This window comes from Clavelina lepadiformis, chromosome 8 (genome assembly GCF_947623445.1).
Source record: "Clavelina lepadiformis chromosome 8, kaClaLepa1.1, whole genome shotgun sequence".
Classification (NCBI taxonomy): domain Eukaryota; kingdom Metazoa; phylum Chordata; class Ascidiacea; order Aplousobranchia; family Clavelinidae; genus Clavelina; species Clavelina lepadiformis.
Window position 1 is genome coordinate 12,406,713 of NC_135247.1, and position 285,631 is coordinate 12,692,343.

General features: G+C 35.8%; 14 protein-coding genes and 1 long non-coding RNA gene across 35 annotated transcripts; 7 read left to right on the forward strand and 8 right to left on the reverse strand.

The window, feature by feature from the left end:
* Window positions 1–7,825: 7,825 nt before the first annotated feature.
* LOC143469842 (serine--tRNA ligase, mitochondrial-like) lies at window positions 7,826–16,819 on the forward strand. Its single transcript, XM_076967694.1, has one exon. The coding sequence runs from the start codon at window positions 14,230–14,232 to the stop codon at window positions 15,994–15,996; it is 1,767 nt and encodes a 588-aa protein (XP_076823809.1). The 5' UTR covers window positions 7,826–14,229; the 3' UTR covers window positions 15,997–16,819.
* On the forward strand, window positions 16,735–20,738 carry LOC143469843 (desumoylating isopeptidase 1-like). The gene is made up of 6 exons (XM_076967696.1): window positions 16,735–16,918; window positions 17,143–17,164; window positions 18,985–19,054; window positions 19,189–19,298; window positions 19,476–19,598; window positions 19,753–20,738. Exons 1-6 carry the CDS (start codon window positions 16,735–16,737, stop codon window positions 19,835–19,837), a joined length of 594 nt encoding a protein of 197 aa, XP_076823811.1. The 3' UTR covers window positions 19,838–20,738.
* Window positions 20,739–24,375: 3,637 nt separating this feature from the next.
* On the reverse strand, window positions 24,376–41,287 carry LOC143468246 (uncharacterized). Of its 11 annotated transcripts, none has more exons than XM_076965333.1 (18): window positions 41,176–41,287; window positions 37,178–37,242; window positions 34,719–34,803; window positions 33,197–33,410; window positions 32,882–33,049; window positions 32,391–32,537; window positions 32,187–32,292; window positions 31,997–32,116; window positions 31,307–31,365; window positions 30,928–31,008; window positions 30,046–30,222; window positions 29,814–29,907; window positions 29,533–29,740; window positions 29,345–29,459; window positions 29,128–29,247; window positions 28,870–28,986; window positions 28,707–28,773; window positions 24,376–24,691 (listed from the first exon to the last, which is right to left on the reverse strand). In XM_076965333.1, exons 3-18 carry the CDS (start codon window positions 34,763–34,765, stop codon window positions 24,495–24,497), a joined length of 2,037 nt encoding a protein of 678 aa, XP_076821448.1. In that variant the 5' UTR covers window positions 34,766–34,803; window positions 37,178–37,242; window positions 41,176–41,287; the 3' UTR covers window positions 24,376–24,494. The 11 variants fall into 11 exon arrangements, with proteins under 11 accessions (XP_076821448.1, XP_076821443.1, XP_076821439.1 ...); XM_076965328.1 differs by having other exon boundaries at window positions 31,307–31,386; window positions 33,197–33,394; window positions 41,176–41,271; XM_076965324.1 differs by having other exon boundaries at window positions 31,307–31,386; window positions 41,176–41,271.
* An 11,164-nt stretch (window positions 41,288–52,451) lies between these two features.
* LOC143468759 (A disintegrin and metalloproteinase with thrombospondin motifs 3-like) lies at window positions 52,452–76,642 on the forward strand. 2 transcript variants are annotated; one of them, XM_076966135.1, is made up of 27 exons: window positions 52,454–52,758; window positions 54,245–54,275; window positions 55,319–55,866; window positions 56,006–56,138; window positions 59,631–59,747; window positions 60,267–60,403; window positions 63,316–63,399; window positions 65,768–65,918; window positions 66,416–66,521; window positions 66,679–66,822; window positions 66,939–67,071; window positions 67,903–68,016; window positions 68,208–68,353; window positions 68,980–69,152; window positions 69,940–70,073; window positions 70,253–70,382; window positions 70,658–70,744; window positions 70,843–71,018; window positions 71,382–71,530; window positions 71,640–71,762; window positions 71,865–72,075; window positions 72,203–72,347; window positions 72,610–72,666; window positions 72,840–73,051; window positions 73,233–73,822; window positions 73,923–74,036; window positions 75,446–76,642. In XM_076966135.1, the coding sequence occupies exons 1-27, from the start codon at window positions 52,687–52,689 to the stop codon at window positions 75,684–75,686; spliced, it is 4,458 nt and encodes a 1,485-aa protein (XP_076822250.1). In that variant the 5' UTR covers window positions 52,454–52,686; the 3' UTR covers window positions 75,687–76,642. The 2 variants fall into 2 exon arrangements, with proteins under 2 accessions (XP_076822251.1, XP_076822250.1); XM_076966136.1 differs by lacking the exon at window positions 72,610–72,666 and having other exon boundaries at window positions 52,452–52,758.
* A 2,129-nt stretch (window positions 76,643–78,771) lies between these two features.
* LOC143469825 (uncharacterized) lies at window positions 78,772–83,685 on the reverse strand. 2 transcript variants are annotated; one of them, XR_013119227.1, is made up of 2 exons: window positions 80,036–83,685; window positions 78,772–79,413 (listed from the first exon to the last, which is right to left on the reverse strand). XR_013119227.1 is itself a non-coding variant. In XM_076967663.1 (2 exons), the coding sequence occupies exon 1, from the start codon at window positions 80,301–80,303 to the stop codon at window positions 80,049–80,051; it is 255 nt and encodes an 84-aa protein (XP_076823778.1). In that variant the 5' UTR covers window positions 80,304–83,682; the 3' UTR covers window positions 78,772–79,413; window positions 80,036–80,048. The 2 variants fall into 2 exon arrangements, 1 of the variants encoding a protein (XP_076823778.1); XM_076967663.1 differs by having other exon boundaries at window positions 80,036–83,682.
* A 4,648-nt stretch (window positions 83,686–88,333) lies between these two features.
* On the forward strand, window positions 88,334–94,712 carry LOC143468628 (PDZ and LIM domain protein 7-like). 2 transcript variants are annotated; one of them, XM_076965955.1, is made up of 9 exons: window positions 88,335–88,664; window positions 89,985–90,136; window positions 90,580–90,682; window positions 90,822–90,914; window positions 91,793–91,911; window positions 92,121–92,307; window positions 92,547–92,667; window positions 92,808–92,923; window positions 93,801–94,712. In XM_076965955.1, the coding sequence occupies exons 1-9, from the start codon at window positions 88,572–88,574 to the stop codon at window positions 93,891–93,893; spliced, it is 1,077 nt and encodes a 358-aa protein (XP_076822070.1). In that variant the 5' UTR covers window positions 88,335–88,571; the 3' UTR covers window positions 93,894–94,712. The 2 variants fall into 2 exon arrangements, with proteins under 2 accessions (XP_076822071.1, XP_076822070.1); XM_076965956.1 differs by lacking the exon at window positions 90,822–90,914 and having other exon boundaries at window positions 88,334–88,664.
* A 384-nt stretch (window positions 94,713–95,096) lies between these two features.
* Window positions 95,097–105,963, reverse strand: LOC143468626 (anthrax toxin receptor 2-like). The gene is made up of 13 exons (XM_076965954.1): window positions 105,597–105,963; window positions 105,340–105,498; window positions 104,661–104,847; window positions 103,441–103,551; window positions 103,187–103,286; window positions 102,997–103,095; window positions 101,535–101,689; window positions 100,920–101,018; window positions 99,491–99,559; window positions 98,937–99,020; window positions 98,666–98,830; window positions 95,850–95,927; window positions 95,097–95,672 (listed from the first exon to the last, which is right to left on the reverse strand). The coding sequence occupies exons 1-13, from the start codon at window positions 105,728–105,730 to the stop codon at window positions 95,574–95,576; spliced, it is 1,539 nt and encodes a 512-aa protein (XP_076822069.1). The 5' UTR covers window positions 105,731–105,963; the 3' UTR covers window positions 95,097–95,573.
* Window positions 105,964–115,431: 9,468 nt separating this feature from the next.
* LOC143469728 (uncharacterized) lies at window positions 115,432–124,036 on the forward strand. 5 transcript variants are annotated; one of them, XM_076967529.1, is made up of 11 exons: window positions 115,432–115,633; window positions 115,975–118,814; window positions 118,920–119,057; window positions 119,134–119,242; window positions 121,306–121,496; window positions 121,622–121,658; window positions 121,774–121,920; window positions 122,313–122,417; window positions 122,921–123,010; window positions 123,098–123,255; window positions 123,445–124,036. In XM_076967529.1, exons 2-11 carry the CDS (start codon window positions 118,566–118,568, stop codon window positions 123,541–123,543), a joined length of 1,323 nt encoding a protein of 440 aa, XP_076823644.1. In that variant the 5' UTR covers window positions 115,432–115,633; window positions 115,975–118,565; the 3' UTR covers window positions 123,544–124,036. The 5 variants fall into 5 exon arrangements, with proteins under 5 accessions (XP_076823644.1, XP_076823643.1, XP_076823646.1 ...); XM_076967528.1 differs by having other exon boundaries at window positions 115,432–118,814; XM_076967531.1 differs by having other exon boundaries at window positions 115,432–118,814; window positions 122,945–123,010.
* Window positions 124,037–129,672: 5,636 nt separating this feature from the next.
* On the reverse strand, window positions 129,673–159,208 carry LOC143469545 (phosphoinositide 3-kinase adapter protein 1-like). The gene is made up of 19 exons (XM_076967280.1): window positions 159,070–159,208; window positions 154,609–154,708; window positions 154,374–154,503; window positions 146,352–146,466; window positions 140,438–140,562; window positions 136,102–136,252; window positions 135,949–136,028; window positions 135,545–135,690; window positions 133,267–133,361; window positions 132,991–133,187; window positions 132,234–132,334; window positions 131,946–132,103; window positions 131,777–131,854; window positions 131,511–131,633; window positions 131,290–131,387; window positions 130,993–131,122; window positions 130,795–130,913; window positions 130,543–130,652; window positions 129,673–130,426 (listed from the first exon to the last, which is right to left on the reverse strand). Exons 1-19 carry the CDS (start codon window positions 159,134–159,136, stop codon window positions 130,303–130,305), a joined length of 2,247 nt encoding a protein of 748 aa, XP_076823395.1. The 5' UTR covers window positions 159,137–159,208; the 3' UTR covers window positions 129,673–130,302.
* A 1-nt stretch (window position 159,209) lies between these two features.
* Window positions 159,210–162,318, reverse strand: LOC143469546 (ran-binding protein 10-like). Its single transcript, XM_076967282.1, has one exon. It carries the CDS (start codon window positions 162,189–162,191, stop codon window positions 160,419–160,421), a length of 1,773 nt encoding a protein of 590 aa, XP_076823397.1. The 5' UTR covers window positions 162,192–162,318; the 3' UTR covers window positions 159,210–160,418.
* Window positions 162,319–168,059: 5,741 nt separating this feature from the next.
* On the forward strand, window positions 168,060–173,435 carry LOC143469177 (U6 snRNA-associated Sm-like protein LSm2). Its single transcript, XM_076966769.1, has 3 exons — window positions 168,060–168,191; window positions 171,811–171,969; window positions 173,107–173,435. Exons 1-3 carry the CDS (start codon window positions 168,189–168,191, stop codon window positions 173,230–173,232), a joined length of 288 nt encoding a protein of 95 aa, XP_076822884.1. The 5' UTR covers window positions 168,060–168,188; the 3' UTR covers window positions 173,233–173,435.
* Window positions 173,436–175,087: 1,652 nt separating this feature from the next.
* On the forward strand, window positions 175,088–178,006 carry LOC143468993 (uncharacterized). Its single transcript, XR_013119049.1, has 3 exons — window positions 175,088–175,344; window positions 175,448–175,544; window positions 175,696–178,006. It is a non-coding gene; the product is annotated as an uncharacterized LOC143468993 (long non-coding RNA).
* Window positions 178,007–185,852: 7,846 nt separating this feature from the next.
* LOC143469507 (eukaryotic translation initiation factor 6-like) lies at window positions 185,853–186,834 on the reverse strand. The gene has a single exon (XM_076967231.1). It carries the CDS (start codon window positions 186,790–186,792, stop codon window positions 186,052–186,054), a length of 741 nt encoding a protein of 246 aa, XP_076823346.1. The 5' UTR covers window positions 186,793–186,834; the 3' UTR covers window positions 185,853–186,051.
* Window positions 186,835–196,887: 10,053 nt separating this feature from the next.
* Window positions 196,888–231,023, reverse strand: LOC143469883 (uncharacterized). Of its 3 annotated transcripts, none has more exons than XM_076967757.1 (16): window positions 229,533–231,023; window positions 228,591–228,829; window positions 223,163–223,261; window positions 222,958–223,080; window positions 222,752–222,867; window positions 221,453–221,571; window positions 214,690–214,867; window positions 208,712–208,899; window positions 206,152–206,304; window positions 205,366–205,516; window positions 204,722–204,834; window positions 204,345–204,417; window positions 204,054–204,253; window positions 201,021–201,167; window positions 197,551–198,494; window positions 196,888–197,463 (listed from the first exon to the last, which is right to left on the reverse strand). In XM_076967757.1, exons 1-16 carry the CDS (start codon window positions 229,681–229,683, stop codon window positions 197,248–197,250), a joined length of 3,210 nt encoding a protein of 1,069 aa, XP_076823872.1. In that variant the 5' UTR covers window positions 229,684–231,023; the 3' UTR covers window positions 196,888–197,247. The 3 variants fall into 3 exon arrangements, with proteins under 3 accessions (XP_076823872.1, XP_076823871.1, XP_076823873.1); XM_076967756.1 differs by having other exon boundaries at window positions 201,021–201,170; window positions 229,533–231,022; XM_076967758.1 differs by lacking the exons at window positions 223,163–223,261; window positions 228,591–228,829; window positions 229,533–231,023 and having other exon boundaries at window positions 201,021–201,170; window positions 222,752–222,871; window positions 222,958–223,078.
* A 5,800-nt stretch (window positions 231,024–236,823) lies between these two features.
* On the reverse strand, window positions 236,824–263,855 carry LOC143468213 (uncharacterized). Of its 2 annotated transcripts, XM_076965257.1 has the most exons (14): window positions 263,633–263,855; window positions 261,158–261,325; window positions 257,392–257,518; window positions 251,785–251,952; window positions 251,543–251,714; window positions 251,328–251,438; window positions 249,749–249,887; window positions 249,511–249,656; window positions 247,156–247,358; window positions 242,887–246,853; window positions 242,623–242,763; window positions 240,988–241,101; window positions 240,763–240,905; window positions 236,824–238,752 (listed from the first exon to the last, which is right to left on the reverse strand). In XM_076965257.1, exons 1-14 carry the CDS (start codon window positions 263,751–263,753, stop codon window positions 238,377–238,379), a joined length of 6,096 nt encoding a protein of 2,031 aa, XP_076821372.1. In that variant the 5' UTR covers window positions 263,754–263,855; the 3' UTR covers window positions 236,824–238,376. The 2 variants fall into 2 exon arrangements, with proteins under 2 accessions (XP_076821372.1, XP_076821373.1); XM_076965258.1 differs by lacking the exon at window positions 236,824–238,752 and having other exon boundaries at window positions 240,765–240,905; window positions 242,601–242,763.
* Window positions 263,856–285,631: the final 21,776 nt, after the last annotated feature.

The window sequence follows — 285,631 nt, forward strand, 5'->3', positions numbered from 1 at the left end:
GTATAACAGTTAACCAATAGAAGGTTTGTCTTTTATCGTTAAAAGAACTTAACTAAAACATTTGCACTATACATTAGTTATATAGGTCCTAAAAAGTGCCTTGTGAACTATATGGTGCCAAATGTGCAATTCACATTGCAAAAAGTTCTAACGGGTCTCAAAATGTTTATTAGAGTCTAATAAGTAAATAATAAAAGTATAACAGTTAACCAATAAAAGGTTTGTCTGTTATCGTTAAAAGAACTTAACTAAAAAATTTGCACTATACATTAGTTATATAGGTCCTAAAAAGTGCCTTGTGAACTATATGGTGCCAAATGTGCAATTCACATTGCAAAAAGTTCTAACGGGTCTCAAAATGTTTATTAGAGTCTAATAAGTAAATAATAAAAGTATAACAGTTAACCAATAAAAGGTTTGTCTGTTATCGTTAAAAGAACTTAACTAAAAAATTTGCACTATACATTAGTTATATAGGTCCTAAAAAGTGCCTTGTGAACTATATGGTGCCAAATGTGCAATTCACATTGCAAAAAGTTCTAACGGGTCTCAAAATGTTTATTAGAGTCTAATAAGTTAATAATAAAAGTATAACAGTTAACCAATAAAAGGTTTGTCTGTTATCGTTAAAAGAACTTAACTAAAAAATTTGCACTATACATTAGTTATATAGGTCCTAAAAAGTGCCTTGTGAACTATATGGTGCCAAATGTGCAATTCACATTGCAAAAAGTTCTAACGGGTCTCAAAATGTTTATTAGAGTCTAATAAGTAAATAATAAAAGTATAACAGTTAACCAATAAAAGGTTTGTCTGTTATCGTTAAAAGAACTTAACTAAAAAATTTGCACTATACATTAGTTATATAGGTCCTAAAAAGTGCCTTGTGAACTATATGGTGCCAAATGTGCAATTCACATTGCAAAAAGTTCTAACGGGTCTCAAAATGTTTATTAGAGTCTAATAAGTTAATAATAAAAGTATAACAGTTAACCAATAAAAGGTTTGTCTGTTATCGTTAAAAGAACTTAACTAAAAAATTTGCACTATACATTAGTTATATAGGTCCTAAAAAGTGCCTTGTGAACTATATGGTGCCAAATGTGCAATTCACATTGCAAAAAGTTCTAACGGGTCTCAAAATTTTTATTAGAGTCTAATAAGTAAATAATAAAAGTATAACAGTTAACCAATAAAAGGTTTGTCTGTTATCGTTAAAAGAACTTAACTAAAACATTTGCACTATACATTAGTTATATAGGTCCTAAAAAGTGCCTTGTGAACTATATGGTGCCAAATGTGCAATTCACATTGCAAAAAGTTCTAACGGGTCTCAAAATGTTTATTAGAGTCTAATAAGTAAATAATAAAAGTATAACAGTTAACCAATAAAAGGTTTGTCTGTTATCGTTAAAAGAACTTAACTAAAAAATTCGCACTATACATTAGTTATATAGGTCCTAAAAAGTGCCTTGTGAACTATATGGTGCCAAATGTGCAATTCACATTGCAAAAAGTTCTAACGGGTCTCAAAATGTTTATTAGAGTCTAATAAGTAAATAATAAAAGTATAACAGTTAACCAATAAAAGGTTTGTCTGTTATCGTTAAAAGAACTTAACTAAAACATTTGCACTATACATTAGTTATATAGGTCCTAAAAAGTGCCTTGTGAACTATATGGTGCCAAATGTGCAATTCACATTGCAAAAAGTTCTAACGGGTCTCAAAATGTTTATTAGAGTCTAATAAGTAAATAATAAAAGTATAACAGTTAACCAATAAAAGGTTTGTCTGTTATCGTTAAAAGAACTTAACTAAAACATTTGCACTATACCTTAGTTATATAGGTCCTAAAAAGTGCCTTGTGAACTATATGGTGCCAAATGTGCAATTCACATTGCAAAAAGTTCTAACGGGTCTCAAAATGTTTATTAGAGTCTAATAAGTAAATAATAAAAGTATAACACTTAACCAATAAAAGGTTTGTCTGTTATCGTTAAAAGAACTTAACTAAAAAATTTGCACTATACATTAGTTATATAGGTCCTAAAAAGTGCCTTGTGAACTATATGGTGCCAAATGTGCAATTCACATTGCAAAATGTTCTAACAGGTCTCAAAATGTTTATTAGAGTCTAATAAGTAAATAATAAAAGTATAACAGTTAACCAATAAAAGGTTTGTCTGTTATCGTTAAAAGAACTTAACTAAAAAATTTGCACTATACATTAGTTATATAGGTCCTAAAAAGTGCCTTGTGAACTATATGGTGCCAAATGTGCAATTCACATTGCAAAAAGTTCTAACGGGTCTCAAAATTTTTATTAGAGTCTAATAAGTAAATAATAAAAGTATAACAGTTAACCAATAAAAGGTTTGTCTGTTATCGTTAAAAGAACTTAACTAAAACATTTGCACTATACATTACTTATATAGGTCCTAAAAAGTGCCTTGTGAACTATATGGTGCCAAATGTTTAATTCACATTGCAAAAAGTTCTAACGGGTCTCAAAATGTTTATTAGAGTCTAATAAGTAAATAATAAAAGTATAACAGTTAACCAATAAAAGGTTTGTCTGTTATCGTTAAAAGAACTTAACTAAAACATTTGCACTATACATTAGATATATAGGTCCTAAAAAGTGCCTTGTGAACTATATGGTGCCAAATGTTTAATTCACATTGCAAAAAGTTCTAACGGGTCTCAAAATGTTTATTGGAGTCTAATAAGTAAATAATAAAAGTATAACAGTTAACCAATAAAAGGTTTGTCTGTTATCGTTAAAAGAACTTAACTAAAACATTTGCACTATACATTACTTATATAGGTCCTAAAAAGTGCCTTGTGAACTATATGGTGCCAAATGTTTAATTCACATTGCAAAAAGTTCTAACGGGTCTCAAAATGTTTATTAGAGTCTAATAAGTAAATAATAAAAGTATAACAGTTAACCAATAAAAGGTTTGTCTGTTATCGTTAAAAGAATTTAACTAAAACATTTGCACTATACATTAGATATATAGGTCCTAAAAAGTGCCTTGTGAACTATATGGTGCCAAATGTTTAATTCACATTGCAAAAAGTTCTAACGGGTCTCAAAATGTTTATTAGAGTCTAATAAGTAAATAATAAAAGTATAACAGGTAACCAATAAAAGGTTTGTCTGTTATCGTTAAAAGAACTTAACTAAAACATTTGCACTATACATTACTTATATAGGTCCTAAAAAGTGCCTTGTGAACTATATGGTGCCAAATGTTTAATTCACATTGCAAAAAGTTCTAACAGGTCTCAAAATGTTTATTAGAGTCTAATAAGTAAATAATAAAAGTATAACAGGTAACCAATAAAAGGTTTGTCTGTTATCGTTAAAAGAACTTAACTAAAACATTTGCACTATACATTACTTATATAGGTCCTAAAAAGTGCCTTGTGAACTATATGGTGCCAAATGTTTAATTCACATTGCAAAAAGTTCTAACGGGTCTCAAAATGTTTATTAGAGTCTAATAAGTAAATAATAAAAGTATAACAGTTAACCAATAAAAGGTTTGTCTGTTATCGTTAAAAGAACTTAACTAAAACATTTGCACTATACATTAGTTATATAGGTCCTAAAAAGTGCCTTGTGAACTATATGGTGCCAAATGTTTAATTCACATTGCAAAAAGTTCTAACGGGTCTCAAAATGTTTATTAGAGTCTAATAAGTAAATAATAAAAGTATAACAGTTAACCAATAAAAGGTTTGTCTGTTATCGTTAAAAGAACTTAACTAAAACATTTGCACTATACATTACTTATATAGGTCCTAAAAAGTGCCTTGTGAACTATATGGTGCCAAATGTTTAAGGGGTCTTATCCCAATTCAAAGAGATATGCTTTTCAATGCAAAGTACATTAAATCAAGACGCTACTGTCGCAAAACCACATCATAAACCTATCTTGAATTTTGGCTTGAGCGAGATCTAGGTTATGACTGTCTGCAGTCTTAATTTGGACTAAATCCATGTACTCAGTTTTCTATAACAGCTACCTAAACTTTACAGCAAGTTTTGAACTTAAAAATTTAGCACAAATACTCCAAAAAAGCAAAAAATCAAACCCACAAAAAATGTACAACTTAGCCTAGACATGGAACCAGCTGTCGCCAAAACAACAACAATTTACTCCGCATCGACGTCACATGCGCATTGGACCGGAAAATTTCTTACTTTTTTTAATATGACGCATTGAGTGCGAACACGTAATAATCAAAGTGTTGCCGGCTCAAAATTGTCTTTGTATTGGGAAGTGACCCCTTATAGGGGAATTTTTTAATCCGACTGTCTAAGGTTAAAGACGCTTGCATACCAACATACCAACTGAAAGTGCAACATGCGCGAAAGATTTGCCATCTTTATCCAAAAGAGCTCGAACGTTTATCAAACAGGGCAAATTTACAGTGAACGCTAGGTGGCGAATAGAGCACAGACATACTTAATTGGTTAAAGAACATCAATTAAGGTTAAAATTCTGGACCAGCCACAAGTAATTTAGTCTCATTGAAAATCTATGCGTTGTGTACGACATGGCGAAACGCAGGAAGCCTGGAACAAGATTATAATTCAACAATACGCCAGCAGGATCTCGCACAAAGACGATTTTATGCGATGTCAGTTGCCAGATTATCTTAGGAGCGCTCGCAGGAAAGTCGTAGGAAGACGACGTCTAGTATTAACGTAGACAAACACACCATAACAAAAACGCATAAACTATAGCAAAAAGGATAAATGAAATTGTTCTGGGCTTAATAGCTCTCTCCTGATAAAATCTCTTTTGAGAAAATCTGGTTTTATGAAAGGTATCTAAAAAGTGTGTTTGTGGAAATGACATGATAATTTCTTCTGATGTGATTGCGACTACATTTCGGAAAATAAGAATTTGGACTTCATGAATTTTGTGCTGACTTTAAGAAACAAGAAGAGATAGCATAAACAACAGAGTCAAAAAGTAAATAGATAAAAGGATTCTAATCGAACAAATAGGCCTAAAGCCTTTGGCTTTATGCTATCCCAAAACATCATTCCTTAGCCTTTATCGCCACACCGTAGCCTATTAACCTACCGACGATAACGAAATAATTGGATGAATAAACCATCACCAAATGCTACAGTTTTACAGTATGTCTAGCTACTGACTGGCAAGCATGTTCTTCACGAAAGTCAAATTAATTATAATTATCATTGGCGCTCATAAGCGTCTTTCGGAAGAGATGCACCAATAGATAGCGGTAAACACACACAAATAACCCACTCAGATGAGGAGTCGAAGTGGTAACCCAATATGCCAGTTCCAGCTAGTAGGCTAGCTGGTATAGGCCTACCAGCTGCCGTAGCTAGTATATTGTTAGTAGTAGCTGGCATTACAGCTATTAGTAATTAGCATGTATCCGCTAATTTAGTAGTTGGCATACCAGCTCTGGTTAGCTGCAAGTAGTTTTTGTAGTAGGCTAGTACAACATATATTACTACCCAGAAGATAATTGTTTGTATATCTTTGTTAGATTAGATATTCATTAACATTTCAATATTTACACCTGCGTACCCAAGTCCATTTTCGCTATCCGTCATTTATGACGAGGGGGAAAACTACAATAAATTTCCGCCGGAAATGTTCGCCATACCAATGGATCGAACAAGAACCAGAGCCCACATACTCTCGTCGTCATACGAACACGAATATTTGCTATTAACCATTTTGCTATACTATGGTCTTCAGTACGAATAGTCGTACAAAGATATTTAATTTGTACGAATATATGGTAATTAATTAATATGATGGTTTTGAAGATTATTTTATTCGTACGAGTATGTTTGTTCATGTGAAAAGATTTTATTGATACGAAAAAGATTTTGTTCGTAAGAATAGTCATGAATTTCTTAGATATTTGTCAAAATCGTCGTAAACATTCAGGAGTGGTCAACACCATTCGAAACTTTTATAAAGGTGCAGCGATCTCTAGGTGTGAAATCACGTGTGTGCGTCTGAAAAGCCTTCAATTATCTTTAATTAATTTATCTGTTGCATTATCTGACTCAATTGTTGCGTGCGGTTAAAATACTCTAATCTTTTGTCAGCCAAAAGGTTTTAATTTCACAACAGAATTAGTTTATAAAAAAATGTTTTTATTATAGGTGCTGTACACTTTCTCAATACAGTATTACAAATAATCAAGGATATAAGTAATACTGCTGCATATAAGATGTCTAATGCATGAGTTGCAATCACCATGACCAGCTCAGACAGCTCATCTGTTGATTTACCACCATCATTCTGGCAGAATCATAGATTCCAAAATGACAGCAGGGTTTCCGTTTATTTTTTTATAAACTATGCACAGTAGACTAATTAATTATTCTTAAGCGCTCAATAAGTTTACTGTTATTAGTAAGTGTTCTGTTGATGAAACCCAACTAGTTGAACAGGTAGCCTATAAGTTGTTGGTTGATGTCAACTTTGGGTTTTGCCATTCTTGTGGGCAATTCACTAAGGAACGACTTAGTTATGTATTGGTTGTCAATCAGAAAAATGATTGCATGTTGGCTGCAAGGCAATCAAACCAACAAGAATTACCAACATTTGAAAAGCCAACTTTTAACTCTAACATGCTTGACTTAGCAGCAAGGAACGATTGGACATCATATTTCAACGCTGAATATTTATTTACAAACAATGAATATTTAATCCAACACTTAAAATCGTTGATATCAACTTTCACTGCATCAACTGTTATACACACACAGACTCCGTAACTACTGCAGTCTTGCTGTGTCATGATACGGTCCTTAGCGAAGGTTATTTTGGTTTGGTTACATTGTCAAATTGACTAAGAAAATCATCACTTTTGATTGAATTTTATACACTAGACTTTTGCATTCATGAGCGACAGAATTGTACAACGTTAAGCGATTTATTATTGGATCATAGCAAAGCACCAAAAAATGGTAATTCCAAAGCAGTGGGAAAAAGAGGCTTTTTCAAAGCTTCTTTTCTCTTTCTGTAATACCATAAGCCTGAGTGGAAGTTTTCCAACTTTTCGGTATTGTTAGTAGGCTACCTTTCGTGTTTTTGTCCAGATTCTGCAATAAAAAATTCACACATGTTCCGGGATCGCTCAGCAGAACGACGTGAAACATCTGATAAATACGGCATTTTCTAGGTTTTGGGGGTATTATCGATTTTCTTAGTACCTGTCGCCTTTTTGTAAATTTCGGAACTATTCGGCCTATAGGGATCGTTTTCAAAGTCACCATCGTGAAGAGGAGGAAATCTTCTTCAAGGTTCTGCAATAAAAAATTCACACATGTTCCGGGATCGCTCAGCAGAACGACGAGGAACATTTGATAAATACGGCATTTTGTAGGTTTTGGGAGTATTTTCTATATATATATTTATATACAGTATAATCTGATAAAGTCTTTTTACATCATAGGCTATATTGAAATTTTTTTTATTTCTGACGAAGGAGTACAACATTCATATGTCTTGAAACTCATTTTGTGTTGATAATTTGTTGTTTTTGTGTTTCTTGTTGTTCTGTTACAATCATTTTTTATTTTAAAATATGTGTTTTGTTTTTTTGTTGTTTTCTTGTTTTTTTAACTTGGATGATTGAAAGCAATAGACTTTGCCTGCTTTTTTATAAAATGCTCTTTCAATCTGTTTTTGAAAATTTGTAGTCGGAAACACTTTTGCTCGTTTGGGTAGTGTGATTCTGCTAGGATTCTGCCAGGATTCTGCCAGGATTCTGCCAGAATGACAGTGAGTGGTGTTGATTTCGATGATTCATGCAGTTTATGCTTTTATCTCAATGATTCAATTGACTATCTCTATCTCTGCTTGATGGTCGAAGTGCGGGCTAATATAATGTGAAGGGAATGGGATTAAAATGTTCGGCATGAAAAAATCTGCAAGTCTTAACGGGCAAAACAATATTTTCACAATGCGGGTGGTGAGATACATATACCTAGCTAAAGCTGACACATTAAGACATAGATAAATAATTAGCCTATCAGTGTAAAAGTAAAGAAAGGGACACTTCCAATAAAGACTTCTTGTCAGCACAGATGCTGGAAAACAACCTGGGAACGTACTACAAGGAGTGTTACACGAAGTTATTTAGAGCAAGTTTCCAAATATCAAGTGACAGTTTAGTGTTTGCCAGAAAACAAATTCATTAACTTCAATCAAGAACTATAGCCTAGAAAACTCATTTGCAAAAAGTGATGTAATGGTATTAAAATATACTACCCAGCCCGCTACACGTCAATAAACTCCGCATGACCTGACTTCCATGAAGGCTACGTGCCTTTCTCTGCTAGCACTAATTGTGCACAGATAAACAAGAAGATAAAACCTCAAACTAAAACGTTTATGAGAAATAGTGAAACATAAGACATTCTGTCAGATTCTCTCAATTTAGAGAGAAAAAGTTGCCTGCTTGCTTGTTTGGAAACATTTCAATTAAAATACTTTTGTTCCTATAATTACGCTGGAGTAGCCTAGTTATTGTCATTAAACATATTAAATAAAGAAATTAAATTTAGAATTTAGAAATAGAATCTTACAAATAAAAATTTTTTAAGTCGTCGAAATAAAGATTAACAGAAGAATTTGCAAAAAAAAAATATAAACAACTGCTGAACTGAACAACTGAACTGCTTACGAATATTCGTGCTCGTTAGAATAGGATATTTATCGTCTGTAGCCCCTGGTGGTACAATTACATCACTAGCATGACCTGCTCATGACTGTAGGTAACCCCTTAGCCGAACTGGCAGACATGGTGAAAGATCACTTAACTGTTCCGTGAGCAGCTCCCCCACGATCGTGCTGAGAAATAGAAGTTGGTTTAAAAAATACAGAGAGAGAGAGAGATGACTCAGCAAAATGTAAAGAGCTTTTATCATAGAAAATTACCCATCCATATAGGATGTTAGGCCCTCTAATCAATGATAGTTACCATACTCAGCTAACCACTATCCGGTTATTTATCCTTATGCTAACATGTTAATCAGACAATAAATGACAAGCCATACTGATAGTGGAAAGCATGGTAACTGCACCTTCAAAATTTTTCACGACTGTGCTTGGTGCCCCCAAATGTCTCGTTTTTTACATCCAAAAGAAGAGGGACGGACCCAGGCTTTGTGCTTAGGCTAATCTTCATTGTAGACTTCAAAATGCACCTAGTATACCACATAACACTCGGTGCATCCCGATTTTAGACACCCTGCACATGGTTAGCCCAACTTTGGCCTTCTACATGATCTCATGGAAAAGTGGCTTGCTTTCCAGTCCAGACGACAAGCATGAAGCAAACTTTTTCTTAACTTTTAGTAAAAGAATCTGTATTGATTGTAAAAAACGTCCAAATGTGATGCAGTTTTGTTATAAAAAGATCACGCTTACATAAAAAAATTCACAGATTCTTAATGTCTATTAACTTTTTTTAGTTGTGATAAAAAATTGTTATCTGCATGCACAGAAAATGTGATATATGCACGCATGCTAAACTGGAAAGTTTATTAAGTACGTGGGGATTAAAATTAATGGCGCATATAATGGCTATTATTTCATTTGTTTCGTGTAGATTTCTAACCCCAAAAAAACAAGAAACTTTCCAATCTGGGACGCACAACCTTTAACAATGTGCATGTCGAACGTTTTTATCTTCACGCCGATTTATAATAAATAGACAGGAAAAACTGGTCGATTGAATGCCAATTTATAGTAAATTAATAAAGAATTGAGGGTTCCTTGCAAGCTATCACACAAAAATTCCCAGCTTTGCACGCACTGAAAACCGCTATACTTTCTAATCGGGTTGGTCTACTTGTAATTTTACTGGGACATTTCAATCGCTTTGTGTATTGTTTGTGATATATAACAGAATGCATTCTCTATAACAGTTTGTGAAGAATACCGGACAAAATGCTGTTAATAAAAACTAATTAAGTTCAACAGGGAGCTAACTGCCAGGTTGTAAACTGGCCATATCAAAAAACGGGGGAATTTAGAAGTTGGTAAAACACGTTAAAAACGTTTCGATTTTGTTATCTGGTAACCGAAAAAAATTTCTTTGGGTATAAGATAGCCAAACTTTTGTTGGTTTACCGACATTCGGATAGTCCAATCCTACAAAGAGGTGCATTTAAACACCTAGTCCTATAGTGGATTAGCCACTGTTCTGGTTTGCTGAAGGTTAAATGGACGGACATTGATCTTATTCAATGTATTAAATTAAAATACATCATTTTTGACATAATCGTAGTCGATTTACTTATATCTGCTTATTTTTTGCAGGCTGACTTGGTCCTTTTATGTGTTTTCTGTTATAGTATTGTTATAAGATTTTTGTCTTTGTAAGCTATGTATCTAACTGATTCTGGCACAAGATTAATCCTTATCTTAGGGTTTGCAATCCTGTTCAAACTTTACAGTATACTTATTCAAAGCATGAGTTTCATTCCTGAAAATGTTGTTTTGCACAAGAATTTTGAAAGATGGTTTAACATTGTTGTTTCTTTAACCCATTCTTGCCTAGCAAGCATTGGTTGTTTATTCTGCTTTTACTTTGATTCACCTGTTACATCCAATATGCGCAGTGGTCATAGTTTTACTGCTATTATTGTGACTTGTTTATCTCTTGGATACTTCATAAATGACTTAATTTGTGCAATCTTTTATCGCAAGCTGTCTAGTGCTTGGGAGGTCATTATCCATCATACAGTTGTTATTGTGTCATTTGGTGTTACTGTCATCATGGACGTATATGTGAACTTTGTTATTGTCTCTTTGTTGTGTGAAATTAGTTCTTTTTTTCTTCACATTCGGCAGCTTTTCAACTTAAGTGGAATACCTCCTACTTCAATTGTTTATCGTGTGAACAGTCTGGTAAACATTTTTATGTATGTTCTGTTTCGTATTTGCTGCTTAGCATGGATGATGAGATGGCTTGTTCTTCACAGAAACATTGTTCCAGCATATTGTTCTGCAGGCATGGCTGTGCTTACTGTTATAAACATTGTATTGTTTGTTAGATTGCTCAGAAAAGATTATGGAAAAGTGATGAAAAGATCCAACAGCAACTCTTTTACAAAGAAGTTTGAAACTACCAAAAATTGTTGAAGTTTACTTATTAGTGCTTTACAACCAATGGATATTATTTCATCTATTGTTAATGGTCTGTAGCCTGAAAGTTTATGTTATCCATGAAAATCATTTAGAGGAAGCATTTGGTATATACTGAAAACCACTCATGTCAAAGTTTTGATATTGCTTTTTAACTTTATATATATTCACAATTTTTATTCATAAATGTATATAATATGCCAAAGGTGGACGAACCGCGGCTGGCCGACATATTTTTGTGACTCTTCTAGCTGAATATTAATATCTCAAAAAATTAATTATATATATAACTCATTACTGAATATTATATATTATATCCTAATAACCAAATTGACAAACACTATGTTGATTTTACGGCTCACTGGTGTTTGTAGCTTTCCGCAAGTGACTCTTTCATTGAACAAGTTTGCCCATCCCTGTAACATGCTATATAATATTGTGAGTTAGTTTGTTACTCTCTTAGAAGGTCAATGCACTCATTGCCAATGAGAAGTTATATAACTGTTGTTTGTTTTAGATCAAAGTTTGACCTCAGCTCGAATATCTTGTTATTCATTTTGTTATATTTGAAATTATATGTGGCATGGTTGTAAATGTTTTGTGCAATAACATATAAGCTTTCATATCCTAAACCTAACTTCGTAAACTTTCATACATGACATTGCTATGTCTATGCAATACTCTTTTACACAAAAAACAGCTAATTGGATAAGTAGCTTAAAGGCTTGACATACAGTCCTCTTTTTACTTGCTAATTTTGTGTTGAAAAGCAATCATTTGTTGTATCAATGGTAAAACATATTTTATACTGATACTACGATTGGCAATCCACCTTCATCGGCATTCATTTGTTGTAGTTTGCTTCCTATAATCTTGTTCAATTGGTATATTCATACCTCATATTCTACTTGTTTCGTATTTTTAAGCTAAGGAAGTTTTTTTTTTTGTAAGCGTGTGTGCAGTGCAAGATGATGCATGCAGCATGTAACTAACTTGATCGGTTCATAACACTTTTTGACTGACAGCCAATAACCAAACCTTGCTTAAATAAATTGATCAATAATTAATCAAAAACTACCTTACAAGAAATTATATTTGTGAATTATATGAATTATATTCCTGTGAAACATATTTATGTAATTAATTTTTTCTATTTTGTCTTACAGAGGTATGTTAGAAGAAAATACATGTTTTTTTTCTTTGTACATACTAGCCCCTATGCACATACTTTTTTTTGGGATCACGTCAATTGACCGTGAACAAATTCACCGGCGACAATTGGTCGTGGTCAACTGACCGGCAACAAATTGGCCGGCGACACAAATCAACCGCTACGCATTTTATTTTTATTTTTTACGCAAATTAGCATTGTTGTTTATTCAAATTATATGATTTAAGTGATAATATGATTTAAGGTCAGTTGGTTCTAGGTAAATTTACGTCACGGTCAGTTGTCCCCGGTTAGTTTGTTCGCGGTCAATTTCCCACGGTTAATTGTCGTGGAACCCTTTTTTTTAATGAATGTTGAAAATATTATATACATATGCTGACAGAGGTGACAGAAATTGGCAACCCTTGCCATAAATGGCACCAAAGACATATTAAACCCCCAAATACTGTTCCTAAGTCTGGTTCAAAAATTAATTAATGCTAAGCTCATTAATTTAAGATGAATATTTCAAAGTAACTTGAATGATTGCGGCATGATTTTTAGTATTGCCAACCGACATGCTTAGTATAATATTACCTTAAAATTTTCTTTTATTTCTATATTCAGATATCGATTGTTCCCTATTTACAAGCAAGTGCCAAAGTAGCGCAATTTAATCTGTTTGATCAATAAAACTATTATAAATGTTAGAAGCAACTGAGAAACACTAGCTGACATTTTGCAAGACATGCAACATTTTTGTTGGTGAATTTGGGGGGTCTTTTGTAAAAAAATAACTTTTCGCCAGAACATGTTTTCTTGGGTTTATAATTAATTGTTACTTCAGAACGATTTAGTTAAATCAGAATAAATTTTAATAGAATCAGAAAAAAGTTCCGATGTAGTGTGACCAGTTAACCACTTTCCAATTTGGTACTAAAGCATGCAGCATCGCCAGTTTTGTAGGATAAATGCTGACGTTAAGAACTTTTCAAAAGTCAGAAATTGATTTTGTTTACGATTTTTTTTTTTGATCTATTGACTGGTAAGTGGGGATTTTTATGATGCTTGGTTGGTATTGCTAATTTGGAAAGTCTTCATGCTCTAATGTTAAATCGGAATCTTTTAGACGCAAAATGATTTCTGCAATTGCCGCCTCAATGTATTTGCGATAAACAACAAACTTTTTCACCATTGACATGTTTAATTTTATTTCTCGTATAGCATAGTCTATTACCAGTTGCCAAGGTATGCAAATTTCACATTTAATTTGTTTTGTAACATATCATTGTTTTTAGTAACTGCATGATGTTAGTAAAATCAACATTTAAGTTCATTTGATCAGTTTTTTCTTAAAAGCAGTTGTTTTATTGTCTCTTAATTAATATGTCAATTTTATGTTTTGCAAGCATGATATATAAACATAACTTGTTATACTGTAGTAACAAATTTAGTCAGTGAAGCAATTTAACAGTTTGATACATAAAACCAAATAAAACTGTTTTTTTTATTAATTGTGTATTAACATTTCACTGATCGATTGTTCTTGTATTTGGAAGTATCTTTATGAGTTGTACGATAAATAGATTTGCTATGTGATGTACAGTGAAAGTTTGTTAAACCTAAGCTGAAGAGTTGTATTATATTGTAATAATTTTACTTTATAAGCATTTTGCTGAGACCAGTTAGGTTAGTTTAAGTTAATTGAAGTTGAGTTAATAAGCTTCCAATGTGGTGTGTGGAATCTCTTTAGGCATACTCCAATAAAATTGGTGTCTTAAACTATTCATTACAAACAGACTTTAAAGATTGGTTTTTCTGATTTATTCTTTGTTAAAGCTTCAGAATAAACTTTAATTAATATGATATATTTCAGACAACAGTACATAAAGAAATGTGAAATATGTTTTCAAGTTTGAAAAGTGTGTGTAGTAATTTTCAATATAAACTGCTGTTCTCTAGTTACTTGTTGGATAAAGCTTTGTACTGCAAAATTTTTAAACCAACTTTCTCAACAATAAAAAGAAAATCTGAAGGGTGCCTGTGTACATCATTTAAATTCTGCTACAACCACAATGCACTTGGAAGTTCTCAAGGTTATTCCAAACAGGCACATAGTCAGAAAGATTCCCTGCAAAGAATGAAAATGTTTTTGAAGGAATATCCTGATATTTTTGCAGATATTAATGAAAAATTTGCAATGCCGTATATTAATCTGATAAACGTTTTGCAACCAATGACCAATGATAATGACTTCTATGCGCCTGAGCCTACAGTCAGTGCACTATATAATTTTTATGCAAGTGGAGAGATCCACAAACCAGCTATTGATATGGACTATATTTCAAAAAATAAAAGTGAAGTTGAAGAAAACATGAAGTGTCGAAAGACCGAAATAGTTAACTTGGATGATGTTGTTGGACTGCACGAGCGCATAGTCCAAATTGAAAACCAAATAAATTCATTGAAATCAAAAAAGAAAGCGGATGATGATGGTCAGCAGTGTGATGAGAAATACAGTAAATTTATTAACATGAGTTGTCCTCCAAAAGATACCAAGCAGTTAAGAATTCTTTCATCAATTTTCATGTGGCTTAGAAAAGAGCTTGAAAAACAATATTTATTGAAAGCTTTAGGTATTCCAAATAAAACTCATTATGAAACACCTATTCTTGAAGAGGTGGTTTTGGAAACTGTTGGAGAGAAGCCCTTTTTCGATTACCCCGTATATGATCATATAATCATAGCTAATAGACTAAAAATAATGAGACAGCAAAGGATGGCAAATATTGCTGGACATAGAAATTATTTTTTATATGGTGCTGGTTCCGAACTGGAGCAAGCAATAGTGCGATTCATAGTTGAGCGGTTGCGGAAAGAATCGTTTACATTTATTTCCGCACCCAATATTATGAAAGATGCTGTTTTTGAGGGTAGTGGACTTGTTAGTAAAAAAATGCACACAATGATATATAATGTTGCGAATTATGGACATGGTAATTTTTGCCTAGCTGGTACATCTGAAGTACCATTATGTGGGTTTTTTTCTAGCCATGCAATTTCAGAGAAGGAATTGCCTTTAAAAGTGTGCTCAGTCAGTACTTGTTACCGTAAAGAAACTGGTTCGAGGTTGGATCCTAAAGGTTTATTCAGGGTTCACCAGTTTATGAAAGTGGAGATGTTTGGGTTGACTGCAAATGAAACAGGAGAAGAAAGTAATGATTTGTTACAGGAATTTGTTTCTATACAAAAGGCATTGTATGCTGACCTTGATTTGCATTTCAAAGTTGTAAATATGCCAGCTAGTGACTTGGGTTTACCTGCATGTCGAAAAATTGATATTGAAGCATGGTTTCCAGGTAGAAACAAGTATGATGAAATTTCAAGTGCATCAAATTGCACTGATTTCCAGTCTCGTAGATTGCATATTCTGTACAAGACAAATGGTCAGTACAAATTTACTCATACAATAAATGCTACAGCAGGTGCAGTGCCACGTTTGATTGTAGCTTTGTTGGAGAATGGTCAGCAGCCCAACAAAGAAGTTCTGTTACCCGAATGCTTGCATTCTTACATGAATGGAAAAATGAAACTTTCAAAAGAAAAGTGTAAATCACTTGAATACATCGGAATTGATCAGTCAAAGAAAAAGCAAATTAAATTATCTTGATGTAGTTTGAATTATATTTTCATAAATGTATTAACAGTGTATCACGTAATTATGATGCAGTAGACGTTTCATTAAACCATTCTGATGAAGTTCATCAGGGCAATCAACTTTTTCGACATTCTTGAAATGTACCTACTGACATGCTGTAATAATGGTAGCTAAATATTATTTTGAATTTTTATCATTATGGATTAGTAGACATTTCTTCTCATTGCCCTGATGAAGTTGTCCCAAATGGGTTAATGAAAGTCGGTAGACAATAAAGTTCTGTATTCACCAGTAGTGCATTATAATTGATAGTTAAGCATAGTAACATTAAAATGAACATCAGTAGGTGAATTGGAAATACAGTGGCACAATTGTCACTGTCAAATAGCATAATTGACACAAAAAATTGATTGGTCATAGTATCAGAATACTGGTAATAGTAAATGCAGAGTTTTTATGGTACAATTTGAACCACAAAAAGTGTCCTCGTATTAAGTGGATTCTACTGTATATAATAAAGGTGAAGGACAATTAAAATGGTTTTATGTATGTGCTGATGTAAAACAATTATTTAATTGTCTTTAAGGATTATTTCATCCCGGAACAATATCTAGTTGCAATGCTGGTTCTTGTAAAACTTCCTATATTCTTACTAAAGTTTTTATAGTTTGTTTAGTAAACTTTTTCAACATGCGTAAAATGTAGTTACTGACATGCTGTATTGATAGGTAATCAGTGATAAACATAAAAATGGTATTGGTAGCTAAAAATTATTGCGAATTTGTATTAATGTGCATTAATAGACATTTTTTCTCATCATTTTATGTTTCAAAAGCTAAGACATATTATTTGCACTTAATGGGTTGTCCTGTTAGTTTGTATGTATATGACCTTTCAAAGGGATTGGCAAGACTATGTTCCCATGGTTTTTTAGGTAATCTACCTGTAACTGCATTTATGAATTAGGTTAATATTAGGTATGTCATTTGTCTCCAGTCAACAGACTTCCTGTTTGTTTCGATCATTATGGAGACTTGTTTTATATATAGCACGGCATTTTAAAATGTTTATTTGCATAAAATTACACTGATAGAGTTAAACTTTTTGTACACTGCACAAATTGAGAATAATTAAGTTTTTAACTATGTTTTATTGTAGGGCAACATATTGATGGAGTGTGGTGAGTAAAACTGCAGCATGTTTGTACTTATAGAATTATATTAGATATACCCACAAGGGTTGAGATCCAGGGATTTTCTCCTTAACCCTTTTCCCAGTCCCAATCTCGGGATTAATTTTATCAAAATCCCGGGATTTCAAGATAGTAGCCATGAGCGTCAAGGCGGTTGTATGAAGCAGCAAACAAATTGTAATCACCTGGTCCTGAGGTCTGATCATTAAATTTAGATAATTTTTTGATCTACCCTCACATTTTCAGGGTGGGCTTTTTATTGTTCGACATGAAAATGAGCTACAACCTCTACTTTTTAAGAAAAATTTTTTTATTTTTGTACATCAATAAAACAAAGATGCGGGATTTTTTTGCACAGTCTTGTTTTTTTACATAAAAAGGGGAAAGTTAGATAAAAATTGAGCCACAAATAGTGTATTGTTACACTCACAACTTTTCACACAATACTCAGATTTTCTAAATCTAATTGTTGTCTGTTATAGCAAAATGTCTTTGCTATTTGATTTTTCCTTCACGACACAACTTCATTTTTGCATTTGCAATTTTCATTATTTTGTAATTCATCTTTACACATGATGTAACAGACAGTACATCTTTCTTCTGCATCTAACATTATAGGGCAAAACACATTTAAAAATTTGATTAAAAATGACTTGTTACTGATATGATATTGCTGGCAGTAGCTATCAGTAACAATTTATAGAAAAATTTGCAACACTTGAACTCGCAGTCATAACTAACTAATTTTAGCTCTTCCATGAGCATCTAGGACTGTATTTTAAGAGCCGTAAACGCCGAAATTTTGCGATTTCCTTGGTTTTGTTAAACGTTCTACGTAATGGTTAAAAGAATTGTATTAGAGCAATCAGAGGCCAGCCTAGCCGGTGTTGTTTTTCAGTGCGAAGAGTACCCTAAAATGGTGCTTTTAAAACTTGCAGGTCATATGTTTTTGTGAGCCTAAATTGTAGGTGAAAATTAATGAATTTTTACTTTTTCGACCCAAAATTGCAGTCTTAACTTTGACATTTTGTTGCAAGAGTTGGAAACAATTGATTTTATTAGGATTTCATAATATAATATTTAGCGTAAGGCATACTGAAATGACATACAAAGTTTCAGGGATCCCCATACGGGATTTTTCAATTAATTGCATTTTAGTAATTTCACTTTAATGATCACTTTTTGGATATGCATTTTTCAACGAACATAAATATTCAAAATTGCTTAAAACATTGGCAACGTTTTTTGTGACGTAGAATGTACTCTATAGAGCAGTGGTTCTTAACCTGGGGTCCACGAAGATGGCGCAGAGTAGGAAAGGTTGGGAACCACTGCCATACACTTTTGAATGCTCACGAAACTGGGTTTTACGATGGTCACGAGACTGGGTTTTACAATGTAACATATTTATGCCCCTACATTATTTATGTTGGATTTATTTATGACTTGTGATGTCAGTAAAGGTCAGTCCTGTACTTGATTTCAAGCTTCGTGGGATGAGCGATTAAAATTCTCATTGTCATGGGCCAGTAGCAATAATTAAACAAGAATGACTAGTTTTTTCCTTTCAATCGCCTTCTACTTTCAGCATTATGCCTAGTGCCTACCCATGTTATTTCACCTTGAGTGGTGATAACTGATAGGAGAACTTTTCGAAATTTCTTTGACCTGAGATTTGAACCTAGATCTAACAAATACCTTAACCACTTGGCTATGGATCTTCTGGTAGTGCCTCCTGGATGCGTGTACAAATGTTTATTTTGAAGTGTCTAGTGATCAAGGAAATGACAACGTTTGCTTTTTTATAGGCATACTTCAGTAGTTGTTTATGGCAGAGAATTCTTTTATGGTAGCATGGGTATAGAAAGCTGCCCTCCAGTAAGTAGTTAACATTATATTATGCATTATGTCAGCAGTGTTTTAACGCATCAACAACAACTCTTTTGGAAAATCCTAAAATGTTAAACTTTACTTAAAAATACTGCATAATGTCAGTTTTGTTGGAATTGCAGTCTGGAACTATTCTTGGGCAACCTGATGAAGAAGTTGGTTTGGGTGATACCGAAATTCCCTTTGAAATGTTTCAAGAATATCTTTCTCAGATGGGCAATGATGGCTTTCGGTGAGTTAGTCCTAACGAAACAGTAATCATGTGAAGTTTCCAGTTATGCCTTTCACTATTAGTTAACAATCAATATGTCATATTGCTATAATGCAATAATATTAAGCATGTTTGTATTATTTTATAAATATTTAGTTGTATGTCACAGTTTATCACTTCTGTTTTATCTCTTAATAGAGGTGAAAAGTATTCTCTGTTTGAACACAATTGCAATACATTCAGTTTGGAAGTGTCTCAATTCTTAACTGGGAAGAGTATTCCTTCGTACATTACAGAATTGCCTTCTGTTGTATTAGGAACGTAAGTATGTACTGTATATATTGTATATTTTTGTATACAAATATAGTTAATTGCACTTAAGACATACTTTAATTTCACAGTATTTGTTGGTCTGCGTTAGTGATCTAACTTTCAACTCATGATCTTGAATGGAAATGATATTCTATATTTTCAGGCCATTAGGTCAAATTATTAAAGATATGATGGAAAGTATAAATGTAACATCAGCTACAAACGAAAATAACACAACATACAACTGAAGTTGAAGTTGAAGGGGAAATTTTAATTCAAGTATAAGGGAGGATTGCATTCCAGTATTTTTTTATATTTTGTTGTTTATTAGGCAAGTTATTCACATCCATCCAAACTTAGACATCTACAACATACTTAAAGCATATAAACCTTGAATTGTAAATATAATCATGGGCAGCAGAGCCATTTGTGCTACAGAGATGTCATACTGTGTTACCATGGTGAGTCATGGATGACATTATGGTGGTCAGTGAAGAACAGTTATTCCACGCCATAAATTTATTTGTTTTCAATGGACAAGTTTTGTAATTTACTTTTAAATTTAACCTGTTTTTACTCGGCTGTTAGTGAGCTCAATAAATTGTACTTGTGTTAGCAGGAAGGTTGTTTTCAATTTTTGCTTTCCGGTATATTCGAGTTAAAATTTGGTTGGCGTTTATTATGTGTGCTTATTTTGAAAAATCCAGTGTTATAGCTAACATGCTGTTATCTTAAGTCTAGTGAAATCCACAGATATGCTTTTCATTACTTTACTTTGCTTCAAATATTTTTCTGCAAATTTGTAAGGAGCAAGCTGAAATTGGTTCAAAAAGAAGGGATACTCCTTATTCTTTCTGTTAAACAAAAAGAAGGTTTTGTAAAGCATGTAACTAGTCAATTAACATGTTATAACATTTATTTATTCGTGTTTATAGTGTTAGTTAGCAGTTACTAGTATGTCACACAACTATTCTGACTACTCTACATGCTATTTACATAGTTAATACAATGTATACATGTATGTGCTGACAGCTTTTTATCTGTTGATAGCTCTGATTTATTAGTTGATTGTTTGTTTTTCTTGTTGACTCTCATCCTTTGTTGTATATTGTATTGTTCTTAATAAAGCTCGATCACTTTGTTAATGATTATTGTGCGATGTGTTTATAATATTTATCTTTTAGGAGCGTTAACTCGCTTTGATAAGAATCACAATACCAAAAAGCAGAACTGACCACTTGACCATTTGCCTCCGTCAGTTTTAAGCACCGTGTTATTTCCAATATGGTCTTACGTTTTACTATTGTAGGTGCAATTAAGTTGTGAGTAACAAAGGGAACTGAAGTGATCTTCAATATATTTTCTAAATATGGATAAAAATACTTTGATTAACGGGGATTTTTGAAAACAGTTTTGCCAATAACTCGTTAACGAAAAAAATAGAGAAATTTCATTTACATTTTTGGAATCAGCACATTTTATCCACTTTTAGGAAACAAGTTGAAAATGATTTCAGTTTCCCTTTAAATATTACATAAGCCCTTTTAAACAAACAACAACTAATTTAATGTGTTACAAAGGATTAATAAAAACCTGTGGTAACAAAAGAGAAAGTTTTTAAAATTCCTGGCTGAACTTTTTGTGCTTGTGGAGTTTCTTTTTCAAATAAATTTGTTCTACATAGCTCAAAAAGTGTGGTACAGTAAATTTGCCTATAAGTGTGATCTTTTTGCTAGCTGCAACATTTTGCATGGTAAATCACCAAGTTAAAAAAAAATAGTTTGAAAATTTGGGTAAATGAATGGAAGTAACATTGAGAACATAAAACTTAATATACTGAAAAGGGATTCATATATTTCGACTTCCAGAAAATAATTTTATTTTGTTAATGTGTCTTTATACGCATTTTTTTGGTGTTTGACGCCTCCTTAACTGAAGTTCCTTAAATTTGTCAAAGAGCATGTACTAAATGACGCCGTTATGCTAAGCTTTATTAAACGTAAAATCATTCGTCTGAAATAATTGAATAAGCATAAGCAAAGCAACACAACCTCACAGCTCAAAAGATGTTAGTTTGTCACAATGCAAACCGTGAAGTAGTCGTAGTCTACAACGAAGAAAAACACGGTTCCACGACATATGGCCGCGGGAAAATGACCGCGAACAAACTCACCGAGGACAACTGAACGTGACGTAAATTGACCGCGAACAAACTGACTGTGATGTAAATTGACCGGGAACAGACTTACCGGAATGAAAATTGACCGGGAGGTAAATTGACCGTGGGAGTCCTGACGTACAGCTTCAATCTGACAATTCACTTAACTAAAGTGGCCATTGTTATTGCAATGAGTCCATTGTTACTACATGAGATAGGCTACAACGCATTGTTTCATAATCTCATCAAACAACTCGTCTAGACCGGGAAAATGCATGTAACAATAGGAAATCTATGAATAAAGGTGAAAAACCCGTAGGGTCACCCTACACCCTACAAGGGGCCAAAAAACTCTACGAGTGGCAACCTTGACTGCAATACACATACTAAATTGGATAGTGACTAGATAGCTACTAGATAGTGAATTAGAATTTTGACCTTTTGACGGCCAATTTGTCGCCAGTTAATTTGATCGCCGGCCAATTTATCGACGGTTAATTTGATCGCCGGCCAATTTATGTCACGATTAATTTGATCGCCGGCCAATTTGTTGCCGGTCAGTTGTCCACTACCAGTTGTCGCCGGTGAGTTTGTTCACGGTCACTTCTCGTGATCCCGAAAAACACACTTGCTCGAAGCAGAAACAAAACACAAATAATTAAGATAATACAAGGCGAGTTAACAAAGGCATTTTCATTACAGAGCTTTTAACATTAGGCCTATTAAAGACTCTAGTTCTTGCAAGGTTGGTTGGTTCTGGCTGCGGAAAAGTGATGTTAACGTGCCTTTTTCAGAAAACTTTCAACCGGTCCTCGCCAGCTGCTTCTTTGCGGGATCACGTCAATTGACCGTCAACAAATTAACCGGCGACAATTGGTCGTGATTAACTGACCGGCAACGAATTGGCCGGCGATCAAATTAACCGGCGACAATTGGTCTTCATCAACTGATCGGCAACAAATTGGCCGGCGATCAAATGTGTAGTAGTGTAGTGTCATATGTGTTTTGCAGCGAAGTTCTTTTAATGTATTACTCGTATTTCCGGAAGTCTTTTTGTTTATTTAAATAAATGTTTCAATTTGTATTGAAATAAAAATAAATTTTGTTAAAAAAAGGAAATAATTACAAACAAATATTTACTTTACATATAATATACTACCATCAACTTAAACACAATAATTCAGCACTTGCACGGTCAATTTTCATTCCGGTCAGTTGGTTCTAGGTCTAGGTCAATTTACGTCACAGTTAGTTTGTTCGCGGTCAATTTACGTTACGGTCAGTTTGTTCCCGGTTAGTCTGTTCGCGGTCAATTTACGTCACGGTCAGTTGTCCCCGGTTAGTTTGTTCGCGGTCAATTTCCCACGGTTAATTGTCGTGGAACCCTTCTTTGCATATCCAGTAGGGTGGAGTATTTTTTCTTTGTCCGTCGCAAATTTGTATGCTAACTGCTTTGTTTGCAGCTTACTCAGACCATGGAATATCTTTGAAAATTTTATGATCTTCTCTTCAAGAGCCAATTCCTCTTCATGGGTAAATACCTTTAGAAAATGTACAAATATTCATTACATTACTGAGTTATAAGTAAGAAGCTGATAAACATACCTGTTTTGTAACGGTTCCATGACATATGACCGCGGGAAAATGACCGCGAACAAACTCACCGGGAGGTAAATTGACCGTGCAAGTGCTGAATTATTGTGTTTAAGTTGATCTCCAACTCTTTTTGCAATTTACAATTAATTATTAGTATAACCATAACCAAGACTTAAAACTAGGGGAGTCCTGACGTACAGCTTCAATCTAACAATTTACTTAACTAAAGTGGCCATTGTTATTGCAATGAGTCCATTGTTACTACATGAGATAGGCTACAACGCATTGTTTCATAATCTCATCAAACAACTCGTCTAGACCGGGAAAATGCATGTAACAATAGGAAATCTATGAATAAAGGTGAAAAACCCGTAGGGTCACCCTACACCCTACAAGGGGCCAAAAAACTCTACGAGTGGCAACCTTGACTGCAATACACATACTAAATTGGATAGTGACTAGACTAGATAGTGAATTAGAATTTTGACCTTTTGACGGCCAATTTGTCGCCGGTTAATTTGATCGCCGGCCAATTTATCGACGGTTAATTTCATCGCCGGCCAATTTACGTCACGATTAATTTGATCGCCGGTCAGTTGTCCACTACCAGTTGTCGCCGGTGAATTTGTTCACGGTCACTTCACGTAATCCCTTTTGTAACCATATTAAGCTTTGACCTACGGAAACTTAGAATAACCGAAAATCAGAGAGGAATTTCATCCTCCGTTGAATTCTTTTGCCGATCCGCAAAGTATTGTACTTTCTGCCAAGCTAGTTTTAACATGGACTTAAGTAAAATTGGCGCATCTCGCCTTCGTTGATAACGACAACTTTGGTAAACAAAAAGATTACACATATCTGTTCTATTCACGATCTTTTGTTGCCAGTCTATGAACATTTTTAAAATCTTTCCCCGTCCCGAGGTGAGAAAGGTTGGGAACCACTGCATTAGTGTGTACACTTTATAGTCTCACCGGTTGAGAAGCATTGGTATATACTGTTATACTTGCTGTAACAAGGGCACAGGGCAGATCAATTCACATAACATTTTATTGGCGACACTGTACAGTTAATACTAAAAGTGTACATTGTTGATACCATTGGAGTAATCTAATCAAAACTTGATCATTCAGAAAGTATCTCACAAGCGTTTAACTTTCAACATTAATCGCATCTGTTGAAGTCAAACCCTCTTTGTCAACTGGTTCAAGCTCTGTTAGTTGAATGGCTTTTGGTGATCTTTGCTCTTTTAGCTGATTTTCTTCAACCGTATCCACTATCTCCTGTTCTTGTTCTTCTTCCTCTTCAACAAAAACAGTGACCCGGCCATCACCACTTTCAAGCATCACTAAAACATAAAAACAAGATTTAACAACATAAACTATTAACTCGGTGAGGTTTTAGCATTAAATATCTTTCAGAAATTGTGTTTGCTCTTGCGCCAGTATTCTCTACTTTACCCAAGGGCCAAAACAAATGAAAACAACAAGGTTAAGTCAACAAACACATTTTCACACTTTTTTGCAAAATTCACAATGGATTAAGTAAACGACTAATACTGTTAACTTTAAAATTAATGATTAAAATTGCTTTCGCTTTCTTTCGACCCTATCAAAAAGAACTTTCTTAATGTAATGTCAGAAATTTCCAATGCAAGAACAGTGGGAAACTATTTACTTTTCATCCAAAACCTGAAAATGTTTCTGGTTGGTGTATATTCTAGTATACATAATTAATAATTATATATTGCAATGTAGTGGAGGATCAGTTTTTCAACAGGTTTTATAACATTGACAATATAATATAAAGTGGCTGTAAATAAACTATTGCAGTAACTGGAAAGTATATTGGCAATGAATGATCAAATAAAATCTTCTAAAGCCAGTGCTGAATTACTTCCAACACCATTATTAGAGGTTTATAACCAGGGTTGCCATCAGTCTCAACTCAAAAATAAGGACGACTAGAAAACGAACGAGGAATACCACCTTAAACAGTGTACAAAAAGAGAAAGCAACCAATGTTCCTAAAAAAAAAAAACAAAAAAAAAACAAGACACTATCTGCATGTTCATAATTTTGGTATCTCTTTGGTACAAAATGGTATCGTAAGGTGACAAAATGCCCAAATTAAGGACAAAAGTGCCCACCTCCGCCCTAAAAATAAGGACGAAAGTGAAAATAAGGACATTTCTTAGAAATAAGGACAAACATATTTTCTAAGACACGGACCTTTAAAATAAGGACAAATCTTATAAATAAGGACGGTATGGCAACCCTGTTTATAACTATTCGACTAGTAGTGAGGCAAGCTGTTAAAACTGCAAAAAAAAACTCAAATTTTCACCCAAGGCAACATCAAATTTGATCACACATTTCAAGAGATACTCTTCTAATCTACATACTAAGTATATAACTCTCAAAAAGAAACACCAAAAGTTAAGAAAGTTAGAAATAGTGATCATCCTTGCCAACCCCCTAACAAGGTCACAATAGCTTGTGGCCAGTCACCACTAAACATTGTTCAAAGCCAAACATTCGGAAATCGTAGAATGTACGTAGTAGTAACGTAGAACAGGCAACAACAGATTTAGTCAACAATAATTCGTTATACATTGTTCCATGCCTTTAGAAATTCTCTTATACCAACAGTTATTCAGAAGACGGGATAAGTGATGCGATATGAACTTGCAAGCTTTCCCAATCTTTATTTGACAATTGATCTTTAGACAATCCAAAACATAACAGGTTTCTTCTGTGTCACTGTCTATTTTATTGATGCAGAATGGAAGCTATGCCATTTTGTCCTGGATGTGGATGCTTTCTAACGCAGACATACAGCTAATAACATCGCTAAAAATTTAAATTAACAACAAAAATAAAAGAGTTGTGCCAGACAATGCTTTCTCCGTGATAAAAGCATTTAAAGGTTCCTTTTCAGAGTCCATTTTGCATAAAACTGAGATTGGAAAACTGTAAACGCATGTGAGGAAGATACAGATTCCTATGCTACAGATACAGAAGATACAGATATTGATTCCTATTTGCGATGTACATAGAAAAATAACATTAGAGCAGAAAATGTTACCAGATGGAATTCATTGCTAGTTATGTTACAAAGTGCCTTACACCATCGTGAACAAGTTAATGCAGTTCTCATCATGATTCAGTAATGTGAAAAAATACCGAATCAAGGTTATTTTGCATTAAGTGAGTTTGTGAGCGTGGTACTGCTTTTCAAAAAAGCCAAGCAACAAGTTAAGGAAAACAGTATTGTAACATGCTCTTCGATTTTCCTAGTTGTGGTTGGTCTACTGAAAGCATTGGAATAAATGAAAAAGGCTGACCTCCACTATTGAAAGAAATTAGCAGAAAACCTTCAAAACTCGATTCCAGAAGACTGTTGCCATATTTAACATCTACAAACAACAAGCTTGTATCTCTTCCGGACTCGAAATTTAAAAAAGGTGGACTGATGATGACGTTGAAGAAAAATCTACGATTTTGCTAGCAACTCATATGTCCAGTAGACTTGGCAGTAAGGATGAAGAGAGACATAGTAAAGAGGATGAAGAAGAAAATCCTTCGAATAATCCAAACATATTTGGCTTTATGAATGGAGTCTTGACGAAAAAATCAAAAAGTTTGTTGAATGAAGTAGAAACGTATTTGGGGAAAAACACAAATCCATTTGATGAAAACCCACTGAAGTATAGGAAAAATAGATCTGCCGATCTTCCAACCCTTGCTAAGTTAGCAAAAGAATATCTGAGACTAACTGCAACATCTACAGTCTACACCAGGGGTGTTCAAATGATTTCTGCCATGATCCACCATAACCAAACCTGACAACGTGATGATCCACTAAATACGAATATTAAACATATTGGACATGCTTTAATTTTTATGGTGCTTTATTTATGTAAATGTTCCCTACATTGTAGGGTCTACAACATTATTATAACTTTGTAAAAGTCCAAAGTGAAGTGTGCTACAGCTGCAAGATTGTTTCAAGACTACATTGGAAGATCCACACAAAACGTTGAAAAGATCCGGATCCGGATCGAGATCCGCCATTTGAACACCCCCGGTCTACACCTTCCGAAAGGCTTTTCTCAATAGCAGGAAATTTCTACATTGAAAAAAAATTACTTACTGGGCACAGATACTTTTCGCAGTCTGGTTTTCATAAAATGTAATGGAACTGTGCTCGAGTTCTTAAATTTGACTGTTCTTATTCTTTGTTTTTAAATTAAAGGCTGGATAAAGTTCAACCTAATGACTATGGGTGTGCTGAATCAATGCCATTTTTATGTGAAAAGTATTTTCAATTTGTCTCTGCTAAGTGAAGATTCGTCTGTGCTTAGCATGGCTACACATTTTAGAAATATCGACTTGGTGGTTGAGTGGTTGTTTCTGAAAATTTTGTTACATGTAATTCTAATTAATTTACATGTCTAAGAATAATTGTAATTGAACTGAAATTATGTAATTGATCCAACTCTGGAATACAAAAACAAAATAATTCTCTCAGGTTTAAAGGTTTTATTTGGGGGCACCAGGTAATTAGTGCAGTTTATTAAATGCATGGTTATAAATCAAATAAACTTATTTTACATGATTCAGTGTCATGTATCCTGTATGATATATACCAAAAAAGGGGTGACACAATGCCGCAAGCGCTGGTCACTTATGAAAGGAAATATTAGGAATACTGATTTATCAATGTTTTGAGGTCGATAACAAAATCTCAACAAGATCGTTTACATAAAAAATGTTTTGATTTTATAGTACTGTATATTGTTTACGCTCAACTGCTGATTCACAACATAAAAATAAAAGATATGTAGCAAACAAAGGGATTGGGCTAAGAGGGTTATAATTGCATTTGAACGCAAATGTTTGGGAGATTGCATGATGATTAAGAAAACTACTTAGAAATAATCTACATCGCTGGAGATTTAAGGTAAAATTATAAACGTTTGAAATAACAGCAAGTGACTAGGTGTCAATGTTAAGTGTTTGTTACCATAGTTAATTCATAAGCCTCAAGAGTTAGAAGTGATATCAATAAAAAAAATCTCTATTTAGAATTTGTGTAATTCAATAGATTAATTCATGTAATAGATGTAATTCAATCTGCCAATGCTATTATCATCCGCCCATGCAGGCGACCTCGTGTTGATAGAAACCACACGTTTTCAAGGTTGAGCAGTGGCGGCAAATTGAAAACCTGACAGTTGAATACCTACGTTATTACCTCACCAAATTTTTGCTTTCAGTAAAAAAAAAAAACTTCTAAAACAGGCAATAATTTTTCATTCCATTTACACTTGATCTATGTATAAAATTGAAATGACATACTTGAACTGAACTCTTCCATTTCCCATTCTTCATCGTCAGCTTCATCACCAAATCTTCTTCTCTTTCTCTACAAAATCGCAAAGTTTATTTCAGTGCATAAAAGCATGGATTATTATTATCAATGCTATATAGAAACCGTAACCAAATTCTGTATAAATCATACAAGTGGCTGATCAGCCTTGAATCTTGTTCCACAACTTCTATGAGTTCTTTGGTGTTGCATCAAGCTCCAACGATCGTGAAACAATTCATCACAGTATCTGCACTGGGTTGGAGTTTCCTAGAAATATATAAAATATGGCTGGAATAAATAAAACTTACATTATTGTGCTGAGGTAAAGAATGTGGTATACTGATATCAATTTAATAGTGACAGCCACTTAGATCCAAGCATAATAAAACAATACATTGAACATGGTACCTGGAAAGCATGCTGTTTCCTCATATGCACATTCAAATCACTCTTACGGCCTAACAGAGTCTGGCAAATTTCGCATTTAAACTTGGGAGCAGTTTTAGTGTGTTGTTGCATTATATGCATCTGCACAGAAAATCTCTTGGATAGATATAGTTGCGTAAAATTCACATAAAAGTAATGAATAATATTACTCCATAGTAAATGCAACCTTGCATCATACTTTAACACTGCCACGTTGTGTAAATCGCTGGTTGCACTCTGGACATTCATAGGGTTTTTCACCAGTGTGTGACATCCTATGGCGTTTCAGATGAAAGCTATCCGCAAATGCCTTACTACAAAGAAACATAATTTGGAACATCAAGTGACAAATTCAATTATTCATATACCACAAGTGTTCATACCCACCCACACTCATCACATGAATAAGGCCTTTCACCAGTATGAGAGCGAAAATGGCGTCTTAACTTGCTAATTTCTACACTTGCATAATCACATAGAGTACATCGAAAAGGCTTTTCATGTGTGTGTATATAGCGTGTGTGTCTTGTTAATTCCCCGCTGGTCACAAATGCCATTGAACAACCTTCGGCTGAACATTTATGTGGCTTTGTACCTGAGGAGAAAAAATATATCTATATATAAAAAAATTAAAGAAACTGAAGACTGAATCATGCAATGATGCATACCAGTGTGGGTGTTGATATGGTTGCGAAGCAGAGTATTTGTACGAAAAGCACGATCACACAAGTGGCACTTGTATGGTCTTTCATCTGTATGGATCTAGATCAGCACAAAAATATCAGAATTGACTTTCTGATTAAACTTCAAATCTTGCCAGGATGATCAAATAAATAACTTAGCATATTTTCTCAGAATATTGCTTTTAATGAACACAGATATTTTTTGTAAGTATTGCACCTTCATGTGGCGTATCAAATTGCTGTGGCGATGACTGTAAAATGCACATTCGCGACACTGGTAAATTTTGCGACGATCACGATTTTTGTCACTAGTCCTTTTACCGCCCTTTTTAAACATGGTTGGGTCCAAAATTTCAACTCCTTGTTCCTCTGCGTCTCCTCCTGTAGGGGGATCCTTTAAATAACAATTTACATGTCCAAGCTAAGTCAATTAGCACAGATACATAAATGCATGGTAGAGTACACATACAGTCAGATGTTATGGAGAGCATTTTAAACAAGTATTATATTGTTCAAAAAGTATTGCAATTAGAGTTTCAATGGCTAGGGTGGTGTCCAGAAATAATCAAGTTTCAGTATCTGGAAAATAATCTCGAAAAATCGCCCGAAAGTGACATCTAGAAACTGAAACTTAGTTAGCTTTACACCACTTGTAGGAGCAAACAGCCCAGGTTAGCAACAGCGCACGCAAAGATTTCATGAAAAAATATTGGAACTACTATGCCATATGATGAGTTCTTACTGGGCTGAAGAAGCAAGCTTATGCTGGCAAAAACTCGTGTAGAAAAATGTAAAGTTAACCATCAGTGTGGTGAACTATATAAAGATTTTTTTTCATTAGTAGGTCTACAAAAAGTTTTAGACATTTTGTTAGTGGTTGTTTCTTTTGTTTTGTTATAATCTAATAAACTGCTTGCAGATATGAAAACTAATCTTGCTTACAATTAAAAACAGCGGCCTGCTTTAGTAGTAACAAAAAGGTTCTTCCAAGACAAAAAAGTTAAAAACCACTGGTTTAAACTAAAACAACGTCCTTCATTATATTTCATCTGTTTCTATATTAAAAATGCACAGAAAGACTTTCTACCGTAATAATTACCTGGACAAACTCCACAATCCCCATGTTGGCTATCACATCATTTTGAACTTGCTCATGTTCTTCCACATTAGCTAACTTTCTCTGAGAAAGGAGTACATGACTACCTAACTAGAATACTATAAAAAGTTTTTCCTTGCATAAAACTCTGTTCTAAAACCAACTTTTTAATTGAAGATGCCTATTCAGTTTTTTAGTGTAAAACAATGATAAATTCGGCAAATTCTACCACATCTTTCAGCAAATTACTATAAACTCAATATTTCAAACTGCATTTCTTGCAAAACTGTGTCTAACTGATGTATGATTAACTAAAGACACATAATTCCACTGTCAGTACAAGACATAAGAACATGTAGTACAAAATCACGAACAGCCAAACCTGAAACTCATACACAGATTCATCAGTTGGCTTTGGTTCCTGATGTATCTCTTCAGCTTCTGCAGATAAAGGAAGGGTACCTATAGCGACATATTTCAAATATTTACACATATAAAATATATGTCATGAAAATTTGTGAACGTCAACCAAAACACAACATCACTCACAATTTTACAAAACCCACGCATGTAACACATAAATGTAAAACAGTCAAAACAATAAAATAAAGTAATAAGTTAAGAAAATTTCATGTGCATATCACTGCTATAAAAGCAGGACAATTTTTTACATTTTAGTAATTCAATCATTCTTCTTTCTTTTATATTTCCATTACAGCATTTATCTTTTTATATAAACGATATGTACCTTAGTGAGTTATGCTTTCTGGGAAAGCAAAACCTCACATGGTTCTGCAACCTAATACAAAAAGTCTCACCAAGCAATACTCATCCATAAGTTACAGCACAAAAAATATTTACTGATTTTCATAGCAAGATTTTTATAAAAAGACGAACAGTTCCTTTTCCACCGCTGCAAAATAAGCGTCAACTGCACCACTGACAAAGTACACATGTAACATCCATTTGACATTTTTTACACGCATCAACATTTACAAAAGCATGTATTATTTTATTTATTGGCACTTTATGCATTCTAGATTAGCTTCTTGGCTAAAGATTAACTACATACCATCTGCAAGAAAAGCAATTTCATCATTGCCAGCAGCATCTTTCTGACTGTAAACACGTAGCTTTAAACGAGGTTTTTTTAATTTTGCTCGTTTTGGCTCTGTTTCCATCGCATCATCCTCTGAGTGAAGGATATCATTTAATATGTATGGCAGGCTTCAAAATCCAAGACTGCATAAACCCATAGATACCTGTTTCATTTCCATCTGTATCTGCTACTGCGGCATCTTCATTTTGTTCAAGAACCATGGCTGCAGTTGTAGCAGTAATCACTGGGGCATTTTTGGTCATTGAAAGCTAAAGATACACGAAATATAAATTGAATAAACATAATAGCGAATGGCAATAAAATAACAAAATTTCATCGTTAAAACCATAGTAGTTGATTGAATTACTTGCATGGCTTGATCTATTGAGATTTGAGTATTTTGACTATTTTCATCTTTGACTAGGAAAATAATTCCAGCTTGTTCTGCAGCAGCTTGAAGAATAGCAGGTTCTGTTACAGGAACACCACTACTATCAACTGCTATTAATCGAACCTGCCCCAAAAATAGAAATTTTGCAGGTGAAAACAAAATGAAATAAAGCTGTGGAAGATTTACTTTCAAATTGCAGTTTTTTGAATTCTTTTGGTGATAAGATGTTGGATGATTATGGCATATATATAATTAAAAACAGAGCTTTCGGCCACACAATTAAATATGTAAAGACTTGTTTTAAATTTTGTATAAATATCTGATGTTAACAAAGTTGTAAGGTTGTTTTGCTATCTCTGTAGTCTTTCATTGCAACATTCTTTAGTTAGTAAAATCACCATTTTTTATGCACTGGCATCAGAATATAGCAAATTGCAAAACACGTATGACTAAAACCTTGCTTGTACCTGTTGTGCCTCTGCTCCGGGAATCTGCATGTGTACATCTGCACCGTGAACACTTTCTGGTAATTCTCCTGCTGTTACCATTCGAGCATGTTCATCGGCAGATACAGCTATGAACTGGACAGTAGTGGTTGTTCCCTCTTCCCCCACAATATCTCCATTAATCTGATCCTGAAAAATTATATGTATGTTCAGCACTTGAAATATTCATTGCACAGATAAAAAGTACAACTTCACATAGATAGCATATTTAAATAGTTTTAAAATAATCACCACAAAAGTTGTTTTCCAAAGAGTTGTACTTGATTTGTTACTTACATCTAATTTCAGAACATCACCATCTGAAGGTAAATTGGTGTTTTCCACTGTACCCAAAGCTGCTATTTCCATTAAATTACTTTCATTTTGTCCAGAAACAGCAGTGACTGCAAGCTCGCCAGACTCTATTGTTGGACTTTTATCTGCAACTCTTGTCTTTTCAATCACAGAATTTTCTTCCACATCACTCTTTTGAAACTGCTCATGAAACGGCCTAGATTATTTGAGAATACTTGCAGGCAACACGATTTTACGGGATCACGTGAAGTGACCGTGAACAAATTCACCGGCGACAACTGGTAGTGGACAACTGACCGGCAACAAATTGGCCGGCGATCAAATTAACCTTGACATAAATTGGCCGGCGATGAAATTAACCGTCGATAAATTGGCCGGCGATCAAATTAACCGGCGACAAATTGGCCGTCAAAAGGTCAAAATTCTAATTCACTATCTAGTCACTATCCAATTTAGTATGTGTATTGCAGTCAAGGTTGCCACTCGTAGAGTTTTTTGGCCCCTTGTAGGGTGTAGGGTGACCCTACGGGTTTTTCACCTTTATTCATAGATTTCCTATTGTTACATGCATTTTCCCGGTCTAGACGAGTTGTTTGATGAGATTATGAAACAATGCGTTGTAGCCTATCTCATGTAGTAACAATGGACTCATTGCAATAACAATGGACACTTTAGTTAAGTAAATTGTCAGATTGAAGCTGTACGTCAGGACTCCCCTAGTTTTAAGTCTTGGTTATGGTTATACTAATAATTGTAAATTGCAAAAAGAGTTGGAGATCAACTTAAACACAATAATTCAGCACTTGCACGGTCAATTTACCTCCCGGTCAATTTTCATTCCGGTAAGTCTGTTCCCGGTTAGTTTGTTCGCGGTCAATTTACATCACGGTCAGTTTGTTCGTGGTCAATTTACGTCACGTTCAGTTGTCCCCGGTGAGTTTGTTCGCGGTCATTTTCCCGCGGTCATATGTCATGGAACCCGATTTTACACAGAACCACAAACATTTTCTAAAACGCTATAGCAAGTGTTGTAAAAGTGTATGAAAGTAAATCAAACTAAAAGTAAGCCGAAAAAAGTTCAATAAATTCATAAAATAAGGTCTCCGAAATAACAAATTTTGAAATTTTAACAAAGTACATTCTTTATAGATTTAGTATCTCCTACTCTATTTGCCAAGTGCAATATCTGCTAACATTACCTAATATGTGATTAGGGGATAACATATTTGACAATTTAGGCAAACTTAACTAAATCTGAGAATACTAAATCTATAATCTTTTACTATTCTGAATTTGGAAAATATACAAATATTACGCATATACAGTATTTCAATCATTTGAGAACGAGCTTTTAAAGGAATGGCCCCTGTATAATGTGCATGCCTAAATGTGAGTCTAGCAATGTGTAAAAATCAATTGAGCATTTTTACAAACCTGTCACCTCTGGGGGCTAAAATCTAAAACATGTGATATAACCAACGTGTTTACATTAATTGCAAAATACCTTTGACTTAGATTCATTTTCCAATAGCAGGGCATCAATGGTTTCATTTTGAGCCATATCAGTTCTTCTTATGACTTCTTTCCCTCTACAAAAATTTAAAGTATATTAGTAAACAAAATGTATGTGTTTCAAAAATTATAAATACAGTATGTTTATACATAGTCATATGCATTGACACAAGTATAGCCATGAGGAGGCTGTGCCACACCCTGAAATCTTTTAGGTGTTTCACCCCAAAACAAATAATATGTTCTTGTTAAAAAAATAGCAACTTGTATTGTGTAAGGTTTTCAACATACAGCAACAAATTGTTTTTGTAAGCCAAATTTTGTTTTCTTCACAGCTTTCAAATACTAAGCTATATGCTTAAGCTTCGAATTTGTTTTAAGTGTCACCGATCCTCCCAAACATAACTGGGAACAACAGTATATAATTAATAGAATGAAGTACTAAAACAAGCATATTTTCAGTTTTCACTATTTCATTGAAATGATGCAACTTTAACAATCAGTCATTAGCATTTGGAATGGCTTCCTATGGCGTGGAGTCCCTAGTTTTCACATTTTTTTACTATGGCAAAGTGCGAAATCTTGCTGAAATATGCTTTTATCATTGCAAAATGCCTTCTGCATATCTGGGATCATTCTTCGGAAGAGAATTTTTAAAACAGGACAGGAAAGAGCAAACCAACTCCTTTGATGCTAAAATGGCCCCAAAGCATCTTCTTGGGTTAAATTTATATCTACAGTAGGCTCCGCTTATCATGACCACCATGGAACCAGGCCGTTTTGGTCAAACTATGCAAATTGTCAAAATAACAGAACTTGCTAAAGTAGCGATTAACCACACCAGGATCAATACAGTTAGGCACAAAGTGACAAAAAAAAAAGTTTATTAACGCTATTAACCGTTACATAGCAAAACTGACATGAGAAATTTGAATGAGATAGAAAAATGGTCATAATAAACGGAGAATTATACGAGGGGAGTAGGAAAAGAAATGTACCTCCAAGAATGTTCACAACACAAACAACTCAGGGCGCTTTTATTTTTCAACATAATATCCATATAGAGAAACAAACTTGCTCCAGCGGTGCTGGAGTGCCTTTATTCCACTTGAAAACAACTTTCCACTTTGGGAGTTCTGAAACTCTTCCACTGATTTCATGACTTCCGTACTATTGGGAAAATGTCGGCCAGTCAGGGTTTTCTACATGTTTGTAAATAGGTGAACTCGGATGGGGTAAGATCAGGTGAATAAGGTGTGTGAGGAATATTATCAAACCCACAATCATGAATTGTTGTTATGGCACCCGTCGAGGAGTGAGCAGAAGCATTGTCATGGTGGAAGAGGACACCCTTCGTAAGCATTCCTTGCCTTTTTTGACGGATATTTTCTCTCTGACACTTCTGAAGATGCAAATAATTAGCTCCAGTGATAGTATGTCCTTTCTCAAGGAAATTAATGAGCACCACACCTTTGGAATCCCAAAACACGGATGCCATGACCTACTCAGCAGATGGAATCACTTTGACCTTTTTGGGCCAAGAGGATGATGGATGTTTCCACTTCTTCGACTGCTCCTGTTTCTGGTTGGTTATGGTGAACCCAACACTAAGATGGCAATCAAGTTTTTGTTGGGAAACACCACACTAGGAACACTATCATTCCATCACTTTCAGTCACTCACAAAATTCTCAATTGGGTACAAACGAACCAATGAAGAGCTATTTTTGAAACTGCGTCTTCAACTTGACTTTTGATCTTCACTCAAAAACCTTGACTTATTAACTTCTTTGGAGACTTCTATCTGCTTAAACTAATGTAAATGTAATTAAAATGGTAAAAATTACATTTGTTTCATTATTCTACTTTCCGAAATAAAGATATTGAAGAAAATAACTCAGCGAGACCAGTGCTCACCAACCTAATAGTCCTCAAGTGGTGGAAATTTCAAATCGCAAAACTCGAAAACCGCTTGAGACATTTCAAAATTTCAAATTTTTTGAAGCTCTACAACATATATTCAAACCATCAAAATCTATGGCTGGTGGTTACAAAATTTTAAAAATTCCGTTGATTTATGGCTCATACACAATTGCAGTGAGCATATATGCAAATACAACAATGAACACGTTAAGGGCAATTGCTTGTTCACAATACAAGGCAGTTAATTTGAGGTCAAATGCTTGCCCAAGACGTTACCCTCTTCTGGGCCTTCCCATGGTGTTATCTAACAGGGAACTTTAGGTACAAAAGCTGGAGCTGTTGATTAAGTGCCATGCCCATGAGCACACCCTGGGAATCAAACTCGAGTTGTAACTGTGTGGTAGTGTTCATTTCCACTATGCCACCACAGTCGACAGTTATATGCTATGGACGTGGTAGCCCAGTCAATTGTTCAGTGATGAAGACATAACATAAGTTTAATGGTAAACTTTTATGGTCACAAACTTACCATGAAAGTCGATCACTTCGTATTTTAGTGTATGAATGAAGTTTCCTGTGTATGAATGAAGTTTTCTGTAATAACAAATAAAACAGCTTGAACCTATGCAATATGAACAGGACACAACTCTGCTTAATTAGAATAGCTATGATACCGTAAATTATCAAGCAAGCTATCATTTTATCGCAATGGGCCTACCTGGAAATCCAAGTACTGTGCCTTCGAACTACCATTCAGCATTTTGCTAAATTTGCACCAAAAATTTAAAACATTATTTTTTCCTTAGGAGTTCACTGCTATATGCTCTTGGGTAATGCTTTACCGGGCTTCTACTTAGTTGTCCTTGTGAGCAGTCCCAAACTCAGACAACATAACATAAAAATCAAAATACATTGAAAAAATATGCAGAGACAAACTCTGCAGTCTGCGGAACAAAAACCAAAATCTGGTATACTGGCTCAAAATGAACAATTTTTTTAGGTATAATCCTGCTTTTTAAACTAAATGCGACATAATAATGCTTTAAGATGTTTGCGCAGGTCATACTAGCAAAAATATTAAATAAAAACTATTCGAATTTTTTCATCGCATTATGAATCTAAGTCCAACATTTTTCACTTTGGGCGATTCTAAAATTCAATGATTTTAAGTGAATATTTTGGGGTCCGACGTATCAGCCCCCTGCCATTTTATGACCCAATATGTTTGCCAAAATGGCGGCTTATACGTATTTCTTTTGACAGAAGTTGGTGGCTTTAAATGCGAAAAGATAAAAAAGACTATTAGCCTTTAACTTACTTGCTCAGCGTAAAATCTAGTCGCCGCAAATTACCGTTAAAGTCAAAAATTGGTATAGGGCCATTACACATTTCTCAGCCCTCTACGGTTTTCAAGCGCAATAACCACTTTTCTTTATGAAAAATATTGAAAACAACTTGTCCAGGACATTTCTGATTTTTTTGTGTTGCTAATTGTTACAATAGCTCTATAAACAATACAAACAAAACAAAGAGACGAAATATTTAGGTGGCAGTTTTATAAACAATAGCACTGAGCCAATCTTGCATATGTATCGATCAACAAAAACAAATAAACTTTTTAGCAAATAATGATATCCGAGATCTATCTGTCAATTAAGTGTAGGCACTAAGCAGATCAACTAAATTATGCTGGCACACACGGAATACCATAATTAAAATTATATCTATCCAGACACTGTAAAACTTTAACAGTGAGAATTGAGAATAACTTACGCATTACGTCTTCGCCACTATTTAAGTCTTTCCCAATGCCGCTTACGTAATTTCATTTACGCCACTGGCAACAACCAAAACGTTTAATAAACAGTCTCAATACAATTGTAAATCAACTTTCTATGTTCAATTTCAATCAATTTCCTTGAACCTAGTGTTTAACTGATACTGTTTACGTTTTATCCAAATCCCAAGCAATATGCTTTTATAAAAATGTATGCATTCTACACCATTCTAGACCTTGCTAATCTAAAATTTTCCAGGGAAGCATGACCCCAGACTAGGGATGTACCGAATCGAATATGCAGCCAAATATATTTTTAAATGGTTGCGACGGTAAAGTCAAACAAACATTTTTTTGATAAATTAGATGTTATTTTTGAGTAATCTTTGTAGCAAAATATGCCAAATTACAAAGATTTTAATTCAATAATATTTTGATTTTAAGCTCAGGACAGCTGTTCTGTAAGTGCAGTTCAACAAAAACATGTACAAACTACGTACATCAGACAAAACAACAGAGGATAAAGTTTACTGTCCGCATTTAACGGGTTATTTTAAAATCATGATTATGCTACAAGATATTAAAAGAAATTGAGTTAAAAATCTAAAATTTTAAAGGAAGTTAGAAGATAAACTTAAAAAAGGGGCTCACAAAACCTGGACAAAAAGCTCCTAGTTTACCCTAAAAAATAACGGTTTTGCTTGGTCACCAAAATTTATTTTTTGAAGTTCCAAAAAACAGTAAAACCACTTTTTGAGATGCTTGCATTCCTCCTTGCATTAACTAAAGCTACGTATGCGATGCGGAGGTGAAATTTTGCAAAACTTAGCCCAAGGGATGCTAGATTGAAACGTTAATAAAATAAGATAAAACTTTTTGTTAGTTTTTTTTACCTTAAATTCAAGTTCATTGGGTGCAACAGCACTGATAGAACCTAAGCTATTGACTTCATAGTGAACATTTATACATGAAAAAGCCCGCATCTAACTAAATCATGCTTGTTTGTCACGGATTAAAAAAGTGTGTCAACAATTTCGTTGACATAATAAGCGATGGACTTCAAAGTGAACGTCTCAGTATGAAAAAGTCTGTATTTAACCTAAATCAAGCGTTTTGTCACTGTATGGAAAAATGGTTTCTTTCATATATTAAGGGTTGGATAAGAATATCATACGTCATTGTCAATGGGGGTTACCTAGAAAAAATCATTTCATATTTAGCTGATCCATTTCACTTTATAAGCCTATCTTTCACCTATTTTACGGGCTTACTAATTTGTACGATTTCCGCCTTTTACCCCCTCCAGTAGTTATGAGAGATCTCTTCTCGAGGTCTGTAACGGCATTTCGGCAAAAAATTTCAAGTGTGCTCCTGTCTGGCGATCAGTAATCTACAATCTCCGGGTGTCTTAAACTTTTGCACTCTGAAGCCTGAATGGGAAGGAGTTATAATATAAGAGAAAAAATTATAATATAATAATTCCTCAATACTCGATCCTGATATGGGAGTGCAAAAGTAAAAGAACCCAATCTTCTATCTTTTTTTGTTTAAGCAAGCTTCAGTCCCCAATTTTAACACAATTTTAGGAAATAGGAAATCAAGGAATTAACACTATAAGTAGGAAATCAGGAAATATTTCCCACTGCGATTTCAGGAAAACAAGGAAACCCAATAATGGCAGGCACAAAACTTAAGAAATCAAGGAAACATGTCGGCCAGGAACTTATAGTGTAGAAAACCGATTTTAACTTGCAATCAAACACTGGAAATCAAGGAAATGTGTCAGCTAAGGTCTTATAATGTAGGAAACTGTTTTAACCTGCAAGTAAATGCCGAAAATCAGGGAATCTTATCAGATAAGATGCTATAATATAGGAAATCCCTTTTAGGTTGCAAGAAAACGTAAGCAATTGGAGTAACTTGCCAGCTTGGGATTTTATGACCCAAGACATCATTTGCTATTAACTTCCAGTTTAAAGTAGAAAACATGTAATTAACATGTGGCGGCATCAACATGTTAATTACACATTTTCTATTCCCTAAAATTAGTGTTACCTGTCCCGAATTGCATTTTTAGACAAAATCTTGGCGTGCAAAAGATCTAAGAGTGTACTTTAAGTACACACTCACAGGTTTCCAGCTGAAGGTTTTGGTGCTTTAGCAACCCTTTGTCTGTCTGTCAGCCTGACTGCTAAAAAGCTGTGTTTTTTCGCCATGGACTGTGCGGAACGAAAGTTGAGGCTAACCGTTGTAAAGTTGTGTGAAAAAGCTTAAAAATGTTGTCCACCATTGATTAAATGCATACAAATTTCAGCTAAATGTGCACACAAAATTGCAAGAATTTTGCTCATTAACGACACCTGATAGCCCGAGTGCCATACTGAACATAGGCTAGTTACAACCGCACTTGACTGCGCTCTTGTTTGAACTCTGCAGACTGGCTTAGGTGTATTAGTTTTTTAATTACGTTATTAAATCGATTGTGTACCTGTAGGCCCTTAGAAGTTAAAAGGTGCTTTTGCGGCCACAATAAAGCCTTGCAGCTTTGGCCTCGGCTATAATAGTAGTTAGGGGCAGAAAAGTTTGGTTAGGCCTAGTTACGATGTCCAACCAAACTAGGCTGTGTTCGCTCTGTAAATCATTGGGCTAATCTTAAAACCTGAAGTAGGAATGCCAAGCTAGTCCAATAACAGTGTAAAATATACAATATTACAGGCATCTGTAAATTGTAGAACTCAAAAATTACTTACCACTTTAGAACCCAGCACTGCCCCTTTGTGGGAAAATCAACCTGTACTTGAGGGCGCTCCTCTTTAAAATACTAGACATAAGATGGCGTCGCAAAGCCTTTTGGTATTACCCACAATTCTTTTCAACGGAGTCAAAGTTCAATGTATCCATTTTTATTTCATGTATAGCCATAGATATTACATTACACAAGATAGCAGTCAGGGCTAAAGTTAATAGAAAACACAAGTTGTATGCCCAACTGGTCACGTGTCCACTTACGGCTAGGTATGTACACTGGCTTAAGCATAGTTCATACATTAAACCAGTGTTGTAATAACTCAAGTCATTGACTTGACTCGAATCGACTTGAGTTACGTTTCTTGATGACTCGACTTGGCTCAAGTCAAAGGTACTAAATGACTCGAATCAGGTTTTGACGATTGCGATTTACGACCGCAAAAAAAGACAACTTTAGGTAACAAAAATGGGCAGTTTTAAAAACAAAATGCAGCTCTGTAAAAAGTATCAACCAGACTAATTTGTCACCAATTTGTAGACAGTTATGATGTTATCATTGTAACCAAATTAATGTAACGCATAATGTGACTTCAAAATAGCATATATGTTAATGGCATTGACTTGACTTGACTTGACTTGGGACGTAATTCAAACTGACTCGACTTGACTCGATTCATAACTAATGACTTCAGTCAGAAAAAAAAATAACATTTTACAACCCGACAGTGGCTTGGATGATCTTTTCTGATAACATTGCACCATCTTTTGCAATGTTTTTTACAACTTGTGAGTGACATTTAGGAATATGCTTTTTTGGGGAAAGCTTAACCTCTTTATGCACCTGACACTTTTTGTTTATGAGGTCACTCATTTCAACTCCCCATCTACATGGTTTGACTGTTTCCTCAAAGCTAACTTTTTTATTATAATAAGATGTCTATTTCTTCTATTAGCTGTGACTCGCCTCTGTCTACGACTACGTACATTCTCAGAAAGCAGCAAACTAGATTAATTATCTTAACTCTTTAATAAAACAAAGTTTAACTCTTATTATTAAACACAAAGATTACATTTACAGATCAACAAGAAGATAAACTCATGTTTTAACAACACCTCAGTTAATACCTAAAAGACATCTAGATATATCGGTACTACGACACCTTATCGAAAGACACTTTATCGAAAGACACTTTATCGAACGACACCTGATCGAAACGACAGCTGATCGAAAGACACTTTATCGAACGACAGTTAATCGAGCCGACAGTTGATCGAAACGACACCTGATCGAAACGACAGCTGATCGAACGACACTTTATCGAACCGACAGTTAATCAAAACGACAGTTGATCGAACGACACTTTATCGAACCGACAGTTCAAGCAAGATTTTTGCGTGTTTCTCAAACATTGAAACAATGAGCCATTGTGATGTGCGGTCTTTGTAATGGTGTGCATTAATGAATTGTGATGTATATATCATAAAGTTGACGATTTATATTTTATATCTATATTTTATATTTGTATCATAAAGTGTTCGATTTCGCATGGCGGCCGGCCCGCCCACATATTAATAAGATATCACAAGAATACGCACGAGAATTACTAAGTACGAGAGTAACCTAGAAACCTATGCGTCGTAGACTGATGAGATTATTACAGGTTAGTAGAAACATCATCTGGCTTCCTGTATACATCATAATTGTAAAACTAAAGAAAGTGAATTTAGTGTAAATTAGGTATTTCTAAAAGTGACACATTTTTATAAATTCTTCTTGTTACGCCGCGCCCCCGCTGTGAAAAGAGAACGAAAAAGAATAGTTAGTCAAGTTATTGGTGCGTAAATGAGTAATACGTTTCAATGCGGAGAGAGAGCAAAATTATATAAATATCACAATATCTCAAAAATTACAAAATCCAACTTTATCAAACAAACATGGACAGATAGCTGAACATCACAATGACCCATTGTTTTAATGTTTGAGAAACACGCAAAAATCTTGCTTGAACTGTCGGTTCGATAAAGTGTCGTTCGATCAACTGTCGTTTTGATTAACTGTCGGTTCGATAAAGTGTCGTTTGATCAACTTTCGGTTCGATAAAGTGTCTTTCGATCAACTGTCGTTTCGATCAGGTGTCGTTTCGATCAGGTGTCGTTCGATTAAGTGTCTTTCGATAAAGTGTCGTTCGATTAAGTGTCGTTCGATAAAGTGTCTTTCGATAAGGTGTCGCGTCACGGATATATCATAATCAGCATATAACAGTCAAGTTCAATAAACTAGACTAGAACTAGAGGTTATAGGATGTCCGTTATAACACTTGACTAGTCCATTTCTTGATCTCAACACCTCCACTTTTTGACGTGGAAAATAGTTTCATATATACAGTTGGCTGAACATGAAGAAATCAATAACGAAATACCTGTACAACAAATATAAATAATGCACACAAAAAGTAGTGTAATAAAAGTTCAATTACAATGCACTCTGCTGTTAAGCCAGTGGGTATAAAGCAAACAAGTTTACTATATCTGTTGGAAGTTGCGCATTAACTGTAATCTCCAAGATAGATTATTGTTTTCCTACGTCGTCTTCAAAATTCATAAACGTTATTCAAAAATTGTCAAAAAATCATCAAGTCCGATTAAATAGGTACATTGTTTCTCTTGGTTAGTTTCTCTATTGCGTCTCCAAAAGTTATAAAACTTGTTTATTAATTGTCCAAATCAAAGTCATAAAATCATAAAATTGACGTCATTTGGGGTAACGAGAAATCAATGCATTAAGATAAGCTTACAAAACAGTCTTAAAGCTTTGAGTAATAAAATCATATGTTTAACTCTGACGTCACTTTTCTGGCAGGTAGACACAGAGAGTATCATTACAAAAACTTGCGTTTTTATCAGACCTGAGAGAATCAGATTTAGCTGAACGAATTACCAGAACGGACATCTCTCTGACTCGGTGAAAACGAACTCTTATAAAACCTGTAAAACGGCAGTTTTCATGATGCGACAGGCTTAATTATCATGAAAAAATACTATATTTGTAAAAATACTAATATTTTAATTATCATGTGTAAAAACGTGTGCACATTATTTGAAATAAACGCCTTCACTTGGGAGAGTATTTGTCGTAATCTCTAGTCAACTGACAGGAACAGAGTTAGAGTATTCTAACTGCACGTACGAAAGAACTATAGACTTAGCATCTTTTACAAGATTAGTTTAATGAAGAAACCGTTGTTGCCCTAAAACCCTTCATTTTGATGGTACTATGACACTTTATCGAAAGACACTTTATCGAACGACACTTTATCGAACGACAGTTAATCGAACCGACAGATGATCGAACGACACTTTATCGAAACGACAGCTGATCGAACGACACTTTATCGAACCGACAGTTAATCAAAACGACAGTTGATCGAACGACACTTTATCGAACCGACAGTTCAAGCAAGATTTTTGCGTGTTTCTCAAACATTGAAACAATAAGCCATTGTGATGTGCGGTCTTTGTAATGGTGTACATTAATGAATTGTGATGTATATATCATAAAGTTGACGATTTATATTTTATATCTATACAGTATTTTATATTTCCATCATAAAGTTGACGATTTATATTTTATATCTATATTTTATATTTCCGTCGTAAAGTTGACGATTTATATTTTATATTTATATTTTATATTTGTATCATAAAGTGTACGATTTCGCATGGCGGCCGGCCCGCCCACATATTAATAAGATATCACAAGAATACGCACGAGAATCACTAAGTACGAGATTGTCTGTACAGTAGACTAGACTAGTCATTATAGATACAAAGCAACTGTACTGCAACTACTGTACAATGCAACTGTACGCCACGTTTTGCTATGACTGTGTGCGGGAGAAGCAACAGTCGATTCGATCAACTGTCGTTTCGATAAACTGTCGTTCGATTAAGTGTCGTTCGATAAACTGTCGTTCGATTAAGTGTCGTTCGATAAAGTGTCTTTCGATTAGGTGTCGGGTCACGCATTTTGATGACAACACCCAACGAGTTTCTACGTGGTTGTTACTGGCAATGCTAACTATATTCTTGTCAATAAGTTAATTTAACAACAAACGACAGTAATGGCTCCAGCTCAGAGAAGTTGAGCTTCTGACGGAGATGACCAAGACGAAGATGATGACGACGTCACAACTTCTTTTGCTACTATCAAGACTTCTTGGACTGGTCGTAAAATCATTCCTACAAAAATTTCTCTGATTAAAAACACAACATGTTTTATTATTTGCTGCTTACGTGTTTCTTTGTTTTTTATCAGCCTAAAAAATATGATTAGGAATGAATATCTCAAAAATTATAAGCTTAATGTAACTTTTTATCCCTATTGCGTGTCTTTTCAGTAGGCCTATACGTGACGCGACACTTAATCGAAAGACAGTTTATCGAACGACACTTTATCGAACCGACAGTTGATCAAACCGACAGTTGATCGAATCGACAGTTGCTTCTCCCGCACACAGTCATGGCGAAACGTGGCGTACAGTTGCATTGTTTGCTGTAGAAAATTGAAATTTGGTGACTTTTCATAAAAAATGTTCAGCTATCTGTCCATGTTTGTTTGATAAAGTTGGATTTTGTGATTTTTGAGATATTGTGATATTTATATAATTTTGCTCTCTCTCCGCATTGAAGCGTATTACTCATTTACGCACCAATAACTTGACTAACTATTCTCTCTCTCTTCTCACAGCGGGGGCGCGGCGTAACAAGAAGAATTTCTAGAAATGTATCACTTTTAGAAATACCTAATTTACACTAAATTCACTTTCTTTAGTTTTACAATTATGATGTATACAGGAAGCCAGATGATGTTTCTACTTAATCTACTAACATGTAAAAATCTCATCAGTCTACGACGCATAGTTTTCTAGTAATTAACGATTGCAAATGTGTGTGCGGGGTCGGCCACACCTAGTTTTTTAGTAAACTGGTTAGGATAGGGCCTGGTTAGGATAGGGTTAAAAGAACCACAATTTAACGAAACAACTGACGATATGCACTGTTAAAAGAACGACAACTGACGAAGTGCACATTTCAATCGCATTCATTTAATTACAAGTTGTGTGCAATTGCTCGAAGATAACTTTTTATGTCAATAGTCGTTGAGTCGGTCAAGCTGGGATAAAGACCACTTTCAAGAAGCTACTTTGTGTAAAAGTCAGGCAGCGATATGCCCCTTGCTATGAAATTTTGCCTTTAATTCCTTACTCTTTGTATCTATAACGACTAGTCTAGTCTACTGTACAGACAATCTCGTACTTAGTGATTCTCGTGCGTATTCTTGTGATAACTTATTAATATGTTTCGGGCCGGACGATTTCGCACGGCGAGCCGGCCGCCATGCGAAATCGTCAACTTTATGATACAAATATAAAATATAGATATAAAATATAAATCGTCAACTTTATGATATATACATCACAATTCATTAATGTACACCATTACAAAGACCGCACATCACAATGGCTTATTGTCTCAATGTTTGAGAAACACGCAAAAATCTTGCTTGAAGCTATTGTCAAAGTTTGTCGTTCGATCAACTGTCGGTTTGATCAACTGTCGGTTCGATAAAGTGTCGTTCGATCAACTGTCGTTCGATGAAGTGTCGTTCGATCATCTGTCGGTTCGATTAACTGTCGTTCGATAAAGTGTCGTTCGATAAAATGTCTTTCGATAAAGTGTCATAGTACCATATAGGGAGCCGAGTCTGAGCAATGGTAATCTCCGAGGACCATCGCTAAACATTTCATTGTGTTAAAACAACATAAGCTAGGGCCATCAAACTTCGTCATGTTATTAACAAGACGCAAAACCATATAAGTTCTCGTGTGCCAATGCAAGCACCAGATGGCCCCTTTATACCTTGGTGAGGTACATTGTACAACGAATAAGCCTGGTAGCACCAGGTGACTTACATTTAAGATAAGGACATGGAATTAGTGCGATTGAAAACATAACTTCTTAAACCCAAACGACAATAAATATTTGGTCACTTGCGATTAACGGTCGATTAGTTATTTTACTCTAAGCGTAACGTACTAGGTCGTGCAAATGTTTTAAAAGTATTCTCTATCTGAATGCATGGAGGCAAAGAACGAACAGACTTGACTTGAAAACTTCTGCTAAAACATTACCTTTACAAATGAATATATGACAAAAAGTCAAAAAATGTAAAATGCTTTAAAATCTGTATTCTCTTTATCATATTTTCATGAGCATTACCAGGCTACGTCAACTTTTATTATTTTAAGAAATAGTCTGTTAATTTCGCAGTTTGTAAAATTATTTTGCAAAATTTTACTTCGTGCAAACGCGTACAGTAGACGCGATGGAGGTTTTGTGCTGCAAACATACCACGCATGACAGTAAAAGGTTAAGAAATTTTAATAATAAGGTTTGAATATCACATTAAAAAGCCTGCTAATATTTGACAGAAGAGTTACTGTAGTGTAGCAATTATGTATACTGTAAAAACAACAAGTTAAATGAATCTTTGGAATGTTTTATATAGACAAGAGTATATGCTGACTTCAAAAGGTCTTTTTAGGGGTTTACTTCCTGAAAAAGGTTGGAAACCACTGACCTACTGTATGTGTTTTAAAAAATACTCTGTTTTAATTTGTTAGTCAAAAGTTATTACCAACAGAACATGATTATTTTATACACTGTATTAACCTATATCAAAAACTATTAAAGCGTTTGTCACATAATAGCCTACTTGCGTATCTTAATTTCAAAAACGTCTTTGGAGGGGGAATGACAGTCAATATTTGTGAGAAACTTTGGTTTGGAGCCTTTTGTAACTTTGGGTTTTATTTTTATTACTAAAATTTTTAATTTACTTCGTAGCCTTCTTCTTGTCGCCACAGCTATGATTGGTATCTCAAATGAGAAGTGACTGGTTGTAACAGGAGTGAATATAAAATAAAGTTAAATCGAAGTAATTTTTAATACACCAAAACAGCTTTATAGATCCCGCAATTTGCACCACAGCAAATCAAGTCAAATTATCATCGCAATAATTTTAAAATGATTTGAATTTTTCCATCAAAGAATTAAGTGTAAAGATTTTTTTCTCTAAAAGTTTAATACGTTTTGCATCTTATTCCAATGTTCAAGATTTTGTTCCGCTCGTAACCAAAGTGCACGCCTCAAAATTAGCTGTCGATTTATGGTGTACTGTACACTTTTGCAACGCCGCATAAAACAATTTTATGACTCTATAAATAACGATTTTGAAACGCCGTATACAGACTTATTATCACTGGTCTGCATGAAAATTTTATTCCGTATGATAACAACGTTTTCTAGCTAATTTTGGTGCGCAGATTTCAAAAATGCCATCCTTTTTGTTCTGTCACATCAGGTTTTAAAGTTACGGTCGAAAAACCGTATAATTTTTCGCTTTTACATTTTACCACCCACTTTTTAGTCAAAAGGATATCATTTATCAAGATAAATTTTGTTATCACAACGAGCTACGTATGTGCATTAAAGCTACGTATTTGGTACCAGAAAAAACTCAAGAGCCTTCCATTAGGCGTCCTTACGGTATGGAGGGAGCAAAAAACCCTCACAATGACTGTTATTTTTGTATGATGAACATTAAGCGGTTTAACAGAAGAAACAAATCCAATATGAAGTACTCTAATTTAAAGGCAGCAATGAGGCCTGTACCACATTGTTATGAAATTCCTGTGCCGAATCCTCTAACAGAAATGCAATGCTCCTCAGAATCTGAATCTGAAAGAAGTGCAGGTGATGGAGAGCACTATCAGGAAGGAATAAACAATGACTCTCCAAAGCTGTTTTCACAAACTCAGCTGAATGATCTCACAAGAAATTTATATCTTTCAAAAGAATCTGCACAACTTCTAGCGTCAAGATTAAAGGAAAAGAATCTTCTAGAAAAGGTTTTGCTTGTACTGCCACAGAGAGAAAAGATTTACAGAATTTTTTAGTAAAGAAACTACTCTGGTTTATTGTAAGGATGTTCAGGGTTTAGTTGAAATATGTGGGATATATTCAACAGAAGATTGGAGACTGTTTATAGATTCTTCGAAGACGAGCATGAAAGCTGTGTTGCGGTACAATGGGCCAGCTGTGCCATCTACCTGTTGCATATTCTACTGAGATTTCAGAAACGTATGAAAACATAGAAATTCTGTTGCAAATGATAAAGTACCATGAGCATAACTGGTTGATATGTGCTGATTTAAAAGTTGTAGCTCTCATGCTTGGACTTCAAGATATAGCTACACTAAATTTCCCTGTTTTCTTTGTCTCTGGGACAGTAGGGCGGATACTTCCCACTACTCGGAAATTGTGGCCAGCAAGAGAGGAGTTTCTGCCAGGATCTAAGAATGTGAAGTCACACCCTCTTGTTGCTCTAGCAAAAGTTTTTTATACCGCCCTTCATATCAAGTTAGGGTGCATGAAAAACTTTGTGAAAGGTATGGACAAAGAAGGAGAAGGATTTAGGTACCAGCAAGAAAAGTTTTCGTCTTTATCCGAAGCTAAGCTGCAAGCAGGTATTTTCACTGGACCTCAAATCAGAGAACTGTTGAAGGATGAAGATTTCAAAAAAAAGTCTGTAACGGAATTGCAAGCCTGGAAGGGGTTAAAAGCTGTTATCCAGCAGTTCCCTGGAAATAACAGAGCTTCCAATTACAAACAGGTTTTTACAGATATGCTCAATGCCTTTCAAAAACTTGGATGTAGGATGAGCATCAAAATGCACTTTTTACACTCCCACCTAGACTACTTCCCAGATAACTGTGGGAAGTTTAGTGAGGAACAAGGTGAACGTTTTCACCAGAAGATAATGGTGATGGAGGAACGCTATCAGAGTAAGAGGAATGCCAGCATGATTGCTGACTACTGCTGGTGTTTTAAAAGAGAAGACTCTACTAAATATATGAGAAAATCAGGTAGACGCGCATTTTCAATGAAATAGATACCAAGGTAGTGAACCGCTGTGCTTGCAATTATAATCATTTTACTGGATTGTATGGCTATTTTTGTCATATTTCAAAAATATTTGTTGTTTTATCATAAGAAGACAAAGATGTGTAACAATTCTGTGCAAACTGTGAATTTTTTCGAATCTAGCTTGTTGTACACCTTACCTTATTTTGCGATTATTCACCAAAAACCCTATATAGCGTGTAACAGTTATCTCAAAAACCTGATGTGCGCCTGAATCAGCGCCACAAAATTAGCTATATTTGCATGTTTTTAGTGAAAAAAAAATTTTGAAGTTGAAAAATGCAGGCCAGTGTTATATATTCAAATGAGGTTATGAGTGGAAAGTAGTCGTAAAGAAATCCCAAAATTACAGCTTTATCTACATTAACTCAATTTTGGGGTGGACAAAGAATAAATGCCCGACTTTGCAGCAGTAACAAATGGACAAAAAAATATTACACAAAAATTAACGTTTTCATTTCGGTTTACGTTTTCTTTATAAAGTCAGAGCTTTTTCGACGAATATTTGCTGGTTAGGAAAAATTAAGACGACAAGTTGTCATTCAGAAGCAAAATGTTGCGAAGAGCGAGAATCTGTGTTTTTGAAGTGCATACTTTGCATTTTTGACGCACCTTACGTTGCGGATATATGCTACTGGCGGTGGGTACATTTTCTAGTGCCCACAAATATAGCAAAAAGTAGCATGGCACTTACCTCATTACATCTTGTATTGTGATTTGTTTTACGTCACTTAATCTTTAAACACTTTACACAAAAGTATCGGTTTGAAATAAGCCTTTAGTCTGTTTCCGTGTATCCGAAGAACTTAAATATTAACTCCTCATTCTTAGCGCAATTCGCTATTTTATTTTACGCAACTTTGCTGTGACAGTATAAGTTAATTTTTGTTGTTTCTTAAGTATGGGTCAAAGCTTTGGTGACAAATGTTTTCAACGAAATTTCTGAACTTACCAATCCTTTAGCTTGTTAAGTTGTACCCCAATTTAAAGTGAAGGGAAAGTCCAAACACAAGTTGGTTGGATTTCTGATAATATGTAGTGATTAAGCAGTTATTGCCAAAATTGTATCCCAAATTTGGCCTCTTATGATGACGAAGAGGGCGGTGATTACGACGTCACAATGTAAAAACACTTTATTTGTATTGTGTACTGTAGGCCAGCCAACGCGTTTTGGATAGATTAAATCTCCATAAATAGGTAATTAGTAGCTGGTAATGTTTATTTTCATCATACAAATGACACAGATGACACTACATGAAGTAGGAAAGCATTCTTGTTTTACCGCAGTTACCGGTACCTTACTAGGCTAGAGCCAACAGCCAAAACTCGACTGTACTATTGCACTACTCGCTATAATTTTACCTATTACTCTTTACTTGTTTGTCGCAAGAAAAATATTTCATATTTGATTCAAATACTTGTGTCATCCCTATCGTTTATTCTATGGTGACGTAATAAGAACCGTCATCTTAGTCCTAATTAATTGATGAACTTACGGTTTTTCCACTTATTTATAGCAATAATTGCTTAACCGCTACATATTAGTGCACATCCTTCACCATTGTATTTTATTTAGTCTTTGGCGAACTTGTTTATGGACTTCCCTATCAGTTTAACTAGCACAAAACAAAAAGTATCTTACCAGCTAATCAGCTATCCCAAACCCATGGACTTTGTACGTTCCAAGTAAAGGTATTCGTTATAAACTTTGCAGGTTATTGTATAATGACAACACTAAAACAGACTAGAGCCAGAGTAGATGAAAACATTTCAATAGCACGACCTTAAACTCAGGATTTTTGCCATTAAAATGTTTGCATCAACCCTGGCTATAGACTTTTTGCTTACAGTTTGTAGTAAAGTAAGGTATTATGTGTCAATGCGGTAGTTTTAAAATGTTTCTATTTGCGAAAGTAAAAGAAATGAACTGCGACCTGTTGTATAAACAACCGCCGCCCTTGCGCGATTTTTACGGACATATTTAGGCATGTGCGTAAAAGCTGGTATCTTCAAGAGATTTAGAGCGATGTTTTTAGGTAACATGCAATTTTTCGCTAAGATTCATGTCGCCTTTGATATTTTGTTACTGTTGTTAATAATTTTCAATGTGTATTAAAGGGACGATCTCCCTTGCATATTATGGTTATGGGCAATGTTGTTTTCTTCTGTTAATCAAAAAAAAACCTGGCAACGAACAACGAAATGAAAGAAATGTGGTACGAAGTGAAATAGTTTTCGTCAAGCCACGAATATGCGTTCAAGGCAATAGTGGCAAAAAATTGGTGTATGCTGTGAACAGCGAAAAGCAACTGCTGTAAATCAATTGGCAGTGACCTCCAAAGAAGAAAAAGGTTTTCAGCTCACCAAGCGTAACACAAATCAGCCAGTGCCTTAGTGATAAAGCAGCAAGGGAGGAAAGCAGAGGTTAGTTTTAGCTTGGATATACCCGTTCTAACAGCGCTGCATAGATGTTGACAGGAAAAATGGATCGGGCTGTTCTACTGCTAGTTACTTCTTTTTTGTTGTGTTTCTTGCCCGGGGTATGTATTGTCTGCAGCGAATTATTTCCAGGCTGTATTAAAAACAAAAAAATCAGTTTCGTGTCATTAATTGTTTGTTTTGAAACGATTTGAAATCTTTTGCATAAGCATTCAGCAAACTATAGCAAATTACGTATCAGCTATAGTATTACACAAGAGCTTCCTAAATTAACGATATATAAAGTGATTAATATTTTTAATGCTGATAATTTAATACATATAGTAAGTGAATCATTTTGCGCAACGCTTTTTCGACATTGTATACAACCGTCAGTGAAATCACACAGGTTACATTTGTAAAAGCTGTTTCGATGTATATCGCTTTTACACAGGCTTGCTCGCTATGTCGAACCATTAATTCGAAAACTCGTCGATGTGTGAACTAATGAGTCATGTACATAACGAAAGGGGACGGCGTGGTGCAAACGGAAACCTAAACCTATCTTGGTGATATAATTATATTTGTAAATTGTTTAATAACGACAAAAGAGTTATATCTTCGCTTTTAATTAAAAGTCGGTAGGGTGTTGTCGGTCGCGTAAGCAAGCAATGGTTCATTCACTATTCGTCACTAGACTAAAACAGCTTAATTTCGGAATACAGTATTACATCACAGAACTCGATGCCACAAGGCGTGCATGATGAAATCAATGGCACAAAGGACCACCTAAAGCGATTTACCATGCGTCCGAATGTACTAACATTCTTACCTACTTGTTATTGTCTATAACCTACTTAGTACGTAGCTATCTGTGACCACGATTAAAGTGCTTTTAATGCTGTGATTGATATGTAAACAATAACAACGATTTCGAACGTTCTTCAGTTGCCTTTGATAACGAATTCGACTACAATATAGAAAAATATTAATTTAAAGAAGTGGGTATTGACATCCCTGTATAATGGTTTTACTAGAAGCCGAAAAAGGACATTTGCACAAAACTCAGCTTCCTATGATCGCATAATTATAACCTCGTTAAAATATCAGTACTTACGTTATCGGGGCTATTTGTCTTGAATTTATTTCTCAAGAAAACGCTTTTCCGCCTCAAGTAATATTGTTAACCTGTAATTTATAGAAACGTTTTTAAGATCTCGCAAGCTTCGCCAAATCATTCAGATATTTGATGCTTTATTATGAATATTTTAACTCTTGAGTTCATTTAAGTAAAAATAATGCGCAAAAAGTACTTATAACTATTTTGTACTTAAAGTAAAGTAAGCACTTATAAATATCTATACATATTTTTGCACTGTGTAACGTTGTAACGAGCAAAGCAGGTGTTTGCGGCTCAAGTTATGGTTGTGCGCATGAGGTTTTCCTCTGCTGTTTCAAAGCTTTAGTTTTTTGCGGTGAGAGACCGGGAACCGCAAATCTCAAGCCCAATTGTCTCGTTAGTCGTTTTTGAAACATGTCCATTTTACTTTTCCTTAACGACAACATTCAGAGTTTCACGAATAAAACTAATGGTAACTTTTTTTACAGGTTGCTGGATTATTACATGGAGTTACGAAAGGTAAGTAAGTGCCTTGATGAAAGATTTTGCAATGACGTTTCACTGGATGGCTATTGTATAAAATGGACAAAAAACAATATAGTGCAACCACACCATATAAACTGTTTTAAGGACATAATGACTCTGTATAACTCTAAGGCTGCGTTTATACGAAATTAAGACTGATGATTGTTGCTGGAATTGGGAAACATAACAGTTGAACATAAATTGTGCGCCATAGGCGTATGAAAGCTACCTCGTAAAAATTTTCAGTACATTTCACATTTTGTAATGGAAGCTAGTAAATTTTCTTATGCAGTGTAAACATAGCTTAAATTGAAACTTTTGTCAACAGACTGTTTAGAGTCTAGACAGTTTGCTGAATGGCGTTGATTAATTAATTGTCCAGAGACAATAGTGCAAACAGCAGGTTGTGGGAAACTGATCACAGACACCTCTGCCATATTGAAATTGTGAATTGATTACACTTTGAATAGCAAATCATATGTTAGTTTTCATGTACATATTGTGGATTAAAAAGGTCATTGCTGCGTTTTTTTAAATAAAGAAACGTTCTTATGATACTTGAAATCGTTCCTTCAAAATTGCCATGTCATGATTTAGTTTATCAACTGCACTAACCAACCACTGGCAAATTTGGAAAACGTCTCAGGCAGGTGGGGTTTGAGGCATTTAAAACGTCAAGTGGATCGCATGGTTTCTTAGGTTGCCGCCATCATCGAAAAGCGGGCGATTGGGTCCTCATCATGAGCAATAACAAACAAAGTGGTAACAAAAAGCAAATAAATCGTGCATAAGTACATCAGTAACTTGATATTTCTTGCAACCGCTCTCGAAGACGAGGACCAATTACCCGTAATTCCACATTCTTACGTTCTGCAACATATTTGCAGAAAAATATATACCTCTTGAATGTATAGCTATCTGCAGGGTAGATATTGGCTGAACATTTCGTTAACTTATCGACCACTAGGTAATTACTTATTTTATCGAAAACAAAGACTTTTTGTCTGTAATAAATGACATCCTTTTTCCTTTTGCAGATGATCTCGATGTGATGTTTTCTAAATATGATGTCGTGCATCCGACAGTTGTCAACGCTGACGGACAATTTATTTCACATAATGTTAATGATGCCTTGAAAGTCTCTGCATTTCACGAGCAACTAAAAAGAAATCGACGCTCTCTTAGCGTAACAGTGTTTTCCCTTCCTGAAAGCAACTTTAGGCAAATGAACAAAAGTGTTGACATCGATAATGATATGTATTTCGACAACAATAACGAAACGCTACAAGTCGAATCAAATGCCCAGGATTTGTCAAACGTATCTCCTACTTTTAAGCAGCAATCTGCTACAGCTGAAGGTTCTTTTAAGTCAAGCTATATCCACTTAAACGTTCCTGCTTTTGGGTCAAACTTGCATTTGAAAGTTACATCGAAACGACGTTTGGTGTCACCCGGAGGACAATCCGTAATTTTCACTGACGATGGAGGCAAAATAGTGAAGAATTTACAATCTAACTGTTTATTTTCCGGGAAAATATCGCATCATCCGCTATCCAAGGTTGCCATTAGTAACTGTGCTGGATTGGTAAGTGGGGTATATTTGGGTGACCTATACGTTGTATAGACAAGCTGACATTCTACCAACGAGTCAAGTTCTATATATGAATCGCGCACGCATTTGTTTACTTTCAACAAAAAAAACTTTTATAAATGCAAATAAACAGGCAGGCCTCATACAAACTGAAGACGACGAGTATTTTATTGAACCAATCGAAGAACAACATGACTCTGCGTCGCCACAACGTCATGTGATTTATAAAAGATCATCTATAAGACAATCAGTTATCATGGGAAAACGTAAGTGTCGTTATTGCATTACTCAGTAGGACGGGAAATACGCATAATTAATTTTTTCATTCCTTGTGTAATTTTCTATCTAAACTAATTTATTTGTTGTCAAACATTCTGGACCTTTGACTCTGTTGAATAAGTCTGGAAGACTAATCATGTGGCACTCGTAAAATTTTATGCGATCGTAACGGTTTTTTTTTTTGGTAATGAACAAAATTGCATTTAAATGTGTTTTTGTGTGGTTTGAACCTGCTAACATGGGAATTTCAAGCCTTTGACGATAAAAAAAACAGCTGTACGTTTTATTTTCAGCCCTTCGGTAAATGTTCTATTAACATCGACTATCCAATAATAATGTGAGATCAGTTATTAAACGTGTTGCAAACTACCAGAACATCCGCAAATTTTAGCAAATTCCAGTTATTTTCTTCGTTGTTGTGCAAATCTATTCGACCCATGGCGGTTTGTTTTACCCAATATTATGATTACTTTTCGGCTTTTATCATCTTGTTTCTGTCAACTCTCGAAACGATTGTTATGAAAATATGTATGATAGAACTTGTGTGTAAGTCACGGTCTTCTTCTGCTGGGGAGTAATCAGCGCTTTGTCCGACACAACTCAATTTTCAACCTGGCTTGGAGTGTACATCATGACTTACGTGATTGTCATCTAAGTTCTAACGATTATATTGATACCCGTTAACTATACTTTAAAAGAATCGGGATATGAGTCACCGCAATAAGTCATATGTACACAAAATTATCTTTTAATTACGCTGTGAAAAGCTAAGACAAGAGTTCTATGAAAGTTGTGATGACTATATTGGAGGGGAGAAGTAACGTGAGTTGATCGTGAAGACTGCTTCCCGCTCTTAGTTACCGTCTTTATGAAGAAATAATTCAAGCAGAGATCGGATTGCAGTTCTGGTATATTTTCCAACTACATTCCATTCTGATACTTCATGTTGCGTAACTTGTGTTCTGCAAAATTCTTGTTAAATCAACCATACTTTTGTTCAACGATTTCCGCTACAACTTTCAGAAGCAATTTGCAAACTTTTCTGCAGTGCACATCCATTTCTTGTTCTTCTCTGCATGCCGTCGCATAAAACGGAAGAAGATTGTGAAATATTATACATGTTTAACCAAAACATTTTCCGTTTTGGTCAATTTTTGTCGCCTGCACGTCTTCCCCAAATTTGAATTGACCCTAGTGTTGATTTGCTGAACATGATGTCCAAACACTGAGATTTTGCTAAAGGTAAACATGGCTATAATACTGGATTTCTCTTTTTCTTTTTCCTATGTCGGCATACAATGAGATTAAAATCTCGACACTTGCTTTCAATTTGCTTGTAGGCCTAATCACTTTTTACCTTGCAGTCAGATGTACAGAAATTCGTATTACAGCAAAAATTAATTTCCTAGTTAACAGGTCTTTTGTTGACAGGCGAGAATCTTCTTCATTTTCCGTTTAAGATCTTTTTCGTTTCCCTATCCGTTATATTTAGCAGAACAACCTTTCATTTCATCAGAACTTGTACGTATAGGAAACACGTCGTAAAAGACAGGTTGTCTACATCCTTTGGTTTTCAACCTATTGGCTTTTGTTTGATTCGTCTCGCTTGTTGTTCTCTTCAAAATAAGATGGGTGGTAAAAGCTGCAGTGATGTTCGCGTAATTAACCAAACGAATTGTGCAGAGAAGAAACGTTAAGGAGGAGAAGGTTTTGTAACATAACCTTCTGTTAGCAATCATTTTGCCCTCTGACCTTTACTGTAGAATGTAGATAAACAAAGATCATCCAATTCAGCAAAAAGTTGTTTTTTTCCTGGTCAATTCCAACTGGTAGCGGTAATTTTACTGTTTGTTTAACACACAAACCTTTCGAAAACAATTGTATCATTCATTTGACAATTTGAAGATTTTTTTAAATAGATTTACGTTCCTCTTCACGAGAATTGTACACTTGACCTCAATTTGATCACATAGAAATCACCGTGGGAAACGCACCTGCACATAATGACATCACTGCTAGGTGTGTGGTTCGATTTGCTCAACTGATTTTAGCCACCTGTTCTTAATCAATTTAAATTTACGCTATTTACAAACCAGAGGTAAGCCCAGATACGCAAATAAGCATATTATACTTCACAAATAGTAATGTATTTAAGATTGCGTTGGGCGGCAAAAGTTTTTAAAAGGTGGGTTTAAAATTTTCGTACTTAAATTTTACTTAAATAAATTCTCGTAAGTAAACGTTTGGATTTTTACGCCTCAAATACCATTTTAAACGCCTTGATATAAATGTATTCTCATATTTATACGCGTACACTAGCTGCAAAATTATAGTGTACACTTTTGAAACGTCGTGTACAACTTGTAAAGGCCATACACAAAATACGCTAGTATTCACAAATAGTGATTTTAAAATGTCTTACTGCATACACGATATACATTAATTGCTTTGTTTTGAAAAGGCAGTTATTGTGCTTTATCGAAAATCACATGCGTACGACTGTTTTTTTTAACGCAGAGGCAAACAACCCAAAAAATATGTCAAATCCAAGTCACGCTCATAATGTGTACTGTGGCGTTCAGATACCTGTACTGTATATAGCAAAACGCAAAGCCGTAACCTAGTCATCAAACTCGAGTCGCAAGTCAAATCATTACCTTTGAAGACTCAAGTCAAGTCTTTTAGTACAAGTGACTCGGACTCGAGTAATTCGGTTAATAAGACTCGAATCAAGTCGAGTCGATTAACATTCGAAACCAAGCCAAACAGAAAGCAAAAACATGATTTCTATGAACCACAAACGTTTAGGATTATTACAATATTTGCTTCATTTGGCTGCATTAATATGCATTCGTAGACAAGCTAAATTAATTTAAGTTACACTTTAATGTACTCCGACCAAAAAATAGAGATTCGTTTTACTTTAATGCTGAAACGTAATCAAAATGACCTGACTCGAATCAATTCGAGTGATTTCAAACGATGACTCGAGTCAAGTCAAATCATTTTTGTACTTTCTTGGAAAGGGACTTGAGTCAAGTCGAGTCTTTGAAAAAAAATGACTCGAGACATTATTACTCTGGTAAAACGTCACCGGTGGCTTGAGTGACTGTTATATGGGATTGTTAAGAACAAGTTGACTTCGTTCGTTCTACTTCGTTCCTGTTCGATACCTACTGGCACTGCAGCTGTAATGTCCTTTAAGCAACGTATTAACTACACATTTGCTCCTGTGTAGTGGTCCTGGTGAATAGTTTTAAATTCGAACAATGCAGTGTAAACAATAAACAAATGAAAAAAAATCTGTGTGTGTCAATCAAAACTTGCACCAAGGCAAGCTGGGTAACTGTTGTTCGAGTGATGAGAAATAATCCCCGAGTTTAAGTCGCGCTAAGATTTTCGACAGTCCGAGGATAAAGATCTTGATACCATATTCCATTTTCCAACAAAATGGAAAATTATTTTATTTCTCTTTTCAGAAATGGAAATGGCCGTCGAATTGGAACAGCCACGCTTCTTTCCAGACCATGAACCGATAACTAACAGATATGAGTCACTAGATCGGTCTCTTGAAACAGTTTTTGGCATAAACGAAGGTAAGTGCCAGAAAGAGCTGATGCTTGTAGTAGATAACATCACATGCTCATGATTGTAGCGCAGTGTGCGTAAAACGCTCGGACATTATAAGGGTATCTAAAAGCCATATTCGGTTTATGTAATATGTAACGTAGCCAACCTGAAAAATCCGTGATGTGCAGAACATTTCACAAGTTCTTATTCATAAGAATTTTGCTCATCTAAAACGATCAGTAATCCATTTAAAAGCGTGATTAACTTTCCGATAAACGATAAACCAACAAACATTATCAATTGTCGTAATGTCCACCGGGTAGATTTTAAGCGTACAGTAAACATCATAAAAAGACCTTAACAGATCAAAGGATTTTCTTAAACAGAAAATTCCACCCACTTTACCCCTTGGATTTACTGGTAACCCTGGCGATGCCTTTGCAGAACGTGCAAGATAACATTATACTTTACTTGCACGCGAGATCTTTGTTTAATAGCACTTAGTTTACTTTGTTTAATAGCAATTAATAGCAATTATTTTTTAGGAGTTCTCCGAAAAAGCAAACGACATGCTAAACGAAACGACTACAATATGGAAGTTTTAGTTGCTGCAGATTACGAAGTAGTCCGTTTCCACGGCGCCCAGCACGTGGAAAATTATCTATTAACCTTGATTAACATAGTAAGTACGGCGAACTACTTTTTTGTCGACCACATTATTACGTTGTTTATATTTTGTCTGAAGCTGATGTGTTAAAACTTTCCACAAATAAGTAAACAGAAAATTCTAAAAAGGAACGGTTGTGAAAATAAGTATAAATCTAGCTTATAGAACTAAAAAACCAAGTCTTGAAGTCTTATTCTATTGAATTCAAAATACAATATGTTTCGGTGGGAATTTATAAAATATCATGGAATAGTGTTATGTTTGGTTATTTTTTCTTGACCTGCAATTATAATATTTCTATATATTATGTTAAGCTGCTAGATTGAAATTAGCGAATGCTTATTTTCGCCACATATGTATACACAAAACGTAGTTTGAAAAGCAAACTGATTGACACCTCCAGCGAAATCGTAGAATGTGTGGACATGATTTATGTTACACAATTCTCCACTCAAATGGCAACTAATTCGACATTAACCGTATTGTCAATTCCATGTGCAGTGTTTTATTTAATTTTGCGTTTTCCTGCCACTTCTTGATGGATTAAATTCGTCTGTTGTAAATTTTCTACAGGAAACTTTTTATCGCCACAATCTCAAACCTGACGAATTTGTTCAACGTATAGAATGAGTGTAATGTCAAATGTTAGGCAGTTGTTTTCACATGGCGTTCTTGCTACTAGACACGGTGGCATATACATGAAGTAGGCTAGAGTTTCCAGATTGATTCATGTCAAAGAGCGGAATTTGCCACAAAAAAGGGCAAATGTTGTTCTTGGAAGCGCTCAACTTCCTAAAACAAAAAATTCAATCTTTTTCTGCTTAAAGAATATGACTTTTTGGATCGAAAAATTAAACAATACAAAAACTACTCCAATAAGCTATCGTAAAAAAACAATTTTGAAAAAAAGAATTTCGAAAAAGAATTAAAAAACATGTACAGGATGGATAAATTAAGTACAAAACCTTACAAAACAATACATATTATACAAACTTACTTTCGCTAAAACTGTTTGAAATGACACGGATCCATAAGTAGCCCAAAGTCGCACTAAAAGCGCGGAAATTGCAAACTTGAAGTAGGCTTAACTAACTCAGAATGCATCCGACAGCGTTTCGGGTAGAAGAAAAGTCATTTAGTGCTAGGGGAAGATGGGTTTTAGATTAACTGTTTTTGTTTATCAAGGCAAAAAAGCGTTCTCCTGTTTCATGGTTCTTTAAGTTGGTGTATAGGGTTTATTCTGTAACCTATCGCGCCACTTTTTGTAATGGTGGTTCTGCGCCTTGAGGTAACGAAGATAGCCATCTTTTTTCATCGATCATTTATTTGCTGTTGTTCGAACTTGCACGCATGTGGCTCGCTCCATTGTGTTGATGGTGCAATTTGCGCCACTGGAGTATGATGAAGTAATTAAAGAGAAACAGCAGAAACTTCTTTTAAGACGTTGACCACAGCCCTTGTACAGAGAATTTACCATTGTTAAAGCACGGCGCCGTAGTGAGCTCAGTAGCCAGCTATTGGTTTCGAACGGAACTCAAGGCACAAACACGATAACACAAAACAAACACACTCGCGACCAAAGCTTTGAATAAAATAGCTCTGGCTTTTGCTAAAGAAGTTAGGCGTTTACTGAAATTTTGAAGAAAATCATCTCGATATAGAGATATGGTATCTACCATCCGGTGCACTTTGACAGTTTGCGACAATAATCGACTTTTGCAATTTTACTGCTGCCTTGTTTATGGTCAAACACAGTAAAATAAATAGCACAAGCACTAATATATTTGCCTTTTTACCTTTAATGTGGGATAAAAATGTGCTTTAACTGCATTGCGTGCACAGCTAAGATTTATCTCCAAAAGGGAATGGATATAGAGAGTTTTGGATCATTTTTTATATTTAACCGCAGCAATAGCATTTTATGGAGCTTGCAAGTAGCATGCTGGGTATTCCATTTAATCATTGGTTCCCAAAATGAGTTCCTCGGAATCATTGTCATGAAGCTTTGTGAAGAATTGTCAAAGGGTGAAAAAACCTAATTACCTAGTTTTGTACAAATCGTATCCAAACTTTTCTAATTTGTAATAATTCATTTGCCACAAACTTTTTTGTGTGTTTTGATGGGTTCCTTGAAAACTTATTAATGTTGAAGTGTTTCAAAGTTGAAAGAATTTTCTAACAACTGCATAAATGTTTGCATCAATGACATTTGAACTTGCCATTAATGACCTTATTTAAGGAAACGCTTTCATTTGACAAACGTTGTGATCTCCCAGATATGAAACTCGATTCAGCTATAGAGGGGCTACATATACTTGCTTGTATAATATGACAACGTCTCAAATCTCTTAAGCGTCCGACCTATTTTGGTGTTTAATATATGTAAAGGATTTTATTTTTCCAACAATGTATCGGGATTATTCCTGCGGCATTTCTGAACACACATTTTAATAACAAGGTGCACGAATAGACTTTCTCAATACCTGAATAATGTGTTTATAGATGTGGTCATATCTTCAAGTGATGTTTTTAGGATCAGTAGTGTAGTGAAAACTCTTTCTCCAAATGATTTAACTTTTGCTGGTTAATATACGCTTTGTAAATGTTTTCTGGTTATATACTCTTAAGTGCGTAATTAATGCTTAGCCTAATAAAAATCTTATCTATTTAAAAATAGGTATTAAAAAATGCCTAAACGCTGTGAAAACGAACACCAGAATGCCAAAATACTTTCTGGTGCGCTCTTTATTTAAATGTTATAACTTTTGGCCTTCGTTGTAAATGCCTACTATGCAGTAGATATTATGCATATGTTTTAACACAGGTAACGCTCGGTTATAACAGTAATAAACTTTAAAATGAACTTTTTGCAATGAACTCTGTCCAGTAATGAAAACTCTTGTCATTTATTTATATCAAACCAAAAGGTCGATGAAATCTACCACGACAGCTCCTTGGGAGAACATGTAAATATTGTTCTGTCAAGACTCTATCAGCTCGACGCAGAAATGGTAAGATATGTTTATGGTATCATATCACTATGATGTTCTTTTGTGATAGGAGTTATAGTTCCCGTTCATTCAAAAACAATTCCAATTAAGATATGGCAATGTATAGCCACTTAACTCCACTTAATACATGCCATGCCTTTTTAGGTTTTATTTCGTTTAGCCCTTTTCAGATCACCCGGTATATACTGTATCTAGCTATACCAGAATATTATGTGTTTTTGACGTTTTATATTATGTATGAAACGAAAAGTGTTATGTATTTCCATATACACATACGCACACATAGTGAAACACGGCTTTGAGAATTATTACCATGTATACAAAATCGGCTTGCTAAGTTAGACGTGTTTGATATTAAGCAATATTCAAAATGTATAACTGCTATTAATTAGTGTATGAATGCAAAAAGTATGCGAGAATTATCTGTTGCAGATCTAAAGGTTAAATAAAAGACAGCGAAAGGCAGGGCGAACGTCGTCATCGTCGTCGCCGTCGACCATAGTTTTATCTGTAATGAGTAGTACTAAGACATTGTTTTGTCCATTGTTTGATGAATAGCATTAGGCCAAAAGGTAAAACAGCAAAGAAAGTTGTTATGTGCTCTCCAAACATAACTGCGGAGTCGGACATCATGCTCTTTTAGCATTTTCATCTGTTGATCCAACTGTCGTGCTCAGGCCGCGGAGGCAATTCTGTTTATTGCGTCTGGAAGAACACCATAGGGCTTCTGAATATTTTTGCTGGAAAACCAGCAGGTTTAGCGTTTGAAAGCACTTTTCGAAAACTAATCGAATACATTTCAGTTTTTCTCCAAACACCGTTTTTAAATTTAGGAAATTGACTTAATAGAGTGTTATGTTTAGATAGTAGCCAGCATCTGATTTACGGTGACGTCAATAGCCTTTGATTACGCATCTTGTGCAGGCAAAATTACGTTTATCAAGTCTACACTATCACTTTGAACTTATACGCTCTTATGTGAAAATCACATACGGACAAATTTTCGTGCGTGAAAAAATAATGTAAAAAGTTCAAAACTCTTCTTGTGACGACACACATTATAATGAAAGCGTTGCGTGTACTTAGTTTAAAGCAGATAGCTTTTAAGTATATGATCTGGGTTTTTGCTTTTCCCAAGAAAAAGTATTTTTAGAATGGATTATTATTAATTGAAGCTTATTAATCCTTGTTATAGTGAGATTTGCCTTTCAATGCACTTCTCCTACCAGTTTGAAGAAAGTATGCACATATTCGGTTATGAATATGATGGTAGTACGAAAACCATTACAATTTAATCGGATACTGCTATGAGTTTATAAGTTTATGCCAACAGGTCTTGGGCATGTGTTTCAAAATTACGTATATGTGGCTTGGCTGGGCCTTATCTAGCCAATCAAATTAATATTTAATCTTGGTTTTGACTGTGAGCTGAGAATATTATTTGTGAGAAATGTTTATCGCCAGATTTAAACCAAGTACGTTTAAACGTTTTGCCTATCTTGTCCAAGCCGGTTGATCTCTGACATTTTAAAATAATTAACATTATAAACAAAGAAATAAGCACTTTGAAAGATATCTTTAAAAATATAATTGATTTCGCTTGTATAAAGTTGCATCGCGAATTAAAAGTCCGATTTTGTTATTTTGGAAATGTTGGTCTTAAAACAATGCATTTGTCACTGAGTCAATCAAGCAGAGGTAGAATCGCTGCGCGGTAATAACACACGTGTTTACCAGCATGTCCAGCACTGTCTATATTCCTGTTTAGCTTCGTTGGACGGCAAACACATGCTCGTCTTGACGAAACATATAGTTCCCAGTCATTAGCTAAACCTTCAGGAAGAGCTTAAACGTCAACCCCAGCAAACTATTAGTCGTCTGCTAATGTATTGCGGCTTGTGCCGTTATTTAGGGTAATATACCTCTGAATGCGAGAGTTCTAGATATTGCTAACCGCGAATACAATTAAATCATCGTATGACTTCGGGTTACCTTTTCTAAACACCAGCCGTAGAATGGTATATTTGTCAGTGAAACAAGTTATTGCTATGACAATTTTTGTACAAAATTGGTCTGTTAATTAATTATTATTACTCGTGCGTGACCACCATTAAGTATGTTTTAATTCATTTCATGGAAACTATGTAACCAGTTTGTTTTTAAAACTGTTTTTGATTACGACTTCAAATTGAATTTGATAAATATTTATGTATATTAACTTCAGATAATGATGTTTTTCATCAAAACTAGTGTTAATAAACACGCTTGGTAATACTTTAGCTAATGATTATATCATACCTTAAAGCATAATTGAACCTTGAAATGATATGTCCCTTAAGAGTTTCTGCAATATTTTCCATACATACAGTCGGACGGATTGGTAATCACAAACAATGCACCGGCAAGCTTGGTGAACGTCTGCAGGTGGGCTAACGACATGGCTCACGACGACCCTCCACCACACGGTCGTGTGCATGATTATGCCATATTTCTAACACGAAAGAATTTCGGTCCTGCCGGTAAGTTGGAATATAATTTGCTACATTTTTGTGAATGTTTTATGCTGAGGAAGTCATTTACTGAAAGCAAACAAGTCTTGATCTTTATCAATCGAACCTGAACAAAAGCATTCAATTGTTTCATGACGATCATATGTATATCTATTATGCTTGCATGTTAATTAATTGGCACCTTTTGTTTCATGTCTGAAGATGTGGTGGAAAACGACATAAGCGTAGTAGGCTATTTTGTATTGTTTGACAAAAGGGTTTACTTTTCTCCGTTGTGTAAGAGTATAGAAACTAGAGATGGTATACCGCATGAATTTTGGCCTTTTCATTCATACTTTGTAATTAATTTCATTTGTACACACTTGCTCCACAAATCACATAATTGTCTAAAATAAGTTAGGGAAACGACTATTTGTAGTTTCCGATTAATTATATATCTTTTCAAAGATATATACAGTGTGGAACTGCAGTTTTTATAATCCTAACTTCGTCTTTAATTTTTCTAGGTTACGCCCATGTGACCGGCATGTGTCACGCGCAACAAAGTTGTTCCCTGAACCACGAAGATGGGTTTTCGTCCTCATTTGTTATAGCCCATGAAACCGGTCATGTGTGAGTGCTACTTATTTATAGTAAAATAAAGTTTATAATCAAATTTAAAACAAAATACTATATTTTTTAAACAATGCTATATTTCATGTTTATGATAGTTGTTGACTATTATTCTTTGGTTACATTCGCTGTTATTAGTGTATATGTCTCTGAGCAGGTTAGGAATGGAACATGACGGACAAGGAAATAAGTGTGGTGACGAAACAAGCATGGGTTCTATAATGGCTCCACTAGTTCAAGCTGCCTTTCACAGATACCATTGGTCTAGATGTAGTCAGCAAGAACTCAGAAGCAAAATTCAGTATATTTTGCCATGACTTTAATATTTCTGAAGTACCAATTTGTAATTAACTTATGTTTCCACATGTAGGCCACTTTAAATGCGCTAATATATGACCTTTTCTCTACTGTTTTTAGCCGCTTTACCTGTTTGTTGGATGACCCTCATGTCTTAGATCGAGATCCCATACCAGTTTATCCAGGTGTTTCATATTCCTTGGATGATCAGTGTAGATTCAATTTTGGCCAGGGTTATCGTCGATGTACTGCTGTAAGTATATGCATTAAACAGTTTGTAAATGGACCAAGAATGCTTTTTAGGTAAATGAGTTAAAGGAAAGTTTTGAGCAAACTTTTCGTTAGCATAATAGCATATGTTTCTAATGTAGACAACAAACCTCGTGAAATAACGTAACGAAAAATTAACTGCTCAGAGGCTAAGCAATGGAAATTTAGGCCTATGTATTGTGCAGTAGTATGTAATATGGGGGAAGAAACACTAGCACCACCATATTACATTCTACTTTGTGCAAACCGGTTACCGCTCTCGTACAAGCAAATTAAAGAAAGAGAGAATATAAAACCATCGACTGCATTCCAAAAATAAAAATTTTTTGTTACAAGTTTTCTTTTGGAAATAGTAAGGACAACTTTATCATAGTCAAAGAAGGTAAAATTTACACGCGGTTAGTTTTTCACGTTAGTTTAATTTAATGCGATGACGTAAGTAGGCTACTAGCACATAATTTTAAATTTTGCTCCAAGAACAAATATACATAAATTAACGCCTGTCAGCTTGTGTGAGTCCAACACTTAAATCTTGCCTTTGAGATGTGTGAGGTTATGTTTCGGATTTGTGGGGGATTGTATTTTACCTCTGTTTATATACTTTAACTTTGACTATGACTCGAAAACCAAGATCTGTCATACAAATTTGTATTGAGAGTCAGTACAGTATATAGGCTACGCGACGGTAAACAGCAATCTTAGCATATCTTATACAAAGAAGATAATTTTTAGAAAAAAGTTTTGAATTTTAAGTTATGCAGGTAGTATGACTTTTATCCGTTTTTGCAATTAAACAAATTTAAATCCTTTTCAGTTTCCACAACAGGATGTTTGCAGGACACTCTGGTGCAGTCACGACGACAACCCAATTTTCTGTAAAACAAAGCAGGGCCCTCCAGTAGATGGGACAGAATGTGGAGAAAATAGGGTAAGACGTTAAAAATGATCATATATTCGAAGCAGAAAAAACTTGAAGACCAGAAATTAAGTTGTTATAAATTCCCTTTCTTCGCTTATCGGTTTAATGATTTTAATTACACTTTTTCATTGCCTTACGGCCGGAAAGAATTCCTGTGAATTTTGACGAAAGTATACTTTGTAAAAGAATGCATGTTGCAGTGGTGTTACAAAAGTCACTGTGTTTGGAGAAACCAACGCCAGACGGTAGTTGATGGCAACTGGGGTCCTTGGGGGAACTTTGAAGACTGCTCCCGATCTTGTGGAACTGGTGTAATGTTTAGGAGAAGACGATGTAATAACCCAGCGTAAGTTAAATAGTAGTTTCTTTCACATGTGCCCAGTGGCGTATTTAGGATTGCATTGAGGGGAGGCCAAAATTATTTGAAAGCTGTTTGTAATATTTCTGCCTTTACCTACTCCTCCCCCCGCCCAAACTGCGCGCGTAGCGCAAAAAGTTTGAGCTTTTACACCTCAAACAACACTTTAAAATGCCTCGAAAGAAAATATATTTCCATATTTGTACGTACAATAGCTTCCTATTTATTGTGTACATTTTCGAATCGCCGTGTACAACGATTTTTGAATGATCGAACAACAAACCTAAACAACAATTTTGAAACGTCGTATACTGGTCTATTTCATGTTTTCTTATGGGTTATATTGCTGATAGGGAGTCATAAGAAAAGAATTGTGATAAATCAAAAAATAAATGCGTAAAAAGGCCCATGGCTCAAAAGAGTTGGGTTCGTGAAGGGGGAGGGGTAGCAAAGTACGCTAGTTCATGTGTGTGATTATTTAATATTACTGTACTAGTATTTAATATATTTACTAGTAAAAATATTTATCACTAAATGAAAGCATCTTTGTGGTTTTAGTGCTTCATAGTGAAGCTTGTCTTTCTTTAGTTTGTTTGTTTTGTTTGCTACTTTAGACCTTCCCATGGCGGCAATAAATGTCTTGGTTCTGATGAGAATTTCGAACTGTGCAATAAAAGAGCTTGTCCCGATAACCGGGACTTCAGAGCTGATCAATGCATGTATAGAAACAATGAGGTTGAGTACAACCACCTTAGACACAAATGGCTACCCTATGAGCCATTGAATGGTAAGTTTAGCCAGTTGATTTTCATAACTACTAGTTTCCACCCAGGGCTGGCCTTAGCAAGCACGGGGCCTAACGTAAGAACTGATGGCGGATCGCTTGCCGATTTTGAGTAATTTAATACAATAATAAAAATGATATAAATATGAATACTTTCCAAATCAACTCCCATCAAAGCTTTGCTTCGTGATATATTTTTACCAAAATATTCTCTTTCGAAAAAAAAATTGACAAACAAACCTGGAATTTGTGCAAAATAAAAACTAAATCGTTATTTTCGTTTCGGTGTTTTGCAGCGCGAGACTAAACGCAGTCGCATCGCTCGCATTGACCTAAGGTCGGCTCTGTGTCCACCACTTAAATTTAGTCAAATTTGATGTCAAAGCTAAATATGGTTGCATGGCATTCCCTTATTATACCTAGTCCAACAAAGCTTCGATGTTGATTTGCTCAGTGAGCGCTGGTTTGCAATTGTGTGGCCGTGTTCGATGCCCAAAAGCGCAGCTATACACCGTTGATGAAATACCTTTAGGCAAGACATTAACGACACTTGCTTTTGTTTAGTGGTCCTGATAAACACTTCCAAATTCGGGCTGTATACAATAATAAAAAAACAAGTACAACATGCGCGTATCAATCCAGACATGCACTAAGGCTAGCTTGGTAATTGTGGCTTTAGCAATGAGGGATCATCGCCGTGTTTTAGACGCGCAAAGACTTTCCTCAGTCTGTGGCTGATAATTAAATGATACTAATACTATACCATAACAATAACCTTTTTCGTTGGCAGTGGACTATAAATGCGAACTGTATTGCGTATCGAAGAAGACCGGAGATATTGTGACGATGGGACAGCAAGTTACGGATGGAACCTTGTGCAGTTACGATGATCCCCACGGAGTTTGCATCAGGGGCCAATGCGTGGTGAGTGAATGCAAAGTGCTATATTTTATCCAAAATATTGGTATAAAGGTAAACGTTGTTTTTGGCAACGCTATCATCGTTGGAAATTGCTTTAATTTAAAATGTACTTAAAAGTTAATCATCATTTATGGTAATGCTTAGTATAATCTTAATGTTAATTCTTCATTGTTTATATATAGAATGTCGGTTGCGATAAAGTAGTTGGATCAGTATTAAGAGAAGACGATTGTGGAGTTTGTGGAGGTGATGGAAGGCAATGCCGGAACACACAAGATCGATACAGTAGAAAAGCCAATCGAAAAATAAACAGTAAGAGAAAAAATCAAGTGTTTAGCTAGAATACTGTTTTCAAGCTATCTGTATAGATGGGTGCAAATATTTGTAACTTTATACGATGGGACGACTGTTAACGTGAAAGTGTATTAAAGGCACAAATTATAGTTAGTTTCGAAGTTAACACAACGGTAATTATAAATTTCTATCTCTGAGGCCAACAAATCTTGATTTCTGTGTAGTGCAGTCTAGTTTTGCCAGTTGTTGAAATTTTTTATCTAAATTTGTTTGTGTGAAAACGCTTATTGCAGATTACATTAAAGTGCACAAAATTCCTCAAGGAGCGCGCCACATAAGAATTACAGAAGTACCCTCCAGTGACAATAGCAATATCCTTGGTATGTAAGTTTAGCCCGACATTGTTTTTATATAATCGTTATGAATACGGATATTTCACTCATGGATTTGATTGTTACAATGTCGAATTTACCGACAGCATTAAAAGATCGCACAGCCAGGCGCTACTTTTTGAATGCAAGAAGCCATCGAATACCACAAGAAGATACACCATACAAGTTTATTTATACCGGGGCTATGTTCACCTATGACAACAGGAATGGAATAGAATCTATATCTGCTCGTGGTCCTACACTATCTGACATTACCGTATTGGTAAGAGTAGATTTACTCTTGAAGTTACATTATCCATAAATTAGACATATCGAATATTTCAACTGTATTTATATAGGCTAAACAAGAAAAAAAACTTTACAATGTTGCATTTCCTAACTTAGATCATGGCACTAGCCAGCGTGGTATAAGTCTAAGTTTCAAAACACTGTAAGATTTTGAAGAAGTTTTGTATTTTCAATATACACGGTTGCAATGTTTGTCATTGACGTTAACTGTATACGCGTTTAGAAAAGCGTTGTTTTTCTGAATGATTGCATGTTCAAATGTTTGATGAATACGGTAATTATATAAGTTAGAAGAAATACTGTTTCTTTGGTAATCAAAACAACTTATCGGCAACAGATATTGGTACGCCGTCGTGGAATACCTGTCCAAGTTGATTATAGCTACATTCTTCATGCTGCAAAAGATGCTCCTAAAGCACGTGACACGTATCGCTGGGTGATCAAACCTTTGATGCCTTGTTCTGTATCTTGCGGAGTTGGTTACAGGTGTATAAGTCGTCTGTGAAGTGTTTATGATTTTGCAGATTGATGGTGTTTGAAAGCAAAATGACAATAATGTTTAATATAATGGTTTTTATTTTTGACAATTCTGCAGAAAAGCGAAATATGGATGCAAAAATAAATCGGGAAACAAGTTTGTTTCCAAAAAATATTGTCATGGGCGGCCACCACGTTCCGAAAAGAAACGATGCACGATCGAATGTGCAACAATGACCAGGTTTACATGCAATCAATGTTATTGTTCAACGACATTTTATCAATCAAATTTGGAAAATATAATGAAATGATACTTTATTAACAAGAGGATACTCTCATACAGATGGACTACTGGAGAATGGGAAGAATGTTCACGAAGTTGTGGTATTGATGGCATCCAAGAACGCGCTGTCCGATGCGAGGAAGTTGAACACGACAGACGTACTAGCACAGTCTCCGATATTAGATGTATCGGTAGTGATAAACCTGCAATTCGTCGGTCTTGCCAACCGGCACCGTGCCCGGCGCTGTGGCGCACAGGACCCTGGTCAAAGGTAACACAGTTTTAGCCCTGAAAATACGTTCTACAAATTAGAAAACGAAGTTAACGAATTAAGAACTATTTTGTGGTGCTGGTGCTTATTAGCTTTGATAAAGTGAATATTTTTTTCCTTTGCATAGTGCTCAGTGACATGTGGTGAGGGAATAAAACGCCGCCAAGTGCGTTGTAAGGCCCATGGAAGTGGAAGAGGTGAACAATCCGGTGATGTTTGCGACGAAGAGAAGCCCGTTGGATTAGTAACTTGCAAAGCATCTCCATGCGACTGTAAGTTGCGCATGGATGGTCGTGTTTGCTTGATTTGAAAGTATAACAGGTTGTCTTGGGATTGCTGTATTCGTTAATATGATCTTGATTTCGGTGTTAAATTTGACTAAATTATTTGTTCACTTCATTTTCATTTCTCGGGATCGGGAAATTAAAAGTATGCACTGCATGCAAGTAGTTTGGTGTTTTTTCATCTGAGATACTAACATGTTATATTTCTGCTTGTAATATAAATATATTTTCCCTTTCATATTACGGTTAGATGGGAGTGTTGTTTCTTCTACTACCACATCGCCTCCTATTACTACATCTTTTGAAGGTATTACCAATTAAATTGTCTACTAAAATTAACCTCATTTGGACTCATGTACAAAAATAAGAACATCCGGTGTCCTGTTTAATTACGATATATCTTCACCTTCGATCATGTTAACTGCAGCACATGTGATTGTTTGCGAAAAATGTTGCAAAAGTTGTATTTGTAATCTTCAGCGGAGACCTGTGTAAGGGACAAGTCCATATTTTGTAAAGTCCATTATGAACTTTGCTCCCGCAAAAACTTCCGAGACTTGTGCTGCCTGTCGTGTAAAGGCTATGATGGAAAAGATTTAATTGCTAGTCAACCAGTTTTTGATAGCGTTGTTGGTGTTGCAATTCCGGAGGAGAAAAACAATTCCCAAATTTTGCACAACTTTTCTATGCAGGTAACATTATTGTGATGAAAATATGCTGTGACGCATTTTTCGAATTTCATTATGTGTGTACATGTACAGTATATGTGTGATAAATTTATAATTATAAGTATTGTACTTTATAATTCTTGTGATTTCTAGGATAAAAGATCAATCGTATCAATAACATTAACAAATTCCTTTGAATTTGTAGAATTTAACAAACCATTCAACGACCGAAAAGTCGATTCGGGCACGGACCAGCAATGAGGAAAACGAAACGGTGCATCCTCCGCTTATTCAACTTCCAATCCCCAGTACAGAGGTTGATGAAAATGAAGTCTCCGAAACCGAAAATCTGGATGATGATTTTGTTATTCCAGAATTTAGAGCGCTTGAAGATGATGCATTAAGTAACGCGGAAACCGACCTGAGCGGCGTGGAAGAAGCAGAAGAGACCATTAATAACCTCGAGATTGAAAATGATATTGCTGGAGAGAGTGATAATGAAGATGACAATTACTACGGTGACGACATGACAGATGATTACGTAGATACTGAAAATGATATGCAAGAGTACAGTTTTATTTTATCTGAGCGCAATGAATCTGAAGCGCGGCCAGTGGACACGGGAATGGGCGTCATGCTTGCCAACATGAAGAACACATCGGTAATAGCGTTTTACTTAGTAAATAACAGTAATAGTCAACTGCAAGAAAGACGGAAAAGGTCAACTAATCATATTACTGCAAAATGGAAAGGATGGAGTGATTGTGACGTAAAAATATGTGGTGTGGGGAAACGGTAAGTGATTTCACGTTGCCATCTGCTGAAATATAGAAGTTTGGTTTTATGTGATGTTGTTTAATATATTACTGTTTTGTAATCTTTTTAATTGTCACAGACGATCACTGTACGCTTGCTGGAATGAAGTGGAAAAAAAGTGGGATGATTCGTCAGCTTGCGCATACAAACCAACTGAACTCGTTTGCGTAGTGCCATGTTATACAGCACCAAGGTATATTGTATTTAACGATAGGTAAATGCTAGCGTAGCCTGCCGTATTGATAATGTAGTCTTGACTGAGTTTAAAATTATTAAAGTGGAACTAAAATCATTTTTAACCTATTTTCTAAAATACGATAAAAATACGTCGATTCCGGAAATGTAAACGAAATCGCTTTCGTTAAAGAGTTATTGGCAAAACCGTTTTCAAAAATCGGTGTGGAGTGCCGACGTGACATCACCGGGGTTGTTGGTGTTCGAGAATGCTTCAAGCGCATATCCGATCAATAAAAAGTTGCTGTTGCAAGACACGTTTCGGTGAATTTAGTGTTCGTGTTGGACAGCTTTTTAAAATTTTTTGATAATGATTGATTGATTAATTATAAAAAGCGTTTTTAAGTAAAATGTTAACTGTATGTGCATTGTGTGACCTTAGCTCTAGGTAGTCTAAGCCTAATCCACAAAAACTATTTGCAGTTTTATTTGACTTTTAGCTTTTCAATAATGTTCATAAATGCAAACTTTTAGGTTTTACCAAAACAAAGTAATGCGCGGATACAAAATCCCCCGCGCAGTTTGCAAACTTTCCAACCTTGAGCAAAACATCTATTTTACAAAAAGTAACTTCAGCCTACTATTCAAAACACTTTTTCAGTCAACTGTTGGGTCTAGTACAAAACCACCTGACATCACGAATTGAGTAGAAGAGGTCCAGTATACGAAGTAACTAATATAACACGTGGTTCTGCACTTACTGTTATCCTACCTTCCTGTCTACTTTTCTGTCTAGTGGCTAGCTGCTTTTCACTCACGGTCCTGCTACCTGACAATTAAGTCAACTTTATTTTTAGTCACTCAGGCAACTGCTATTTTGTTCAATATTTTGTTACATTTGGCAAGACCTCAAAGTTTGCATTTATGAACATTACTGAAACGCTGAACGCTAAATAAGCCGTATAAAACTGTATGTAATTTCTAAGGACAGGCTTAGACTACCTAGAGCTAAGTCCAGACAGTGCGCATACAGATAACACTGTTTAATTAATAACGCCTCTGATACTTAGTCCAGCATCCATTGCTGAAAACATATACAAAACAATGTTCAACTGGACTACTAAATTCGCTGAAATGTGTCTAGCAACAGCAACTTTCCATTGATCGGATATGCGCTTGAAGTATTCTCGAACATCAACAACCCTGGTAACGTCACATCTGCTCTCCGCACAGTTTTATGAAAACGGTTTTGCCAATAACTCGTTAATGAAATGAGATAGAAAAATTTCGTTTATATTTTCGGAATCAGCGTATATTCGTCCTTTTTTCAGAAAATAGGTTGACAGTGACTTCAGTTTCTATTTAATTACCGTGGAAAAGAAGTTTTACGCATTGTTTAAGTTTTTATCCCAAAAAAATTGTTTTTAGGCTGTTGGTAAAATCGTCAAGAAATCTCGCCACTATCCGGCCAACATTGGAGTGCCGAGAGATCACGATGCTGGCCTTTCAACCAAGGACCATTAGGCACAAATGTCGAGGAATCAAACCACTTAGAAAAAACCTTAATGCTACGTTCAAAAATCTGTTAATGCGACTTTCTTTTTCATTGAAAAGTGATGGGTTTGATGTCGCGCAAAATGTAAACAGCAAATCAAAAACTACTTCATAGCACATTGTGGCAGACCTCGGAGGTTTTTTCGATTTTATTCCACTGTACACACGGAAGAAAGTTCTAAAATCAACAGCGATGAGAAGTTAAGAGTATTCTTCCATCTGTCAGGTGTTCCCGACATGAGTATAATTCACATCCAGCCATTAAACGCGCTTAATGTAGTGGCTTATAACCTTTATTCCACACGTATTTTTTCCGTTTCTATAGGTTTCAGCAAATTACGGATTGTTGTTGCACGGCAGGTTGTGTGTGCTTTGCGACTATTATTTGCGACCCTCTACATTGATTACGACTCGTTGTGCGTTCGGAGCAAGTCTTTTAATTGTGCTTTGTTATATTTAATCGCACCTCTTTTGTGCTATACCAGTATTATTGTGTTTCAGCATTCATATTTATGTTTTTGGTAGTAGTTTTTGTTTATAATGCCTTAAATTTTTACTTCTTATTATCATACGTTTGCTAGCTTTCTCAATTTATAGTTGGTAGTTGGCAATGGGAAAGATGCGTAACCGTAACCTTAGGACCTTTGGCATAGGAGCTAAATTATATTTTATTACCATTTAAAGTGAAAAGAATTTATTATATCTTCTATTGAGCAACCGCATGTGTCTCTTTACGATAAGTAATGACTGTGCCAAAAAACTGTGTTTCGTCAATATAGAAAAATTAGAATTGTATTGCGAAAAACTTGTGCTTTTTTAAATTTAGACGTTTACTTGCGCTGCTACTAAAACATTGCCTATGGAACCATAGCAGTAGGATACCGAGTACGTATTTTTTACTGTTTCATTAGCCTATATTTTTGTATTCGTTAAGATTTGCTTGAAACTGTAGTAGTCGTCAGTATAATAGTTCCGCGGAATTTACACTTATTACATATAGAAATAGTAGATGAATTGCAGTCTTTTTGAGCTTGTCAAAATACAACTTATTTTTATATTCCTTTTTATATTTAGTACTTAGTTTGAAGGTAAATGGCCATTGTCCATCGAACGATCACGGGTAGAGTGCAAAGTTAAGGATTTTGTAGGCCACTCTTTATAAGCAAATTAGTCGGTGTACCGTGTTACATACACTCATACACCTATATAGGTACTTAAGTTAAAAAATGTACATTCTTTATTTTTTAATTTTCTCATCTTTCTCTGCCAATTCACGGATTTCGATTTGTGCGATTATGCCAGTTGTCAACACGCATTTGTTTGTGTTGATGAAGTTGAAAAAGGTTAGCTATGAAATTACTGATTTATTGACAACACAGAGTACTTTCAGGACACTTAGAATAGAGTGGGATAAACAGCTCGCTCAACCAAAAATCTATTCTATCCATTCTATTTGCTGAGATATTTTCCATATCGTGTGCAATGTACATGGGTAGTTTACGCTTTGAGTAATATTTTAGTATACTGTCATTAAGTTTACCATGGTAGCTTTGACTTATGCTTTTGATGTATAGCCTACTCACGTTATACGTAACCGATATAAGTAATGTTTTGTGCTTTTACATTTAACTTAACTGGACTTTACAACTACTTTATAGTTTTCTTTACCAATTGTACGAATATGTACCCACAATAATCACTACTTCTGCAGTAGAAATACGTTTTAATTGTGTTGCATGATATTTTGTATCACACAAAGCACTAATTCTTCGCCGAGCGCCTGATTTGCGCCCTTGCTATCAAAAAAGCTGTCACTATTTTACTGGAAAAAAATCGTACGTTCAAAGCTATTTCTCATGGTTTCTTGGTGACCTAACTTAAATGCTTTAACATAGTAACCTAAACCTTACCTAAATCATTCTTCTAATTTAAAACTAACTTCAATTAAACGCTAAATAGCTTAAATCGACTTTTTCCCTACCCATTCTCCTAACCTAACTGCCTATCTTTACCGGTTTGGTGACACTTAATCACGCGACACTTAATCACGCGACGCTTAATCACCGACACATAATCACTAGGACATTTAATCACGCGACACATAATCACTAGGACATTTAATCACACATTTACAATGTTTATTTACAATTTACAGCAATGTTATGCATGGGAAATGTAAGCAACTGCACGAAGATAGACTAAAATCTCGCTTGACAGATAACGGTCAACTGTGTTTTGCACACGCAGTTTCAGTGCCTTGTACCGCATTGGAATAGAAGGTTGAGTACCAGCAATTCCTTGCAGAAACGTTGCACGTTGCATTTGAATGTCTTTTTCAATTCCCTGTATGAAAGTCCACAATGTCGGGTGGTGGCATTGAAAAAGCACTTGGAGACCAAAATGCCAACCTTCGACTGCATTTGTGGTTCTTGCAATGCAACCTGCCCCGGCTTCGTAATGATTCCAACTTTCGATTGGAAAGATGGCTGAGCCGTAATTTTCACCACGTCCCGGACGTCGTCTGCCTCTGATATATGTGTGTTCGAAATACGAAAGCAGCTCAGGCATCTTCTCGTGATCGGGCATGCTATCAGCTAAGATCAGAAATGACTCGACTACGTCAGAGGAAGGGACCATGGCTAAGGCTGGTAAACACCGAACAACTGTTCTTAATTCGTCATTAGACTCGTAGTCACATTTCATGCCAATTTCATTAGCTTTGCGCAGGACGCTTTGCGTTAGGTGACGCTTTGGCTTTAGGCCAACCTTAAAAACAATCCACATCGCCATCCCCACAGAGAGATGCACACGAGCTTGAATTACTGAATTTTCCTCACGCTTTTCCGACATCCAAGTGATTATGTGTCGCGTGATTATATGTCGCGTGACTAAGTATCCAAGTCGCGTGATTAAATGTCCTAGTGATTATGTGTCGCGTGATTAAATGTCGGTACACCATCTTTACCTACGGGCCGCGTGATCAACTTGCGGTGAAAGAGTCACTCAGATCAAAAATTGTTGATGATGTACGTTTGCAAATTTGTACGTTTGATTGATTTACCAAAAGAACTTAAAAATGCCAGAAAAGGTTTGATAAATATTAAGAATAATAATGATGAGTGTTCTAGATGGTGTCGTTTAGCTATAGTATTAGCTCAAAGTGTGATAAGTCATTCTGAGAGAATAAGTTACTAAAAAATATATTAACACAGTGAATTATGACGGTACAACATTTCCAGTTACAATCAAACAAATTCCAAAAATTGAAGAATAAAATAACATCAGTATTAATGTATTTGGTTATGAAAATAAAAAACCTCGTTTTTTGTATTTTCTAAAAAAGTAGTTGAACTAACACTGAATTTATTAATTATGAATCATTAAAGCTCAAAAACAAAATTATGCTTGGATTAAAAACCTCAATCGATTAGTGTACAATAAAAGCAAGCTTAAACAAATAAAACACTTCTGTAGATGCTGTTTGCAATGTTTTAACAGTGAGGATAACCTTTTAGAACATACACCAAATTACATTGCTATAAACGGAAAGCAAGCTATACAAATGCCTAAAAAGGATAGTTTTGTTACATTTTAAAACTTTTACAAACAAGTACAAGTTCCATTATAAGTTATATATGCATTGTTATATATGCTGATTTCGAAGCAAGAACTAAAAAGATTTGACAGCTGTCACCCAGATGATACGAAGTCTTATACTGAAAACTATCAATAACATATTGATTGTGGATATGCTTGTAAATTAGTTTGTTGTTATGATGATAAATTCAGTAAACCGATCCAATTATATAGCGATGACGCGGAGCTCCTTTCAGGTGAATATTCTGTTTATAAATTTTTGAAAGCTATGTTGAAAGTTAAATATTGTCAAAAATATGAAATATGTTAAATATTGTCAAAAAATGAAAAGAGTATTTCAATCAATTATGAAGTTAACTGATAATGATGAAGAAAACTTTAAAGCAGTAATAAATTGTCATATTTATAATAGAAAATACAAAGAAACTGATGAAAAAGTTAGAGACCACTGTCATGTTACAGGAAAATACGGAGGTGCAGCACATAACAAATGTAAACTGAGTTTTAGATTGACTGATAAAATACCTGTATTTTTTCATAATTTGAGTGGTTATGATTCACATTTTCTCATGCAAGAAATAGGAAAATGTGGGGAGAATATCGATGTAATTCCAAACAATATGGAAATATACATGGCTTATTTCGTAGGGAAACATAGAAAATTTATTGACAGCTTTCAGTTTATGAGTAGTTCATTAGAAAATTTAGTTAAAATTACTTTATTCAAATTTATTTAATTTTATTTCAATTTAAAACCGCATTCATACACACCTCCTAGAAGTTGCGAGTAAAAAATATAATCGTCACATTTGGGACAATGTGCCGAAACCATATCACAACATAAGTTATTGCATTTCACTCTCTAACCTGATTTGGGTGGTCAAGTGAAACGCCCGCATTCGCGTTGGACTTCAGCTTTTTCCATTTTCTTGTTGCGATGTGTGTTCTGGGTGATGTCGTTCTTCGAGGGCGAGTCCTTTTTCTCTTTCCGGCGCAAATTTCCTAGTGAGTTGGCGACGATTGAGTCAGTTCCGGAGAATTCGTCTGACTCATGTTTTTTTTGGTCGTCGTACTGGGATTTGGACTCATCGAGTAGTAGCTGGCCATTCCCGGATATGATTTCCTCAACTAACATTTCTGTTGTGTCTTCGTTGTCATTAACTTCTTGAGACGTATCGGTGTGGTTTTTATCGCAAACCTTATCAGATGTTTCTGAGAAAACGTGCAAGGCGTGTTTTTGCGAGTTTATCTCTAACGGTTGCCTTAACGAAATGGAAAATGGCTGGGGATTTCAGCTTTGACGTGGTGTTGATAGCTCTTGTTTGTTGGTAATTGGTGGAAATTTCTTTTCTTCCCTGCGAAATGGTGCACCGTGCAAGAAAATATTCCTTCTTGGTTTGTTGTTATCTTGTCGTTTTTAGCATAAATCTCTGGTGTGTCCTTCTTCCTCGCAGTAGTTACATAAGTCGGGCTGTCCCGCGTAATTGACAATAAATCTGTAATGACCAAAGTAAATTTCCTTGGTAAAGGGTTAGCCTCAAAATTGGAGCGGTTGACTTGAAAGATTCGACGGCCATCTTTCTTGCAGTATTGCGTTGAGTGGCGACCAAGGCTGGATTGCAGGACTTCGCCTACATTTTGGAGAATAATATTTTCAAACGATTCCTTGGGGAACAGGATCGGCACTTCGGACATGGTGATTGTTAAGATCTGAGCGTTAAGACCTTCGCTACAGTTTCTTGATATGACAAGCGACTTGCAGCCATCTGGGCGCTATATTTGCTGTCGAAAGTGATATCAATAAGATTTCCAGGAAAAATAACAATACCTTCTACGGCGGCGATTGAAAATTGAGCCTTTTTCAAAACCTGTTAGGTAATTTGTTTCTAGCTTCATCGCTACTTCTCGATCTTTGCAAAAGATCGGAGCAGAGCCGGCATTTGATTTGAGGCGTTGCGTCCACGTGGGGGCCAACATTTTAAGTAGAAAATTCTCTTCTTTTTGAATAAATGCTTTACAAGAGGATGCAATTGATAAAATTTGAACAGCGCAACAACGTCCTATCAAGACGCTTGGATCTAAAAAATCTGCCTTGGAGTAATCGCTTTGATCACGGATTTACGGTGGTATAGGCATATAATGATATGTTCTAAATTCGTGATATGTTTCCGAAAGCTTGATTTCCACCATAACCATTATTTTGTAAAATTATAAAAAATTTCAACACTTTTGATTTTCATCAACAAAATATGCAACTTTTTAAATTTCTTTAAATGATATTTTTACTTAAAAATTTCCAACACTTATATAAAAATGGACAACACACCGCAGGTGCAAAGCAAAAAAATTCATGTTTCATTTTTACTTACAAGACCATTACTCATTATTCTTTTAAAACATTATAATATCAAACGAAAATCTCATCTTTCAAAACAAAAATCGTTTGAAATAAGCTTACTTGAGATAAAAGTTGAGATTACAGACACAGATAATCTTAAATATGTTTATTTTAACTATGATAACCCGATTACGATTCAGAAAGATTGAACCATAATATTGTAAACTTTAATCCTTAAAGAATAATAAAATTTCAAATATTTATCAAAAATAAACATTGTTTCACTGCCCAATCTAAAAGCACAAAATTGCACTCGTACCCCCATATTGTATACTGTGAAACAAAAAATAGAACATTATATAAAATTATCAACAAAAGGACATTTTAGAATTTCGTGAACTTTGAAATTTTTATCAAAAACAAAGATGCAACCGTATAGCCCCATATTGTATACTAGTCGAGACATATACATACATAAACCTAAATAAATATAAGCATTCGGAAAAAACATATTCATGAATTTCAGTCACAACTTAGAAAACACTTTGCAAGGAATGATGTATTGTTATCAATGTATGTGCTAGATGTTAAACCACCAGCGCCCGGTAAAGTTGAAACTTATTTTACCGGCCGCCGTTTATAGATATAGAAAAATACAAATACTTTAAAGGGCAATTAGGCTAGTATGTGAATTTAAAAGGAAGGTAATTATCAACTTAAAACGACTTACTACTTTTTCAAAAATGTAAATTAACCTAAAACTATAATCTCCTCTGACCAAAATCTCGCTTCTTATAATAAAATTACTAAGCTAAGACAGCCTGATGCGAATTGAAATAAACGCTATTTTTCAACTAAAAATGACAATTTTTATATCAAAGTCTAAATTAATCTAAAAATTAAAATAGTCTCCTCCGACCCAAACTCTTACTTCTCATGACTAAATTACATCAAAAATAAATTTGGACAAAAAAGTCAAAGAACAACGCGATTCGAGCCCGAAACCTTTATTTTACGAACCTCATAGTTAACCAATTCGACAGCGAATTATCTTCTCTCATCAGTGAAAATCTACTGGTTACCGTATTGTGATTCAGCAACTTCGGTAAACGGACACCGGTGAAATAGTTAATTCAATATTTATATAAATGTCAACAAAAACGTCAATTTATGTAATATAGTGAAAACCACCGAATATCTAACAAACAAGATATAAAAAAGTAAACTATGACTGGTGAGAAGTAGTGATGTCGTAGGCAAGAAACCTAACGTACGCAAACCAAATCCTGCAGTGCACATGCCAAATTAAGTTAGGCCTAACATCATTATGGATAAACATGATAAACATAGTTGTATAGGAATAAAAAGGGCTAATTTGCAAGCAAAACAACAAAATAGTTGTAATCAGCAATCTTCTAAGGTTTTAGTGGTTTACAGCTCGCTCTTTCGTGGCCCTTATATCATTACCGTAGATAAATATGAATGTTGAAAAAGGAAATGTGTGAGTTCGGTTTTGGTTATTTATATGCATAAAATTAAGTCTCCAGCCAGATTTTGGCCGCACCCGATCGGGGAGTACGAGGGGGAAGCCATTCCTCCGGCTCTGAATGTTATTAAAAAATGTTACCCAAGCCACTGCACACTAAACATATAAAGGTTTGTATATTAATTCCACTGCTTTTTGATGTTGGTAGTAGCATATACTGCAATGAGCCATGCCTCACAGTCATATGCAACTACAGAAAACACATGGTAAAGCAATATTCTAAGTTTCAGGTGCATAGATTGGTGTTTTTACGCAAACATTTCTTAACATTTCCAGAATTTTGCTTTGCATTTTTTATCATTTTCTTTATTTCTTCCACCCTCACAAATTCAGTTATTGTGCTTCCAGCAAGGTATAGGTATTCTCAAGATCTTTACCACTTGTTGTTATATTACAAATGAATTCGGCGTTGTTTTTCATGCGCATGGGTTTTGCCTTTTTTAGCATTTATTACTATGCCGTATTCCTTGCATTTGGAGGAGCCCAGAATGTTTCTGACATTTCTGAAATGACTGGGAACTATTTGCATTGCGAATGTTGTTTGCCTGTTGCCAATTGCCCTGTTTACGGTGTCATCTTTGCTGTTCACACATGCTTGTGATAGCAGCTGCTCACTCATAGCGCAAAAAGACATTACGCTATATACATATGCTGCTGTTAAGCTGTTCCTGATCCTATAACTGCGGCTAACTTGATATTATTTTACAGCACAGGCATAACTTGACGCCGAGAAACCTCTCGAAAGAGCGTCCTTGTCTAAAAGACGACTGACTCGAAATGCGAGAATAAAGAGATAAAACAAAATAATTCTTTGGGCAAATAAAAGCGGTGTTCTGCCTCTCTCTAGCGAATAGGGTGGTGAGCGTCTGAACGCTATATAATACTTTACAGAAATCATAATACGCTATATTCCTTCGAAAATGTGAAATGGGATAAGCAATTTATCACTAGATAATTAATAAAACTACAGCAACCGACAGGGAAAATTTATAAAATAAAGTTAAGCAGGTGATATGGTTAGCTAGCGCCTTCGAAAGACAGCACGAAGAAGTAAATTGGCACAAATAATGAAAACACCGCGGGAGGCAGGAAACAGTAGAGAAAAAGTTATTGATCATACGTCATCGATTTTAGACATGTGGGCTGTAATTTTACACATGTTGGCTGTTGGCCAAAGTAGGCTATACCATAGGCATATGCCCACACGATATAGGGCAAAACTGTAAACAACCAGGCTTAAAAACATTTCATATTATACGATACTATGCAGACATGATAAAAAGTTATGAAACGCGAACCATCAAAACTACAGTGTACGTACAACTGCAATACAATATTGCTTTGCAGAAGATTCGGTGAGCACCTCGTCGGAGCGGTATTGATTGTTGTTGAAAGAATCCCACTTGTCGCTGCTGAGAAGAATATTCCCATGTTGAGTTAAACGGGCGGTAAAAGTAGTACAATACGTCGAAAGCTGCACATCCTTCTGAACACGATCGTGCAGTCTACCATTCGAGTACACTGCAAAACTTAACGGTTGCACTGCTGGGCTAACTCCAGTCAAAGGTCGCGTTTTAATCTTATCGGGTTCACCAAAATATATAGGGCAACGAAGACATTACGCTATGAATATGTGTTGTTAAACTGTTCCTTTTCCTACAACTGCGGCTAACTTGATACTATTTTATGGGCAAATAACATGCGCCGCAACACAGGCATAACTTGACGCGGAGAGATGTCTCAAAAAAGAGTGTCCATCTGTGTGCCTCCTTGTCTTAAACACGACTGACTCGAAATGTGAACTAAGAAAACGACGAAAAAACACAATAAGTCTTTGGGCAAATAAACGTGGTATCCTGCCGTTATCTAGCGGACAGGTTGGTGAACGCTACACACGATTGACATTGAAAGATGATGGCGAGAAGATGCAACAGTGCCTTAAACCTCAACAAATGACAGTTTTGTCAGTGTTCGCAAAGTTACCAGCATAAATTAGTAAGAAATTTCCTCTAATGGCCGTTTTTCGGATACTTTCCTTTACTTCCAATAGCTTCTGGTGTCCGATGCAAGCTAGTGCTTTGACAGAGTCTATAATCTATCTATTCTATATGAATGATGCTTCCCAACATGAAGGCTATGAGTCCCTGTGGTGATATGCAGCAAAAGTTCAGGGAGCTATAAGCTAAAGGTATGCACACATAAACTAATTCCACGACTTTGAAATGTTGTCCCGAGAAACCGTATATTTCTCCTACTAATTTGGGGAAAATACCATGACATCAAAAGAAAATCACATTTTATGCCATCTTGACATAGAAATGAAATAACTCAATTGTAATGTCAGAGTTGCCAGTATGATTTAACGAAGGCGAGATTACTCACAAAAGCATTTCAATTAGGCTGCCACTATTTCACCATAATTAAGCAAATCGTGCGTTCGAAGCTATTTTTCACAGTTTTTTGTTAACCTAATTTAAATATTATAACATTGCAACTTAAACATAACCTAAATCTATCTTTTAATCTAAATCTAACTTCCATAAAACCTTAAAAAGAGGGGCAAGTCCAAATAAAATTGATCTTATACAAAAGAACACTATTAACAGAACATTCTGGTAAAATATCTTTGAAAAATAATCCGTCGTTAGGTAGTTATTGGCATAAGAAAATCGAAAAAACCTCGTTGCTTTCCTTGCGCGGTAGTCAATAAAAGTCAGAAGTGTACTGTAGTTTATGGGAATTTAGCCTATATCCAATTAGGCGTCATGTGAAGAAATTAGCAACGTAGAGCATTATAATTGGATAAAATATGATTGTTTTTAAACATAAAAAATACGGTAGCCCAATCCTTTGTGTCCGTGAAGTTACGGTATCCTTTGGACCGCATAGGCTACCCGTCAAACTGGTACTGTACTGGTTACCGTGGTTGGGTTAGGCCGTCACCTACCAAGTTATTGGCAGTTAAAGCAAGTCAATTTCTTTTTATAAAGTCAGTCTTTCTGTTTTTAGGTGAATTTTTTTGTTGTTTGGTCAATTTTCGTTTTCGCACAGGTTATGCACATTTTGTTGCATAATATTTTCTAAACACTTTTAAATTTCAATATTCCTGAAAAGATGACAAACGGATTATATACTGCATATGATTGCACAAGGCATAGCAGTTTGTCTATCAATATCTTATATCAATGACGCATTAATGGGTTTGTTACGTTGCGCAATTCATCAGTTTACGCCTCTACGGCTTGCTGCAAGGTTGTCAACCAACAACCGCTTCAGTGGTATGGAGTTTTTCCCTGCTCAATAAGCTATTGGCCAAAGACTGAAATTTCCTACCAGAGATCGTAAAATACTATGTCTGTCAACACCACAATTTAACTACTAATTAAAGTTAATTTTCTGTTTTTTCTTGTTTACTCATTCTTTTTTTATATTTTGTTGGATAAGGTAAATTTTTCGAAAAAAGGAGGGGCTGTGTGTGCCATGGCCCATTCCGTAAATGCTGCCATGTATCAGAAAACCTACACGGTGATGTTCATAATTACTGCAGTATGACAGAAAATTCGAGTGCAATACCTGGCGAAAAACTATAGACAAAAACAGTGTCAAGTGTTAAAAATAAATAAAACAAGCGACTGAGTGTCTACTGTACTTTGAGCGATCGTTGAATGTTATAGATTCGTAAAGTAGACTTTAATATCTTTAGACTTTAGACTCTGATCTTGACAAGCCGGTGAAAATTTTTCGGTTTTTAACAAAGTCTTTTGTGTGATTAGGATGTTTGTGGGGATATTTGGAAAATTCATATTTGTCGTTGGAGCTTTGCGAGTGTGTTCGTTCACTCCTGTGAATAGAGTTCTGCGAGTTTGTTTTCCTATTGCGTACCACACAAACACTTGAGCCTCTACATGTATTTAAGTCCAGTCTGCATTTCACAAAGAGGGGATTTCATTTTCTACTATACTCAGGTTTATCATTCCGTGCTTATTTCTAAGCTTTATACTTCTTGTCAAGTCAAGTACAATACAAGTACAAAGAAAATACTAATGTCCTTTTTTCTAAGAAACGTGCTTATTTTCACTTGCGTGTTTATTTTTGTCTTATTTTTAGGGCAGAGAAACCTACTTTGGGCATTTCGACCCCTTTAGTATACCATTTTGTACCGAAAAATACCAACATTAAGAACATGTAAATATTGTATCGTTTTTTTCTTTATTTTAGGAACATTGATTGCCTTTTATTGTGCACTGTTTAAGGTATTCTTCTTTCGTTTCCTATTCGTCCTTATTTTTATGTCCAGACCGATGGCAACCCTGACTATACTTGATTATAGCGAGGTGTCGCCCAATTATATGGAAGTTTAATAAAAAAGAGTCCCGTTCGTTTTTACCGTTGAATAGGCTCCTTTTGGGTGGCGTTGTTTTATCCACAGTTTTCTTAGTGTGAAAGTATGAGGTAAAAGGTAGGGTAGGGAGAGCAGACTCAATTTGAAGCTATATTATCAAGTAATACTTTTTTTATTCGCCTTGGTCTCCTAAGTTTGGTCATATGTTTTGTAAGTCAATATCCTTTTCTTCTAAAGTATCTTTATTAATCAAAACAAGAACTTATTTTACAACACGTACACAAAACAGAGGCCAAATTTAAAGACAAAGACTGGTACAAATTGACCATATCTTTGTCTATAAGTTTTACTTTTTAAATTCAACCCAGCGGCATTTTTAAATCCAAAAAAAACTTAAATGATAACTTTCAGGTTAGGGCAATATTTTCATAAAACAACGCTCCGATACCTTATCAAAGCAAGTAATTCTGTTAAACATTTAACTTTCATTGTTCCAAAATTAGAAACAGCTCCAAATCCATGGAATGCTAATAAGTTATTAAAGTTAACACAAGACACTAAGAAGTTCTTGGATGGGTCGCTTCTATTAAAAACCACTAACGCTTTTGACAGGTAAAGAAAGTTAAAACAATTGGAATGAGACAATCACCGGATGGAATAAGATCAACAGCATATTTAGTGATAAGTACAGATACCAGATAGATACGATGTTGCTGTGCTGCAAGTAATTGTGCTTGTCAAACTTTTTCAGATAAGAACTGACGATATTATTCTGTTATTGCACGTCCTCCTATGATTGATACCGCTGTCTGGCGTACGTGTGACCCACAAATTACGGCTGGCAAATAAGAATTTCGAAACCTGTGTGTTTGCCTTTTTCGTACACACTTTTCTGTCTGCCCAAGAGGCGTCGCCTATATCGCAATACAGCGTTAGGTTTGTGTAAGTGCTGGTAATGAAGGTTTTATTTTAATTGCCTAATTTGTACTAGGGAGGATATGTTTACGTTATGAAAACGGGTCATAAGTCGTATTTGATTGAAATGTAAAGATGAAATCCTGAGACATTAACTTTATAACTTAAGAATTGGAGTTATGTCTTGCTGCAACATTGGACAAATATTACCTTATCTTTGAATAGGCATTGTACGCAGAATCAAGCAGATTGTAGATTTATCATGCCTCGAATTGTAACATTATCTGGGGGTAGTCCTTGGGGATTTCGCTTAGTCGGCGGATGTGATTTCCACGCCAATTTAGCTATATCCAAGGTAAAGTTTATGTATATGGATGTAGATACAATAAATGGCGTTAAGTGTTATATCCAAAACGTTCGTTTTGAAGAGATGGTTACATGGGCATTTTGCCATCAAATGTACTGAATAGTTGTACATTAAACTAACAGTGGTATCATTGGAAGTGAACTGTTTCACCGTTACTTTACAGATATTACGTCAAGCAGCATGTTACCACAAAGTACTTTTATGGTAAATAGACCATACAGGGCTCGAAATTTGGGGTGAACTTTTTAATAGTTACAAATTCAGAAATAAAATTGCAAATTGTGCAAACTATTGTGTTGGCTGTAGGTTGTAGCGGTATAGGCCGTTTTAAATTCATGCTGTTGAGACCGTTCAAGATTCCAGTCAACGAAAAATCAGGTTGCATTTTGTGCTAAGTGTTGTGAAAAGCACAAAATCGTCATGTACGTTGTACACGGTTGAGTAGTTTCATGACCGTATAAGGAGACTTGATTGCTTGCCGGTCGTAACCCAAATTCGCCTCACACTAAACCGCGAATCAGAATGAATAGGCGTTATTGATAGATAGTTTGTGGTTGTTTACAGCTTCTTAAATGTCTAACATGCGACGTTTGCAGACCTAACGTTTAGATACAAAATCATGTAATTTCATCAAGGCTATAACTATTTCACAGGAAAAATCGTACGTTCAAAGCTATTTTTCGTAGTCTGTTGTTAACTTAACTTACTTGTTTTAGCATAGTAACCTAAACTTAACGTACATTTTCCTACTAATCGAAATTTTTCTTCAATTGTACTCGAAATAGCTTAAATCGACTTTTTGCATACCCATTCTCCTAACATAACCGCCTATCTTTAACAACGGGCTATGGTGAACTATACTTATGGTGAAAGTCACTCTGTTTCTTCAAATGGCAAAGGGACTTGATTGTAAAAATCTCTACGCTTTCTGAACTAATGTTTGTACTTACATAAAATGGATCCCTTGAATTACCATATTCTTACCTGTATGTGGTGCCCCTGTTTTGATATATTTTGTAGTAACCGGTATGCACAAGTCCGCGCAATGCACGAAAGAATGCGGTACCTATGTGCAATTCGTACTTATTGTCACCAAAGCATTTATATTTAAGTTGACTAGATATTACTGTACTTTAATATTACATGAGGCGCTGAACTTAGTGTCATCATAAACTTTGACTTATGCCCATTTTTGAAAGCTTATCACAATGCAACTAATTCTCCTATTTGAATACTTGAAAGACCATAAGTAAGCGCATGTTGGTGAAGTCATGAAGGTTTGCTCATGTCATTGTACCTTGTACTCAGGTGACACCGGGAGGAAAAGCTGACATTGCTGGCTTGAAGCCTGGTGACGTCATAGCTGCGATAAATGGCCATGACGCTTCACAATTAAGCCACTTGGACGCGCAAAACTACGTAAAATCGTCTACTAGTAACCTCGCTTTGAAAGTCGAAAGGTAATATGTGCATAAGAAAAAAATCTGATCTTTTTCATTAATTTGATTAGTTAAAACGCAAAAGGGATACCGATTTTTAACAGATAATTCTGGAACTCGAAAAGTTATATCTTATATGAATACCTGTAAGGACCAGTTGCAACTTTTTTCAAAGATGTAAAAAGTCTCCTAGGATATATACCCACAACAACATTTTTTTTGAAAAAAAAAAACATGTATAAGGAAGTATGTAGAAGTCTCTTTCTAAAAGAACTACAAAACTCCGAGAACGCATGGGGTCACTTAAAACTAATAAACTCTTATTGTTTGTACAACTTTCTGTGAAAATCGGTAATCGAATTTGCAAAGATACAATAAATAAATAAAACGTACAATAAGAATAATGAATATACTGTAAATTTGGAATTTTTGTACAAATTGAATCTAAATATTTTCATTCATAGCTCAAACGAACAACGCACTTCCTCCAACCCGCCAGAATCCAAATCAGGCAATTCCAACTTTGTAACCAAACCCACATATAAATCAACAGCCACTGTGCCGACGGTAAGTTATTCATTTCGACACAGGTAATTTTACTTAAGAGGTTATTTGTGAACTTACCTATGATAACAACTATACCCCAGCTATGGCTATGTTTGAGTCGTCAACCGGAGTAATTTCTTTCGCTTGCATTATTTTGCAGAAAACATGGCAACCCATTAGACCAAAACCTACACCCATACCAAGCAATAATGATAGTTTGCCGCCCCCACCGCCAGTCACTACAATAAATCAAGTAAGAGAAGTTATTACTTGCCTGCAGGACTGCAGCATCCATATGTTGTAAAACAAATTTTGTCACAGACTTAATTCTTGACAAGGAGCACTTACAACGCAACGTTTCCTGTATAAACGTGTCTTCTTTAACGGCCATAGTTTCCAAAATTGTTTCGACGCTGACTAAAGCTATGCCAAAATAATTGTTTTACAATATTTAGGCAAAATTGCTGCTTGGTTGGATTTTCAACCCTTTATAAATCACCTAATAGCCTACAGTGTGCTGTAATTCAAAACAATTTCTTTTCTGAGGCTTTGTTTTTATTATTGAATGACGCTGGGTATGGACTTAACATTTTGCAATGTTTTAAGGCTTGCATCATTTCTCCAGAAAAATTCCCGTACGTTGGAAGCTATTTCTTGATAAACTAACTGAAAGGATACAACATATAAGCTAGTAATTTGAACCTAAGCCAAATCTACCTTCTAATCTAAATCTAACTTCAATTGAACTTTAAAAGCCAACCAACTTCTTGCATTTCCATTGCCCATTCTTCTAGCCTAGGATTTTCCAACCTTTTTTATTACTCGCACCCCTTGCTTCCATGAAATGCAATCTTTAAGTAACAAAAGTTTAACACTTTAAGATCCAAACAAATGCATTTTCCTAGGTTTTGCACCCCCTAGAAGGTTATCTCGCACCCCTAGTTGGGAACGCGTGTCCTAGTCTATAACCGTTTATCTTTAACAACAAGCTATAACAACACCTATATAGGCTATAATATGCTTTCGATAAATAATCACTTTTATATTTTAAATGCTATGTGTAAAAGTTTGTTTAACTATCACCTGATGTATTACTGCTTTATCTAACATACCAATATTTCACGTTTCTAGAACCAATTTATAAACGCACGGGATGATTTTCCTACACCACCCACCGTGACACCTGTAACTAGTCATCAAAGTTCTTCGGCCCAAGAACTAATTTGCGAAGGTTGTAAACAACTGATCAGGTGAGTGTCACATGGAAATAGTGTGATTTCGGCTTAAAATGACTTATGAGCGGTGTAGGTTCTCATCTCATATTACGATACAACAGTTGGCGACGTTTGGTTTTACTTCTTACACAGTTCCATACAACGCAAAACGGTAGATCGATAACTTTGTTGCATTAACCATTATTTTGCAATAACAGTGGTTCTTGGCATTGTTAATGTTGCAGGGGCCCCTATTTGACCGCGCAAGGCAAAAATTGGCATCCAGATGAGTTTGTGTGTTCTTCTGCCAACTGCCGCCGCCCATTGCAGAACTGTGGCTTCATCGAAGAAAAAGGCGAGCGATACTGCTCCGAATGCTACGAAAAATATTTTGCCCATGCTTGCGGCAAATGCCACAAAAAAATTGTCGGGGTAAAGCTGTTATTGTTTCAGTTCTTTTGTAGTGTACTTTTGTTTGATGATGATCACTGTAGGTTATGTGATGCCACCATGTTGTATATAATGTTCTGAATGTGTGTGTGATCACGTCAACCATTTCACAAGCAGTAGTTTTATACTTATACACCTCTGCGCCTTAGTTTAGATGTTTTTGTGTCAATCACCAGAATACTGTTGACATTTTAGTTCATAACGTCATGTGATTTTCACAGGAAGTCATGCATGCGCTAAACCAAACATGGCACGTGAGTTGCTTCGTATGTACTGCTTGTAATCAGGCTTTCAGAGACGGGGTATTTCATTTGGAGCATGACAAACCTTACTGTGTTTCAGGTCAGGCGACAGGAAATTTTTTCGTTTTACGGAAAAATCTATTTTGATCATGATATTTATTGTTGAATTTCATCAAATTAGCTTGTCTAGATCTACTGAATTAACCTTTGCAGAATAACATTAAAAAGCATTTTTTGTAGATTATAACCTGTTGTTCGGTACCATGTGCAAGGGTTGCGGCTATCCAATTGAGGCTGGTGATCACTATGTAGAAGCAATAAAAGCGCAATGGCACGAAACCTGCTTTACGTGCGCGGTAAATTCTTTGTATAATACAGTATGTTCGTGATAAGAGAGGCCCATGAATCGTAGCCCAGTTCTAAGATATAATATTCTCATAGAATATAAACACTGTCACGATCTAAGCGAAAAAATTACATGTTTGAAGCTATCTTTCTTTCGGTTGCTTGTTCACTTAATATAAAAGTTTTAACATTGTAACCTAAACCTAATCTGCATGTCACTTTACTTTAACTCTACAGGTCAATACTCACCATCAATTTTTCTCCCGTCCAACTAAAACGCTTACCTTTAACAGGGGTCTGGATGGCCTCTTTCCACTAAAATAGTCTCTTTCTTAAAAAAAAACGGAGATTAGTAGTTATTTTTAAATAAAAAACTCCAATACCGTTGATTCGTTTCCGAAGCCGAGTGGTTAGAGCGCTGGACTTGCAAGAATACTCCGAGTATAAAAATATTAATTATCATACCATAACACCAAATAATTGAGCATGTGGAACGTAATCGATGGCCAACGTGATTTTTGAAAAGAGATCGGTAGCCACGTCCAACTTTCCATCATTTTCTTGGGGCCCGGTTTCCTGCCACCAAAATACCGGTTCATAGTAAAAAAAAACTTCAAAAAACAAAAGACTCTGTGCATCAATTTTAAAGAAACAACGTTTGTAAGGCTTGAATGAATTAGAGTGAGTGAGCCGCAATAAACAAATCTCTTTAAGTGTTTTGATAAGCCTGATGCAAAGGTTGCTTGTAATCTGAGACAGATACTTTTACTAAAAGTAGGCCAAACAATAAATATGACATCCCTTGGTGCATATGTTCACAGCTTTTTATTTTGACCTTGTAAAAATTATAATAAAAATTATTGCAAGTTTTAAAATTTTGTCGCACAGGTATGCCATATTGACCTTAAAAATGCTGGATTCTTCGCGGTGAACGAGAAGCCAGTTTGCAGCAACCACAAGAATGTCAAGTTATCTGCTTAAACAAATTTTTTAATTTGCTGGCAATGATGTATATAATACTACAGACAAGATCTTCCAGGCAGAAGATAAATAACACCTCATACATAAAAATGTTATAGTGTTAACGAAAATGAGCAAAACTGTTAAATTTCTCAGCCAGTTTGGCAAAATAAACAAATTTGTTTTATTCTCTTCTGTCTGGGGGACTTATAGAAGTTACCTTTTTAACAACATACCACGACTGGCAAAATTGTTTCTACTCTGGCGGTGAATGAAAGTACGTTTTACTCATTTTGTTTGTTCTACTGTATTATGTAAACAGTTGTGTTCGTAATTGCTTGCCGCAACTGTACATTTTAGCACAAATGAATTTTTAGAAGTCTTTTAGACACCAAGCAAATTATATTGTGTGACTACTGCGAAGACAACTTTTGAGGTCTATCAAATTACCAGTAAACTAGTAAGTTTGAGAGTGACCTAAATTGTAATATGTCTATGCTTAAATGCAGTTATATATCAGGCAACTACAACGATATGCCCAAGAAATATTTCCGTATTTATTTGCCTAGAAAAGGAAAACTAATTCTTGTATTCTGCACGCGATGCTACAGCGTAACTGATTGTGCAAGATTCAGCTGAATTTTATTTGCTATGTATGTTTATTAATGTATTACCTGCCCCGCCGGATACGCTCCCGACAGTACGCTGCATTAATCTTTAACGTCATTTGCATTCCACGCTCCTTATATTGTTTTTTTGCTACGTGTATTATTAACTCATATTTTCCGGTGTTTTTTGCAAACCCAATTTGGACGATTTCTTCATAAATAGATAATCGGCTTTCCGTGTATCTATACCAGAAGTATCAAGTTATTTAGCCAAAGTTGTGTCAAATTAGTTGCTCGGTTTTTAACTTGGATGCATAAAATGCTTCAAAGGTAACGTAAAAGGTCCATTTTGCCAGGTTATTTCATGTTTGTTGTAATTTGAAATCGTTCTACCGCAGATATAGATATTTCGACATTTTAAGGTACCATTGAAATAAGTAACACGGGTGAAGAAAACCAGAAATTTATTATTCATAAATTTCGGATGATGCTTTACAAATTCCTATCAAAAGCACACGCTTTTGTATATACAATATCACAGACCTTTTGTTTAGAACAAAATTTACGTTTAAATTACAATATGTAAACAAGGTTCGTTCAAGACAACTCTAGACTGTAGAGTATACATACAGTATATTAGTTTTATTTACACAAATGTGCACACTTTTGTAATTGCCAAACATAAACTATAAAAACAAGGGCGAATTTTATGTAAATTCATTGAAATAAAGCAATTATAACCACGCACTCAGCTAAACAGCTTATATATATGTAAGCGTTTATGCGACTATAAATTCAATGCACCAGATAAAGATTAACTTTTCGAAATTTTTGGAGTACAGAGTTGACATGCATATTCCATTCATTAAAAAATGTAGGCTAATCTTGGAAATCCGGAATTTCACATGAAAAAATTACAAACTGAAAATAGACAATTAAGAAATAATAAAAACAAATTTTTGCTTTGTAGCTTGCTTCTTTTTCTTATAAGCAGGATTTTAACTTCAAAAAATTGAAGAAAAAGGTATCATATAAAAACGTCAAAGCAATTTTATGTGATCCCCTTGCTCGTTTCTTCATTTCATGTCATATATTAACTCCTCATGTCCAAATAGCCTTCAGTCAGGCTAACACCGCTTGATCGTTTGCTTGTGTTATCTTTTTTTTTCGATGTTATTATTTTGCACTTGGCCTGTAATATTACTATTCAGGTGTTTAATGTGTAACAAAAATGTTTTATGATATATTTATCATAAAGTTTGTCTATCTAAAATTATATACTGTACATAAATTGTAATGGCCATTATCTAAGAAGCATACGTCAAGTTGATTAATACTAAGTTTACGTTTACAAAATTCAAAGCCTTACCGCGTCAGCATTTGGTCGACGTGAAGACAGTTGCTTGCATAACAATAAACATGGTGTAAGAGGACAACATAGGCAGACCTATGTAAGACAAAGGACGATTATATAAATCTAAATTGTATATGAATGTTAAACCAATTGTTATCAATATATAACGATATGCTAGTGGTCTAGAGTCTAGAGTCTAGACTCTAGACCATACGTGTCAAACTCCCGGCCCGCTTTACATTAAAACTTGGCCCGCAATGCTATTTTATACATAGAACTATTTCCGGCCCGCGAGATCATTGTATCGTATAACTTACCTTTTTCAAGCAAGAAACAAGATTATAACAAATCGCAAAATACAGCAGCACCTCAGTTGCCCCACCATACGACAGAATAAATCGATTTATTCTAACGGTTTTAATCTGGGCTGCTTTTTTCTTTATTGTTTGTTAATTCTTTAATGCTTTTGCAAGGACAAAAATGAAACATAATGCTGTAAGAGAAGAATAATCAAAAATAGCCCAATCAAAAATCGTCAAAAACATCAAAAATTTGGTGTTGTTTCGCTGCCTGTTCCAACTCATGTTTCGTGTCACCAAACGTTCAATCAAGTTTTATCCTTACGGCCCGCGGCGTTAAATAAATTTTGAGTTTTGGCATAACTATTTTCAAAGCAAATCATTTTCACAGTACACCTGAAGAAGCAAGCTTATGCTTGCGAAAGCTCGTGTCGAAAAATATAAAGTTAATCTTAAGAGTGCCAAACTAGGCTATATCCTGTTTCTTACTTAACTTTAAAATTTGGTTAAAACGGTTCAGACAACATCATCATATCAATAGTTTGCGACGCAGGGACCACCCACTAGTGATACTATCCTCTTCGTACGAACACGAATATTTGTTATAGATCATTTTGTTCTGCTCTGGCCTTCGGTATACATAAAATTTAGGAATATATTACGTCACTTTGCCAAAATCTTCATAAAAAGTTAAGAGTAGTCAGGACCAGCGCGTATATTGGCTTGCAAACTCAATCGTTTGGGGAAAATTTTAGAGGAAAAGGGTTGTGTGGTTGAGAAAACGGTACAGTGCTGTGACAATAATGGCGTTTCCAAATTTATTTTACAATGAGGAAAGAACGTACAAAGTTAAGGAAAGTGAAGATATTTAAGAAAAAACTAAGTGAACAAACACTACTGAACGAATTTCGTATTGGAAAGCCCGAAATACACGAAGTGTGCAAAGAAGAAATGCAGCGAGTTGAGAGTAGGGAAGTAGAATTATTTGGCCCCAGCTTTCAGACTAATAGGCTAAACAGCGAAAAGGAAAACAAATTATTCAATAGTTCGTCTGATGTTATTACCAGAGCCGATGTCAAAGATTTGTCGTAATCATATTGCTATTAAAATAAGAAAGGCATAACTTTCAAAATGGATAAAGAAACAAAAAATGTTATTTTCAACCAATCATCTTCTTTTTCGTGTTATACCACACCTAAAATATTTACAGACTTCCGTACTGCACCTTGATTACATGATTTTTTTAATAAGCATATAACATTTTTAGATCAGGCTAGGTTACGCGTAAAGCGAGGGGCAAGTCCAAAAACGAGTTGACCTTATATGAAAGAATACTTTTAACTGAAGACTCTGGTAAAATGTTTTTCAAAAGTAGTACGTGATTAGGTACAGTAGTTATCGGCAAGAGAAAATGGCAAAAAGTCTCAGTTTTTGGCCTTGATTGGTGACGTAGATGAAGGCTCTAATTGTTATGTCATAGATTAATGAAGTTGCTTGACAACATGCTGCTCCTGTTGCTTTTATTGCGCGGTAGCCGACTAAAATCAGAAATATAGATCATAGGAGTTTAGCCTATGTCAAATTAGGCGTTATGAGAAGATTTTAGCAACGTTAAGCATTGAATAAATTATTCAATTGTTTTTAACATAAAACATCCGGTATTCTTTGGACCGCACAGGCTAACGGTAGTGTACTGGTTGCCGTGTTTGGACTAAAGGCTTTCACCTATCAAGCTATTGGCAGTTAGAGCAATTTATACAGCTGTAACAGGTACATACGTGATGCACGGTAGGTATAGCTAAATTTATAAATTGGCAAATGTTATCTGCGATTACGTATGACATCACAAGAGCCTTCATCAACGTCACATTTAAGGCCAGTTTTGCGATTTTCTTTAGCTTGTAACTACCTAACTAAGAATTATTTTTCAAAATTATTTTACCAGTATATTCATGGAGTAGTGGTCTTTCATAGAAGATCAACTTGTTTTTGGACTTGCCACTCACTTTAAGCAGTCTGCAGTTAGGCTGAAGTTATGCTTATCGCAAGCTTAACCTAACAAGCTCAATATATCAAATGTATAAAAAAGGTGGGATGTATAGGATAAAGAACGTAAAAGAGCATAACCCTAGATCCTCCTTGAGAATGTCACTAATTGTTTCAGGTCTACAGCATGCTGAACTTTGTACATGGACGGTAGCAGAATTTATTTGTGTGCGTGTGAATAAACATGACTGGCTATTATGTTAAGCATATTTTGATGTTTTACGAAAAATTAAACTCGGTATGTTTATAAACGCTATGTTTAAAAAAGATGTAGTCCGTTTAAAGAATCCGAGTTTGAAAATTCATTAATTAGGCTACGATGCAACAGGTGGTTAAAAAATTTGTATTGCTTTTGAAATCTGGATTGAAATCTTATAAACCCTTGTTTCATTATGAAAGGATTTCCATGCCCTTCCTAAATTATACAACAGTGTTCCCGGTAAGTGGGCAAGTATGTTGAACATAACGACAATAACATAAAATTACCTTCATATTCCCTAAACAAGACGATTGATTTGTCTGCGATGGAGCTTTCTTCAAAGGATGGTAATCAATCAGCACCTCTTTGGCAATACAACCAACTTCTTTAGCATCTTTAGTTCGTTCCAAATGCATTGCCCCTTCTGTGCAACCTCTATCACCCCAGGACACCTAATAATTAGGCAATATGATTGTTTCAGATCACATAAAGTGCATTCTCGTATCTATATATCCTACATAAATACATAAGTAGTCAACAACTGCTTAAATGGTTTACCTTCATGGGATGCATTCCTCCAGCACCTCTTCCCCCATAAAATGAAGCATCGACTGTTGGCCATTGTTGAAATTCATTTATTTGCTAAATTTATAATGAAAATATCAGAAAGTATTCTTATAGTACTTATTTGCGGTAAAACAACTGAGTCATTTGTCAGCAACGGGTGAATACAGCAAACTTTATTTTATATGGTATATAAACATTATGATGAAGTGAAGATCATAAACTTGCGTTATGTCAGAAAAATGTCATAAACTGTTGCATAGGGAATTCGTTGCGGTCTAATAGTGCAACTCCGTCTGCAATTGTTGGTACCCAGCGGAAAATAGAATTTCCCGTTAGGTAATTATAAAGAATACATTATTGAGTTAGTAATTTCGCCTTAGAAAAAAGGTTTGGCGCAAAACGATACCACTACACACAATAAACCCCCTGTTGTTCATTGGATCAATGTGACGCATACGAAATAGGGGGCCAGAATACAACATAGTGTGACGTCTGTACCAGGCTGACCTCAGACGTGATGTAAGCTATACACGAGTTTGACTCACCGAAGGAGGCGGCGGAAGTGGCGGAGGCATTGGTCGCGACGGTGCTGGTCTCTGCTCTGAATCTACAGCCTGGAGGAAAATGTAATCAATTTTCAAACATATCCCGAAAAACACCATGCCTGAACCTGGTAATATGTGAGGACAGCAACCAAATTTGCCAACATTCATCGGTGTAAACGGCCATGTGTCCTAATGCTTTACTTGTAACATTTTACGAACCGATCGGTTTCCTGTGCTGCCAATATCCAATCACTTCATACTGCAATTGCATTAGCAATCAAAATCTGTAATTGGTCAGTTAAGCTAACTGCGGCTGAAAGCAAGCCAGTGTGGATGGAGGCGGGCCATTTGGCTCAGAACTACTACTTTCGACGGGGCTTATCTATTCGTAAATTAGGTTACATTCATTATCACGCCTCCATAAAGGAAGCATAACAGGTACCAATAACACAAAGTTAAGATGTCTTGTACAAGAAATACGGATTTTTTGTGTTTTTATTGATTATTTTCCAACAACGCCGTGCTTTTGCTTAGCATCTGTTTGACCAGCGTGGGCGAAATGGGGCCTGTAAAGTTGTGTTCTGGTTTAGCCTATACATATATACTCATTTTGCAGTGTTTAAAGGACTCAATATTTAACATTTAAGTGGGGAAAGTGTGGCTACATAACGTGTTTGATGTTACATTTATGTAATGTCAATATAAAATGAAACTAAAAACTAACACTCTTGTTTTATCGAATGTTTTTATTTACATCACGTTATTGATGTCAAATGTTAGAAAAGCATTCTTATAACAAACTATTCTGAAAAATTTACATTAAATCATACATATAGCCAAAGAAGTTTAGTCTTCAATGAGGAAACGTATGAATTTTCGAGTTTTTCTGTGATTTTAAATTGCAACGGAATAAATGCTTTGTGAATAAAATCTATAGCCATTAGCAAGTTGACAGTGGTGGCAACTGGCCGTTTATGGATCACGAATTACGAGATATTTGGGAATTACGAGCTTACCTAATGTTTGAAGAGGCCGAAATTAACTTCCAGGCCCGGGCCCACACTGTGCTAAACGTGGTCAAAATATGCAACTACTATATGAGTAGCCCTACATGTAAAATAATGGCGTTATATACAAGCACGAAATGCGCAATTAGTCCTTAAAGCCAAATTTCAGAACAGACCAATGCGTTGGTCCAAATCAAATTCGTACTATTATACACTGACTCATTGTATTGTATTACACATTGTAGGAATCGTAGGGATTTTTTCTACATATACAGTATTACCAGCATGTTCTGCTGGCTTAGTTTAAAAACTAATTTTAAAGCGAATACCAGTATCCGAATATAAAATGTCGTAACGCAATAGCCACGTAGAACTAAACATAAATATCTAACCCTTGCCCAGAAATAACGAAATTAACTTACAGTTTTGCAACATATAACATTCCAGAACCACCAGAGCACTGCCAACAAAACTCCTGCCGTAACTAACATTATAGTCCATAGAACTCCCTGGTTGTGCTCCTGTAAAATTGTTAATTTAATGTTATTGATTTATAGCAGTTGCACGTGCACATATAAGACAATTTTGGTCTCGTACTGTATTTATTCGATTGTAAGCCGCGGCGTATAAACATAATCATTTGTGCGGTTTACATTCAACGACGGCTTACAATTTCTTATCAAACAAACATTTTATTTGCTGCTATTTTTTTAATTGGCTGCAGTTCTTTGACAAACTCTTATTAGCCCGTCCCTTGGGTAAAACGAGAATTTTCCTCGGCGGCTAGCACTTTCACTATGGGTAAAAGCAGAACTCTTGTTTTGCAATCGCTGCTGTTATAGCACGAATTGTTCTGAGAGGACTTAGTACTTAGACTTTAGGTGTCAGGTACCGGTATTTTAATTTCAGCACAATTACCACACATGCTGCGCGGCTTACATTAATTTTTTAGTAGTATGAGATGCGCTTTACAATCGAGGGCGGCTTACAAACAAGATCGGTTTACAAACAAATCAATACGGTAATCAAGTTCTTACGCAAACTTCCACTTTGATTGTCACATTGCTGGATATAAAACTGATCCCTCCATTCAAGCTCACTTGTAATGTCACCTCATTACCATGGAACAAGTTAAAATCTTTGGGAGGTGGACAGGTAAGTCGATTCGATGCAAATGACGATGGGTTCACCACTAAATTTCAAAGGAAACGTTCTTTATACTGTCGGGGTACACTTAAAAGTGAGGGGCATGTCCAAAAACAAGTTGGCATTATCAAAGAATAACTGCCTGAAGTATATTGGAGAAAAGATTTATAAAAATATGTAGTGGCTACTGATCAACCAGTTATTGCCATAATTGTATGGCAGATTTGGCTTCCTATTATAACGGGGTGGAGGCTATTATGATGTCATCATGTCAAAACTGTATGATTGTCTGGTAGTAGTTGGGTAGCTAACGCGTTTGGGTGAAATCAATAAGTAGGTGACTAGTAGCGGATAATGATTATTTTCAGCATAGGAATGTCACAGATGGCAGTACATGAACTAGTAAAGCATTCTTGCTTTTAAGGCAGTAACTTGTATCGGACTAGGCTAGCTTCAACAGTCAAGACGGCCATTCGGTTAGCATCTACATTCACTAGTAAGAATACACAAACAGTAAGCTAACTTGTGCTTAAAATATTCCTGGAACGGTACACACTAAAGTACACTTTCTTATACCTACTATTTTTTGGCCACAAGAAGCATTGTAATTAGACTTGATCTAAATCCCCATGTCATGGCCATTGTTTTTATATCGTCACGTATAATGGCCTCTTTCATATTTACGCGGTGAGTTAGCGTTTTTGATCATTTATTTTTGGCAATAGAGTAACTGCTTAACCACTAGATATTGGTGAAAATCCGCTCTACTAACTGACAACTAGTCTTTGATTTAAGGTCGACTTGGTTTTGGACTTGCTCTTTACTTTAACAAAATCGACAAAACACTGAAAACCTAAGGTTGCTATAAACGTAAGTAAGAGTTAAATCACATCTCGTAAAAATAAAACTAAATGCCGCAGAAATAAGAGCAAATGTGAAATCCGTTGATTGTTTGAATCAATTTTGTACAGATTCTTAGCTGTACACATCAATTCTGTACACATTTTTTAATCCTTTTGGTCATATTCCTTCCTTCAGCTTTAGGATGGTACGCAGGTGTCCAGTAAAATCGTTATAGTAATATAGTTCACTTATAAGGCTATAAGGAAACTATAAAGATTTACACACAATGGTACTATAAAGTAAACAGAGCTCGCCTGTCACTTGATAATAACGAAAGAGATTCGGCCCACTCAAACCTCGATAGTTTTAATTAATTATAATCAATGTACTGTATATAGTTATACTATATAGCGTATCGAGAAAATACACTAATAAGCGGCGTATACTATGCGTTTGTGATGCCTTCATAAAGTGGCAGCGACAAGCGAGACGCTACAGCTTAATACTCACAAAAGTTGGTTCGTTCATTGATGTAATAGTTGCATTTTACTAGCTGAGGAATACCCGTTTTGTTGAAGCCTTTGCCGCTTATTACTAATTCAAATGTAGCTGTATACAAAAAGTCCAAATTTTTAGTCAAAAGCAGCATAGTAAGAGAGATAACGGAAATGCAAAAATAAAAATTTTCAGTTAGTCTCACAATTGGAGCACACGAAATCTGGTGTTGCAGATACAATTTCGACGCAAGATCCATCGATTACTCTTGCGACAATCGCGTTTAAGTCATGAAAGCTTGCTGCCTAAAATAGTCCAAAGCGTTGTATTAAACAGCAGAATGATTGCAATAGCTTGTAGACGTCCAACGTTTGTGCATTTTTAGAAAATGTAATATAATTTATAGTAACGTGTTTTACCGCTATAGTATTATAACCTTAACCTTGAATATATTATAACCTTGAACATAAAGTGTTTTGATCCACCAACAATCTCCAACAGCTGACTGGGATTAAAATCTCCCACACCGACTGCCAGGATTGTAGCTCCAAACTTTCGGGCTTTGTTTGCCTAAAACAAAGACATTGTTTTGTTACGCTTGGATGGTTTTGGTTTCTATTTTATTACAATTAATTGTTACACATGAGGAGCATTTGTTTGCTACCAGCGTACGTTTGTCCTATTTTTAAAAGCAGAATGTGTTGCCGATCTGTGCAAGAATTATGCCACTTCATAGTTTAAATGACTTTGTTATGGAAATACGTAATTTAAACAATTTCCGTAACAAGTATAAGATAAACTGCTCCAAGACCAATTGGCAATTACCCTAAACCATGGCAATTAAATGGATAAGCGTTACTGGGCATGGTTCAGTACTTGGTCACAACAGCACACTAATGTTATGTTTCATAGCTTTAACTTTAAGAAAATCTGAAGGTCAAACAGGTACAGTTGTATACATTCTGCTCTATTCGTATATGAGGGGGTATCGAATTGATAAATTATAAACAGTCATTAAAAATGCAATTTACAGAAGCATTTCGTAACGTATGGAAACACTGGGAATGCCAAAGCAAGGTGATATTAATATAGTAGAGTTGTCAACTTGCAAATGTCCGGTCATGGTAGGACAAAGTTGTTGTCCATTGTCCAATCATTTTTTAGGTTGTAAATTTCATTATTACTGTAGATAACAGAATCCAATGTGCTTTGTTTACTGTAAATGAGACCGTTTATTTTTCCACTAAAGTCACTTTACTGCTTTTTCGCAAGACTGAAGGTATGTCTCATTTTCAGAAAATAATAAAGCAAGATACCAGACATATTTCAGAAAATAGTCAATTCAAAAACACGACTCTAGTTTTAATTCACTGTGTACAGGTACCATTCTACAGTGATTCATTTTTTCCCCCTTTTAAAGTAAAATGTCTTAATAAACAAAATAGCTAACGATCTCACTACAAGGTTTAACAGAGTTTAAATCAAATGCAATTACATCACAAGAATTGAAGTTTCTATACGAAAAGTCACATTTGAAGAAACGCGAAAACAAACATTTGTGATTCACTGTAAACCGGTCTCCCTATTTCCATTTGGCATACCGTGAGAAGTATATGGAAAGAGTTACCTGCTTGCAGAAATATTTATAAAATAAATATATAGAAAGGATCACTATATACCTCATAAACTGCTTTGACTTTTGCGGTGTATTCAAGTATTCCATCTGTAAGGACAATGACTACACTGGCGCGTTTTTGACCGTAGTTTTCTATCTGGTGATTAACTTTCTCTATACCCAGACCAAGCCTTGTCATTCCATCCGGAATGGCACGACGAAGCACTTGCAACTTTGAGTCAACAATGGCTCTAAAAAAATAAAAATAACAAAAATGAAAGTCTAGTTTCTCTGAACATGATCTTAACAGTAAAAATAACAACTATATACTCGAGAGAATACCCTTTTACAAAAGAGACTCTGTAAAAAATGTAAATTTTGGTTGATGAGTCCTGAACTAAAGGCAAAAAAATCTTAGCAGTTATGTAGTAGGCTATAGTTAATTCTTGATAACTGGTTGGGATTACTCTGCAGTTTAGCAATAAAAACTAATTAAGAATTCGACGATTGACCCATTATTTAAAATCGTTTAAATTAAGCATTTTCAACATTACCTAATGCAGTTAATTCTACTGTATATCCAAAATGTTTGCAACAAATAGATAACGAAGTAAGTTATCTTGGTGTTATTGTGTAGTATAAGCATTCGAAAATTAAAACATGATTTGGAAGCATGTCAAATGCCAGTGTCGTAAATTCATTTGAAACTTTTTGTCAAAACTGGTGTGCTGATATTTATTTACCTGTCGTTTGTTAAGGACATGACCACTGTAGCACGAGTATTAAAAGTAATGAAAGACAATCGAAGTAGAGGACTTGTAAATTTGTCAATCAATTCCTTCACAAAAGACACCGTTTCCTCTTTGAAATGATTACGCCTGCCATTCATTAGACTAGAAGATCTACAATTTTAATTGAAGTTTTTGTAGAAAATAAAGTAAACTACTAAGCTGATTATTAACTTAAGCTCCTTTCTGTTATTCTTTTTTAATATACTTACAAATCTAGCACAAAATAAACGTCGAATTCTCCATTACAGCTTGACGCGGGTTGTGAAACTGGCGTGGAATGGCTGAACGCTGTTACACAACAACTTATAACAAGGATTGACAGCAATGTTGCTTCAACATTCATTTTCGAGTTAGTTCATTCTGTAACTACTGTGAAAATGCAGTATACAGGGTTGAAAAAAGCAAACTCGTTTTTAAAAAGTATTACTTTCTTGGTTTACTACACAAACTTGCTCAGCTGTTTGGCTTTGGAATGAAACTATGCATGCAGCATGGTGATCCTAAAATTTGCTTTCTTCGTTCACAATTTCGGAAATAACTAGTTGGCTACTAGTGCTCACACTTTACATTTTCCCTTTACTTTCAAAGTCAAGCATGTTGTTGTTTTTACGATCTGATTGGAGTATCATGCGATCACAGCTTTAAACCCTTTCCGGCTTGCAAAAGTTTACTTCAAGCAAGTTAAAAAAACTTTTTTGTGATGCGAAACGTTTGGCTCGACTCGATTTTCACAAACATGCGCCTGAGCTTTGTATTTGTTGTCCCATTCCCGAAGGAAACCTATACCTAGTACATGTTTCCGGTCAACGTAGCTATACACACTGCTCCCCAAAAGCACAGAGAACTATGTTGGCACTTGAGCTGATTTCATAGCATTATTAGCATACAGGCCCATAGGTGGCCAGTACCGCGGTGCTATAGTACCGAATTACTGTGCCGCAGTACTTTTTAGTACCGATATCGGTACGGTTGTTACTTATGAAAAAAAGTACCCAATCTCTGTACCGAATTACTTTTTTCAAGAAATTTCAGTCGGTTCCGTTACTCTGTACTTTTCACTTGATAATTGCAAAATTTTAACAAGTATGTTTTCAAAAATACATTTCAATTAATCTACTTAATTAAAGTAATGCTAATTCTAGCAACTGTTGATCTTTTTAATTGAGAAATGTCAAGTAAAATTGCAAACGATTGACGTCACATGTGTTTTGACCTGGAGTAACCTTTCTTGGGGCATAATGAAGGCAAACATTGCATTTGCAGCAGCATCTTTTACACAATAAGTACCAGTACCGAGTACAACGTACCAAACTACTTTTTTAAAATAGTATCGAATACCGGAACCGTTGGTACATTTTTTGCCAAGTACCGGTACCGTTACCGATGCCACTTTCAAAGTATCTACTTCCCACCTCTTTTATCGGCGTGTTATGCAGATTCTATTTGATATATTAAAAGCATCCAACAAGACAAATTTACAATGACTAGCTCTTCAAAGTCACTAACTCTCTTTGACTTATATAGTAACGATGTTGTGGTATACTATTTAATGACTACTTTCCAAGACAGAATATTAGACCATAAAAAATCAAACTTGAGTAACAGCTAATGCTGTCAAAAAAAATCATCTTAAGAAGCAATTCGGCATTAACGAGACAATACGAAATATTTTATATTAAATAGTATTGTTGAAATTTAATTATTGTATTATGTATATAGTAAAATTCGATTGCATAAAGGATTTTACAATTAGAATGAATATGATTACATAACGACTTTTCAAAATTAAGCGTAACAAGTAATGCGCACTTTCTTCTCCACCTTTATTGAACAATATATATGTGAGCCGCGATACATTAGCTTGACGGATACAGGAAGCTTTTCGTCAATCATGCTGCATAAAAATAGTCAGTTTTTTCATTAAACAATCCAATGTTGGAAACTAAGCGCCCAGCATATGACGTGAAGACGCGCCTTTTTAGCGAAGTCGTTTTCTTGGAATTTCAATACCGCAAAAATGACGTGTTTTTGACACCTTCTTTTTGGACTATAACAATCTTTTAGCCAAAACTTTTTAAACAGTAGCTCGTTTTGTGGTAAAATATGCAAGTTTTGACAAATTTATGTGTAACACTTTGCTTTACTGATCAACTATTAAAATAACTTTGTTAAGGAGAAGTATATTTCATTCAGTTATTTTGCCGAACCCATGTATAGTGTAGGCCTATATGGATTTAATAAAACTAGCAGTTTGCTAAATGAGACCAAGCAAAAAAGCTCTGATTTGTAAAAGGTAATTTTTTAAATTTTATAAGTTGAAATAAGTTAACGTGTTCGAAAACTTGTGATTCGTAAAACATTACTTTTGTAAAGTGATAATTTGAAAATTTTCATTTCTGAAAACTGACGATTTGTAAAAAAGCAATCTACGTAAGTAATAATTTGTAATCGGGCAACTTGTTGAAAAAGAGATGATTTGCAACATGTCGTTATTCAGAAGTTATTCTTCAGAAAATGAGATTTATGAAAGTAATTCAAAATTTTTAATTAGAAATTTGCAACATCCTTCTACGTAGTTAATAGACCTTTTGCACAATCCGTTGTGCGCATGCGCGTAAATTGTCAGAAAAAATTTGAAAGTTTGGTGACAAAAGAGCTTCTGGTCTTAGAAATGCATGTGATTTTTTTTCAGCCACTGTTTTTGTAATTTTTCGACAGAAAATATAGATTACGACTTATACATGTATTCCGACAAACGTCGGACGAGTCCTGAGTCGTAAACCATTCAAAAGTCAGGCTGTAGTCTATTAGAAGAGTAGGCCTGCAGCCTATAAGCCTGGAACAAACAAATAAACTATGTAATTATTTTGCCATGCTATGGGGCCAGGTTAAAAGTTGGTGAACGAAGATAACCTAGTTAAATTTAGATACAAGAAAGTTAAATTCAGATATTTAAAACTTGATATTAGTTCAAAATGGTACGGTATAACGTAGATATACCGCACTACTACATGTAGACGGTGATATAGAGTAGACCATGTTTCCATAAGTTAGAATGTTTTCGGCAAAAGTTTTGTGTATAGTATCTATCCAAAATATAAAAAAACTTCGAAAATTTACTGTTTCTCAACACAGAAAAAGTCAACAAAAATGAAGTCTGTATGGTAAAAGATAGGCGAAACAAAAGATTGTCATAAATAATTTTGTACTTAAAACCTTTCATAAAATTGTGATACTTTCAATATCTTATTTATAAAATGGTATTGCGCTGGTTAGGTGATTGCAAATGGAGTTAAATGTAATGATTTGAAACCAATGCATTGTTAAAGCTTGAGTTGCATTGCGACAAACCATGTTTCAAGAATCGTGATTGAAAATATCGATGTTGCAAAGTTGTAACTCAATATCAACAGCCAATCAGTGATAAGCAAAAAATTTGTGTAGTGCGTTCCGAGTTATTACTGGAGATTTCAGACCCAGAATCTCAACATAGCCATAGTTATAGTGCCTACAAGATGTATAATGTTGTTTCTTAAGGAGGCGTATGGGTCAAAAAATAAGATTTCTCTGATTTCGTTAGACTCTTAAGTATAGGGTTTTAAAAAGCCTGTTTAGACCAATCAGAGGGCAGCACGGTTGGTGTTGTTTTCTAGCTTGGGAATTCCCCTAGCAGGGTAGGGGTGTTTCAAATTTCCAGGTGGCGTGTAAAATGCAAATAAATGTTTGCATACAAAATAGGAAAATGTATATTATTAGGCCAAAAATATTACTTTTAAGGCCTACTTCCTGAGAGCTAGAGATATGTCAACTATGTCATATTCCAGTATATGCGGTAGTTTCAGGCATGCCTAGTTTGCGTGCAAAATTTCGCTGAACCCGATGACGCTGCTTTCGAGTAATGGCATTTTTTTGTAATTTTACTGCATTAAGAAATAAGCTAAGAAATTGACCCTGTTTTCAAACACATATGCCTCCTTAAAGGTTTAGGCTAAGTTCCAAACATTCCAATATCTTTTACTTCAAGTTATTTGCGGTTCAAATAAAATAAAATATGTTAAACATGACATGATAGATTTTAATTCTTTGCGAATGATATTTTTTATGAACTCCTTTTCGTTTTTTTCTCCTACCTGTTCAATGGTTCAGGTTCGGTTTGAGTTCAGACAAATTTCATATATTGGGTTCTGGTTTAGTTCCGCCGTTCGACACCTTGATTGTTAATCACGACTTTGGAAAAATATTTTGTTATTTAAAATCATCACTTTCAGGGGCAACCGCAAAATATTTTCAAATGGTACGCACTAAATTGTTTTGATACAGGTAACGTGTTGTGCTCTACAAGATAAACCTTGCGGGCAGGAGCGTCGAAGTTTTTTGAATGCTTAGTCTGGAATTACCGCGTTGAAAAACAGCCTCTAGAATGCGTGGAGAGCAAGAAATTTGCTATTTTACGGCTCAAAAAACTCTTTAAAAAACCTCGAAATGAAATATATTCTGATATTCATAGGAACAGCAGCTGGCAATTTAAGGCGTTGTAAAATATGTGTATATGAAATATATTTAATAATTTACAACGCCGCATAGGCACCTTTGTAACGCCGTATAAGCCAACAATTTTAATTATGCTTAGCAAAGATCAACCAAGTTTCTTGATAAACAAAGCTGGTGATGCGTAAGACCTGTTTAGCCTATGTTTCATCGCTGGGCCTATATTTCGCTTGTTAAATTTTGCAGAAGCTTTAGAATTTGGTTCTAAAATTCCTACCTTGACCAAATTGCTGGAGCGCAAAAGTTCTTGTTTTTATGCTTGAAAAACTCTTTACAACACTACAAAATGAAATATATCCTTAGATTTTACGTACAATAGCTGTCAATTTACTTTACGATTTTGAAACGCCCTACAAAACAATTTTTTAACGCCGTATGTCCGCTTAATATATGTTTTCAAAAATGTGAAAGCCGAAAATTTTTTAAACGTATTTTGTCGCAATTTAATGTAACCTTTTAAAAATGGATTTTTTTTTAAATCACTGCATTTAACTAATCACCCAATTTGCGCAATACTATTTTTTAAACAAGAAACTAAAATCGCAGCTGAAAAGGGTGTTGGGACACAGATGATTTCTCTTCACTAAATTAACCTTCTAATAAAATCTGACTCTATTTATGGAGTCTATATACTTTTTGCACTATAGTTTTTGCGTATTGTTAGAATACTCTAATCGTGTGGCGGTCAGTTGGTTACAGATTGCAATGAATATGCTTACAAGAGAAAGCGTTTATTTGAAATTATGGTCACGTTTTAACACTATAGATTGAGCGAGTCGCGTCTTGAAAAACTGCCGTTTTACAAGTTTTATAAGAGTTCGTCTACTCTACACCAAGTGCGACAGATATTTGTTCTGGTGATTCAGCAGCTATCTCTCTTTATCTGCTCACTGATAAAGACTCAAGCTTTTCTAGTGTTAGTAGATGGGGAGTTGAAATGTGCGATATGATAAAGTTTATTAACAACAGGTGCACTAGCTGGGAGTTGAAATGAGTGATCTGATAAGTAATAACTGCTTACTGCATGCAGATGCACGGGGAGTTGAAATAATCTTTCTCAAAAAACGTATCGATAAATGTCAATCACAAGTTGGAAAACACATTACAAGAAATGGTGTAATGTTGTTGGAAAAAGCCATCCAAGCCGCTGAATTCCTCCCCGTCTATAGGGACAGAAAATAAATTTACGCAAACTTTTGTGACACTGGTAGCGAAACATGGCAACATGAATAAACAATAGAAAATGGATAAAGTTTTTTTACAAATGAATGAATAATTACATATGATAATACAATTACGTCATCGAGTGAAACTCTAAGAGTAACATGTTTTGTGAATACTGTTTGAATTGTAAATATCGCGTTTCGTCTCCAAGAACTTAGCATATACGCAAATTATCACAGGTCAACAAAATTTCACTTTTTTTTAAACGAGAACGCTATTATATTATTTGAGATGTATTTTTTGCTCTGATTCCGAATCTGCCTTTAGTTTTTCTTTAGCTCATCACATTTTCAATATATCGTCGAATCCGTGTTTTCAGAAAAAAAGCATTAAAAACAAAACACAGCTATGATACATGGCACTTAAAAGTGTTTAACATATAACTTTCTTTTGTACACATGACTGGGGTCATCATGATATAACATCCAGCAGTAAGTCCCTCATCCTTCCCTCATTCCAAAAACCTTGGTAACGAGCTTCCATAGTTTGAATGTCCTGGTGAAATCGTTCACCTTGTTCGTCACTAACTGCACCAAGGTTTTCTGGTAAGAAGTTCAAGTGGGAGTGCAGAAAATGCATTTTGAAGGACATGCAGCAACCCATTTTTCTGTAAGCCTCAAGCAAATCGTCAACTCCTGCCTGAAAAGAAGGCGATTTCGCATTTCCTAAAAAGTTAGCGCGCAATCACTTGAATCCCTGTCAAGCACAAAATTCCAACGTTGACAATGATTTTTCAAAATGTGGATCCTTTAGCACTTCTCTAATTTGAGGGCCAACAAAGATTCCTTCTTTAAGTTTTGCTTGGCTCATGCTAAGAAATGTTTGCACAGAAATGCGAACCCATTAGAATTGCAATTACCCATTGCTTTAACAAAATTCTTCATCAAACCCAGGTTGATATTCAGAGGTAGCAAGAGAATTTTCTGAGGATCTACTAGAGCAGGGATGTCCAACCTGCGGCCCGCGGGCCACATTGCGGCCCGCCTGAGATTTTTGTGCGGCCCGCTAGTCATTTTCACTCCAAGTAGTATTTTGAACTTTCAATCTTACCCTAATTAAAATGTACCAGTCATCTTTTAGGGGTGCAGTAATAGTATAGTATGGTAACAACAGGATTATATATAACTATAAGACTCGAAGATGTACCCATTTTTCTTGAAATTTAATAGTTTCTGCGGCCCACTGAATTATTTCAAGTGACAATGCGGCCCACTACAATAAAAGGTTGGACATCCCTGTACTAGAGGAACGTTTTCGATGCTAGCCACTCCAGTTAAGTACGATTCTCTTACAGGCCAGTCTCTTCTAATATAATGTTATTTGGTAGCACGGCTGTTCCACAAACACAGGAAGCAGCAGTGTTTTGTGAATCCTCCCTGCATTCCCATTAAGATGCCAACGACTTTGAGGTCTTCCCAAATACTTCATTTGTTAGTATTGTCCTGAGTAGCTTCCAGAAGGACTTCGATGCTTTCATAACATTCTTTCAGATGAACAGAATGTGCTATAGGAATAGACGGTTTTGTATTTCCATTGTGCAACAACACAGCTTTCAAACTTCTCTTCGAAGAGTCAATGAAACGGGGCCACTCATCAACAATTTGTGCTTCACCCAATTTTTGAAACAAGTCATTTATGTTGAGGCAGTAGCAAAGAGGTCCATCTACTGTGAATGCTGCGGCCAGGTCCAAGTTTCGCTTTCTATAATGACTTATTACTACATCTTTCTCAAGCAAGTTGTTTTCTTTTAATCTTGATGCAAGCAGTTCTGACTTTTCTCTGGAAAGAAAAAAATCTCTTATAAGGTCGTTTAAACGTTTCTGGGAAAACAGAATAGGTTTTGAACTTTCTTCTGGTTCGTATTCGGACTCAGCACAATTACTCGTATCTGTGGAACTCCCTTGAGCAGCACTATTTTCAACTACATCAGGAACAGATTTAAGACCTTCATGAGGAGGAAGCGGAACAGGAAGTGAAGCATCATGTGGTACAGGCCTCCTCGCTGAATCTAAGTTGGGATATGCAATTTTACTTTTAGTTTTTGAAGAAAACCCTTTTACATTGACAAGGCAGAAATAGCAGTCCTGAATGTGGTCTTTTGGTTCTCGCCATATCATGGGAATAGTAAAAGGCATCAATGACGTTCGTTTGTGTAGCCGACTGTGTAAACCAGTTGAACAACCTGTACATGTTTGATGTGGTGCCCACTTTTTGTCTTGGTCTCCTAATTGGCAGCCAAAGTACAACTTGTACATCTTTTTGATATCTGAAGTGATACTTCGTTGCTTGCCTTTGATTGTAAAACTGCCACAAATATAACAAAACAGATCGGGATTGTTCTTGCACTTTCTTGAAATAACAAAGGCAGAATAGCAGTCGATCAAAATATGGCACAAATAAATCTATTGAACAGTACACGTTACTACAATATTGAGTGGTATAAGCACTACCTACATGTGGAATTAACTGCTAAATTTACCACTTATTTTGCAAATGGTTGGCAAAAGAATCTCCCTATAATTAATAGGCTATTATAGCATATAACAACTAAAACTTTAAAATCCAAATATCTCAAAAACCTCATGAGGTAGAAACAAAATAAGGGCATCATCATCAAAAACCTTTCAAGGATCACCTAATCGCATCTCCGTTTAAAATTGGCTGTTGATCACTGTTATGAAACTGCTGCGAGTGAACCAGATTGATAGCGGAAGTAGTCGCCATCATTGTGCAGATTTTGCTTGTCGAGGGGATATTTGGCACCATATGGAATGTTTCCTCCCGACGCTGGAACCGAGATACAACATCCTTAAACGAAGTAGTTGGCGGCGCAGGAATAGTTGCTGTATATGACGAACTAGGCTAACGTTCTCTGCCCTTGTGACAAGTCATACCTTAGAGACACGAAGTAACTACAGTCCATCAAACTTGGTCTTGTAAACGTTGTTTAGTTTCGGGGGGAGAGGAAGGCTGAGGAAGCGGTGAATCAAAAAGGAAGCATTGTTGGATGATACGGAGACGAAGAAAACAACAAAATGCGTTGGAGATTAACAACATTAAACATGCACATGAAAAATAACGTTATAAAAAGCAATCGAAGCGGTATAACTAGTGACTTAAAAGGTGTAAATTACAGCAAAAATATCACGGGAAGATGAAGTGGGAGGCAGCTCCAGAAGAAGACGATTGACCAGGACAACGGCGAGGCAGAGACAACGGCTCTTGTTGTTTTGGATTTGCATCTGCTGGGGTGTGATATTGGTTTCGTAAGCGTGAAAGCGGGAGACGAGAGATCCGGCATACTACAAATGTTTAGGAGATGATCAGATGAATCCGATGGTGGGGAGTAGAGTCCACCTCATGGGAAGGAGCTACAAAATAAATATAAGAGCTGAGAGGAATGGATTTGTCATATGCGAAAATGCAAGGAGCAAGGTTTATTCACCGCATGCGCAAATATGCCTGTTATAAATGTTGATGTTTTAAAAATATTTCCTTACTTATTTACCTATTTACCAAGTAGATGTAATCAATCAACGTGCAGGGCACGTAACTACTGGTAGCTCTCCTTACCTAAGTCGCACCTAAATTAGTTGTTTACCGTTTCCTGTTTCATAGTAGTGAGTCCACAACTGATAGCGGAACTTTTAAGAGCTAGTCATGTTCATTGCGTTTTTATTATTTCTTTACTATCTGTTTGTATTTGTAAGAATATCCCAAGCTTCTATTGAATAAAGCTCATGTTACCTTCTAGTGATTGGAGCCTATAGTTCACAACAGTTTCTGCGACGTAGGAGCCTTTGACCATAGTTTTATCGGTTGTAATAAGGCTTTTTAAGACATGTTGCATTTGCTTCTTAAGAAGGATAGCTTCAGACATAGAGCTGATCATCGATTGAAGATCAATGATAAAGTAAAGTCAGGAAGCTTGTTAAGGATTTTCTCGTCGTCAGGTGCATTGTAGCTGATATGTATAGACGATAATGGTAAGTTGAGTTGATGCATCAGCTCATGCTCGTGCAACAAGGTACTGTATAATTATGATAAAGAACAGTGGTTTGTCCCAGAACTCGGAAGATAAAGCATCTTACCGGTCGATAGGATTCCAAAAATGTGTAGCACTTCGAAATGTGTACTATATATTGCAATAACATCGGTTAATGCTACATGCCGGCTTGGGGGCTTCTGTCATTCCTGTAGTCGAGCGAGATGAACAGTGAAGTTTGATGGCGTTTTCGGCTATTTATTGTTACTAACGAATTTCAGCACTAAGCATAATCATTTCTGATAAGTATATAGTTGTCCTAGGAATGACAATTTAATTTATTGCGTCACTACAACCATCACAGGACGTTGGCTAAATACGTTTCTGTACGCAACTGATGATAAAACGGTACCGTTGATGGAATGTCATGCTGCTCTGGACATCAAACCTCCAAGGCTGGAACCCATGACTTGATGTCCAACAGTGGTGGTGAGTACATCTGTAGGGGAAATCTTCCCAACTGCTTTGTAGAGTGTGCCGATCAACTTTGTGAGTTGGCAATGTAAGAACTTGTTCTCTTCATTGAAAGTAATGCGAACTTCGAAAATAAGATCGTCTTGTTGGGTGTCAAAGGTTGCAAGAAGTCGCGAAAATTGGGGGTGGAAAATTGAGATAACTAAGCAAGCCACATCTCGAAAAACTGCCGTTTTACAAGTTTTATAAGAGTTTGTTTTCAGTAACTTCGATAGACTTCGTTCTAGTGATTCAGCAGCTTTCTTTCTTTCTTTATCTGCCAACTGATAACAGCGCAAGCTTATTATAATATGTAGATGGGGAATTGAAATGTGCGACATGATAAACAACAAAACGTGTCTGCGTTGATTGACTTCGCTTGACCTGACTTCCATGAAGGCTACGCATCCTTCTCCGCCAGCACTAATTGCAGACAAACAGTAAGATAAAAACGCAAACAAAAATGTTTCTTCGAACTTCAGGTAAACATAAAACATTCTGTGACATTGTGTTGTGCGGTACAGCGCAACCATTTAGCCTATATAGTACGCCAATAATAATAGAATGTGAAGAATTCACCCAGAAGTCCGAAATTTTAAAGGGAGAGTGCAATTTCGCATGACTGTGTGGCTCTAAACGCCACAAAAGTATCGTATTTTTATGAATGGTTTTAAATACAGCAATCTGCTGTGCGCATGCGCGAAAAATGCATTGTCAGAAAATTTGATGACAAATGAGCTTCAGGTCCTAGGAAATGCATGTGAACTCTTTTACAGGCACGGTTTTCGATAATTTTAGGCAACGGTACCACAATATTTTCACACAAATTATAGATTACGACTCATATATGCATTTTGAAAAACGTCTTGAGCGGTAAACTTAGGTCCGCAACTAAGGGGGGCGCCGCCATCCCTAGAAAACATTTGGCCCCACTCTCCAAGGAAAATTTGTCAAGCATTGTTTTCAAGTGACGATTTTATTAGCATATTTACGCTTTTAAAGCAAAAGCAGCAGTTCGGTATGCGTTAACAAATTTTCTGTGTACATCCAAGCTATGCGAGTGAAACGACTTTAGTAGCCGAGTTGATACGGCACCAATCACGCAAACAAAATTCTACACAAATGAAACCATAAAAACTACTTCGGAAATCAATAAAATTCTCCGAAGTTTTTCACTTTCTATACATGTCCTGAGCAATGAAAATTTCTCAAATTAGTCTATACGTCTGAAAGCAGTTAAGAATTCAGTTAAAAAAGCTACTTTCCTTCGAATTCGGAAATTTCTCAATGAAAAATGCACAGCTTTAATAAATGAAGTAAGTGTTTTGTCAGAATAATTAACTTTTGCACCAAAAAGGAGCTGGGCGAATCTCTTCAGCAGTACTGCGCATTTTTGTCCCCACGCTAATGGAGATTTTTTTTCGGATTCCGTTGCTAAATGTTTCACCACCTTTTCTACTGGTCCATGTTGTGCGGCGCCTTTCACATATGGCCAAGGAAACAAGCCAACTGCATATATATCCTTTTTACTCTCGTAAAACACTTTCGATTCTATCGACTAAAGGCACAATTTCATTCTTATGTATGATTTCAACATTTGTAAAACCTTTGATGTACTGTAACCTACGCTGCGCTTTGCAGTTTTACCAGTAACTTCATTAACTTATTTTTCTCGTGTGTTTGCTGCTCTCCTAGAAAATCTATCCTTTTTTATTTACATCACTGTTATGTAATAAAGATTATTTTTTGATAACATTTCCCTTTCAAAAGTTTGAAATATTTGTTCATTCTGTTACGATAAAAGTACGGTAAAAGAAAAGCCAAGTTCAATACCACTTTATCAGAAAGTCGCGGCACCACGAAGATAAAAAGGAATTTAATAAAAACAAAAGTAAAGTAATAAAAACTGACATTTAAGGAATAAATGAGAAAATAACCACAAAGGCCCGAGTCGCGAGTACTACAACAATTCTAAAAATAGTCAACACAAAGACTACTAGAGAGAGGGCACTGGGAGAGAGGGACAATAAAAGTCACGCTCTCAGTCAGTACAAAACTAAAACACCTCTCCACCCAGGACGAACGCTATAGTCAGTCTATAAAAGCCAACATAGCAATCTGAAAATGACCTCCGAGATGTATTAAAAACTATCAAAAGTCACAATACAAACAAAAGCGTATGTTTAAAACGCGAAAAGTTACTTAAATTTTAGGTAACTTAAGTTTTAATTAGCTTATTCTAGGTTTCTTAATTTTTCGGAAAGAAGCCTTTACAATTTCGTATAAACACTTCCTATAAAAATTCAGTATATTTTGGTGAAATTGTTATTCTTCCTGCGGTACAGATCATATAGCCAGTTATGGTGTATAGTGAGGTCTGCAATTACTTGAATAATAATCGATATTTCCACTTTTAAAAAATCCACTTATACCTAAGTAGGGAAGTTTAACGGTCATTAGCGATTCACAACAGTGCATAAAGACCATCGTGTTCGGAAGATTCTTTCATGTTAGAACTTCTTACCGGATGTATTTTATATGTCTACAAATGAATAAAGTCAGCTTTGTTAACTTTTGCAGATTTCAGATCATGTTAATTATAAGTTTAGAATAAATAAGGTTAAAATTAGAATAAGTGGAATTGGGCTATAGTTGTTTTGGATTCGGTCAGGAATTTCTATGGTTAAGTGGTGATAAATGTAGCAGGTTTTAGCAATATACACACCGTAGGCTATTTGGTATTCTACATCTATGCAAATAGCATTTAACAAAAAATAAAACAAACATAAAAGAGTTTACAGAAACGTTTTACGCATTGCTTTCTTTTGCATCTATACAAACATTACAGTATTGCTACTGTTTATTAATATTATTATTAATATTATTATTACTGTATATACCTTGAAACATGAAGCAAGTTTGCAAGATAATGTCATCTGTCGTTTTTTATCACATATGCCTGGCATCTCTTGGAGTTTCCATTGCGTTTGCAAACGCGCAACATTTACAGAATCTTGATAAAAATCACTATCCAAGCTTGCTTGTCGCACGAGGCCCATACCCTCAACATCACTCCCCTTATGTTGCACCATCAAGATCTGTTGCTGATACGGCAGAAGAATACTGGATCAGCAAAAAGTGTATTTATCCTCCCAAGGTAGCAATGTGTGCAAACTTCTAAAAAAGTTCAACTCAAATAAAGACCAACGTTGATGCACTTTGTTAACTTTCATACAGCGAACAAAAATGTTTTTCTCAACAGGCATTCTTTTATTTGTACCGTTCCGCTTGCGAAGTGCGACACCAGTCTGACACGTTTTATTCAGGGATATGCCAATCATTTTTTAATAGTTCTAAAGAGTTATGCCATTTGCAAGGTGCTTCCGAAGAAGAACTACAAGTAAAAAATTTTAAATACTAAACATGCTATCTCTTTTAAATAAATGACGATTGATTACATTTTATATATTTACAAGACGATGTCAAGTATTCACGACTTGCAAAAGAATATGCAAGATGATGAAATATGTGACACATTGGCTGAAATGAGAAAAAACGATCCCACACTTTTTCCTACGAAAAAAGGTGACGTTTTTTGCGTTAAAACTTGTGACCTTATTGCTAGAAGGTAGGTTAACCCTTTGACCTTTTTGGAGTAGGTTACTTATTTTACATAAAGCACATATAAACTTTGTAATAAACAACTTATAAAAAATATGTGTAATTGTAACTATTTGTATTTATATAAAAACTTAAATATTATATGTATATTATAAGGTACCTGTACCTAATAAGGCCCGGTCCCTAATAAGGCCCATTGCTCATATTTCGCAAACCCGTGCAAATAAATGAAAAATTTTATCCCTATATAAAAACTAATATAAATTCATGATGGTTTACCAGATTTCATCCTTGTCACGTGATCAACCGATTCGCTAGAGCACAACAAAAATTTGATATTTGCAGTTAAGGTGGTTTAGTTAATTTAGAAAAAAAGTAAGTGAGAATTTGGCCGGTTAAATGAACTGTTGTCAGCCGGCTGAAGTTTTCATGTGACAACCAACTTAGTACTGAAAAGGATAAAGCACTTTTTTTTGCTAAAATTTTTCTGATAATAAAAATGTGACATTTTTTCCGTGGATGCCACATGCGCCTAATAAGGCCCATGCAAGATGCTTGGCTTAAAGAGTGGTTGATCCCCCCCAAAAAAGAAAAAAGGTCTTTGCTACAAAATATGCCAGAAAAAGTACCAAAAATTGCTCAAATAATTTTGAACTGCCCAAAAATTGCATATTTAATGACGGTTAGGGGGGCCGGTGACCCTCCGCCTGCTGCACCTATGCTGATGGGTCACATTGCTTTAAGTTTTCAACCCACGTTTATTGGTCGTTTTCTTACACAAATTGGTGGTTGCTGTCTTGTTTTATTTGCTTAATACGATTTTTCAGCTATGTTTTGAATCAAAATACTCACAAAAATTGGTGGGCCTTATTAGGAGCCTATGCTCCTAATAAGGCCCATTTTTTGGAATTTTTAATTTCTTTATAAAATTTTTTTCGGGGGTTGTCAGGTATTGTGGTTTTAATATGTTGTAGTCATATACCCTCACTAATAGAATACGATTTTTCAATCTATTCTCATTTGTGGTTCTTGAGTTATTTTCAAAAAAGTGTTAGGTGGGCCTTATTTGGTACAGGTACCTTATACAGTATATGGTGTAACCCTGTAAGGTTCTAAAATCATATACAAAAGCATTTCAAACGAATAAAAATTTAAATTTGTGTCACTTATAGGCCTAATCTATATATTTAGCCGTGGTACATAAACAACGTAGAATTTGGAGCGCGTTTTTATATCAACAACAGAATAGTTTCATGATCAGTATAAGTTTAAAATGGCTTAAATAATTCGACCAAAGCTATGAGTTCTATAATATCTTTTTCATACTAAACTAAAGACGTTGTTGGTCTTATTCCAAACTTTTTGATTTGGTTCCGATGCTGATTATATTCCTTTGAAGAAATTGATACGGACCCCTTGAAAATGCTTTTATTTCTGTTTTTAAATGTTGGTTTTGTATCGGAAACTTTGTTATCGGTCTGAAGAAAGTCTTTGCCTGACTTAAAACATGACCATGATTATTAACCGCTCGAGCCCGATTAGGAACCCCAAATATCCCGATATCGTATCTTAATAACCTATTTAGCTTTCCAATACTGGGCATTTTCCGATTGTTGTAATTGTTGTTTGCTTTTTATTTTTTTTTTGTAGTTTTTCTCAAAATTAGAACTGTTCATCACTAAACTGGGGCAAGGGTTGTCAATGCCTTGCCCAAGGTCATTACAACGGTAGCACTGCTGCTGGGGATTTAGACACAGGTTTGCATCATTGCGAGGCTGCTCTGTATAATCGCTCCGCTACCGCTACAACACGAGAGTATAGTTAATACTTTTATGCTACTGTAAATGCAATATTCTTTACTAGGAAATGTTAAGATTGTTACCTGTCTCATTTTTGCTGAATTGTTTTGCGCAAATTATCATGCGTGATGTAGGTTACTATAACGCCGAAATACATAAGTTTGGCGATAAAACCATATATATCTACTCCGATTGCCTGAAATAAAGTAAACAATTTAACATCTACAGCAGACAAAGAACTTTGGTACGCAACTACTTTCAACATATTATTTTCATCTGACACTTGCGAAAAAGCATGCGGAATGAACAACGCGCATGCGCTCTGCTTTGGGTTTATGTTGAACTATGATTTTATCGAAGGTCTGCGTCACCGAGTGTATGACAGATCCAAGGATAACGAAGTAGAGCAAAAAAAAGAGGTTGACAGTAGGTTGACAGAGGTTTCCTAGAAACTTCTACGTTTCTGTAAAAGTAGATTAAAAACATGTTTAAGATAAACTGAAATAAGAGGCGTTACAAGAAATAAGTGTGTTTAACTCTTTAGAAAGAAGGCGATGAAGCTAATACCGAAATGGATAAACGTAAGTTATTGAAGTTTTTCAACAGTTTTTCTACAAAAAATTCAAACTAATTTACAATGTAGAAATTTGCAAAAAAACTGTTTGATGAAAGACATGGTTTATTTTTGCTATGTAGAAGAACTCAATAGTAAGTTGCTTGATGATGCTGTCATGGTCGGTGCCTTTGAACCAGAAGTCAACTTAACGATGCCGTACAGGCCAAATCCGAAGATTCTAAAAATTAAACCTTCGGATCCGGATGAATACTATTACGAATTTGACGGTATTACGAATTAACATATTAACTAGTAATGAAATCTACAACATATATTATTGCATTTCATAATTTTTTAGAGTATAAGTATATTAGGGCACGTGAAAAAGGATATGGCTTAAAGTATAATGTTAAGAATTTGTATGTTCAGAAATAACATCTCAAGAACACCTTCCAAATAGGCTACCTATAAATAGTAGCCTTCCCCACTCTGCTTTCACTTTACTGTAAAGAGGAATTGATTTGCATCTAACTTTAAAAAAATACTTGTATAAAACCAACTAGATTGGACGCTGTCTTTATCTCAGAAGAAATACTTGCTGTCGACATTTTGCAGAAAGACCTTTCGTATCTAGGCATATTTTTGTCTGATTTTATTTTATCTATGTGTTTTCATTTAGTTGAAAAGGGAAACAGTGCATCTAACGAGATTTTGACTGAAGTTTTGGATGACAATCCAAATTTGTTGGGTGCCGATGCGTTAGAGGACCTAATAAGCAACGAAGGTGGGTGTTAAAGTAGATGCTGCCTCTCATTGTTATTTGCAAACTAACATCGGCCTGACTGATAAGTGTTGACCATGTAGATAGTCAGATATAAAATATCAAAATATTTAACGCAATTGTGGCCCACAGGAAGTTTTATAAACAGGGCAAATATCATAATATTTTTTCTATTTATAGTGATCAAAATTTTATTGGCCACACTACCAAAACTTGTAAGCGCAACAAAGATAACTTAAATGCAATATTTAAGAACACTATTTCAAGAAAGGAATGTGAAAAATGCTTAACTTTGTTTTCCAAATCGTACAAAAATATAGTTAGTGCATCTCTGCACGAGATAACGGGTACAAACATCCCCTAGCTCCCCCGTGCGAACGCTTTTGCTGTTGTCAACACCAAACGCTAACTGTAATAGACCAGTAAATCGCGTAATGAGAATCTAAATCTTTATTTTACTGTACTTCAGTCAAACTATATTACTAGTTTTTATACATGTTCATAAGATTATCAAATTGACCCCAATGTAGAAGTCGATGACTTACCCGCCTTATCGAACGCTTTGATAGGAGGGATGGCAGGAGTGGAAATAGCAGGTGAGAACAAGCAAATGGGTTGTTAACAAATTTCTGTTGGCGTATTTCTAGGCTAAGATAAATGGTTGGTAAAACGCTTTTTGGTAGCTAAAAGACTTCCATCCATACCTCGACACAGACTCAGAGGTCACGTTGCATGTGCCTTGGACCACGCCGATGATGTACCGCTTTTCGGTTTATTGATAGCGTTTTCAAGTCTCTTGGTTGTGATTGCTCTGCTTATAGTATATAGAGCGAGGAGATCGGTAACTCTTTTTTGGAATGGTTTGTCTGAACGAAATTAAGTTAAAAAGTAAAAAATATTACAATCTTTGCAAAAAAACAACACACAACAGTAGACGAGCTTTATAAATTGAAATTTTGTGGATTTAATATGTTTAATTTCTCTGCGAAAACAATCATATACGGTTTTAAATTGTATGCATTTCTTACAGATCGGCTTGTACGTCGGCCATATAAGACAGCGGCGTCGAAACAACTGGAATTACGAACGGGTATTAGTTGGACCACAAGATGATGAACTTTTCGAATGATTTATGAATTTGCTGTATCCTGTAGCATTTACAAACCAAATAAATTTTCCACCTGGTAGTTTTATGCTCAATAATTTCTTGGTAGTATTGCTCTATGCTAGCGCCTTATCACAGTTATGTAATTTTTGGAAAGTTTCAATCGAAGCAGTTATTTTAGGCTAAGGCACGGTGGAAATTTCTTTGCCACAACTCTTGTGGAAGCACTTGCTTAAAACCAGAAAGACATCTGTAAAATTTTACTCCAGAATTTAATTTTCTTCCTGTTTGTTACTATAGCTTTTCTGTGTTTGAAAAAATACGATAATCGATTAGAAAATCTGAAAAGAGTATTTTATACCCTTTATCGCTGAAAGTCGTGAGAAATGTAGCAGTTTCAAACTGCATATCATGTGAACAATTCAACATACTGTGTCCGATAAAAAATTGTTTGCACGTACTGTTGTATAATTGTTTGTAGCATATAAGTTTCTATTTATAACAATAAAATAAGACACTTTTTATCGACAAACTTTGAGAATAATATTAGTTTTGTTAATGTTTGAAAATCAATAGGAGATGAATCAAGTTTAGGCTAAAAAAGGTACAAATGATGCATTCGTAGTTCCAAAAAGTATAAATTTTTACTATAGGCGCAAAAAGTTCCAAACGTAAGGTCTACATCAGTGACTTCTTTTAGGGTAATAATGAAATCCACCTAAGTATGATACTTTAGGAAACTATAAAACGTTTTGCAAAGCGTCGTATTCTAACAAATTTATCAACTTGACCTGCAGTGGGAAGGTTAGCAGATTAGTAAAAATTTTGAGAAAATTTCAACAAGTGTTAAGTAAGTACGCCAAGTCGCAAAGATCGCAAAAGTCCAAATCTTTGCGATGTCTAAAATCGACAAACTGAAGTTATTTTACCGGTATACACATAAAGACTAATATAAGAAAGAGTGTTGAAATTACCTATGAAGCTTTCATATAAACAATTTATTGTCTATCCGTATTCATATATGCAATCTTATTTAAAAAAGAATATACGAAATAATATTGCAATCGCATCACAAGAGGAAAGCACAAAGTGTAGCCTTCACTTTGGCCGGAGCAAAGATATAAATTTCTCTCTGTATGGATTTTTTAAGCGTTTTTCTGAAAGAATATCTGTCACGTTAAATTCTCTAACCAGGAAACTCCCACTTATGTACTTCAAGCTTTAAAATAACGTCCGATTTCTTAACTCAAGCATGTGTAGAATAAGAACAAAGGTATTTGCATCACAGTTAATAAAAACAACCGTCCTTCTTCCATAAAACCGAAACGAGAATGTAAACATTAACTATTGTTAACCTAACCACTGAGCAATCCACCGTAATTAGTCGGCGTGCTAAAGAATCACGGGCAGCGTAACATGCCTCGGGGAGGGGAGTTGTAGGGACAAACTAAAACGTGTACGTATATATAAAACTCACTAAAACAATAAAAAGGGTTACAAGTGTTGATAGTTGCATACGGGTAAATAAGATACACATCGTGGATATGGAAACAAACTATAAAAGCTTATATCGTGCGCAAGCGTGGTTGTGTAGAATACATCTATACTGTAAAAACATAGAAAACATACATGCGAAATTTGGTGACATCCTACCCCCCCCTCCCCTTTCCGCTGTCATTCCTGCCCTCGGGAAATCTAATTGGGGAAAAACGATGTCGGTTTTCGTGCTCTTCGAAGTCGTTTTGATATCGGCAATTCTATCGAATCTTCGTTGTGTAAGACTTCCGTTTGGCCGACATGTTGCTCCACTGGTTGTGTGGGGTCTTCCAGTGCTTGATTACTGGATGCTTGCTCAGTTGTTCTTATATCAAATGAAGTTGTCTCGGTTTCGCTGGTGACGCTGTCAGTTGTGTTTTGCGGAATGGACACCAAACCTCCAAAAGAAGAACACTGGTTAATGCTTTTGTCCGAAACATTATCGTGCGCAATTTGATTATCATGTTTCTCATTACTATGAGCCCTTAATTTAAGTGAACCGTTTGCTCTTTACCGGTTTCATCTTTTATTTCGCGCTTTCACCACCGTGAAGGGGCCCTTATAAGCGAGACGAAACTTCCGATACTCTCCTTGTGGGACCACTGGACCTTTCAGCCATACTTCTTTTCCCACTTCAATTGGAGACCCAATTTGTCTTCGTTAGTTGTAAAGGTCAGACATCTTCATTCGTTGTTTTCGTAATATTTCTCGCACAGTTTTTTCTGCAATCTTCAATCGTTTTTGTAAGTCGTGGATAATTAATCGACGTTTTCATCACTTCACCGGTCGGTGCGCTCAATAAATCTGCAGGTAAACGAAGCTTGACGACGACAGCTGATAAAGCTTGATCCCAACTACGTAGGTCTTCTTGTACGTAGTTTCGAAATATGGTGATGATCGTCTTGTTGTTCCTCTCAACTCCTCCAATCCCTTGTCTGTGATAACATGTGGTCCTTGTTTTTGAACAACTCATCAGCCGTAACAATTCTCTGAAGACTTCACTTTCGAAATTCCAATGTCGGTCACTGTGGATGATACTACAAATGGCATTCTGGGAAGATGAGGTCAGTGTGGTGAGCCAACCCACCACTGAAGAATGGATGGTGTGGGCAACTTTATCAAACCGGAATTTGATCAATTTTGGTGAGCGTTGGTCTCTGGCGTTTATCCAATTTTGCCTTCGTACAGCTTCAGTATCTAATCGTCCAGCTGTTAAAAACAGACGATATATATCGTAAGAAGTTATATCGTTATCACCATGCATGCGCAAATGTAATGAAACTTGACTATAGTCTATGAAGCGCATGAGAAAATTATTGAGTCTAGTCGTCCGTTGTGTGACAGAAATTATCTTGAACTTTGTCGAAGTGTTCACCAGAGTATAATATTCGTACAAGATTGCTATTGCTTCATTTCTAATGAAGAAGCTGTCATGGTGTTGTGGGTGATACTCTTCATGTAGGTGAATTATGGGATACAAAAATCCATCAATTAATTGAGCAATGCTGGTAAGGGAGCTCGACATAAAAGAGTATTTGGGTGAGAGCTAGTAAAAGTAAAGAGGTTTCCAACCAAACCTTCCTTTATGGATAAATGAGCGGCTCAATGTGGCTCTAGCGCGGGAACATAACAGTGTCGCCAAGAAGTCGAAAATTGACTAAAATTCTCTTATGAAAAGTGGCTGGGATGATTGGGCGTGTGACGCCTTGACTCACGTCACAGTACAATGGGAAATTCTTCAATCCGCAGTGAGCAGTGAAAATTCCATCTTGCAACGAGCAGTATTGTCATTACATCTTGCAAAGATTATATCATTGGTGTGCATTTTTGCTGTACAAACTCGGGCTCATCAACAATGCCTTTTATTAGTGTTATGGCCGCCAGAAACAGGGCTCCTGCAAGGGACGGGGTTTCTTTTACGGTGGGTTTTCTTTTTGCATGAACCAAAGTGCAGCGTTGAAGCGTTTTTCCATCATCTATTTCTTGAACACACCACCTGCTCGTCTGCTTAATTTCATTTTTTCAACTTGTTGTTTTGTGGATTTAACCAATTATTTATTATGGGGTTAGTGGCCGTTCTAGTTGTTACCAGCAATTATGACATTAATTAATTTTGAGCACTTCGTAAGCCTTTTCAGTGGTAACAAGTAATAGTTTTTCATAAGTTATTTCATATTTTTGGCATTTCCTGAAATTAGATTTTTAAGTTCTATGGGTTCCTTTTTGTAAACATTATTGCTTATCGGATTAGTTTCCCATTCAGCAGGAATAACTAACAGTAGTAGTTTATTTCGATTTGCTCGACATCATCAGTGGGATTTTGCGTTTGGCGGTAGCCTATATGTTATAGCAGGGGTGGGCAAAATACGGCCCGCGGGCCGGACCCGGCCCGCAGACAGTTCAGCAGTTCAGTTTAGCAGTTCAGTTTTGACTTCAGCAGCTAATGAAGTACATTATTCGTTAATAAATTCATTAAATACTGTTTTTGGTCTCTATGCTTAAAACTTAAAGTTTACATTAAATACGATTTATTCCTTGCATAGGTGGATAAATACACGACTAATGTATCGATTCAGGAATCCGGCCCGCCAAGTACTTTATTTTCTCATATCAGGCCCGCCGACCGAAAAAGTTGCCCGCCCCTGTGTTATAGGCTATAGCCTACAATATACATGTATAGTTGTTTGAACATATAAAATGCAAACAAACAAAACTAACGTTGGATTTAACATACAGCTATGTGACTTGGTTGCGATTTTTGATCAAAAGGCATCAAGGAGGCATCAAACACCTAAAACTAAGATCATTATGAATTTGTTGTACTCTTACGTAGGGCTTTAAAAACATGTTTAGTCCTATCAGAATGCAGCATTGTTGGTGTTCTGCTTATAGCCTGGGAATTACCCTAGCAGTTGGCGTGCTTCAATGTCCCAGGTCGCGTGCAGAATTATGCTAAAAATTATCATGAAAGTAGCTAAAATTGGTTTTTAGACCAACAATTCTAGTGTTTATTTCGGGACTCTGTAAAAAAAGTTTGAATCATGTTTTTTTGATGGCATTTTATGGAATGGTAGTTCAAAGCATACTAAATTGACATGCAAAATCTCAGAGCCCCATGAAGGATTTCTCGAGTAATCAGTCTTTTAGTAAATTTACTGTATAATAAAACAAACAAAGATTTTATGACATTATTTGGTGTTTGACGCCACCTAAAAGCAATCTTTATTGTGAGCTGGTTTGAGGTGATAGGCTACCAAACAAATTGAAACTCCGTTCACTACGTAGGCTACGTACTCCGCCAAACCCTTTCAAATCAAAACAAGTAAATGCGTCTGATGTGGTAAATATAACAATAATATTGTCAGTCAAGTGCCGCTTTTAACACATTGTTTAGCAAAAAGTCGCTTCGAAAATGATATCCTCGAGTGTGAAAAAGCATTAGCATAAAATGATGACCCTGGAGAACCCCATCATTTAAATATAATGTTCGCGCTTGGCAAATCATTTAAAGGAAACATTTAAGAAATATTAACATAAAAGAACAAATTTGATCCCGTTTTTATATAGCAAGATTGGCATGTGACAGCAACTATTTGCAAAATATGCAGACTAAGAATGGAATTCCACAGAAAATCCCATGCAATAAGAATGAACAGTGGACATTTGATTTTTCTTATGTTACGTATAGATAGTCTTTGATTTTACTGTTTTGTTTTGATAATTTATGAATATTTCTATTTTTGTTATGATTTTAATTATTCTATTTTCTAACCATGTAGTAATATTTAATACTATTGTCGCGTATAAGAATACATACAAGTTATGCTAACAGCATATACTGCAGAAAGTTAATAACATTTTTTATTCGAGTTGTAATGAAATGGTGGTTTGTCGTTCCTTATCCTGTAAGGGCGACCACTTCAATTACAATGTTTGTCTGTTGAATAGTTTATTGTCCTCGAAGTAAATGAGCCTCAAGGTCGTTATTTCGCTTTTCTTAATCTTAGAATTAATTGTACAGCTCGACAACTTTATATTCTGATTATATTGAAGCTTCTTTGAACGAATACATCTAAATAAAACATTGGGACAGCTACATAATAAGTCGACCACTTTCTAGGGTTGACTTCGTAGACTGTAACGCAATGAATGAAAGAATAACTCACGTCACGATTTATAACGATACACAGGAAGTCATGCATAGGCGACACGTAACGCAACGCTTCGCAAAGTAGATTTCCCAAACCAGGAAGTATATATCATTTTCCATCTGTGTGGTATAATATGCACCGTACATCACAGAGTCATTATGGTCAGCACATGTAGTATGCATTAAGCCTATAGGCTACTGTAGTGTACTTAGTATTATTGTAATATTTATGCATATGAATCCCATGGGATTGGTTGATATAATCACAAACTGACATGCTGGGAACAGATGGTGACAGGATAGAAAAAGGGATGCCCTGGACAAAACCGGCGCGAAGCTAGTTACCGGTTTCCTGGTAACTTATAAAAAACCTGAAGCTGGTTACCGGTTCAGCGCAAAGCAGAATTTCTTTTGTAATTAAGCCTAATATTTAACCTTAACTTGTAGTTTATACGATTTGTCGTACATGAGAGAAACAGAAAATTATATATTCTCAATGCCAGAATTCCGCATACATACTGCAACAAAAGAAAATAAAAGGCAATAAGTTAACACTTCGTGATTACACACCACACAAATTCAAATAATTGTTGCTATGCGACAATGCATTTGTTTGATTATTATTGACGTTTAGTAACCTACAGAGAACTGGTATATAATTATGACCAGCAATCACTCCCAGGTGAGTTTTAATGATGAAAACCTTAAAGCAGAAATATTTCGCAAATCATAACATCATTCATTGTAAACCGTTTTTATAACTTCATGGTATGAGTATGACATCATATGACCTTTGAAGTTTGGTTCCATCCAAATTTGATAGAGCATACTAGGAATGAAGGTGAACACAAGGGAGACAGAGAGAAGGGTATTAACTTTAAAGTGTACGGATGGTGTAAAAGATTAAGTTCTAAATGACAGGTTTTGTCTTAGTATTACACTAAAAATAAGATTTAAAAACAAAATGTATTGCAAGTCTACCATTGCGCACTTTTAATAAAAATAATCTCACTGGCAATGAAAGTTTAACACTAAATTGTCCTTTTCCGATAAATACGCTATATCTGCGGGATAAGAAAAATATAAAACAAAATAAATCATTGATAACAAACTCTATGAGAAACCAATGGTTGGTAATGAAGAGTTGACCGAGGAGCGTCCTCGCGAGGGGGGATCGGAGGAGGTCGGGATACGAAGGGTTGTTGATTTTGCGGAGCATCCCTACAGAGGATAGACCAAATGTGAAAACGCTATAAGATTGCAATTTACTGTCATTAGACAGTAAATCGCTCGCAATTAGACAAGAACAAGCCCAGAAGTTTTCAGAAAAGTTTTACTTGGGATTATTATCAAACTTTTCACTCCGTGATAAAGTGCTGTTCTGCGACGAGAGACTTGATAGAGTAGAAGAACCACGCGCAAACCCATCATTAAGCCTCATTGGTTTCTGCAAAAAATGGATCTTTTACTTACATGACGATAAATTGCATTTCAACAAGGTGAACTTAGCTGACATAGCTTATTAAAATAGTATTAGAAAGAGAAGACAACAGACAACAGTAATCTCGCAAAAGAGGAAGAAAAGTAACCTGAGCAACACCATACTGCACTTCGCTTGGGTCAGAAACGTTGGTTTTTCTTAAAACTCTGTCGTAGGTGGACGAACCGGCGGTAATCGGTGCAGTTATTTCAAGCGTAGTTGGCTTCCCTAATATAGGATACAGCAAGACATGTTTATTGCTAGAAGTACTTTTGTACAACGTTTACCATGTTTCCGAATGCGTTACCGCTCTTTCGCTTCAATTCTTGACTTCGCATCAAGCTGTTCCGAATTCTCTGCAAGCACTCCTGTTGAAACTGGAATGACGCAGCTTGCTCCTTGTGTTTCCGCTCCCATTCTTTGAAGCGAAGAACGGCCTTATGCAAAGGAAGCAATATTAAACTAAAACGAAACTACAACCTTGGAATATTTTTAGTTGAAGAACAGCAAAACTTGCAATAGCTAGCATTAAAACTAGATCAAATTTTTGAAATTTACAGTACGAATCCACAACCTATTGTTATCAAATTACAAAAGTATTTACCTGGTTTGTAGTTAACTCATTCTTTTTAACTTTTTGCTGCAGCATAATTAATTCACGCTGAGCCGGGCTAACATGAGAAAATTGCAGGGGAATTTCCACTACAAAGTAGAAATTATACAAAGCTAAAGATGCAGCCCAGAATATAAAACCTTAAAACCACAAATATTTCATACAGAGCACAAACAATTCAAAACTATAACAAAGCGAAACTTTGCACTGACGCGATCCATAGGTGACACGATCCGCACCGCCTCGGCGGACAGAATTTTCCGGGCTCCTTTCCGGTAGTGGAGGAGGCGCCTCTTCTGTAAAGGATTTCCTTGGAAGTGGAGGCGTAGGATAATCTATAGCGCAATGTGGCGTTATTTTAATGAGGAGGTGGCATGGATAAAGATAGCCAGGCAGACTTTGTAATAATAACGCTTGTATAACAGGAAGTACTACAACTGGACAAAATATTTCGTTGAAAAACTATACCACCACAAACCTTGATTATTATTGTCTTTAAACTGGTCCGATTTTAGGAAACCAGGTGAAGTCATTGTGGAATAAACTTCTTCGGGATCTAAATATGTTGTAATTGCAAGTATTAAGGGTTGTTCGCCATTTGAAAAATAAAGCATCATTATGCGGCCTGCGTTGTCAATCATACTAACCTTCAATCAAATTAGCTAAAACGCTGTCATAGTTTGGAGCTTCCAAAACAGGTATTGGAATTACAAACGGCGTGTCGTAGGCAGACGCTGGCTGGGTTATAGGCTTCATTGGCAAATATGCAGGCTGTTGTGGGTCATCAACCGACCGACCACTTTCACTAAAGATAATGATTTGTGATTAGGACGGTTACTATATTTCAAAAATTTTAAGTAAATAGTAAAATAAAATTTTGCACTTATTGACATATGCTGTTATAACATAAACTTTTATTTCAATGAAGAACCTACCAATTTTCAAGCGAGTAATACTGGCCAGTAACCATCTGGGCCATAAACTGTGAAGTTTGTTGGCTATCACCCATTTCATAATCGACCATCGCAGATACTTCCTGAAAGAATTCATCAGTTTATTAAAGCATTACAGAGTTATTGAATTGCGCAACAAACAGAAAAAGAAACTGTAAAATTATAAGCAACTTTTTGCAATGGCATGTTCGGTTTTTCAAGTAAAATAAAAAACTCACACAAACACAAAAGTTATTTAAATGGACACTATATTTTGTTTACCATTTTCTAGTCTTGTTTGTTTGTTTTTTGTTATTTGGGTAAAATTTTGGAAATTCTAAGTTTTGCAATTTAAAATGATTGATGGAACCGAGAATACGTATCGTACTACCATGTGCGATGCCGACACCACGCTTGGCATGGCGCGTGATGGTACTCACGCAGACTGGTACATGTCAGTGACTTCTACGCAAAAAAATCAAGTAAAGCTAACCATATTTAAATAAAAAAAATATTCGTAACCATGTAAGACATTTTGTAACTACCCGAAGCATATGCAGGATAATGTTATGCACTACTTACTACGTGGTACACGACGTATCGTACCACGGAGTGAAATAGTACGCATATTAACCAGCAAGTAATTTTCAAGCACAAACGTTTTTCAATATTTTTGCCTGGATGTTATATGTATATATATACCTTAAATAGATCACTACGTTTACCCTATTTTTTAAAATATTTTCTTTCAAGCACCTACCATGTAGGAGGTCATGTACTTTTTCAGCTCCCAGTGATTGAATTTTTCAGCAAGGTTTGTTGGATAGTCGCCATCGCAATTCGCAGTTGCAAATGCTCGTACAGAGCCTGGACATCTTAGAAGCAAAGCGGTCAGATCGCATAGACCATGCATTGCAGCGAAGTGCAAAAGTGTTGGAGCGTATTCTTTCCGTTTGTCTGCGTAACCAAAAAAAAAACGATGAAAGAATAATAAATAGTCCGAATATGGGCCGCTAAAGTGGCAAATAGCACTTACAATCACAACCTTCCTGCTCCATGCCTTGATTGGTTCCAAAAACCATAGCAAGGTTGTTATCCGGAACATGCTTGTGGAAAGAATCGGTTAAAGCTCTGCAGTGAAAACGAACATTTTACATAACGCTACGAACAAAAACGCGTTTTCACAAAACATAAGTAACTATTATATGCACTTAACTATCATATGACTTACGTGTACTAGAAACTAAGAATTCAAACAACAGTAAGCCGCTTACTATTAACTAACAGTATATGTATCTCTAACTGAAAATTTTGTCTAAGCCAAAACTAACTGATTTCGTGAATGCTAGAAGTTGCTGTTCCTTATCACTTATAGTTTCGAAAACTTAGGAGACGGAACAAAGAGTAGATATTAATGCTTCCATATCCTTCCTCTATGCATTTTAACTCGGTACCTATTGTGGGCGCTTATGAATCACGCAAACTCTTTTTCTAAGCGAGATACTGTTCAATAGAGCGGAAGACATATTCATAAGAATAGTTAACCTATCCAGACCACTGAAATTCAACACCCAGTGGGTGTCCACTATAAAAGCATTATACAAATAATTTTCAGTACAGGAACGTGGGTGCGTTGGATAAACTCTAGAAGGAAATTGCTGTCATCAAATTAAGCAAAAACAGGACAGCTCGGTACACATCCCAAACAGCTTATTCTACATGCCTGGACATTTTTAAATTTCAATGAGTTTGATTTGCTTTTATTAATTCAAACATACAACAAGTGTAACGGCAAACCAGCAAGGTTTCAAACAGTTACCGCAGTTGTCAAAGACAACAAACAATATCAAACCTCCATAATACTTTTGCAATCTAGAGATACCTATAGGAATGCTTGCTCCAAGAAAAAACATTATATCGTATTCCAGAATTATAATGCATATGTATTTTCCCCTGAAAGGCCCACGTCAAAAATAAACGAACACTAACACCGCTAGAATTGGTTTAATAAGGAATAATGGCATAGGATGCAAAAGAGCCTGAAACTAAATCATTTATTCTTGTATTTATTTTTCCCACGACCCTTTTTTCAAAATCCATCAATTTTCTAAAAGTATCCAATCTTTATGCAACAACGTCTGTTGCTATGAAGATATATGCACTCCGTTTAAAAACAAAAAGAACTATAAAATACTAATATTTCTTGTTCACTAGTTCGCCTGCATACACCTGTTTTAGAATCAGAACCGTTTTTATATTTTTTTAGAAGTATTTTGTAATGTTGCAAAGTTAAGTGCATCTTGATTTACAAACATAACTTAGTTTCGTTATCTCCAGGTTTATACCAATACGTTGCACAAGAAAGTTCTTTTAACATAACTAAACAATTGGCACTTTACGTAACGTTGACATCGTCATAAACCATGCGGACATCAATTACCAAACCTACAACAGTAGCCGTTCTAAAAAGGCTGACTGCAAATGCAACATGTTAACTGTTTTTTTTTGTATAAAGACGAACAATCCTGAAAGGATGCTCAGTCTTAGCTAAAACTTAAACGCATTAAACCAGGAAGTAGACAGCACTCCTGCAGACAGAGTTAATACTTCCGTGTTCTTCACTGGAACAAAATATGATTTATTGCCTGAGCCAACCATACAAGCACAGACCTGACTACAGTACTTAAAAAAGCCAGCTTATAGAGAAGCCTGCGGTAAGTTTTGCTCAAATCGTTCTGAAAAAGTTAACTGCAATGCAACATGTTAACTGTTTTTTTTTTTTGCATAAAAACGAAAAATCCTGAAAGGATGCTCAGTCTTAGCTAAAACTTAAACGCATTAAACCAGGAAGTAGACAGCACTCCTGCAGACAGAGTTAATACTTCCGTGTTCTTCACTGAAAAAAAAATGATTTATTATAAGCCTGAGTCAACCATCCAAGCACAAACCTGATGACTTAAAAAGCCAACCTATGGAAGTTTTTTAAAATGTACGAACTTGCACGTGATTCTATCCGGATATTGTTCGCGTACGTAATGGAACTTGGCTATCCAAAATCAAAAATTAAATAGCGTAACTCGCAGCTGTTTGCATTTATGACAAATGTGAAGCACTGCTTATAATTCAGCTATAGCTAAATCAACCAGTCACAACAGCCTAGCCCCAAGAAATTTAAATCGCCACAGTCTTAAGACTTCCAAGATACGTTTTTAATTGTCAGGGAAACGTACAATAAATTAAGTTTAAGCCTTAACACAAAGAACAATGGCTCTTAATTTAAATAAACGCGAAGACGCAACATCTGCATTACTTACTTATCCACTGTTTTGGACGTAGATTCGGGTCCGGGTTTAACATTTAGCGCTTGACAAAGAAAATGAAATGGATCGACGCTCTTTTCCAGTATAGTACTTACTCGGTCCATGTCGGATTGGAAGCATACTTTCATGGTTTCTCCCAGCTGAACAACAAAATATTTTTTATAACAACCAGTTAAGACGCGTTAAGAGTGAATTAAAGCAACATATTAAGTGTCCAAAGTTTGAAATCAGTCATCAACCGTGTTACGATAAATAGAATACAGTTTGTAATGGGCGGTAAATTTTAAAATGGCAATATCACAAAACCATTTATATGGCAAGTCGAGATACATTAGCGAATGGTGATAAACACCGTATGATGTACATAAGGGATCATAGATGCTTAAAGAAACAGTAACCTGGCTTCGAATAAGTTCTTCATCATCAGAGTTACGCGAACATGCGTAGAGCAAAACTTCAACTGTACCAGACTGATGTCCTAGTAAAGGGAAAACGCAATCGAAATTTTAAAATGACAAGTCGTGTAATAAAACATTTGGAAATCGGTTTACCTGGGTTTTGCAAAAGTAGTGTATAAGGGTTAAACAAGCTAGCCTCCGTTTGTTTAACCTGATTTCCATCATGAAATTCGACAATATACTGCAAACCTTCACCAGTGGGATAAGCTTTATTTGCGATTAAGGTCACATGTTGTTCGGTATCCTAAAAAACAACAATAGTTGAGAAAACATACCAGTAAATAATAATCCAGTATAATCATACTGCTACTTTCTGACTCTATTGTTCCTGTGGAATGGAAACTCAGACTGGTTAAATGCTTATTTGGGCATGGCAAATCTGTACAACAGAGAGACGTTATTCCAGTCAGCAGTGGACAAACTGAGGATTACAGTTTACAAGAATAATTTTCATCTTTATTGTTTAACCAAGCATTGCAAAACTTCCCTATCAACAAGCAATAGCAACCACAAACCCTGATAAACAACGAATATGATAACCAGCAAGCCCAAGTCAATCATAGTATCCCCCACCGTAAAAATTCCGTATGTGGGTAACCCATCTATTCTGTTTAAAAACAAAATGAACAACTTAATCTACAAGAAATTGTAACTAGAAACAATGTACATACGAACTTCATTTAAAGCTTCAAATCATTCATGCAACAAATCTTGTGCGCCTATGGTTGAATTTAGTCCATCAGTTTACCTGCCTGTATGACGTGGACATAACCTACATTAGTAAAACTACATCCCATTTTCCCACGAAGGTCATAGCGCACACACAACGAAATAAAACATATGTTAAATCGGCATCAAAAGAACTTATCACTCACTCATTATTAATCATAAAAACACTACTTCAAACAAGCAAGTTTACAAAAATGGACTGTTTTTATTGAAAACCTTTTCTTAATTCTTTGCCGTTTATTACTTATCACTAGGGCGATTATTTTTTGACTTAAAAATTGAAAATTTTGACAAATTTTGACATTAAAAACTTTTTTTTGACAAATTTTGACATATGAAGAACTCAAGTAGTTAAATTACGTATTATTGTACAAAAACTTAAAATTTATTGTAGTAAAGAAGGGCAAAAATGTGAACACAGACCTAGCCTGTTCTGAAAAGGGAAATGAGCTAATTACAAACCACTGTCAAAAAAATTGCAACTAAGACACAACAAAAACTGTTCAATACATTTGTCTAAACTAAAGATACATGAAGTTATTGAACTATCTAAAGCAAAACCAGAGCAAGAGTTGATTCACAATAAGTAGGCAATGGGCCATTTACAACAGTATAAAGCAGGCTACAAGGTGTACAATGAAAAATGACAAGTTCACCTACAGTGCAACCTCTATGACACCACGATAATGCAGTTTGTAAACAATTTTGACTAGGTAAAAAATTTTGACTTTGTAAACAATTTTGACAATTTTTGACCTAACGCTGTAAATTTGACAAATTTTTGACTTTTTTTGACAAGTCGAAAATAATGGCCCTACTTATCACTATTTAGTATAATTCTGCCTTATGTTATTTAATGCTGTCTCGCTTTATTATCGTTGTGTTTGGACTTCAAATCACTATATTGACGTTCTGTAGCCTTCAGCAGAAACTTATCACCATCTCTGTGAAAAGCATTTCAAATTATTGTGCACACATTTTCCTTTGAAAAAGTTGTGTATTTAGTATTGGTTGTAGTGGAGATGGTCTCCACTTCTTACAAGCAAAAAAAAATTGGTCAACTCACACTTCAACGGTTATAAGTATTCGTACTTCAATGAAGTGACCTGTGGAATTTCTTGTTTGTGGTACCAATTAGAGTTGTAGTGACATTCGAGGTGCCATACAACTTCCCCAATCACGAACGATACTGACTCCTGATTCCTGATGAGCTGCATCAGCCATTAATTATTAGAGTGTCTTGGAGGACCGCTAACATGTTTAGATGATCAGCACCAAGAGTAAATAGGAGAGAGACTTGTTGTAGTTATAGCAACAAATGAGTATAGTAAATTTAGTGTGGTTTGGCTACTATTTTCAAACTTAAGTCGCAAATTGGACGTTGTTCGCAACATACTGATGAACATTATGGCTAAAAGTTATGCAAAAACTATAAACAACAAGTGGCGAACAATAGGACTTTCTGGAGTAACGAAGACCATTTGTCTTGAGATTCATAAGAGTGAAAACAATAGAAAAATCAGAAATTTCATTTAACTTTTAAGGAACATATCACAGGTTTGGTTGAATGAAGTTTTGTAAAATTTACATGATTACAAGTTTATAAATGGTTCAAGTCTATTTCAAATAGGTAATTAATGTCGTGATGCTGTTCTTGTGATTTAAAAACTTTTTTATGAGATTTTTCGTTTTTTAACAGGTAGTTTAATATATAATTGTGAAAGTTAGTTAACCAGTTTCAACAACACATGCAGAACAACTATTTTACCACCATATGTAGGTTACACACCCTGTTGTTAAATTCAACGTAAATAAGTCACATAGCCCGGGTTTTAAATTTAGATTAGAAGGTAGATTTAAGTTAAGTATAGGTTGCCATGTTACAACATTTACATAAAGTTAACAGTTTTACCAACACGATATAAATTCTATTTATTAAACAACAAAATCTTTAAAATCAAAAAAGTCATCTTTGGCAGTATATTTGTCAGAAAATGATTAAATTATCCTAATAACTTTCACAGAACCAACTTTTTGTAAAATAGTTTTCCTATACAGTATTTCCTTTTCTTGCAATATGCTACAAATGTTAAGATTGTGCCATACCTTTGGCGTTAATTAACCAACCAACCAACCAACCAACCTTTCACGTAATAGGGCTTTTTGATATTGAGCCTAGGTCGAATAATTGGGGAAAATCCCTTTCCTGAAATGCACTTCTCCCCTTGACAAAATTGAATAACAATATTCGAACTTAATACTTTCAAACATCAGCATTGCATAAAATCTGGATTGTTGCAGGATTTGTAAATTTCGCAGTAATGTCAGGAGATATATTGCTATTTATATGTAAAAATTGGTTTGCATGAAACTGTTATATATCCACATAACTTGGAGTAGGACACTAAAACCACTACCGGAACACTGCCCAGATTACCTAAGGTATGATAATATGGTTAACTAACACCAGCTACTAAAATTTTTTGGTCCATAAAACAATTTAGTTACAAAAACAGCATTCCTAATACATGGTAAACTTGGTACTGTCCTTAAACAGATAAATTTTTTCTGTCACAGTGCAGCTTATGTCATCTAATCACATTTAAAAAGAATAACAACAGCGAACAAAACTGCTATTTTATTATTGAACATAAGTAATTTTCTTAATAGTTTTAAACTTTACACCGCTACCTAAACCTGGCAACAAAACTTTGACTTTAAACAACGTTATTATCTACTTCCATAATGATGCAAATTTAGTAACAAAATGTGGTTCAAACTTTTGAGAGGTAAACTGTGATATATTGTATATCGCTTGATGGTACCAGTTTGTATATAATGTTTATGTATAGCTGCAATGGCCCATTTGCTGTCAGGGAGTCATCGAGCATTGGTGTTCATTACATGTTCATTGGGGTTGGGGGTCATTACATGGTGTCAAGAGTTTGATTCAAACCCATGGATGCTTCCATTCGCAGACCAGAACGTGACAGTTGACAGATGATAATCAAAAGGCATGGGAAACCTTAAAATACTCAGCTTCTACAGCGCCAGTTTTGAAGTTCTTCGATTCCAAAAAAATATGTAAGTAAGATTTCCGCCGAATTCTCGAAGCATGGCTTAGACGTAGTTTTGCTACAAAAGCACGAAGAAAGTTGTTGGAAACCTGCAGCAGACGCGGATATAGAATGCCGATATGCACAAATCAAAAAGGAACTGCTAGCGATTTTATTTGCTTGTGAAAGTTTATGGGCAAAAATTAAATTATTATATAAGGGCCACCTTGGAGAAGTAAGTGCAAAGAACGTGAGAATTCGTGTTCTGGCCTGGGATGTCGGCAGATAGTGTCAAAATTGTCTCGTCACATCCAGTATGTTCAATTTATAGAAAACAACAGCAGCATGAACCACTACAACCACACACTGATCCGGAGTCGATTTGTTTTTTTATAATTCAAAAACCTTGTTGCTCACCTGTTTTTTTTCATTTTTGTCCCATAATTTTTCCCTACTCATATGGCAATTCTAGAAACAGCTATCGATAAAAAGGTGAAAATAAAAAAAAATACGCACATTTTGTAAATTACTTGAAAGACTGTATATGCTTTCAGAAAGGAAAATTTATGGACAAAAACCGAGTAGCATTAATATACAATTTTGAATTTCTACAATGCCAAATTTGTGCTATGAAAAACACTCACTTCAGAGCTCAGTATATGAGGATGAAATACAACAAAGAGAGGTGATACAACAACCATGATGTCTTGAAATATTTTGCCTGTGGATGTTGCCTGGATAAGATGGAAACTAGCAAAACCTGGAAAAACTAAAAAGAAGTATTTTTAGGTTGTGTTGTCATCTATACAATTCATTATGCGCTTGTTAGTGCCAAAAGTGGTCAATACGATACAAAAAGAAAAGATGTGAGACAATCGGAACTTGCATAAAAGCTAGCTCAATAACAAGGGCTCAAGCAATGAGCAATCATTTCAGAGATTAAGTCATACAAAAACTTTTCTCTGTCTAAGGATAGAGATTCTGATACCAGCTGGATGCGATAGACCAGAGGTGTCATACAAATGGCACGCAAGGTCTTACAAATAAAATCATATGCAAAAACGTTTGCAACATAATCCATTGTTTATGCACAATACAGCGAATTGATCCCAAGAAATACGACAGACAACCCTTAGTAAAGTCTTTTACACATCTATTCAGTAGGGAAAACAGAGAGTATCCTTTACCAAATTGTGAGAAAAAGATCTATGCATCACGGCCTTCAAGTTCAAAATCACTTCAAAATAACATTTTCTTTTTCTGAGTTGTGGGTAAAAGGCTCTTCCATAGCTTTTAGACTGCTTTTGATACTGCACTAATTCACAAAAATCCCATCTGTAAGAAAGTTGTCAGCGGTATTTCCTGCTAGAAAACAGTTCAACTGTTTAATTTAACTAGTTCATCTCACGAGTTTGCCTTTACTATTATTGAATCGTAAGAAAATTACATTGTAAAATGATATAACAATGAAGGAGCTGCTTTTTTTCTATTTTGCCTGGGAAATGCATTACAAACAATCGTAATGATAAAGAGTTGTACTACAGACTACTGTAGTTGATTATTATGATGGTTTTCGCATTCAAGCCATTTTCAGCGAACACTTAGATGTGAAAACACCCAAAAGAATGTGGTCAACCCACACCTCAATAGATACCAAGAGGTTTTAAGTTTTTATGTTGATATGCTATGTAGCCTTTGTGTTTGTGGTATTCTTCGGGACTGTAGCAACAAGCGAGTCACTACACAAGTATGCGAACTACCATTACAGCATTGACGGCTAATTTTCCAAGTTTAGTTCAAAAAACGTTGGCGTAACTTGGCGCAACGCAATTTGGCGCAATTGCAAATTCTTTGCATAATTTAAAAAGGTGTTTCATCTGTTCATGAATCTTTTAGTAATTTAGTTCTTGTAAAAACACAGTTTTTAATAATAGAATTGTTAACATAGTTCACTAAATGGTGGTTTGGAAAAAAGTTTTAAAATAAAAATTGGCACATCTTATATTTGAGTTGGACACCCTTGCCATAGACTATACCATTTGTCGTACTTTTACTAGTCCAGAAATTTAAAACCACTGTTATCTAATTAGCATATGTTGTAGAAATATTGCATCACTAAAGATTTCAAAACTAATCTATCACAGTGATCAAAGTCTCGCCTTTATTGACAACGCCTTGCAAGATATGCACAAAAAATCATTTACTGTATCTTATTCATTCTTTAACAAGGATGTTTTTCTCCTAAAAATGGCCGAGAAAACAACATTAAACTAACTCGCATTATACTGACAACCTTTTCAGAATTGACAATCCACGTTTTTGAACATTTTACTTACTATCATATCTTTTGCTTTTATTTCTGATATACATACAGTATATGAATTATCCTGAAAGTAAGCCCGAATTAGTTTTTTAGGTTTCAATTGTATTATGCTGGGGTTGGCATGAATTTGTGATAAGTTAACAAATAACGCTTCACATATTTTTGCTGCTGGGGTATGCATTACCTTGAGGTTGACAATGTTTGGTACTTAAGCACTACATACACATACCTACACCAAACTAATTCCACGATAGAAAAAAAATGCATGCTAAAAGTTAATTACAATAATTCCATTATTTGAGAATAATTTTAAGACCTCGGGTTAGAATAGCAAAATTATACACCAAAGAAAATTCAATAAATACTCTTAACTGGGAAGTTAGTATTCTAACAACTTTGTCTGCGTAATTTGATTATTTCGGGATAAAAATTAAGGTAAAAGGACCCATGCCAAATTGTAACAACTAAAAAACACCTGCTTTACACCATCTCTTTTGGGAAGTTTTCAATTTTTGTCTTCCTGTATGTATGTAATATTGCGTGGTTGTATATCATCTGAGTGACAGTTTATTTGAGTGACAGTTCATTTGAGTGACATAATTATAGTTCATTTGAGTGACACATTGATAAGTACTGTTTAATTCACTTGAGTGACACATTGATAAGGACTGTGTAATTCATTTGAGTGACAGATTGACATTTGATGTTTAAGTTGTAGTTGTTGTTAATTAGTAAGTACACAGATGACAACACACACAAGACAAAGTTTAGAATACTATCCACAAAAAAACAACTAAGAATCCTCAACCATCTCGCCCAATTTTCTTCTGTTAGTTCCGCAGTTGGTCCGATCTTCAAATTACGCGCAATTCGGCGGAGGAATACTTCCTGTGGAAAGTCTTCTTGCTGGGAAAACAAATTTCCAATGCGCGTTTCTTTTTGCCTTGTCATACGCGATCGGCGCAATGGTGTCGATGCACCAAATTCAAGGCGAAAGAGTTCTTGGGAAACTCTATGATGCTCGCTTTGAAACTCTTCAATTATTTTGAAAATGCTTTGGTGGTATCTGTTGACAATTGCATTGAAGCGGTGATGCCAGGCCTCCTGGATGTTATTTGTACGAGCAAGACCCGATTGTTGCATTACTGTAGTTTGAACAGTACTCACCAATGTGTCACTCAAATGAACTGTCACTCAGTTGAGCATGAATTATTTGTCACTCAAATGAACGTTAAAAGAATGTGTCACTCAAATGAGCTGTCACTCAAATGAAGTGTCACTCAGTTGATCAACTACCATATTGCGTGTGTTGTCATGTATAATCCAAACAAAATAAAATGAAAAATTTGCACTGATTATTTCTAAGTTAATTGTGCAATAAACAATAATTAGTAAAAACACATAATTTCTGAGAATTTTCCTTTCCCAAAACCTAAGAGCAGCAAAGTAAAAGTGTTAAATTTCTTTGAAATCAGCAAGGAACACCACATTTAATGAGAGAGGCATGTCCAAAAACAAACCGACATTAATTTAAGGAAAAACTGTCAGTATATATAAAAGAACTTTCTCAAAATTCTTAGTGGTTAAGTGGCATTACTGACAATGTATGGCAACTTTAATGTTAATTATTATTAGGGTTAGTTCGGCTATCAATAACATTTACTATTCGGATAATAGATATTCTGTTTTAGTTAACCAGATAATAAACGGTAAGCATAAAGCAACCTTTTTATCCTAGTTTCTAGTAAAACATTGTGTGTTAATCGTAAAGATGTTTAAGTGTGATGTAATTTTGTTTATAAAAAACCCATATATATGTTCAAAATTTCACAGCTTCTTAATGTTTATTTATTATTTTGTTTGCCTTCTACTAACGAAGCACTCCAGTGTCCTTCAGAGTTTTCAAGTGGTTAAGATCCTTTGACTGTATACGTATGAGCTTTTTAACATCGTAACTTGTTTTGAATAGTTTTGATATGACCATACTTTTTATTTGCATACTGACCTTTTTATTGCAGGTTTATATTGAGGTCAGTTAAGCGAGTAGTTATACTGATAAAGAATGCTAGAAGACAAAACCAACCATCATCCTCCATTTCAACTATGGCATGCCCCTTCTTTTTCAGACACTTTGTGACTTCTATATTCAGTTCCTTAAAACGATGAAGCATATAACCCTTGAATAACCAACGTACCTCAAAAAAGTTCATGAGATCTTGATGCCTCATGCTGAGATTAGTCAGAAATGTTTGGAACCGTCAGTGATTAAGTCATCGTACTCAAATAAAAATGCCTTGGTGACCAGACTAATGACGAGTTTAAATAAATCTTAAGGATTTAGCGCAAGTTGGTGAATGATGCAGTGAACAATTACAATATCACTTCACTTCACTATCATTACTGATACATCTTTCTCTCGCAAAGAAATGAGCACCGTTAGCTGCAATTCAGCATAAGATGAAAAGGTCTATACCAAACTTTTCAAAAGCATTAAGTACTTCCGCAAAAATATCCCAGCCGATCATAGTATCTTACATAGACTGCAGTGACAAAACTTGTTCAGTTTCGTTCAAGTTTTTATCCGATCGTCGTGAAATCGTCAAAACCGAAGCTCCATGAAGCAAAGTTTTTTTTTCAACTTGACTGAGTCACATAAATCATCTGCAAGTCTGTCAATATGTCTCATCACTGTCCACCACCATAAACTTATTTTTTAAGTCTTTCACGACTTTAGGGCACAATTTTCTGCCACATCCATCAGGCACTGTTTCACAAATACTCTCCATGCAATTAAGAACTACAGCAGATCGTCTTTTCAGTATCGGCCCATATTTTTTGAAACATAAAACGCCGGTTAAAATGCAGTAAAGTCTGTTCCTAAAGTTGCTGCACATTTACCCTCTCTTGCAATCATTAAGTGTTCTGTAGACACCTTGCTGATATTTTGTACCACAATGTAAATTAATGTTGCCCTCTTTAAACACACTATGGTTGCCACTTGCCACTAGGCATTCTAACATCAAATGTAAGGCTCAACTGGTAATATACATAAAATTATTTCTGCCAATATTTTCATTCCGGTTTAACTCCATCATGGCAAGGTGAAATATCGTAGAATTCACTTAATATGATCATGGATAATATGATCACCCGCTTTACATGACCATTTTGGTATGATCCCAAATTTTATTATATAAAATTATATGTTTAATATGACCAGTTTTCAGATATTATAACCACTTTTTCCATCTTTTTCAGTTCTTTTTATCAATTTTTTGTGTGAATTATGCAACCTGACAGTGGCACAGGAGTTTTCTCATTTCATCTACTTACATTGACTTTAATGTTGCTGTTTAATGTTAATGAAATAAATGATGCATTTGCCGTTAATCTCCTACAGGTGCCAAAAAGCCAAAATTTATTGTATTTTCTTTGTTTTCACTAAGTGTATTGTCTGGTAAATTTCTCATACTTTGCTCTGACAAGTCAAACTGATGTAAGACGTGCATGTATCAGATTACTTATATATGTTCCTCTGCACAATGTTTTGTGATGAAACATTGTGCTGTCAAAACTCTTACCATATGAAATTATCAGTTTTATTTAGCAAATTTCCCCACCAGATCTTTCTAACATCAGTAATAATACATGTGGTAAAACCTCTTGCAGTGACAAAAATATATACAGTATCAACTACTGCATGACAAAAATAATGAAGCTTTCTGTGTGATGGCTATAAATAGAAACAACTTGCAACCAGCAAGATAAGCTAAAAATTAATAATTTTTCTCTAATTAATAAAAGATAACACTTTGTAGGCACAAGAAGGTGATAATGCAGTGGTGAAAGTAATTTATCATTTCCCTCTCCTTTCACTTAAGCCATACTAGGCTGACGTACAACTTTGCTATATTCAGTTCAGTTGCTGTAAAAGTGAATGCTGGCCAGCACTATTTACTGTATGATGATTACTTCTTTAACAGTTGATCCTTTTCACTTTTTACTGAAACACGCAAATTGGTTTACTTTTGACTCAACTGGAAAAAAAACATGAACATGTCCTTGGTGATGAGTCAGCAAAATTAAGACAGAATATTCTATTTGTAAGCTAAAGTTACTATTCACAAAACTAAGTTAACAATTTGGTAATCGGAACAAAATTTGCATTATTAACAAATCATTAGCAGTTAGAAACTAGCAACATCTAACAACAGAATATGTCAATTTAATCTCACCACATAATGACCTCCGCACGTGCTCTGAAAAAACAGCATCATTTTCGTCTCCCAGTATAAGTATTATTGTTCGGTCAGGATCAACTTTCAACAAATTGCTCCGAGAAAGAGTTGACTGCCAAATACAGTAAATCACCAATCATTCATAGTCTGCCATAAATTAATTTTAATTGTTAAATAGAAAGTATTATTATTATTATCATTTTTAGCATTATTCTTCTTTTCCTGTGTTGCCTCACCTTTTGTTTTTCCTGCGATAACTATTGTAAATTACATCGGATGTTTTTGGAATTTGGTATGTGGGTGGGGTTTAATAGAAACTCGTTTAAGTTCGTATATGAGAGTGATCACATAACTATTTTTTGGGAAATCAATGAAAACATTCAAATTTTGGTAGTTTTTAACGGTTAATATCTCCTTTATCTTTTGCCATTTTGCTTTGAAACTTAGCTCATTGAAAGGTGTCTGACCTACAATATACCACTTTAATGACAATTACATCTGGTCACAGGATAAGGAGAACATTTTATAAAGGGTATTCGGGATGCTAAAAAAATCACTATTTCTTGCGTTAACATATTTTCTTCAAACTTTGTGGTGAAGTAGTTAGTGTGGTCAAGAAAAGCTTTAAGAAAAGTATTTATTTGATCACGTGGCCACAACTAGAAAAAAACTTCTCTACAATTCCAATTTTTACTTCAACATTACTCTAAAGGTATTTACGATACAACGATGAAACTTTTTTCGGTTGCTCATTGATTTAATCCCCATACAAGCAAGGCCAAATACTTATGTTAAATCACATGATCTGAGATTATCAGCCTCTGCTAAGTATTTTTCAGATTTTGAATGAATTTTTTTTCTTATTTTATAATTATAATCAAAGTTACTTACTTCTACCAAATGCACATTCTATAAATGTGCAAAAAATAACACACTAACTTGTCTTTTTCCTGCAATTCCTCGCCTTTAAATATTTGTAACCTTAATATTTTATCTGGTTTTTGCATCAATTTTCTTGAAAAATTTTTTGATTCAAAAAATTGAAACGGAAGTTGATTTTTTTTCAACAAAAATAACCACAATAATTTTGAAACCATTTAAAAAAAATTTTATTGCAGAAAATCATTAGTTCGAGCAGAAGTAACATACTCACTTATTTTCAGATCAATCACATGACTACTTTATCTGGAATTTGCAAAAAACTTTTTAAAATAACTAGTTTTCGGCATCTAATAACTCTTTTATGCTATTGCTTTTATGGTATTGCTATGAAATCTAAACAATCCGTCTCAAAATTATTGAAATCTAAACCTCCAGTATTCGAGTAAAACAAAATTAATTTTTGAAGACCCACTAAGAAGTTATGACTCTTAAAGCAAAGGCTGCTTTTCGGCATATAGCCTGTAAAGCATGTACACTACTCACTATGTTTCAAGGAATCATTGAAACCTTGGTTGATATTTTCAAATTTTAATACATAAAATAGTTATACATGGCAAAAATATTATAACCACCTATTGTCATATTAATCACGAGACTACTTTGACCGGAAGTTGCTGAAAACATTGAAAAATAGGCACTTTTTGGCATTTTATTACTTTGACAATTTTTGGTATATTGACAAAAACAGGAAAAGTAAGTAACTCTATTTGCACACAGAACATTGACCAAAATGCATAACTTAGAGTCGATCCACCATGCTTGACGTGACATGGCCAACTACTAGTTGTACTTGCAGTTCACTGTTCACGATTTAAATCTTAGGCTGCATCATAAAACTTTGAGATGTCTTCATATTCAAAGGCAACGTGAAATGTAAAATAATTTAGGCAAATTCACTTTAAAGAAAGATCAGAGACGAGTTGATGTGACAATTTTTTAAAAGTTAGTAATAAAAACAGAAGACCGAGATTTTTGGCAAAATTGCAAGTTTTGCTAAACAGTGCAATATATACAAAACGTATGCCAACTTTTAGTCAGTAAGATAAAGTTTGAAGTGTTTGTCAGGCAGTCCTTTAACACAGTTTACACACTGGGTAGTAGTTTTACATGACGAAGTGCACTACAGGTATGCTTGTCTTGACAAAGTACCCAGTGTTTAAAATTTAAATCCATTGGAGCGTATGTCAAGCAGGGTTTTTGAAGCTTGCTTTTCATGCCATGGTGTGCCATGGAGAAGTAATGCGAAGTACTCTGTTTCACCATATTTTAAAGCTCTCTGCCACAATAAAAGTGGTATGCTGTGTGGAAACTGACACTGACTTTGAATGCAGAAGGACGTGTTACTTCATGCAATTTTCACACGAATATGCCTAGCGTGGTATATGTAGGACGCTAAAGTTTAAAACAGCATTACTGAATAATGAATAGTCTGATTAACTGAAAACTTTTGTCAGTAGAAGTTGGATACCTGTTGGTAGAAACCATGATAATTGGTCATTATTTATAAGCTTTTCATTTGACCAAGACGATGCCTCCCCCCGCCAAACTTCAAAACAGGAAACACAATGTTTTACAATTAAATATTTTCACATCAGAGATATAAATATCAATAAAATTATTTGAGACTAGTGTGAAAATAGTATTTGTCATGTATATGTTGATTTCATTTTAATATCTTTTGTGAATAAATTTTTATGTGAGCTTGATTAAGTGTAATATATCTAGGATGCTGGGCAACAAAAGAGTTAAACCCACAAAACATAAGTTAAAAAAGCTAGGTCATTATGTCAGTCATAATCTGATAAATATAATTAACAATAGAAAGCAAACAAGAAGCTACCTAGCAAAATGCGAACTCAGCTTCAGCAGCCTAATACTGACCCGAAGCATGTGCCCTCCTTAGGGCAGGCAGCTATAACTGCCAAACGGGAAGGTGTCACGCTGTTACAGATGAATGTTGAAGGTCTCACAAAAGCCAAAACCAACATCTTGGAACACCTTGTGAGTACCCACAAAGTCACCGCCATCCTGCTACAAGAAACCCATGTAATCGATATATCCCGCCTCAAGATTGCCGGGTACACCTTGGCTGCCCATACCGAGAGCAAAATCCACGGCACAGCAACATTTGTGAAGCAGACAGCCAAATGGAAGCACATGGCAACATGTGATGCTAACTCCGAAACAGAATGGACGGCTGTAGAGGTGGAAGGCGTTAATGTCATCAATGTCTACAAACCGCCCCCTGCCAGGCTACTTAAAAATTCCATCCCCACCTTTAGCAGCCCATGTGTTTATGCTGGCGATTTCAACTGCCACAGTACTACCTGGGGCTACAGCGCTACAAACCACGATGGCGCAGCACTTGAAGAATGGGCTTCGGCCTCCGATGTCCACCTTTTGTTTGACCCCAAACAGCCAGGCAGTTTCTGCTCAGGCAGATGGAACACCACCTCTAACCCTGACCTGGCTTTCACAAATCTCAACACTGGCCCTAGACCGAGACGTTTTATTCTAGATAAATTCCCAAGATCTCAACACAGACCATCACTAATAAAACCAACGAACCCAATAGAACCTTTGAAAACAAAACCAGTCAAAAGATGGAACTTCCGGAAAGCCAACTGGCAACAATACACTCGATTGGTCGAGTCTGGATCTAAAAAGCTACCAGACCCCAAATCGACCAACCTGAATGTAGCCTACTCTGCATTCTGCCAATTACTCACTGACGCTGCAAAGAAGTCCATACCACGTGGCCGTCGGCAACACTACATCCCTACATGGGATGTTGAATGCAATAACCACTATGACGCATTCGTGAGTGCTGAGCAACCTAGTGATGCTGCTTCCAAGGCCACAGACCTGCTAAACTGCCTTGATAAAAAACGCAAGAAGCGCTGGGAGCAATGTTCCCTCTAATTTTTCACGAGTCTGAGCAAACACACTAACTCCCTGAGCGGTCCCTTGGACCACTGTGAGCAACATTAGACGAGCCACGTGCGCACTGTGGCCATTATTATGCGTTTATTTTATTTTCAATTCAGGTTGGATTTTTTTCTTGTGCGCAGCACAGATTTTCTGTGCGCGGAGACCGTGTCAGCAGTGCGCATTTGCGCACGCGCGCAGCTTAGAGGGAACATTGGCTGGGAGGATACTGTAAAGGACATTGATTTCACGCATTCCAGCAGAAAAGCGTGGAAGATCTTTAAACACCTCACTGGACGAAACTCCCAGTCAAAATCATGCCCGATTACAGCAAATTCCATAGCCGGACAGCTCTTAGCCAACGGCCGTTTTAGTAATGCAGACAAAAACCATGCACGCCAGGTAAAGCAGGAATGCAGTGCACTATGGAAGGCACCTGGACCAGACGGACATCTTTCCACGCCATTCACCAACCAGGAACTCTCTAGAGCTATTATGCAGCTGAAGAGTGGGAAAGCCCAAGGACCGGATAACATCTCCCCAGAGTTCCTCAAGCAGTGTGGCCCCAAATGTCAAACATGGCTCAACAACTTTTTTTCATCCTGCTTCCGCCGCATGGCGATCCCGAAGATCTGGCGCAGAGCCAATGTTATCGCCTTGCTAAAACCCAACAAACCCGAAGACAATCCCAAGAGTTACCGACCTATCTCTCTACTTTGTGTCCCCTACAAAGTCATGGAGAGGCTCCTGCTTGCCCGGCTTGACCCTGTCGTTGACCCACAGCTCCCACAACAACAGGCTGGATTCCGACGGGGACGATCAACTGTACAGCAGGTGCTGAAGCTCACCGACAACATCGAGGACTGCTTCGAGCGAAAACAGAAAGCGGGTGTGGTCCTGGTGGACCTCACGGCCGCCTATGACACCGTGTGGCAGCAAGGCCTAACCGTCAAACTTCTTCGGATGATCCCTGACCGACACCTAGTGCGTTTCATTACTAACATCTTGTCCAACCGCAGTTTCACTCTCAAGACCAGTGACGGACAAAGCAGCCGCTTGCGGCGACTGAAAAATGGCGTACCCCAGGGATCTACCTTGTCGCCAATGTTTTTCAACATCTACATCAGCGACTTGCCACAAATAACATCACACCAGTATGGCTACGCAGACGACCTGGCTCTTCTCTACGCCAACACAAACTGGAAGAACGTGGAGGAGACCCTGACAAAGGACATGCAGAACATCGCGGACTTTCTTGAAAAATGGAGACTAAAGTTGAGCTTGGCAAAAACAACAACTACCGCGTTCCACCTCAACAACCGTGAGGCGAACCGTCAGTTAGCTATCCAACTGAACGGGACTGTACTGCCTAATATCCGGCAACCACGGTACCTTGGAGTGACACTGGACCGCCAGCTAACGTATAGACCACATATCACAGCCCTCCGAAGCAAGATATCGGCAAGAAACAACCTTCTAAGATGCCTGGTTGGGTCCTCATGGGGAGCATGCACCTCCACCCTCCGTACTGCAGCGCTTGCGATTGTCCACAGTGCTGCGGAGTACGCTGCTCCAGTCTGGTGTAGAAGTGTGCATGCGAAGAAACTGGACACCATCCTAAATGAGACCCTCAGGATCATCACCGGCTGCCTCCGCCCCACTCCTGTTGCGTTCCTGCCTGTACTGGCAGGCATCGCTCCGTCCAATCACCGGAGAGTACAAGCAACCCACAAGATTGCATGCCAAGTCGTGGACAATACCAACCATCCCTTGTACGGAACCCTAAGCAGCCAACCTCACAGTGGCCGTCAACGACTGGTTTCTCGACGCCCTTTTAGCAGACACGCTATGGAACTTGTGAACACCGGCTTTAACATCAACACTGCATGGTGCAACGACTGGAAAGTAGTGTCCCGCCCCCCCCAGTTCAATGTGGAGCCCTCCACCACCTCCCCTGCTGGCGCAGACCTTCCTCGGAAAGCCTGGACAACCCTGAACCGGCTAAGAACTGGAGTAAGCCGTTTTGGCGAATGCATGCACCGCTGGGGCCTCAAAGCATCACCGTCATGCATTTGCGGTGCGGAGTCGCAGACAGCAGAACACATCCTCCTCAACTGTCGCGTCCTGCGCCCACCCATAGGCCAGGAGGACCTGAACACCCCTGACGGAGAAGGGAGGAGATGGCTGGAATTGGTAGCGGAATACATTTGAGCTGACCTCATACGAAAGAAGAAGAAGAAGAACAATAGAAAGAAGGAAAAATCAGTTATTATCTGTCACAAGAGAACTATGGTCACTGCATCACAAATTTAGTGTCTTGGTATCACTTAGGGCGAAAATGGAATGCAGTTACGGTAATAGAAGCTGACCTTTCTGGAAGTTGCTTAAAAAAATTGCAGACAGACACATAGGGTAAAACAAAACCATATGATTTTTAATCAAATATTGCAAATGACGATAAAGATGATGGTAAGGATAATGACGATTTTTACACAACATATCTGTTTTTATGTTTTCTATGTTGCATTTTGTTCAAATTTAAGAATACTTTGCATCTAAGTCGGCTAAGCATACAAATGAAATCCCATTTTACCAAGTTTGTCATGAAAATGCTGTAATTGAAATTAAAAAAATACAAAAAAGTTTTGAATTTTGGTTTGTGCATTAGATTGTATTTGGTTCATTCATCAAAATACTTTGGAACATTTCAAAGTACAGTAAAATGCCTTTGTTACTTTGTATGATATGCAATGAACCAAACTATATAATTAGTCTCTTTGAAACATTCTTTGTATTTATGGTGGCACAATGCATAGGAAAAATTGTGTTGCAAAAATCACAAATTTGGCAATAACAATGACATACATGAAGTTGAAATGTAAAAACAAGTTGCACGACTCAGGTGCTTAGGTTAAGTATACATTGCATTTTTCGTGCAGTCGGTGAGGAACAAGCATAGTTTAAGCATCATTAAGTGCATAACAGTGCATAATTTCTTGCATATCACATACAAACTAACTATAGGCGGTGCACATTATCTTTATTGGTGAAGGTAAAATCATTTACAAAATTATCCCCTGAAAATCCAGCTATCTGACAACTCTCGCTAGTTATTACTTCATGATTTGATTGGTGTTGCATCATGTTTCTAATTTATTAAGTTCATCATCAATTTTTTAAGCTGTACAATTACAAGTTCAGATTGCAGCACCCAAACAACTTGACCTCAACTTCAAATATTGAAGCAATTTGGTGTCACTAAGTTATCCGTCCAAAAGATGATAAAAAAATCAATGGGAAAAGCAATTGTGGTCCCGCAAAACAACTCTACCAGATGAAAACATCATGAAAACCACAGTAGCACAATCCTAAATTTAAGCATTTAAACAACTGGCGTATAAAACATCTAAACACAAAAACTATTTCAAAATAATGAAAATGCACACAACAAACCAAGAAACCAAGATCAAATACAAAACCGACTTGTAAAAAAAATTAACACAAAAAAACTTGGATAATTATGAATGAACTCCTTGGGAGAATTATTATTATTCTGCCCAGAGCATTTTTTGTGTTTTTTCGTTTTTCATTTTTCTATTCGGTCTTGATTTTAGTTTATTTCTCTCAAAATAAACACTTTTTAGGTTTGGTGGTCGTGCTATAATAAGGTTAGCACCAGTTTTTTCGCTTCCTGAAGTCAGTGGAGAAAATTAAAAGATACAATAGGATACTGGAACTTGGGAACTATATTTTGCTAATACATAAATAGGATTGAAAGTGAAAAGTACATATTTTTAAGCTTTAAGTTTCGACATTTATGATTCATAAATGCATCTGATACTGATGTACACAATTTTGTTTTCAGTTGTAACGGATATGATTAAAAAGTTTAATGTCCTGAATTAATTCTAAAAAATTTAGGAAATTTGGTAGAAATATAAAATGCCAATTTCAAAAACCGAAACAACTCAACCTGAAGAGCTCAAAGTTAACAGAGTGTTGTGATGAAAATATCGCTTCCAAAATGATTTACCTACAGCAATTTCGGATAAAGTAGTTTTTCACCTGTGACACTAAACTTACACCATTCAAGCGGATTCACCAAACTCATCAAGCGAAACCAACTAGACTAAAATTTGATGTTGTTACCTGGGAGTCGCGTAGCGCATCCAACATTGCATCAGAAAAGAGAAAAAGTTTCCATGGGTGAGAAGTGATGTCGCTCACATCCTCTTCAAGATCCAGCATACTCTGGGTTACTACATCAATACCCAAGTCCCTATAAGCACAAAAGTAAAAATTATTATTAAAATTCTGCGGACATTGTTTCCTTTATATGTGATATTTTTTCAAAGTTTGATGAATTCGTTAAAAAATATGTGACCTGTAGCTTTCGGGAAGATCAATGGTAAACATGTTTTCAATGAAATCCTTCCAGGCAGAACCAACTTCAGCTCCATCATGCACAGCTACAATGGTAATACCTAATGAGGTAAAAAATAAAAATACCTATGAAAGTATAGAGGCAAATTCTAAACTGATTGACAATGATATACAAATCACCAACAAAAATGAAAAATAAATCAGTAGTTAATAAATACTTTACTTCAAACTTATAATGCCCCCACTATTGACTACTGCCTTGTCGTGGCAGAGGAGCTTGAGTGCCTCGATAAACTTTCAAGCTATACTGCAGGAAACTTTGTTTTCAAAGGACTATACAAGGTCAGGTTGAAAGTAAGAGGCCAGACTAAAAGTGGTCCACAACACAAACTTTCCCGATGATAAAAAAATTCAAAATAATGAGATTGTAGACAATTGTTACGTCTTTTGTTATGCTTAACTATTCTACCGCTTTCTTATTGAAACTTATGATATATTTCTTTATTAAAGCAATCGTCCTGACCCGAAGTGCTATGTACTTGTTTTGTCTTTACTTTTGGTATAAAAGCAAGACATAATGCTCATGCTATTGTTTTATTTATTGTCCTATTTCAAAAAAATTTTCGTTAATTTTGAGTACTACCCTTCCGACTGAACCTACTTCAATAAGAATGTCACACAATGTGCCTCTAGTTACACTCGAATGAAAGAGAATATGAGGGCAAACTATAGCTAAGTAACTGTATTAATAACACCCTGTCATGCGGTAATGACAAACAATGTTTATAACAGATTACAAATTGATGTCAGTAGTTTTGCTAGCTATGTGCAACGGTTTCATTGAACGCAATGGTTAGCACTGCAAAAATGCTTAAATTATTATAAAATCAAAAGCGTGACGGCGATTAATGCATTGAATCACAGCGAAGGAAAAAAGGCGGTAAGTATATGTGCGACGACAAATGCGTTTGAATAAGTTTGTGAAAAGAAGGAATGAACGCAAACTCCATGGTCATTGTTAAAAAAAGGCAATCAAGTGAGATTTGAACTCCTCTAAAGAATTTATTTCTAAAAACACAGTTATATACAATGGCGTCGAAGTTGGTTTTCAATTACACATTGGTTTCATTAATTTGTTATTATTTCAGGTTTATTCACATTTGCACAGTGATGCGTGATTCACTGAAACATTACGATAAGAAAATATTTAAAGTCTGTGTAGATCAGCTTTCAGTTACAAAACTACTTGAATTAATATAACGAATTTGTAAGAACTTGCCAAAGCAGACAAAATGACTCGCCAATATTACAATGTCTTCTTGGAATCATAGCGGGCAATATTGGAATGCAATTACGATATTAGAAGCCTATCTGGAAGTCGGTTAATAAGACTGCGGAAAAAGACGCATGATAAAAAACAACAACTTTTACAACGTTGACCAGACGTTGCAAATAAAGGCTAAGTGTATAATATTTAGTATGTTCACAATTTCTTGCTTTTTATATCAATAATTTTTATCGCTGCTAAAGATTGTGTTTAGTTTTGAAAGATCCCATGTAATATGACGTCAAAGGTTGACGTTGTTTATTGCAAGCAAAGCCAAGTAGCTATAACTGCAGTCAAGGTATATACAGTAGCAAGATTTGCTATCCACAAAAGAGAATATAAAGTAAAAAAGAGCATTCAAACGGCGACTTCGTACTATGTAACCTCACAGAGATTTCGCTAGGACACTACTTTCATTTGCCTAACTTAATTAAGCAGGCAAGAAAGGGAACTGTCTAAGTTAAATATAACATCTTTCAGTCAAAAATATAGGTGTGCATTCATCATCAAAAGTTTTATTTAGATAAATTAACTCTGATCATAGTGTAAATATCTTGAAAATGCTGAAATTAACTAATCTTAGTCAACAAAAAAGCCAACTAACAGCAAGAATTTCATAAAAGAACCTCTCATAGTCTCTCATACCACATATTTGGGAAAAACAAGTGTAATTGTTATTGGCTTAGAACTATTCGAAGATAGGATTAGAAATTCTGGATTCTAAAAAATTATTCTAGAATAGTAAATTGTTCTACTTTGCACATCCCTTAAGAGCGGGACAGAAAAAATGCTCTGGCGGGCCACATGATATGCAGGTCTGGCTTACAGTAAACATCCCATAGCCCAAAAAAGGCAGCACAAAGTATAAAATCGAAGCAATTAACTTATTAAAAATGTCAACCCACTGAGAGTGGGACCAATTTCATTTCCAGTGGTTTTACTCCAACAATACTCAGAACTAATACCAACAAACATTTACCTATTTCGTTTCCACATTGCATTTTCCTTATTGGTTTGAAATATATGTTTATGGGCCAATGTATTTCCATTCGAAGAGACAGTGAACCACAGTAACGAAAAGATTAAAAATATTTGTTTTAATGTTGGAACAATATTATTTGTTATTGCATTGTAATGTAATGTAATGTTAACTTGCCAAAAGATACAGCAACTATCAACAATTAGTATAGAATAGCTACGTAGAAAGCCTAAAGTTTAAAAGTACAATAGTACTGTCATTACTACCAGAGCATTAATAATAAAATGTTCTAGAATACCTTTTATAGACTCCAAAGTAATTTCCAAGTTTATCTACTAGTTTAGTGAAGAGAGACATCACATATGCAAAAAATAGTGATTAATACAGTATATATACTACCCCTTAACTCACACTATTTAATTAAAAGGCTTTCAAACAAACATATAAAGCTAAGCAACCCTTGTCTTTCACCTTTCATGAAAAAAGTTTAATAGAAATAAACCATATTAACAAATCTTCAGAATCTGAGACAACACTTGGATAATATTATATATTATGTACAGTAAACAACAAACGAAGTTTTGTGAAAAAAAAAATCCAGCAGACACCAGGATATAATGCTTAACTATTTTTAATTTGCCTGACCATCAACCTAGGCAACTACTGAAGCCCACACCATGTGTGAAAAAGCTGGTGGGAAAACTGATGAAACATTTTAAGTCAGCTAATAGCTACTAGCTACTTAATATCACCACTTCCCACCTATTCTAGCCACTTAAAACTGTGATGGGTCATTCCATGAAAATGGGAAAAATAGACTAAAAAACAAAAAATATGTTTTGACGTTCAAAGTTGATGTTGGGAAGTCAGATTAAACAAGATCTTTGTGAAAACGTTGTTTTTGAAACAAAAACATCCCGAAATTGGGATTGGAAATGGGATTTCCCAGGGTCCCAACCCTAATTTCAACATAGGCTTGTTGCAACGGCATCGCCACAGCTGGAAACTATCGTCAAATTGTTGCAACCACCGAGGCCTATAAATTCAAAGAACTGTTTTGCTTTCAAAAAAGAAATATATAAATAATTGGTTTCACTGTTTTTTTCACGAAAAATTAAGAAATTTTTCCGTTTAAAAAATTTTTAAAAATTTAAAATAAAATTTTAAAAAATTTCCTTAAATATTAAGATTTTAAGATATTATTAAGAAGTGATGAATGTTATTGCGATCTGGCTAGGTCTTCATTGTTGCTTGCACTAGGCCTAGAGAGCCCAGTAGTGTACTGGTAAATTAGTAACTGCCAATTTGTCAAAACAATTTTTTCAAAAAATAATGACATCATGATTAAGTACTCAGATTCCATCGAATAATCAATTTATCTGTTTACTCGGACTCGTCCAGGTTTGTCGCATTCCTACTATACAATTAAACAAAAGTAGCTTGAGTCCTATGGACCCCTAAAAATATTCGTGGACCACCTTTGTGAACCATTGATCTGGTATGAGAAAGCTATATAGTAGGGGTGGCCAGACCTGCTTCATGCTCGAGCCGCATATAACAAATTCCAACACAAAACAATAAAAAACACGAATTTATTCACTTACAACGAAGTGTAGCTATTGATAAACATTAGTGCTGCGTGGTGATACTATGAGTCTCCACCTGGGCTTCACCAACTCTTTTTGCAATTATTAGTATAACCGTAACCAAGACTTAAAACTAGGTCAGCCCTGACGTACAGCTTCAATCTGACAGTTTACTTAACTACAGTGTACAAGTTAGCACACTTCTGTACAATAATGTACTTTTTGGAGTGTAATTTTATTATTACTAACAATGAGTCCATCGTTACTACGTGTGATAGGACGCATTGTTTCATAATCAGATCAAACAACTCGTCTAGACCGGGAAAATGCATGTCTAATTTCAACAATGCTAATTCATTAAAGAGCCGCAATCAAAGGCTCAAAGAGCCGCAGTTTGGCCACCCCTGCTATATAGAATGTATTTATATTCAAAAAAATAATATATGATAGTTCATTTCAATGTGCTTACTTAATTGCCATGGCAAAAGAAATTGCGAAACAAAAACATTTTTGGAAACGCAACTATTCTAGATGTTACTATAATATGACTAACATTAATGCGATACTTACAGCTTTCCATAACGTCAGTGGCAAGTGATTCAAGTCTATTAATTGTTAGTCTTTTCCCTTCGGACATGTATAAGAACAGCTTGAAAAATTAAACATGTGTACAGCATTCAATTCAGTGATTTTCCACAAGAATATTAAGCCTAATAATAAGCATCATTTACATTTTTCTCCCAAAAAAAAAACAGAACCAAATGCAGCATTTCACAATTTGTAAATAAATTACAGCAAAACTAAGCTTTCTTGTTTAGAAAATATTGTATATATTTTCCTTAGTCTATTTTATGAAAGCAAGATATGAAGTACATTACAAGCGAAAACAAAGAAATTCACACTGTTAGCTTGTGAAGTAAATCTTTTGCGTTGAAAAATATTATTATAAAAAAAACAATTCAACAACATGTTCATGTGATAGTAGCACATAAAAACCAATAATGACAAATTATACATACATACTCAAAGTGTGTCCTATAAGATTATGATATTGGCACTACTAATGCAGAATGAGCAGACCCTGGTATGACTTTAAGTTGTAGTAATCCTACAAGTGATGTGTGTTTTAAACTCTTTTTGAGACAAACAACTTGTTGATGCTAGTGTGAAACTCAATTTCCTATGAGCTGGAAAAGTTTTGCTCAGGAAGATTAAACACACATGAAAACAACAAAATTTGGAATTTGTATATGCATTTTGGTATGTAGGCTCAGTCAAGTGACAAACATCAATCCCATCACTTAAGTACAGAAAGAAAAAATTACAAATAGTTCTAAAAATCTAAGAACACATAAGTTCTAATTGTGGATACAAAAGAAAGTAATTGCATGTACGGCCTTGTACATAAAAATGTACAGCTGTTCTATCAACAGTGCTAGTTATTTGAACTGAGAAATAAAAATGTTTTCTTCATAATTATCGATCTATACATTATGGAAATCTAAATTTACATTATGGAAATCTAAATTTACATAATGGCAGGTCCATCCAAAGTCTCTGTGGAAGTAAACAAGGGAAATCATAATATCATATTCAAGATATAACACAGTAGAAAATGCATACAAGCACAAGTATTTATGTTGTTTGAACGTTAGCTTTAGTTTGCTTGGATAGCAAACATTGACAATTTTTTTAAAGTGAGATTTTGCTGCTGTTGATACCAAACCTCTTAAAATATCTGCATTTAGACAACCAAATATTATCCATACCTAATACATTCATATGCATTACGATCAGATTTACCACAATTATACTGTATATAAATTATACATTGTCGATTTATTGCAGTTCCATTTGATAACAATTTCCAAATAATAAGCAGTTTTTGTAAAAAATCATCAATGATGGCTTACAATCAGTCAGTGAAAATAATCTGACACTGAGACAAAGGCCGCTGTACCCATCTTGGAGGATAACATTTTTTTAACACATTGCTGTGCTTGACCAATCACTGTCAGCAATGGTGGCCATTTAGGTAGGTTTTGTGACTGCAAAATTTCACTGTTTAATGCAGAACATACTTGTTCTCTCTGTACTGGGTCTAACTGATAACCTACAGGACTACTCCATGGGTCAGTATAGGCAAGCAGACTGTACGCATCTTTCAAAATTGTTTTGTTTTTTGCATTGGCATGTTCAGGTGTAATTTCTTTTGAAAATTTTAGTAGTTGTTGTCCAAACTGCATCATTAGCTCAACAGCAATTGGGTTTCCACCACATAATGCCTTATGAGGCCCTGTCGAATACTCACTGGCCTCAACAGTGATACCATTACTTGTGTTGATATGATCGGAGACACCATTACGTACAACACCATTTGTTGTGTCAGTTTTATTGTCATGTCCGTCATCAGAGTCTGTTTCCATATCACTCTCACTATCTGAGGTACTACTTACAACTGACTTGAAAGGTGTATCTTTATTGTTTAAATCTGATGATGAAAACACACCAGCAGATGACGAAGTTACTGCATAGGCCCTTTGGTCAGATGTGCGAAAAGCTTGTTGTCCTGATGAACGCTGCAGAGGAGGAGAAAACCCATTGTGACTTGATACTGGGCTACTTGAAGAGCTTTTGTTCCAGCAGTTATGCTTAGGACTCATAACAGGGCTATTGTAACTTGACGACACACTTAAATTTCTAGTTAAACTCTTGACTTCACTTTCAGTTCCATTAATAATTTCAATAAACTGGCGTACTTTCAAACGAAACATCAGATTGGGGTTTCTTGCAAGTAAACCGGGGAAAAGTTGTTGAGTGGTTTCAATGGCTTCTCCCAATCTTCCTGTTAAGACCAATTGTTGAATCTTTTGTCTATTTTTAATTGAGGCAATATCTTCATAGTGATCAAGACCTTGGTTAACACTTTTGTTGAAAGCTTCCGTACTAGCAACATAGCCCTGATGAATCAAATAGCTTGAAATTAATCTGTGCAAAATGGTTTGAAATTGGCCACAGTTATCCTGGATCACGTATCTACCTATTGAAAGCCTAACAGAATTTTTCCATTCCTTAAGATATTCCTCAAATTCAAATAAAAATGGATATTGGCCAAAGTTAACTGAAAGTTCTTCATTGGGTGTCTGCAGGCCTATAGTAGGATACAGGGGTGAAGTAGATAGGTCACGAAATGCAATACCAATATGAACACCGTTCTTTGTATAAAAACAGGAGTTATCTATCACATTTAAACCACATCCTATTACATCACCAGTTGTGAATGTTGGACCATAAGGTTGTCCTGTCCCAGTAGCACAAAATGAATGGCCATCATCACCATGGTAACCATATGAGCTTTTTTCCCAGCCCGGTAGGCGATTCAACTTTACACCATGGGATGAAAGTCCAATTCCCATATATCCATCCCTGCCTTTGCAAACAACCATAACTTCAAAGTAGAAGATACCACACGACGGTGGAATTGGATGTGTAGCTCGAACTGATGCAGCATCCTTGTGATTTTTTCCTTGGCCTTGATAGCGAGCATTCAAATTATCTTGTGAAAGCACAATATACGAATGTTTGTCCCTTGGACTCCATTCTCTAGGCAATGGTGTTTCATCTTCATTAACAGCTGGATATAAATCTTTCAATCTTTCAGAAAAATCACTATCTTTGTGTGCCAATGACATTGCATAAAAGCAGTTACTCCACAAACAAAACTATATTAAGTATTGCTTAATGACCTTCAACCAAGTATCACAAGTTTCACATTAAGTTTAATCAGAAGAGCTAGCAAACTGAAAAAACTGAATGTTACACTTTTCGCACATAAATATAAATAAATTTTGAATCAACCAGCAAAATGTTTAAACCAATCTATGTCTGTGATTTATTCAATCCGTCACAAACTAGAAAAGCTTTTCAACAGGATGTCTTGCGACGCCAAATTTTCACTGAAGGTAGAACTTGACACCGCACAAGTTATAACGGGTCTGATCATAAAAAGCGCAACATCAGTCGGAATTCAGCTCAAACATCGCCAAAAACAACGTTTTAAAAAAGTTATTGTTTAATTTGAAATTCTTTCATCAATTTTGAACGTCAAAATGTTTTTTATTTGTCCCATTTTCATGTACACAAGTGGGCCCTTCAATTTTTGATTCATCCCCACGATCGTGCCAGAGGCGAAGATATTTACATCAATAGAAGCACAGTGTCATTTTTTACTTATAGCATATGTTTGCATATAGCATATGCATATGTTTTTAATTTTAAAGCTTTGCTGAAATTTTGTCATCCTCATCAGTTAAAATAACTTTGGTGTGTACTTCTTACAGTTTATTTTGCTGGTTAAAAACAACAATTACTTTGTTTCAACGCTAACATGTAACACAGCACATTTTATAAAATACTTTAATGACAAGAGGCAAGCATTTTTCTCTTCTCACCGGTCTCTCTTTCCCTTTTCCCTTACTAATTCTTTTCCCTTACTCTCTATGAAATACTTGCATCTGGTTTGAGCGCAGCCCAACAGGAATTGAAACCACATTGGTACTATCAACATGCCTTGGTGGGAATGCAATTAAAAGTTACTTGAACAAAGCATGTCAGTGGACCATGTTGGCTTCTAGACATTGAATCGTCATTTTGCTTTAGGAAATATTTTTCAGGAAAAAGGTAAACACAATGCATTGAACGCATAGCAGTACTGGAAGGCAACATGGGTGACAACACTGTTCTGTAAGAAGGTTTTCATCTGAGCTAAATTACCATATCATTAAAAGCGAAGGAACACAGGATATGATACTCAATAGGTCACAATTTGCTGTAAGATTATCTGTTTGGTAGTAATCATTGTGGTTATCTCTTTCATTCTTAATAATTAATACATCTATTGCTGAACTCGTTGTATAGTATATATAATCATTTTGGTATTGTCATCTTATAATTATGATACTACATTTGCTTAACCTGCATATCTGGCCCGCTGCCCACGATTGATTGACAAGTGGTGGTGGTGGTGGATACTTGCGCAAAATTTCATTTCTTTTTCTCTAATGAAAACTTCGGTCAATGTTACCAAAACAATTTAGTCTTTTCAAAAAATTGCAAATATTTTTAGCTCCCTAAACTATACACTATGAATGGGCATATGAAACCAAGTAAGCTAGTAGCAAAATAAACTTGGCAAAATTCCCATTGCATGGGGAATCCCCATTTGCGACGAACTGCACCACCACCTAAAAATTTTCTACATCACACCCCTGATTGTATGTAAGATTATATTGCGGTTCCAGTAAATTAACATTGCACCATTTCTACTGACGTTAGTAACATAAAAACAAGTTTAGTAAAAGGGGAATGTTTAAAATTTAAATATTTTCTTCAAATCACAAACGCTTCGCACCATACAAGAATTACAGTAGGCCAATTGGTCAATTTCAATTGGACATCATAGCCTAATCAAAGTAACGAAAAAAGGTCTAGTATGGAAGTGCACAATTACCTCAAAGTTATCAAATGATAACGTCATCGTATTGTGTAGTCAAAAAGAAAAATTGACGTCACAAAAGTTACCATCCTGCGTCATTAACCTCTGGGGGAAATCCCCATAAAAAGTTGAAAAAACCGTTCTTTGAGCCTATCATAAACTACTTAAATAAACAAAAACCAAACATTTTGTGACGTAGAAATTACGTCATGAATCTAATGTTCAACCTGTCAAAAAACGTACACCCTACTTTAACCTTAACACCCTCAAAATGAGACTGAAATGTAACCACTTCCTGGGGCTCAGAAAATCATCAAAAAAAGAAGGGGAATCCCAATTACGTGGCTTCCAGCAAACGTCATGGTAAAAAATACAATTCAAACAAGAACGTTTGTTAACAGTAATATATCTCAATCAATACTCAACAAAATAGAATCAAAACATACAGAAGTAAAGCAAAATAAATACCCCACTCCTTGGTTGTTGTTTGATGGAAATTGCTATGCAAAGTGGTGAAATATCACGTGCTAAACTATGACCAAGTTTGGCAATCGAAAGATGGCGCTATGTTTAGTGTTTACCAAAATAAAAATCATCCACGAGGAGGTCAATTTTTTCGGATTCCAATGATACCAAGTTTGTTTCCAACCAAGGCTGCCACTTGTAGGGATTTTACCCTACGGTAGGGTTTTTTGGCCCCTTGTAGGGTGTAGGGTGACCCTACGGGTTTTTCACGTTTACTCATAGATTTCCTTTTGTTTAAAGTAAAATAAAAATAAATTCAAATAATAAATTTACTGAATAATGACAAGAACATAGTCTAAACCAGGGGTGGCCAAACTGCGGCTCTTTAATGAATTAGCATTGTTGAATTAGACATGCATTTTCCCGGTCTAGACGAGTTGTTTGATCAGATTATGAAACAATGCGTTCTATCACATGTAGTAACAATGGACACTTTAGTTAAGTAAATTGTCAGATTGAAGCTGTACGTCAGGGCTGACCTAGTTTTAAGCCTTGGTTGTAGTTATAGTAATAATTGTAAATTGCAAAAAGAGTTGGAGAAGCCCAGCAGGTGGAGACTGGAGAGTGAGACAGCAGATGAGCAGAATCAGCAGATTGAGCAGACAGGAATCAAGTGATCTTGTTTTGTAGATTTACGACTTTGTGTTGCGCGCGGTGGTCCAAAGTGGTCCGTGTGATCAAAATGTTTGCTTTGAACTTTATGAAGCGATCTTATATCAAAGATAGTCATATCCACCAACTTAATGTTGACGACAGCTCCCGCTGGCCTTCTATCCAAGAGGTTTTTTCCAGGCTTGATGGCAAGTGACACAATCAAAAAATTGCTACCTCATCAGAAAGAAAGTTTCTTGGAAAGATGTAGGGAATGGTATAGGCCTAGGGAGGCAGTGAAGCAATTATATCAAAGGATCAATTTAGATGACCCTGTACTCCAATCTCTTTCGCATTTGAAACCATCTGCTGTTGTTAACGAAACTTCTTCAATCACTGCTGCAGCCAGGATTGCTAGTGGACTTCCTTGCATTACAACTATGCTCAATGTTAATGCACAGCAGATTGACCGACAATTGTGTGCAAATAGAAGCAATTCGGCTATGTAATGTGGAGAGCACCCTAGCAAAGATTGGTAAAGGTATGATGAATGGGGAGGGAATGCCTGCAAGTTGGAGAAAGAGTGTGTTGGTTCCTTTGTACAAAGGAAAGGGAGATGTGAAGTAATGTACCAGTTATAGAAGCTTGAAAATGCTTGAACATGCAATGAAGGTTTTGGAAAGAGTTTTCGAGGATCGAATTCGTGAGAGAGTTGAAATTAGTGAAATCCAAATGGGTTTTATGCCAGAAAAAGTTACAGTTGATGCCATGTTTGCTGTGAGACAATTGATAGAGAAATACGAAAAGGTTGAGAAGGAGCTGTATTTCGTGTTTGTTGATCTGGAGAAGGCCTTTGACCGTGTTCCCAGAGAAGTGATTTGGTGGGCTTTGAGGAAGAAAGGTGTGATGGAACCAGAAGTTAGAGCGGTGATGGAGATGTATAAGGAAGCTGAGACATCTGTGAAACTCGAAGGCGAAATGTCAGAATGGTTTAAGGTAGAAGTGGGGGTCCACCAGGGTTCAGTGATAAGCCCATTGCTTTTCGTAATTGTTATGGATACTCTGACACATGATTTGGAAACAACAATGGAAGAGTTCTTGTATGCTGACGATTTAGTTCTCGTAGGAGATAGCTGGAAAGAGGTGGAGGTGAAGTTTGTTAGATGGAAAAGCGCACTGGAAAGCAAAGGTTTGAAGGTGAACATCAATAAAACCAAAGCGATGAGAATTGGTAGAAAATCGTCGAAGGGAGTAGTCAGTACTGTTGATCCATGCGCAATTTGTGGGAAGAGAGTAGGGAGAAATTCCGTTCAATGCAGAAAGTGCAAGTATTGGGTGCATAAGAGATGTTCAGGTATCAATGGAAAGCTGACGAGTGGAATGAATTACGATAACCCTGGTGGTTTATATTCTGACTTAGTTGTTGAGTAGAAGCACCAAAGAATGTTATCTGCTATTGCTCTTGTTATAAATTCAACATTACTGATATATTCAATTAGTCGAAACACAAACGTCAGTAAATGTTGAACTACTTTAGTTCTGGTGCTTTTGAACTGAAACTAAAGTAGTTATAAAGTGCTATAAAACTGCCAAAATTTCTTTTTTTTTATTCAAACTGCGTAGGGAGATGTAGGGTTTTTTTAGGTGTGCTGGTAGGGTTAATTTCTTTTTTTGAGTGGCAACACTGTTTCCAACGGTCAAGTATGAGAGCAGTTATGCGACGAAACGTGGGGTCGGGTCGGTTGTGCATATATAGTTTCATACTATATATATACTATATTACTATAGCCTACGGACTTTTGCATGTAATGTAACCAGATCAAAGCGAAGGTTCTAAGGTGATTTCTTTAAACAGCATTGAATTACTTTGCTTTGATCTGGTTACACGAGATGCTTGTTGATACACTAAATGCAAATGGTATTGTCCAGACTGTCGAAAGGCTAGAAAGTAGGTTAAATATTCTCATTGTTTTTTTAGTAAAGTTTGTGATTTCAGAAATTGGTTGTTTCAGTTTTTTCATTAATTAATTGTTCTGCTGTAATAGCCTACAGTTACAGAAACAATACATCCATTATAATAGAACAGGAGTATTTGCAGAAAAGTGATTACAAAGTTATACATCTTGCTATTACTTTCAGGAGTCAGAAGCAATAATGTGCGTTTGAATTTGGTACGCATTTTGCGGTTTGCACATTAAGAAAACACAGGGCACTTGAGTGGTATTGAGACGGCTCTTCGCTTGACTGAAGTTTTTTTTCTTTTTTTGTTTGGTGTCTTTTAAAATGTAAATTTTTATTTCATATGTTAAATATGTTTCATAAAGCAGTTTATTTCCACCCATGTCCGCTGCAAAAACCTAATAAAGTGAACTTACTAAACCATGAAATAGGATGGCAAAGCTTTTAACCATTTAAGGCATGAAAAGTGGGTCACTACTTTCGAATTATGGATGAAAAGCTACATTGTAGGCTACTTGTCGCTAAAAGGCGCAATTCTACCGCTGGCATTAAAGCGCTTATTGCCTTATAACTTCAAAATCACTCAGCCTTTTCATTTTCGCTTTCAACGTGGTGAGTAATAAAAGCTCTCCCGATTGAAATACATAAGATGTTATCATAATTGTGGTGACCGCAAAAAGAGAAAATTTATTGGAGTATCGTTAAAGGTTTAATCGAGATTAGGGGAGACACTTAGTCTAGGCTAGCAATTTCAGAATTCAGTGGTGAATGTTTAAACTGAAATATAACAGAGAGTTCTACTAAAAAAAAACTAAACACAGTGGACCGCCTAATTTCTAGCCAAGCACTTTGACCCCGCGATTGCCAAGCTGATATAAAGCTATTAATTAATAATGACAATATGTTATATTAAATTTAAGACTACGTTTTTAATTCAACAGCTACTGTAAGTTGCGTAAAATAAAGAATTGAATTTGAATTGTTGTGTTTGATTAGTTTTAAACCTGAACTAGCATTTTTCATTACAGCATAACTTTTGATTATATTACATGTAAAAATAGTAATGTAATCAGTTTGCTTTCAAGCAATCTATATCCACAAGAAAGAACTACAACATACAATGGTAAATAGTTAAATATTTTTGTGACGTTATGAGCATTAAATAATAGCTTAATGACAATTTGATTTTATTGTCATCTTTTTGTTGTTCATGTTGAGCTGAACATAACTGTATTTCTTACCAATTAATACTAGTTAAGTTTTTTGGCTGCTAAGGGCATTTAGGTTCAACTCAACCAGGATTTTGAAAAATGTAGGTCTACAGCGGTGTGTTTTATTAATTGCTCTATCAAGTATGTTTTAGAAAGGATTTTAACAGTATGTAGTGGTTAAGCAGTTATTGCCAAAATTGTATTGCAAATTTGGTCTTATTTATGACGGAGGTGGAGGCCATTTTGATGCCACAATGCAAAAAACAATATGCTTCATAACTGGGATTTGAATTAGGTGTGATACAGACGAATCCAGTTAATTGCATGGTCAATTTGCCCAGCTTTTTTTGCGATTAACTGGATTATGCGTTAATCTGAAATTAGTAAATCGGCAGTTACATACCTTTCATCGGAAATCAGCGGCTTTCTTGAGCATTGTGTGTTGTTTAAAACCGCTTAAATTAGTAAAGGAATGCAAACAAAACACAGAGGAAAACATTTGTTGCACAATCATGTAAACTACTTGGTGATTGTTGTTTAATGTTTTTCTGCATCCTCTCTTGCAATTCTTTTTCTAAGTGAAAAAATGTATCCATGTCCATCCCTTGAAACTGTAATCGTCGCCGCAATGGGTTTATGTTGTTATGATGATCAGACGAAAACTTTTTTTTTGTTTTTAACCTGCGATTGCAATATTCCAAACTTTTCAGCAACTGCGCTTTGAGATGTGTCAAGATCATTAATAACAAGGATCTTCAGACAATGATAAATCTTTTTGATTAATTTGCTTGCTTAGTCCTACTTTCATCATTTGAAAATACTGTTCAGTTGAAATTGGTTAATCGCATACCGGTTAAACGCATAAATTTCTTTATCGCATAGAATTCCATTCACATGTGAAGAAAATTCACCGGTTAATCACCTAAATCTATTAATTGAATAGAAATTGTCGATTGATTTGTATAATTGCATGTTTTTCTTGAAGAAGCTTTGCAATTTTCTGATTTATTCTTATCCAGACTAAGCAGGTCCACGAAGACACATTATTACCATAACGAGTTACCATTGTTCACATTGTTATCCTTGCCAGCACACAAGCATCACCAGAAAACCGGTTAACTCGCACTGTTTCAATTCATGATTCAAAAGTGAGCTTCATTTTAAGAGCGTGCAGCACCCACACCAGTTGTCAGATTTTCAACGTTCTCACTTTATGCAGTGCTCAGTGACATCTTAAACTAGGTGAAGTTAAAAAAATGTAAAATTTTCTCATTTGAAACCTCTATGTGAATTCAATTTAACAAAGATCAAGTCTATTTAGAAAAAACATCATTGGATATTCAATTGTTTTTTAAGTTTTGTACAAAGCCTCCTTATCAATATTTATACAGCTTACGGTTAATTTTCCAAATATATATCCAAGATAAGCCAACTATGTGTCCGAGCGAGGCGCTGCGTGGTTGTACAAAAGTTGTATCTTTTACAGCATGAAGCGTCCTGAGACTGCTATCTTGTGTAATGCATAATCTTTGTTACACCTCAAGTATAGGGCACATTGTCGATATAGAATGAACGCTTTCTTTTCAAGTGGTCACAAGAAACAATGACAAAAGCCCAAGATACTGTGAACAGATTTTTAAAAGCCAGCTTTGTAGGCTTATGATGTTACAGTGTAGGCTATGAAAAATTATAAAATTAAATAATTCCAATACATACATATCTAGAAATAAACACGTATGACATGGGATTAGTCTATTTAATTTGAACTTTTTAAACATGACCAACATGAACAATTCAACATATATGAAAAACTTGTTTGTATATGCAATGTCTATGTTCCAATAAGATGAATAAAAAAATATTCAAATAAAAATACAATAATTTATATAAGCCGTTCTGGATATAAAATCATTCACTACCCGTTTCAGCTAGTAATCTGCATGCATTGTCCTTATAAATATCAAACTTGTTTTTTAAAATTTATGATGGCAACTAACGAAAGGAAACCAGTTCCATTTCATTTTGTCTCATGAGGGTAGACACAACAAAGATGTCTAAAGGTGGCTTAACCGAGGGTAAAATGGTTGAGCCACGAAATGCTGTCTAACGCAATAATACATGGTGTAATCAAAAAACTAAAAACTGCGTCTTACTTTAGTATCATTGTGGACGATACCACGGATGTCCCCGGCAAAGAGTAGAGTTATATCTGTTTTAGGTACCCTAATGAGAATTTTTGAGTCAATTAATTCAATCAACTTTCGAGATTTAACAGAATAGTTGGAATTTATTTGTTTGTCCGGAACTATCTACCTTGTTCTTCCTGTGAAGCAGAGAGAATGTTTAGGACACTTAATTGTGTGAAAGCCTATCTTTGATCAACGATAACCCAGAAGCAGCTCAATCATGCCTGCATTCTCAATGCCTTTAAAGAAGAACTAGGTAGATAGTTGCTGCTTTGACTTGGCAACAATTGCTGATGAATGGATCAATCGCTCCACAGTATGGCAAAATATTTTGGCTTTACTAAATCCAACTTTAGCATTTAATCATACTAATATGTAGTTATCAAAACTTACAGTTAGATTGGGTAATATATGTTGAAACTATTGAAATTTTGATCAGCTGTTGCTCCCTATTTCTTTGCACGTTCTAAACTAAACTCTTGCTTTTAAATATTGCTTAGGCAAACCTTTTCTGGTGTAGTCGACATTAGAATTGTGAAAGATAAAAGCAGAGCTCTTCGACAGATAGTGCAGTACATTAAAGCATTTTCATCATCAAATTCTGTAATTTCTTTTTGCAACTTCCCCAAACACACACCTTCCAGACATGGACATGTTTTTCTTATCTGTATGTGTTAGTTCACTTTCAACCACTCGTATTTAATTATTACTCACCGATGAAAAAGCCTTTTACTAAAAGATGCTCGTTTAACGAAAGGATACACATTGAGAATAGCAAGAATAACACAATTAGAGTGGTCATACAAATTAGTATATCATGTCCTTTTGTTGACCTATCTATCATCTAACCACACGCTAAAGATAAGCTCATTGCATGCACTCTGACCTTTTGTAGTCTAAATCATCTGCAGAGTTAGAAGCAATATTGTGCTCTTGAATTTGGTACGCATTTTGCGGGTTGTACAGGAAAAATGCAACAACTGAGAGTTGAGACAACTCTTCACGCTTAAATTGTTGAATAGGTTTCAGCATCAAGGTAAAATGATTTTGTGTGCAAACACAATAAAATGTAGCTTCAAATTTTTTGTTTAATTCTTTTTCTATTAACACCACGGAGCAGCTAACCAGGATAAATTTTCAAAAAATCTGAATATTTCTTCATGATAAAAACAGTACGTTTGCTATATGTAAATATGATTTGGCTTTAGATATCTCTCCACTCCAACCTTATTTGCAAAAGGAATAAACTCGACTTGTGACTCAAATTTGATGTCCTGGTTATGACACTTCCTCCAGGAAAGCAATATGTTTGAGTTGGGCTCTTATGCTTTAATTTATTTTTTAGTTGTTTTACTCATTTTTCAAATCGTTGGTTGGGAAGGATGTAGTTGTGGAATTGAAAAATGACCTCAGTATATGTGGAACCCTGCATTCAGTTGATCAATATCTCAACATTAAGTTATCAGATATCAGCGTTACTGATCCAGAGAAGTATCCACATATGGTAAGTGTGACATACCGGTAATTATGGTATATTAAAACACAAACTGATTTTTATAACATTAATTTTTAAAATCATATATTTCTGTATAGAGTCAGGCCACATTTATCCGAACCCTGAAAAACCGGAATCTAGGAACAGGTTTCTTCCCATGCATTTTACCCCTTTAATTAGGAAACCTCGCTGTCTGACTCCGACACGGCATTTTAGAAACAAATCGGGGTAATAGAAAAAAAAACCACTAATCCAGATAATGACAAATATTACATATTTACACATCAGTTTTTCATCAATGTTTATTTAAAGAATTTATACTAGTTCTAAATGCATGCTATCTTACGTAAGTTGATTTCACTGTGATATTCTTTGATTATCCAAATACCTTGCTAAACCAACATTTTTCAACTTAACAAAGTGGTCTGGATTATCGAGGTCTGATTATATTACAGTATAGAAAATAGTGACCTTCAATTTTGCTATACAACGGTGATCCGGTGTGCAGTAATTGCAAAGTATTGCTCATGGTATCTTAATACAGCAATTAAATGATTATTTTGGTTGACTGTTGTTTTTTTTTGAAACTCCAACGATTAGGTTACATAAATTACTAGAACTACAGTAATACAAACTCCACTGATCTTCATAAATTTTGCAAAATTTATTCTGCATCATTGATATCTTCGTTTTTGGTTATTTCAAAACAGAGATGTTGATCATAATGTCCAGATTCATAAAATTCTGGCAGGTCATAGTTTTCCCACCCTTGTCATACACTCTTAGGGTACATCAAACAGTGAGTGCACATTTGTCAGTCTTCAGTGCTCCCATACTCATAGCAGTGTTGTAATGACTGGAGTCATAGTCCAAAATGACTCGAGTAACGTTATGACGATTGCAACAGCAAAAAAGACAACTTTAAATAACAAAAGCGGATATTTAAAAAAAAATTAAAACCTCCTGTGAAAAGTATGGACAAAATTTGTAGACAGTTATGATAGGGTTATAGTAACCATTGTAATGCAACGCATAATGTGACCCAAAATGGTTCTGATGTTAAAGGCATTGATTTGACTTGACTCGATTCAAAAAGACATGACTTGGTTACAACCTTAATTCATAGTAAGCCTATGTGTTTTGCAGCTTTCTGTGAAAAACTGTTTTATTCGTGGTTCTGTGGTGCGGTATGTTCAACTTCCAGCTGATGAGGTGGATACAATGTTACTTCAAGACGCTGCAAGAAAGGAGGCTGCTCAAAGCAAACAGTGACAACATTAACACATTGTTGTTAAAAGAAGTTGAAAGACAAAAAAACATTGAAAAATTATGTTTAAAGACGCTTTGTATACTTCAAAAGAAGATTCTGTGCTCTAAAATATTAACATCTGACATGCCAGAGCTGTTTCAAACTGACGTCCTCAAATAGCCTTACGTATCGTTTTACGGCTCAAATATAATTGCTTGGACTTCAAGTTTAGTGTACAAGTATGTTGTAATTTAAACCACTGGACGCTGAAACTCCTACTAGCTTTCAAGCAGGGCTACAGACAAAAGATCCGAGTCCACACTACGAATCGCTAGACTAGCAGGACAAATTATAGAGTCTGTTTTGTTTATTTATTTAAGCATTTTATCACCAGATAATGAAAGTACGGAACTGACAGGGAAAATTTACACAAAAAGTTATAAATGGTTTGGCCAGCGCATTCCAGAGACGGCATGAAAAAATAAATGGGCACAAATAGTGTAAACACAGTGGGAGGCAGGAAACAGTAAAGAGACAGTTATCGATTTTAGACAAGTGGACACCAAAGTAGGCTATACCTTATGCTCACACGATATAGGGCAAAACTGGGCAATAAGGTTTTAACAAATTCCATGTGACGCGACGGCTGCTGGGCAGGGGCCCGAGCTCCCACAAATTTTTTTGGCAGTTTCACTGTAAAGATTTTCCTAAATTTAACTTCTAATTTTCCTAACAATTAAATTGCATTGCGCGTTTATTTCGTTTTAACAGTTACAAGCTGCACTGGGAAGTGTTATTTTTTAAGTAAAACTAATTGAAAGTCGGTTGCACACGTCTCAAAAAGCACTTGCTAAGACTGGCGTGTTTACGGAGCGAACCATAAATGGAACAGAACCCCCTTATAACAGACTCGATTTTGGGGAACCATAGGGGTCTTCTTGCTTATTTCCTTTGCGAATATTATATCGTTTGTCGTTCTGCTTTTCAAGCATCAAGAGAAAGTTTCTTAAAAGCCTACTTCCAACAATGCAAATTGTTGTTCACTGTTGTATCGTGTTGTAAAAACGAAATAAGGTTATACACGTTGTCCGAAGTAGATGTTGGAAAGGAAGTGGTATTACAAAACTCATTGTAAGTTGATTACTGCTACGATCCATACCCAATACATGCTTCGTTGAGTGTTATATCCAGAATTTTATGTTAAAATGTAAGTGGTCATCTTTATGCAAAAGAGCTTGAACGTTTATCAAACTGAGGAAATTTCCAATGACCGCTAGAAGACGTCTGGCGCACAGACATTCAATCAGACAAGTCTTGCCTTTCTTTCATAAAGATTGTGCAAGACGTTATCAGGCAAGTCTTGACAAGCTGCGTTTCTATAACCTAGAAAGGAATCCCTCGTATATAAAAACCACCTTGTTATTATACTTTTTGCGCTGGTTTGACATTGGCAAACAATTATTTTTTCCTGCTGTGTTTCAGCACTGACTTGAACCGCAATAATCCTTTAAGCGTTCTAAGCGTTTTGGTAATAGCTATTGCTCCTTTCTCTTCATAAAGCTAGATTCTGGAAACAAACAAATCACAACTGGACGCGAATTGATTGGTTGCAACGCATTCGAATGACCTTCCTAATAGCGGGAAATGCTTTGTTTATAAGTCCAGCTTCATTGTTCTTCTCTGTCGCGAATTTAACGGATTGGGTAATGCACTCGTATGACTTCATTACAACGCCAAATGCTTTGTTTATAAAGTCCAGTTGTCTATTGTTTTTCTCTCACGGGAATTTAACGGATTTGGTAGCACCGCATGACTTCATTACAATGTGAAATGTTTTGTTTGGAATGGTTGACTTGGAGGTGACTGCAACTGTTAAGATATTTCTTACCGCGTGGTGGCGCTGACGAACCATGACCTAGTTGCCTTAAGGCGGGTTTCTTAGGGTGGCAGTACTATAGGCCTACAACTAGTGTGAAACAGAAAATCGTTTGTGACTTTCCTGGACGTAGAAGTTGGTCAAACCCACTTGTAGGGAACAGTATTTCGAGTAGAGTATGCTACAGGGTTAGACATAATGAATGATTGATAATGAAGTAAATTGGTTTCATTCCAAGATGAACATTCTTGTTTGTAAGGTGGGTATGCGTCCGAAGATATTAGCCGATTTCTGATAACTCCCAAAAGGAAGTACACACGTTGTTTTCCAGGATGTAGTTTGATAAGGACAAATTATTGCAGGCATCTTCTGGGGATGAAGACCTGGAGAAAAGACATTTGCAGGGCAGTTGTGTATATACAAGGGAGTTTGCTCTTGACAATGATGTCGTCATCAAAGGTAGGCCTATATAATCCAAGAGATTTCAAACGTTGACATAATAGAAACTGCTGTGAGTCCAGGTGAAGATTCACCTGAGCGGCTGATGAAAACACAAAGAAACACGTAGGCCTAAGCAGCAAACAATAGAACATGTTGTGTTTCTTGTCAGAAAAACGTTTCGGAGGAATGGTTTTGCGACCAATTCCAGATGTCCGTAGAGTGATAGAAGAGGTTGTGGCGTCGTCATCTCCGTCAGAAGCTGAACTACTCTGAGCTGGACCCATTGCTGTAGTTGTTGTTAAATCAACTTGTTTGCAAGACTCGTCGGGTGTTGTCACAAAAATAACAAAGTTATTGGGGCACAAATGGTTTCTCTTAACTAAATTAATCTTGTGAAGGAACCTAAGTCTGTAGTTCTTGCGTGCTGTTAGAATACTCTGTGGCCGTTAGTTGGCTACAGATGGCAACGAATATGTTTACAAGTAAGGGCTTTATTTGAAATTAGATACACGTTTTAACGCAAGATTATTATGCGAGTCGCATCTTGAATATTGCCGTTTTACAAGTTTTATTATAGTTCGTATTCACCGAGTCCGACAGAGATTCGATCGAAGCATCTTTATAAATGTCAATCACAAATTGGAAAACACATTACAGGAGATGGTGTAATGTCATTACAAAAGACCACCCAAGCCGCTGCATTACCACGCATGCAATGTATGGGACGAATTTGTTATGCAAAACATGAGAGAATTCCATGATTTGTGATTTAAGACTAATCTTTTATTACTTGCATAACGTTATGAAAATTTAAGAAATATTTGTCACAACTATTATACATTACACCAAGCTTTGTATTTTACAGCACCTGGATTAAGTTGGGATGTAATGTTACACAAAACAAACATAAAATTAGGTTTACTAATAGATATGTTTCTTACGGTTAAAACAAGAACGAAGGGTGGAATTTCAATGATTTTGATAGGCACGGTTTATCGCGCCTATCATAGAAATGGCTTCAGATGGATATGTCTTTAGTCAAGCATTTCTTGCATAGCCTTTTCTCCATATCATCCTCATAAAAATCACCTAATGTTATTACGTAAACCTTATACCTTGTGTTGTTAGAAACATGAGGTCACTTCCGTGCGGTGTACCGACACTTAATCACGCGACACTTAATCACGCGACGCTTAATCACCGACACATAATCACTAGGACACTTAATCACGCGACACATAATCACTAGGGCATTTAATCACGCGACACATAATCACTAGGACATTTAATCACGCGACTTGGATACTTAATCACGCGACACATAATCACTTGGATGTCGGAAAAGCGTGAGGAAAATTCAGTAATTCAAGCTCGTGTGCATCTCTCTGTGGGGATGGCGATGTGGATTGTTTTTAAGGTTGGCCTAAAGCCAAAGTGTCACCTAACGCAAAGCGTCCTGCGCAAAGCTAATGAAATTGGCATGAAATGTGACTACGAGTCTAATGACGAATTAAGAACAGCTGTTCGGTTTACCAGCCTTAGCCATGGTCCCTTCCTCTGACGTAGTCGAGTCATATCTGATCTTAGCTGATAGCATGCCCGATCACGAGAAGATGCCTGAGCTGCTTTCGTATTTCGAACACACATATATCAGAGGCAGACGACGTCCGGGACGTGGTGAAAATTACGGCTCAGCCATCTTTCCAATCGAAAGTTGGAATCATTACGAAGCCGGGGCAGGTTGCATTGCAAGAACCACAAATGCAGTCGAAGGTTGGCATTTTGGTCTCCAAGTGCTTTTTCAATGCCACCACCCGACATTGTGGACTTTCATACAGGGAATTGAAAAAGACATTCAAATGCAACGTGCAACGTTTCTGCAAGGAATTGCTGGTACTCAACCTTCTATTCCAATGCGGTACAAGGCACTGAAACTGCGTGTGCAAAACACAGTTGACCGTTATCTGTCAAGCGAGATTTTAGTCTATCTTCGTGCAGTTGCTTACATTTCCCATGCATAACATTGCTGTAAATTGTAAATAAACATTGTAAATGTGTGATTAAATGTCGCGTGATTAAATGTCCTAGTGATTATGTGTCGCGTGATTAAATGTCCTAGTGATTATGTGTCGCGTGATTAAGTGTCGCGTGATTAAATGTCCTAGTGATTATGTGTCGGTGATTAAGCGTCGCGTGATTAAGTGTCGCGTGATTAAGTGTCACCAAACCCTTCCGTGCACTGAAATGACTTTCTGTAAAAGAAACAGCGGTATTCATCCATCTTTATAAGGACAGTAACCCTTGCAAACACAAGATAACTAACGAGTTTACTTCCTTCCAATTGGCTAACAGCATTATTTTGCAATTTAGTCGCAAGACCTCTCGTTATTTAAATTCTCATGTGTTGCATATTCGTTGCCTCTATATGTTTATGTATTATATTATTGCGTGTATATATATAACCGTGTGTAGATCTTGGCTGCAGAAAGAGAGAGAGAGAGAGAGAGTAATAGAGAGACGGAGACGATGTTCTACCAGCTGGTAAGCAAGTGTCTAACAGACACTGTATTTATCAGGTGGTTATTATGTCTGCCAGATTTGCATAGAAGGTTGTGCGAAACAAATCTAGAGTTTATATTCGAGGTTCAATTGTCTACCAGCGGATATTAATAGAATGTTTATCTAAATGAAATGAATAGAGTTTCTGTGTGTTAATTATAATTATATTTCACATAATATGTCTTTATCTGAAGCACTAAATAAATCATTTATATACGGAGAAGTTAATTGGACATGCAATCCTTCTGAAAGCTTATTATTGGAATCAGATATATAATAACAATTTATAAGTTAAATTTATATTTCATAGTAGGCCTAATGATCGACAGCAACAAACATTTACATCATTTTTTTACAGATATTCCAAAGCAAATAACAAATATTTGAAAGACTTAAATGAGAGTGAAAAAAGTGGTTTGGTGACACTTAATCACGCGACACTTAATCACGCGACGTTTAATCACCGACACATAATCACTAGGACATTTAATCACGCGACACATAATCACTAGGACATTTAATCACGCGACACATAATCACTAGGACATTTAATCACACATTTACAGTATCGGCTACCGTACACACTGGGTAACAATGTCATGCATGGGATACAACTTATTTCGGACAATATAACAATTAGACTTTATGAAGCTGGTGTTGATTTAAAGAAACATTATAGAGAAAGCCGGCGCAACGGAGTCAAAGACAATTGTCAGGGAGTTCTAAAAGAAAGACTAATAGCCTTTGGCTTTAGGCCAACCTTAAAAGCAATCCACATCGCCATCCCCACAGAGAGATGCACACGAGCTTGAATTACTGAATTTTCCTCACGCTTTTCCGACATTCGTTCTCTACAAAATAAATTCAGGCTATTCAGTACTCCTTTTGATGTGGACGCCAATGCCATTCCCGAAAAATTTCAAATGGACCTTATTCAAGCGTGAATACATATATTTTGCTCTTTTTGTGATTGGTATGATTGAGATTGCAGCAACGTAGCGTAATATACTCAAGTGAGTGTGAATTATAGTATTAATGAAAATTCCGGCCCGCCAAAGAGTTGTACACTGTGACTAGCAAAAGGTTGCGGACCCCTGCTACAGACAAAGGCGCTGTCCAAGTGCTGTCGCATCCAAGTGATTATGTGTCGCGTGATTAAATGTCGCGTGATTAAGTATCCAAGTCGCGTGATTAAATGTCCTAGTGATTATGTGTCGCGTGATTAAATGTCCTAGTGATTATGTGTCGCGTGATTAAGTGTCCTAGTGATTATGTGTCGCGTGATTAAGTGTCGCGTGATTAAGTGTCGGTACACCGCAAAAAGTACACTTATTCAATATCTCGATGCCAATAGTTTGTACGGTTTTGCAATGATGCAAAGATTACCAACAAAAGATTTTAAATGGGTGACTGCAGAAGAATTATAAAACTGGAAAATGTATCCTAATATATTAGAACTAGATTTAGAGTTTGCTGAATCTTTACACAACTCATGCAATGAACATCCATTAGCACCTATTAACCATTTAAAAGGGAATAGAATAAAAAAGAAATACCTAATTTGTACAAAAAAGCAAATATTTTATTCATTACAAAGTTGTAATAAAAATTGCGTCAGATATGGTTTGAATAAAACTGTAAAATTTAATTTTAAATTGAAACTCACAAAGGAAGTACTTTCATAAAGTTAAAGAAATATATTGTTTTTAATAATGAAAACAGAAAGGAAGCGAAAACGAAACAAATTCTTTAAACTTCTAAATGATTTAGTATTTCGAAAACGAATTGAGAATTTTTTTCAAAGAGATTATAGTTAACTAGTTACTAGCAGTTAAAAGACTGAATATTTTTTAATTATTATTATGAATAACTTTCTAAATGAAAATTTGGACCTTACACAATTTTTGATGCAAACTTAATTCTTGTACAAGTGAAAAAAGCTAAATTGGTTTTTAATAAACCAGCATATTTCGGAACGTGCATTTTACATCTTTCAAAAACACTTTTCTATGATTTTCATTACGATTACATAAACCAATATATGGATCAAAAATAAAACCGTTATTCACTGATACTGACTCTTTAACGTGTTAAAATTAAACGAATGATGTTTTTAATGACATTGGCTCCGACGTCAGAAAAAGACTTGATACTAATAATTTTGAAAAAGATCGTTCATCTTGAAAAGACACAGGATTAAATAATAAGATTCCTGATTTAATTGAATATGAAGCTGTTGGTATAAGATAATTAGAGCATCTGTAGGCCTTAGTAAATTGATATGCTTATATTAGAATCAAAAGAACATAAACATGTAAAGGTTTGAAAAAGAGTGTTGTTGAAAATTAATTGTCATTTGAAGATTACAAAAATTGTTTGTTTATCAGTGTGAAACAGTTTCGTCAGATGAATATCATTCGTAGAGGGAAACATGAAATTTTTACGAGTAAGTAAGGCAGAATGTTGCAAACTAAACTTGAACTCTAATTGTTTTTCGGGAAAAAATAGAATACGTTGGGCTGCATGATATAAAAATGGGTGTGAAAGTTTCATTTTGAGTCGTTTGGTTTTCAACCACCTGTTTAGATTATGCGATATTTACCAAGTCCAATTGACTACAACACAGAAATGATTCAAAAACCAAACCAAATATTTTTAGTCGCCGATGTTTAAACATACTGAAACAACGAAGTGATGGTATTAATTTTCAAAATATAGTAAGCGAATTATTCCAAGGGTTGTAACTTTTTTAAAAAAATTTAAAAAATCTCATGATTCAGTATATTGGTAGTTTTTGTTTCGTGAAAATTGTTGTAAATACCTTGCTTTCTGTTTCTATGTAAATTGGTGAAGAATAAATTCCTTTACTTTCTATTTTTACATGAAGATATAAATGGTGTAAAATCTCCCGCTACAAGGCGACGACTGCGCGCCTGGGAAATCCCACTGGGTTCTTTTGACGACCACGGTCGTGTTACACGTCCCTACACGCCCTATTCTACCTGCTATGCTGTGTGGATCACCGAGCCAAATGACTTCAGCAGTATGTATAAGATGTGAAAAGGCGAGCAAAAACAAACACACAAGACAGGCCAAAGACGTTACAAACGCGTAAACAGAGGCACAAAAAAGGGGGAATGGAAGGCAAGGTTTCAAACTGTGGCTATACTTCAGCCATGGCAAATCCAACATGAGCGCATTAACAAACACAAAGCATAATAGGTGCTAATCAGCCTGCCTTTAAGGGGTGTTTGCTCAACATACATATGAGATAGTAAAATATTATTAAGCGGGTGAGTAAATTGACGGCTAAAATTTTACAATCTCCTGCCTAATTGATTACAATAATCAATTGAGCACAATAATTTTATTTCTTGTCGAAGAGTCGAAGCCGTGTGGCATCAGACCAGTGTTGATTCCATGTCGGCTTGAACTGCGATGACGGTGACAACAACTATTCCGAGGGCTTTGGCGACAACGACACTCCTGCCATGGAAAACTCAGATCCTCAGGTGCCGAAAACTTGCAAACTTGAAACCGACAATCTGACTCACTGGAGCATTGTAACACAAAACAATTAACGTAATGCCTGAACACCTGAAGTATTCAGGGTATTATTAAAGTACCTGAATAATACACTGAAGTAGGAATTAATGTATGAAGACAAAACCTGTCATTGGGAACACAAGAAAACGCAGAACTCAAATGCCGTGACGCAGGAATTGTCACCGTCCAAGTTATGACACAGAACTGCGTCTGCAGTAAGGGAGATTAACTGAGTAAACAAACATACGTAGGTTCTTCGACGGAGGAGATAAAGGGAACCAAGAACTTTGCAGTGTAAGAATAACACTGATGATAACGTCAGTAGCACAAGAAATAAGAGGCCCACAGCTCAGCAGTACTGAGCTCAAGCTCAAGCAATTATCCGCAACGAGAACCACATTGTTGCCACGAAAGTTCTCCTCTCGATAGTGCTATTTCTGGCGTGATGTCATAGTTTGCAAGTATTCTCTAGACTCTAGAGTTTAGACTAGAGTACTAGACTATCGCTTCCAGAAGTGGTCCGCCTAGTATTCATGGCGCCATCGCTTTCATGGGTTGCGATCGCCGCTTCCGGTTAAAGTGGGTGGTGGGTTCGCGTTTGCACTTATTTGTAATAAATGGTTCAGTGTGAGTGGTGTTAGGCCGTCGGCGTCAAAAGTGATGGGGTAAATGGTCGTGCGTCCACAATAAAGGCAAAAATATTAAATACGTTTTTCCTAAGCTGATGTTACCTACTGATTGGTAACATACGACATAGGACAACGCGCACGTAAATTCATGCTATAGTTATGCGACATAAAAGGAACACACTGTCACTATCACAAAAGTGCATCACTGCAGCATATTATTTGAATATTTTGTTCTAGTATTACATCGCTTTTACTATATAAATATTGTGTTTGGATAAATTATTGATTTTGATTCACTGCCACCACTAAATTATAGATGTTTCATTAATTAGTGCATTGAGTAAGTTATAATCACGCTTAATGCATTTTGAATGTATTCTTAAGGTTGCATTGTTGGTGTGTTTTTTTGTGATTAACCTGCAAATATTTCTCGCCAATTATTTTTATCTGTTGCGTTTTTTTTTTCCTTGTGGCTATTGATACTTCACTTTTTTTGTGTTCGTATTATCTTAAATGAGTTGCATTACTCCCTCTCCTATGGCAATTGCGGCTTTCTGTGCGTGTTAATTCTCCCTGTGTTTGGTGTTCATAGCAATTGCATTTGGATTTATTCCACATTTGGGTGAGTGACCGAACGGACGTGTTTTTGTTTTTGGCACGCCCTTGCTTTATGTTGTCTTAAGCTGTGCCTCTCGTATAGAGTTTTATTTATTTCTCTGTCTCTGTTTTTATGACGGTTGATCGACGCAATTAAACCAAATACCAAAATTTCGGCCTAGCGGTCAAGCCGTTCCTCAGGAGTGGTCTTGGAAGTTTAAGGTGACAAAAATTAAACATCACAGTTATATGTTATATTAATTATGTGTAACCCACACATCACACAATCATATACCAAAACTTTGATTTGAACTAAAGTTAATGTATTCTTTAGTTACTAACAACTTCTATCTTTACGTATTTTTTTCATTCTTATGTTTTGAGGTAGATGATTTCTTATTTTATTTTCATATACTGTATTTTTATCTCACCGGATCACTTACTCCCATTATGTACCTAGAAAGCAATTCTTACGCTAAGCAACTTTTAACTTACGCTTTATATTTATTATTAACCCACCTTTTTTCCTTTATTAATGACAAACCTAAAGCACTACCGTTATTAGGCTAAATGCAGTACGATTATTTTGCCTTGTTTGTCATATACATCAGGATGCAAGCTATCATCTTGTATAAGTCAGAATCTGTTAATTTGTGACTCTGCCGATAGCCTCGATTTACAAATATGGGTCCGCTAAACTTACATACAATAATATGCAAGAAGAAAATATATGGAGGCAAACTGCGATTCAAACCTATTACTCAGACTTACTACATTGACTTTCTCTGACAAAGCTTGTTCGTAACGCGTTCGGTAGGAAGTGACATCAATTTCAAGACCATCTGAAGTACCTTCTAGAGCTGACGCACCCTTGTACGACCAAACGCATGGCTCCAGTCTAACACAAATAGGTTAGTACCCCGTTCTTCATTAACTACGATCAGCTTCAACTTTTGAGGGATTTCTCCGCCAAGCTTTACAATGTTTACATCAACGAAACACTGACTGACCTTTGATTTTTAGCTTTCTTCCACTGTTTATAATACTTTATGTTGTTTGTATATGTATGTAATCAAGACATTATAATATCACTAAGTCAACTAGCCTATGCATATAGGCTACCTACTCAGCTACCCACAGTTCCTTCACGTTTGCACTAATGCAATAGAATGTTGATAAATAGGCTATGTAACCATGTATAAAACGGGGAAGCTAAAAATGACGGTTATGGTATTGACGGTAAACAGTTTTTCCATTAAAAATACATAATTTATTAAGATAAGAATGTAGTCTAGAAATTATCAAGTTTCTCTTGTAGATTGATCAAGTTTAAAAACGAATGCATGAATTTTTTCTTCAACTGGTTTATTACCAGTTTAATAAATTGTATATTCCTACTTTGCTGGTTTATTTTTGAGCATTTTGATTTCTGTTTTATGGGATGGCGAAGTTCATTGTTTTATGTTGGTTTAAAGCCAAGGGCTTTAGTTTTTCCTTTAGAACTCCTTGAATATTGACTATATTCTTTTACTTACCTACATCCTAACAGCTCACACCTCTCATATATGTAAATCTATTGTTTAAAGTCAAGCATTAAGATACTGACTAATTTGCTCTTCCATTTCAGACCGAGACCAACAACTACGCAAATTACACCGGGAATTTGCAAAGCTCGGCTACCAAAACGATCTCATAGAAGAACAAATCGAAAAAACCAAAAAGAAACCACGCCATAAGCTCCTAGAATACGGACGTAAGCCGCTAGAGTCGTATAGGACTTAACTGGTAATGACATTTTCTCCACAACTGACACCCATAAAGCGTATAGCTAAAGACCTACAAGGCATTCTCAACGCTGATCTTACACTCAACGCTATCTTTCCGAACCAACCTCTAATTAGTCTAATAGCTTACCGACAACCTCCCAACGTCAAGAAATTTCCTTACGTCGAGCAAATTACCCAAGACATCTGAATAAGTGGGAACCTTCCCCTGCCAACACACCAGATGTCAACTGTGTCCGTACATCCAAATAACTGATCGAGTAGTCGGCCCAAATAGATTTCTGCATCTCATCAGTGGAACATTTTAATGCAACAGCACTAACATCATCTATGCCATCTGCTGTCAACGCTGCCCCAAGGCAGTTTACGTGGGAGAAACAGGATAGACCTTGAGGAAACGACTTACGGGTCATAGAAATGATATCCGTTATGAACTATAACCATAAACCAGTAGCTGAACATTTCAACTCACCGGGCCAAGTGATGAGCAAAGGTGCTAAAACTGCCTCTGTTCCCGTGTGTCAATGTTGTAGCAAGTGGTTAATCATATATCACTTATTTTTAGAATGTCAGTAAAAAACTTGAAGTGATTATTACATAAAGACGAATCAGTGTCATGGAAACAAAAAAAGAATCGGAGTCGAAGGTTTTTGTTATGGACTCCACAGCCCTGTCATTGATACTTGATGGATACATGTAAAAAGATGACTGCACAATTATTTCCACCGGGTTCAATTTATAAGATCATACTTCTCACTCTTGTCCAGTTGTTTCTAAGTTGTGCAATGCACAATTCGACTTTTCTAGTAAGACGAAGTGCAAATCATCATATAGATAGACTGTCATTTTGATTTGAGCTTTCTCACGACCCGATAGTGATCTTTCCGCTACCCGGAACTAGGTCACATCCCAGTAGTTGGAAATCACTGATGCCGTTTGTAGAAATAGCCACACTTTCTCGGGGATTTTTACTCACTGCTCAAGCCTCAGATAACAAGCTTGTATGAGGCAATGTCTCACCGACGTGTTTATTTGATTTTCTAAATAGAAAATTTTTGGACCAAACACTTGGTCTTACTGCCTGAATTCACGGCCTTTGCTAGAATAACTCAACTGGATCAAGTAAAATTAATGCCTTAGCCATGTGCAATAAAACTATTTTCGTAGTTTATCAAGTAGACGAAGGTAATACATAACCCAAGGCCAAATAATTAGTTTGATTGTGATTTATTACCTGTGGTATCAACAGCTAACGAAATTGGTAAATATCTAAAAAGCATTATGCAATACAAACCAAATATCATAAAAATTTGCAATTACAATGTTTTTATTTTATTTCCCCTTCAAAGTTTATTGTTCCCAGTATGATGGTGGGTAGTCTGGTTATAAGACTGTACCATACAAAGAATTTTATACGAGACTGTCAATTAGAGAATCTCTTATCTTACTTTGCACGGTACCTTGATTTTGGTGGTCACCTAGTTTGAATACACTTTCAATGACTGAAAGTTCAGTACTTGTGGTGTCCAAACCACAAAATGCACACCAGTCATTAACAACCATGCCACCACCAATGACTTCACTTCCACGATTAACTGTTCCAGCTACTAATGGCACTTGCAGCAAAGATGAAAGTTCATCTTGAGCTTCTACACTTGTTTTTGGGTGTACTAATCCACCTTGATTACTGAAACAACAGTAGCTTCCAACAAGCACCTGATCAGTCACAGTTTGTCTAAAAACTTCAACTTTTAACACATCAGCTAAAATTTCTTCTGTCTCCCTGTCCAAGTCCGGATGAACTAATGCAACATAATCGTTGCATGAAACAACATTTCCCAATGCAGAAAGCCTTTCCTCTACCCTTTGAATTTTAATTTCATCAGGCAGACAATTCCTGATATGTTGTAATTCTTGATCAGTTGTCGAATAAGGCATAATGAGGCCATTACGGTTTCCAACACACATACGACCAATAATCCGACACCCGGCTATAGAGGCATGAACAACTGGTATAGTGTCAGCCAATTCAGCTTCAAAAGTGCTGTAAAAGTTTTCTGAGCCTCCAACAGCTACAAGACAGTAAGCATTAGTCAGTTTTGAAAAGACACCTATGTCATTGTTGTTTTCAAATTGCACACGCACTGCCATTATTTAGGAACCTTACAAACTGCAAGACAATGTTAAATATATTCAAATACACCAAACTGTGAAAGAGAGTATGGTGTCCAAGACTAAATACTAGTTCTAGTTGGTGGTTAGACGAAAATGTAATTCTTTCAAGTTGTTCAAACTTGTTGTTTGTTGTTCAACTTGTTGTTGTTATCACATACCGCTCAGTCAATCCAAAGTTGAAATTGCAGAAATCTTGCAAAATAGTTTAAAAAAAACGTTACACCAATTAGAATGCAGTATGGCTGGTGTTGCTATTGAGTTTGAGAATTACCCTGGCATTTAGCACACTTAAAAGTTGCTAGTCGCATGGAGAAAGTAGATAAAAATTAGAACAAAAATAGCTAAAAACATGCATGTTTTGCTAAAATGCTTTTGTTGTAATTTCATTACACAATAAAACAAACAACTGAAGTTTATTTACTGCTTAAGGGCCCTTTACAGTAGTAGCCTAAAACTGCATTGCAGTAAACATATCAAAAGGCTGGAAAGCACAAGCTAGCTGAGCAGCAACATTTTACTACTACTTTGTGAGCTAGTAAGCTAAAGTTACCAGTGCTGCTTTAGCTAAGTTTTACTAGTAGTAGAATCAGCTTAAATGATCACACGCTTTGTATGACCATTTTGGTATGGTCCCGAACTTAGCCATACAAAATTCTCTGTTTACTATGACCAATTTTCAGATATTATGACCACTTTTTCATGCTTTTTTATCAATATTTGGGGTCAATTATACAATTTGACAGTGGCAATTGTGTCACGTGTGTTATCAATTCATTTACTGATGTTCACTTTGATGTTGCTGTTTAATGTTGATGAAATAAATAATGGATTTGATGTTTTTTCATTTTGTGCCTAACTGTATTGATCCTGGTGCGGCAAAACGGTGCAGTAGCAGTTTCGGTTATTGTGACCATTCAGATATTACAGTCGACTATGGTTAATTGCATTCTGGATAATCACATAATCCGTTTTATCGCTTAAAGCGCGCAAATCCCAAACCATAGTCAATTCTTTGTGAAGATAATACTTCGGTTTATCGCATAGCGGTTTATTGCATAATCCGCTTAATTGAATAAAAATGAAGGTGATTTTTTCGATTATTATTCAAAAGTTTTTAAAAGGTAAAATTGAAAACAAAACGCATTGGGAGCGGACACACAATGTGAAAGCTTTGTGCTTTGTACTGCGCTTTGTTACGGAACAATCAACCAGACAATGCCGATTAAAAGCATTAACATGTGGCTGTACGTTACGCATAACGCAGACACTAACAGTTGCACTGTTTTAGTTTCATTTTAGCATTGCAGTACAGTACAGTTTGCAAGACACCGTGAATTCAAAATGACTGAAGCAGGAACAAGCAAGCGGAAAGATTTATCGTTATCTGACAAAATTCTTGACAATAAAACATGTCAAAATGCATTTGCCAAAAAGTTAGGGATCTCGCAATCACAAGTGTCACGAATTTTAAAATCATAAGAAAAACTTTTGTCTACACACCGTAGCAATATAAACCCATTGTGTAAAAGGACAAGAAAGAGTATTTTCATATAACATTTTTCTTGATTTAACAATGAATGTTAAAGTGTTTTGCGAGTTTGAACGAATGGACAATCGCATTAGACAATAAATGTTAAAGTGCTTTTCGTGTTGACTTTTTTACATGTGGCCAGCTTTGCGCTTCAAGTAAGACAATAAATGGACTTTGCACTTTCGCATAAAAAGGTCAGGCAAATTGACAATGCAATTAATCAGATTCGACTGTATGACCAAAATGAACTGCCCAAGATGGTCATAATAAGCAGAGCACACTGCATGAAATTCCACCTAACCAAACTATTTTGTATTGCAACCATTTAATATGTACAGTAAAACATAACTTTGCGCTCCTATTTGACAATCATTGAAAATTATACAATAACACTATTGCTTTGAAATCTATTTTATAGTTTTGTCTTAGGGCAGAAATGGTTTTTAAATAGGGTATTTAACTGGACAGAATAAAATTCTTTAATTTAAATTGGAATTCTGCTAAAACTACAATAATTAATTAAACGAGGTTGTGTGCTTTAATAAACCCTTTCCAAGTTAATGTTTGGGTGGCAAGATTTTTTTGATCACCTATACTTAACAATGGAAAATGTTGACCCACTTTGATTTTTTGTAAATTACAAGCGTTCTGGACATCGGATTGTATTGATTTCGCTCTGGTACGTAGCATATGAATTCCTCTAGGCAAGAAAGAAAAATTTTTGAAAATATGTTACCTAGTTTTTACTTTACAATGGCTTGAATCCTATTCACTGAACTTGTTCGGTATGACACCTGGATACGTGGTCAAGGAAGCATGCAACGTTAATTGCATAAGAAATTGCGTGTTATCTGTGGTGCGTTTACATAGGATAATTTGTTTGGCATGTCAAGCAAAGTTTAAAATAATCAGCTAAAAGTAAATGCAAACTGAACTGTTACATCCAATCACGCCGCAGACAACACGCAAACTCTAACGCATTTCATGTCACATCCAATGCTAACCACATAACGTGACTTCCTATCGAACAAATCCAGTGCGTGGAATTCAAAGTGTTGTAATTTAAGAACAAGGCAAAAAATTTTCAAATTTCTATTTCACAGGAAAAAATATTGTTTTCTAAGCTATTTTTACCATTTCTTGTTAACCTAATTAAAGTTTTATAACTCAGTAACCTAAACTGAATCTAACTCCAGCAGTCCAATAAAACCTTAAATAGCTGAAATCAACATTCTACATACCCATTCTCCTAACCTAACCATCTATCTTAACAACAGGCGGTGTCCAGGATGGAAAGTTTTGACCTGCGCGGGGGATTGCACAATTGTGTGATTTTACCTGCAATCTGAGCAATTTCTGAGCTTTTCTCCGAAAATTCGCGGTCTTTTTTGTAAAAATTTGTAATTCCTATTTCTTACTGTGATCTTACGAAGCATAAGTTATGGAACAGTGTTACAAACACAATTCTTCTACCTCCCTCCACTTTTTCACAACGCCATTGTGCTATGTCCTGACTGCTGAGGCTAGAAAACTGTACAATCCACTGTACCATGGTACCATGCCACAAAAATTAATGCTTGTATTATACGATGTCGATAGCTATAGCAAACTGGAACAGAAAAGAAATATAACAATAATTGTTATTAAGAGTTTATGGTACGACTTCACATTTAGCGAAAAGTTTTTCAGAATTTTTGTCATAAACATTCTTGCCCAAGCTCTAGGTCTAGGATGTCTCCGCAGTTGTATTTTTACATACCAAACTCATGGTAATAAACTGATAAATTTTAGAAATATTGTATAGCGTGGTATCACGCATGTTATTTTTCGTCAGAAGGACTCTGGGGAAGAAAAATAGAACCAGTTGCTACTAGCAAATGAAAATGAACAGGAAAAAGTGACAAAGCCGATAAGGCTTATAGCGTGTTCAAAAATTATCAAGGTAATAATCGCTGGTAACAACTAGCACGGCCACTAAACCCATAACATAATAGTAAGCAAAGAATAGCGAACAGTCGAGGTTTCCAACGTTTTGGTGCGGTAACTTAACATGTTCGCCATGTGTTTTTACAGTATGTTCATTAGCAAAACTACAAGCAACTGCAAAGCATGTTTATTTTTGGTCGTACTTTCTATCTATGCTTTAATACAAAAATTTTGCGAACGCGTAAAATTCCAGTACAGATTTAAACAAATAGATTAAATCATCTGCTTTGTCAAATTTGTGTTCAGCGTAGGCCTATTTGTATGAATAAAATTTTGTTCAGGTACATTCCGATATAGGCTACAGCATTTATATTTTTGCTTGGATTTAACCTGTCGCTTCAGATGCTTTGTTCAAACGATTACATCATTAGCGGTTTTAATTTTATCATTGCACCACGCTTACATTGTGTTTGTGGCGTTGTTGTGCGCTGAAATTGACCAAACATTGTGAGTCGGCAAAATATTTTTACGCATAATGAATGAATAGTCAACTTGATGAAAAAAAGAGCGAATAGTTTAAAAAACAAAATAAAACCGACATATATTGATTTTATTTGAAATATTGATTTATATAATCAATTTAGAGACTGGATTTGTAATTTGGATTCGTACTGTTATTTATAAATAAGTCTTTAGATCTTTCGACTTTCTTTTAAACGCTATAATTAAACAAGTAAATTAACTAAATTAGATGAGGCTGGAATTGATATCGTCTACCTAAGCTGAGCAGACTACGTGCGCACTGAAGGTTCAGTGCTTGTTTTACCTTGTTTGTGAATCGGCATGATCGTTGACACGGTGTGCGTCACAATTTCTGTTATGTGTTGAGAACTACAACATGAGGCTAACACCGTAGGTTAGAACAGGTGTGTCCAAACTACGACCCGCGGGCCAACTGCGGCCCGGCACTTGTTTATTATTGGCCCGCGGTCATCATCGAGGTCACACGCATGTTACATACTTGTAACTTACAAAAATGTTGTGTTTGTCAAGTTACGTACGGTACTTGTTACATGATGGATTTTTCATATTCAAGTCTATTCAGTTCTCAGCATGAAACGCAATACTGACATGGATATCTCGGGATTTTGTAACCTTTGACAGGCAATTTACTGTTATAAATTATCTGGAATTTCAACATGTGTTCGTCAGCAGCAAAGCAACCCAGATGTTTTTGTTTCAAGTTGATGCTGAGCGGCACCCTAGTTAAACAACAGGAATCTAAACATGCGTAGTCCTACATCAACAACACAACGAATCAGATCTTTCGCAATATAGTTCGCATAAACGCATGATATGGGATCAGACGGCACTTTGTTCATGTTACCAAAGATCGGTGTGACAGGCAAGAATGGCTCCCGAAAGTGGTTTAACGCCTTAAAAAAGAAGAGTCGAAACTTTCCTTTCTTCTGTAAACAATATGTATACATGATGTGTAAATAAACCAATTCATATTCTTTTCGTCAGACCGAGGTTACAATTAAAAACAACCGTGCGAGATTGCCTTGTAGCGATCCTACCGGAGTCGTAATTAGTAAATATCCACCGCGACGTGTCAGGGCCGGTTGTATGTTGTCATTTTCAAAATACTGAAGCAACAATTGTTAATAACAGTGCGGTAAACGGTAGGTCGGCTGCATGAGTGAAAATTCAGTGCGAGTCGAACATAAATCGCGACAGGACTGTAGCAAGCAGGCTAGATTTTAACGCTCTAAAGTCGGATGCAAAAATATAATCCGCGACGATAATTATGCAATTCGCGCAAAATTTTTTCCTGAAAAAAATCCTCCTAGTAAAATCAAAATTATCTAATCTGGGGCTGTGTGACCTACATATGGTGAAATATCTATATGGTGAAATAGTCACTTCGATTAAGGAATTGCACATCAAAAATATTACTTTACCATTATAGCTATGCAACCATTTGGATGTTGGTAATACTAACCTATAGTTCTGTCACTGACATGCTAATAACGTCTTTAAACTTTGTAATAATAATTGTGTGCATGACCATAAAATCCTGTTTTTGTTATTTGTGTTTGATCTACTATATGACATGGAGAAGCTGTAAGCACAAGTGCCCAGTAACTTAGCCTGCAAATTTGTTCACTTGAGGAAATATTCATTATATTTTGGCTGCTTAAGAAAAGGGCTAAGATGCATCTATAAGGACATGCTCAAAAAGTAAGGTTCACAAAAGGGAATAGGTACTGGACTTATTCTAATTTAAACATTTGCTGATAGTTATTAGTTCGAAAATTTCAGGAAAAATATGGTAGGCAGTAGACTATTGCGATACCATAATACCAAATTACTGTACTGCAGCTCTTTTTCCGTACCGATATCTTTGTTATTTTTGGAAAAAAAGTACAAGAAATTCTAGTCAGTACTGGCACTCGATACTTTTAAAGCGATTACTTAAAAGTTGTAAGAAGTACGATTTTCAGGACTTCGTTTTAATTAAGCCCTAATGCCACTTTTAGTGTTTGTTTAGCTTTTTTAATCCTCAAATGTCTAACCAAGTAGCAAAGAGTAAGTTCACATGAGTTTTGACCTGGAATGACCTTCAGTGGGGACATTATAACGGCAAAAATAAAACAGGATCTACTACACAAAAATTACTGGTATCGCTATCAGGGTAGGCTATAGGCGTATAACAGAGTATCGAAAAAGTAGGCTTACCAAACTACTTCTTAAAATCACCATATACCGGTGCCGACGGTATATTTTTTGCTACGTATCGGTACCGACAACATTCCGTATTCTACTGGTATATGACAGGCGACAACTGACAGAGTTTTCCTGACCGTCGTCAGAAACTACAGCGAGAGCGGAACTCATCTGTTCTCCTTATAAGGTTGCGTGTCTTTCACGGCAACACTTTCACAGGGATCGATCGGCCAACACAGGGGTTCTTAAACTTTTTGGCACACGCCCCCCTTGACGGTACCTAAAAATTTCGCGCCCCACCTCATTGCAAAATAAAAAAGCATTAAGCAAAACAACAATTTATTTTCAATTAACTTTCATTAATGTGAAGGATGTAGTTGTTTTTGGGAAACCAAACGTTTAATTCGAGGCTTTGTAGAAGATAATGCACATCTTAGGTCGGCTTCACAGTCAAGTTTGCTCCTTGGTTTTGTCTTTATATTCATGAAGATGACGCTGAAAACGACTTTTCTAAGCATATCACGCATTGCCATACGACTTTTCCGTTTACTGTGGTATTTATAAAGCCATGCTTCAGATAATTTTGGTCATACTTTCTCTTTTTTCCACTCATTTTGTGTCAATACAATTAGTTTAATTACTAAAATACCTGGTTATTAAATCAATACTAAATTTACGTTTTACTTCATTTTACGGTTTTAATATTGGCTGACGTTGGTTTTACCCTATTTAAACCAGGTGCGCGACATTACTATTTTTATTATGTGTGGCCGACACTGCACACAAATTTTCAATCGTTAATGACTCGAAAATTATACGTTGTAAACTGAATAGGTTAGTAGCAAAAACATCTGGCTTCCTGTTTACATGATAATTGTAAAACTAAAGAAAATGCATTTAGTGCAAATTAAGTATTTCTACAAGTGATACATTTGTAAAAGTTTTTCTTGTTACGCCGCGCCCCGTTGTGAGAAAAACAGGTCACCGCAAAAAGAGAACACAAGAGAACAGTTAGTCGAGCTAGTAGTGCGTGAATGAGTAAACGAAAACAATATGCTTCAAAACGGAGACACCAAATATTATGACGTAACCATTGACGTATTTCAGAATCCAAATGTCAAAAATACAATTGCCATCGTGACACACTTTAAAATTTTAGTAAAAATGAACCTATAGCGAAAGTCAAGAAAGCATGTTTAGACATAGCTCATATGTAAATAATAGACAGTTTGTCATCTCTCGCGCCCCCCTTATAAATGTTACACGCCCCCCAGTTTAAGAACCACTGGGCCAACAGGTATAAGAAAATAAAAGTGTATTGAACGAATAACTTGGTAATATTGTGAACGGAATATAAAGCAAAGCAATCAACACGAAATTAACTAAGGAATGTAAAGAATTCAGTAAAATAAAGAAATTAAGGGCGTTGACACACCACACTCCTGCCCCCCCCCCCCCCCCCCCCCAGTATAAGGCTTGTAACCTCCAGAATCAAATTCTGTATATGCAGGTCCAAGTGGCGGTCCAGAATTAATTTCTACATATGCTGGTCCGAGACAATTTCTATATATGCAGGTTCAAGTGACGATCCAGAATCGATTTCTACAGTATACGCTGTGATAATATTGTGATTATAACCAAAATTAATATACAGATTATGTAGGATTTACAATTCTAATACTTATGTGTTGTTTTAGCAAGGAGTAACACGAGCCACAATCATTTCCTGTACCATTGTTGTGACGTAATATTTTGCCTTTCTCGTATGCGTTCAGTTTGTCGAAAATAAGTTTGTTAGCGCGATACAGTACGAATTAACAAGTCTGGGAATAATCAGCAATCAGCAATTTAATGCAGTTGAATATAGCTAAGCCACAATGCTATTACATTAACTGTTGAATGAAGTGCTGTTGATGTGCCAATGTTCTGTCAATTTGTAATCGTATAACGAAGAAACAATATAACCAGTTTATACAATCAACAAATTTGTGCAAACTACTGAACAGTGCAACCTAAGATAAGCTCAGTGTTAAGTCAGACAACTCTGCTTGTCGGCTTCACAAGACAATCAGCTTTTAGCTGAACAATCGAGTCTAGGATTGATTAAGCAAACAACGACCTTGAGGCTCATTATATCGATGACAATAAACATTCAGACAATCAAAGATTGTATTGGAGTGACTGGTACAGTCAAGTTCAACTACAATAACCAATCATTCCATTACAACGCCTATACACAAGTTCAAGAGACGATCCGAGAACGCCATAGGCGCCCGCAGCGTACATACGCAGTAGCCTACTCACCTGCGTACCATTATTGAGCTGAGTTTTTCTGAATTTACACTAGACTTGAAACGTTTCTGGCTGTCACAATTCCATTTGATGGATTTATTCTGGCTAACATGAGCAAAAATTGTAACTTATAAAATCAATAGAGTTTGTAGCCTAATAATTAGGGCAACCAGTTTTTTGACCTTAAAATTTTCAAAATTTTGACCTCATTTTGACCTAAAAAGTTTATATTTTGACCTTATTTTGACCTAAAAAGTTTACATTTTGACCTAAAACGTTTAAATTTTGACCTCATTTTGAAAAACGCTATACTGATAGTCTCTACACTGTCTACAGCAACTTTCTAATCTAAAGCTGCATTTAAAAATGACAAAATGCTTTTCTAGTGTTGACTTTTTTTTCGTTTCTGCGTATTAAGAATTAAGATTGACAACTTGCAGTTTCAAATGCAATGCCGTCACATCGTGACGTCACCAAACGAGCTGAAAAGCCTTCCCTCTCTTTGTGGCTTTGGTTTTAAGTAAAATTTGCGGGACTGGAATTGTTTGCGGTACAAGAAAAGAGAAAAACGGAAGAATAATATTACAAAATTACAAGTTTAATAGATTTTGACCTAAAAAAAAGACCTAACGAAACAATTTGACCGTATTTTGACCTAACGTAACATTTTGACTTTATCTGACCTAATAACTTCTATACCACACGTCGTACAAAGCCGAAATTTGTTTTGTGCTTGTTTCATAGCATTCTGAGCAGGTAAAAAAAAATTGACCATATTGACTTTTGGTTGCCCTACTAATAATACTTGCAATTATTAAAAGCTACTAGGTATAGGTGGCCCATATAGGCCTAGTATAGACCTGTTTACTTTTATATGCGACAACCTTTTGGCTTTCACTTATAGTAAGGGCATTTTATGAGATATTTCGTAAATCTGCCAACAAAATTGTTACCAAGTAATTTTCAAGTAATAGTAAAAAAGTTGATGTTTGGCTTAGTTTATGCAGAGAGCATTACCGCGGTATTGTAGTAATGTACGGCGGTACTTTTCTGTAACGATACCGTCGGTACATAAGAAATACAAGTCGGTTCTGGTTTTTAAAATGATTACTTCAAAGGTTTAAGAACTATGTTTTTTTTATCCAAAAATGTCTAATAAAGTCGCTAAGAGCGAGTTCACATATTTTTTGACCCTTTGTTCGAGTCATAATTTCGGCAAAAAATGTACTTGCAACAGGATCAGATGCACCGGTACAAAAAGTACCGGCCCTGTGAGTATTATAGGCTATATTTCTGTAAGCACAGTCAAAACACCAAACGGAAAATATCCAGATGTAGGTACTGGGTTGATTCAACATTAATTGGTAAATTGGACATACATAATTAAGTGGATATTCTCAGCAAGGCCTAACTCCATATCACGTTGCTAAAAAGGTAAATCAATTGAATTGAATACTTAATCTCGTACTTAAGAATCAATCGCGTTATAAGAATTATAGAAAGAGACGTTTATTACGATGATTTACTTATCAGTCTTATCGTTACACAATCCATGGAATCATTCAAAAATATTTGCAAACGGAACCAGTTGATTTTATCTGGTTGACATTATTTATTATTAGTAAAGCACAGAGATAATAAAAATAGTTGTCACCTAAAAATCGGCAGTAAGAAGGTAATGGCACAGCTGCAGAAAATAATAAGTAATGCATGTTATTGCACGGTAAAATCACAATGCACAGCACAAGCTCCAACAACTGCAGCAACAAGAGTCAAAAATAGATTAGGAAAACGCGCAACATTTTTTTATTACGTATAACTGAAACTTCGTCAATGTACATTACACCATTTTAGCACATACAGCAGGAGCATGTCAGGGACAGCCCACGGCCATTATAACAGAAAACAAAAATTTCATTATCATTAGGCTTTAACTGATATGCAGAATGATTTCACAAGAGTGCTCCGATGTCATTTACAAGTTGAGCAGCATACGCAACCTGAAAAGTTTTATCATGTTGGTCGGCGTCTATTCCAGATATTTCACGTTCTAAAGTTTGACATTTCTCACGAAATTGAAAGCGATTTCGCAATGGAACATGTTCCAAATAGTTCTCGGCAGTTTTGATTAAACGATGCATATCTCGGATCACCAAAGACTGCTGCATCTGGGTTAGAGCAAAACACAATGACATGACTAATCGGTATGATGAAAAACTGAAAAGTAACAAAAATACGTTAACCGTACGAGTTACCTTGTCATTGGAAGCTGATCTTAAACTTGACTGAGTCCTTCTGAGCAGGTAGACAAAATCTTCTTTGGATACCTGACTGGTAGCAAGTTTAGCTTCCCGTTGAGTTCTCTTTGATGAGCGGCCAGGTGTTACAGGATGAATGGTACTGAAATTACGCTTTTCCAACTTATCCCGAGATAAAGAATTGTCGTTATATTTACTGTTTTTATCGGCAGTGAATTGTAATGTTAGCGGTGAATGATCACCAGTAGCAAGAAAGCTAGGTACTTTAGTATCATTAGAAGACTCAAATGCAGTCTTTGTTGGCGCTGGTGGTTTAAAAGCAGGTGGTGGTGTATCTGGTGTTTGGTCATCCGATGCACGTGACAGATTACTACCGGATGGACAGTTTTCCCATTCCATGCCGATTTTTTGTTTCAAAATTGAAGAATCTTGACTGGTCAAAGGTAAAACTTGGGTTGGGCGAATGTTAACGTCTTCTTTTGTGCTACCATGCAAAGCGCTGTCGTAGCTTTTCAATCTTAGTGTTGCAGGTTTATTTTTAAAATCATAATTTGGAATATCCTCATTCTGATTTAACTGCCCTGAGCTGAATGACAGTTTCTCCAAACGATCAGAAACAGTATGTTCCTTACAAAAAGATTGTTGTGAAGATGAGGTAACAATGTTTGGGCTAATAACATTGTTACTTGGCAATAGTTTTACACCACCTATGGGAGCAGAAGAAGTTTTAACAGCACTTATAACCTTACATGATGGCTGGAGCGACTGACTGCCTTTTAAAAGAAAATCGTTATTAGTTGAATGTGAAGATTTTAACGCAGTTTTTTTGGAATGTGAAATATGATCTGCAACCTTTCGCCAAGATCTTCGAACATTACTCCGTGTGAAAAAGCCTTCCTGCGCTTTTTGGTTAGTGTACATTGAAACAACCAATTCTTCATCTGCACATAAAATATATTAAAATTATTTAAATGATCTCTCATGACTTTTCTGACAGTGTAATACACTTAGTTTATAAGTAAAATGTTTTCTTTGTCTGCTTCTTGGGTAGTTATACCTCGTTTAGGGAGTATATTTGGACCGTTAATTAAAAAAAAATAACCAATACCTTTTTTCACATATGCCATTGGAGGTGTCTTTATGGTGACACTCTATGGCAGGAAACATGACTTGAAATAGGCAATGACATTTTGTTCATCCTTAAAATTATTACCACTTACTTTGATTGGAGTTTCACAACTAATGAGATATTTGTAAACCATATTTTACCAAGAAAACAAAACTTCTAATAAAAAATAACATTCAAAAATCCCTAACAAAAAAACTCAAATTCGCTTAATTTGAAATTTCAGATAAGTAGAAGCAATTTCATTGCTCTCGTCAAATCACTTAAGTGCATGTAAAAAACTAATGATAACTCAAAGTGTTCCTGTAGTACCCACGATATTAATATAATAGCTAAAAGAAATTGTTTGTTGTAAGGTCACTGGTGATTTGCTTCATTAAGCGGGTCAAAATTGAAACTCTATGAAAGTGTTAGACTCTCATATAAGCAATTAAAAAACTTAGTTAAATCAACCAGAAGATACTATGGCTGGTGATGTTGTTGATTCCTGGTGAACTGAAATGTGGCTGCCAACTAAGAAACTTTCCCCAACCTTGATTTATGGACAAGTACACCTTACCATACAAATGCAACCTTCACTGAGCCTATACTGCCAAAAGGCACAATTTTGCCACAAGAACTCGGAAAGCTCAAGGAAAATTGCTAATTCTTAGAAAGGAGATGGTAAACATGTTCTTCAATTATTCTACATTCCAAGCCTAGTTGTTCAAAAAAAGACATAGATAAGTCACTGTTTCTGTTTGAAAAACTTAATGAAGTTTTTAAAAATGATAATAATGAATACTAAGACTCCTTTTCATCATAACAGTTAATAAAAAAGCAAAACAAATGTAAAAAATTTTGGACATCCATACATAAGAAATGCTAAGTTTGTAATTTCCATAAAAAGTAGCAATGCATTTGATTTTTCCATCTACCATGTTAAGGTATTCTTTATGATGTATTGTATTCTTTATTTTCGCAGTTGACTTTGGTGAGCGAAAAGTATGATGCTAACCTCTTGTAGAATGGTGCATTGTGAAGCCAACTGGTAGATTTTTATACTAACTAATGTTTTAGAGAATCCTCTTTCTGTTTAATTAAGTTTTGTATTGTTATTATCAGCTATACGGTTTATCTCCGATTTTGACCACGCGGCTTACAATAATTTTTAGCACAATTAAGTGTAACATACAATCTAGTAAACTTGGTATGAGCATGTCAGACAGTACCTTAAAATGGTCGTGTACTGTATGTGTACACTTTCTGGTACATCGATTGTAATAAACAATAGATAAACAGAGATAAAGATAAATAGCCAAACCATTCAGTTTGCTTGATCATAAAGAAGGCTAAATGGGTCACTCCCGACGATAGGCAATGCCTGTTAGCTGTCTTCCAGAACAGTATTTATTATTTTTGCCATTGACTGTGGGGAGCAAAAAGTATGATGCTAACCTCGTTGTAGAATGGTGAATTGTGACGTCAGGTAAAAGATTTTTATACATGGTTCATTTCAACTTAAATAATTTCTAAACATCACTTACATTATAAAAACTGATTTTGTTTCAGAGAATCCTCTTTTTCTGTTTATTAAAGTTTCGTATTGTTATTATCAGCTATAAAGCTCAACTCCAATTTTGACCACTCGTTACCTTTTGTTTCCTTATCGTTTCTGAAAAATTCTGAAAACCAAACAAGATGAAAAATTCTGATTGGGCTGTAAGGGCATGTAAAAAATATTTCCATGAAGTAACATACTAGCTTCATTTCCCAATGCTACCCCGATAAAACTCACTTAGTGTAAATACTAAAAGTAACTCAACTGACTAAAAGGTGTTATAGTGATAGTAATTGGTTTTGTCTATATATATAAAGAACGTAAATACTTTCAGGAGCCTGTTTTCTTGCATTCTGTTGTAAACATATACCTATACAACAATTACAATCTAAATACCGTACTAATCGGTAAGCTAAATCTAAAACATTGGACCTCTTAAAATAAAAATAACAACAATTTTAAAATCAGCAAACAAAGAATACGTCTAAAATAGAAGTGAACTAAAGTAGCAAAGTACGTGTTAATCAGTTTATTAAGTAAAATAAAAAACAGGATATAGTTTGGCAGTCTGAAGGTTAACTTTATATTTTTATACACGGGCTTTCGCAATACACCTGAAGAAGCAAGCTTATGCTTGCGAAAGCTCGTGTAGAAAAATATAAAGTTAACCTTCAGACTGCCAAACTATATCCTGTTTTTTATTTTACTATAAAATTTGGTTAACACGGTTCAGACAACATCGGTTTATAAAGCATTCATTAAATATTACAAAACTTTATATTGGAGGTAGTGAAATATTACCATCATTTTCAGTAGACACAGATCTTCTGTTTTTAAAGCGAGGCACAAGTTTAGAAAATATAGAGGTTTTTTTGTCCTTTAATGTCCCCTTATTTGTATATCCACTTCCAGTGGATTCAGCAAACATACCTTTATCATCAGATTCATCTTCTAGAAAATATGTTTAAAAACATGTTCAATAACGTAAAAGCTGGAAATTGGATTTACCCAAGATTTTAAGGTTATTGAAGGCTAGCATACTTGGAAGAAAGGTTGACAGGTGATTATTTTTACTATCACCACTTTCATATGCTGTACATTAAACTAAAACATTACTAGTAATGTTCCCCCCTAATTTGTGTAAAATTAGATAAAAATTCAACATGTTATGAATATTATTAAATATTTTCAGATATTTACTCGATTGTAAGCCGTAACATTTTTAAAGTTTTTTATATTGCTATTTTTGTGGCTTACATTTTTTATCAAACCGAAATTTTGTCTGTTTGTGATATTGTCGTGGAGATGAGAGCATATTGCAAAGGCTTACTGTAACTTAATCGGTAAAATAAAGTGTCTTTGCACCAGGGCTGGGGAGCCGGAGCCTGGAAGCCAAGCATTTTCTCTGGAGCCGGAGCTGGAGCCTTTTTAAACATTTCTTGTGGAGCCGGAGCTGGAGCTGGAGCTACAAAATATTTATCAGCTCCAGCTCCAGTATTGAATATAACAAACTTTAATCACTACGCAACAAAATTTAAAAAAATTTTTGTTTGGCTACATTTATTAAGTGTATCTGTATGATTTTCAAGCGCTGATTTCAAAAATGCTATTCAAATGCTATTCAAATGCTTTATTCAAAAATGCTTGGAGTTTTCTGTCTACTTTGAAGTTTTTGAAGACCTTTGCTTTTGCAAAGATGTAGAAGGCCTGTTTGGTGCTGTTGGAATAGATCATGATCCTACTCAGTGGTGGCGTTTCATTGACAGTTCTACCAAAAGTCTTAAAGCAGTGTTACTTCACAATGGCAACATATATCCATCAATTCCACTTGCTTATTCCTTACAGATGAAAGAAGATTATGAAAACGTCAAGCAACTGCTCATTAAAATCAATTACACTCAGTTTAAGTGGTATGTTTGTGGTGACTTTAAAATGTTGGGAATTTTGCTTGGTCTGCAGGGTGGTTACTCAAAATACTCTTGCTTTTTGTGCTTGTGGAATAGTAGAGCTGACGGTGAGCACTATGAGAAAATTAATGGCCGACATGGGAAAAACTAAACCCAGGAATGTACAACGTTATTAGGGAACCTCTTGTAAGCCGGGAAATAGTTTTACTGCTTCCACTTCATATCAAATTAGGTCTGGTAAAACAGTTTGTCAAAGCTTTGGATTTTCAAGGACAAGTTTTTCAAGAAATCCGTTCAATGTTTCCCCGACTATCACTTGCCAAAATAAAAGGAGGAATATTTGTTGGTCCCCAGATAAACACAATGTTAAAGTGTAAAAGCTTGGAAGAAAAAATGAATGAAACAGAAAAAGAAGCGTGGCAAGCATTTCGAGGTTTGGTTGTTGGATTTTTGGGAAATAAAAGGGACCGAAAGTACAAAGAGTTAGTGGAGAAACTGATCAAAAGTTACCAAAACATGGGTTGTCGGCTTGTCGCATGTCTGTCAAACTTCATTTTTTATGTTCGCATCTGGGTTTTTTTCAAGAAAATCTAGGTGACTTCAGTGAGGAGCACGGTGAGAGACTTCATCAGGATATTGAGCCAATGGAAAAATGATATAAAGGCCGCTGGTATAGTGTAATGATGGGAAACCACATTTGGTTTTTAGTAAGGCAAGACAGGAGCAGTCATAAAAGAAAAACTCGCTCAAAAGTGCATTTTTGAACGACTCTTACTGTTTGACAAAACTATGTTACAATTATCTTCAAGCCTTCCTTACTAACGTTTTTAAACTGGTTTTTGCGTTTAATAAACCAAACAGAACCTTGATGTGGAGCTAAAATCTACTGCAAGAGTAGAACACGATTTGAATTTTTGAAATATCAAAATTTGAATACAGTATTTCAAAAAGTAACGATGGTACGAAAAAACTAACTGGATTTTTGAACTCAGCACCCAAAAATACATAAAGGGGCATTAAAAAAAGTAGCCAAACAAAAATTGTGTTACGTAGTGATAATTTGTCTTAGCTGCTATTTTTAAAACCTATACCGGAGCCGGAGCTGGAGCCGGAGCCGCTGTTTAAAAGTTTATAGCTCCGGAGCTGGAGCTGGAGCTAGTGGATGAATCCTTGATAGCTCCAGAGCTGGAGCCGGAGCCTATGCTTTTTTGCAGTGGCTCCCCAGCCCTGCTTTGCACACTGAAAAAATGCAAAAACTTTGTAATTTAAAACTATTAACTCGATCAATTTTTAGCTTTCACACTGACAGGTTATAATGTGAAACAACCTGTTATCTTGTGGTGGTCAGGCCAGTGTCATACACTGTAATACTCTAGCTAGAATAAACATACCATTGGTAGGGACCTTAAACTTTCCAATTGCTTATACAATAAAACTTCAATTATTGCTTGACTAAAGTAACGAAAAAAACTTATATTAACGTTTCTAAAAAATGACGCAAATTAGGATTATTGGTATGATTTGTACTATAAAAATTAAAAGAAAACATAACTTGTTACAGTGTACAAACAAACAAATTGTAAGCCACAAAAGCAAAGTTTAACAAGCCATTCAAGAAATTTTGCTTAGGTAAAACTCAATAACCAACTTAACAAGCGATATAATGACAAGATGGAAATGGCGCCCATAATGTGGTCACTGCCCTGCTATAGCGTGACAAGATCAATGAAGTTGAGACGCATGATACAAAAAGGAAGTGGTTGTTTTATTGCCATTTCAAAAATTATCTCAAAATGAGATTACACTATTTTGCCCATCAGGATTTCTAGCTAATAGCCAAGGTTTTTCTCATTTAAAATCGTTCTACTATGCATACAACAACACATGCATTCATATACAACAAATATATATATATATGATATCTTACCCGTACGAATTACTAACGGAATAACTTTGGCATCAGTTGATTGAAAGGAACTAAAACGAGTGGGGGGTTGTGGTGCCTGGCGCCTTTTTCTCTGAGATTGGTTGTCAATTTCTTTTCTGTAAGCAGAACTGGACAAGGGTGCACCCGGGACAGTAAAGTTTGAAGATGACATTGAAGGGACAGTTAATCCAACAACAGACCTATGATATTAACAACAAACAAACACAATCACCCACCACCAAAAGTATATGTGCATCTACATTAAAATACAAGTCTTATATCTTTTCATACCGAAGTTCTTCATGACCTATACTTTGATCTTCATTAACTGTGGCAGTATTCACAGAATGTATCCCAGTTATATCTACAATAATTACAGCACAGTCATAATTACAATTGCATTGCCATAGCAGATAACTACACCACATCTTCATAACACAATATATAGAAGGCAAAGTGTAATGTTCTTCTGTTGGAAATAAACTGGGCACCATAAAAACTTTACAAGGCATATTAAGGCAAGTAATGCAGTTTCTGTTAAACTTATTGTGTTTCAAAGAAACATGTTCATTGTGATCTGAATAAGTAAAATACTATGGATCTTTAAGAAACTGAAATATTGTCACGTTCAAAGTTAAACAAGTACAACCTATTATCTCTCACTGCACCTGAAACATTTTGTTTTGAGTTATTCGTGGAGACATTCCGAGACTTTATTGCAACCCGTGGGCTAGGAACCGGTGTAGTTGTTCCACTTCCACCAGAACCAGTATCTGAAAGTCTACATATATATAAACCTTTAAATAAATTTTGAAGACGAAGACAGTTTTATTGAATTTGGATCAGTACTTCTATATAACCAAAGATACCTATTTTCAAAAAAGTACTCATTGTGTTCACGAAAGCAGTTCTATACCAAAGCTCGCTTAGCCTATTAGCGATTTTCTATCATGTGGTTGCTTTGTATTTATAACTTTGGGTGAACATCAATAAGTCACTTTTGATCTTTCAATTCTCGTCAAGATTTGGCATTACATCAACCAGGGGAACCAAAGTTCAAAGGCGAAAGACGTTGAGAGTTGTAACTCGTATGTAGAATGAATACAAGCGCCAAAACAGTAGAAAGCATTTCATTATTCAGACGTTTTGGTGGATACAATCATTTTCAATGTACTAGAAAGCCAATGTTGCGTCGAAGTTTCATTACAGTAGTTATAAATACATATTTCATGGTATGCTATGACATCATTTTGTCACACCAGTGTGTGCTAGGCATACCCTGTCAACCTAGGTTCGGTACTTATGGATATACCTATTCCTTTTTCCTGGTAGAATAGGTGGTTTTGTTTCAAATATATCTTCCTCTTCAGTTATAGGTTCTGTATTGAAATCTTGAAACATACCGTCAAGTCTACACCGAATTTCAGTAAATGTTGGTCTATCACATGCATCCCAGTACCAACCTACACAACACAAATTTCAAAAGGTGTCTAAAAATGTAATATTGCACATTAGGATCAAGTGTATTCTAGCAGGGATAAGTACATAGCTTTTCATCACAGTAGTATAGTTTAGTACTGTGCTAATTTTCATAATTATCTCTTCTTCCTGTGCGAATCTGATAAAAATTTTATATTGTTAGCGATGTATTTTGTTTGTTTAGTATCAAACGCTACTATATTTGACAATTGTTCAGTACACGTTAAGTTTCAATTATATCCAGACTATGTAAACTTGTTACCACAATGCATTTCCTCTATCCACTCCCTATCGAGCAGTTTAGTTTTGCAGTGATATTGAAAGCATCTCTTTAAATATATTCTGAAAGCAGTATTCGTTTTGAAGTGAATCGATAAATTAATAAAACAACACATCAGCTTGTTAACATACTGTGATGCTCAACTAGCTTAAACGGTTTAACACACAAGTTGAAGTTTGGAGTCAGATTAACGAACATTCTATTAAGTAATACGACCGAACAGTGAAGTTGGCACAGTACCTTGCTACAACACACTTAAATGGTTTATTATAACAGACTATACCATTCATTATTAATACAAAGATACCGATATACATACTAATCTACATAGAAGCTTACATTCAAGCATTAACAAATGGACTGCCCTGGAGCAAGTCTTTGGAGCATCCATACGATATCCATTTTCTAATTTCTCATATACCATTGACAGATCCACTCCAGGGTATGGCGACATACCATACGTAGCTATTTCCCAAAGCAAAATGCCAAATGCTGGATTCATAAAAATGAGTAAACTATTATTGATGATTTGACAAATAGATAATGATAATGAATATATTACATTTGCTCATTTCCACTGAAAATCTGCTGAAAGAATCCTCCTTAAACTCAGGAATTTTTGCATTTAAAAACATTAAAACTTCTGGTATGCCTTTTAAAAGATCGACAATGCCAAAATATGGCCGATATAATATAATAGGCATAGTTTGTTTTGGTTAAATTTTTACATTTTCTTATTTTGTTTGAAGCTGTAGAACATAAAGCAATATATCTTATTATTGTAAGCCTTCTGAATAGTTTGGTTACAACCTGCATGCAACATTTCTCATGATGCTAATTCTATTACGTATCCATGTTTAGTTGCTTTTTTAATCTTACCTTTTATTTTCTTACCACTTTTCAAGTTACAAAGGGAAAAATGGTGATTCACCATAGCACATTGAAAAGTTAATAACAACTGAACAATAATACCGAATCTTGTTTTGGCTACTAACGACTGTAAATAAAGGATGCAATATTAAAGACAAATTTTCCCCCGTTAGTAGCTGGGCCAACTATGGCCAATATATGTTGATGTTAGCCACAAAAGCATCACCTTTTTCTGGATATGCTGCCTTAAGCAAAATGGTTCAATTTACGTAGATTTTATTAGTGCGTCATATGCTAAGCAGGTTGAAAACCACTGATTGAGGCAACAAGTGGTAAATTAATACCATTCATAGTAAAAGTTATGTTGATACCGGATTGTCTCTTGAAATATTGATTTTGTGCAGTAGCTTGCAAATTTTCTTCAGAGTTCTCTGATGCATTACGGATCTCTTTCTTACTGTCTAATTGTAAATATCATGTGATGTGGTTTTAATGGCTAGCTTCATACATGAACTTCAAAACCCGATGGATAGAGTGAAAACATTTACTGAACAGGCAGGTCTAAAACTACACTCACAGAAAAGACAACTAATGGCCAGTAGCTGACAATCGACAACACTCCAAGTGAAAAAGCAGAAAGTTTTCTTGGAAGTTTTATCACAAACCAGTGTAAGGACAACATTCTTTAGTTGTCCTTACACTGGTTCTTTAGTTTTTTCTGTCACAGATTTCAAAAAAAGATCTCACATTTTGAAATTAACCAGGGCATTGAAAAAGTATTCTTTGTTTGGTTGTGTAAAATATAAATTACCTTGAGATGAAACAAAGATTCAATTTAGCTGTTTAATAACGTACGTATAACTGAGACTCTGACATATCTTTTTAAAATTGGGACTGTCCCAGGAAAACCTGGATGTTGCACATAAGATCAAAATAATTGTAAACGAAATGTACAAGTGACAAAATTAAAGGAGTTTTATTTTACTTGTCTTGCTGTCTCCAAAAACTGGTCTACAGTTTATTACTTAGCTATTTCATTAAATGCCGTTTTAGTTTTTTAAGACATTTATGTAAAAAAGCAATAGTGTAAAAGAGTGATATAAACAAACATAAAACATCACAAATTGCTGCGTTTCATTGGAAAACTTTATATAACAATTTAATTGGAAAAACTTTTTAGGAAAAACTTTATATAAAAGAAGTTATACGCAGTTCCATTTAACTAAAAAAGCTCCCCATACAGCCAGATGCATCGCTGCTGGTCAGCGTTCAATTAAATAGTTGTATTGCGAAAAATCTGGCTGGCATAGACCTTTATTCAAAACATCGAAAACTGCTTTCATGAAATTTGTTGCAAACGGTAAAACATAGTTCGCAAATGTATACAAATAAAAAGTAGACCTGGAAACAAAAAAAAATTGTTTTCCGGGAAAATCCTTGGATCGATTTATGGATAGCCTATATAATGATCGAATTTTCTGCCGAAAGTTGAGTTCAGCCGGGTTATGTTCATAGGACCGATTGAGATAATTCATAACCAAGAGAGATAATTCAGACAAGGAAGTTAATCAGGCTACAAACCTCAACTAGAGAAGGCACAAAAGAAAAAACTTGACACAGAAGATGAAATGTATGAAAACCAAATTATAATAAAATGTTGGAACTCATATAAACCATGTTGTGCATGTTCTTGTGCCTAATTCTGCCTGATTCAACTGACATCTGCTGCTCATTTTATATGTTTAACCTCTCATTTATTACAAAATTCCCGTAAGTTCCAAACATGTGACAATGATCATAACTTTGGCAATAACTTACCTCCCCACAGACAATGCTTTCAAAATTCTTTTAAGCATTTATTCAAGTTAATTGTGATCATTCGCAAAAAAATTGTTGTCGCATTAAGTTAAACATACAACACATATTTAAAATAATGATGTTATATTCAATACCAACACAAATCGACATAATAATTTACATAATATTGTAATATACTTTGGTGATAGAAATCAATAAAAATCAAACCTACACCAAACGTCAGATTTGGTTGAAAACCTGTTGTAGGCAAGACTTTCAGGAGCAGTCCACTTGATAGGAAACTTTGCACCAGCTTTAGCTGTGTAATCATCTCCTATGGCCATCAGCCGAGATAAACCAAAATCAGCTACTTTAACAATGTTGTTTTCCTCAACTAAGCAGTTTCTAGCAGCCAAGTCTCTGCCAGAACAACAAAAAAGTATTTCTGTTAATAGCCACATAGCAATAATAAATGTTTATGAAAAAACGTTTAAACTTCAAGAGAAAATTTCATGGACTCTTGTTAAGCCAATCAATAAACAACTGAGGGTATTCCAAATAACACATTAAGTCCAATGGCAACAGCGGTTTCCACTGTGCAAGACACTTGTAAGTGACAAAAAATCTGTACATATAACACCAGTATGGAAGTGGAATCTTTATCGTAAACTCATCTTGAGATGATTTTTCTCCACTTTATGGATTCTTGTCACCTAGCACAGGGCTTCTTAAACTGTGGGTAATGACCCCCCATTTGGGTTCGCAAAATGTGATTTTGGGGTCATGAAACAAATTCAATTTTTATATATTGAATTGTTTTTGTTAAATTTTTATTCGTTTTACTGTTTCCATTACATGGTTCTTCTATTACTGTAAGCTACAATTACTTTACTTTGGTAGATTGTGTGCATTTGTATGATTTTAGCATAGACCATTTCAGATTTGTAAATGGACGTATATTGTTCAAATATCATTATCGTGTAGGCTACCGATCAAGGGGTTGCATAGAAATTTCTTTTCTAAAATGGAGTCGCAGACGTAAAAAGTTTGAGAAGCCCTGACCTAGCAAACATATCTACTTGGTTTTTATATTTTAGTTAAAATTCGTCTCTTTGCATGCAACAGCAATGCATAAGGGCACCAAGTTCATTACAAAAGCAAGAAAATCGCACTTATTGATTAAGAAGACAGAAACACCAGGACAAACAAAATCCAGCACAACCACTGAAGTTTATCACTGTTATCTAGTTTGCATTTATCACCTTAATTATAATACTGCATGGGTCAGCACAGTTTAATTAAAATGAAAATTTGACCCACATCCTACATTTGATTAGCAGGTAGAGGATTCAAGTGCAAAGCTCAACTAGCTTTGTCGATCGGAAACTATGTGCATGGTGTTAGTACAATTAAGTACTTGCTATCTAAAGCCGTCGTCTCTTTGTTTCATTACCTGCTAGCAAAGAAAAGCGATGAATAAATTGAGACATGTCTTGAACTTTTTCTTTTGTGATTATTGTCGAAGCATTTACTGTTGTGTGGAACCATTTTGCAGCAGTTACAAATGAGAACATCAATGCACACAAATTGGATGACAATCAAGTAGTGGTAAGCAGTCGTCTTCTCTCATAACGTTTGTCACAGGAGAAAAACGCGAGGGGTCTTATACGCCAGGTAAATGTTAAAAACATATTTCTGGCTTGAAAAACTGGGAGGGGGGCTTATACGCCGGTACATTAGGTTTTAAAAACTGTAATCACTACTTAATTGCTTTGTTGAGTAAATAACATTTATTAATAAAACTTTTTTGTGGCAGAAGCAATAAAACTGACTTTTTTCCTATTTCCTTTCTTGCAAATAATTCCTGCCCAAAATTTAAATTTCTGATCCCTTGATGAAGGTAGACATGACATTAACGTCACAAAACCCTCTTTCAAACACATACATACAGAAAACCTCCTATCACAAACAGACTTGAGATAATCGTTATTTATAGTCAATTGCAAGAAACTTTTGGTGGTCGAATTTAATTTGGAGAAATTGATCAGAATTCAAAAATGTTTATACCAAAAATTTCATAAAAAATACTTATGGTTCAATCTTCACAATCGTCTATATGTAAACAACAACAGTTAGTGTGACATGCAAAAATGCAAAGCAAATGAATGTGCGATTGTTTTTGGATGGGTTCAAAAAATATTGAAATATTTCATGCCTCAAAGCACACTAAACTGTCTGAAATGACGTCATAATTGGGCTTGACCTGAACTAAGCCAATCTGATATGTACAGTAACAAAAACATAGCATGCTCAATAATCATAGAATGTTACATGAGAATATTACATTGGATTATGATTGTCCTGAATTTGCTAACCATTCTGGTTAGGTTACCATAGGGCAATTTTTTCTACAATCTGTCTTACGGTCACATAATCCCTTTTTTTACAAGGCAAACAACATGTCTGGCAAAAACACAGAAGGGCTTCTATGTCAGACCTAAAGTCTGTTAAAAAATACTTTGTTTAATTGGCTAAATTATGGTTGGTGCGATAAACAGTGCTTAGGTCATTATTCTTAATGCAGTGGTTCTCAAACTGTGGTACGCATGCCACGAGCAGTACCGCTGAACATGATTTTCGATGCGCTGTGGGTAATAGGTTACCATGGATAGACAAGCTTGTGCAGAAGAAACAGTTGCATCTATCAAATTAAGTTGTGTTTTCTTGCTATTCATTGGTGTTACGGTATAGTAATAACAGTAATAACTAATAAATACCAGTACATTTCAGTAAAATAAATCATTCAGGAGCCAGGTGGCATGCAGTGTAGTAAAAAAAACGAATGAGTGGTATGCGATCGGAAAAAGTTTGAGAAACACTGCCTTAATCCAACAAAGTTCAGGCGATTTATACGTGAATTAGCCGTTACTGTCTGTTTGATGTGTTGTTGAAAATCATTGATCTATGACATGATAAACACACTTTACGATGAAGGTCAAGTTTGGTTTCTCACATCGTAGCATTTGTAGCCTTTTTATGCTTAGGTTTTGGCATGTTGGAAGCCATTATGACTACACTATTTAAATGAAATATCCATAATGAAAAGATTAAAATAGACCGTTATGATTTAATTCATTACATGGCGTTTCAAAGTGTCTTCTTTGGTAGAGTTTTAGACCCTGTTAAACTTGTTGTTGTTTTAATATTAGCAATGCCTCAGTGCAGAATGTAGTTAAATCTTCCTCACACAAAATATCTCAACTGCTCGTGTTAGCAACAAGCGTTTTTATTGCTAAAAACTTTAAAAAAAGGTCAAACACAATGTGTAATGTAGTATAGTAGTAATGGAAGAATTACACACTTGCCAGGTTACAACTTCCTTAAGGGGGTGTAGTACCATTTTCAGTAGTTTTAAAACGGCAACCCGGCGATTGTTACGAAGGTCGCATCCAAGACGTCACTATAGAAAAAGTATCAATGGTTCCGGTCCAGTGCGCATGTGACCTTAATCTGTGGAGGTTTGCTGTTGTTATGGCGTGTGCGCAGTGTAGGTTCAGGCTAAAGTTAACGTTTTGTGTTGGTTCAAAGTTAAGGCTTTTTGGCTGATTTTTTGGAGAAATGTAAGGGAAAAAGTTGTTAAAAAGTTGAAGCATTTGGTGCGAGAATTCCAGATACGAGAATTTTCTCAAAATACCGCATTAAGTCCTTTTGACCTACATCTCGGCGGATACAAAAACTCAGCAAGGTGACCGGGCTTGTTTAGAAGCAAATTCAAATTGAAAAATTGTACTTTGCATTGTTTTAGATAGGGCTTCAGATGGACCTACACCCCCTTAAGAGCGAAATGAAGGTATATATACTATGCTAAAGGTTGTATTTTGCATCATGGTTATCTGATTAATTATGTTATTACTCATACCAGTACAATTCAGTTGACTTGCGACTTTGGCTATTGTCTACAACTGAATGACAGGTGGCATATACAGGGAAAAAGTTGAATTGCCTTAGTCAACTGCAAACTCCTTGCGAAGTTGTCAGCATTAACCCCAAACACCTGCCATCTGAAGCTGTTGGCCTTATGGTTTCATAAGCTATTACCAGAGAAAAATGATTACTAAAATTAGCATGCTATGAGCATTTTATTTTGCCATAAATGTTTTGTATGTATTTACTACAGTATTACATAGAGCCTTTCAGCAGGGTCAAAAACGCGAATGTCAAGGCAGAAATTTTTGATAACATTGATGTACTGAAAAACAGTTGCCATGTCTATGACACAAAACATTCATCACAAGATAAAGGTGAGGTAGCCAATTTACCAGGCACTGCATACCTAAAAATACCTAAATGCCAAAATCTTTGAAAGATTTCATAATCCAGAGAAGAGGCTACAAATTGAAAAACTAAATAAAATTATGTTCATTGTGAAATTTTCTTAATATTAGGCTATTAAAAATTTTAAGGTGTAAAAAACTGCTCATAATGCCCGTATAAAGAGAACAATTAATTGCTCATCTTAAGCAATTGAGGTAAGTGTGGGCAATCATGCACTTCAAACAGCCAGGCCTAAAAAATATGGTAATTATACGCTTCAGCTTAACAAAACAGGCTTACCAAAAAGTAAGCAAATAATCACATTTAAACTTGAAGAAAACGCTGCAATTTGTTAGTTGCAATGGTCAAAAGGTGAATCTATGCTTGTTAGCTGTACTGTCGAAGTTTGCTTTGTATAATTGATGAATAGGAACTATTAGATTTATTTTTTGTTGTTGATATCAAAGAAATTCAAAATTTCAACTTTGCCATGTTACTACTACAACTATACTATGCTGTGTCCATATACCATGGATGTAGTTTTGAAAGCTGTCATTTTCAGAAATCTCTTTATGATATCCAGGTTGAGAAACACTATACTAAGGTGTACAAGCAACAATTATAAGCTTGCATTTTTCACTTTTTGAAAGGATATGTGTCTTTATGAATAGTCTACACTGGTCTATACTCTATACCAGTGGTTCCCAACCGCGGCTCTTAGAGCCGCATGCGGCTCCAAGGTAGCTTTCTTGCGGCTCTCCATGACCCCTGAAAATCCCACAAAAAAATAAAAAATCTATTTGTAATAATTAGGGCGATTATTTTTTGACTTGTTAAAAAAAGTCAAAAATTGGTCAAAATTTATAGCGTTAGGTCAAAATTGTTTACAAATTTTTCATTGTACATCTTACAGTTACACCTTGTATCCTACTTTATACTGTTGTGAATGGTCCATTGTCTACTTATTGTGAATCATAAACCGCCTCCTGAATCCTAAACCACAATTGCGCCTCGCTTTGACAAAGTTGTTAAAGCTCAAAGCCAATGCCAAGTTGGACATTAAATTGATTTGTGTTATTTTTCTTGTTAGTGTTGCTATTCGTTGGTACATGATTTCATGCTTTAAAATTTTCGTTATAATTACTTCAGTGTTTTCATACGGCTCCATACGTACTATGAAGTTTGAAATTCGGCCCCGACACCAAAAAAGGTTGGGAACCACTGCTCTATACCATCATATCTAACAATCATTGAGGGCTTGGTTCATTAATATTGTGTATCATTCAAATCCAAATGTTTCTAATACATTGGGGATATAAAAAAAGCTTGGTGAAAAGCGGTTTTCAAAATTCCAATTATTTAGCTACCCTATTTTGAAGCAACAGGTATAGAAACATTTCTTCTATAAATATACATGACATGCCTGCGAACACTTAGTGTGCCTCAGTACCGCAGTTGAAAACCTTTTCTCTAACCACTACATTGGAATTAATTGAACTCATTTACTCTCATGACAAACTTCAATCTTAATCAAACAAAAGTCCAGCTAATCTGCACTTGGAAATGTCTGAAACCTTTGAATCAATAAAAATGGTACATAATACAAACATATTCATATTCAACAAAATTTAAAAGAACTGACTGTAGAACATTCATTAGTGGATAGTGTCAGGAAACAACATGTAAAACAAACCTAAAAAATCTGGTTTCATTCTAATTTGCCAAGATGAATTTTGAGAAACACAGTATATTGGTAACAGCTGTATCTATAATAACTTTCGAACTGTGATTTTGTCAGTATCACAATATATAACAATTAAGAAATTTAGACAAAACATCAATTTTGGTTATTTATTTATAAAACACTTCGATTGAAACTGAGCAATATTAACATACCTGTGGATATAATTTCTCTTTTCTAAATATTCCATTGCTAATGCTATCTGAACAGACATGTAAAGTAATACAACATCATTTATTATAGTTTTGTCGGACTTCCGCAGATATTCCAATAAGTTGCCCCGACTCATGAACTCAGTTACAATATAAAATGGTGGTTCCAAAGTACACACACCTGCAAATGTAATAAAGTAGATGAGATGACAATAAAGTTGATGTTTTGTAATGAACCTGGTAACAATTTTATCTCTATGCATAATTGTCACTCAATAACAAAAGCATTGCTACATATTGTGAAAAATATTACACCGATGAAAATTGATTTCAATAAAGCCTGCTGCTAATCTACGTTTTTTTTCCCATAAGAAATTTAAGTTTAAAGACTAGCTTTGAAGCGCAATTGGCAATTTTCTATAGCGCACCGTTTGGGAACCACTGAACTAGAATGCACATGGAGTGCTCTTTATATTAGATTTATTAACATTGTCGCTTTCTTGAGGACTGGAAATCCTTCACACTCATGCATGATGCAAGATGTACCAAGTCCTCACATTTTGTATTCCGTACACGCTGAAGTTGTACGAGATACTGTCATTAACACACTACCAGAAACTGATTTATTACTTCACATAAAGAATATTGTTACCAAGCGATCCAATATTTCAGTGCTGCGCATGCAATTTGGAAACTTGTTACAGGGTCCGACTGACACTGTTCTGAAATACAAAGCCAATTACGAGGCCGCAGCGAAAGAATGTATATTTTCATGTTCCTGTGAACAATGTAAACAGGATCTCACGGACTCTCATGTAAAAAATCAACTCATCAGGGGCCAACATAACAAAGAAATTCAAAGAGGCATCTTAGCACGAGGTGATATGTTAAAGACAATTGTCACCAACGGGTTTCTGCTTCGTAAGCTGCAATACCTGATCAGGTCATTCTACCTAGCCATAGCTCTTTTTTCAAAACCCCTGATTACAAGCAATCGAAGTGACAACCTTCACGTTGACAAACCGTATCTCGCTACTGCCGTAGTTGTGGCTTTACTCTACTTCATGCTCGCTCGACCTCACACCCTGCTTGGAACCAACAAGGTCATACGTATAAAAGCTGCAACAATTTTAGCAAAGTTTTTTAAAGTAAATGCCTTAATCGACTCCAGTCAACTAATCCTTCAGCTTCGGAAATCAGCTCCATGAACAAGATAATAACGCTTCATTCAACCATATCTTGGCTACCACTGACCTGCCTCTTATTGTGTCACTCACGCAGTCATGTAACTGTACAACTGGGAAATAGATGCATGATTGACGCCACTGATTTCAAACAATCCAGGCAACAATTCTTCAATGCCAATGACTGCATTTCGTGATAGATAAGCAGGAGTATGCTTAGCAGGCCTTAATCACCTTGAACAATTGCAAGTGAAACCCAATAAACAACCCCAATTGTTTGCAATGACTTTTTACCAATACGCTTCAAATTGGCAAGCTTACCACAGAGTAGCCATTTAATTATTATCATTTGTGGCAAACCTGTAAACCACATATATTTTAGTAAACAGGCCTACATAGATATGCGACTAAATCCTCTTAAGTTTCCTAATCAGATGAAAACATATCAAACATTATTGGAAAAACCAATGAGCATGCGACTGAATGTTTGCAAACACGGCTCCCACCTCCTGAATGGCCTAGTATAATGTCCTTTGAGCCCATTGAAGAAAATATTTGATATTTGATTCTTTGAAAGACAACTGATCAATGCTGTATTCAAAGACATTTGCACCTTTGTCACTAAGCTGCCCATCTGCATTACAACAGAATGGAGCAGAGAGGGCTTGGGCAACCTGCTATTCCAGAAACACTGTTCATGTATCCTTGGCAAAGACAAGACAACTTGCTGTAACACAGGATAGTAAATCATGTACGTTGGCTCACGCTTTGCTGGCCCGGCTGAAAGATCACGCTAAGCTGTTCATCTTGGGGTGTAAAGACCTTACAGGAATTACTGAATACAAACCTCTTTTAAATGTATTAAAAAATCGAGATCTTGGAACCATTAAAAACTCACACATTTATTGTTTAAAAGTGAAAACATTAAGATTTCAATTCCAAATCAAGCACGTTCCAGGCAAGTTACACACAGGAGCAGATGCCATATCTCAGTACCCAGCAGTAGCCCACATAAATGACACAAATAACATATCTGTAGTAAACTTGGAAGAACAAGACATGAAATTTATGGCCATACTTCCCTTGTACTTGCTGAATGGCGAAAAGGCATCCATGGATGCCATAACCTTACCATAAATTAAATCACCGGTTTCCACTGATCATCGTTATTGAGAGTTAGCTCAAATGGTTCACCATGTCTTCCCATCATCTCAACACCTTTGCCCTCTTGCTATTCGAGTTTTCTGGAACCTGGAGTGTACGTGAACGTTTATCTACTTTCCTTTTAATGAATACACAGGTAGTCATACCAAAACGCTTATGCACACAAGCCTCACAGATCCTGCATGCAGCTCATCAGCAATGCACAGGAATGAAGGGTCGAGCTAATCAATGTATTTAATGGCCAGGAATGACTAGGATATATTGAATTATCTGGCAAACTGTAGAAGATGCACATTACATGCACCTAGCAATCCAAGAAAAACCACTGACCCTCACAGCATCACCTGAATGGCCATTTCAGCAAATCTGCGCTTAATACTTTGAGCATGAGGGCATGTGTTATCTTATTCTAGTGCAGGGGTGGGCAAACTACGGCCCGCGGGCCGCATGCGGCCCGCCGGCACTTGCAGAAACTCCTACTCATCACTTATTGTTTTAATTAAACAGGTTACATGACAAAATATTATTCCCTTTACGAGTGTGTTTTTCTCTTCACTTTCAGTGCGTAAACACACACACGTCAGTCGCGCATGTATTGCAACATACACTTCTCACGCATTGCTTGATTCAATTGTTTGATCATAAAATACAATTACGATAGCGGCTACCGTAGGCCTACCGTAACCGTAAAACTGTGAACAGTTGCACAAGTCTCATTAAATTTTGTGATGATGATTGCATAGATTTAAACGTAACTGAGTGTGGAATACAAAAATTGTGTTTAATATGAATATGCGTTTATTTACACACCGGGTAAATTTTCCTACTTTGTAATGAGAATGTGCGGCCCGCCGGCTGCAACATTTTTTCAAATGTGGCCCTCAGTACAAAAAGTTTGCCCACCCCTGTTCTAGTGGATAGGTTTAGTGGTTGGTTACGCGTATCTGCCTATTAGTGGCTTGAATATAATTAAAATTGATTGGTCGTTAATCTGACTGTGTTGAAATGCATGTTCGTTAACTTCTGATTACGTTAACCAAACTGGCAATGTTCTTGAAAATACTTGTAGTATTGATTCACAACGAAACAACTACTGTTTTCAGAACTCATTGAAAGAGATGCTTGCAATATCACTGCAAAACTCGACTGAAGAAAGAGAGAGAGTGCATTGTGCGCTGTGGTAACGGTTTATTTAATCCAGAAGTAATATAAAATGGGACGCATACTGAAAAGCAAAGCCAAATTATGGCACAGCATTTGTTGATAAGCAAATGAAATAGGACGATAATAACATTATAATATCATCAGATCTGCACAAGAATTCCATTTGTTTGCAGCATATGGAGCTCTAGGAGCATCGAGCAGTGATGGTGATCTAATCACCACAATTCCCATCTCGTGACATTCAAAATTTTTTACAATCTTTGGGAGTAACTGACAGAGTCTCATTGACAGAGTCTGACAGAGTCTCAGAGTCATTAGATTGTGCTTTATATGCACAATCTAATGGCAAGGATGAGCTTGGAGTGAAAGCAGCTAAGCGCATCATTTATGACCACACCAATGCCGATGGTTCATTAAATAACAATTCAGCGGCTGTAGCCATAATGCAGTTTTAAAACACCTCATTGCCCAAATATTTCATCGCAGCCAATCACAAATTCTGTTTTATCAAAAACTATTTGATTTCCTACCACCACATCCTCAGCATTACAAACTCAGAATGAATTGGCACAAAAAGGAGGGGCTTGTTAGCACACAGAAATATGACCCTTTGTAAAAACTACAATCAAAACACAAAGATGCCAACCTAAAACATGTCAACAAATACCGAACCTAAAACAAGACAAGGAGTTGTATAGCAAAATGGAAGACCAGGAAAAAAGTGGTCTCTAGGACCAATACGGTATGGTATTGGAAATACTCCCAATTCGACAATACTTTGTCCGCTTTGATGGATCTGGTCGCATTGTGCGGCGCAACTCCAGATTTGTCAAACCTACAATCGAAATACCTGAACCAACTTTATTAATTAGTTCAAGTTCTCCTGCGAACTTGAGTTCTATCAGCGATACTTCCATCCCATCATCTAGTTCAAAGCACTTATACAATAGAACAACAGTGTCAGTGCCACAACAACCCAGAACACCTAGTTGTTATGCAACCTAAGAAACTTCAACCAACCTGGATGGCTGGAGCAAGGACCCCTCACTCCACATCGGCCAATCAGTCCAACCTCAACTTGCTAATCATACTGGGTCATGAGGCTCTCATAAAACGATATCACCTTGTGTATATACCTATATTTGTGTATATAATGTGGACATGCACAAAATGTTTAACTGTCATTGGATTTCATACCTCGCATGGTCTACCATGCAACTAGCAAACTTTGTATATACGGTACAGTGGTGTGTAAGAAAGTGTTAAGAATCTCATTTTATAGTTTATCTCTTTTATTCAGTGTTTGTCTTCACTTTTGCTTCTTCTCAGTTTTTATTATTACAGTGTCGATAACGCTCTTATTTATGCTTGTATTTTATATATACCCGTACATTAACCTAGCATTGATACAGTTTACAGTAATGGCAGTATGTCTACATTGGATAAGGGGAGATGATGATCACTTAAGATCGTTATGTTCATGTGATATGTGTGTACTAACAATTGATTCTATTTGAATAAGGTTTGTAAGGCAATAGGGTAACATATTTGATTATCAGACTGATTATGACATGTCTTGAAGCAACCGGTATCTACAAGTAACTCATTACACAGCTAAAATATCTTGTTGTTAAACTGGGAAGCAAACTGACATCTAAACAGTATCTTCTGGACAGCACGAGCAAGGAGTCTGTACGAAACAATCTCCTTAGATACCTAGCCAGAACTCCTTGAAGGGCAAAAGCTACCACACTGCACAATGCAGCATTGGCACTAGTTTGCAACGTTGCTGCGTACGCCCCTAGCATGGTGGAGAATTACACACGCCAACCAAACACCCTCACCCAAGTGCCTTGCAGAAAACGAGCTTCAACGTCAACTTGGCATGGCAAGACCAATGAAAATATGTTGTTCGCCTTTCCCAGTTTTTTGTGGAACCAGCCATCGATGTATTCCAGTGCTCAGAGTTTCCCCGCATATCCTAGGTAAAACTAAATTGTCTCAGGACCAAAGCTGGTCGCTTTAACAAAAGCATATATCACTGGGTACTTTTTCCATCACCCTCCTGCTGGTGTGGAGTTGATTCACAGACTGCAGATTGTATACTAAAGCTCTGCCCAGTCCTATGTCCACCGGGTGGTTGTGAAGCTCAAAAAGACCCATCTGATGCATAAAGTGGTTATTACCTCTATCAGCATAACCTAAATTGTCTATCCGAAAGAAAAAGAAGGGGATATGAAAGCAAGTAAACGAGCGATAAAATCAACTCATCAGAAATTCTGTTTTTTGTTGTGGGAAAACCCCATTTTCAAATGTTGAAATGAACTGAAAACCTCCATTAAAAATTTTCTAGATCCACCCCTGCCAGCAACCATACAAAGTTTGACGGAAGATAAAAGTTTGAAAAATGTCGATAAAAGGTGTTGACTGAAGAAATTTGTTCATAAAACCGGAGGAAAACAAAGTCTTTAAAAGCATTCGACTTCGAATTTAATATGAAATCAGCAAAACAAGAAGCTGGAAATCAATTAACCTCAATCATAACTAGTAGGCTAGTTGATAAAATTAATTTCAACTTGTAAAACACTGTATTTGTACTAACAAATTGGAAATTAATAAACAGAAGAGGAATTTTTTCGAAACAAAATCAAACTTTTCCATAATTTTTGTAATCACATCAAACAATCATACTAAGCTTGAAGAGAAAGAGTTAGTTAAAAGCTAAGAAATCTTATGCATCTTCCTTGGAGGACTAAGCACATGAAAATAATGATAAAAACCTGAACAAAATGTTCAAAATTTTAAGATTGGAAGAAAGTGACAAAGTAAAATATTTTAAACACACTAATTAGAAAAAGTATATGCTTAAAATCTGAAGACAGAAAACAAATTAAAAATTGAAGTCTTTAAATTTCAAACATAACAACAGTTATAACAATCCAAAAAAATATGTTTACAATCTTAAGATTTTATTAGTAATTGGAAATACAATATGTTGAAATCAAATGATTTCCAACATGCTGTAGTTATTTTGACAAAAAAAACAACACTATAAAAATACATAAAACAACATAAAAACAATAGAAAGTTAAAGTAAACATACACACAAAGAACCCAGGTAAAGCAGGCATTTTTAGCAGGTCAAAGATAAATATTTGTATATCGTGACATCATCATGAAAGTATTAAGATTACTAAAAAAAAATAATAAATCTAGTTTCTAAGTCCAATACTATCTTTGTGCCTACAGCTTACCCAAAAGTTGAACCAAATTTGGATGCTTAATTGATTTCATGACAGCAGCTTCCTTAAGAAATTCTTCAGTGTTAGTAGTGTCTTCACGAAAGGTCTTGACAGCAACAGTGCGATTATAACTATGAAAACAACGTGCAGGTTACCACAATACATAGGCATAAAAATTATACTTTGCCGAGTGTTTGCAAAGACTTTCCTAAGGGTATGCAAAAATGTTCCAATTTAAATGACTAGTGTATTGCTTGAAGCAATATAAAGTCAATAGTTATAAATTTAAGCAGTTATAAAGCCAATTTTACTATTACGGTGGGTAATAAAGTCAATTTTGTTATAATAAATACGATGACGATTGTTAAAATACTAGTGGGGAAAAATTCGTTTCGCTTTGTATACTTTGCCGAGTACAGACTGCTACCTCAAAACTTTGTAGGAGTACGACTGCGTTGCAAGCAAATAGTAGGCTAATAAATATTGAGCAGAGGCTAAACACTTTACCTAAGAGGCAATTTTTAATAGGTAAAAATGTTATTCAAAAATACGATTATCAGTATCCTCTCAGATGCTAGTCTACACGTTTTAATAAAAATATACAAGTAACAAAAAATTATTTAGTAAAACTTTTGTTAGGTCAACAAAGTCAATTTTTATGTTACACGAAATGCATTTACCCACAAGTCCTTTCAAGTGGCCCACAAGATATTTTTTTTAAAAAGTAACCCATACTCCGATATCTAAATAAAAATAGAGACAAAATTGATTCTTTAATCAGAGTGTTGTCAGCCGGTCATAGTCAAAATAGGAATGACTGTCAAATCTCCTTTGGCATGTCAACAACTCTCACAATGTTGTCATAATAAGGCATTGATTGCACATTTGCAGTAATAAAGAAGCACTAGCTTTGTGTTTTTTTAAGTTTTAATGTTTTAATTGCTTTGCTTTGCTTTTCCCTGACCTTAACGTTATGGTTTTGTACCTGTCTCATTCACCACCCTTGTTCAAGCGGGACACAGCTGTTTAATTTGCCAATGGAGGATAGTGTATTTTATTTATAGTTTTAATTCTCATTGATTTATCAGTTTTAGTTTTTCCAGTTTTTGGTTATGATCGTGTTGTTTTTGTTGAAGTGTTTTATTTATTTTCACAGACTCATAATGCCTAGCTATATAGGTGAAATAAATTCTGTGTTACATCTGGCAAACCAAACCTGGTTTTATTTCACTTTTTACATTTAGCCGTCTTGGAAAAGGTTGAAAAGCACTGACAAACAGTGATTAAACATGAACAGTCAATCTACTTTACCTTTTCCATAAAGCTTCATACACATCACCATACTGTCCACCTCCTAAACGTTGCTTCATGTGTATTTCAGATCTATCCACTTCCCATTCATCATAATCAGGAGACATGCTATAAACCTAGCTTCAACAACATGTAGATTTCAGTTTTAAAGGACAGTAATTAAAAATGTTCAAAAAACAAACTCGACAATGAAATACAGAACTTACAGTAGGTTTATTATTCTTTGACGCTGGATAATGAAGAGTTGTGATAAGTCCATCTGGGGCATAAGAATGATGATGAACAAGTTCAGGAAGAGTATTAAATCGGTGTTCCGGTGAAATAAAAAACTAAAATAAACATATCAGTCAATTGACTTAATAAATAAATAAAACGGTATATATATATAATTCACAATTTCCAAGTACAGACCAGGTTGTTGCTATCATTGTTTATGCGATAGTGGTAAACTGATCCATTACATCTCACAGAGACTGATAATTGACCTGGGCAACTTTCACTGTCTCGAACCTGAAAATTAAACCAATTGTGTTGGTGCACTAAGTGAAAGTAAAGAAGGGTTAAAAAATCCTAGTTTTATTTGTAGTTGAAAGAAATAACTGTACACGAAAGCTGGTATTGCAACTTTGGTAGGCATTAATCAGGTGTTCTTTAACCAGGTCCAATCTACTTCATATAGTGACTAATCTCTGAAGTTTGGCAGAGATCAGGTCACACATGCTGTGTGGCAAGTGGTTAATGGAAAAATATAATTTGGCAGTCTAGTTAAAAGATATGTAAATCTTACCAAATTGTCAAAATATTTGTATATCAATACCAACCTGCTTGTATTACAGTTACCAATCATAAACATGGTGTCGTCTTCTATCTAAATACATTTTCACGTTTGAGTGAATTGAATATTGATTAAGCTATACAATAATCAGCTTAAGTCATCCATTGGAGAGCCTGTATCTTAGTTGCTGTACATTACAAATAAATAGTACAGTGACCATTGTTCAGGGCAATGCTTTGGTTTGATTTAAATTTGTTTTAGAATTGAAACCACATGTTGCAAAAGTTTCTATTGCATTCGTTTTGCACATACCACCCATTTTCACTTCATACGTACTAGTGCAAGACCTTCTAAATAGCTAAAAAAGAGAGCTAATTTCCATTAATTTGGCAGAGAAATCGATCGTTGACATTTGACAGTACGGTTGCTGACTTTCTGCTATACATAAGATGGTCAAGCATGATGGTAAAAGCAAGTGATAGTATCCTGGCGCGGAGCCCACAATTGTTAATGATACCTATCGCACAGCATGATTCCATATGCAGTGCCTATGTGATGACATAGATGAAATTATAGCTTGCGTTTTTTCACTTGTTTCATTTTACTTTTTGAATAGTCTACATTGGTCTATAATACCATCGTATCTACCGATCATTCAAGGCTTCATTCACCTCAACATATTTTTAACACATTGGGAGAAAAAACGTTTAAAACTGTTTTTTTAAATAAAGCTCGGTAAAAATCGGTTCAGTAAACTGGGCTTAGTTTGCACAGCAGGGAATACTTTGCATACTTTCTTTTTGCATTTTTTTATATTGAATTTTTTGGTCATTATACATAAATAATGTCAAAAGAACTGTTTCATAATAATCTTACATCTCTTTTTTCTTAAAAAGTTAAAAACCTTATTTTCGCTAAAAACTAAACATTGAAAACTTCTCCGCAGTGCAAAGGTAATAAATATGATTTAGGTAATGATTTTGCATAACATGTTAGTTTGCCCTATTGTTAACACAAATACAGCTTTTGGAGCAGGAAGGTACTAGATTTTTCGTAAAAATATTTGTTTTACATTTATATATCATAACTGAATGTTTACATGGGTTACTTTGCAAAGCATATTTTGGTAAAGATAGGCAATAAGGTTACGAGAATGAGAATGCAAAAAAATTGATTTGGTTAACTAAGGATTAACTGAAGTTAGACTTACTCGTACAGTTTAGCTTAGTATGTTATAGCATTTAAGTTAGCTTAACAAGAGTCAGAGCTTTGAATGTATAATGTTTTCTAGTTAAATAGTTCAAAGAGCCTTTTATTTCAGACAGACAATGCCTAGAAGTCATAAAAGAGCGCTTGGATGAAGAAGATACTAGAAATACACTGAAGAAAATTTACAGAAGGTAATGAACTCTAGGACATCTCTAACAAAAGCTGAATTCCAATTCAAACTACCCAAAACAAACGTGATAAACAACATTTACAGAATGTTGAAAGATGAAAAGCATTCTCTGATGCCGAAGAGCATGCACTAGTCCAGATAATTCAAATATGTGGTAATTGGGGTCAGCTTCTTGATATGTTGGACATCAGAATGATTGGTTACAGAGTACTGACACAACAAGGAAAGCATATTGCCACCTTTCATAACAATATTCCAGGCTCAGACTGGGTTATTCTTTCCCGAAACGAAATAAAGCTGCTAAAATATTAAGCGAGGACGAGTAGAAATAACTGCTGAAACTGTGAATGCCTACTTTAGCCATCTAAAAGAAATTCTTTTGAACATGGAACCAGAGGCAATAGTAAATTACGATGAAATTAATTTATCAGATGACCCAGGCAGGAAACGATGCATCTTCAAACGTGGAATGAAATATCCTAAGAGAATTAACAATTATTCCAAAGGATCAACATCTATCATGTTTGCTGGCATTGCAACAGGAAAAATGTTGCCAATGTACATTGTACAAGTGTATACAAAGCAGAGCATCTTTGGAATACAATGTGGCCCAACTCATATAAGATATACCAGATCTGACTAACATGTATTTTTCAAACTGATTGACATAGTAGACCTTTAATTTGTCAAACACACTGCAAATCAGATTATCAAAATGTCCTCTGTTTTTAAAAACTTTTCTGTGGGCAAAGTAACTCCTAAGATAGCTAACTGTACTGAAAACACTTTTTTCCATTAAATCTGGTTCTCTTGATAACATTGCACAGTGAGCTGCCAAAAAAAATGTACAAAGTGTATCAGAAATATTTACATATGAAAAGAAGGTACATAATATATATAATAACCTAGTAAGTATAAAATTAAAATTAAAGAACTTGGTTGTATGTAAAAAAATAATGAATAAAAAAGTAAAGGAAGTGTACAAAGTAACTAGAGTACAAAGTAAAATTTCGATTATTTAGCAATCCTAATACAGTCAACCCTCGATTTAACGTACAAATGCGGACCAGCAGCAGTCCGTTGCTGGAAAAAGTCCGTTAATCGAAAATAACGTACTCCCACTACTGTACAGTGTACAGTCAAGTACTCTGCTATATCGTTGACCAGGGGTGGGCAAACTTTTCGTACTGAGGGCCGCATTAGAAAAAATGTTGCAGCCGGCGGGCCGCACATTCTCATTACAAAGTAGGAAAATTTACCCGGTGTGTAAATAAACGCATATTCATATTAAACACAATTTTTGCATTTCACACTCAGTTACGTTTAAAGCTACGCAATCTTCATCACAAAGGCCTACGGTAGCCGCTACCGTATTTGTATTTTATGATCAAACAATTGAATCAAACAATGCGTGAGAAGTGTACGGCTAGTTTCTGAAAGCATGTTGCAATACATGCGCGACTGGCGTGTGTGTGTTTACGCACTGAAAGTGAAGAGAAAAACACACTCGTAAAGGGAATAATATTTTGTCATGTAACCTGTTTAATTAAAACAATAAGTGATGAGTAGGAGTTTCTGCAAGTGCCGGCGGGCCGCATAAAATAGGACCGCTCGTACATCATCAGGAGAAATCTTCAGCACTTCTTGATATTTCCGAGTCGCAGGCACAAAATGCGAGAAAAACCAATCAGTGAATATTGCAGAGTTAAACCAAGCTTTCTTAGAGTTGTAGTAAACTACTGGCAGGTCACGCTCGACGTTTAATCCCTTAAATGCCCGTGGTTTCTTCGATTTGCCCACCACGGCTAGCTTCAGTCGGTGAGTACCGGTGGCATTGGACCCGACCAGGACCGACAGCCTTTCCTTGCTTGTCTTCTTCCCCTTGGTCTTCTCCTCACCCTGACGGACTTGAGAATTCTTCGGGATAGAACGCCAAAAAATTCCCGTCTCGTCTGCCTTATATACTTGAGATAGGGTGAGGCTTGCGTCACTAATCAGCTTTGTTAATTTTTCGCGAAAGGGGGCCACACTTGCCGTATCTGCATCACCAGCCTCGCCATGCAGAACCTCGTTAAATAATCCGTGGCGATTCCGGAATCGCCAAAGCCACCCATCACTGCCCTTAAAATCGGTTAAGCCAAGACTGGTAGCAAGTTTAGCAGCAGCTGCGATTAACTCTGTCCCACGCACATTCAATCCACTGGACCGTTGTTGAACGTACCACTTCATAACTGCTGCGTCCAAAGATTGTTCCTTACCCATCTTCATATGTTTTCTGTTGCTCACTTTACCATCCTTGGAAGACGCCGCATCAACACAATAAGACGTAGCGTATTTCAACAGCTTGTCCTTGCTCTTCTTAATGTCTGAGACTGTGTTTTTTGACACCATACTGATCGCAAACACTCGCAACGCTGGCCCCTTTTTCAAGCTTTTTGATCAGTTCTAGTTTTTTTTGATCACTGACAAGTTCACACGTTTACGTGTTTCATTTGGCTTAGACATAATGCACCGTACTAAACACAGGCAGGTTCTAACTGATTCTAAGGTGCACCGAATGAAGGCTCTTGCTAACAGAGTACAGAGTACGCTGACAGAGTACGGTGATAGATCACAATACGCTGGTATTGTGACGTACAGAGTACGCTGATAGATCACAATACGCTGGTATTGTGACGTTGTGAGAGACAGCTTTCTAATCGTTTCACGCAAGTAGCCTGGCGAATTCCAAAACAATAAAAACCGTTCTTTTGGTACATTCTTTTACTCATAGATCTGCGCATATTGAGTCCGTTAAATCCGAAGTCCGTTAAATCGAAGTCCGTTAAATCGAGGCTTGACTGTAATATCATTACGTTTCAGCGTCACAACAAAGAGTTGAAAACTGTTTCTTTAATTAATTATTAGTGACCACTTGCGACTGGTAGTGCGAGATAAATAAAGAGTTCGAGACTTGTTTCTTTCCACCTTGAATAACCCACTCTGCCCATCGGCACCCCTCCCACAGATGATTTTGTGAAGAAATATTTGCGACAACTTTTAACGTAAGACATCTTTTTTAAAAAACGAACATCTAACTGTTTTTTCACCACACAATAGTTAAACAACATGACATAAAACAGAGCAAAGCAGAAAATCATAGTAGGTTCACTGCTACTTAATCAACATAAAAGTCATGTCAATATTTTCAAGCCCTGCATGCACAACCGGCAAGTCAATTAGCCCTGCTGCAATTTTAACATACAACCTAACTATTATTTTATGTTTTAAACAGTAAAGTAATCTCATCTTTCCAGCACATTCAATTAAACAAAAACATGAAATCCCTGGCAAACATCAGATATAAAATGATGAATGAATCGAAAACAATAAAAACTACAGCTGCTATTTTAATAAATAAACACTAATACAGTATTAGTAAATATAAATGAACTTTGTTCCATTGAGATCAAGAACAACATTTGCCTGCAACTGAAATTGTCCAGCAATATGTGTGAAAACAACAATTTATAGGCATCCTGTTTCTCTGTAAAATGGTGCAAACTCAACTCACAAAGACACAAATCCATAACTTGGCCTTGAATTTGTGCAACACAATCGCCTCAGACCTTAATTTTCTTCAAAGAAATATGAATAAAGAAATACTGCTATGTTTACTAACTTACCAAAAAGCTTCCATTTATTCCACTTGCCAATAAGTACTCCGCTGCAGCACGTGATATTGCGCCATGGTACCAAGAATGCAATGTTAAGCTGGCTGCAAGTGTAATGTAGTTACTAGGAACCCAACCTTTGGATCCTACTTTGAGTTCTTGTGATGAAGATGTATTGTCTCCTAAACTGACAACTTTTGCCTCACACCATTCTCCAGTTCTGTTATATCTCAAAACCTGCAACTGACAACCTGTAAGAAAATATTTAAGATTAATTAGGAATGTCCATGTCTCAAATTAATAATTAATTCTTTCAAACTACAATAAATATAAAGTATTTAGCTTAATAGCGATTCAGTTACTGTGTAGCTGCTTGGGTGGCATTTTTAATACCATTACATCATTTCTTGGAAAAGTGTTTTCTAGTTACTGATTGAAGTTTATAAACTTGATACTAAAACTTTACAGTGTCAAAACTGCAAATCATAGGATGAATGACCACACCCAACTATTTTCTGTTTACATTGCTACTACACAATCACAACAAATGATAATTTTGAAACACACTTCCTGGCAATTAATGATTAATAGTAATCACTGAAAAGTGATACATGATACCTACTTGTACGTATATTTATAAGATAGAATTGAAAGCCTTTTATCAAAATACAATTTTATACAGAAAATGATCACAACTTAACAGTAAGCAGTGTGCCTACATGTGGACTACGTTATCAAACTTCAACTTTAATTTTGTATATAACTTAGTTCACCAATTCATGTAATAGCACTTGAAGTGTATTGTTTAGCTGTACCTGTATTTGTTATTTGTATACCTAAACTTCACTTGATCTTACTCCAGTTGGCCATATTGAATTATTTTATTTCGATCCCATCCTCACTTCCTAAAAATACTGAACTTTTTTTACACAGAAAGATGTAATCTAAACTTACCTTTTTGAAGAGAAAGTTGATTTCCTCCACCAGCGATAAATGGATAAAGGGCAACAAATAAATCCGAATCATCAACATTTGTCATAACACAAGTATACAAGTATAGCACACTAAACATAACTGTGAATAGGTAACAAAAAATGACTGACATACAATAGATAAAATAATACAAAATGCATAGGCACCGACCCCTAAACGTTTTGGACTATGCACAACATTTATAAGTAAAAGAAATGTTATATCAAAACTTTTTGACAGAAAAAATAGAAACGATGAATTTACTACAGTGGCACCTTATAATCAGATGGTTTCCACCATATTTTCGTATCAATGTCATTTTGTTGTTCAACTGAACGTAAAGATACGTGTATGGGTCACATCGTTACATTATATTTTCATCCCTGCAGTATTTGAGATCTCTTATGTTGGTGAAAAACAAGTATTTGAGGCATTGTAAAAAGTAGTTCAACCTACTTCCAAAGTACACTGTTATCAACATCATGTTATAAATATTTACATTGAGTTCTCTTGTCAAAAAAGACAATAAGCAAGAGTCAAAAGGACGTATGATAAAAGCATCAATACAAAACATGAAAATTTATATTAGCATCACATGTTCCACTAATTATACAATTACGTCATTATTGCTTCAAAAAAAATCTACCGCAATTTTATTACATTGTTATACAACTAGAAGGGTTATCATGTCCACAATATTACATCATAGTATTTCTCTTTGTGGGATATCATTGCTGGGTTTAAGTTATGCAAAGACTTCCCTCAGTCCACGGATAAAGATTAAGGTAAAGACTACCAAGGTAAAAACAGTCCAACTTTTTTGTTGGTGACGTGGTGTCTACCAATTGTGGCATGTAACAACATCACTTCAGGGCCATTCCATGAAATATGGGACAAAATTACTGAAAAATAAAGTTTCAAATTTAAATACAATTCACTGCTGATTATTTACATGGGGTCATTTTCTGTATGAAACCGTGTTATATTGTTATGATCTTCCTGACAGACGTTTTATAATCGACCTTTTGTGGAAAAGTACACATTACTAGGTTAGTACAACTTTGAAAAAACAAGCTTATAGTAAATAAGCATACAAAACAACGCACTGGCGTTTTCTTGACTAACTATTTATTTTGCAAAAAGCATTTGAAGTTTCAGTAACAGATATAAAGTTATGAAAAAAAAACAGCAATCACTTCAGAAATCGTGCGATTTCCTACACCAGTTATCCACAACAAACGTTTGTTACCGTGCACGAATTGCTTTTACAATAACACGACTAAACAGTCATAAAAATGGCGCATACTTTTTCAAAGTCATTGAGAGCAGTATGCACACAAACCTTGCGCCAAAAATTTTTTTTTTCCTCAAACCTACTCTTAACAAATTTCAACAAATATAAGTCTCAAACGTTCGTTGCCAGAATTTTTAACTAAATCTATCTTGGCCAGCCGTGAGCAGTACCGCAGTACTATAGTACAGAATTACGTACCGTCGGCACTTTTTTCTAAAAGTACCTAACCCGTGTAACAAGTTATTTTTTCAAGAAATACAAGTCGGTGCGGAAATAAACATATTTATTAATTTTATGAAATTAAATAACCACACAACTACGATGAGAACACTAACCAAATAATCATATGAAAAAACGCGACCTATCGATTATTATCGTATACTGTAATTATTATTTAGTTAGTAGTTATCATAGTGGTTATTTCATTTAATTATTAAAATAAGTCTATTTCTGCACTCATTGTTTATACTGATTACAATTATATGATTTTGGTATTGTCATCTTAATTATGATACTATACGTGCCGGAGTTATTTGATTAACCTGCATATCTGGCCCGCTACTGTACCACTTAATTAACAGGTGGTGGTGGATACTACGGAAAAAGTTCATTTCTTTTTTATACCTGAAAACTTCGCTTGATGTTATCAAAAGTGGCTATCTGCTTGTTTTCATTAATCATTAGCAAAAAAAGAAAGTAGACATGTTCATAGAGCGTGTTGTTTTACTATTACATGAAGCGTTTTAATTTGCGCTAATAAACACGAGCGGCAACGTACACAGTTTGCGTCATTGTTGCTTATGTCGTCAAACAGAGAAATAAGACATTCTTACACAAGTCTCCTTGCATTATCTGATTCCCTGGTTGTGTTAAGCACAATATACAAAAGGCTATGGTGCAATACAGATGTAGCCTATAGCGTTACACTTAAATGTGTCCATGTGCACCAAAGCAGTGTGTGAGTTGCTATGTAACAATGGCTTTTCGGATAAAGTATCCGGGTATCATTAACGTACGCATTCCTTTTTTACAAAAGTGTCAATGACCAACGAACTTCATACTCAACGAAACGCGTTACTCATGGTAACCAACAACTCTTGTCAATTTGTATATCGTCTTATACTTTCGGTAATTTAACAGGGAAAGCAAGCGGTGGAATGAGTTAGGCGAAGAACGATTTAGTTATTCTTCTAAAAAAATACAGTCAGACCCCGGTAATCCGAATTCTGAACAAGTTGTTCAAACAACTGGAATCCCTGCTATCCGACACAAAACTGCAGGGAACCGATTTCTTCACACGCATTTTACCCATTTAATCCGGAAACCCCGCTGTCTGATCCTGACACAGAAGTTTCAGAACAGATGTGCTAATTAAAATCAATAGAAAAAAATTCGATAAATCAGATTGCGAAATGAAAAAGATTGGTTGTGAATGCAAGTTTTTGTGCTTTTGTTGTAGATAACGAAAACAATAGCCAATTTTGTATGCACAATAAAAGCAGCATTTTGTGAACAAAGTTGTCCGGATTAACGAGGTCTGACTGTATATTTTTAGCTCACTAACCACATTGGATGGTGATGATATGAAAGCAAATAAAGCAGTAGTAAACTAAACTTGGCAAAATTCCCGTTCCTTGGCGAATCACCATTTCCAAAACTTCAGACGAATGGAACATCCCCCTTAAAAATTTTCTAGATCCGTCTCTATTTGTAATCAAAGGTCACAGAATAACTCAATTTATTTATTTTTCGTCAAAAGCGCGATGGGAACAAAGAGTTCAAGCCGATTGTAATTAGCATATGCCAAAGAACGGGAAAAAGTAACAATGGGTAAAATTTAAACCCATTTTATATCATGCAGCCCAACGTATTCTATTTTTTCCCGAAAAACAACGAACTTCATACTCAACGAAACGCGTTACTCATGGTAACCAACAACTCTTGTCAATTTGTATATCGTCTTATACTTTCGGTAATTTAACAGGGAAAGCAAGCGGTGGAATGAGTTAGGCGAAGAACGATTTAGTTATTCTTCTAAAAAAATACAGTCAGACCCCGGTAATCCGAATTCTGAACAAGTTGTTCAAACAACTGGAATCCCTGCTATCCGACACAAAACTGCAGGGAACCGATTTCTTCACACGCATTTTACCCATTTAATCCGGAAACCCCGCTGTCTGATCCTGACACAGAAGTTTCAGAACAGATGTGCTAATTAAAATCAATAGAAAAAAATTCGATAAATCAGATTGCGAAATGAAAAAGATTGGTTGTGAATGCAAGTTTTTGTGCTTTTGTTGTAGATAACGAAAACAATAGCCAATTTTGTATGCACAATAAAAGCAGCATTTTGTGAACAAAGTTGTCCGGATTAACGAGGTCTGACTGTATATTTTTAGCTCACTAACCACATTGGATGGTGATGATATGAAAGCAAATAAAGCAGTAGTAAACTAAACTTGGCAAAATTCCCGTTCCTTGGCGAATCACCATTTCCAAAACTTCAGACGAATGGAACATCCCCCTTAAAAATTTTCTAGATCCGTCTCTATTTGTAATCAAAGGTCACAGAATAACTCAATTTATTTATTTTTCGTCAAAAGCGCGATGGGAACAAAGAGTTCAAGCCGATTGTAATTAGCATATGCCAAAGAACGGGAAAAAGTAACAAAGCCGAGAATGCTTGAAACATGCTCTAAAAATTAAGGTAATAATTGCTGGTAACAAAAAGCCTAGTACGGTCACTAAACCCTAAATTAATCAAATCGAATAAGACACCAATAGAATTCGCGGGTCTAATATACAAGTGCACAACCAGATGACGTCACAATTTGAGTAGCTGGGGTCTAGTATACGTAGGCGTCCTGTAGTTGCATACTAAACCCGAATGCAATAATAGACTGAATTATTGTATCACAGACATTTTATCCAAGAGTTTTAACGACTGTGCAGTAAAGGTAAAAAATATAACATGGTTTAGTACCGGGACGCTAAAATGACGCTAATTGCAAAGGCTTTAATGGAAAATGACATTAATATGAATTGATGGTGTTTCCATTAAAAAATACATAATTTAATAAGATAGGATTATAGTCTAGAAAACTTTACGTCATGGTCAAATTTCTCCTTCGCCGCCTATCCCGGCCACCAGTCATATTACTCGTGATTTGGTTTTTGACATATCTGGGCCACCTCGTGCTAATATTGTTGATAAGCTTTTGTTTGAGTTCCGCAGTGATTTCCTGCTTGATATGCCGCAAACTTTGAGTCACAGTCCGATACAGCGTCGCTCTGTCCTGTTTTCAGCCACTAACCCATTTCTTCTCGATGTTCATTTAACACCAGTCAATCATTCTGCGAAAATGAAAGCCGTGAAATTCCTGCCTTTCTGGCCAAGTGGCGCTAATTTGAGATGGGAGAAATTCAGTTTCGAAAATGTAACATTCTGGTTAATCCTGACAAATTTGATTAGGTTGTTTTGGCGTTTAATCCGTCGCACGCTGAACGCATCGCCAGCGTGATTTGCAATCCTTATAAGCATAAGCAACAACATATGCATTCAACAAAATCAAAGAACAGTTAATAAAAGTCGTCTCAGCAAATCCGGTTCCGGGCGCACCTATCCAAACCGCTTCCGATGCCTCTGCTGTTGTTTGTGGCGCTGTCTTGCAGCAAGAAATTGAAGGTTGCTGGAAACCTTAGCATTTTTCCCAACCGTTCACTGACTCGCAAACCAAATACAGTGCGTTTCACGAAGAATTGTGCGCATTTTACCTTGCTGTGAAACATTTTCGCTATTTTGTCAAAGGATGTGAGTTTTCATTATTGATTGACCACAAGCCAATTGACGCAATCAAGGCTCGCACAACCGAAGCCTCGCCTCGGCAAGAACAAATAAAATTATTTCATTTTCTGATGGCTGACGGCTTCTTATATTCCAGGATGAAGTTTAAATAACAGAATAAAAACAAAATAAACACTTCAATAAATTTAATAAAATAATCAAAATAGCATTCAGAGAAGTATGATTTTTGGCTTACAAAACTTAGGTGCCTACCCAAGTGTCTCCCAAAAGTTGCATTTCTTGACAGTAGTTAACTTCACAAAAATCAATGGAAATAGCTTCTTAGTTTTTCTTCCTTTATTTGCTGATTACTGATTACATTCATGCCAACATGAAAGTCAATCAACTAAAAAACACAGCATTTGCACCTATTGTGACCACCGTGCCAGATTGCATAACAAAAAAAAGCAAATCTTTTACTCTAAGACTCTAAGACTCTAAGACAGAGGCCTACTTATTGAGATAATATCAAAAACATGTTCGTTGAAACAAAGTATAAATACTTTTTGTTTCTTGTATATACACATTTTTAAATTTTTTATAAGTGATTCCAAAACGTTTATAAAAAGCAATTGGGCAGTTTTATTATCTGTGAAAAATTGACAAGCGCTGCTTGGCCTTCAATAATTAATTAATCATTTCCAATATAACATTTATATATACATAGGCGTTAAGTTTTGGAAATACTAGAGTCTGCAAAACTTCAAAAGCTAGATTTGAAAAATTGGGGATCCCGGTAATTAAATACAAGAACCAAAACGATAGTTCTACTCAAATGAATTAATAAAAACCAGGGCGTATCCTTTTTATTAGCGCATTGCAATCGCACAGCTTGTATTGTATGTAATTTGCGTTTCTTGTAAATTATAGTAGGCAAGCTTTCTTAAATTTTACCTGTTGTACAGACCACATAACGTCATATTATTTCGTTTCGATTTCAAATGTAGCATGCATGTAGTTTACAAACTAATTTTGAGAAAAGTGTTTATTTAGTGATGCTACCAAATAAGAGCTTTTTGGTTGAGCTGTAGATAGTCCGTTTTTAATTGATAAAAGCTTTGTGAATAAAGAAATTTTCCATGTGACATTTCTAATTTCCCATTACAGAAGAAACTTTGTGTTTGTTCTATAACCCTATGCGGTTTGTGTTTTTTTTCGAGGCTATATCTTATCATGACACCTTTTGACAATTTTGTATTAAATCTATTACAAATAATGACGTATTGATTTAACCAATAAGTCAAAAGTGATAAATAGCCTACTGTAGGCTACATGGAAATCAGTCTCAGCACCATTGAGGTAGGCTATTTGACTAGCTCTCCAAGTCAAGGCAATGTGTCCCATAGTAGAGTAACTGCGTTAAGCTACGTTGTCAATAATCATTTCTCAACGATAAACCGCTGTGTCCGTCAGTTTTTAAGTTATCACACATTAATTCATTTTTTTCGGTTGTTAATTTGTTAGTAAAGAAAATCCTAGTTAAGGAGCAGCAAAATCCTGGCAGAATTTAAAATTGGGTTTCTTTTTTTCAATTAAAATAGTTGAAAACACGTAAGCTAGTCTTTTGTCAATATATGTCAACAATTTTGTGCCATCTTACGACAAAAACAAATTATCATGCTGTCTTATTTTCTCAGACACTCATAGATTCTCTTACTCCTAACTAGCATATCTACACGGTAAACGCTCTCACTTATAGTTTGTGCGTGAATAACTTTATTTTATGTTTATTGTTAAGCATTAAGGCATTGCCATCCTATATTCTGCTATACCAATTTCCATCCCAGTCCAAGACCATACGTAAATTAGACTTCATTAGTTAGTTTGCTGTGCTTCGCTACGAGAACGACTTCAAATGAGGGCAGACATAAAATTTGAAGAAAAAAACACACCTCTGGATTACACCTGTAAGTCTCGAGCGTTGCACAGAATTCCGTTCGTTCTCAGAAGATGAAAATAATGTCTCAAAATTTTTTTATATTCTTTGAATGCTGCTGTTAACAGAACTGTTTCATATAAGATAAACTTTATAAGCGCTATCCTTAAACAAACATAAACTCCGCTCGCCAAAACCTCTGAAGTGAACGCAGTTTTAAGTTAACGCACTAGTAATAATTCATTCATAATACGTCAAGTGTTTAGTAATTTTCTTTAATAACATTTGCAACAGCACACCGTTACTAGCAATAGGTGTCAAAGCGTCGATACCGCATAAACGACAAACTCATAAACAAATCATGATTTGTAGTAATGTATGCTAACGCTAAGTAAGATACCTTGATATCAACGCCAGAAATTATAATTTATGGGACGTTTTCTCTTGCGAAGCCGGATTATTTTAGTGCCGCAACATTTATACGTGGCCATAGTAAGGCCCAACAATGTACAACCGCATCGTTATATATGCAAACACGGAACTAACAAATTAACCTCATTAATTCATTAAGTGAATTGTGTAATTACAATAACTTGTCCACGACCAAATTCGTGCAGGGTTATTCGAATGCTTTAAATGCAAACATATTGCCTGTGCTAAACTGCTCGAAAGCAATACAAGTCAAATTCAATTCCGCTAGTATAGATAGCTACACCTACAACAGAATTAATTTCTTGTCATACCATACATGAAAAACGTAGTTTGAAATACACCTGTAGCGCAAAGGTTACAAAATAAAGCCGCACCCTTTATCTTAACAGTGGGATAAAGGAAAAAATAAGAAACTCAAGCTTGACAGCATTCAAACACCTACAGTGAGTAGATGCCACATACTATACAATTGCAATTTCACAAATCAAATACATATAAAGTAATACACATTAGAAGTTCTGTTAGGCGTTTCGTAAAAACGATCTTGACACTCTTGCAACAGCAAAAAGCACCAACGATTTTAGATTATAATTAGTAAACAAGGCAAAATAAGTGCATTAGTGTTCACCAAACTTATCTACAGAAGATATACTCAATTGTTATGCAAAGCAAGCAAAAAGTAAAAATAGTAAAACGACAACATGGCAAATAAAAACAAAAATGGCACCAATATGGCAGTCAAACATTAACTAAAAAAGGATATCAATCAATAAAGCACTCTAGACAAGCACCACTTAACACTTTGCATTGTGCAAAGTATCTATAATTCTACACACATTTCCACCATGTAAAAGATGATACGAACGAAATATGGAACATCAATAATCATAACAATCTTTTTAGAACAATTTGTCTTACTAAGTTAAAACAGGGAAGTACTCTATAAAACAATAAAAAACATACAATATTAGCAAAATGGCGTAATGCTACTCATTAAAACCAAAGTAAACACCACAAAAACTGAACAATTTAAAACATAAAAGACCCAAAATATTCACTCGCCAATTTATGAAAAGTTCCATTGTCATTACTGAGCCATTAGTATTCCGAAAAAGAGTTAATTCATATGCAAATATGCAAAAAATTGTTTGTGTGGTTTAAAAATTACAAAATAAATCACTTGGTAACTGATGAATATGATTCATCACCAGCACTGGATGGACAAAATTACACTCTGAGCAACAAGAAATGGTTAGAGCATGATCGTAAAAGTAAGTTAAAAAAACATTTTAAACAAAAAGCAATACTGCAATGAATTAAAACATTATTTGCATACGTTTTACATTATACTTGTTGAAAATTTTACTATGCCTTAAGTAATCATGGGTCAGTTTGTGCTGCTTCTGATAAGCATGGATCATTTACACCTGACAGTTTATCAAATAATTTATTTTCTGGAGATATTATCGTTTTAGCCTCATTCGCTGATGAAACTGTTGATTCAAAATTTTCAGAAAACTCCGGAGCAGAATTAGCACGATTCCGTATGTCCAACTGCTTTTCTGGTAAGCCTTTTGAACGTTCATGAACTATACCTTTCTCCACTTCCGAAGTTGGAGTTGGAGCCTTTGTTGGCGGTGGAAACTGGAACACTGGACGTTTCTTCATTAAAGCAGATTTCAACAAGGAACCACTGTTATTTCCTGAAGCAGTACCAGGTCGCTGAATTATGCCAAAGGCAGGAGAACTACCAACGCTGAAAACAAACCAAGTGGTAAAGGAGTTGTCAAACCTTGAATATTGCTATTTCTACGAAAACTTTGGACTTTTACGTTACAATACAAAAAATTCCTATCAAACTAATCAGATGAGGGCGACAAACAGTACAGCGACGATATTTAGTCACTTTTCCTATATTAGTGTTATGTAACTAACCTATGAATTTCAAGTTTCTGTGTTATTTGTATAAAAAATTAGAGCGGTCACTACCTAGAAGAACGGCATGCGTCAATTAATTGACGCATTGTGACACTTTATGTAACTTGTGGACAAAAAACAACTCATGAATTCCACGCTGGAGTTCTGAAGTCAGTAAGAGAAATACCCTGAAGGATTGAGCTCATGCTTTGGTAAAGTAGTTCAAGATAACTGTGGTGAAATCCTTAGCTTTATTTTGTGTTTGTTTTCAGACTCAGTATTACAGTAGGCAACTTCTGAAAACAAAAACAGTTACAAAATGTCTAGGCAGAGATGCAATGCGTGCAATTGCAAAATCTTCCGTCAGACTGCTCTGATGGCGACATTTCTGACAATGAAATCGACGCAACGGTAAATGCTGCAATAGCCAGTGTTCAGCAGGCAGGTAAATCTGAATCGTCAGATTCGAGTGAACACGAGTCTGATTCACCTAGCCAAGCTGCACAACCTGTGGCGGACGGAGGAACAGGCATGGTTTCAAGGAAGAGATGGATCAAGATGGCAAAAGACTGCTGTATCATCTGTTACTCAGGGCTGCTTACAATCTCATAATTTTCTTCAATTTCTACCTGGACCAACATCTTATGCAACCAGTCGTGTAGTTTCTGGCTGCCCAGTTTCATCGTCCCGAATATTGTTTGATAAACCAATGTTGAGACACATCAGAAAATGTAAAGTTCAAGAAGGAAAGAGAAAAACTGGAGATCAGGCTTGGAATGTGACTTTGCATGAACTAGAAAAATTTATTGTCTTGATGGTTGCTCGTGGCGTAATAGGAGGACGTAACTTCCCTGTGATGAGTTTATGGGGTACATCATGGGGATGTCCAATGTTTTCTCAAACCATGCCAACTGCCAAGAAACAGGTTTTTGAAAATCATCAGATTCCTACGCTTCGATCTGAAAACAGAAAGGCAAAATCTTATCCACGACAAGTTTGCACTCGCTTCACAACTTTGGAACAGTATTATTTCTAATTGCCAAAAAGCAGTCGTTCCACAATGGAACATTACAGCGGAAAAGCAACTGTTGCCATGCAAGGCACGCTGCAAGCTCATACAATATATGGCCAATAAACCAGATAAGTTTGGTATAAAGTTCTGGCTGGTAGTTGATGTAGAAAACAAATATTTATTCGACAATTTTCCTTACGTAGGAAAAGTTGATACAAGGGACCCCAATTTGAGTGTACCAGGTGATGTTGTATTGAAACTAATGGCTCCGGTTTTCCGGGCAGGTCACAATGTCACATGCGATAATTTTTTCAGCTCCCTTGATCTGGCATTGCGACTAGCAAAGAAGAAGTGTAGTCTTGTTGGAACATTGCGTAAGAACAGGAGAGAAGTCCCAGAAGAATGCAAGAAGGAAAAGGATTTGCACGAAACAGAAGTCTTCAGGTATGACGGCCAAACGGCAAATACACTCACTTCCTACCAATGCAAAGCAGCAAAAATGTGGTAGCTTTGAGCATTTTACACCCAGACGTTCAAGTGCCTACCAATGAAAATCCGAAAATGAAACCCAACTCAATAAGGTATGATAATATTACGAAAGTGCGAGTGGATTTCTATGACCAAATGACAAGGGTGTACTTCGTAAAATCAGGAAGCAGGCTGTCTGTGCATGTATTTTATAACATGGTTTATATGGCTCTCATAAACAGTTGGATTATCTTCAAACACATATGTCAGGTGTGACAGGCCCAACCTAATGCTATACTGGTGACACATATAAAGTAAAAGTTCTAGCTTAATGATGTTAGTGTTACGTCATTTAGAAACCTACACTACCTTCCTCCAGAAAGCGGACCAGATCCCCTAGCTGATGAGATACCTCCAAAACCTCGAGGTGGGTAAGGATACACAAATACTGAAGGTGATGCAGGTGCCACTTGAGAAGGACTGATGATATGAAATAAAGTTGGTGTAGCAACCTGTAAAAATCAAACAAATATCGATTCTGTTTAGATTTTATGCTTTTATGACAGGAAACTACGGCAGTTTAAGACTTCACACCTGCATTCCAGTACCACTTTGATTGGAAAGATTGTTCCCAGGATTAAGACACACTGGAGCAACAACAAGTGGTTGAGGTCGTATTCGCATACCTCCCAATGTTGGGGTAATAACCTGTGAGTATTTGGGTTAGAAATCATTTCCTTAAGCATATGATGCATACTGAGTTGCAAATTCAACAAGTTATGAAAACAAACAAAAATTGCCAGAAATTTGAAAATGAATTTGACAGTCTCTATTAGGACAAAAAGACTACGATCAAATCCACAAATCACATTAGAAACTCTAAACCTTAATGCTTAAACATTTATGTATCAGTTGCAACCTTTCTCTGTCATGGGATATTGAGAAGCTGGCCTCCAGATAATGTTATTTTGTGAAAATTTAAGCACTTTTGATGTGGTTTAGCATTTCCACCGAGCCCATACTGTTTGGTTTGTAAAGGGAAATTGTGAGTATTTGAAATCTTCTAAGAAAAGTTTTCTTTATCCAATGCCTAAGCTGAGTTATATTACAGTGTATAGCCTGGTTAAACACTGACCTAATTCAATATTGTTGCACCATGCATACGTTTTTGACCAAATAATTATAGAATGATGACATAGTCAACTTCATGAATGGTATTAAAACACAAAATTACCTGGAAGCAATATCTTTAACTATTTTTTTGACCCATGAATGCTTTATATAGGTTTCATATTAGTCAATAATGCTTTAATTTAAAGGTATTCAGATGATATTAAGCAAAAACCAACACATTCTATAATGATTATAACCAATTTATTCATAATAAGTTTGCCGGTAACTCAAATTGTAATCGATTTTCCAGTAGTAGGTAACAAATAATTTTTATCCTGTGTAGAATTGAAATCAGTCGCTAACTACTTGGCAGTTTGGCATGGTGAAAATAGTTTCTTAACACACTGCACGGTCAATTAAATGTGAATTAAAACAGCAAAATCGTTAGAAGGTTTACAGTTTACGGACATTGATCTACCACATTTCACCTAATATTTTTCATGTTTTTTCGAAGCTAATGTAACAATTTTATGACTTGTATTAGAGTTAAAAATACCTCCTTACTTGATTGATTAATGTTTTATAAGTAATCATGCAGGCTCTGGAAGGTGTATGAAAAATGATTGATTTATTTATCCAAAACACAGTTTGTTCAATTAACTGATTAAAATCTAAGAAAAATCGACTATTTAATCGAATATCGGATGAGTTTTTGCATAATTTTTCAATTTATTTGTAACAATAATTATCTACAAAGGCTGAATACAAATCAAAGAAAACCATTTAAATTAAAGTTAACTCAATTATTTGGGAAGAGGCAATCGCCCCAACCATGATCTGATCATTTTGATTGATTGGTTGGTTGGTTTCATTAACTTTTTTCACAAAAAATTCTTTCACAATTTTCAACTAGAAATTCGATGTTAGTCTGGTTGTCTCTTTTGCACAGGTACAAAAACCAAACTCATGTAACTATATGGATATAGTCCTGCTTTCAGCATAATTCAGGTGTCATCACAATAAACTAAATCATAATCCTATTTTTGTGCAAAATGGTCCTAAATTGTAGTGAAAATTTGCTTGCTTTATATTACTTAGGTTCAAAAGGAAGGCAACCTGAATTCCTGATGGAGTATTGAGAGGTGATGGAGAAAGAATATTGGTTAAATCTGAGGATTGAGTATTGAGGGAAAGTACAAGACCAGCCTTGCCCCCAGATCTAGATCTAAGCAATGATGGTCTTTCAAGTGAAGTTTCCTAAAGAAATAACACCAATTTTAGTTAAAAAACTATATATAATTTTCTTGACTTGATGACAATGTACAGTATAGCACTATGTATAAAGAAAATAAAACAAGAAATGTTGAGGTATATTCATACTTTAACGTTTTCTTCTGATGTGGTTTCTTTAGGACTTGAAATAGTCTGAGGGTTTGTAACGAGCTTTGGTGAACTTTTCAAATTATCACTTTCTCCATCAGAGGGTGGATCAACAACAAGACTTGGTACACTTGGTGTGTCTTCACTAGAATAATTTTGATCTAAATGCTCTGCAGTTTGTTCTTTCATTGCCAGCTTGACTGGATCTTCACCAGAATTTGATTTTGCAGGGGAATTATAAGAAATTATTAAGCTTTCTTGTGAAACAGGCTCTTTAGTAGATAAATTTTTATGTTTGGTTTTTGGTTCAGGTGATCCCTGAAAACTAAATACTTGAGATGAATCTGATGTTGCACCAGCAGTATTGCCAGCACTAACTGGACTTGTCACTTGAATGTTTGATGACATTTGCAATGCATCATCTTTAGCAGAATGGGCAACAGAACGAGTCAGTTGGCTCTTTTTGTTTGAATTAAATTTTGTTTTCAAACTTTCACCATCTTCAGGGGCATCATTAGATTTAACTTTGGCAGAAGATTTACCACTAGAATCTGGAGTAAAAAACATTGTTGATGTCCCAAAACTGGATGCAGGCATGAAAGTAAAGAACTGTGGGGTGGATGATGAACTGCGCCCTGATGTTCCAGGTTGCACCGGAGATGCTTTGCAAAGAATGGAATTTAATCGATTAGATGGAGTAACTAAAGTGCCTGAATGGAGAAAAACTGGTGTAGTCAGTGGTTGAGACTGACAACTTGTTTGCGACATGTCTTCTGGTACAGATGTTTGAACAAAAACTGGGGTGATATGCTGCAATACCGCTGGAGTTCTTAATGGAGGGAACTGCACACTGCCAGAAATTGGCACCAAACTCTCTGAATTTGATGCTATTTCAATAGTAGATTTAGAACTTTGAAACAGATTACTTTGGTTGTCTGCTGACTGAACCAAATGTAATTCATTTGCATCTTCTTTGACAATAGACTCTTCATCAGCACTATGGTCAGATTTATCTGTGTCTTGATCCTGGATTTCAATAGTTTGATTGGAATTGTTTGTCTGTGGGTAGGGTTGTTTTCTCTTACGTCGGCGCTTTGGTGTGCAAGTATCACCAACATTGTTTGTTCCTGCAGCAAACTCGCTGGGCTTACGAAATGCTGACACATTAACTTCCCCACCTTCAAAATCTTTGGGTGTGAATATATGAAAACGTATTGGCTTTTCATTACTTTTTTTGTCTACAGTGACATCAGCGCCTTCGGCATCTACCCTTCGTTTCTTCCCAGCAGGAGCAGGCAACAAAACCTTTACAGGTGACCCATCTTCAGGGGTTACATGCATAACTGTCGAATGGGTAGGAGAAGTTACATCAGTTGGTGTATTTAATGGTTGGGTTGGTGTGTTAAGCTGGTGAGTTGGAGTATTCAAAGTTTGAGTGGGAGTGCTAACACTCTGTGGAGTATTTAACGAATGAGTGGGAGTCTGTAGTTGACTAACGGATGGGGTAAGTTGATGAGTAGGGGTGTTCAAAACCTGTGTCGGGGTTTTGAGATGTTGATCTGCCTGCCCCTCACATTTGTTAGCATCATTGGTTACAGTATCATCACACCAGCTACCAGATGGAAGACTAAGAACCGGAAGAGATTTCTCATTTGGCCAAGCAATCAGTAAATGACTATCAGGGTTCATAAATGTCTCTGGTATGTAACCAAGTGAGCCTGCACTACCCAAAGACCCAGGCAAACTTTTTAAACCAGATATTGATGATCCTCTAGATTGTGTCGTCTCTTTTTGGGATTTGTCAGCTGTGTTGGATTGATCTCTACCCTCATCAGAAACACATGTCTTATTTTCCTCATACGTTGTTTCGCATTGGTTTTCATTTATTGGTTTGTCCATCTTGGACTTCTCCGATTTTGTAATGTCCATGGTTTGGCCCTGCATTCGTAGAGCAGCTACACGACGACTAACATGTGCTGGTGGAAACCTAAATACAGTGCTGTCCATAGCCTGGCCTTTACCAGAAGAAGCAGATAAACTGTCCTCTTTTCCACTGTTTGTAGACTCAAGTTTGGAATCGATTACAGGAATTATTACTGGAGTAAGTGCTGGTGTAAGCGGAGTCATGGGTAAAAGACCTGGACTATCTATAGTAGCACGGAGCCTGTCACGACTAAATCGCTTTGACCTATCGCCAATTGGAGCTCCCCTTGGTGGTGATTTGCCAGCTTCAAGCGGAGCCGTCTGTTTGCTGTTAGCTGTAGATACAACGTCAATGGATTCTAAATTCACTTGCTCAGGCAGGCTTGCATCAGTTGTTTTCGTGTTAACTACTGATTTTGCTACCGCAGAGGAAGAGGTTTGGTTGTTTTGTAACAATTGTACATTTCCACTTATATCTTGTGCTGACTGAGAACCAGTTGGCATTGTCTGTTGCTGTGCATAATGTGGCTTGTGTGTTTGTGTTTCTACTTGTCGAGCATCATCCCATTGACTTTGTGTTGAAGACTCAACAAAGTTTTGAGAAGATGGCATGCCCTGTGATACTACCTGCAGTGGCAGAGCTTTAGTAGTTTGACCATAGCCATCTTTTACAGCACATTCTAGGCCCTGCCTCTGCCCAAGTGGTTTATTCTCATAAAAATTGGACTGGTTTGTTTCTTCCATTTCCATTTCAGACTGCATATAGGGCTGGGAACTAATGCAATGCTTTTTGACTTCACCATCTTGAACAACAGATTGAGCAATTGACGGCTGTGTAGCAAACCAACCCATATTGGAAAACAAAGAGTTTCCTTGTGTAGGCATAACTGCAACAGGAGTAAGCGTAGGCTGGAAGTACTGATGTGGTTGCCCACCTTGAGAAAATCCTTGGCGTTTGTTTTCATTTACGGTGGAATTTGAATTATAGTTCTGCTGATCACAAGTTTGATTCAAAGCCATATTGGAATCCGACACAGGAAACATAAAATGGGGTACATCAGCGCTCCAAGCTTGTATATTTTTACTATCTGCTTCACTTTGAATTCCTGGTTGAGCCAAGTAAGACGCTGAGTACATCTGGATTGGTGTCAAGGGCATTCCAATTTGTTTCCAGTTTTCAAAGTCATTCGCAGTATAGTTCCCATTTTTATCATGGGCATTTGGTACGGCAGGGCTAAGGAGAAGAAAAGATTGGCTTGCAAACTGAGATGGCATACTTAAGTCCTGTTCACCCTGATTACCATCCGGTTGCTGGGTTTGAGCAAGAATTAGCGGTGCCATACCAGCGTGGAAAAAACTATCTTGTTGCGGATTACCAGTATTTGTAGTAAAATAGTAAGCTGGTGGAGCATGTTCCATATTGCCACTAGGGTCTGCTGAGCCAGCAATAAATGGATTGGAATAAAACTTGGGTTGACCATCCTTGAGGCGACCCTGTTGTGAGTAGCTTTCTTGCTGAATACTATGTGCTTCCTGATAATGACCATGCTCTGGTCCTCTATGAGGAGTATTTTGCATGGCAGGGTTGTTTCTGATAAGCTGTTGTTGGGCTGCAATTGACTGCACCATTGTTTCACTTGCTCTATTCAATGTCTTAGAAATATAATTGGGCTGGGTAACTTGGCTGTCATAAGTAACATTTTGGGAATTTGAATAAAAATTATTATTTTGACTAATTACAGATTGTTGACCAAAGCCAGCTTGTGCACTGTTTTGGCCAGAAAAATTTCTTCCAACATTATTTGCAGTTGGAAGCAACCCAGTGTTATTTTCTTGTTGATTGGATGCCATGTAAATTTGAGAGTTGTTAGTCTGTTCATTCTGCTGAGGTCTTTGCAATGCCTGATATACAACTCCATCATCACGAACAAAGGCAGAATTTTGTCTCATCCCTGAAAACATATTGATCATTCCACTGTCATGAATAGTCTGATTGGGAGGAGGTTTTGGAGAATTTGCCAGTTGATAGGGCAATCTATCACACCTAAATAAGTTAATGATGTTTACAATTAAATTGTCGAAAATAGCGAGCATAGGACAAACACAATTAAAAAATTGTTTCAAGAACTGCAAAATCATAATTTTTGGTGCTCTCCAACAATGTGCAAACTCACCAATCTTGTAAACACTGAAATCTTTACCGAAATTATTTGACCAGAATATTTACTTCGTAGTGTTCATTGATGTAAAAATGTACATGTTTTTGATGATACTTATAATTTACAGCAGTCAAAATATAATATTTACATAAGATATGGCTTCAAGCAACAACAAATTACTGTATACCTGTTGTTACTATTATTCACGTTGCTGATGTGCCCATCAGTGTTAAGAGCTTCACTATTTTGTGTGCTCATACGACCATCATATTGCACTGGAAATCTGTCCAATTGCCCCATCCCAGAAAAAGCTTCAATGTCTTTTTCAGTTTTTGGAAGCACAACTTTACTGTACGACCCCGCACGTTTCGTTTGATTGCGGACCTTTTCCTATATAAAACAAAATTATATCAAATATAAACGACTTAAAAATTTTCCCATAGTGTTACTTACAATATATAAACTGGAAAATTATTGAAAATTATAAACGACTTAAAAATTTTCCCATAGTGTTACTTACAATATATAAACTGGAAAATTATTGCGCCAGGCCAGGGGAATGTATGGCAAAAATCACCCGGTTGAGTTCTTGTGGAATAAAAAATATGATCCAAAAATATTTTCTGACATAATGGCAAGGGATTGTTTTGTGGAAATAAAAATATTTCTGAGGTTAGACAACAAAGACAGACGTAGATTGGCAACAAACAAATCTGTACATATCCGAGAGACTTTTGAAGTCGTTACTTCTAACGTCCTCTACTACTACACACCGGAATGGAGCCTTACCATTGACGAACAGTTGCTCCGAATGAAAAACAGATGCCCTTTTATTGTTTTTATGCCAAATAAGCCGGACCAATTTGGCATGAAATTTTGGGTTTTAGCGGAAGTCAGTTCCAAATACGTTTGCAATTGTTTGCCTCATCTAGGTTCTAAAAACAGCGAAATGGCAAGCCACTTGCTGAAAATGTGGTGATGCGGCTCACAGAAAGCTTACACAAGAAAGGATATAATATTGCGATGGATAATTTTTTCACATCTGTGAAAACTGCTGGGTTACTGAAAGGAAAAGACACAACAGTTGTTGGAACAGTACGTGCCAATATCAAACGAATTCCTAGAGAAATAGCCAAAAAGGACAATGAGAAGTTCTCCAGCAAATTTTTCTACAAAAATGAAAAAAAGTGCTTGCTTCTAAATTACCAATGTAAGCAAAATAAAAACGTTAATCTTATTTCAACCATGCATGATTCTCCAGTGACGGACTCAACAGAAAAGAAAAAAAAAACACTTGTTATTCAATTTTATAACCACAACACAGCTGGTGTGGATGTGTTCAATCAAATGACTAGGCAGTACACAACACATGCATCAACTACAAGATGGTCAATTGCCATTTGGATTAACATTTGGATATTGCTGGACTGAATTCATGGATCTTATTTTAGAAAGCCTCAAGAAGCAAAATCAGTCATCGTGCATTTATCTTGCAACTGGTCGATGAGCTGAGCAGCGCTTATGTAGCAAACAGTGCAAAGCTCAGACATAATGAAACAAAGGAAGATCTCCCCAGACCTTCCGAGAAGCGACGGAAATGTGTTGGGCAGCAGTGCAACAATAACATTGTAACCATTTGCCAGCACTGCCGAAAGCCAACCTGCGGAAGATGTGGTACTGGTGACTGGAAACTTACTGAGTGCAACGAAGCATCTTGCAGCAAGAATAACTACTAAGACATCTTCAAAAAAACTGCAACTTTAGTTAAGAACTCACAATTTGTTGTTGTAACTTAGTTTAAAATGCAACAACGCAGGTGTCGATTTTGACACCTTCCGTCATTAAAGGTATAAACTTTCTTCTGTCGTTCTAGTGCTAATCACCCTTAAATCTTAATGAACCCATGTCATTTTTTGTTACAGTAGAATACGCTTAATATGACCATTTGGTATTGTCCAGAATTTTGCCATATAAAATTCTCCGTTTACTATGACCAATTTTCGGATATTATGACCACTTTTTCCATCTTTTTCAGGTTTTTTATCATTTTTTGTGTGTCAATTATGCAACTTGACAGTGGCAATTGTACTACATGCAATCTCATTTCACAGCAGAATTTCTAACCCATAATTAATTGTTCATTTTTATATAGCCCAACGCCTCACACATTTGCGGTCTTTGTACTGTAAATAAGAATTTTAGATGTTAGGCTACAAACCACCAAATAAAAATAATTTAAGTTTACACATCTAAGAATTTTTAAAACACAACACGAGCAAAAGTTTGAATGTACACCGCACTGTCTTGCCATAAAGTAGCACCCGTTCATAGCATCACTGAGCATCAAACCTGGGAACTGGATTATTTCTATACGATGAACTGAATCATTACAGCAGTTTTATGATGGAGATTATTGTTTTATTAACATACTATTGAAATTAACACTATAAAACATCAGGAATTAAACTATAAATTGGTTACATTAAAAATGCTTATATAGAATAATAGCTGTTTAACCACTAAACTAGGGTTGACTACTAACCTTCCAGTATTTCTTTAAACCATGTTCTGGCAAACTTTTCGGATCCTTTTTCAGATGATCTCTTACTCTTCGAATTTTTTTGAAACTACAACCAGTTACCCAGTGAACGAGGTTTTGACAGAAACTGTTTTGACCATCCAAAGATGCTTTAATACAATCCACCATATACAGTTAGTACTACATAACACTAATTTATGTAGTTTACAATATACAATAGTTTATTGAAGTGCAGTAATACCTGATGCTAAAAGCACCTCAGCTACAATTTCCTGAGCAACTCTCTGTCCACTTCCTTCCAAGCGACGCCGCCAATCCACAATTTTTTCAAAATGTTGCTTGACCAGCCAACTAATGCAATTTCGACAGCAACATTGACTCTAAATGTCAAACACAATACATTGTTAGCCACAGATTTACTGAACAACAAAATAAACCGATTTATACATTCAACCAACCAGCATGAAGTTGTTTAACTGTTTCTTAAATTTTTTATTAAAAAAAATCAGATACTCGTTGTGTGGTTTCTTATTCTATTATTCACAAATGAAGTGGAATACACTAAAGGAATGCCATATGTTGGACAACGTTCAATAAACAAAAAAGCTTCTTTTTTCTTTTGAAAGTAACTTTAATGCTGGATGTTCGAATTTCAGACTATACTAACATATCATCGTCAAGTCAGAAAATTGGGTGTTCACTAGATGCTATTTACACAAAAAACATCTTTTGAGGGGATTTATAGTGGTTTGTGTACGTTCCGATTTTGACTGCACAATGAATGCAATTACATCAGAACAAATATGTTTGTCTTTGTACATTGCTGAATGTAATTCAAATATTCATTTATTTACTCATATTGTATTAATAGAAAGTACAATTCTGGGATTCACAAGTTATGCTTTAACATCTGGCATTACAATTTTTGTCTGGATGATAAAATGAGGAAAATGTGTGAGAATCGAAACTTGCACAAAGGCTAGCTTGGCAAACGGGGTTCAAAACGACGAGGAATCAGGAATTACTGGATTTAAGCCGTGCAGCGGCTTTCCCAAGTCCGAGGTTAAAAATTACAATACCATAACAATTCGCCTCACTGAAGAAGATTAATTGATTAAGAGAAAAATGCCAAGGGCAAAACAAAAATAACATGGTTATTGGTTACCGCATTTGTTCCAATAGAATAGGTAACTTCTATTCATTTTTTGAAAATTTGAAATTATTCCAAAGACGGCTTTTAATTTTTTTCTTGCCAGTAACGAATGTTCTTTCTTGATAAGGTAAACTTTTCACACTTCCTAAAAACGTATTTAGTAGAGTAATATTTTAGCATCATTTCATGAACTTTCTGCTCATTTTAAGTCATGTCGTCCACCTTCTTATCAAGGGCGCCTTTTAATCAAGTAAATATAATATTTTGAATCAAGATCAGACTAGGATTGTCATGCAATTTGGAATACCTTGTTTCGCACCAGAGCTTATTATGCAAAAGCTAGCTTAAAAGTTGTTATGATGTTATCACTTATTACTTATTACTAGTTATGAATAACAAATATTTTGCATCCACTGCCAGAAGTGAAAACTGTTACCCAATACAAAATTGATGTAATCTGTAAATAAAACTTCTGAATGTACTGTGCAAATGCAAAAAACATACTTGCTGCTTTGCTGCACGTTCAAACGCGTATGTGTGTGATAACAGATTGGCCCCACCTGTGCTTGCTTGCAATTTTGTGGTGTTACGCATGTAAGATGTGGTAAGGTAATTGTATCCAGTAAATAGTCAGAAAATGAAATTGTAAGTAGTTAAGTAAACTAACAGCACTTTGTTGGTTGTTTGCCATTTCTTGCAGTTGTTGTAATGATATAAGATGGCGAGGAACTTTTGATGCTCGTTCAGCCTTGTTTGTTGCTACTAAACGTGACGTTTTCTGTAAAGTGTGTTAACATATTCAAACTTATAGCCATGCCTACATTTTTCATATTCACAAAAATCACATTTGCCTTTATAGTAACTGTATATAGTTAACTTAACCTGTGGATTTGTTCGGAGTTTTTTATATAAAAAATTTATGGAGTAGCCAAGTAATTTCTGTGCAGCTTTTTCACACAATGAGTACTCATTCCTCAATTTTCCACGTTTCTCCAACACATAGTCTTCGTACTTCTTAGATCGTTTTCTACCATTGCCTAAGCCAATCATCCCTCTGGAAATAATACCATGCCATAACCAACAAAATAATAATGAATAAATAAATATAATGCACAATAGTTTACCGTAATTCTTTGAGTGGTTTTCCATCTGAATTATCACTAGTTACATTATAGCATTTTTCTTTTTTTAATTCAGCAGCATGATGTAGAATGTCAAGCATCTCTTTTGCTCTGGTGAGTTGAATTTGAGTTATGGAAGAAAGATCCTTGGCAACTATTTCAGATTCATTTCTATAAAAAAAATTAAATGTCTAAAACAAATGGATGTAAAAGTATTGTATACAGCCGTGGTTCCCAACGCATGGGTCGCGACCCAAAGTTGGGTCGCCAAGTTATTGTTTTGGGTCGCTTGCTTTTTAGGCATATTGTATCTTGAGCGAAAAATTACAATAAAAAAATTGAAAACTTGAAGAGATCACAAAACTTGAAAATATAAACTCCAAGACATGAAGCATTTTATGTCGTGAAATGAGAAAGCTGTTCTGCGTGACGCTTGAGTAATTTCGCATCAGTTGCATTTTGTCGTACAAAGAGCTCCCGCAGTGAAAAAGTTTTGAGCGCGTCGTGTGAACTTATTTCATGCAATCCGCAAATGATCCAAACTGTGTGAATAAGCCAGTTGAATTTTTTAAGAGCAAGTTGAAATCGATTCAAGATCAAAAAAGTACTGTTAAAAATACCGTTGCTGTTTACTCTTCGTATGTTGCGGCCTATCAAATTGCTAAGCAGAAAAACTACAGATGGTGAGAATTTGATAACGCCAGTTATGAAAGAAGTAGTAAAAATAATGATTGGTGAGAAAGAAAGTGAAAAGTCAAATGCAATTTCTTCATCCAACAACACAGTGAAAAGACGCAAAGTAGACATGGCTGATGATGTTCTTGAGCTGATTCTTATCCAAGTGAAGGAGTCTCCCTTTTATTCCATTCAATTGGATGAATCTGCCGACATTGAATGTTTGCCCCAATTTTCCGTCTTTATCAGCTTTATCAACAATGAAGCTGTATGAATGAAGCAAACCGCTAAAACCCAAAGGTGAAGATATTTTTCAATTGTTGGATTATTTCTTTACGGAGTATTCCATTCCTTGGGATAAATGTGCTGTCATTTGCACCGATGGCGCAGCAGCTTGTACTGGCATCAAGTCTGGTGTGGTAAAACGAATCAAAGACGAAGTCCCAAATGCTTTGTGGACTCATTGCTTTCTCCACAGAAAGGCCGTTGCTGCAAAAAATATGTCTCAAGAGCCGCACGAAGTGTTGAATAATGTTGTGCAGTGTGTAAACTTCATCAAAGCAAGGCCACTGAATCAGCGTTTGTTTTCGTTTTTGTGCACTGACACGGATTCGGATTATCAAGCTCTGCTGCTGCACACGGAAGTGCGATGGTTGTCACGAGGTCGTGTCTTAAAGCGAGTTTGTGGTTTGCGGGAGGAGATTGCTATCTTCCTGAAGCAACACAACTATGTAGGATTAGCCGAAGAAGTTTTTGGAAAGAAAATTTCAACGCAAAAGTTGCTTACCTTGCCGATATATTTGACTGTATGAATTCTCTAAATTCTCCCAATTGTTTTACGGTGATTGATCACGCCGCCAAAGTTTCTGCTTTCCACAAAAAACTCATACTCTGGAAAATTTATGTCACTAGAGATGAGTACGATATGTTTCCTGAGCTAACGCAATATATTTGTGGCAAGGAAGTTGATATCAAGCAAACTATAATTTGACACTTGGAACAACTTGCCCAAACGTTTGTGCACTACTATGGTGAATCTCTAACACCTAATAGCCAAAATGATTGGATAATTGATCCATTTGCTGGAAAGGACCTGTCTCAACTTCCCATCCATGTAGCAGAACAGTTTATGGACATGACGACAGAAGCAGCAAATCGTATTCCTTTTGCGTCCTTCAAAGACAAATACCCCAAATATTCTGCAAATATCCACTTTTGGGCTTCCATGCACAAAGTGTATCCCATAGTTTCAAAATATGTGATTCAAAAACTGATTCCATTTGCAACAACTTGGCTTTGTGAGACTGGATTTAGCGCCATGTGTGCATTGAAAACTAAACAGCGAAACCGTCTGAAAGTTGAAGCCGATTTGCGGCTATGCTTAAGTAAAGTAAGCCTTGATTTCAAAAACTCACTGACAGCAAGCGAGCACAGTTATCTCATTAGTGTGATATATGAATTGATAAACATATTATTTTCAGAAAAAGTTGCTGCTTTTGAAGTGCTGTGTATTTGCAACGCAATCTTGTGTAACTTTTAAAATCTTACGACAATTTACTTGGGTCGCAAGATTTTATAAATCTGAATTTTTTTTAAAAATGGGTCGCCTTAAAAACGAGTTGGGAACCACTGGTATACAGGATCAGGTAAGCACAAATGAACATAAAGTGTAATATATAAGAACTAAATTGTTAAGATTCAATAAATGTGATAATACAGGCCACAAGTTTAGTATAAATAGTTTAGTTTGATTAAATAAACTTGAAACATTCCAAACAGTATATTCGAACTATACTTAAATTAGTAATACAGCCTTCAGTATAGCCTTAAAAGAATGTCATGGAGCTCTTCCAGACAATATTTAATCTTAAAACCACTTCATAGATGAAAAAAAAAATCTTTGCTATTGCATCTAGCCCGGGGCCAATGGTTGGGCTTACGTATCCTATTTTTTCAAGCAAAACAACTTAAGTTCTGCACAAAATAAACAATAATATGCATAATGATTTCACAAATCAGAATTGTAACCTTCTTTATAGCGGAAGTAAATGTTCAATCAGGCCACTATTACATGAGTGTTGTCTTAGAATGAATAAAAACCAGACAGGCAACGCTTATGATAATTACCGATGCTGTATCTCCTTTCTTTCAAAAACTAGTTATTTAGCAATCAATGAAATGGGTTGAAGAATTTTAGTCACACCAAAAGTATGGTTACTGGTAAGTAGGGTTTTCGATTTCCTGGATTTTCACAGAACCGGAAAAACGTGAGAAACTTAACTCAATCCCAGGATCCCGGGAAAAAAAACAGGATTTTATAATTACACACAATGATACAAAAAGCTAAAAATGGTAAAAGCAATAAAACAACAATACATCCAATTTTTTTTTTCCATTTTTCATGTAATGTAATGAAAAGAGAATTAACAGATTTATTGCTTTTGTGACATGCTGATATGAACGGATTTTTGTGGTGGGATGCTGAGAAACACCTTGCAAAGGTTCTTCAAACTGCTCGGTCTTTTTCTGATAGCTCTTAGCAGTTTTATCGTTAGAATGCTTGATTATTGATCGGCTGCCGTCATTACATAGGCAATACTTTGGATTGGATGCATGTACAATTTTCGATATGAGCCTGAAGCCTTTCAAAAATGCTGTGATCAATAGGATTGTTGTTAACCAACTTCTATTTATGATCTATGAGATTTCTATACTTGGTATAATGAGTCGGCAGCAAGCAAGTTTAATACAAAAATCACCGGGTCATCATAGCGGACACAAATCCAATTGCACATTTTGTTGATCGCGAAGGTTGAAATTTAAACCCAATTGCAATATATTTTTGACATAACGTTGCTAACTTAGGTAACTAGAAATGTTCCCCTTTGGCCAATGCTTATTTCCAAGCACAAAGCAATAAATTACAGATGATATTCAAGAACAACCATAATCCACTCACCGCTTTGATATAATTTAACAACCTGGTCCATGACAGAGCCTATATATACAACACGGCTAGTTTTGAAAGAAACAAATAAATCAGCATCGCTACTCTGAAACTACCTAATACTTATACAGGTAACCGTTATTTGAACTTGGAAACAAGTTGTATACTGTAACAGGCGCTAATTCATCAAATGTTGAATGCAATCTCAGTTGCAGTTTCTCAACATCAAGTGGTGAACTGTGCTATAATGTGCAAAACGGCTCTGTGCTTCATGGTAGTGTCATTGTTGTTAGATGGCAGTGCGCTGAGCTGTGCTTATAAGTATTAGTCAATCAATAATTCAGATTAAATCATGCAATCTTCTCGGAATATCCTAGAATGAATTTAGAGTAAAAGCTGATGTAATTACATAATAACTTATTGGGTATAATTTAGTAAATCTGGTGATATTCTGTCTCTTTCTGTGCTTGCCTTTTTCCTATTCTGATCTGCTATTTGGTGTGTGTCAATCCTTAAGATCAATCCTCCATATGTACCAACAACCTGCCAACCTCAGAAATTTCCTGACGTCGAGCAAATTACCCGACACATCTAAACAAGTGGGAACATTCCACTGCCAACACACCACATGTCAACTGTGTCCGTACATCCAAACAACTGACCAAGTAGGCGGCTCAAATGGATTTATGCATCGCATCAGTGGAAAATTTCAATGCAACAGCACTAACGTCACCTATGCCATCTGCTATCAACGCTGCCCCAAGGCAGTTTACGTGGGAGAAATAGGATCAACCTTGAGGAAACGACTTACGGGTCACAGAATTGATATCCGTCATGAGCACAACCATAAACCAGTAACTGGACATTTAAACTCACCGGGCCATAACTTCAACGACTTACGCATCACCGTATTGCGAAAATTAATTTCTAATGACCGCCTTGATCACAGAATTGAGGAACAGCACACCATTCACTTCTTTAATTGTATTAATGACGGCCTAAACAGAGATGTCGGTTTTATGGGACTTCATAAATAAATATTCATTATTTGACTTTAATACGGCTTTATTCCCGTTTTCCTTTCATTTATCGCTTTATTTTATGTTGTTACACCATTAAGTATCTTGTGATTGCTTGGATGCATGTAGATATTATGTCACAATTGCGATTGTTGTTTCCAAGCAGATCTTCAGCGAGCAATTAAGAAATATTGTTTGTCATTTCACAGTACATTTGAAGAAGCAAGCTTATGTTGCGAAAAATTTAAAGTTAACCGTAAGAGTGGCAAATTATATCCTGTTTCTTATTTTACTTTAAAATGGTTCATACAACATCAACTTGTATAACGAGAGTGACAGAACAGAATTTAATTCATTTTAAATAAAGAAAAGTTGGTCATCAAAAACCACATGTGTCAGTGCCTGAAATCAACAATGTCTAAGCTGAATATTAATCATTGCACAAATTTATTAAAAATTAAAACGGATCACGAGGTCAAAGTTATTGAAGTATTAATAATAATTGTCACACAAACCAGCCCAACCTTTAACAAGATTTTGGGATTTTGCATTGATTTTTTTAGATTTCTTATCAATATATAATAACTGATTGATGTAAGTTGGATTTTTCCAACCTCAAAACTTTATACAGCTAGGTAGAATTTTATCTTGTGTTTTATTTGTTACTTGTTGTCATTCGTTGAATTAATGTCAGCAAATTGCGATTTTCCATCGTGCTTCATTTGTTGAGTGGATTTTTGCCTTGTATGTTTTCGATACATTTTTTCAAAGTTTTAAATTTTCAATTCTGTTTTTATTTATTTTGACCAAAGCTCTGAAGTGAGATGGTTTGAATATTATATACAAAAGAGTCAGCAATGTAATGCTCGACCCCAACTGTCGTAGCTATAGCTACTTCGTCGTATCTAAAACCAAGTATATCTCATATCCTTAGTACTTTAAATAAAACAGTATATAAGTTTTGCATACTTGTCTTTGATTAGGGCAATCCTTAAGTTCGGTGAAGAATTATCCTTCCAATGCACTCCTGCCAAGACATATTTACGGATACAACCACAAGGCTTTCCATACGTAACACAGCACTGCAGCTCTTGTGCTATAAGAAAATCAATTTAACAATAGAGACAACATACTGTTCTAACTCTAATTACTCAATATTTTTCTTAATCTATGGTATGAATAAATAGTTGAATAAAAAAAAACAATCATCAAGTAGCAAAAAAGCAAAGTGCCATTTCAAAAGACCATATTTCTGCTATTAATATCTCATAGGCATGTGCCTCGAGAAATTTTAGGTTCGTACGAACCCGAATCTCAAATAGGTTGAAAAGAAATGAATTCCAAATCTAATCATATGGGCATTAATTGATAAAAGTTCATACAAAATTTACCAAATCTTGTTCATAACATGACGCAATCGCTAAACAAATGGCTTTGCTTCAAAACAATAAGTCACTGGTCAACAAATTTCCACTTCATTTTTTATTCTGACAGGCAAATGAACTTTCTTAGATGAATTTTTTGCGCTGATTACAAATGTACATTGGTTTTTCTCTAGCACATCAAGTTTTCAAGATATTTAATTTTAATATTTTACGAATTTAGTGTTATTTTTGATTTAGACCATACTTAGTTTTGAATTAGTAAGATTAGAATATATTTTGAAAATCTTCTTAAGTACCTTCAGGATATTTTTTTGTATATTGAGGAAGTGTTTTGAACCAGAGAACCAACAAATAACCAGAAATGTTGCAGATATATCTTACTCAATTTCCAACATTGCTAATACTTTAACGATGGTATTACACCATCTACTATGCACTTAAGCAGTTTGCAAACCGTTGTTCTGCACAAGCCCCTTGCTTTTAACTCCTTCGCCCACCCACAATGCTGCAAGCAAGTTTATTTATTGATAAGAAGGTTACAAGTAGCTAAAATTCCAGGACTGTATGAAACTCTTGCCATTCTCTACTGTTATAATGCTCAGCATTAGCGGGACTATCCCACAGACACTGAAAGCAGCAGTGTTTGGTGAATCCTCCTAACATTCATCCTTCAAATGCACAGAGTATGACACTGGAACCAATGTTTTTTATTACCATTGCGTAGAAGAACACCTTTGAGACTTATTTTAAAGGAGTCTAAAAAAGATACCACTTGCTATGTGTTTCTCTCCCAACTTTTCCAACATACTTTCAATGTCATGGTAGTAGCAGAATGGTCCTTTCACTCTGAATACTGTTGGTAGACCCATTTTGCGCTTTCTGTAATGACTCACAACAACCTGCTTCAGAAAGATGCATCTTTCAACATCAACATCTTTCTGAAGCAGGTTGTTTTCTTCTAATCCCGATGCAAGCAATTTTGCCTTTTGATTGAGCAGGGTTAGGACCTATTATGAGATCATTTAAGCAATCTTGAGAAAATAAAATGGGCTTCAAACTTTCTTCTAGATCAGGCTCAGAAGCTGTTGAATCTCTCAGACCTGAAATAATTTCTTCATCACCGCCTTTTTCAACTTCATTAGTAGTAGCATCAAGTCCATCGTGAGGTGAAAGTGGTGCAGACATTGATGTGTCATGTGGAACAAGTCTTCAAGCTGAGCCTAGATTGGGGATAATCTTGTTTCTATGTTTGAGGAATAACCTTTTCCATTGATAAGACAAAACTAACGATCTTGAAAGTGTTATTTAGGTTTCCTCCATATCATAGGAATAGCAAAAGACATTGATGATGTTTGTTTGTTCAACCAATTACGCAAGTCGCTTGAACAAGAAGTACGTATTTGATGCGGAGCCCACTGCTTGTCTTCATCTTCCAATGGGCAACTGAAATACACTTTGTATAGTTTTCTAATATTTGCTCTGATTGTTCGTCGTTGAATTTTAATCGTAAAACTCCCACAAATGTAACAAAACAAGTACCGGCAATGTTCCCTCTAAGCTGCGCGCGTGCGCAAATGCGCACTGCCTGACACGGTCTCTGCGCACAGAAAATCTGTGCTGCGCACAAGAAAGTCCACCATGAATAATAACCATAATAATAGCCACAGTGCGCACGTGGCATGTCTGATGTTGCTTGCACTGGTCCAAGGGACCGCTCAGGGAGTTAGTATGTTTGCTCAGACTCGTGAAAAATTAGAGGGAACATTGAGTACCGGTATGGACAATTTCTACACTTTCTAGGAAGAATGAAACAAATGCATATACTATACACCAATCAAATTAATGCACATATATTTCTGAAACCATCAACATCTCTGAAAACAACTGATCGTTACTTCCGCCTTCCAATAAAACTTTGCTAAAAGTAAAACTACCGAAAATTGAACACCTAAAGCATACCGTATATGCCCTTAACTATTAAATATAAGACTTATTTAGCAAATGGTTGCTTATCATTATCAGTTCAGCCACAGATAGACTGCCTTCAGAAATTTCAAAGCTGAATTACAATGCATTGTAAAATCCGCAATGCCCAAGTTATTGTAGGTCAAATTTTGAAACAAAAAAATAAGAATATTTGAAATACCTGGAGTGCTAGAAAAAATAATGATATTTCTGAAATAAGCAACAAAAATGCTTTCAGAAAAACTTAAAGCCATCTCTGATTGTCAACTTTGCTGTTGACCACGGTAATGTGCATGTGAAGAAATTATCGGTGATGACATTTCTTCCAGAGCCTTTATTAAAACAGACCAGGTCCGGAACTGCGCGCTCACCAATATTTACTTGTCTGGGACCATCTATTGGTTTTCCAGTATAAAGCTGACCATGTAGCAGGTAGAGGTTAGATGCATGACAAGCCCAGGAATCCTTGATGCCATATTTAGCCGGTTTAGATGGTTTATACTGAGTACATTTAGTATGTCCTCGATATGGAAACAATTGTTCATCTTTGGTGATGCATTCATGTGGTTTGTAGGCTCTCTCCAAATTTTTATTCAGCATAGGCCAAATATTTCATATTGGTGCAGTTTAATCTTTTTGCACACGCTCTACACGAGTATTTTTGTTGTCAAAACTAATAAATCTTAGCATCATCTTGAAGCGGTCCCGAGACATAGCTGCACGTACAAGAGGCAAAGCATGTAATTTCCACATATCTTCCAGATTATCTTTGGTGTGTTCTGTGTACACCAGCAGCAATAAGGATGCCAATAAATTCTAATGAATCTATGCTAAAGCTCGACTGAGTGAAATGCCATGCAACATCACCGGAAATTTATAGGAGTTGAGTACAGGGGCATAATGAGCTGTTTGTCTGAGTATAATCGAAGTCACAGAGATAACATATCATATAGCGTTGTCCAATGTCTACGTGGCCTAACAACACATGTGATACTTCCATAGAGCACAATATTTAAACGTTCGGACCAATAAATACGGCACACCGCACAAAAAGTATAACTAACTTGGGAATTTCAATATAAAATGTATGTGGGTACAATTGTACCCATACCGCCTGTAAGCGGTGTAATATTATGCAGTCTGACAAAGGTTAAATACTGAATGTGAAAGAAGCAAAACCAATACTATACAAATGAATTTCATTGTAAGGAATGCCTTTTTAAGCTTAGCCACCAAACAGATCAACATTTCTTATCAAAGTCGATAAATTTATAAGTAATATGATATTCAGGTTTATCATTGTTGGTATTCACCGAAACTATTCAGGTTTGGGTTCATATAAGCCCATCTCTAGGCTATACTTTATTTCTCATCAAAAATTTTACCTAACGGATCATTCAGAAGAGTGGCCAAGTTAGATGCAAATTTTTCCTGGACATTAGAATGAAGGATTAACATTTCATCGTCTCCTTTGCTTTCTGATTTAATAGATCCAGCAGGCAAACGCATTTTGGTTTTCCTTGCAGATATACTTTGATTTCCAGAAGCAACCGCTGAAATAAATGCAATAACAATAAGATATATATATAAAACATTTATTAATAGTTAAAGGCATGTAGGATGTTAGTATTGTGGCTACACTCCAGAGTATTACAGTGGAACATGTATAGCAGAACATATCTAACATATCAACATAACACATCTCACATATCAACATAACACTCAAGAGTAATAATTAATTTCTTTGTGTAGAATTATGAATACAACAGAATAAATCGCTAATAGTGACACCTGAAGAGACCTCTGAAAGCAAATGTCATTTATAGGATAGGCTGTCAAGAAAGCAACTGTAAGTAGCAGTATTTATTGAATTGGCTACTAAATTTCAATAAAAAGACTATAAAATATTGTCAAAATACAAGCTTCTCAGCTGACACCACTAGTTAGTGACAATACTCAAGCACAGGTTTATAAGTTCGAGATTTTTTTTAATTTTTTTGCTGAATTTTGAAACATTTTACATTTTAAAAAGTATAGTTGGGCAAGCTCATGACCCAATAAAACGTCCTGGGTTGTAACTTGCATCCCTGGCTTTGAGAACCACTTCCATAGTCTGAAAAACGCACTATTTTTGCAATGTCTATAGTTAATGACATGGACATTTGTCTAAAGCAACGGTGAGCAGCCTTTTTCAACTCGCAGGCATCTTTGAGTGTTGCATGTTACAAGTCAGAAGTCGGCTAGGTCAAGCTTATAAGAATGTGCCAGTTGTTTCAACTTTTCTTTCAGAATAAGGTCAAGATCGGGATTGTAATAAATTGCAGGGTTGGGATGAGTAGAATCCGAAGCCGGAGATTTGGCTGGACAGCCTACCTACCTTCCTTCAGCCTACCTACTAACATGCCATGTCAAAGTAATTGTCTGTGTATTTGTCAAAATTGATTTAAATGAATACGATAGGAAATTTGTCTAAAAAAACGTGTAAGCATTCTTTTCAAGAAAAATATATCAGGCCAAATAACGGGAGGGGGCTTAAACACCAGACCTAAAGTCTGGTCAAAGCATAAATTTTTTTTCTTCCACCAACAATTTGTGTAAAATGTTAATCAACACATTTTTGAAGAAATTAAGGTAACCATGCGAGTGTCAACTTCGCTTTAATTACCTTTACGCAATTTTGCATAAGCATAACCTGTGGTTTAAATGCAGTTTTTACGCGCTATTGTGCGCAACGCAATCAACAACATGTGCACAAATACGTACCTGCGATGCTACGATAATCTATTTAAGTGATTTTGAGATACTAACATAAGTTGGTGTTTAAGTCTGTGCATGGTAAGCATGTGCAATTGATATTATATTTTTTAGAAACCAATTAACTTATCAATATTTTGTGATATTGCAGTACAAAAAACCTCAAACTGCTTCTAAGCATGTTAACTTGTATACATCATTTATATGGGTTGGGTTGATGTGAACAGGTGCTGCAGACGCATCAACTCGTTATCCTTTTTTAATTTTTGAAACAAGAGATAAGCACATTAGCAAGGCGAAACTCGCTAAAAGATTCCATGTTAAAAGGGTTCACAATAAAACCACAGTCGAACAGTAAAAAGCATCGAAAAATTGAGTTTATGCTTTGTTTTAACTGCTTGGGTGCAAAAATGGGAATTATCTTGCGACGACGTAACTATCTCCCAAGTGTCAAACCTTGATTCCGCCATTGACTGCTTCAATAAACTGATATAAAAAAACAGTCATTTTTCAATGTTGTTACCGTTACATTTTTACACTGCGTTATTGACAAAACATGGTACAGTAACTGGCTACATTTTCCTACTTACACCTTGTAGGTAACGTCACAATGGGCGTAGACTGGTCCAGTGGTAATATGCAACTGGGATGTTCATTAACCTATGATCTTTGTATTTTTTTGTTGACATGTCTTACGTTACAAGTTTGACGCAAAATAATATCATGATAGTGTTGGTAGCCAGACTTGTTTTTCTACACACGATTTTCTGCAAATTTCTTACACGGGTCTTTTATTTTCTTTTTTATACACCAGTTCAATTTTATAATTACTTTGCATGACTTTATTTAAAAAGCTAAATTAACTTTGAGTAATTAATTGGATCAGTCACTGTGACCACATCATAGACAATGCAATATGTTTGTGCGATATTACAGTGAAAACTACAACTGCTTCGGAAACATTGCTTACATTGGAGAATTTCCTCAACATTATTCCAGACGACCCTCTAAAGAATCTTTACATCCAACCCCAGTTATAGTTATACTCAAGTTCGTTCTCTAACCACTACATAACTTTAATATCTTGGCACATTTATAACTGATACCTTTGTCCTGAGGAAGAGCAGCTACAGCAACATTATGTATAGGACCTTGAACAGCAGATGCAACATCCATGGCACTCTGCCCAGGCATCATTAGAAAGCCTGTCAAACTGTTGCTATCCATCTTTAGACATGCAGGTTCAATTTGTTAATTATCATACATGAAGCAGATTGTATGTAGGCACTATACCTAACTAAAGCTATCTAACTAAAATAGAAATAACTCAATGTTCATTCAATAATAACACTAATTAATGTTGATGTTTATTAATGTTAAAAATTATTTCTCTACAATTAACACCAACCTAGAACAAATTGAAGTTTATGTTAGATATATAATTCAAAAATAACATAAAACCTCAAGTCAAATTTCTGAATGCTTAAACTTCTCGAGAAGGCTAAGACGCTAAGTGTCCTTCCCAACAAAGTACAAAAAAGTAAGAAAGCCAAAAACTTCTACGTTAAATTATAGTAAAACGTTCCAACGAAACTAAATAAATTCTTTAGATAAATTCGGGGTTTGTGAGATCTTGTATCGCCTTGACTGGGACAAAAATATTAAAGTTGAAGGAATTATCATTTAAAAGATCAGTATCAGTATTGCAAATTTACCACATTTTGCCATGCCAAGGTATGCATTTATTATGAGTTGTGATGTCACAATAAAATCAAGGTGTGTTGCAATCAGTTCTGATTCAAGTACAGCTACAACTTTAAAAACAATTTATAACAAAACCAACTGTAGCCTGTGCAGGTGGTAAGTAACTGATAGTGTTTAGACCTACTCCATGCATAGTAGTACTGTAAGTTTCAGCAAACAAACAGGTAAAATTACTAGGTTTATAACAGTGTTTCTCAAACTGTGTGCCGTGAGAGATTCTCAGGTGTGCCGCGAAACCTTTTGGAAAATAAGCTATTTATATTACAAATAGGCACGTAGGCAAGCATATGAAAATTGAGTGCGCGCTATACAGAAGATACTGATAATATTATTGCATTTGTCTTGTAGATGTAGTAAGGGTGATTGTCACGTTATAGTTATATTGGATTATTATGTAATAATGTATTTTTTAACAAAACGTCCAACTTCCACCATGTTGACATGAGCGTCGAATAAAAACAAGAGGGACTTCTTCGAATTGACGACAAAATGCGAGTGTGCTTGTTAACAACGGAACCTCGTTTCAATCTTATTTGTCACCACAAAACAGGAACATCTATCACATTAAGATTGAAGAATAAAATTTTTTCAACCAACTTTATTTTTGTAGTAAACATGCCGTAATTTTTTTTTTATTTTCTTAGTACACCGCAAGCTGAAAAAGTTTGAGAACCACCTGGCCTGTTGAATATAAAACGCATAGTACGGTATATGCTACACCCGCAATTGAATCAAAAACCACTCTATGACTTTATAATTACTGGTACATTTGACTCCACTTATTATGACTGCCTTGGGATCAGACCATTTTGGTCATAATATCCGAATGGTCACAAGAAATGAATCTGCCATAGTACAATGTAATCACTGACATCAAGATTGATACAGTAATGCTCAGAATGACTACATTTTCCAAAATGAGTTTGCTTGATCTAACACAGTCGAAAAAAATTGGATTGTGAAGTCTACTGTTACGTGGCTCAATTGCCACTATCAGGCTGCATTTAATCGACACAGAACAACTGAGAAAAAAGCTTGATAGAGGTTAAAAAAGTGGTAATAATATCTGATGACCGATCATAGTAAATGAGTAATTTTATATGGTAATTCAAGGCCGTACAAAAATAACCATGTTAAGCGGGTGGTCAGATTACTCATGATCATATTAAGCGGATTCTACTGTACTTTCACAATTTTACAAAAAGTGGAGAATTTGCAAGAACACAACTGCCTAACCACGCATGAAAAACGTCTTGTAATTAATGAAATATACTAATCTGCAGGTGTTGCGATGATGCAACACTACCCTTCGCAGTGAAAAAAATTTTTGTGTGCACTGCTTAAATGCAATTTTGCTTTGTTTTGCTGGTTTTGAACCACTATTACTTCGTTCCGATGTTAGTGCGCAACACAACGCAATTTCTAAAACGCTTATTATGACAATAGGCAAGCATTTTTCTGCTCTCAACATTTCTTGCCTTTCTCTCTGCAAATTTCACATTTTTTTCTTACATTTCTTTGAAATACTCGCATGTGGTCAGGGGCGGAATGATTCACCAGGAAGCCGGGAAAACTTCCCGATAGGCCCTATGTGTACGATTGTCGTGAAGCCGGGAAAACTTCCCGATAGACCCTACGTGTACGATTGTCGTAGTTTCGACTTTTTTACAAAAAAGACTTAGGCTATAGGCCTACCCATTCTCCTAAACTAATAGCCTAGTCTACCTTTAAAAACGGGCTGCATAACGGAGCCGGGACCATTTTTCTGCTCTCAACATTTCTTGCCTTTCTCTCTGCAAATTTCACATTTTTTTCTTACATTTCTTTGAAATACTCGCATGTGGTCAGGGGCGGAATGATTCACCAGGAAGCCGGGAAAACTTCCCGATAGGCCCTACGTGTACGATTGTCGTAAGCCGGGAAAACTTCCCGGTAGGCCCTACGTGTACGATTGTCGTAGTTTCGACTTTTTTACAAAAAAGACTTAGGCTATAGGCCTACCCATTCTCCTAAACTAATAGCCTAGTCTACCTTTAAAAACGGGCTGCGTAACGGAGGCTTACTTTCAGTGAAATGGAGACTTTCAGTCTTCCATGCATCTGTTCATTAAAATCAATCAATCAAACTTTTTATTTTTCGTCATTGGGGTGGTGGGGATTAAAAACCAGTGCTATTTAGGCTAATTGCTAATAACATGCGCCAATGTAGGCCTACAGCAAAAAATGACCAAGACTAGATGGTGCATGAAAATAGAGATGGTATATAGGCCAAGCTATTGACTTGCAGAATTACACAACTAGGCCTAGCCTATAATCTATACAAGTAGGTAGCCTAAAATCCTAAATGATCCCAAACTTGCCATGGACATTACCAAGTCCAATAGAGTCGGTTAGGGAATTTTGGGCTCGTCATCATGACGTCATGTCAAATTAATGTTATCAGTTATCAACTTATCACACTTTACTTGTCTACGTCACCTCTTGGTGGTAGAAACTAGAAATTTACCTTAACATGACAGCCTAGCCTAGATTCCATAGAATCTACTTGACGAGTCAAGGTGGTCACGTGACATGGCGCATAATGTAAATAAAAGGGAAAGGAAATACAGGGTGGTCGGACGATTCAACCCACGGACGATTCAAACCCGGACGATTCAACCTGCGGACGATTCAACCCAGGACCATTCAACCTAGGACGATTCAACCCACAGACGATTCAACCCCGGACGATTCAACCCACGGACGATTCAACCCAGGACCATTAAACCCCGGACGATTCAACCCCGGACGATTCAACCTACGGACGATTCAACCCGCGGACGATTCAACCCAGGACCATTCAACCTAGGACGATTCAACCCATTTACAAAAACAACAGTTCGTTATCAGGCACGGATGCCGCTTTTACCACTATACCTGTGACAGGCTGTGAGGCCATCATATAAATAAGCGATGCACTCCATTTTTGAAGGAGAGAAGAGAGAGGAGAAATTAAAAGTTAATTTTTATCGTGAAACAAGTGCATTCAAAGAAAACGTGATTACCTCGATTATAATATAGGGCGACTGGAAGCTGTAAATAAATAGTGTATTCTGTTTGCTGCTGTGGTGTTCATTTATTTGCAGGCAATCTAATCAATAAGTCAGTGTGCGCTAAATTGCATTTACATATTGATGTAAGCGGAGCAACCAAACTTCAGGGTTAGAAGAGAGAGATTCATCAACCGACAAAGAAGATAGCCAAATCAAAGACAGCTATCTATTGTGGCGATTGGTGGACATTGCTTAAGTCGTAATAAATCATAGTGACATCATAATTACGTCAAATACGACTAGGCAACCATCCTAAAGCAGGGATGTCCAACCTGCGGCCCACTTGAGATTTTTGTGCGGCCCGCTAGTCATTTTCACTCCAAGTAGTATTTTGAACTTTGAATCTTAGCCTAATTAAAATGTACCAGTCAGCTCTTTATGTATCCATTTTTCTTGAAATTTAATAGGTTCTGCGGCCCATTGAATTATTTCAAGTGGCAATGCGGCCCACTATAATAAAAGGTTGGACATCCCTGTCCTAAAGCGTCACATAGCCTACCAATACACATCTTGTGTTGAAATAAAAACAAGTTTATGTACCGTGTTGTACTATAGTAGTCTTGCTTAGCGAAAAATAATTAAAGCCTACACGTCGATTAAAAGTCAAACCTTAGAAACAACTTTTTGTTGATGGGAATGAAGATTTCCCGCAAAAAAGTTTGAATCGGGAGATCGAACATTTTAAGAGTAGGATAAGTGGCTTGTCAATTAATTATTTTGAAAATTAATGAATAACCTTTCCTATAGCAGAGATTCTGTGTGTGCTATAATTCTGCTTATTTCAGCAGCAGTTGATCGAGTCCAAGGTTGAATGTAATTACCTCGGATTAGAACAGGAATGTTCCGTGGCATTAGGCTACTACCAGAACCATACAGAGAGTACGTCTGAACGTAACAAGTGAATGCTCCACGTATCCCATTCTCAATAATAGCAATGCCAGGTTACTAATGACGTCACAAGTGCAGTCGGGAATCTTTTTCATTGTAACTTAACATTGTTGCAGTAATCGATAACATTTTGGAACTATAAAGAAGTACTTGAATAAACAATTTCCAATTGTTTTGTAACATAGTAACTATTTATTGGACGCTTCACACGAGGTTTCCCAGACTTCCCAAAAACCAATTACTGCGCGCACATAGGGACCTAAAACACACAATGCGCCAAAACAAGGGCCAATGAAATCAAACATATTTGCATTAATTACCATAATTTATTCATAAATTCTACATTCGTAAAAAATGCGGTCGCTTTTTCCTTCCAAAGAACACTTCAAAATATTTTAGAAGGAATTTACGAGTGAATATCTTTCTTACAAGCATGTAAAATTGTAAATCCTTGCGAGGTGTGTTCAGAATACCCTCTTTTCCTTGGTCTAATGTAGGCCTAGCTGGATTCATTCTAGCTTGTCACGCCAGTGCCGGAGCCAGGTGAGGTGAGAGCATTTGTGACAAGCCTTTCTGGCTTTGTCATTTTTCCCGTTCATTTGCGCATGCTAGAAGCAACTGGCATGATTTTTCGTTGCCAACGCGCTTTTGAGAAAAAATAAATAGTGCAGTACACATCCCAATACGTTACAGTGGTGCTATCCTCGTGAGGAACGAATTTGCTGAAATTTTTGAGAGGGCAAGAAAGTTACTAGCTATATGTGGAGTTCTGATTACGAATACCAACAGCAAGATAGCAAGAACAGCCGACTATGAGCGTGTAATGAAAAGTGGTGTATGGTACCTTAACCTGTAAGGTTTGCCCACTTCCTTACAAAGTCTGTTTACTTGTGTATATCTTAACAGTGAACTTTGATAGACTTCAGCAATAATGACACGGGAATGACAACTGTATAATCTGATTATGGTTCCATGACATTTGGCCGCGGGAAATCGACCGCGAACAAACTCACCGGGGACAACTGAACGTGACGTAAATTGACCGAGAACAAACTGACCGTGATTTAAATTGACCGCGAACAAACTAACCGAGAACAAACTGACCGGAATGAAAATTGACCGGGAGGTAAATTGACCGTGCAAGTGCTGAATTATTGTGTTTAAGTTGATGGTAGTATATGATATGTAAAGTAAATATTTGTTTGTAACTATTTCCTTTGTTTTTAACAAAATTATTTTTTTATTTCAATACACATTGAAACATTTATTGAAATAAACAGAAATATTTCCGGAAATACGAGAAATACGAGTAACAACATTAAAAGAAGTTCACTGCAAAACACATATGACACTACATAATAAGGGCACTAAAATTTACACAAACTGTTATTTGACAAATAAGGAAGTTTATTGCGCAAATTGTAGGTTGTGGCCTGGGCGATGCCTCTGAGAAAATCTAATATGTCACGGTTTGCAAAATTTACAATTATTAGTATAACCATAACCAAGACTTAAAACTAGGGGAGTCCTGACGTACAGCTTCAATCTGACAATTTACTTAACTAAAGTGTCCATTGTTATTACATGAGATAGGCTACAACGCATTGTTTCATAATCTCATCAAACAACTCGTCTAGACCGGGAAAATGCATGTAACAATAGGAAATCTATGAATAAAGGTGAAAAACCCGTAGGGCCACCCTACACCCTACACCTTACAAGGGGCCAACAAACCCTACGAGTGGCAACCTTGACTGCAATACACATACTAAATTGGCTGGGATTAAAGCTGATGCGCGACTAGATAGTGAATTAGAATTTTGACCTTTTGACGGCCAATTTGTCACCGGTTAATTTGATCACCGGCCAATTTACGTCACGGTTTATTTGATCGCCGGCCAATTTGTTGCCGGTCAGTTGACCACTACCAGTTGTCGCCGGTGAATTTGTTCACGGTCAAATGAGGTGATTCCTCTGATTATATTGAAGCTTCTTTGAACGATTACATCTTAAATAAAAACATTGGGACAGCTACATAATAAAGTCGACCACTTTCTAGGGTTAATTTCGTAGACTGTAACGCATTGAACAACTGTGAACAACAACACATGCAATGCAGGCATGCACGACATTTTTGTCACGACTTAATACAGGGGTTCTTAAACTTTTTGGCACACGCCCCCCTTGACGGTACCTAAAAATTTCGCGCCCCCCCCCTCATTGCAAAATAAAAAAGCATTAAACGAAACAGCAATTTATTTTCAATTAACTTTCATTAATGAGAAGGATGTAGTTGTTTTTGGGAAACCAAACGTTTAATTCGAGGGTTTGTGGAAGATAATGCACATCTTAGGTCGGCTGCACAGTCAAGTTTGTTCCTAGGTTTTGTCTTTATATTCATGAAGATGACGCTGCAAACGACTTGGTCTCAAAACGTCGTTGCTTAGCTTTTCTAAGCATATCACGCATTGCGGTACGACTTTTTCGTTCACTGTGGTATCTATACAGCCATACGTCAGATAATTTTGGTCATACTTTCTATTTATTCCACTCAATACAATTAGTTTAATTACTAAAATATCTGGTTATTAAATCAATAATAAATTTAAGTTTTACTTCATTTTACGGTTTTAATATTGGCTGACGTTGGTTTTACCGTATTTAAACCGGGTGCGCGACATTACTATTTTTATTATGTGTGGCCGACACTGCACACAAGTTTTCAATCGTTAATGACTCGAAAATTATACGTCGTAAACTGATCGGATATTTACAGGTTAGTAGCAAAAACATCTGGTTTCCTGTATACATCATTATTGTAAAACTAAAGAAAATGCATTTAGTGTAAATAAAGTATTTCTACAAGTGATACATTTGTAAAAGTTTTTGTTGTTACACCGCCCCCCCCGTTGTGAGAAAAACAGGTCGCGCCAAAAATAGAGAACAGTTAGTCGAGCTACGGTTGCATGAATGAGTAAAGGAAAACAATACGCTTCAACGCGGAGAGACACCAAATATTATGACGTAACAATTGACGTATTTCAGAATCAAATTTCAAAAATACAATTGCTATCGTGACACACTTTAAAATTTTAGTAAAAATGAACCTATAGCGAAAGTCAAGAAAGCATGTTTAGACATAGCTCATATAATAATAGACTGTTTGTTATCTCTCGCGCTCCCCTTATGAATGTTACACGCCCCCCAGTTTAAGAACCACTGACTTAATACGATAAGCAGAGAGTAATCGATTACGTAACGTTATGTGGTTCCATGACATTTGACCGCGGGAAATCGACCGCGAACAAACTCACCGGGGACAACTGAACGTGACGTAAATTGACCGCGAACAAGCTGACCGTGATGTAAATTGACCGCGAACAAACTAATCAGGAACAGACTGACCGGAATGAAAATTGACCGGGAGGTAAATTGACCGTGCAAGTGCTGAATTATTGTGTTTAAGTTGATGGTAGTATATGATATGTAAAGTAAATATTTGTTTGTAACTATTTCCTTTGTTTTTAACAAAATTATTTTTTTATTTCAATACACATTGAAACATTTATTGAAATAAACAGAAATATTTCCGGAAATACGAGAAATACGAGTAACAACAAAAGAAGTTCACTGCAAAACACATATAACACTACATAATAAGGGCACTAAAATTTCCACAAACTGTTATTTGACAAATAAGGAAGTTTATTGCGCAAATTGTAGGTTGTGGGCGACGCCTCGCTACGCGAAATAACCGCTCATATGTTTCTTGTGCTTTGTTCGGTAGTAAACAGTACAACGCTGGGACAAGGTCGCCATGTCGTGAAGCATGGATAGAGTAAACCTGTGAAAATATTGGCGGGGTAACCTTGAACGTCCCATCAGCTTTCCAGTTTTCTGATAATTCTAGTACTCTTTTGCTCTCTTCGGTGCCAAAAATTAATATCCTATTTTCTTCAGCTCCTGAGTCATACTGCAAAAAAAGTTCAGACCCAATAGCATCATCTAAAAGAATATGTTTTTACGAGTCAGGTATTTCTAAATCTGTGCAGTTCCGTGGATTTGCAGGTGCTGCAGCAGTCCTAAGTCGTATTCGTTGTATTGTTCTTTTCAGATTTTTTTCCACAATATGCGCTCTGACTGCACCTGGCAATCCCACTGTCGCATCAGATATGATATTTGCAGGTGTGGACGTATCGTTAGCGTCACCAGCGCGTTCCTTGACGACCGTAAGTAGTTTGGCCACTTGAACATGTCTCTCTTCTTGTAGGTGACTGTGTTCGTGCAACTCTTTCGTGACTAAGCCATCTACAGTATGGAGACGTGCCTTACAAAAACTCTTGTAGTAATTACTGCATCTCCAGAATGTAGTTTTCCCGTCTGAACTTTGTCCATCTCTCCAGAAAATACAATGGTTGTAAACTAATTTTTTCTTACCTCTCTCTGAGATTACTTCTGCCATTTTCAGACCTTAAAAATCAGTTTTATACTAAAAGTGTCGGCATCTAGTCTGCAAAAGTATTTCAATTTAGTATCTCAATCACGTGGCTAGGCATTACACCGGGTTTACTGGCAACTCACCCTATCCTAACCAGGCACGCGAGTTTACTAAAAAACGGTTCCACGACATATGACCGCAGGAAAATAACCGCGAACAAACTCACCGGGGACAACTAAACGTGACGTAAATTGACCGCGAACAAACTGACTGTGATGTAAATTGACCGCGAACAAACTAACCGGGAACAGACTTACCGAAATGAAAATTGACCGGGAGGTAAATTGACCGTGCAAGCAATGTTCCCTCTAATTTTTTACGAGTCTGAGCAAACACACCGACTCCCTGAGCGGTCCCTTGGACCACTGTGAGCAACATCAGACGTGCGCACTGTTATGTGCGCATTATTATGCGTTTATTTTATTTTCAATTCAGGTTGTATTTTTTTCTAGTGCGCAGCACAAATTTTCCGTGCGCGGAGACCGTGTCAGCAGTGCGCATTTGCGCACGCTCGCAGCTTAGAGGGAACAATGCGTGCAAGTGCTGAATTATTGTGTTTAAGTTGATGGTAGTATATGATATGTAAAGTAAATATTTGTTTGTAACTATTTCCTTTGTTTTTAACAAAATTTTTTTTTATTTCAATACACATTGAAACATTTATTGAAATTAACAGAAATATTTCCGGAAATACGAGTAACAACATTAAAAGACGTTCACTGCAAAACACATATGACACTACATAATAAGGGCACTAAAATTTACACAAACTGTTATTTGACAAATCAGTCAACCTTGACTGCAATACACATACTTAATTGGCTGAGATTAAAGCTGATGCGCGACTAGATAGTGAATTAGAATTTTGCCCTTTTGACGGCCAATTTGTCCCCGGTTAATTTGATCGCCGGCAAATTTATCGACGGTTAATTTCATCGCCGGCCAATTTACGTCACGGTTAATTTGATCGCCGGCCAATTTGTTGCCGGTCAGTTGTCCACTACCAGTTGTCGCCGGTGAGTTTGTTCACGGTCATATGTCGTGATCCCCTAAAAAACTAGGTGTGGCCGACCCCGCACATACATTTTCTATCGTTAATTACTAGAAAACTATACGTCGTAAACTGATCGGATTTTGACAGGTTAGTAGAAAAATCATCTGGCTTCCTGTATACATCATAATTGTAAAACTAAAGAAAGTGAATTTAGTGTAAATTAAGTATTTCTAAAAGTGACACATTTCTAGAAATTCTTCTTGTTACGCCGCGCCCCCGCTGTGCGGAAAACCAGCTGACCGCGAGAAGAGAACGAAAGAGAATAGTTAGTCGAGTTATTGGTGCGTAAATGAGTAATACGCTTCAATGCGGAGAGCAGAGCAAAGCAGAGGAAAATTATGTAAATATCGCAATATCTTAAAAATTACAAAATCCAACTTTATCAAACAAACATGGACAGATAGCTGAACATTTTTTAGGAAAAGTCACCAAATTTCAAGTTAATACAGCAAACAATGCAACTGTACGCCACGTTTTGCTATGACAGTGTGTGGGAGAAGCCAAGCCTAGTTCGAATAGGGTTAAACAACACAAAGTCGTAAATCTACAAAACAAGATCACTTGATTCCTGTCTGTTCAATCTGCTGATTCTGCTCATCTGCTGTCTCACTCTCCAGTCTCCACCTGCTGGGCTTCTCCAACTCTTTTTGCAATTTACAATTATTAGTATAACCATAACCAAGACTTAAAACTAGGGGAGTCCTGACAGCTTCAATCTGACAATTTACTTAACTAAAGTGTCCATCGTTATTACAATGAGTCCATTGTTACTACATGAGATAGGCTACAACGCATTGTTTCATAATTTCATCAAACAACTCGTCTAGACCGGGAAAATGCATGTAACAATAGGAAATCTATGAATAAAGGTGAAAAACCCGTAGGGCCACCCTACACCCTACACCTTACAAGGGGCCAACAAACCCTACGAGTGGCAACCTTGACTTCAATACACATACTAAATTGGCTGGGATTAAAGCTGATGCGCGACTAGATAGTGAATTAGAACTTTGACCTTTTGACGGCCAATTTGTCGCCGGTTAATTTGATTGCCGGCCAATTTATCGACGGTTAATTTGATCGCCGGCCAATTTGTTGCCGGTCAGTTGACCACTACCAGTTGTCGCCGGTGAATTTGTTCACGGTCAATTCACGTGATCCCCATTGCTTGTACGGAACCCTAAGCAGCCAACCTCTCAGTGGCCGTCAACGACTGGTTTCTCGCCGCCCTTTTAGCAGACACGCTATGGAACTTGTGAACACTGGCTTTAACATCAACACTGCATGGTGCAACGACTGGAAAGTAGTGTCATGCCCCCCAGTTCAATGTGGAGCCCTCCACCACCTCCCCTGCTGGCGCAGACCTTCATCGGAAAGTCTGGACAACCCTGAACCGGCTCAGAACTGGAGTAGGCCGTTTTGGCGAGTGCATGCACCGCTGGGGCCTCAGAGCATCACCGTCATGCATTTGCGGTGCGGAGTCGCAGACAGCAGAACACATCCTCTTCAACTGATGTGTCCTGCGCCCACCCATAGGCCAGGAGGACCTGAACACCCCTGACGGAGAAGGAAGGAGATGGCTGCAATTGGTAGCTGAACACACTTGAGCCGATCTCATACGAAAGAAGAAGATATTTGCTCGTGATTTTGGAAATGCATAACAACAGCGATCAAAAACTCAATTACAGCACCCAGTTGTCATTGTAGATATAGTGCTGTTGTCTTTTGGATCAATCTAGCTGAAGTTTAATAGTAAAGTTGTGCTTGATATGATAAGATTATCTGCAAATAGAATGCCGCATAGAATACTGTTTTGTTTACGGAAATCGGCAAAGCAAAGCATAACGTGGGATCACCTCAATTGACCGTGAACAAATTCACCGGCGACAACTGGTAGTGGTCAACTGACCGGCAACAAATTCACCGGCGATCAAATTAACCGTGACGTAAATCGGCCGGCGATGAAATTAACCGTCGTTAAATTGGCCGGCAATCAAATTAACCGGCGACAAATTGGCCGTCAAAAGGTCAAAATTCTAATTCACTATCTAGTCGCGCATCAGCTTTAATCCCAGCCAATTTAGTATGTGTATTGCAGTCAAGGTTGTCACTCGTAGGGTTTGTTGGCCCCTTGTAGGGTGTAGGGTGACCCTACGGGTTTTTCGCCTTTATTCATAGATTTCCTATTGTTACATGCATTTTCCCGGTCTAGACGAGTTGTTTGATGAGATTATGAAACAATGCGTTGTAGCCAATCTCATGTAGTAACAATGGACTCATTGTAATAACAATGGACACTTTAGTTAAAGTAAATTGTCAGATTGAAGCTGTACGTCAGGACTCCCCTAGTTTTAAGTCTTGGTTATGGTTATACTAATAATTGTAAATTTTGCAAACCGTGACATATTAGATTTTCTCAGAGGCATCGCCCAGGCCACAACCTACAATTTGCGCAATAAACTTCCTTATTTGTCAAATAACAGTTTGTGTAAATTTTAGTGCCCTTATTATGTAGTGTCATATGTGTTTTACAGTGAACTTCTTTTAATGTTGTTACTCGTATTTCTCGTATTTCCGGAAATATTTCTGTTTATTTCAATAAATGTTTCAATGTGTATTGAAATAAAAAAAATTTTTGTTAAAAACAAAGGAAATAGTTACAAACAAATATTTACTTTACATATCATATACTACCATCAACTTAAACACAATAATTCAGCACTTGCACGGTCAATTTACCTCCCGGTCAATTTTCATTCCGGTCAGTTTGTTCCCGGTTAGTTTGTTCGCGGTCAATTGTCATGGAACCATTAAAACCGAATGACTTCGAAACTAGTGTAACCTTTCCGCCGCATAAAGGGAGTGCTATCGTCGTGGGAGAGAGTAGAATGGTTGTGGTCTTTACTTTTTACCCTGCCATGGTATATAACTTTAAGGTAAACGTTAGATTGCGACATGTCTGAATATGCATGTCTCACGTGTTTTGTATGTCAATTCAATAGTTTATCAATGTCTGTTATAATTGCCAAGATTTGCAATTGTGAAGTGCCAAATTTTTAACGTAAACCAAGTCGTTATTTAGTTTTAATTACCATTTTGAACATAGAAACTTTTCAAATCTTTCGAGCTACCCTTTCGTTTCATTCTCACTCAAGGTTATCACTGGTAAAGGGAGCTATTGTGACGTAACCGACACAGAAATTACTTTATTATTACTAGATTACGATACCTGGTATTTGGTTCCGTATCTTAGTACTGTAGCCTACTTTTATAATATTTACCATCGGGCAAGTCATGCTCAAAACTGGCTTTACAAAGACCTTGGCTGTAACGCTTATACGTCTCCGAGGTATTTAAATTGGACAGTATCTCTATTTCAGCACACCTAAGTCTGTTCAACAGTTAACTCATGATGTAGTACTCGTATCGACCACGTTCAAAATGTCGAGCTATTTCGGACTCCGATGGTCGAATCAACAAATAACTGGAAAAGTGATATGATTTTGAAGAACTGCAATTCAGGTGGCGTCAAACACCAAAAAATGCCATAAAATCTTTGTTTGTTTTATTATACAGTGAAATTACTAATAGACTGATTAAAATTCCTCCATGGGGCTCTCTGAAATTTTGCATGTTAAGTTAGTATGCTTTGAACTATGTCTGAACTATGTCGCAACTACCAACACGCAACAACTACCGATGTGACTGACATGCCTATCCCGATGGATGTTGCTGACAGTGCCAGCACACAACCAACAGACCAGCAAGCAACCAGCCAACAACAACAAATATCAGATAGGTCTTCATCATCAACAATTGATTGTCCTATGAATGTCACAGCTGAAAGCATAAAGCCATTTACAATAGCTGCTCCCAGAAAGAGGAAATCCAACATAAATCGTGGAAGAACCAGAATTTTAACTGATACCCCTGAAAAACAGGAACTTATGGCACAGGTTGAAAAAAAGAAAAAGACAAGTAAGAAAATTTGTAAATGCTTGATAAATGCTTCAAAGTCTGACTCTGACAAAGCACCGCCGCCACTCTTATCAGATGAAGAGGACTGCTCAGTCGGGAGTACAACAGACGATGAAGAAATGACAGAGGTTAATCAACCAAGTGACATTAAAGAAGGTGAATTTGCACTGGTCAAATATTCTGCAAGAAAAAGTGTGCAGTGCTACGTTGGAGATGTAAGTGATGTTTTTGAAGATGGGGACGTAACCTTCAAATTTTTGAAGCGCTCCAGTCACTTTAAATTAGCGAGTGAACGCCCCTGGTTTATTTTTTCTATGGACACTGACGAATCGGAATTGACTCAAAATTTAAAAGACATTGTGTTCAAATTTCCTGTTCCTTTCAACAGAAGAGGAACGAAACGCTGTCAGCAGAAATTTGTCTTCCCTGTTTACTTGTTTTACGGCGTTAGAATCTACAATAGATTGATTGACATTCAAAGAACAGACACTTTTGAATACTGTATATAACAAATCGATGTATGTTCCAACTAACCCCGTGTGGTTTTCCAACAAGCCCCGGTGTCGGGGTTAGTTGGAACACGTGACTGATGTCTGAAAAATTAAAGTTTGTGCGTAAACCTGTAACAATTTCTGGTCAGTCTTTTGTCATAAGTTGTAGATCATCGTAGTCATTATGCCAGACTAGATAAAGGTTTCGAAGATCATTCTGAATTTTGGTGGTTGAAATTTTCCTAAAATTTTTTCCAACTAACCCCGGTCTCCCCTATGCTTTGAATTACCATTTCATAAAATGCCATCAAAAAACCATGATTCAAACTTTTTTTACAGAGGTGCAAAATAAAAACTAGAATTTTTGGTCTAAAAAAACAATTTTAGCTACTTTCATGCTAATTTTTAGCATAATTCTGCACCTAAGACGTTGAAGCACGCCAACTGCTAGGGTAATTCCCAGGCTACAAAACAACTCCAACCATGTTGCATTCTGATTGGTCTAAACCAGTGGTGGGCAAACTGCGGCTCGCGGGCATGTTTTTTGTAGCTCTGCTAGTCGAATCGTAAAATTCCCAAAATATTGTAAAGGCTACCAAGAGTACCGTTTATGAACGTTTCTCTCTTTTTCTTTTCTTTATTTAGGCCAGCATTTCGTTGATGACGTAACACTAGACATAGAATCCGACATTGTTTTCAGGTATAACTTAGACTCTATAGTCTATAGCAGGGGTGGCCAGACCTGCTTCATGCTCGAGCCGCATATAACAAATTCCAGTTTTAAAAGAGCCGCAACACAAACACAATAAAAAACACGAATTTATTCACTCACATCGAAGTGTAGCTATTGATAAACATTAGTGCTGCGTGGTGATACTATGAGTCTCCACATGGGCTTCACCAACTCTTTTTGCAATTATTAGTATAACTGTAACCAAGACTTAAAACTAGGTCAGCCCTGAGGTACAGATTCAATCTGACAGTTTACTTAACTACAGTGTACAAGTTAGCACACTTCTGTACAATAATGTATTTTTTGGTGTGTAATTTGATTATTACTAACAATGAGTCCATTGTTACTATGTGTGACAGAACGTATTGTTTCATAATCTGATCAAACAACTCGTCTAGACCGGGAAAATGCATGTCTAATTCAACAATGATAAAAATTCATTAAATAGCCGCAATCAAAGGCTCAAAGAGCCGCAGTTTGGCCACCCCTGGTCTATAGGGGATCACGACATATGGCCGTGAACAAACTCACCGGCGACAACTGGTAGTGGACAACTGACCGGCAACAAATTGGCCGGCGATCAAATTAACCGTGACGTAAACTGGCCGGCGATGAAATTAACCGGGGACAAATTGGCCGTCAAAAGGTCAAAATTCTAATTCACTATCTAGTCGCTATCTAGTCACTATCCAATTTAGTACTGTATGTGTATTGCAGTCAAGGTTGCCACTCGTAAAGTTTTTTGGCCCCTTGTAGGGTGTAGGGTGACCCTACGGGTTTTTCACCTTTATTCATAGATTTCCTATTGTTACATGCATTTTCCCGGTCTAGACGAGTTGTTTGATGACATTATGAAACAATGCGTTGTAGCCTATCTCATGTAGTAACAATTGACTCATTGCAATAACAATGGACACTTTAGTTAAGTAAATTGTCAGATTGAAGCTGTACGTCAGGACTCCCACGGTCAATTTACCTCCCGGTCAATTTTCATTCCGGTAAGTCTCTTCCCGGTTAGTTTGTTCGCGGTCAATTTACATCACAGTCAGTTTGTTCGCGGTCAATTTACGTCACGTTCAGTTGTCCCCGGTGAGTTTGTTCGCGGTCATTTTCCCGCGGCCATATGTCGTGGAACCGGTCTATAGTATCTATGCCTATGGCAAAGGTGGGCAAAGTGCGCCTCGCTGACATGTTTTTTATGGGTCTTCTAGCTGAAAAGTAATATCCCAAATTGACTACTAATAATTAGGGCAACCAGTTTTTTGACCTAAAAAGTTTAAATTTTGACCTTATTTTGACCTAAAACGTTTAAATTTTGACCTCATTTTGAAAAACGCTATACTGATAGTCTCTACACTGTCTACAGCAACTTTCTAATCTAAAGCTGCATTTAAAAATGACAAAATGCTTTTCTAGTGTTGACTTTTTTTCGTTTCTGCGTATTAAGATGGACAACTTGCAGTTTCAAATCCAATGCCGTCACATCGTGACGTCACCAAACGCGCTGAAAAGCCTTCCCTCTCTTTGTGGCTTTGGTTCTAAGCAAAATTTGCGGCACTGGAATTGTTTGCGGTACAAGAAAAGAGAAAAACGGAAGAATAATATTACAAAATGGTTACAAAATTACAAGTTTAATAGATTTTGACCTAAAAAAAAGACCTAAAGAAACAATTTGACCGTATTTTGACCTAACGTAACATTTTGACTTTATTTGACCTAATAACTTCTATACCACACGTCGTACAAAGCTGAAATTTGTTTTGTGCTTGTTTGATAACATTCTGGGTAGGTTAAAAAAAATTGACCATATTGACTTTTGGTTGCCCTACTAATAAATATATTAACCAAATTGACAAACATTACTAACTTTGCGGCTCGCTGGTGTTTATATTTTTCCGCAAGTGACTCTTTCATTGAACAAGCTTTGGCCACCCCTGGTCTAAACACTTTTTAAAGCCCTACTTAGGAGAACAACAAACTCATAAAGATCTTAGTTTTAGGTGTTTGACGCCTCTTTTAACTTACGAGGGTATTTTTACTTAATTTACTCATTATATTAATTATTATCTGACTCTATTGTTGTGTACGGTTAGAATACTTCAACAGTCTAAGCTTTTGTCGGCCAAAAGGTTTTTATATTACAACAGAAATAGCTGACAAGAAAATTTTTTTTTTAAGTGCTGTATACTTTCTAAATATTACGAATAACCAAGAATAACTCTCTCTTTGCCCACTGGTAGAAGTGCGAGCTGATATACGTGGAGGTAATGGGTGTTAAAATGTAGACAAGAAAAGCACTGCGAGTCGTAGCAGGTGCAGCGGGCGAAACAATGTTTTGACAATGTGAGATAAATAAAGCTGACACATTGAGATTGAGACATAGATAAAGAATAATTAATTAGAGTTAAGGTTTGGAAGCGGGTATTTCCAATAAAGACTTCTTATTATAATAACAATCTGGGAACGTACTAAAAGGAGTGTTCACACGAAGTTATTCAGAGCAAGTTCCCAAATAACAATCGACAGTTGAAGTTATTATCAAAAAAACAAATTCATAAACTTCAATGAATAGCTAGAAAACACGTTTGCATAAATGATGCAATGGTATTAGAATTATCACCCAGACTGCTGCAAGTTTATATCTGACCATATGCGAGTTATTCCCAAGACTTAACCTGATCAGCAATAATCACGCTTTGAAATGAGAATCGTTAGTATCGGGGAATATCCGTAAACTTCATCAAAGTTCACCGCTCGCTCTCCTTAGCTTAAAGGAATGTCAGATGCCGCAATGCCAGCATTATAACATTGACGGATGTTGTTGCAATATGTCAAGTAATGCAGTACACATATCGAAACGTTACTAGTTATTATTCTTTCTTATTTAATACATATTATTATTATGATATTATTCAAACAAAAGTGTGTTTGAAAGTTTGTAAACACATGTATATACGGCTCCCTATTTTCAAAAACAAGGCACTTTCTTTCGTCGAAGAAATTATTAAATTTTGCTGTAACGACAGAGAACTTCTTTAAATCGCTTCTGTCAAGTTAAAAAATCGCGCAATGTCATCAGTGTTATCAACAAAGAGTTGATTAGGGCTTTAATAAAATTTTGGGATCGTGAAACAAATTCAATCTTAATGAATGGAATTGTTTTTTGTTAAGTTTTTATTCGCTTTGATGTTTCCATTAGGCGGTTCTTTTATTACTACAAGCTACAGCTACCGTACTGTGGTGGACTGTGTGCATTTGTATGATTTTGCCATAGACAAAAACACCACTTAGGGTTTGTAATTAGACGTTTGTTGTTTTAATATCTTTATCGTGTAGGCTACCCATTAAGGGGTCGCATAGAAATTTCTATTCTAAAATGGGGTCGCAGAACTACAGAGTTTAAGAAGCGCTAAATGTTCAAATTTTTCTTTTTATCAGCATCAAAGTACAGAGTACTTCAAAACACATGAAATTTGCGGAAAATTTGAAAAACTTTTTTTGATTTGAAATGAATTATTAGATCTTCCCAATTATAATCCAAAATATATCAGGCAAAAGCGCCCTTCAGTGTTCACCGGTCCGCGTAATTATTTTCCGCAAAGTATCTTACTTTCTGACAAGCTAGGTTTAATATGGAAACATACGCATTGCATAGTTGTTGCTCCCTGTACCCGCGGAACCCCTGTACCCTGCTCCCGCGACCCCAACTGGGGTCGCGACTCCTAGGTTGGAAATCACTGCTCTAAGCAGTTGCCAGCTGATATTTACCCAAGGAATCCTGATTTTTACACTCTTTCATTCCATTGCAAATGCCAAGCAAGTGTATAGCGTAATTTTCTTCTGTGATGTCACAATCTCAATTTTTTAATTAAACTTTTTGCACACTAAAACGCTTGAATCAAGATGTAGGTCACGGTGAAGTTTACCTGAGTGATCAGGTGTTATAATTTTATTGGAATGATTTTCTTTTTTTCATGAAATTACTATTAATATAAGTAAGCTTATTCACGGTTTTGCATCACTTAAAACATGGCTAAAACATCATTTGAAGTGATGAAGTTATTGGACACGAGTACCTATATAGAGTTCGTTTTCTTGATGAAAATGAAGAAGGCTTTTGCGAAATAAAAGTCAACATTTTATTGCACTTCAGTAGTTTCAGATAAATTATTTGAAAAAGTTTTATTTGTTCGGTTGATGGGAAGAAATTCGATAGTTTTTACAATCACTCTGGAATATAACATAGTCCTTTTGTGCGATCTCGTAGCAATGTAGCAGATCTCAGTATCGATGTCTTTGCTGGAAATATGTATAGGTAATTGGTATATTTATTTAGTGAATGGCATTTACTGAGTAATTATTTTTGTTTATAAAACTCTATAATAACAATGATGCGCTTATAACTTCAGTGATGTAAGCTATAATACTTTTAAGTGGAGTCATGGAGATGTCGAATATTTACAGTATAAGATTAGAGAAATTTATAAAAAACTTAATCTCGCCAAGTTCATCACTCAAATAGTTAGTTTTGAAGTATTTTAAGTTTACCGCTGAATGCGTTATAAGTTTTCCAAATACAGCATAAAGGTTGTTTAATAATAATTAATTTAATGATTTTTTTGCATTTCATTTAAATTTCTATTAGACCACCCATAAAAGAAATTGTGCAGCAATGTAAAAAACCTTGGTAAAATGATGAACCTTTTATTGCCATTATTGCGATCCAAATCCTCGGTTGATAGATGAGTTTCACTTGAAAAGCAGGTAGCATATTTTACTAAGTTATAGCGTTGTACCAGACGATGTAAAAGTAGTCCTATTTACTTGGTTGAATTTTTTTTCTCCAATTAGGCCCTTAGGACTTATCTTAAGTCCATTTCGTTTTGATATGAAAGTAAATCTATAAGCTGCTAAAGTATTTGGTAACACTATTGAAGTAAGAAAGCTCTATAAAATTTTGTCTGCTTGTTATCCGAGGGGCTCGAGCGCAAGTCTCGGAATAAACGTGGCTCAGGTTACACGTTCGATATCCAGTGACGCCATACCGTTATAATGCCCTTGGTTTAGGTTCAGTCGGAACTTGCACAAATTCTAGATCGGTAACCCCTGAGAAAATTAGAAAGATGAAGAATCACCGCTAGGATTTAGTCGTGCAAAGGTATGATATTAATGTCATGACGTTATGGTAATGTCTGTTCTTGTTCGCAAAATGATCCTATTATTAGTTCGTTGTGTAAATCTTTCAGACTATTTTGAACCATTGAAGCCAAAGGCTTTAATGGCTCTTTTAGAACTTCTTTCGTCTGTTTAACTTTTTACTCCGTTGCTTATGCTATCTCTTATTGTTTCTTTGGGTCAGCAAAACATTTATAAAGTCCAAATTCTTATATTCAACATTTTAGTCGTCTTTAATTACATAAAAAAAAATTATGCATGTACCATTTCCAAAACACACTTTTCAGAAAGGGCATTCATGAGCCGAGATTTTCACAGGGAACATTGCGATTGTTTTCTGAAGAATACAAAGTGATTTTTTTTAGTTTTAAGTAATGCTTTCGTATGCTGGTTATAAATTCTTTCCCACGTCAGTCAAAACTTGTCAAACTCGTCAAAAACTTCGGTTTTCTTTCCTTAAAAATCTTTTGACTAGCGTGGGCAACTGAATCACTCTTTTTATTCTTTAAACTAACAATCCAGACATATACTTTGAAAAAACATCAATAATAGTCAGACGACATTTCGCACCTTAGTTTTACTTGGAAAATTGTTGCCTTTCAAACAAGTCGGCAGCAATAATCTCATCAATTCTCAGCAATAGCATGGGTGAATGAAATTCGAATGAAATCTTTTATTTCTTTTTTATGTAGCTCATTCGCTAAATCTGGCTGTCAACTTGATAACTCCTTCCATTTTTTGCACCTTAACCTATTTTATATTTCTTTCCAATCGCAGCTTGAACCATTTTTTTGTAAAACGATTCAAGAAAATTTTGTTTTTGTGTTTAACAGATCATCCAACATTTCCTTGTCACATTTCAACTTTCCTTTCTTGTTATCTGTTGTTATGTCCTTTCTTTTACCTTTTTTGTTTACGATTTTTAAATTTAACATCTAATATTAATTTACCACGAACACATAAAATTGTAAATTTACCAAATCTAACCGATAATGGAGATGCTGTGACTAAACAATATGTTGATAATAAAACTGTAAATTTTAATGATAGAGGTGATAAACGTATGTACAATAATCGGATTACTGGTTTTGCAGAACATCCCATTTTAGAGAATAATCATGCTGTACCAAAACATATATGATGATTCTATACCACAACCTGCTTATGATGTGTATAGAGTTAATTTTATATATACATAAGAAATAGAAATAGATTAGATGGGTGGAAAAAATAATTTTTGCACTCTTAATGATAACATGATTGGATTAACAAAAATTAATAATAAGTTAATACAACATACTATAAGTGGTACTTTTAAAACCTTAAATTCAATTAATTTAAAAACAATTAGAAGTAAAAATGATATTCCGAACAGAGGACGAAGAAGAAGAGAAATAGTAGAAAAATTTGACTTTAGCATTATATCGAGTTTA

Bases quoted from the DNA above. Each gene is read 5' to 3' on its own strand.
- LOC143469825 (XM_076967663.1), bottom strand. From the start codon at position 80,303: ATGTTAGTTGAGGAAATCATATCCGGGAATGGCCAGCTACTACTCGAT.
- LOC143469507 (XM_076967231.1), bottom strand. From the start codon at position 186,792: ATGGCAGTGCGTGTGCAATTTGAAAACAACAATGACATAGGTGTCTTT.
- LOC143469728 (XM_076967528.1), top strand. From the start codon at position 118,566: ATGAAGCAAGTTTGCAAGATAATGTCATCTGTCGTTTTTTATCACATA. The intron at 122,418-122,920 runs GTGGGTGTTAAA...CATGTTCATAAG, and splicing joins GGACCTAATAAGCAACGAAG to ATTATCAAATTGACCCCAAT. The intron at 123,256-123,444 runs GTAACTCTTTTT...CATTTCTTACAG, and splicing joins TATATAGAGCGAGGAGATCG to ATCGGCTTGTACGTCGGCCA.
- LOC143468213 (XM_076965257.1), bottom strand. From the start codon at position 263,753: ATGGATAGCAACAGTTTGACAGGCTTTCTAATGATGCCTGGGCAGAGT. The intron at 257,519-261,157 runs GTAAAATTTTTG...ATTTTCTTATAG, and splicing joins TCTTCTGAATGATCCGTTAG to CACAAGAGCTGCAGTGCTGT. The intron at 240,906-240,987 runs GTGTGAAGTCTT...TGATTTTTACAG, and splicing joins AAAGTGGTACTGGAATGCAG to GTTGCTACACCAACTTTATT.
- LOC143469843 (XM_076967696.1), top strand. From the start codon at position 16,735: ATGGTATTGGTAGCTAAAAATTATTGCGAATTTGTATTAATGTGCATT. The intron at 16,919-17,142 runs GTAATCTACCTG...GTTTTATTGTAG, and splicing joins ATGTTCCCATGGTTTTTTAG to GGCAACATATTGATGGAGTG. The intron at 17,165-18,984 runs GTGAGTAAAACT...GCTTTTTTATAG, and splicing joins CAACATATTGATGGAGTGTG to GCATACTTCAGTAGTTGTTT.
- LOC143468628 (XM_076965955.1), top strand. From the start codon at position 88,572: ATGCCTCGAATTGTAACATTATCTGGGGGTAGTCCTTGGGGATTTCGC. The intron at 90,683-90,821 runs GTAAGTTATTCA...ATTATTTTGCAG, and splicing joins CAACAGCCACTGTGCCGACG to AAAACATGGCAACCCATTAG. The intron at 92,924-93,800 runs GTAAATTCTTTG...TTTGTCGCACAG, and splicing joins AAACCTGCTTTACGTGCGCG to GTATGCCATATTGACCTTAA.
- LOC143468759 (XM_076966135.1), top strand. From the start codon at position 52,687: ATGTTGACAGGAAAAATGGATCGGGCTGTTCTACTGCTAGTTACTTCT. The intron at 59,748-60,266 runs GTAAGTGCCAGA...ATTATTTTTTAG, and splicing joins AGTTTTTGGCATAAACGAAG to GAGTTCTCCGAAAAAGCAAA. The intron at 70,383-70,657 runs GTAAGAGAAAAA...CGCTTATTGCAG, and splicing joins AGCCAATCGAAAAATAAACA to ATTACATTAAAGTGCACAAA.
- LOC143468626 (XM_076965954.1), bottom strand. From the start codon at position 105,730: ATGAATGTTGAAGCAACATTGCTGTCAATCCTTGTTATAAGTTGTTGT. The intron at 103,287-103,440 runs GTTATAATATAT...GGACTATTTTAG, and splicing joins CAAAACACTTTATGTTCAAG to GCAGCAAGCTTTCATGACTT. The intron at 101,690-102,996 runs GTGAGTATTAAG...TTTGAAATTTAG, and splicing joins CAATGAACGAACCAACTTTT to TGGTGAACCCATCGTCATTT.
- LOC143469177 (XM_076966769.1), top strand. The intron at 171,970-173,106 runs GTAAGTGTGACA...TGTGTTTTGCAG, and splicing joins CAGAGAAGTATCCACATATG to CTTTCTGTGAAAAACTGTTT.
- LOC143469546 (XM_076967282.1), bottom strand. From the start codon at position 162,191: ATGTCATTGGCACACAAAGATAGTGATTTTTCTGAAAGATTGAAAGAT.
- LOC143469842 (XM_076967694.1), top strand. From the start codon at position 14,230: ATGTTTTCAAGTTTGAAAAGTGTGTGTAGTAATTTTCAATATAAACTG.
- LOC143468246 (XM_076965324.1), bottom strand. From the start codon at position 34,765: ATGAAACCATTGATGCCCTGCTATTGGAAAATGAATCTAAGTCAAAG. The intron at 29,908-30,045 runs GTGCAATACTTA...GTGCTGATCTAG, and splicing joins ATTTGATACGCCACATGAAG to ATCCATACAGATGAAAGACC. The intron at 29,460-29,532 runs GTGGGTATGAAC...GTTTCTTTGTAG, and splicing joins TATTCATGTGATGAGTGTGG to TAAGGCATTTGCGGATAGCT.
- LOC143469545 (XM_076967280.1), bottom strand. From the start codon at position 159,136: ATGTCCGAAGGGAAAAGACTAACAATTAATAGACTTGAATCACTTGCC. The intron at 146,467-154,373 runs GTAACAACATCA...TGTATTTGGCAG, and splicing joins ATGCGCTACGCGACTCCCAG to TCAACTCTTTCTCGGAGCAA. The intron at 136,253-140,437 runs GTGAGTGTTTTT...GTTGTTTTTTAG, and splicing joins CTCATATACTGAGCTCTGAA to GATACCGAACAACATGTGAC.
- LOC143469883 (XM_076967756.1), bottom strand. From the start codon at position 229,683: ATGTCAGTCATTTTTTGTTACCTATTCACAGTTATGTTTAGTGTGCTA. The intron at 221,572-222,751 runs GTAAAGTAGATT...TTGTTTTCATAG, and splicing joins TATGAAGCTTTATGGAAAAG to TTATAATCGCACTGTTGCTG. The intron at 208,900-214,689 runs GTATGTTAATAT...TTGTTCTGGCAG, and splicing joins AAGAGAAATTATATCCACAG to AGACTTGGCTGCTAGAAACT.